The 205,217-nt window shown below is 40.3% G+C and overlaps 5 protein-coding genes and 1 pseudogene across 6 annotated transcripts; 2 read left to right on the top strand and 4 right to left on the bottom strand.

The window, feature by feature from the left end:
* Window positions 1-10,172: 10,172 nt before the first annotated feature.
* LOC119723673 (ribonuclease P protein subunit p29-like) lies at window positions 10,173-17,356 on the bottom strand. Its single transcript, XM_038194458.1, has 6 exons — window positions 17,156-17,356; window positions 15,973-16,196; window positions 13,939-14,013; window positions 12,083-12,147; window positions 11,209-11,310; window positions 10,173-10,318 (listed from the first exon to the last, which is right to left on the bottom strand). Exons 1-6 carry the CDS (start codon window positions 17,240-17,242, stop codon window positions 10,182-10,184), a joined length of 690 nt encoding a protein of 229 aa, XP_038050386.1. The 5' UTR covers window positions 17,243-17,356; the 3' UTR covers window positions 10,173-10,181.
* A 45,949-nt stretch (window positions 17,357-63,305) lies between these two features.
* Window positions 63,306-107,904, top strand: LOC119723672 (glycine receptor subunit alphaZ1-like). The gene is made up of 8 exons (XM_038194457.1): window positions 63,306-63,603; window positions 83,292-83,359; window positions 85,907-86,133; window positions 93,283-93,365; window positions 96,401-96,550; window positions 100,912-101,147; window positions 106,399-106,548; window positions 106,989-107,904. The coding sequence occupies exons 1-8, from the start codon at window positions 63,498-63,500 to the stop codon at window positions 107,370-107,372; spliced, it is 1,404 nt and encodes a 467-aa protein (XP_038050385.1). The 5' UTR covers window positions 63,306-63,497; the 3' UTR covers window positions 107,373-107,904.
* Window positions 107,905-113,549: 5,645 nt separating this feature from the next.
* LOC119723671 (ribosomal biogenesis factor-like) lies at window positions 113,550-168,836 on the top strand. Of its 2 annotated transcripts, none has more exons than XM_038194455.1 (5): window positions 113,550-113,685; window positions 123,073-123,196; window positions 146,887-147,057; window positions 153,291-153,407; window positions 168,491-168,836. In XM_038194455.1, exons 3-5 carry the CDS (start codon window positions 146,905-146,907, stop codon window positions 168,554-168,556), a joined length of 336 nt encoding a protein of 111 aa, XP_038050383.1. In that variant the 5' UTR covers window positions 113,550-113,685; window positions 123,073-123,196; window positions 146,887-146,904; the 3' UTR covers window positions 168,557-168,836. The 2 variants fall into 2 exon arrangements, with proteins under 2 accessions (XP_038050383.1, XP_038050384.1); XM_038194456.1 differs by having other exon boundaries at window positions 113,550-113,689; window positions 123,077-123,196.
* Window positions 119,259-133,025, bottom strand: LOC119723670. Its single transcript, XM_038194454.1, has 2 exons — window positions 132,499-133,025; window positions 119,259-121,786 (listed from the first exon to the last, which is right to left on the bottom strand). Exons 1-2 carry the CDS (start codon window positions 132,626-132,628, stop codon window positions 119,775-119,777), a joined length of 2,142 nt encoding a protein of 713 aa, XP_038050382.1. The 5' UTR covers window positions 132,629-133,025; the 3' UTR covers window positions 119,259-119,774.
* Window positions 168,837-174,917: 6,081 nt separating the features above from the next.
* LOC119724001 (leucine-rich repeat and coiled-coil domain-containing protein 1-like) lies at window positions 174,918-200,883 on the bottom strand. The gene is made up of 23 exons (XM_038194923.1): window positions 200,676-200,883; window positions 198,963-199,303; window positions 198,120-198,337; window positions 195,466-195,573; window positions 194,905-194,963; window positions 194,139-194,300; window positions 193,005-193,188; window positions 191,544-191,763; window positions 190,952-191,102; window positions 189,905-190,004; window positions 189,185-189,303; window positions 188,159-188,293; window positions 187,306-187,445; window positions 185,898-186,014; window positions 184,650-184,734; window positions 183,946-184,059; window positions 183,089-183,160; window positions 182,520-182,694; window positions 181,562-181,725; window positions 180,964-181,172; window positions 178,937-179,074; window positions 176,631-176,766; window positions 174,918-175,682 (listed from the first exon to the last, which is right to left on the bottom strand). Exons 1-23 carry the CDS (start codon window positions 200,691-200,693, stop codon window positions 175,557-175,559), a joined length of 3,291 nt encoding a protein of 1,096 aa, XP_038050851.1. The 5' UTR covers window positions 200,694-200,883; the 3' UTR covers window positions 174,918-175,556.
* An 814-nt stretch (window positions 200,884-201,697) lies between these two features.
* On the bottom strand, window positions 201,698-204,605 carry LOC119723669 (annotated as a pseudogene).
* Window positions 204,606-205,217: the final 612 nt, after the last annotated feature.

Genomic DNA, 205,217 nt, shown 5'->3' with positions numbered 1-205,217 from the left:
TTGAAAAAGGTTAAACGATGCGTCCGGCGTGTTAGTTGTCGCAAGTCGAGTTGTGACGTGTCGCAACGCTTCGTGAAATCGGGTACAGGACTCATGATAAAAGAGGGGTATTGAAAAAGGTGTTTTAAACCTGATAAAAGGGAACTGTAGTTGAGATGCAGCACCTCAGCACAAAAATTGGCAAAGCTCAGAAAAATGTTTTAACAAAAACATGGTTACCAGCAAAATAGTCATGAAAGAAATAATGCCCGCGATTGGCACTCTACTGGTATTTATTAAAGGGAATATACAACATTTGCAAACATCGAAAAATAAAACTACCAAGTTTTTGCGAAATACCTTAATAGGATGTTGGTAAATGACAGTCTAAAGCATCCTGTAAAATTATGGCACCTGGTATACTGTCATTTTGAAGAAAAGTGGTATTTTTGTATCAATTTCCAACGCTGATCGGCCGATCAGCATTGGAAACAACTGGCTTTTTTTCAAATACTGGCCCCAATTGACCATTGCACTTGTTTGCAATCGATTACAAACCTATGAACGGGTACGAGCCAGCTAGACTGGTTCCCTGACCTTACAATTCCCCAATGTATGTAAACTGCTCTGTTTCTTCTTATATGAAGTCAGGGAACCAGACTACAGGAAAATTATCGTTTTTCTTGGTTTTTATAGCATTTTCGAACCCAAAACCTCAAAAAAGTTAGTGTAACTATATTTGCTATATATTTCCAACCCCCCAATTCCATCCATTTCTGAAAATTACAGCAAAAGCAAATGATGTATATTCCCTTTAAGTACCTATATTTGCCAAAGTATATTTTCTGCTTACAACGCCATGACATTGAGTCCTGTATACACTTCCAAGTTGTTTTTGTTTGTTTGTTTGTTTGTTTGTTTATTTTGTCATTGAGCAGTCTCATGTCCAGAGAATGACAGCTATCTTTGACCGATGATGCATCCGGTTTTGGATAGGTTGATCTGGGATCCCGAGACTAAATTTAACTGGTTCCAAAATCCTCAGAGCTGCTGAACAGAAAGCACTGCTTAGCAGATCAATGTGCTGAGAAGGAACTAGCTGGGGACCAGTCATAAGATATAACACATTGCATGGTATTTTGGCTGGTAACTTATGTCTGCTAAGCAAATAATGATCGTGCTTGCTAGCCCCTTGAAATTTGGCCCCTTGGTTTTATTTCATTAGAGATCAGGGGAGTTTTTAGTGGAACTTTAATAGCTCAGTTGGTAGAGCACAGGAACGGCAATCCGGAGGTCGGAGGTTCAAACCCCGTCCCATGCCAAAAAGCCCTATTGTTCAACTTCAAAATAATTATAATGCACATTCAATAGCACATACCGTACCTCGGATGTAAGATAAACTTTCGAACAATCACGCGCGCATAATGCATGCACATCTGGCCGCGTACATTCGCATAGAAACGGTGTTGCAAGCGTGCGCGTAATCTTCACGCGAGAGGTTCTTACAGCATGCATGTCTGAGATCCGGGTACTTGCTTCTATTTTTATCCTTTGTGCGGAGTGCTACTTCCCTCCATGGTGCATTTGAAAATTTGAAGTAGTAAACCGTTTTCTGTCCGAGCAATCCCAATTTGCCATTTCCTGGGTTTGCAGCATTGCTAATGTTGCTAGCATCGTGACTTTGGATGTGTTCCCTGGCTACATGGCATATGGGTTTATGGCTTCTGACTAGCACCCCTTGAACAAAGACATTGACAAAATAGGGTGGATAGCTCAGTTGGTAGAGCACCGGAATGGTTATCTGGAGGTCTCAGGTTCGGACTCCGCTCCAGTCAATTTCCTGGTTCAACTTTAGAATAAGCATAGAAATTTGCTAAACGCAGAAAGTATATATGCTTTGCTGGTCCCCAGTCAACATGTCATACAATTTATAAAATCATGTGTTGGACTGGTTCTCATCTCATGCTTACAGCACATGGATTTGTTAAGCAATTTTGTTTTGTTTAATTCCATAACTTTGGGCTCTGCTGTATCCTGCATGTTGACGGAATGTCAAAAAGAGAAATGCTTAAAAAGTGTTTCTTGGGCATAAAAATTAGCATCAGATCGAGGCAGAAAACACATATTTAGGCCCCCAAAAAAGTCTCTGGTTTCTGGTCTGCGCGCACGTCGCTGTAGCCGTGCGCGTAAGCAAAATTAAAAGTTTTTTTTTTTCAATATAAGTTGATGTCTCAAAACCGCCAAACTCACTGGTTTGACTGGAATCCTGCTGCTGCACAATTTTCACGTGTTTTTAGATGGGGTTACGATCGAGTATAAGCTTTATGGCCTTTGAGGTCACCTCAAGCTCCACTCTGAAGGATATTTTTGAGAGTTTTAAGGGGATCAAAGCGTCATCTGCAACATCAGCTGACATTTGAAGAAGAAAAAAGGGGGCCAAAAAAAAAAAAAAAAAGCGTCGCCGCACCACTTTTGGGGCAGGCTCCACACCAGAAACCAGAGACTTTTTGGGGGGCGTTACCTTGGGAAGATTTGAAAATTGATTTTATATTTAATTGATAATAAAAGATTTCTTTTTAAGTGTGCGGCTCAGCTTACTGTTATAACAATGAGATGACCATTTTTTTTATGTAAACTGTTTCCAAATTTGGAAAAGTTACGACTCCATAACGTAATTTTAAATTATGTTTATATTCCCTCTGTAATACAGACATTTTCTTATTAGAAATGTTTTTTTAGATATTCTTTTCTTGCCATGCATGTCATTTGCATTTATTTGTCTTCCGTTAAAAGAGTTAGTTCCCGTAAGGTAACTTATTTGCATGTGAGGGATCGTCAAGTTTTGTGAAAATATTTTAAAAAAAATTGTCATGAACACTGTACATTGGCCGTTGAGCCGTGTGCGTTGTAAATATCGCAGATAACCGTGTGTGGTGGCTCAATCCATTTGTTAGTTGTGACAAAAATAAATTGGCTGTGTTGTTAGCATTGTTCAGTCCCACGAAACAAAACAAAACAAAAACAACAAACACAAAGTTGGAATGGAGCCAAAAATGCACATTATAACTTGGAAATGTAATATACATAGTCCGACACCATCTATACATATTGCATGTACAGTATATACATATGTAAAGTATGCAGTATATAATATAGAGATAAAGACTGACCGAAAATGTGAAAGAAAAAGAATTTATTTAAGAGTAGGTTTTTGTTACTATTTATGCTCTACATTGTTTCAATTGAATTTAGAACCTTTTTTTTTAACATTAGGGTCGTAATGGATCTGAATACATGATCTCCAAATGTAATGCAGTCTAGACATTTTTTGTCTACACCAGTTAAATTTTTTGTCCGTTTGGGTTGGCTAAAATATGGGCAGCTAGTTGTCACTGTTTTGCTATAAAACCTAACCCCTAGGCATTTTTGCCTTGAAGCAACCTCAATCCTCCAAAATCCTCCAACTGCCTCCTTGTATTAAAAAAAATAGATACAGCCTCATTCCTCCAAAATCCTCCGTGATTTCTTGAATTTATTCATCGGAGGGGTGCCCACTGCCTCAATCCTTCAGAATCCTCCAGTGGTTTCTGAGGCAATGCTAATGATATCCTGGAGCAATGCGGATGAGTTCAAGTATAATCTAGGCCTAAATTTATGCATGGCACAGCAAAAAACACCACCACAAGGTCCGGCCTACGACCTTACCACAATGCACCCTCCATAATCAGCCACACATATTTTTGCCGTACAGCCTCATTCCTTTGAAATCCTCCACTTACGTAAGGAGAATTTCGGAGGATTTGGGAAGGTTAGGGTTAAATGTGCCATGCAAGCATTCACAACAGACACTACCGTAAGTACGGAAGTACGGTAAGGCAAAAACTAATTATCAACTACTCATTCAATTAATGACAGTTGACAGCTGTCCACACAAAATAGATCTTGTTTGTAAACACTACTCAGTCTCCTGACGATGACTAGAGCAGGCTAGTCGAAACGTTGAGACCAAAGACAAATTCTTTTAGAACTTAAAGCAGGACTGTTCTTACCAGAACAAAAAGTACTTGGCGAAAGTTGATAATAAGCAGGACAAGTTCTTTTCAGAACTAAATATCTTCTAAGCCGTAGTTATTTCCACATGGTGTTACCGCAAATCGAAACGATACCAATACTTGTAAACACTACTAGTTAACAAAAAGTCTGCAAAGTCCACCGTCGTAGAACACCTCCATTACAGTGACTGACAATGATTGTCTGACGAAAAGCACACGTCAACTCTGCTTTGTCCACACACATGAACAAATGAAATTCCTTCAAAATTTCAGACATTCAGACTGGAAAAAAAAATGAATAAAAAATTGGCAAGCTCTTTAATCTAATATGAAAATTAAAAATTCTCAATTTCAGATCCAAAACAAAAATTAATTTCCTGCACTGCAGGCATAGCAGCTTTAGAAGAAAGAAACAAAAGTATTTCGATAACAGTTTTTTTCTTTTATAAAAACTCATTTATATTCCCGTCAGAAATGTGAATACTGTGCACAGTTAATGCATCGTGTGAATAAGTAACATAAATTGCTGCATTACTGTCTATCAATGCCATATGGAAACAATTTCGAAGCAAGCACACTTTTATCACACGAGCACAGCCATATCTTTAATCTGTTGATATCTTAAATGAAAAATCAAATCACTAATTAAAATTGTCATGTGCAATTTGATCCAAGAGTTGCATTTTTTGCTGTTGGGACTGTTTTACCCACTGGTCTGCCATTTACTTGCAAACTTTAAAAATATATCAAAACACATTGGTTTGTTTTGTGTACAGTTTGATCCGAGAGTTAAACTGAATTTTGCAAGATTCAGTCACTTAAAGGCATATATAGGATCATTTTTCTTCATTTCCAATAATAACACCACTCAAAATCCAAAGAAGAACGTTCAAAGCCCAACTTGTTGAAGTTTCAGCTCAGTGGATATTACACTTTATAATAATAATAATAATAATCGGCATTTAAGAACGCTCTTATTAGTAAACTAAATCACAGATCTTACAGTATTATTATTACCCCGGATCATTGGGCCAATTAAACATTCCAAATACCATCCGAGCTCCCTGGGAAGTATACAGCCTGATGCAGCCTGTTAGGCGCAAGCAAGCTTATTCAATCACAATAACCATCTCTGCCCTCACAGGTACCCATTTACTCCTGGGTGGAGAGAAGCAATGAGTGACAAAGTGCCTTGCTCAAGGGCACACGCACCATGACCCCGGCTGGACTCGAACCCACAACCCGCAGCTTTACCCACAGACCACGAATCCAGTGCCCTTAACCACGAGGCCACAGCACTCCACACACAAAAATAGTGAAAAATCGTGCCCAACTTTTTGATCACGAAACATGATTTTGTCAAGAGTACTCTTCTTTTAATATCCAAAAATCAGTCACTTGACTGATCATTGGAAATCGCCTACACTTCTTGATTTCTTCGAAATGACGGCAAGCCAGACTGAATAATTTCACGTGGTGTTTAGTACCGGTAGGATCTTTAATGTAAGTCAGCTATTCGATAACAATGCGGAAGGTTACTTTTGGAATAAATGCAAATAATTATATGCCTTTAAATGGGTGCTTCCCTAACAACATGGCAACGTACACAGTAATGATGCCACGACTAAGACTGTGTTTTGCAAGTGCACAAAGTTTCGTTCCAATTTCATAACTCCGTGCACACAGTAGTGAATGGGTATCTGCCAAGTCTTAAACTAAATCGTCATGCACACAAAATTCATGTCACAGGAATTTGATCGCTGTTAATATTAATCTCATAAGCTGCCAATTAAAACTGCATTTTTGCTGGTTTTTTAACTGTTCACTTCCTGATCCATTTCACACAAATTTACCAGTGTTTTAATCAAGTCTATTTCCAAGCCTGACAAGTATACTGAATATACAGTATGTCAAAAAAAGTGTCTGTCTAAATATTTTTGAAATAACAACAAAACCATGAAGTAAATTTTGAAAAGTTTAATTGTGCAGATACTCCTAATAGTTGGCCTATTAAAGCTACAGTCCATCGTTAGCAGCTATCCAAAAAGTGACTGACGTAATTATTGTTGAAAAACATACTTGACTGAAAGATAGTAAGGGAACTAAATTCCCTGTGAAATTCTTCTTTATGGCAAGCTGTCATTTTGAAGAAATCAACGAAAGAAGGCCTTTCCACGCACCGTTGGAAATGTCCGTTAGTAGTTCGTTTTTTAATTCAGCAAGATGCGCACAAACGTTGACACGATGCACACGTGGTTGCTATAATCAGTGCGCGACATCGCGTAGCTGCAATCGGCTCAGTGAGAACGTGTCTCGGACGCTGAATTCAGGCCCAATTCAAAACATGATTCAGCAACTTTTGATTTGAAATCGAGATCCTAAAATTTTGTTTTTCTCGATATATACAACTGAAGCTGAGCTGAAACTTCATCAGGTTAGTTGTTCAGTACCGTTCTTTAGATTTTGAGAACTTTTGTTGCTTCAAACGAACAAAATGCACAAATTACAAATGATGGGCTATGCCTTTAAAACCCCTATGAGTGTTGTTTAATTTCCCACACGTCTTACTGCACATAGTAAATTGATCACGACAGCATTTAGGGGAATTAAATGAAACTCATAGGGGTTTAGGCCAAGGGTTAGGAGTATCTGCACAATTCACAATTTTCAAAATTGACTTGGTGGTTTTGTTGTTATTTCAAAAATAATTTGGACTGGCACTTTTCCGGGGGACATAATTTACACAGGTATAGAAGGAATTTAACCTAGGAGACTAGACAGAGTGGTCAAAGTATTCAAGCTTTAGATAATTGGTAGAAATCTGAGTATTTGAGCAAAAAGGGAGTATTTTTTGCAAATATTTGTGTGAACAGTCATATTCCTACTCATTTTAAGCACTCAGTACAGCCTTGGCAGTGAAGCTTTGTCCCTGCTCAAATATATTTCAAAATAGTTGGGCCTCAGAAAAGAACTAAACTAAAACACCACAAGATATTTGATTATCTGTTTGTAGTCACTAGAAATGGATGTATTCATAATGTTTGGGAATTTTCACACAAGTAGATGGAATTGCGGAAAACGCGTCCGTAATATCGAGACAGCTTGCTCATTTGCATTCAAGTTAACTTATCACCTTTTAATTGGATTTGTTTTTCTATGCAATTATTAGCAATAAAAAAGAATGAAAAATAATGCGCCCTTGTCATTTTCTGTGTTGTTTATTTACTGTGAACATTTATGAGCGTTTGGCTTGTAGCAGAAAAAGAAATTATGTTTCCGTTGGAAGGCACTTTTGTTGAATTGGTTGCAATTGTATCACCGTTCTCTCGCGCTTACCCGTACTTCTCATCTTAGGTATAGATGAACATGCACAATCTGTAGCAATAAACAAACGAGGCAAAATTTCCGTACTGGATCACCACTTTTTTCAATTAATTTTCAAGCGCCAAAAGTTGCATCCTTTATGGTTATTGCCTCCACTTTCCTAGCCTTGACCAAGGCGTTGGGCTTATCGATTCGCCGATAAAAAAAAATCGCCGATAAAGAAAATCCCTAATCAACTTGGCAAGGCATAATTGCGTGCACATATATCGATGCCCGTACGCTGCTAGTGAGAAAGTAACTTGTACCATACAGCCAGGCTATGCTTGCACGTACGCACGTACACACACGTACATGTACTCGTACATGTGTACATGTACAACAGCCATGCACACACAGTACATGCATGAGCTAGTCCGCGTAACCCAACGCCTTGATGGTTTTGAGTTGACCCAGCAAAACCTATTACGGTAATGAGGTACCACCCCCGCGTACATACTGAATTCTCATTGGTCAGCCCGCGATAGGCTAACAAACACGTCGCATCCGCGAAGAAACGCTGCAATGGCGGCCCGTTGCTGTGGGTGAAAGTCGTTCAGTCCCAGTCTGTCCGAAGCAGTATTGAAGGCTCCAACGAATTCTGCAGGTAATGCTGTCATGATGACGATCGTTGCCCACTCAAATGGATTCATTACACGAGCCGAAAAACTCGAATCAATGTCAAATTGTTGAAAAAGTGACGAACATTTCGCTCTCGCTAAAAAGACATGGAAGACGCCATGATGACTAATGCATTATGCATGCCGCGCGACGTCACATGATTCTTGTGAAGCTTACAATTGGTCAGCTTAAAAATGAATTAATCATACTATTGGGAAGGTTGTTTCATGTGATTGGTCCAAGACAAACCTACATAATCATCACGGCATACCCGCATATCCTGAAGCCCGCCCATTTTTTTCCAAAACTGGACGAAAAGGTAAAGAAAGACATTAAACCCGGAAGTTGCAGACCCAACAAGGCGGTCGTTCGACAGGCCACGCGGCGCGTATATCCCCCACACGTACGTACGTACACCCACACGCAGAACACAGTAGGCCTACATTTACTGCCTTATTACACCATGCGTACATGTACAGTCCGTACTCACGTGTGTGTGCTTGCTGGTTGTGTTAGTACCGAACCGTTCGTACGGACAAGGGTCGGTGGTACACGCACGTAGCCGCGTTGATTGCGGGTGCAGGGCCCGATTATCTCCCTTCGACAAAAAGCCGAGAGACCGCATTGAACAAGGCTACCACTTTCCCTCCTCTACTCTCACCCTCTCCTTTCCTTTATTCCTATTTGTTAATCAGTCACTTACTTCATCGAGATTCGAAGCTCGGACTCTTGCTTGAAACACAAGACTTTTAACCGCTAGGCCGCGCACGATCGCTGTTGCAATGATCAATCTTTGGACGTATTTGAAGTACCATTGAAATATTAAAACTAAATATTCATGAGAAAATAAATATTCATAATGACGTGTTGCACTATCACTGGCCGGCTCATACGTTGTCATGGTTGTCGATGTTATGCGTATAATGTACCACTGTCTTCCAGACATTTCAATCAGTTTTGACCGGCTGCTTCAACTTAGTTCTGCACAACGTGTGCATCCAAAATGTGCTCTAAAAACACATTTTGCCTAATTTTTTTTTCGCATTTCCAGAGCTTCCTGGATTCCTCTTGGGTGAAATCACAAGGTGAGATGAAAATTGATGTGTTTGGCAGCAGGTAAAGTGGTAAGCCAGTATGGAATTTTTTCCATGAATGATCTCGGGTTATTCAAGATCGATCCATAGCAACCGGACCAGGTCAAGAGGTCATGTGGCGATTAAATCCCTTTGCAAATGGATTCGAGCTATCGAAAGTGAGCCATGGTGGCCAGTGTACGTGCTCTTTCAAAGTGAACAAGAAATGCTGGCTATGTTTCAAATTAACTTAACTTTCCTCTCATCGTCTAGTAGAACTAGTGTGAAGTGAAGCTGAGACACTTTTGAAACCCCCATCACCGCAGCGTTACTTAGCCGCCATGTTTTTGCATTGCATTGTGGGATACTTACCCAAGTGGGTTACCTGGGCCAGTCTCAAGTAAGCGCGAGAATTAAAGCAAACGCAGTCGTACCTGCTTGAGTAAGCGCGGGGGACCGGGGAAGTAATCGATCGCGAGGTATGTGGTTGATTAAATGACTATTAAAATTGAATACTGTCAATTGATCCTTCATACAATTTAGCTTTTAATTTTGGAGTTCATGCTCATGATAAAAGAAACTTCAGAACTGTATGCTCAGTGCTGTCCAAGAGCTTGAATAAAAATTAATCGCAACTTAAATCTTACCGCTCGACCACCGAACTTGCTGGGGTCGACTGGCCAGTTCAAATCTGATATAGCAGCGGGTATCGCACTCAATATCGCGTTAAAACCCTAACCCTGCTGAGTCAAGCAGGATCCAACAATGTCACATACCCGATGGAGCCTGTTGGATTGAGCAGTTAACCCCTTGTGCACGTTCCCTCGGGCAAAATGTTGGATTCAGCAGGCAACTGAACCGCATTATAACGCCATGTTGGACTCCGTTGGATTCAGCAGACAACTGAAAATGAGGCACAGTGGATTGAACAGGAAAGTCCGGTTGGACTCTGTTGGATTTAGCAGGGTAGTCCTGAGGAAGTACTAGGGGGTTAGGGTTTTAGTGAAGGGAAAAACCCAGCATTAAATTTACATCTCCCACAAATCATACAAGATAGAGAATTTTTTGGTTATCAACATTATTTACCAATCTTTTTTTATAAATCTATCGTTGGTTTGACCTTGAATTTCCTGTTGGCTCTATCTCCGGCCCGGAACCTGAGATGGTTGCCGTAGATATTAACAACCAGATTGTCGATGGACATCGTGAAGATAGTGCTTGCTTTAGGTATAGCTGTATAGACAAAGAAAAGATCCCAATGTCAGCACAAAAGAAGAAGTGTTGGAGTGTGTTGGACTTCAGGTAAAAAAAAATTTTACCTGGTTTTGTGCAAAGTGCACTGAGTGGCGAGATGTGTGTATAAAATTGGGCTTTACGCCTTAAGCTTTGATTTTTGTTGCTATTCTGTAGCCACAATTTAAGCCACAAGAAAAAGAGCTTGTTAGGAAGTATCTCGGAAGCTGCGGGCCAATGAATTCGTGTTCATGCCCGAGTCATGTGATTGTGCCATGTAATTTCTGGAAGGAGTAGTGTTTTGAGTACAAAAAATCAGGCTTTTAACCCCAGTGACCCCATGATGACCTTTGACCCCAGTTTGGTCATGTGACATGGTGGGGCTGAACTACTGTTACCTTTGCCAAAGTTTGGTTGAAATCGGTCAAAATATGTAGGAGCAATAGACAAGGTCAACATTTGTTACTAACTAACGGACTAACGGAGAGACATGATGATTTGTTGAGCAAATGATGATTCGTTTAACAAAGTGTGTACTAACTCAATTTGGTAAATTGGGGGCAGCATTTAAAAATGTCCGTTTTTCCAACGATGGCTGACCATCGTTGGAAATTGATACAAAAATTCCCCTTTTCTTGAAAATGACAAAACACCAGGTGCCATGATTTCAAAGGATGCTTGAGACTATTATTCACTAACAGTCAAGTAAGCTATTTCATAATAATTTGGTGGTTTTGTTTTTGATGTTTGCAAATGTTGTATGCTACCTTTAAGCATGTGATATAGTGATATCGCAATCTTGGCTACAGAATTGTGGAACATTTATTAATTTATTATACACAACTTGGTATTGCTGCATTTGCAAAGTACTGAATGAACTGGGAACTTACTCTTCATAACATCTGCTTTTGTGATCATCTTGAAGGCATTTCTGGATTCTTGAACGACGATGCCGCACTGCCCGATATATGACGGACACTTGGATTTAGTCACTAGGTATCAAAAAAAAAAAATTGTGACACAAGTAAATAAGATTACGTAGCTCTAAAAAACTAGGAATTAGAGTAACTTTTTTTTTTACCCATGTCTGAACCACACCCTTGTAATGGCTTGAACCACACCCATTCACTCATTCTTATGCCACGTGACGAATTGTGTGACGACAGCTTGTAATTACACATGCGCCCATGGAAATGGCTGATGCCCCCTCCCATACACATGCCCGTTATTGCCGGCAGTAGCCAGTGAAGTCGGACACAGCCTTACAATAACCTAAACCACTGCCTTTAATAGGTTGAGCCCATCAATAAGCCTTTTCGGAGTTCCAACTGCGCGCATTCATAACCTGTGACAACGCACATTGTTTGTCTCAAATGCCCTTTGACAGTACCCACAATGCACAAACAGCCTTTTTGTAAAGTCAGTGGCGCGATGTTGTCAAAGGCCATTTGAGACAAACAATGCGCGTTGTCACAGGTTACGAATGCGCAGTTGGAACTCCGAAAAGGCTTATTAGGCAGGGTTTGGCCAATTTCAACTGGATTTAAGCCACGCCCTTTTATGAGTGACCCCGCCCATCACAATTATTCCAAGTCACCGGGTTGACCACACCCACAGTCTACATATATACAAGTCAAAATCTGAATCACACCCTTTTTGTAAAGGTATTTCACCTTCACCAATCAAAACGACTTCAAATCCCGCCCCTTGGTGGTGACCACACCCATTTACAATGGTCTAACCACACCCATTTCACACACCTACCTGTCATTATACTCCCATGCAGATCACATCGTAATAACTTGATGTGCAGATTCTCCGCTGTCACTCTGTACACCAAAACATATTTTTTAAAAAGCAAAAAAATTTCTGAAAATAAGTGCGACTGCTTGAAAGAGAAACATCCACGTGGCATCTCCCTAAAGTTTTATTAGTACCCATGATGATATTAATCCGTATAGTCATATATGAATTGAGAATCAAATTATAGGTTTTGCTCTTCACCGATGTTTAAACACTGTATACTCAGTGTGTTAGCTCGGTGGTCGAGTGGTAAGACATCTGGACTAGAAAGCAGGAGGTTGTGGGTTTGAGTCCCACCCGAGTGATTTTTTCCAACTTTCTCTCGGAGGTACATGTAACACACTGAGTATACAGTGTTTAAACGTCGGTGAAGGGCAAAACCTATAATTTGATTTATATCACCCCGACGCAAAATTCCATCTTATAATAGTTTATGCGGTACCCGCTGCTATGTACATCAGATTCGAACCAGCCAACTGATCCCATTAGCTCGGTGGTCGAGTGGTAAGACATCGGCACTGGAAAGCAGGAGGTCATGGGTTCGAGTCCCACCCGAGTGATTTTTTCCAACTTTCACTCGGGAGGTAACACACTGAGTATACAGTGTTTAAACGTCGGTGAAGGGCAAAACCTATCATTTGATTTATATCACCCCGAAGCAAAATTCCATCTTATAATAGTTTATGCGGTACCCGCTGCTATGTACATCAGATTCGAACCAGCCAACCGATCCCGTTAGCTCGGTGGTTGAGTGGTAAGACATCTGCACTAGAAAGCAGGAGGTCGTGGGATCGAGTCCCACCCGAGTGATTTTTTCCAACTTTCACTTGGGAGGTAACACACTGAGTATACAGTGTTTAAACGTCGGTGAAGGGCAAAACCTATAATTTAATTTATATCACCCCGACGCAAAATTCCGTCTTATAATGAATTGAGAACTTTAACAAACACATAGAAAGCTCCAAGTTTTGTACAGCGTTTGTATGGCTATTGGCATATCTGCATTTGTAATCAACTGCCAAAAACCAAAGTTCACAATCAGTTTTTAACAATGAGCATTGCATTTTGTACTGCACATACACAAACTCTCTTGCAATTCCAAATGAATTTTTTTATCCTCATGAAACCGCACCAAGGCAGCTGTGTTAGTTGCACACTTGCGTTGCAATTTAGAGCTGAAAGGTGAAATTCTACTGCATCCAATTTCAAATTTTTTTTTTCTTCTACGAGCGCATACTATCATTCAAAATATCTGAACCTATTCCATAGCAGATAGCGCTCAAGTATTTTAACCCTAAAAGGGCCGGGGAGGGGGGCGGAATATGCCCCTCCCCCTCAACTTTTTCCGCGATAGCCTTAAAAAAAAACATTTTTCGCAACCTGAGCTGTTATGACTTTTTAGCCTCGAGCCTTGCGCATCTTTTGATACCAAAAACATAAAAATTGGACCAGGGGTTGCCGCGTAGCGAAAAATTTTCTGGCACTATGCGCCGTGAAAACTGAATTTTCGCATAGACGTCGTGTACACAGAGCATAATTACCATTCGTACATATGAATAATTAATTAGCCATAATTCCAAAACCCTTTGACCTATAGTCATGAATTGTTTTGGGTATGTTCATGATGAGTTGTTCTATGCATGTACCAAGTTTCAAAAATTTTCGTCACTCGATGGCCGAGATCTTAAGGGGGGGGGATCCCCCCCATGAGAGAAGAGCTGGTGACAGAAACAGAGTGCAGCTCGAACACACGTGGACAAGGTTGGTTAAAGTGAACACTACACCACGAAGTAGTTTACCTCCCCGCGAATACCTACGTCGGATTTTTGAGTTGTAAACTGTCCCTCATGTAGTCCAACCACAACTGGTGAAGAGGCTCATACATTTCATATCTGCCGAGAAAAAAAATAGGTATCACTCTCTAGCACACAGGTAGCTCAAGAAGAGCTAGGACACATGTTGAAGCAAAATCAATCTCGCGTTAAAGTCAGACTTGGTTGGTGAACTAGCTAGGACCCCATATTTGCTCAGTCCGAGTAACTTGGACCCCTTATTGCCCTTTTTAACATTGGGACATGGTCTGGCGATAGTAGGTTCAAGCCGCATGGCCGCCTTCGCGCGACACAATCGAAATGACCCAACAAAAAACGTTGATCGGTGAGGGCTCCATCGCGAGTATCGTGAAGACGCCATTTTGAAAATGGTGTCCACGTGGAGCCCTCACGGATAAACGTTAAATTTCACTTTTCAACCAGATCGTAAGTAAAGAGTAGTACCAGGGTGTTAGTCACCGATCTGGGCAAGATTACCATATGCGAAGTTCACTAATTTTCCTCTGCATTGACTAACAAGCCCCCAGATAGCAATTTCATGTCATCAAAGTCAATTTGAGCAGTGAGAAAATACAAGCATTTTCTTAGAAAACGCTTAGAATTTTTCAGTCCAATCTCATAGGGTTTGTACACAGGGTGTTGAGTGAACTTCGTATATGGAAATCTTTCCCCGATCTGTACTTGTACCTTAGGTGACGTATCTAGTAATTTTGTGGCCGTTTTGCGGGAGAAATCTGATGTTGGGTCGTTTCTATTGTGTCGTGCACTGGCACCCATGCGGCTTGGGCCCTACAATCGCCAGACCATGTCCCAATATTGAAAAAAGGGGATAAGTAGGGTCCAAGTTCCTTGGACAAACCTTTGCTCAGTTTTGAGGAAATCTTGTCGGCTAATAGGGTGGAGAAGGTTGGCAGGGTTTATTTTGCATATCTTTTCCACAAATTTAATCAGACTGAGATAGCCAACCAAGCTGGTATACAAATTGGTACATTTTATCACTCTCCATTTCTTGGCACAATAGCAGAATACCCAGCCACTGTAATGCATCCACTTCTTAGCTGGCTATTTATTTATGTATTTACTTATTTACTTTATTCTTATATTAACGTGGTAGCCCATTCAGCATAATCCGGTGGTCTCCCAGGAGCCCAGTAAAGAGGAGACAATGTAAAGAAAAAACAGTTTCGGATGTGGGAGGAAAACCTGAGAAGACCGTTGTTAGGAACACCCACAAGGAATCAGTCAGAGACTGAAAACCTTTGATCCACATAATGGCCCAGGCAGGAATCGAACCCGGGTCACAGCGGTGGAAAGGTGAGGAAAGTACCGCTATGCCAACCTGACTCCCTGGCTATGTGGACACGCTTGGTTGCCCCCATTCAACTTATGTGACTTTGACTTTTTTTCAAGGGAACCGAATGTGTAAAATGAAACAATTTTGATTTTGGATCCACAAATCTGTGGAGCTACCCAGGGGTGCAGGACTTGGAGTTAAGAGTGTGGGGTTTTTTTTCTTCGGAATAGCCCCATGGACTTTCTCCACTGCTGCATTGATTCACTGACTGATTTGACTTCCAGCTCATGGAACACCATCATGGAACATACACACGGTCGCACAGCCTAAGGGGCTCCGTGCACAAGTCCCCCTTGACGGTCAGAAAAGGAGAGTTTGGGGAGACCTAGACTGGTTCCCGGTCCATCCACTGCGGACTTTGAATGTATCCAAAGTTATTAGGGGAGGGATCAGTCTGGGAGACCATCGAAAGATCAATTTGAATGTATTCGTGGGCCGACGATGCCTGACGCTCATGCGAAGACGCTGTGGCTAATAGCTTTGGCACTTTCAGGTCGTGCGTACTTTGTGCGCGAACCAGTGCAGTACGCACACGCGATATGTGTCCCGTCCATAGGGCTCACAAAAGAGGTTAAAAGCGCCCTCTTTCGTCGGCGCACGGAGCCCATACAACTGCATATTGTGACTCCAAAGATATACTTTATGCAATCTCTCCTGTTTCTCACTTTTGTAGTTCTTTTGGGATGTTGTTCATGTTGAGCTCTTTCTTCTGCTTATTACTCAGCGCTTTTTTCTTTCTTCCTCGTCGTCGTTCTGTCCTCCGCTTTGGCTTGACGGCATCCATCACCATCTCCTTCCTGGAGGATAACTTCTCCAGCTGCTCACCCCGTTTCCTCGGAGCCGCTGCTCTCAGGAAGCTGGTCACAAACTGCTTGGGATCCTTGGGAACCTGTCAAGGTTGACAATATTGTCAAAAAGTTTAATCTCATCACTTTTCTTGTGTTAAAACTGCTTAGTGTACATTGGGTAATGGAGTTTGACTAGTTTATTTTGCAAAGAAGTTTTTCATTCTACAATTTTTCTTTAAAAAATACCAGGATAAGGATGCACAACTGACAATGCTGGAAATGAACACTAAGATAGATAATCTTATATTCAAATCAGCCGATCTGATGATGAAAGTAAATGAACAGAATGATTTGGATTTGGTCTTTAACTATAGCACTTTCAAGGTATTATGGGCCATCTTGTTTGTGGGGCAAAAAGAACACCCGTTGCTAGGGCACTAACGTCCCACTCAAATTGGTATGCAGAGCCAATTTTGTTCCCGGCAAAAGGACGTAAGGATTTAACATACCACTTACGCGTACGTTTAAGGTTAGGGAAGTTCCCGGTAAAGGTCGTTTGCATACTAAGCATAACAATTGAAATAAGGCAGTGGATATTTAGCCGGAGACGGCAAACCTTTAGTAAATGTTAGCTTGCCGGATATGCACTGAACATGCACAGACTTTACTGGGTTTTATTGAACTAAGACATTTTCCGGTGACAAATTTTAGTCTGGCTCCATGCCAAAATTATCGTTGTAACTTATTCACGAGATGGGAATCAGACCATTTTACAATTTCGGACTTTATGAGTTCTTCCCTTTTCTCTACCTTTTAGTACTTTAATTAATTTTAATACGCATAAAAATAGGGTATTACAAATAGGCCTATCTGCCTATTGACCTGTACTGTTGACACTGATTGAACACCGTGACATAAATAAACAACATCGACAAGCAATCATGCCAGGCCCATGGCATAGGCATGATAGGCCATGCACAAGTTTGCAACTACTCCTAGAACTATGCGTGATGACGCGGAGCCTCATAGTTCTAGGAGTAGTTTGCAACAACATTTCTACCTGGACGAGAGTCTTGTCTTTCTTTAATTTGCGTGGGAGAGGATCGTACAAGGTGAAGCTCTCTTTCTCAACATCTTTCTGGCTCATCTTGAATCAGTATCAGATCGACTGCTGATATTAAATTAAAGTGACTGTTAATTCTCTTGGAAAATAAGGCACGTTAACTGAATCTCCAAAAAACACCTATGTGAGCCCTCAAGAGATAAGAAGTCAGCAGAGTGGGGTTTTTTTGCAGTGAGCCCTCTACTGGCGAACACCAGTTGTGAAAACTCGAAAGCCGCTACACATGTGTGGTCCGTCGTACCGTACGTGCGAGGGAATTGACAATTGCAACTATCGCGAGACGGTGAGAAAAAAAACCCAGGAGTTCTTTACAAAACCAGCGCATTGCTCAAAACAGTAGAAAAGTCACTACAGTATACATGAACATGGCTTTTGATGTTGTATCTTGTGGAGTGTTTTAGCGTACGTAGCCTACTCGAAGTCTTTGGCCGCGCCAGCAGCGAACTCAAAGGACAGCTGGTGAGTGTGGATACGTAAGTGGCCGTGTAGGCAATTTTTGCACAGAAATTGAAAACTCAAAGACATTTTGCACGGTTGGCAAGTTACTTCGGTGCGGATACGAATTGTCACCGAAGGCTGTATTGATGTAGACGCTATGGGATCGATTTCACCGCTTATTTTTTTCGACCCTCGTGGCTCAACCACCAATTAAGTTCATTTACCAGCGAAATTACAAACGAGGACGAATTCTTTAACTCGAGGCATTTTCGGGAAAGTCATTATTTTTAAAACGGAATGTTTAAATCGTTGTGCCGTGCGTTGTGTCATACATTGCTGTTGATACATTTTGACTACATTGCTCGTAAATTTAGAGGCAGGAAGCAAGATTTGTGGCCTTTATGATGAGGTGCAATTTTTAATGGTATAAAACTATTTTAATAAAAATTCTTTGAAGTTCTCAGCCTCATTGCCTAGATGGTTTGTGTGCAGAAATTGAGCAGGAAAAAAAATAAAACTTGAAGAGAAATTAAAAAAATACTATAATTAATCATGTACATCTTTAAAAATGAAACACAAATCACAGCTTTCAACAGAAAAAAAAAAAGAAATTAAATATACCATAAATAAAAACGAAACACACAATCTAACAGTTTTAAAACAGAAAAACAGAAATTGAAAATACCTCAAATAATATATTAAATTAAATAAAAAATAAATCACACAAACTAACACCGCTTAAAAAAACAATGGAAATTGAAAAGTACAAAAATATGAAGACTTGCTTTCGTTTTTAATTGTCAAGACAAATTCAAATGTCCGTTGGCCATCTACTCGGGCAGAGAAATTAAAAAAAAAACAATTTATGCTGGATTGATTGGGTTTTGCCTGAGAGCACGAACAAATTATTAGGCATAATGACAGCTATTTGCTGAGATTAGTACAAAACAAAACACGGAAAAGAATACAACATAAGCAACTAGTAAATGAGGTAAAAAAACGTGAATTGAAAAAGGTCTTTGGGTTGTACCTTCTGCAGGGTTTGCCAATGGAGATAAAGCCCTAGGGAAGTATCAGGAATTAATACACCACTGTCTGTCATGTCTGGAACCGGCGGCAGAGAAAATGTGCGAGTGCGATTTTGTGATTGGCTAGATCTGCTGAACGCTATAATTAAAACTGCCTACAGCCGGGGAAAGCCTTTAAAACAGACGTGCGCAGCCCAAACCATGAGCCCAAGCCATTTTTGTCGTGTTCCCTGAATGTATTTCATAAATTGTTAACTGTTGAATGGGATGGCGCCAGACTATTTATGCAGCCTTATTTTCCTTTCATTTTTTTTTTAAACTGTCTTAGAACATTAGGGAATATTTAATTACAAATTTCTAATCATTAATTTCATTTAAGCAGACTTGAACTATTTAGTAAATGTAATTGCTTTCATTTCTCTTCGCGGGTTCCAAAAATGAAGATTTTTCACATCAGAGATCGGAAAGTTGTTCTGATTATGTAATCTCGAAAGAAGAGGCTTTGTAAAAATTTGAAGTATGGTCTCTGATTCTGAAATCTGAGTTTAGTTTTAACGTAGCGGTCTAGCGGACCCATAAAATCATAACTTAATCCACATGTTTTATCGATTTTTTTACATTCAACGCCACATGTGAAAAAAAAATTATACCTTTTTTATCTATCATTATTTTTTTGAATGCAGTTCTTGTGGCTAAATTTCAAAACTGTTATCAAAATGTAGATTTGTTGCATAAAAGTCCGTGATTTAGAGCCCTCCCTCTGCAGGCGAAGTACTTGCATCGGTGGGAATTTTTGGCCAGGTTTTATTGATAATAATTGTAGCAATAGTAGGCCTACTGATAATACATGTTATTATGAAGCCTCCATCGGCATCAATCTACAGGGTTGTGCAAAAAGAAGAAAACCCACTTTTGACTGGAGTTTTAACCTACTTATTTAACTTATTTACTTATTTGAACTGGGTTTTTTTTAGTGTAGCGAAGAATAGCTCTTCAACCATACGTGGTGAAAACGAGTCTTTGAAAAAATCGCAAGAATAGTGTTATTATGCTAATTTGAATACAAGTCACCAAAATCACAGTTGTCCACGTGTAAGTCTAGTGTAGTGTTTTTATCTTCAAATCAAGCTCCGGAGCTCAGTCAAGCGGATGGAATAAGGCCGTCCGTGCACAAACAGGTTTGGCACATGATATGTTTAAAACGACCATATCTCAGATACAAAATATGCATTTGCAATCATTTTTTTCGTCACTTATGTTTAAATATCAATATTTTAACACCATTAAAATTGAATTTTTGAAATATCCTGAACAAGTAGGTGAACATTGCTGTTACATTGATCTTGGCAAACATTTAGGAACATATGTCCCTGTGTTACAAAAACAAACAGAATATGTAGCACATAATTCTGGACTCCCAACAAGCCGTTGCCAGATTTCAGACACCTTGGTAAAACAACAGCCATTAATTTTATTAGCTCCCATGGCAACGATCGACTTTTTTTACTTGTTGTCATAGCATCAGGACATCAAGATCGAGGCAATATAAATCACAGTTTCATATTATTATCGAAGTCACCATTTCAGCGGGACGAGCTTGTCTCTAAGAAAATCGATAGAACCTGATCACAGCCGCGTATGTACGTTTGCATCCTAATATTAGCAAAGACCAGACTGTACAAGACTGCGCTTTCAAAAAATATATCTAGACATCCAATAATACGTAAATTAATAACGTAGTTCAAATAAAAATAATAATAATAGCAGGTTCTTATATAGCGCTTTTAACAAAGATCAAAGCGCTCTACATTATTATTACCCCTGATCATTGGGCCAATTAAACATTCCAAATACCATCTCAGCTCGATGCAGCCTGTTAGGCGCAAGGAAGCTAATTCAATCACAATAACCATCCCTGCCCTCATAGGTATACTCATTTACTCCTGTGTGGAGAGAAGCAATGAGCGACAAAGTGCCTTGCCCAAGGGCACACGCACCATGACCCCGGGCTGGACTCGAACCCACAACCTGCAGCTTTACCCACAGACCACAAATCCAGTGCCCTTAACCACGAGGCCACAGCACTGCACGCATCACTATAACCCAGTAACATCACACTCTCATAACATTCCTTATACCTACAGACTCGAACTATGTTTCCCGAGGAATGGTCACTCCTTTTCAAAAAGTCTTCCACAGCGTGTTTTGTATTCTTTGCAATCGGTTTCACTCCGTTTTATAATCACTTTTACATGTTTCAGTGCAAACGGAGTAAAATTTTAAGTATCACGGATTCCCAAAAAAACTGAGTTGAAATCGGAAATAATCCCATGACGCAGCGAAATGCCCGGAGAGGATTTAGAATTAATTAAAAGCCAGGTGGTTACAAGGCGAGAAAGCTTAAACTTAATACAATCGTAGGAAAATAATCCTCATGCAAAATGTCTGCTTTTAAACAAATAAAAAACAGTGGTATTACGCAGGGCTATACCTTAAAATGATATTTACGGAATTTGCATAATTAATCAAGCAATTAGTGCACGTCAACCAAGGCAAACAGGTGTTCTTCGATTCCGAGTAAATTAATTCGATTCCCGAAAGGAGAGCGTGGGAAATTGAAAGCCTGGGAAAGTTTTCGGCTACGCATGTCTGGAGAAATTTGAAACACATAATCTGGTGATATCACTACACGGAAAGAGTTTGTGCATGTTAATCTATTTTGGTTGTAATTGTGGCTTCTTTTAAATATACATACAGTAAAATGTAGTGACAATATTAACATAAAAATACTTTTTCCCTAGTTTGATATCAAATGTAAGTTTGATTTTAATTTAAAACTCTCACTGGTTTATATTTTTCAGAGCTTTTTGTGTGTGTGGACCGAACAACATGACAGATTGGTAGAACTTTTCCGATCAGGAAGTAGTTTCAAAATGATAGATTTTCCGGAACCAGAACCATGCACTAAATCAAATTTGAGGTATTAATCTCGCGTCCCGAAAACACAAGCAGACAAGAACATTGTCATAATGTGTATATGATCAATTCAAAATGCCGAGATATCTGAATAATATTTCTTGTTATCAAAACAGATACAAATCTCCCACAGGCAACTCAATATTTTAGATCCCCCTCCCGAAAAGATCCTTAAATCAACAAAAGGTTTGAAAAAATCCACCTTGGTTTTTTTTATATATATATTTATTGGTTTATTTGAGCGTGTACTGTGATTGGGTGCCCCAACATCTCCCTTTAATACTTTCCAAGCGTTATTCTGTAGGTGATCAAACAGCGCATGCGTATTAGCACCAGATGGTTGCTCCTTGCAGGGGGGACACGATCGCGTGCTTCAGCAGACTAAACACGCGATGCTGATGAGCATCACATTGTGATCTGCGATGATAAACGGAGCTAGCTAGCGAGAGAGTGGGAGAGAGATACATTATATAGCACGCCTGCACCTCTGCTCAACTCATCAGATCTAACCTGTCGTCAACCCTGCTCTCTGTTGACTGGCTCAAACACCTCTCCTTTGACGGATAGCTGTTTTTAATTTCCATTTATTTGATCTTTTGCTCCCGACTATCATCAGGGAAGTTCTCCCGTGGAGCGTGTTGCTTGCCGCCATGGCGCCTGGAGACAACCCGATAGGTATTTGTGGAATTCAAAGCATTGTTCTCATCACAATGGTTCTCCTGGCGGACAGGTGTATGGAGGCAGACGCAGACAGGTGGGTTTGAAGTAGAAAACAAAGAATGACTGTAGGGCATTGTTTTTGTAAAACCGGTAAGAAATTGCTCAGCAGGAATTCCGTGCTGGAATTCTAACCCGTATCCCCGTTGTATTTCCCGGTAGCTGCAGTGTTTTGATTGTGCACACTCATTTTCAAGTTCATCATCAAGCCAAAAAAAAAAATCCTTGGCGTATAGGCAGCATTCTAATTGCTGATTCAGTTCAAGTGCAAATAGCAACAGATTCCGTCTGTGTCTTTAAATTGCCTCCTTTTTGTCTCGTTTGTGATGTCACCACCTTGAGTGGATCCAGCCTTCTGATTGATGATTTCCATTTAAAGAAATCCCCTTTTGAAAAAAAAAGGTGTCAGTGGCTTTGGTATTGCTTGTTTGCGGAACAAAATTTAGAACGAAATGGCTTGAAAAAAAAAACCGTTTAAGTGATTTTTTTATCGTTTAAATTGAAGACGGAATGTATCAAGCGCATAACATATTCAAAATTGATTGAGATTGTTAATGTTGACTATCATTTTCCAATGTAAAACCTGTTTGTGGTAGCTAAGTGTCCTTTATGATGCTTTGAAATTCATCATGGAGTAGATCTACGCATGCACAGTTCTATAGAAATTATTTCTTCCGACCGTCTCACATGCCACATTAGTTTTTTTTTAAGCTCTGGAGCTTCTACATTTCACTTGGTGGTCGGTCGGTCTGTCTGTCTGTCATGGTGTCTGTCTGTCTGTCCCCGAAATTGACCAAAAGTATGGTGTTCCGTATGTGCCATCGGCGTCGCGTTTTTCGGCGTCGCGTTTTTCGGCGTCGCGTTTTTCGGCGTCGCATTTTTCAGCTCTAGCAGGGATCATTTTGATCGATTTCATTCAAGACTTTCATGCAAGACTTCTTGCAACACGGCCAGAGCTTATTGTGCAATGTGCACTCGCAATTGTTTTTAATAGTTCTGTTAACGGTTTCTGTTTTGCCCTGCTTTCTTCCGCGACGTTAACATTACATATAATTATCATGTTTCTACCATATTCGGAATTAGTTTCACTTTTCAGTGTTAAAGATGAATGTTAAAAGGATTTAAGGTTTATTCATATTTAAAAAGCCTTCAAAGTAACCGCTTGTCTTTTGGTAGAAAACATCGCGCTTATCCCAATTAATATTTCATCTAAACAGGTGGATGAGTGGCCCTGGGCCTTAGAAAATATTGATAGTGCTATCGTGCATCGCCCTTAGGAGTTCATCATTTCAATACATTTGAGTGCGTTGTCCTATGGGTGTGTGTGTTATATAGCAGGTGAAAACAATTTGTATCCTCCATGACAAGTTGCCTTTCCCCCTGTCACAAGATTAGGTTTTTTTTTATACTCTCCTCCCCCTTCGTTGTTAGGGATGAATTCAGACCCCCCTGTTGTCATGACAACGTGTTTTCTCATCGCACGACTTTCTGTTCGTCTAAGCTTGTACATATGCCTCGAAACCGAAGATATTTCAACGTGTATAATGGAACCGTATATTTTTTTATTTTTTTAAAATTTTTTTTGGAAAATCGATTGTAGCGGATATGACTCTGGGCGACACGACACGCAGGGGCATGGGGGGACAGTCTGGGCGCCTTTTGCCTGGCTTTGCTGCTGACATGAATTCGTGAGAAAAAAAATCAGCTGTTGGATTTGTTTTAGGAGATCACGTGAGCCTGTTTTTTGTGTGTGGATTTTTTTATTGTTTTTTTTTGGGGGGGGGGTAGGGCTTGCTCCGTTTTAGTCTTTGATCAGAACCATCATTGTTTTATTTTAGTATGTATTTATTTGTTATTTTAACTGGGTATAGCCAATTCATTGGAATCCACTGATTTCCCATGGGGCCCAGTGAAGGGAAGACAATGAGAAGAAATTACAGTTTTAGAGGTGGGAGGAAAAGCCTAGAAGAGTATTCTGAGGAAAGCCCACAGAATCAGACTGAGAATCCAATCCACATATTGGCCCAGACGAGATTCGAACCCGGGTTACAGCGGTGGAAGGCGAGGAAAGTACCGCCACGCCAACCCGGCTCCCCCGATCGTTGATGTGAAGATGGGCCGCAGATAAGTTTTTCCAGACAGGTTTTAATTACAGGAATAGCAAGCTTTGCAGAGGTCAAAACAGAATCGTCCAAATGTTTATGGACGTGCCTACGTGCATCAACGAATGACGAATGGTTTTACTAAAAAGACTAAAACAAATATTGTGTTTTTTAAATACCAGGGTAGTTTTGCACTTCGGCTAGAGTTAGAATATTTCTGCAGGTAATTATGCATGCCTTTGTTTATTCTACAGAAAGAAGAATCGTAAATCATTTTTATTAATCCTAAATTTTTATTTTCTTTCTACGTGCCCTGATGGTTGTGCAAGGCCATGTATTTTTCGTTTTGTCCATTGATGGCAAAATTATTGCTTAGAAAAATCATATAATCGGTCCGCATGCAAGAAAACATATGATAACTTTTTAAGCTTTTGTTTACGATAATAAATTGTACATTGAACCGCAATTCGGCCTTTTGGCCGTAAGAGTTTTGATAATAAATTTGATAAATAGAACAAAAAATATATACAGTATATAAAAAAAAAAAAATGATACAGAACGACAAGTTAAGAATTTTCGGGGGATGAAATGCTGTTCAATGTACACGCGTGGAAGAAAATTAATAATTGTTTACTTTTACATATACAAACGTATGAAATCATTGGTTTTGTTTCCTGTTCATACTAAACGCAAAATTGTTACAGTTACAATTTCCTCATGTTCGGAGAATTAAATGAAGGATATCACAGGGGCGGATCCAGTGTTTGCTCAAGGGAGGGGTTGTTAGCTATCAAGGGGTGGGGCGGGTTAGCAGGCATGTGCTACTTTTTTTTCTGCAATATTTTTCTCTCTTTTTTGCGGCCCATGGAGGCCTTGGAGGGGTTTAGACCCCATAGATCCTCTTATAGATCCGCCCCTATTATCATACCATACAAGTCAATATCCCATTTAACGAATTTTGTGACAATGTTTGTCATTTCGTCTCCTATACCCATGCAGTGCCCAATTATTTAATGTTCGACCTATAGTACATGTAGGCCTACCTCAAAAGACACTTCTAAAACAAACATGCCGGCCCCAGCGAACTCGATCATCCAGTTAAAAAGCCTCTGTCCTTTGAAAAATTGATCAAGGTTTTCAATTGCCCATTAAGACAATTAAAAATTGAACGCATTATGCGAGAGGAAAGCGTTTTGTTACTACGGTGACGTCCGCAGTTTGTTTTGGGTGAATTCTTATGTTGATCCCCAGTGGAGGATTAATTTGATAGCATGCAGTGCGAGTGAATTTAACGTGCGTCAAACAATGGTTAGTCGTGGAATGAATGGAAGGCAGATCCTCTTAGGAGCATTTTGCTGTCTGCACATTTCCCCCTTTGAAGCAACACAATTACTCAAAATCTTAAGTAGGCTGCATAAGCTTACTTTGGGTACTAAACGTTTTGAGAAAAACAGAGAAAGTGTATGCACACAATCTTTGGGGTCTCGTAACTGGATTCCATTGCTAACGTAACGTAGGTTAAAAGTGTACCCGCGTGTACCCTATGTTGAAACCACCTGCAATGTTAGTTTTCTTCCAAATGATACCATTTGTGGCGGAATCATGTCTCTCATTGAATCGGTATGGGCAATTGCAAATGATTCTACGTGGATTTTAAAGTAAAGACCGTTATGGTACCCTCGGGTGTTATTAAATGCACTGCTGAAACAGCAGGTTATGTTGTATATAGGACCATCGTTGGAGGGTGACCATCGCTTTGCCTGTTTTCAGACTTGTTTGCGCATGGCTAGGGCTTAATTTGGTTTCTTGCCGTTGACCCACAACGGTACACGTAGCCGAAGCCATACAAAAACACCTGCATCGGCTGCCTTCTGACCTAACTGCACTCGTATCTATACCTCTGGGACGAGTTAAGTTAACTTTTCTTTGCGATGTCATGGTAGGTAGGCCTCAGTCGGTCAAAGTTGACCATGGATGATGCATCTAGTTTTCTGTCCTATTGGAGCGGCATCGTCTGTGACTGTAGAGACCAATGCGAGAGTGGCATGTCTCTACCGCATAGGTCACATCTGTGGATGGTCCCAGCTCTGTCAGAGTTGCTGTGCTCCTTTCTGCGGGCCCGCTTGTCTTCTGCTGCACTCAGCAGTTTCTCTTCCCCTGTCTTGAGGTGTTGATTCAGGGCGCTTTTCCATCTCTTGCGGTCATCTGCAAGTCCCTCCCAGGAGTCAGGGTCGATGTCAAGGGTCTTCATGTCTCTCTTGCAGACATCTTTGTACCTGAGTTGCGGGCGGCCCGTGGTTCTTGTGAATCTTGTCCCAGATGACAGATAATGAAATGCAGCATTTCCCTTTTCAATTTTTAATCTGGACATCCCGATCCTGATTAAGTACTATCGGTGTGTATATTGAATGTTTAATCCTGGCGAGTTGGCCTACATGAATTTTCCGCGGAGTATGATACACACTGTGTTATATTCAGAGTGGGCTATTTTCTGCACGCAATGTGTGTCTTCTGGGAATTGGGGGGAAACGGATGAATGCAGAATATTGATAGAGGAAGTTCTTGAACGCGGTTAAAATTTCAGGCTATTTGTTGTTGATATGCTATATTTGATTTCGATTTTGTATAATACATGTAGGCTACTCCCAAGTTATTTGTGGGTGTATATTACTGATGACCTTTCAATAAAATACTTATTTTTTTTTAAAAACAATATGCCCATCCATGCTTATCATTCACTCGGTATACGGTGTTATACTCGGTGTACGGATGAACTGTCGTTGCGAGATTTCGCAACGAAAGTTCATCCGTCAAACTGTGTGTCGGTCAGTAAGAATACTAAGAAACTGTAATGACAAGAACAAAATTCGCTTAAATCGACAATCATGAAAAATGCCGGAGCATTTACTTCATTGATTGGTAGAGACTTGATCGAATATCAAGTTCTGATATTTTTGTTTATCGTAGTCATACTTCTGTACTTCAATTGATAGATGGTTTGCACAGCAGCCATCTTGGAGGTGTGTGCTTTTGTTCAACAGGGTTTCGCATGGGTAGACATCTTGTGCATTTATTGTTACTGAATTAACATAACAAAAAACACCTCAACTATGGCTGTTGAATGCAATCGGTCTTTACCTAAAGTTGCCTGGTTTTTTTTTACTCTACATGGGCGTCGCCCGGATTTTTTCTAGAGGGGGCAAAGCTCTCAAAATTCTTGTACTTTCTCTAGCATATTCTCAATTTATCATTTTAGCCTATATGGGCAGGGGGACATTTGACCATCCCACCACATTGACACCCCTGCGGACGCCCATGTTGTTAAATGTGCATTAAATTAACAGCAATATGACTTTGCATGCACCTCGCATCGCCCGTGATACTCTAGTCTCTTTCTTTGAACCTCGTGTGCAGGTTTCAGACTCTTTCAATTGATATTTGTGTGTGTGCAGATATACAACATACCAAGGTCCCCAAACCAGATTATTTCAAATTCTCTACGAAGCCTAGATAAGCACTCCATCTTCATTGTCACCGATAAATTAGTTACTTCGCGCAATTCCCAAGGTACCACAAATATCGCCGGTCAAACACATCTGTACTCGCCTACGCGTACCCTGATTGTGTCCATTTCTTAAGGCCATCGAATCAATATTGCGACCGCTTCGCGAGAAAATAACCCCAGCACTTGTGATATTGAGGATTTTTGTTATTATTACAAAATACTACGCCAGCGAGTCTTTTGTACAGCGTGTCACTGGCATTTCATTAAGGGGTCCCCGCGACGCGATTCACCGCCGCTGCGTCCCGCTAGAATTTCCCACATGCACTCCGACGAATGTTCCGTTTGTGAGATGCACTCCGCTGTACTCCTCCAAGGACTCGAATTGCTACTTGACCGCGCCTCATCACGGACAGAGCGACATCAGTGTAAACGATAGTGTGACTTGGCTACACGGAACCTTATTGGAATATTTACCAATGCAGGGTAGGATGCAGTCGCACAGCTTACAGTATTAATGGGAAAACTAGAAATGTGTTCTTGTACGAACACATGTGACATGTGATGACGAAGATGATTCGTCAAGATGTCACTAAATTTCATGTATAACACATTACACTATAACACCAAGTTACAGCTGAATCGGACCTTCAGTCCTCTAGATATAGACCTCAGAAAAGTCTGAAAAACAAAAAGAAAAAAAAACAACTAATCTTAATAACGACAACATGAGCTGTTTCGGCCTTTTTGCCGAAATAACTTAACAAATCTGATTAATTAAAGGTTTTATAGAAATAAAAATAGAAAATAAGAAAAATCTACACATGGTAACAAAGCAAAGATGAATATGTAATATAATAAAATTGTAATTGTTTTTCTTTTTTATTAAATATTTTTTATCGAGATCTGTCCATTGGTGTCCCCGCCCACCAAACACCCCTTACAGTTTGTGACGTCATCGGCAAATTAACCACACCTTTCACGCCCGAACGTCCAGAGCTATGTGTGGACTTTAGCCACGAGTCGGCCATATTAAATTGAAAGCGAGGTAAACTCTTCATTTTTGAACTTGCGGGTAAAATTAAAACCAATGAAATTAAAGTTAATAACAACTTAATACAAGTCTGCTCTGATCATTTAACATTTCTGATGAAACATACCCAAATGTTGAAAGCTGTATTTAAAAAGAAAATTGAAAGTGAGGCTTGGAACGCACTTCAATCATAAAGTAGTCTGGCACCATCCCGTCCAACGGTTTACAATTTATAAAATAGATGCAGGGAACACGATAGAAAATGGCTTCTTTTCGTGAATAAGGTCTATTACACAAAACTTGTGGTGTGTTTGTTATGTATTCCTACACTGAAAATTTTTACCCGAGAAAGGGTGAAAACTGCAACTACCCAAAATTGGGTTGTTCTATAACCAATTGTTTGGGTTATAATTTCTCTTAAATTCAACCAAAAGTTGTAGTCATACAAGGCCAAATTAAATTTAAAAAGAAAAAGAAGAAAAAAGGAAAAACTAATCTTTACGAAAACATGAGCTGTTTTGGCCATTTTGCCGAAATAGCTTTACAATCTGATTAATTAAAGGTTTTATAGAAATAATAATAGAAAATAAGAAAAATTTAATTTGGTCTTGTATGACCACAAGTTTTCACCTTTCTTCGGTAAAATTAACCCAGGCAATTTTTCAGTATACTTGTATTTATGTTGCTGTAAACATGTATGTTGCTGTAGTGCAACTACTAACACAATGTGTGCATCCGATCAAATGTGATTGGTTCATCAAAATGGACACTTACTGGCACCGAATGCAATTATTTGTAGTTTTAACCATTTTGGAATAACATACAGGGTGAGACACTTTCGAATTTAGCAAAAACCGAAGCTCGACACCTCCAAAATTGCACATTCGAAGCCTATATTGCCATTTTGCAATAGGCTGGTTGCGCGCAAACATTGCCGTTGTGATTTTGAATACGGGATCCAGACTAATGACGTCATGCATATAATTTGCATACATTCTGGATTCATTGCTAGCTCCCTGTCCCCATATTTGAAGTCCGAAGGACGATGGGGACAGGGAACCAGACTAACCACATGGTTGGCAAAGAAAGGTCCATACCCTATTGCACTTTAATATGAGTGTCGAAAAAGAAAAACTGCGACTATGTGGCTTGCAGAACGAAAGCACGATGTCAATCAATCCGGTACCTCAATACACTGAACATTCAATCAAGAATTATACTACTTGAAGCTATTTGTACAGGTTTCATAAACCACTTACACAAGAAACTTTTCTTTGAACCGCTATTTGAAAAGAATACAATCATGTTGTCATTATGATGTCTGCCCAAAATGGAAATATCCCTCATTAACTTCCCATCGGCAGGTGGGGGAAATGAGCAAGCATAATTGATGACTTGATTGCGGTTGCAGGTGAAACATGCCTCAATATAAGCGCTGCAGCTTGATAAACAGGTGCTCCATCATTCATGTGCCGGGTTTAAAAAAAGTAGAAGACTTTTCGTCTCGCCAGCTCTGAAGCATTCATTACTTAGTTTTGAATGCAATATCACGGTTTGTGGGTACGGGTCCATACGGTGCAGCGGCGTCATGCACTGAACAAGTCTGATTTAGTAATAAAAAAAGTGCATGCTGCCCATACTAACTAATTTAATACAATTGTGTTACAGTTGATTGCCGACGCAAAATTTAATTAACTAAAAAAACACAGCAGTCAGTTGTAATTAAATTGAATGCTTATACTTGACATATAGATATGTACATTTGTTTATTGATGGATGCGTATGGTTGGACTATCTCGTTGCTGGAATTATGATTGAATGACGATTTTGTTTAGTTTGGCATACGTTATACACTACAAACGTATTATTATATCATCAACATAAGTATTTTTTTATTGTCCATGTCTAGACGTCGAACAAGACCAGACAGGCCTTGTGAGGCTGGTTCCGGACCAATTTGGTCGAATCTCTATTTTTTTTTTTTCCTTCTTTTTGCTTCTTCCCATTAAATCCTTGGCCATCCGACTAGTCGTCTGCAGTATGAGCCAAACTTTCGGGCCAAGGTGAGACTTAAAGATAAAATACAACATTTGCTTTTGCTGTAATTTTCAGAAATTAATGGATTTTGGGGGTTATATTTTACAGCAAATATTGTTACACTGACCTGTTTAAAGTTTTGTGTTCATGGATGCTGGGGAAAAAAACAAGAAAAAAATGCTGTTCTTGTAGTCTGGTTCCCTGACCCTAGTTCAGACGAAACGGTGCAATTTATAGACAACGGGAAAGCAGACTAGCTGGCTTGCACACGTTGACGGATGTGTAACGATTGCAAACGAAATGTGGAATAAGTAAATTTCTTAAATTGGGGGCGGTATTTGGAAGAAAAGAAATCGGCTTTTTTTTCCAACAATGGTCAGCCGACCATCGTTGGAAATTGATAAAAAAATTCCACTTTTCTTGAAAATGACAGCATACCAGGTGCCATGATTTCACAGGAGGCTTGAGACTATAAATTGTCTTACAGTCCAGTGAGGTTATTTCATGATAACTTTGATATAGTTTTGTTTTTTGATGTTTGTAAATGTTGTATGTTACCTTTAAGCAAGTCTATAATCGGAAGTGACAGACATTATAGGAACAGAGAGAACACTATAAGCTAGCTTTTGAGGAGCAGCAAAATCACTGGTCTGATCACGCAAAACGTTCAATTACTCCCCCCCCCCCAAAAAAAAAAAAAACAGTCACTGTCTGGTTCATCTCTAGTTTATGAGAAAATGGCGGGAAATCTCGCCGCTACACACCGAAAAAAAAGCCGATTAATTTAGCTCCTGACCAGATCCTTTCACTGCAGATTTTCCTAGCTAGAAATATCTAGTACATGTATTTGGTTGCATCAAGCCACCTCTTAATGCTTAGTCAGCCCCGGCTGTTTCCTGATCAAAAATCTGACTCCATTTGAAGAGCAGTGCAAATCCGATATCATTATTATCTTGTCCCAGAGACAGGCACAGCGGCTGGCGAAATGATTTTCTGTCACCAGCTGCTTCGCCGGTCATTTTTACCGAGGTCTGCACACACAGAAGTAATTTTAGTTGGGATGGACACCGCGCCCCGATCGAGTGCGCCACCTGCCCACTTCAGATGTCCTTCTGTTGAGGATTCTGCCCCATTGCGCTTTTCCGTTCCTTTGTTTCTGCACGTTGTGCCAATTGGTTTGATAACTATCTAAAAACGGAGATTTTTTTTCTTCGGGGATATGAAATAATAACCAAGGCATGATTTAATTAATAGATCTATCACAGATGTGACGGGTCTGCCGAAAATGGGTCACACTGGGATGAAGTATTTATTTAAGTGTAAAACATGGTTTGGAATTAAAGCCCAAAAGCCCAAGTTTATCTTGAACAAGATATGATTTTTTTTTTGAAGAGAGATGGTACTTTTTGAACCCAAACTTATGGAAAGCCAAAGATGCCTTCAATAGTTCATATCACTCCATTCGTCAGACTCGTCACTCCATTGTCAGACTCATTCCATTCGGCAGACTCGTCATTCCATTCGGTAGACTCGTCATTTCATTCGGCAGACTCATCATTCCATTCGGCAAACTCGTCATTCCATTCGGCGAATTCATCATTCCATTCGGCAAATTCATCATTCCATTCGGCAAATTCATCATTCCATTCGGCAAATTCATCACTCCATGCGGCAAACTCATCATTCCATTCGGCAAACTCATCATTCCTTCGGCAAGTTCATCATTCCATTCGTCAGACTCATCACTCCATTCGGCAAAGTCATCTTTCCATTCGGCAGACTCGTCATTCCATTCATCGAATTCATAACTCATTTCGGCGAAATCATTTGGCAATTGTATCATTCCGTCTTCGAATTATGCTATTTCATTCGGCAAAATCAGTATTTGATGTGGCCAAATCGTTATTTCATTCCGCGAAATTGTCATTTTCATTCGGCGAATTCCCCATTATATAAATTAGGCGAATTCATCAGGATGGGCTTGCCGAATGAGATGATGAAGTCGCCGAATGGAATGATGAATTTTCCGAATGAAATGATAAAATCGCCACATGTAAAGTGTATTTGCAGAATGCAATTATGAATTCACAGAATGGGGCGATAAAATTGACGAATAGAACGATAAATTGCCGAACAGAATTGTGAATTTGCAGAATGAAATTGGAAATCGCAGACATTATAGTCCATTACGAATCTATCTCCAGTCCTGCCAAAAAGAGAATCACAATCCATTCATAAATCCAGACATACTGAAATTTGTATCCCTGTGGAGTTATTTCTTTATTCTCGTGTACTATAAAGTTTTCGAGTTTGAAAGTGTACTTTAAAATGCTCTTATTTAAACCAGAATTAATTTTCTGGGCTGAAATTCGGACTTAATATCCCTTACATAAAATACTTCAATTTGCGACGAATCAACACGCCTTGGAAATTCCTAGCTTTTGAGTAAAATCCATATATCTATTTCGTGATAACCTTGTGGAGACGTATTCACCTATAGAAATTGCTCTGTGGAGACGTATACAATCTTTCGTTCCCTATTGTGCACATGTCTCCAGAGGACACCGTGTACCAGATCAGTCTCAACCAGCACTGGATGAACAATATCAAAGGAATGCTTTTGTCACGATTCATTTGAACAGCAGTGTGAGTTGACTTGAGATGAAGGACATGTTGGACTTGAGAGGACTCGACTCCACACCGTCAGTCAAGCATCAAACTCGGTCAAACGACTTTATCCCCATGTGAGTCATGTTCGCAGAGCACACCACAACAACATTTTCGTTTGAAAAGAACTGCGATTGCCGTAAAACAAAAATAAAGCATTGCATCACATTGTCTCGGCAAATACTTTTCATTATCTGTAGACGGAGTTCTCAATTCGAGCTTGACCGGCAATTCCGCGCAACCTTTAAAATCCGACAAATTGGATCCAATGGTCTTGATTAAATCGTCTGCAGGATGGATGCCTGATCTGATTAACTCGTTCACCCCTCCACCAATTTTGCAGGCAATCGCGCGCGCTGTGCGGCATCAGACCCCGTGATTCATAACGTAGGTTGTGTGTGTGTGTGTGCGTGGTGCGTCTAACTTAACTTAAACGTACCCTCGACCGTTTCAATTTGAATCAATCAGTGGTCCCAGTGCTTTAACATTAGGGTTTATTCTGCTATATCTTCAATGCTTTCTTTTGTAAAAAAACAAAATCGTGCGAACATACCGGTAATTTGGGTTTTTTTTTCCAATTGCTGTTGATATCATTTCATATCATGAATGCATTCTACTTGTCAACTTGTTGGATTTCAAAATATATATATATTATTTCCGAAAAGTTATCGTGAAATACAACTGTATTATTAGCCAGCAACAAAAATCACAATTCTTGTCCCATTCCAATTTACTTCAGATACCTTAACGGCTTATTCTTAATGTTCATGATTTGTATACATTATCTTAGTTAAGTAATAATAGTGATAATGTGGTACTTATACATGACATTGTACCAAATGTTATTACCCCTGTTCATCAGGCGGTGAAACCAATTTTCCGCAGCAATCTGGTCTCTACCCTCACAGGTATACTATTTATACTGCAGGGTTGAGGGGGGGGGGCGCGATTGTGGTAGAGCGTCTTGCCCAAGAACTCAAACACAATGTTTCCCGTCAGGGTTCGAATTCACATACCACCATTGCATAATGCATAATGAATCAGACACCGTTGGACCACGGCGCTCCACCAATAAAATTTTTTTCTTCTTCTTCTTTCACTTCAAAAAGAAAGAATAGATTTTCCCCGATTGATAATTCCAAGTCTATTTTGAGTGACGGAATCTATGAAACATTAAATGTCAATTTCTCGTCCAAGTCGAGGTGCCAAATCACATTGGTATTCATTAAACAGCTGGAAATTTGCGCCAGGCTCCACACAAGCGGTTGTTTGTCTATAAAGGTGACTAAAACAAAAACTCTTGCTCACAATCCTAACAAAAAAAAATGGCTGTTGATATTTCTGTGCTAAGACATTCCGTGATATAATAAAAACAAATTATACACTGACTCTATGATCAGACGCCAGCACAAACACAAGAATCTGTGAAGTATTTTCCCAAGAGCCTAATTCTCAAGTAAATCACTGAATCGCGAGAAAAAAAACCCAAAGAAATCCTATACTTTGCACTGCGAGACCCCATTGAAATACAACGAAACTCCCGGGCCACAACAACAAAATTGTTATTTTACCTCATATTGCACAACTCGACAAGGCCCACTGCCTTGTATAGTGCGACCCTTCACAGGTTCTTAAGAATAAGTGCATATTCATGGCGCCTCTTGAATATCTCTGAAGGGGGAAAAAGACACCCATCCTACCTCTCTACCCAAGTCAGTAGAATGCTACTATTTGCATGGGTCGCTGCAACATGTATACGGTGGCTGTAATAAGAGTGGCAACTAGAAATCTCCAAACGCAGTTTGTTATGTCCCTGTCTTGGATGCAGTAATTTCATTGGACTTGACAGTGTCACGCGTCCAATTTGTAAACACGAATGTGACGCCATTTGCGTCACTCAAATACCGTTTGGTGAATCAAAGGCGCAGCTGTGTACCCCATGACAGCAGCTGCCAACCTTGTTAAGAGTGCATTAGATTACCGAAATGGTAAATCTTGACTTGATTCGTAAAACGTCCACGACAGTAAGAGAGGGTTTAGTAGCCCACTAAGATGATTGAAAGTTTTAGTCATGACCCAGAGCTCGTCTACCAACAACACCTCAATTTCATCGAAGACTGTACTCCAAGATGTTCAGGTTAAGTTACCAAGTGTTCCCCAGAGGTTCGAATTCGCAACATGACTTGGTCCAAACGCACATGTACTTCACAGAAAAACCTCTTTGCGTAGGAAACTGTTGAAAACACACCACCCTTGAGACAAGAAGCCGAAAACAAATAAACAAACAAACAAAGAAACAAACACACCCAACAAACAGCGTAACAAACATTACAGACCAACCTCGTCCCCAGGGCTTACTTTATTTTCAACCTCGTTTCCAATACAATAGTAAGCCCTGGATGGGCATTTTTCTTCCTGTATCCTGCATGTATTCGACACCGCAGTTAGCAAGTAGGCCTAATGGATTTATATCGTGTATTTGGGATCCTACTGCTCGACACCATAGGAACGAGTTTGAGAGCCACTATAAGGTGACACTGTTCTGGTACTTTAGCCACATATTCTTAATTAACAAACGACGTGAGCGAACCGCACGAACGGAGCGATTTGTTTCGGTTGGATGTACAGCGCCCTCAATGACAGTGCACACAGGAGATACATTCTGCAGCGAATTAACTTTTTAACCTTTAATTTGAAATGTATTCGTGTAAGTAGAGGAGTGATCTGCTGACCACTTCCAGGCAGAGGAAATCAGGCTCCACTTCTCGGGTCTCGGGTCTCAATTATCCCCGCATCTGTGACAGTCATCTGTTTGTCAGACCGGTTTCTGTCATCCCCATCGGTTCATGACAAGCTTTGGCTGAACCAAACGAGACGCTTGGGTGACCACCGGGTTAATCGATAAGCCTCCCGGGGCGTGCGCCGCGTTGTCCGGTCGGCTCTGTCGCCAAATTTACGCCTCAGCTCGCCTTGGCGTGCCCTCAACATCAAAAAAGTCCCGCGGGTAACATACGGGGCACAGCTTCTGTTGACCTCTGTGGCACGATCAGCGAATGTCGATCCATCGCCAGGCGTCATAGCAATTCATGATTCATTGTAAATTTCTCTCAAATATGGCCCTTTTTTTGTTCTTGCTTCAGTGAAAATGTCACAGTATCGAAAGTAGAGGAAATGAACCGCTGCTGTATTAGGTGTGGCTTAAGTGGCCTATGGGAATACATTCGACGCAACACCTGTCAAGAGTGCTCACCATGGACAGGTTCACAGACACCACAAATGAAGTCCGATACGCAGGGATAAAATTCAGTTTACAAATCAAGCTAGGTATGGGAGCTCGTGGCCAGTGAAGTAAGTAAAGTACGCCTTGCGTACTATTGTCAGGTAACTGGACACGACAGTTCAACCAAAGTACGGACTGGAAACTCGTACACAGAGTATACGGTAATGCGTACAAAGCAGTAAACTATTGACCAATCAGAAACGACGGGCGTACTGATACGGATCTGTGATTGGTTGAATAGTGTCCGAAATTTTGCACTTTCACTTATAAGAATGGATGATAAACACAATGCTTTATATGTAGGTATATACATAAGATAAAACTATGGTACCAAAAATGAGACACGGTTATTAATATGTAACATGCAGTAACTTTTGTATTCATTTACCCCATAATTAGACATGCAAAAAAAAAAAAAATCAAAATAAACATGTTTATTCCCTTATCATGCCATCCAGTGTAAACAGAAATGACACACACACAAACAGATGAAACACTTGTCAATAGAATACGATTAATTTATAGATCTGTGCCATATAGTAAATACCTCCTAAACTGTCGAAACATAACTTCTAGAAGAAATGAAAACATTGATCAATCGTGTCTCACGGTAGCTGAATGCTGAATAAAAGGGAATGTAAGGAAACTCCTCAGGTATGTATCTTGTTTCGCAAATGGTCAATCTGTAGCGGTGACTTAGATTATTGACCAATCAGTATCTTTGTGATATATCGCTTGGAAAATACTACTGTTTTTTAACACCTTGTAATTTCACTGTTGATTGCGTTCGTGTTTCAAATTCCTTCTCTGATGACCCGTTTGCATTGCTTCTACTTGACTGTACAATTTTTTTTTCAAAGCCGAGATGAAAACAGAAATGCTCGACCTACTTTTGTCTTGTCTTGGACACTTAAGTGTTGCTTAATTTGAAATATATCTGTGCCTGCCCGGTCGATTGGAAACTCCGTGGGTTGATGATGATCACCGCTCATGTTTTCTTTTGCTTATGCCAATTTTTTTCTTCTTTTATCTGCAGTCAACTGGAATCTTGATAATGAAGAGGTGGTCTGCGATCTGTGAAGAATAATCACAATATGCGAGCAATCTGTTCCATTGACAGCTTTTGAAGTTATGACAAGGATCAGATAACTATACGACACAATATAAAACCCTGCTCTTCGCCAGAACCTCGATAAATTATATATATATTTTTTAGTAACCTATGTTTTGATTTGTTCTCCAATGAGAATGTTGGTTCCCAGCTTAGACAATTTTTTTTTGTAAATACAAATGTATGCATCCGGTGTAGAAATTCAAAATGTTGTTAAAGTTTTAATGTTCTGAAATCCTTTATCTGTGGAAATCTTCTATCTAACTTACAATCTCCAACTACAATACAAAATTGGTATCTGATGTATTAAAAGTGAATGTTCAATGTAACTAACTTGAACTGAACAATGAAAACGTTGATATAGTTTCAGCGTGAGAATTAGCTTTCGCCAAAAAAAAAAAACCTAAAGTTTGCCTGTAGGTATCTGAAACCAGACACTCGAGTAGATAGCAACCTTATGGTATGGACTACCTCACTCAAGTAGGCGTTAGAATGCCTATTATTGCGTTCGGGTCTGCAGACGTGGCTTTCTAGAAAACAGGAAATTGCATCCGATTCGAGTACAAAGCTATCGGGAGTTGAGGGCTGGATACCGCAAGATTTTATAAGATTGGATCGGTGTGTGGTGATGTTTTCCTCCTGTACAATCAGCACTGAAAACCACTCTCGTCTTGCAGTGTCGATGATTGCTATTTTGTGTTATTTTTACCCAGCTGAATTCCTGCTCAACAAAAGAATGTGTATAGACAAACCTACAAGTGTAGCTCTTCAGTTCCTCCAGACAAACAAGGCATCCGGAAAATCCCCAGAAACGAAAACTGTTATTCTCTCCAAAAATCCACCGAGAGAAGAAATTGAAAACGAAAGTTCAATCAATTTTTGGAATTTTCGGGAAAGTATACCCAGGGGAAAAAAAGGCAAACTAGGGAGGGAGTAACAATTCAATCCACAGTTAGCTCCAGGGATGTATTCGGAACAAACAGGCCGGGAAAAAAGGAAAGTATACTGGACACCATCTTTTATTTCATTTCGGGATAAACAAATTAGATAGATGTGCACACGTCCTGGCGACAATGGTAACCGAATCTGCAATCAGCAATTTTGCATACAATGTCAAAGAAGATATAAAAAAAACCAGTTTACAGAGAGGTTTCAGCAGAAAGAAACATACATGGTACAGTCCAAAAAAGCATGGCGCAGTCCATAATTTTTGAAGTTTGTTGTACTAACTTCAGAACATGAACATTAGCCAATGTCGTTGGTGCCCTCTGCATCAAGGTGACCGCTCGATTGTCCGAATGTTCGATAGTTCGAAGGTTCGTTGGTCCGAATGTTCAATAGTCCGAAGATTCGATAGCCCGAAGGTTCGATAGTCCGAAGGGCTTAATAGTCCGAAAATGTTCAAGGTTAAATAATCCGAGGGTTCGACAGTCTGAATAGACGATACAGTTCGACAGTCCGAATCGACAATAAGGTTTAACTGTCCGAAATGACAGCATTGAACATTATTGTAAATTCGGACTATTGAACCTAGTGTGCTTTCGGATTAATGAACCTTCGGACTATTGAACCTTGTTTTCGTTTCGGATTATTGAACCTTGATCGGACTACTTAATCTTATTTTGAATTCGGACTACCGAACCTTCGGACAAATGAACCTTCGGATTATCGAACCTTCGGACAAATGAACCTTCGGATTATCGAACCTTCGGACTATCGAACCTTCGGACTATCAAACCTTCGGACCATGCATGAAATACTCGGATTAACGCACCTTATTTCATTTTCGGACTAGGCCTATGAACCCCTGGTTATGGGAAATGTGTGCGTTCGGACGATCGAACCTTCGGATCAATAAACCTTCGGACTATGGAACCTTCGGACTATCGGGCGGACCCCCTGCATGAATATTAATGCATACAATGGTTCAAACAGGTAAATTGACAAATATTGACGCATGCACATGCGCAGTTGAAATGGCTTACAAATATTTTACATTGTGACCTCGCGCCCGTCATCGCCATTTTTTTTTATTCGAGGGCACTACGCATGCCCATTCGTATCTCTGTACCGTAGCCTAAAAAATGGCGACTGGATGTAAGAACTGCAAAAAGGCATCGTGAGCTAGGGGCGAGGGCGTGTGAACTTCCCGGATACCACGTGGGAAAATATCAGAATGAAGAAATACAGAGGGGAAAATTCACACGCGACTGACAACACAAGGTGACGTACCCTAGGCCGACAAAAAAATTGCGATAGTTCCCCACTTCCCCGATATATTGATCCCAATCACGAGGGCACCCGGCTTGTGAATTTTCACAGAATTATTTGGTCTTGTCATCATCACTCCTATTTTGCTGGGTGAATCAGGGGTGTTTGTCAGGGGTGTTTGAAAACACCTGCGAGCATTGAGTGGGTCGATAGAATGAACGGTAAGTTGGCGGGTATTTGTTTGAGCGATTTCTGGGGTGACGTGATTCGAAATGTCACTGGTTTGCGCTACATATAGTGAATATTATGTTCCTTTTTTAAAATCTAGAACCAGCTGCGGTAATCTTCTCTGAGAACGCGGAGGGCGGTGGAGAGTTCATATTTTTCATTAGTCACAGTCAGTGGCTATTGGATAAACAGACATCTTCTGTTGCTCTTCAAAAGAATTGATGATCACCTCTTACACCTAATAAGTTCTATGTAATGAAAAAACACATTTAGGAATGCATGTTATATTCAATATGATTTAATACGATTCGACTGATTGATATATTTAAGGTGACATTGGTTTGGCGGCGTCCGAATCGCTTGGCTGCGTTCGACAGTTGCACGGGCCAATATACATAGACCTTATGCACGACGAAGCCATTTTCGATCGTGTTCCCTGAATATATTTTATAAATTGCAAACTATTGAATGGGATGGTGCCAGACTATTTTGTGATCGGAGTGCGTTCCAAGCCTCACTAAGTCTTCTTCTTCTTTTTTTAAATGTGGCTTAAAACATTTGGCAGGGCCTATGTTTAATCACACGTTTTAAATTATTTATCAGAGCAGACTGGTATATTACTTTGTAATTAACTTTTATTTTCATTGCTTTCATTTCTACTTGCAAGTTCCAAAAATGAAGAGTCTACCTCGCTTTCAATTTAATATGGCCGACTCAAGAATAAAGCCTAAATGAAAATGACCGAATCCACTTCCCATGCAGATGTCAGATGTAATTTGGACTCCCGTGGAATCGTGCACATTTTATTTCCTAATGGAAATAAAACCCATAGGCCTACCTCTCCTCTTCTCAAACAACTACACTGGCTCCCAGTCGCCGAACGCATTCAGTTTCGCACACTGGTTCACACTTACAAGTCACTTAAACACTCTGCACCAGATTATCTCTCCTCTCTTCTCAAAATCCAAAAGAGTCCTTACTCCCTTTGTTCTTCTGCTTGTGAGTCTCTTGTTATCCCAAAGTCACATAAATTGGCTGGTGACAGGGCCTTCTCTGTTGCCGCCCCCGGCTATGGAACAACCTGCCCATCTCCATCAGATACTCAGGCAGTGTCTTTTCCTTCAAAAAGGCTCTCAAGGCCTACCCTTTCCCCCAAACGTAGCTGCATGTCCTTCTTTTGTTGTTTTTTGTCTTCTATTCCTCTTTCTTCTTTTCTAGCGCCTTGTTTCCTTTGGTAATTTGGCGCTATACAAATCCAGTTATTATTATTATTATTTATTAATGGGCTGTGTTTCACACGTGACTTGTCTCTTCCAACGAGGCATAAAAACCAATGTGTCCGTATGGACTACAAATTTAATGCCACACCGACCACAGCCAAGTAACTCAGATGTATTCTAATGTCCTGGCAACAAACTTGTTCTATGTATAATAACGATTTCGCCTGAAGATGCAATTTTTGTTTTAACAGTGCAGGCCCGATTGTCTCCGAAGCCACGCAAGATTAGGTTCGCTCCGATGTCTAGAAGCATGTGAACGCATGTACGTTGGCAATGTTTTCCTCTGAATATGGATCGGGTTCAACCCCCTCCCCAGGGCTTGCCAAGCTTACATCCAGCCACGAGCAATTACACACAGCGAAAATAATGTACCGAGCTCGAGGTTGCTATCAGTCCAGTCGCAGTAATTACGAATCTAATATCTTCAGTTTAGTGGCAAACAATTTTTTCTCTCAATTCCAGTGCCGAGGGGATGACAAGTACTGACTCGCCCGTTCTCGTCCCTCCGACTTTAAATCATTTTTTCCAGTAATTCCCAGCGTGAATGTGATCTGTTGGAATAGCATTTTGTTTGAAACGGCGCGCGGCATCGGAGCGTGTATAAAACGAACATTGTCTGCGCGGGCATCGGCCGGGCAAATTTTGATGGCGCACCTAGCCTCCATACACCTACAATGTTTGGGCAGTACGGCCTGAATTATGAACTCCCCGAAAATATCATGTGTTGGATTGTTTACTTACACTATGTAAAAGGTCTAGTTGAAAGGAAACTGACCTAATGTCTTACAGTTCCCGAGAAAAGACGAACTAAAACCGGTTGTTTACTCGGACACGACGGAGTACGCATACGTTTTTCCGGTCGTTTTCATTCAATGTTTTGTGTGTCACATAAATTACACACAGCACCAACGCACAAATGTGGTTTCTTACACGTCCGCAGAAGGCGACACTCGCACGAATAACACAAAATAACACAAAAACGTCCAGTTTTTCAAAGGATAGTTTTGGGGATGTTTAAATCCTACTTTTAAATGTTCTTCCCGATTAACATCATTTCGTTCCAAACGCGTTTTGTAGCCCAATTGGGCGTATTCCATGACGTAATCTCCCTTTAAGTAGATTGTTTGTTTGTTCGTTTGTTTTCGCCAGTGACTTGCGTCAGACGTGCATATTGATGCGTGCATATTATTATTTTTTTGTAATCTCTATTGCCGGTAACGGTAATATTGCAATCTTTGCCTTGGAAGAAGTTGGTATACGTCCAGTGCTTTGATTTATACCATTTTATGGAACACCTCAGTTTGCCAATCATAAAAGCAAACTATGGAAGGCCAATGTTACAAAAAGAATGAATGGTATTAATGTTTCCAAACGTATCATTGGAATGTTGAAAATACAAAATTACCAACAAACACTAACAAAGACCTACAAAAAATGCCTATTTCTTACATAATGAGGGTGTTAATAGCACCCTTTTTGGCAAAATTTGTTGCAAACCACGGCTTATGCCCTTTACGTGACAGTTCATTCAAAATAGCGCTCAATGTTCACAAACGAAAGAAATGTCTATTATACTCAGCAGTGAATTTGCAGTCTGGTGCCGTAAACCAATATCAAATCCGTGCAATCGGTTATATTATGGCCATGTAGTTCCATCGTAAAATACCAGCTTATGGGGGGGGGTGTAAGGGGGTATTTACCCCCCCCCCCCAACATTTTGTAAAGACTGCCCTTTTCCATTCAAATTCCCTTTTTTCACCAGCGGTTATCCCCCCCCCCCCAATATTTTGTAAAGAGTACTCTTTCTGTTTACAATTAAGTGCCCTTTTTTCTGAACAAGTGCCCTTTTTAAAAAGAAGTCGCGCCCTTTTTGTGCCAGCGGCCGCGACGGGTGCCGTTTTTTGTGAATTTCACGCATGTATCGCCCTGAAAAACACCATATATTGTCCGTTAGTGTGCATAATCGTCGGTTTTGAACAGAGCCCCGGCCCACAGACAGATGGTACCAGCCCCCCTCCCCCCATTTAATTTTACCCAGGCCAAGTGCCGGAGAAAAAAAACCTTACATTTTTACCCCCCCCCATAAAAGGACCTTGTTACGCCCCTGAGGGTACTGCAAAAAGAAGGAAAGCCACTTTTGACAGGAATTTCAACCTACTTACTTAACTCTTCTTTTTTTTATATAATGAAGTGAAGCATATACATGGTGAAAAAAATCTTTTAAAAATTGTAAGAATAGTGTTATTATGCTAATTTGAATACAAGTCACTAAATCACTGTTGTCCACATGTCAGTCTAGTGTAGTGTTTTTTGTCTTCAAATCAAGCTCCGGAGCTCAGTCAAGCGGATGGAATAAAGCCGTCCGTGGACAAACAGGTTTGACACATGACATTTTTAAACTACCATATCTCAGAGACAAAATGTGCATTCGGCAATCATTTTTTCGTCACTTATGTTTAAAGATCAATATTTTAATACAATTTATATTGAATTTTTGAAATATACTCAACAAGTAGGTGAAAATTGCTGTCAAAAGTGGGTTTCCTTCTTTTTGCACCACCCTGTACATATGTAACAGGTGTCGCATCCAGCATGATGTACCTTTATAAGGTGACATCTGCTTACATAATGTAGCTCATGCAATGTAATTTTTGTAACGCAATCCTTGAAAATGCACCTTTGTGTCTCATTCAACCTTATTTTTTTGGGGCCATTTTCACAGTATTTTGGTGCCTTTTTTTGTTTTTATGCTAATTTAAATTTCCATATTCATGAGCAAAAGTGTGATGTAATTCAGGCAGAAACGGTACAGCTATTTTAGCACCAAAAATTGCCAGAATGTTCTTTTCTTGGGTAATTCGTCGTTGTGTCAGTACATGGCAGTCAGCCAATGAGCAAACGCCTCTCACAAATGTTTTCAATGAGCCAATTTTTGGGTTCACAATTTGAACAGAAAAACCCCTAAACTGAACAACGTCTTCCTGCATTGACATCACAGCAACGTTGTCATGAGTTGTCCAGAAAAGTATGGACATTTTTGAAGTGTTTAACGAAAAAGGGATGTCAAATAGTTTTCAAACATTTAAGAGGAGTAAAAGTTGCACAAAAATGTGTTCCTAAGAAAAACATTAACTCATGCACCCTTTAACGGTGGACTCGAAGCTACTCATAATTATGATTCGCAGCACCAGTAAAGCCAATAAGCTTAACATTACCCCTTTCAATATACAATATTAAACTTCCTGTGCCCTATCTATAATCTCCCGTGCAACTTCAAGGTTATTTGTTTATTTATTTTTACAAAGACTTAAATTATTACTTGCGTGTTAATCCCGTATATCTCGGGGTCCGTCGACCGTTTCGTGTTGATTATTCATGACTTAATGTAACGCTTGTTTACTGCATTTTGTCCATTGTAATGACATGCTCCATATTGAGCTGTGTTGTATTTAATTTTTTTACCACAGCTACATACAGCGTTGTATCACTATTGTCCTAAAGTTTTTGTATCTTTTGATATTACATGTACCAGAAATAAAATATTTCAGTTTTTCAAGTACATGTATGTATTTGAATTTGCATTTGATCGGCCCGTTGGGCCAGTTTCGCCCACAAAATCAACACCTTGCATTTCTTCACCCTTTGTACCCACTAGCACACCTTATCCACCCAATACCCTGTACACGAATCACCGGGTACATAATCAATTCCCCAACCCGTCTCACGAGGTGCAACCAAAGTACCTGTCAGCTATGCCGTCTGCACATAACATTATGGGGATAACCAGCCTTAAATAACAGCCGTACCAAGCTTCATCAACCACCGACCATCGACCTGTACCTTTTGCTGTCTGACCTTTTTTGTCCAAGGCCTTCTACGGTTATAGGCTTTCTCGCTCTTCATTCTATTATTCATAATGTGGGGGAAAAGAAAAGTGGACATGGAAATAAAATGGCGCCATTTTATGATGAACCTCCACCTGTACTGTATACCGCGGGCTACTGTCACTAATTTCATCAGTTCAGATAATTATTTTGTTTTTTCTATCCAGACTTCCTTTATTTCTTTTATTATCGAGAGAAGAAAATGCTGAATATATTATATATGTGTCCCGGTGGGGAAGCGTGTGTTATTTATAGTCATAACATGATTATACAATGAAAATACTGAAAGGAAGAGCAAAATTACGTTCGAGAAATTTGCTTTGATATAACTGTCTCCTCTGAGGATTAAGTATGAGATACGATCCTGCATGTGAGCCTATTCAGTATTTTGTCCTGTCTAGCTTTATACCGCTTGTCGTGTAATAACTATATAAGGCCATTGCTCCCAACAGCCACAAAAAAGGAGAAAATTAATGGAATTACAAGCGAATTTTGAATTAAGTGCCCCCGGCGTATCATGCTGTTAAGTGTTATAGCCAAAAGCAATGACAGTGATCTTGAACATTAATCCTAAAAGTCCATAGCGGTTCATCGTTTCTCTTTCACTCAATTGCAAAGTTCTGATTCGGGGGGGGGGGGGGAATGGCGCGCAGACATTTCAAAATCGTGGAGCAAGTTCAGGCGAGGACCATCGGTCGACTAGTGGTTGGTTCGTTACGTAACTTACGCCTGCGCACTCATAACAACGTGCGAACGAACACGAAACTTCCTGGCTCCCAGCTAGCTGTGCACTATGATGCGCGAGGCTAGGCTATTGGTAACTAGCGATTGAACCGTACCCCAGGCTTCGGTTCCAAATAGTCTACATGAGTAGTACAACCATCCTGCGTTCGAGTGAAGTTGGTCGAACTATGGTTAACCGTATATAGTCGTCGCTTGAACTTGCTCTAATCTGACCGCAAGTGAACCTCAAGAACAACCTCCGTAAGTTTAACTGAGTTCAACCTTGTCATCCTCGTCCTCAAAATGAGGCGCACGCTGATCTACAGTCTAAGAAACGGGCGGGAAAATATTGAGTGGAGCCACAATGTACTATAGTAACCTTAATCATCGTGTTTATTTAACTATAATGTGATGGTCAGTCATTCCATTACTATACTCACGGCGTGCTGTCAGATTTAATTAAGTAATCATTTTGGGGCAAATATTATTTCAGTCACCGTCCGTGTATTGGTTTTATTATTAAGTCAATTACAGCTGTCACCACCGGAGATGTGTCTTTAATTATAGACAGTTAAAATAGATTGTAAGGTGGTATGTTTAAACAATAAACACTTTGAAACTTTAGCTTTATTTAATAGATTAATTTATGACAACACTTTCTAATTAAATCCTATTGAAAAAATCAAAGAGATCCAATCAAACATTAAGCAAACAGAAAAGTTAATTTAAAAAAACAAAGAGAAATATGTATTTATAACTGATTGTTAAATATTAGTTTTACTGGCAGACTGATGTCAGTTGTTCCTGTCTTGTGAGCGATCAGAAGAATTCTGAAAAAAAATAAACAATTCATTAGCCGAAAGAAACCCGATTCAAATTGGTGACCTGACCATTCTGAATTTACTTTGATTTTCGTTGGTAACCAAAAGTTTCTGCTCAGCGACAATGGCTGACGAACTTCTTGGTAACATCAACCGGCCAATCAGGAAACGCCGAGCCATTATAGACTTGTAAATCCAACCAATCAAAATACTGAAAACCCCCGTCCGAAGCCATTGTTGGCTGTTTTATAGTTCTTCCTGGCTCGATTGCTCATTGGCTTGAGGACCCCAACGCATGCGCAGTCGATGAGCCGTACCAAACCCACTCTTGTCAGAGAACTGAATGGATCCTCACTTCCCGTCCCCCCAAAAAAAGTTTCTGCGAAGTCAACTTCGCAACTTAAAAGCTGACGACTCCGCCCACTTCAGTTCGCGGCGCCATTGAACAACGAACAACTAGTAACATGATCTATTGTGAGAGAGGTTGCGAACGGGGTTGCCTGAGGTTAAAAAAACCCCGATCACTCTCTCACATGGATGTCTCGACACTGACATAGTCTGACATGATGAGAGACATATGATATTTACTTGAATCGATTTCCTGCCAGCTGGTTGTGTTGGCACATATACAAAAGCAGGGCCGCCCATCAGCTGTCTTTCATGTGACCGTTGCAAACAAGGGGTCAGTTTACGTTGGGCTTCCTGAGAAAATAATGTTCGTGTCTATCATTCCGAAATGTGTATATCATATATTCCATACCTTCGAGGATTATTACCTTAAAGGAACATAGTGTCTGTAAGGAAGATTTTGTCACACAATGGAGATCAGTTTAGGTATCTTCAAGTTAAGTTGCAAACAAGGGGTCATTTTACGTTGGGCTTCCTGAGAAAATAATGTTCGTGTCTATCATTCCGAAATATGTATATCATATATTCCATACCTTCGAGGATTATTACCTTAAAGGAACGTAGTGTCTGTATTAAGGAAGATTTTGTCACACAATGGAGATCAGTTTAGGTATCTTCAAGTTAAGTTGCAAACAAGGGGTCATTTTACGTTGGGCTTCCTGAGAAAACAATGTTTGTGTCTATCATTCCGAAATATATATATATCATATATTCCATACCTTCGAGGACTATTACCTTAAAGGAACGTAGTGTCTGTATTAAGGAAGATTTTGTCACACAATGGAGATCAGTTTAGGTATCTTCAAGTTAAGTTGCAAACAAGGGGTCATTTTACGTTGGGCTTCCTGAGAAAATAATGTTCGTGTCTATCATTCCGAAATATGTATATCATATATTCCATACCTTCGAGGACTATTACCTTAAAGGAACATAGTGTCTGTAAGGAAGATTTGTCACACAATGGAGATCAGTTTAGGTATCTTCAAGTTAAGTTTTTCTATCCATGATAATTTTTGTGTGTCGTACGCTGGTAGTATAAGCTCCCCTTACAATAGTGCCCGTTTAATTTGGTTCCATTTTTCAGCATCGTAAAATTTAACAGAAAATAAACAACACCAGAAACAAACGAAAAAAGGGAAGATGTGGAAATATTTACGTGTTTCTCAAGCATTTTTGAGTGCATAGTCATGAATTTCTCTTAAAGTTCTGTGCATATATCATGTTACATTCATCTTCACTGTGATAAGTGCTCAGTGCTGATGATCGGCAAAGCCTTCTACCAAGGGCATCATTGAGCCATCAGGCACTGAACCGCAATGCAAGGAAAATGGAATATATTTTACTTTGCTCCATGGTCGGTCTTCGGTCAATTGAAAGCTAGAAGTATTAAGCGACTGACCTACCGATTGTAATCGGCTTGTTCTCATCCTTTTTCTCTGTGTTCTCGGTTTTCAAACCCCACTATAACCTTCACTGAGGCGTCCAAACGAAAATGAAGGACTGTCGGAGGGGAGGCGAGGATCTAGGAGCCCAAATAATACCTTTTGTAATCATGGTGTTCTATCTGTGTTCTGTATACGTGGTGTCTTGTCCATATACATTCTTTCACGATATCCCCCCTGGAATTTGATTTGTCATTTCAGTGACCGCCAAAATAGGACAGATTTGTTTCAAATTCGCCAATATGGAAATCGTGGCCAAACTAAAAAGGCCCATGCAATATAATTTGTTTAATGCAATCTCTGGAAATGCAGTGTCACATTAAACCCTATTTTGAATATTCGTTTTCCCCCTCCCTTTTGTAAGGTTTTTCATTTGGTTTTTAAGCTAATGTAAATGTCCATATATGCAGGCAGTGTTACCACTATTTCAGCACAAAAAGTTGCCAGAATTTTTGATATCGTTACATTTTCTTTTCTTTGGTGATTCGTTGTTGTGTCAGTGCATTGCAGTATTCCCCAATGAGCAAACTTTTACAATTTTTTACAATTTGAACAGAAACAATATCAAAAGTGAACAGTGTCTTCCTGAAATGACATCATAGCAACAGCGCCCCCAGTTGTCCGGAAAAGCATGGACAATTTTAAACGTTTAAAGAAGTGCACTTCTCAATGAAATTAACCAAAAAAGGGATGTCAACTATTTGTCATACATTTTATAAGAGGAGTAGAAAGTTGCACAAAATATGTTTCTAAGAAAAAAAATCACCCTTATGGCCCCTTTAATGATGATTCGAGGCTGAGATATATTATATTTTTCATCATCAAGTTGAATTTTAATGTACTGTCGTATGTATATTATAAAACCTTATTCATAAATACCTAAGACAGTTTACCCATTTCTATTGGTCGAGAGACCGTCACGTGGCCGGTCTTAAACAGTTGTCTTACACACTTTCCCAGTATGTCACATGATATTTGGACTCCTATGCAATCTGGTGCCTTTTACCGTTTCATTGGTTGAACGTTCACAATCCTTACATGGGCATGCGAAATGCTACCAGTGAGTCAGAATTTCATAGTCCTAAATGCAACATACACCGGCACAGCTGTGTTGTGCGCCACATCGCGCAGTACGCGCGACGCGCGCGCCAATCTCTATATAAGGAGTTGTTTACGACACTCACGAGACTGGACATTCCATAATACGGCTAGAGGGGTGTCTCGAAAAAAATGAGGTAAACTTGTTTAACAAAATCGTTGGAAATGTATAATTTGTGACTTGTTTTGACTTTTGGACTTAAAGGTTTTGATAAGTTGACCGTAAGGTATTATTGAATGGGAATAAATGTGTAGATAATTACCCTCGCCTTCGGCTCAGGTAATTATCAGCATCCAGACTCCAACCGGTCTTAAACAGAGTGTGTAAAGCCGGCCAAGCACACATTTATTCCCTTATTTACATTCCCTTTTTTATGCTATAACCAGTGATCTGATATAGTGGTGCGTGTACGAAATACGAAGTATTTGCACTGCTTGCTGCACGCACTTCGTGATCGCTTTCCAGCGAATGCCCGAAATTAAAACAACCATGAACTATTTATTTATCTCTTATCTGTTTCTCACTATAAATTCACACGGAAGACCTAGCTTGGTTGCCTTGTGGTGCCGGGTCACCACGCATATTAAACACCGTCAACAAATCAAGCCGAATTCCGGGCATGCTTGGACTTGATGTCCAAGGCTAAAAGTGCCTTCAGTCTTGACCGTGGGAGAAGACTGTTATATACAAACTCGGTCAGACAATCGGATTACGGTATTAGATTTTTGTGTGAGTAGAGAGGTATTATGTTAGTGTAATAAGCAAGGACCCTGCATTCAGGAACGAAACGTCCATCGGGCATAACAGAGCAAGGCTCCATTCGAGAGGGTTATCATTCACTGTAACCCGAATTAACACAACATTATGACTTTATTTGTAAACTTGTGTAGGATTTTTTGGTAGGATGCTTGGTTATTCAAAGAAATAAGTTCAAGAGTAGACATGGAATCTTACAGTAAATAGAATTACATCGAGAGGTTGAGTGTTCAGTTAAAAAAATATATATGATGGAAAAATGTTGAGTTTAAAAATTTGTGAACAGGTTGGGATGCTTTATAGAGATATTAAGTGGACGTGTTCGAAGTTCTGAGGCTGACACCGATTGTCGAAATAATACACATGTTTGTTTTTCGACATCTGACAGCTTCGTGTGTCACGCGCAGTGAAGTGACACGCAGCACCAAAGTGTATATGAGCAAACACTCGAATGAGAAGAGCCCGGTGCAACCTTGCAGCATCACACCGGTCGATGGTATATGGCGCTTTTTAATATAACTGTATGCATCTAACCATGTGAGCATGGAAGACAGTAATATCTAGCAGAGAACGGTGCTTAATTTACAATTTTGCTTGCTATAATTAACTTGCTAAGCGCGAGTTTGCAGAACACTTAGCTGAGAGAAAATTAATATGGTGCTTAGATGGTTTTGTATATAGCAACTGTGTTATGATACAACATCTTCAAAACCCTTCACTAAAACAAAATAGAATCACGTAGAGACATGAATGAGCCCAGATATAAAAACAAAGTTTACAAAACACCCATTGACCCATTTTGCTCAGTCTTTCTGAACAAAAGTTGATAATAACTAGAAACAAATTAAAAAAGTAGATGAGGATTGAAAAAAAATAATGATTAGAAATACAGCCGAAAGAAAAAGATCACAACGAAATGTTAAAACTAGAAGATGTAGTTTGCCATATTGACGAGAACATTGCGAGCAATTCACACCCGGCTCCTGCGTGTTATTCCATTTACTCTAAAACGAATCGCTTCAAATCAAGTTCTAAAATCTCTTGACGATTGCAGACAACCACTCTCTCAGGCCTGTTATCCCTTTCAACGTCCTCCCAAAGCCACGAGGATTACAGGATTAAGTAGAGGGAGCCTGTAGAATGATGCCTGACATGATGTCAGGTTTTATGGCCTTCACTTTGTCCTTACATGTATTCGAAGGCACAAAAAGGACTTAAAAACCTCGAGGACAAAATGTTATACAACCACGGTGTAAGAGTTACACAAAATGTTGCTGATATCATCGAGATTTGTTTAGCCATGGGCAGTAATGTCAATTGCGAATCTTATCGCGGGAAGGGTTTTTGTCTTCTTTTTTTTATGATGGGCCAGCCATATCGTAATCGTATTATATCAAATTGCTGTAATGTTGGACCGCTGGGACGAAATGTGTTGTCGACATTTCGAGGTCTTCATGTTTTTCCATTTTTTTTTCTTTAAATAGTCTAGGCTTTTTGAGTTCCAGCAATTCTTTGGATTGTGTCCACGATGTCCCCTCGTCGCAAAGTAATGCCAGCCTTGTGAGTTGGCTTATTCGTTGCAGGCCCGTATAGCCGATCGTCCGCGCATGGGGAGGGGATGGGGGGGGGGGGGGGTTTCGGGGATTTGAAAGACACTCTCCGATTTAGCAGTCCATTTTAATCTTGATAACTATAATAGCATGTTCAGGTAGGCCTACTCTATAACTGGCATTTAGTTCATATCTATAGCAGTTGCGGCATTGATCGTACACTTTTTAATAAAAAAAAGTTCCACTTTTTTGAAGAAAGGTTGGATTTTATTATGTAAAAGAGACTCACACATACTTTTGCGTTCCCCACTAACAGGCACTGCATGTGTAATATGTATTCGTCATCAACTGACGAATAACAGAACGACTGTTACAAACTGCACCAATTTCCCGATGAGTTTGTCGTCAACAGATATCACTTTCTTAAAAGCTTTAGATGCAGGTGTGGTTGATTTGTCGATGTGACTGAAAAAGGGGTATCTAGTGTCCATTTCACACAAGAAGAGTTCACGCACAAAGAGGCAAATGACGCGGTACAGATCGAAGCAATTACCGAAAGGTGCAATCGCCTGTTATCGCTCACAATTTACAAACACTGTCCTCAAAAAAAGATGAGAAAATCGGTAATCGTGTCTGCCTACACGACAAAATACCAAAGTGTTGTCCCAATACTCACAAAGGATATTGAGACAACTCAAAGACGCATCTGGGACTCTTACGACTGTTTCAAAAGATTGTTGCAGCACTGGAATAGAAGCCACGGTAATTTAACCCTACCGCGACCCCCATCATCTGGCCAAATACTTCGTACTTTTGGTCGACACGCGATACAGCAAGTAATCTGTGAGTTGGTGTCATTTTCAGCACGCGAAGATTGGAGATTTTGTGACTTTCACAGTACGCTGAACCAATCATTTCAATGGGTATTAAATGTCGTCGGAAGAGGCCATTTCCTGATAACACCAGCTTCCTGTTTATTTGAAAATTTATATTATGAACTTTGGATAAAGTACTCTGAAAGTCTTTTCCCGACTCACTCTTCATAAGCCACCCCTAAGGAATCCAAACGTGGAAGAAGATGGAAAATGCACTAAGTCATGTATTGGTTTTCGGCAATAGAGATGATTTTGTAAATTAATACGTGGCTCAAGCACCAAGTTAATTGCAAAGACTGAAAGTCTCAAAAAAATCAGGAGATGGATTTTTAAATTTTAAGTTTTGTTTGGTTCAGATTGGTTCAGCGAGGGAAATGCAACTGCCCGTCACCGATCGTATGAACGAGATACACAGTAATGTGTACGTGCTCCCGCTTGTCATGTTGTGAATGCTATCAGGAAAAACACATGTAGAAGGATTTGCTAACAACTCTTGTCCACTCTTACTGTGGTTATGTTCTGACACACACCCTAACCCTAACCCTTACCAGAACATGTCGGAAGTTAGGGGTGTCGGAACATATAGGGGTATCGGAACATAAAGCAGTCACTCTTACTGTAATACTGAGGGTTGTTAGACTTATGAGCAAGTCGTTAATATTTCATTACTTTAGTTGCTCCTTGTATAAGAAAACCACTGAAGCTTGAAAACCAGAAGAAATCAATGATAGCTTATTAATTTCCGAGATGAGATGAAATCTTGGAAGGATATTTCCGAGGGAAAAACTAGGCGATCCGACATCAGGCTAAAACGGCAATACCAATCCACGAGTACGGCTTGGAGGATGTCTAACCAGGGTCATATAGAGATGGAAGGCGAGGATAGAACCTCTGCACCCGGACCTGACTCCCAAGGGCCTGATAAACAAGTTGGCCATTTGTGTCGTGTTCCTTGAATGTATTTCATAAATTGTGAACTGTTGAATGGGATGGTGCCAGACTATTTATTCACTAAAGCCTCATTTTTATTTTTTTCTTTAAATGTGGCTTAAAACATTAGCGTATGTTTAATCACAAATTTTAAATTATTCATCGGAGCAGACTTGTATTAATTTGTAACGTCATTGCTTTCATTTCTCTATGCACAAGTTCCAAAAATGAAGATTTTACCTCACTCTCAATCCAATATGGCCGACTCGTGAATAAGGCCCATTATCCATAATGAAGGCTCCCGAGAGTCACCCTATCGCTAGTTGACTGCACTGCTTCGGGATGCAAGAACGCTCGATTCCGCTTCATGTAATCTCTCACCTGATATCACGTTTCCTGGTTTCATGCCTGACTGTTCTAAGCCTCCCCCAGTAATCAGCCACACCCTTGCTTCATTTACTCCCTTTTCCCAGCTTTGTCATTCGCAGGGAGGAATGTTCACATTATTGAGGGAAGTCATGCACTGATGACCGGTTCCAATGCCCCGCTCACACTCGTACCCATAATCGTGACATCTACAGATCTAGTAGTTATCAATTATTTGTGCGTTGATTTGATTTATGCACGGAGCCCTCAAGTCGCGAGACGTCTCGGTGCAAAACAGCAATCAAGTCATCTTGTTTGGGGTTGAAGGGAAATGACCTTCCCATCAACAGCTGCCATCTCTCTGTCCTCCTCAAGACGCTGCCTCCTCCCGTATCATCTCCAAGGCCGTACAAATTCCGCCTCCACATCAACGGAGAAGTTGACTCACCACCTGTCTCCCATTAGGCACCTAGCGTGTTTGCACCTTGACCCAACACTCTTCATGTGGATTCGATAAGGGTCAGAATTGTCAATCTAACGCGGAGAAGTTGTCGGACTCTTGTTTTTTTTTATTAAAAAAAATGACCTCGAATGTCACTCATCTTGAAGATATGTCAAGTAAATATAAGCATTGTGACAAAAAGTCAAGACAATTTCTCCTGGACGCTTTAGTAGGAAAGCAAATTATCATCAAATCGAATTCGTTCAAAACTTGTTTTGTTTGTAATTTTATTCTAATTCTGAACGGATTCTCCGTGAGGCAAAAATGTTTTGACACTATTTAAAACTTTTTTGCTAAGTCCCCGCACAACTAAGCTTGCCAAAAACAGTGTTGAAATCCTTCACAAAATTTAAATCACAAATGGAGACATTAAATAAGATATCAGTAACATTATCGGATTTACGAATCATGTCAAAATTGTCTTCATGTAACCTAGAATACCCCAGATAGAGTGTATAGTGAACCGACACTCGGTTCAATATAGATATCACGATCTTCAATTCAATAAACAGTTTTTTTGTATGTGGCGTACCCGTTGTTAGGAATACTCGGGATTCAGTTGAAGATTTTTGTGGACTTGAAACGCGATACCAGAAAAAAAAACAATCCCCAAACCGAGTCCTGCTTTTTATGTGATTGAAACCTAAATCGAATCTAGGGTATCGAAAAAAACAGTCCGAAGACGTGTAGTCTGTCGTTTGAGTGTCGTTTTCATGCCAGTCATCAGTAGGCAAATCACATTTGTCTCAGAAATAGACTACTTTGTTTTAATGTCACTGTTTTTATAAATTTTCGTAAGAGTCAGATGTAACACTCGTATCGCGTTTTGTTTCCCTGAAGGGATATAGGCCGGAAGGGAAATGTTGTAAAGCCTTTATTGCGTTAGACTTGATGACAAGTCGTTAGATAGTCGTATTTTGTCCGTGAACTTCAGAGGAAAATCGGCGCGGCTTGTATAAGAATAGTTCGTAATCGGCCGGGTTGCGACTAACGACGTGATGCAGTGCATTTTTTTTTTTACGGTGGGATCCAACACAACTCCGCTGTCTTCCACCAAAAGGTGGACTTGTACCAAATATCCGTCTGTAGTTAAATTCTTTACCGTATCGCCATTTGTCAATTGCTACTGTTAGTTTTGTACGCATGTTAACTTTGATGATAGGTGTTTCCTACTGTGTTGCCCTTGTTGTTCAAATGTTTTTTACCAGGATCTGTCTGCCAGCTAGCTATAATTCGTCAGTTCAGCGCATGACATCGCGTAGTGCAATCGGTTGAATGCGAACGTGTCCCGGTCGCCGATTTCGGGCGCAATTCAAAACACGACTCGGCAAATTTTGAATTGAAAACGAAATCCTAGACAACTATTTTTCTCGGAATATACAGCATTCACAGAGCTAACACATCACCAGGTTAGCAACCTCCTTTATATTTTAACTTTTTTTGTTGTTTCAAGCAAAAAAAAAAAAAAAAAACCCTGCACAAATGACAAAGATCTACCCTTGGGTAAACCTGGGGGGGGGGGGGGCTGGGGGGGAAGTACCCAGCCCCCCCCCCCGGTTCCGCTTTCCTTGGCATGCAATAGTGGTGTTGAAACACGTCTTGTATTTGTATTGGACGATTAGTTTCAAATAGATCACGGACAGTTTCAATGTAACGAGCAGGCCTCCACCGAGGTATTTGAAGTGTGGTTTCCCCGCCTTCCCTTCATGCATGTGAAGAACCCAGACACAGATCTCTTACATGCAGGAGTGCGTCCCATTTTTCCCCGTCTCTCACCCCCCCCCCCCCCATCATTTCCTTGTTTTACAGCCCAGTGCATCAAGTGGCTTTTAGCCAAATGGGCGGAATTCAACTAAAGGGAGTTCCTGTCTGCCAAGAAACAGTTGCCGGGCCGAATGTTCATTTGTGGCAGGGTCCGCCGATCGGAATCACTCTAAGTTTATCCCATGTTTTCTCGAGATCCTTGTTCGGTCTGAACTTGGTAAAGGGTAATTTGACTTCCCATTTTCAAGATTTGGTTCGAACCTTTATGAACTAATGTGCAGGAAGGAACTGCAGATTGTAGTCTGAACATAGATTCAAAATGGCGGACCATGGCGGACATTTAGGGTGCGTTCGAGCGTGCTACTCGTGTTTAATAACACGAGTATACTCCTGAGCGCACGAACGGCAGGAGTACGACCCGCGGGTTAGCAAGAATATGCTCTCGGTCATACTCTTGCACCGAGAGTAATGCGCACGCAACATTTTCCTGCACCCGCGAGTACCAAGAGTAACACGCTTGTCAGATCGACCTATGACGTAGGGGTCAACCAAATAAATACCTACGCACGTACCAATAGGGCATGCGTTATGCGTGACACATGAGTGTGCTGGAGTAGTAGGCCAATCAAACTAAAGGGGAGGCGGCACAGACGGCGCATAACAACCAATAAGATGTCACTTATTGAACTGACGAATGATAGCAACCGCGCGTGCGTGTGCGTCGTGTCAACGCTCGCGCGCACCCATTCACGGATTTGCCGAATTACAAACCAATTGGGATTTTTTTTCCCATTCAAACAACGTAACCAAAGCGGGGCTGGAAGGAAAAATAGTCTGGTTCCTTTTTGCACAAAAAACATTATTATTCAGTACTGTTATTGGATACAAGGAACATGACTAAAATGGTGGCAGCATGATAAAGGTCTATGGGGCAAAGTATCTTCACATCTGTCTAGTCTTTTTTCATGCAGCCTTGCGCACGGCGTCCATTAAATAATGCAATGGGCACCAATCCATAACACACTGGCAGTTCCATGCTGTATCTCATACTGTGTACATGATTGTATCACAGTAGTATGCCTAAGTTTTAAGACAAACTGACAACTCTCAACCTCGACGTGTCACGATTGCTTCCTCACCAGAACGACAGGGAATTATCTTGTGATCTTCAATATGTCTTGAAGACAGCGTATCACTAATAGTCTTCTCGAGCTTTACACTCGCGATGAATGTAACATAGAAGCCTGGCCGTGTAGATGAGTTTTAAATTTAAAACAGTATCATTGTCGTAGTGAAAAAGTGTTCGTCTAGCAGGCGCAGCCTAATACTCGCTTGTGTTGATGACTAGATCCGCACTAAGAGCGATTAGATTGAAACAGAAGAAAACGGCTGATAAAATTAAAACACATTCTTTACGATAACAAGTTGTGCAGTAGATCGATCTTTTATATCTTTTTTTTTCTCTAAGTCTACCACAAAACATGACTTTCCCTTTAAATATAAAGTTTACTTTGGGCAGGACAGACGTTAGCCTATGACTTAGTACCCAGATCTTGTGACTTCTGTCTTTGAACAGAAACCATGATTAACAGCGGACAAGAACATGTTTTTCTATCCTCATTTTTCATCAGACCTGAGCGATGAATGAAAAACCGAGAGTCTCATTTGCCTCGCACAATCGTCAACATTCCTGCCTCTCTTTTTCCACATGACTTTTTCCCCCGTCTCGCGTCCCGACATTCTTTTTGTAATTGCCACACACTATCAGGCGAACATTGCCTCGGTTGTAGATTATTTCTCCTCCTCCCTTCATGAAAAGAAGCACTCTTGATTGATGAGCAGTGGCAGAGTCTTAATGTTTACCATGCCTCTTCCTTTTCTTGATCCCCTTGACTCATCTTACCTCTCCGCTATCAGGCAAGACGCCTGGGTAGATTACCCCAAACATCCCCCGCTAAGCGTGTGTCGTCTTCAAATATCTCAAATTGGAACTGCTCACATACCCAGATGACATCTGTACTTATTTCACTCTTGACTTTTTCCCGGTCGTGAGGCTGCATTCGTTCTTGGAATTAGACCTGTCCTGTGGTTATAATCTTCAGCCTAGGGGTGTACACAACGTCAAGTCGAAAATCGTCCACATTTTGTGGCTGGACACGTAGGACAACAAGAAAGCACCCTCGCAGTTTTTAATTGCTTGGTTGTTTAGATTTTCAGGATGAGTTAGCCCAGCTGATAGCGCTATAAAGGTCCCGCGTTCTTATGGTGTGTGGCTTGAAAAAGGCTTCCAAAGAATAGTAAACTGTAAAATGTATCTTGTTAGAGTACCTACTCATCCCTTGGGTACCCATTGAGTTCCAACAATTAAAAACATTCTTCCACAAATTCTGTGGACAGGGATCCAACTCTCACATTGTGCATTGTAAACATCTTGTATTATTCTATCATGGTATTTTTTTTCTGCAACCCTGTAAAGTCAATAACTAACATACGCATGTGTGAGATGCCAAGCGATTGAAGCGATAAGGTTCAGCATTTTCTAAATTCTCTTAATCAGACAACCAACGCATGCGCGTCGGGTCAGTGACTATACTTGGTTGCAGAAAAAAATACAATTGCTTCCCATGAACACTTGAAGGTTCATGATTGCAACAGGTTTCATAATGCAGGGGCCTTTGAGAGAATGTGATTTGTGGCAGTTCAGGTTGTAATATGTACCACAGTTTATAAACAAACGTACAAAATGTTACTGAATCGGCCTTCGACTTGCCGTAATTTGCAAGGATCACCTTACCTATTTCCTTGTACTTTGTGCTGCAATACCAGTTGTATTAAAACAGGGGTCCGATATTTAAATTACATGATGCTACAGATACAATCGATCCTTTTCAAGCATTTTCTTTGCACGATTGGTGAATAAACATAATGTGAGCGCCATTCAGTTTTATTCAATTCTGTTCCCGAAGTTGTTGAAGGCAATACTTTCACGTTGAAGAGAATGCTGTAGATTTTTATACTCAGTCTTAAAGATAAAGGGAGTCCCCAAAAAGTTGTGCAAGCAGATATCCTTTGATTTCTCAAAAAAAACCCTGCTTAACACGAGTATCTCGTCTTGATGGAGCATATTATTTATACTCTTTTGTATATTCAGTAAAAATGCCACGGAAATCTGTTCGTGCAAACCAGAGAACTAGCAGATTATAAAAGGCTATTTTTTCACCCATTCCAATGGGATGAGATCAACAAAGACCTGTAACTTGACACAGCCATCTCCCTTCACAACTACATACAACTGCATACCAGAGGGCAGCAGTTGACGAGTTGTTGTAAAGTTTTTTTGTAAACGCTGCGCAGGGTTAAGACAGTTAACTTAATTTACCTCAGAGTGAAAAGGCCCATGACAATCAGATGCACTGATAAACTGTGTAAGTCCCATTGGAATGGGTGAAAACCCCATAGCCTATTACAATCTGTTAGATCTCTGGTTCGCATGAACGGATTTCCATGACATGTTCACTGATTGTACACAAGAGTATAATTAATATGCTCCATCAAGATGTAATACTCATGTTAAGTATTTTTTTAAAAATTTAAGAATATCTGCTTGCACGACTTTTTTTGGGACACCCTGTGTAACAAAAACTTTGGTAAAATATAATTTTGAGGAAAAGGTGATATATGGACTTGGTAACTTAATTCTCTTTTGTGACCTAAGGTCAAAGTTCATTCCACTTCAACTTCAATTGGCAAATGAAGCCTTTCAATATATAAACGTGAACGGTGTACGGATAACGTAAATAAAATGTGAGCTATGTAAAAAATAAAAATCGAATTCGTGAATTATACACGTGCTTTTTGTGAAATGTATACGTACATAGGTTTTAAATTTAAAAATGTGGTCAAGCATTAATATTAGGACCGTCAGATATGCACATCCTTAATAGTATTCGCGCAAGCTTAATTAATCTAGCCACGTCATTTTTAATCAAAGTGGAAGTATACCTTACTGTTCACATACGGAGAGGTTTAGTATCGTTTTTCCTCGTAGTACAACTTACAGGACTTGATTGGCATGATTAATTCAGTCGGAACTTCATCTGGGCGACGTCTGAAGATATAGTCGTCCGTGTAACCGGGCCCGTGTAAAGCATCCCCCGAGGGGAAAGAGGAGGTTGGTCCGGTAGGCAAATCAAGACTTGACAGCCCCAGCACCGTATAAATGCATGGTGATGTTGCTCATTCTACTCCATTGGATAGCACGCGAGACCTATTGGTTGGTCAACCACGGAGCGTATATTGCCTTAAACTGACAGCAAAGAAGTACGCACGATTAATCGCTTGGGGGTAATCCATTGCTTTTTCTGTCGTTTAGAATTTTTAACGTTTCTGCTCGGTTTGAGCCGGTGCAATCTACGCGAATCTTTTACTGAGGTTCCGTTGGCTAACATTGAAGATGGACGATGTGGCATGTATTATTAAAGTCAGTATGTCATTATTCATTTCACCATTTCCATTAGTTCCACCGTGCTGGATGCAGGCATTAATAAGCCGGGATGGGAAGTTCAGACACGGACGTTAAAGGTCACGAGACGTGCGCAGTGGTGACTTTTGTTGACTGCTCCATCTTAGATTTTGCCCACAGCGTCCCCAGTGCATGCACAATAAGCTCTGGCCGTCTTGCATGGAAGTCTTGCAGGAAATCTCTCAAACTAATCCCTGCATGCCAGAGCTTACAAATGCAACGTCCAAAAATGCGTGCCGATGGCGCATGTGGAACATGTTTTAGATTTATACCTAGATTTATTGCGATTTGTCCGGTGAAAATACTCTGTCTACCTTTCAGCACGGATGGAATGTTTGGGCGCCCCTCCATGTAACCTCAAGCCCCCCCTAGAATGAGAACCCTGGCTACGCCGCTGTCTGGTTGGCAGCCCCGTTAATTTGGACCCCGAACCCAACAAAAAATTAAGTAGATATCCTAAAATTACGCAAGAATTAGTGAAGAACCAGTTGGTTTAGAATCTACTGTACAGCCACAGAACCTTCCCTACGAAAACATACATTCTGTGCCAAGTTGTTCTTGCAGTCAAATATCAATCAAGTAACTGTTTTCAACGGTTACAAGCTCCCAGCCTTCATAAAGCAGGATTGACTGGCTGTGACTGTTTATGTAACTTGATACAGCTGTACTTTGACTGTTAGGTGATTGATAACACAACTGTGCCTCTACCAGTTGCCTCTTGTTGTCTGTTGACGGAATTTGACTATCAGTGCTTGCTTGAATATTATCTGACTGTTGGGGACTATAGCCTGTGTAAAAGGCATGGTAGGGGAAGTGGATGGATTTTTGACAGACTGTTCAAACAGTAGGAGGGTTGCTGGTAATGTATTTTTTGTTAAACACTATATATACTGTTTCAACGTTGGTTTATTAGAGCGAAGACAATTTGGTGTCCTGATTCAGGGTACAACAGCTAATCAATGATATAGACTTAAGTTGGGGAGGAGTTTACATTTCAAGAAGATCTACTTGTCAAATCAGGGTTAGCGCATGACAGAATCCAAGGTCGATTTGATGCATGTGCATGAGACATTCTGTATGTACACACCCCGGTGAACGGATTTATGTTGGCGTGTCTTGTTGCTCATGCTTCATGGGAGCAAATCGACGTAGAGACGGCGCATATTACCTCACGGCCCGCTGCTCTCCAGGGCCGGGCCGGGGGATTTCGCGCACATTCCTTAACTTAACCCAATTTGTTCACAGATGTACGGACCGATCGATGGCTTAAGCTGACAAGTATTGACGGCGAAGAAGACAGGACTTGTCGACGGAGAACTCGGGACTCCCGGGATCCAAGGCTAATAAGAGAAATACCAGGAAACCAAATGGCAATATTGTCATAAATTTCAAAAGGCCTATATTTGTTTTTGGCTAATTTGACGTGCCCGTCCCTTCGTGCAAGTGGCGACGTGATTAGGCCCGAAGGTCAAATCGCTGAATGTGAACCGTGAAAGAGTGGGACAATTCTAGCCCCATCGAAACAATACCTTGAATCTTTATTTTGTAAACGTTAGTCCAAAATAGATAGTTGTGTCAACAATGATTGTAACAACGCATAGCCCACCACACATACCACACCACGCCCTATCATTGTGTAGATAATTCGATAAATGGAGTCATATTCTTTGTCTTTCACAAGCTTCAGGGAAGAGACAGCGCATGCTCAAGAAGACCTTTCTCAAACGCCACGCCCAGCACCACACGGTTGTACGCCATACCGCGCCCATGGCGAATCGTGCTGTTTTAAATGTTGCTATATCGAGTCGTATTCTTTGTTCTTTCATTATAGTGTGGGCAACGAGACAGTGCACTCTCACGAAGGTCTCACCAGTCCGCAGAGCTGGGTCAACCACGCCCACAACCACACCCAGTCGGCCACGCCCTCTCACCGATCCAACGTCTCCTCCTCCTCCTCCTCCTCCTCCTACACCTCCAACGCGTCCAGCGTGGACGAGTCGCTAGCCGGATCCGTGGGACCCGAGAAGATGCCCGTCGAATCCTTCCAGGACCCGTACGATATGCCCGAGTCTAGCTGGATCTTACTGAATCTAATGCACACATACGACAACCGGATTCGGCCCAACTTTGGAGGTGGGTTTTGAGTTTGAAATATAAATCCAGGGTGGTTTAAATAGGCCATGAAATGATGTTTGAGAGAATGAGAGCGCTACATAATAACGTCTTTTTGGGGTACGAACAAAGGTGGATTCCTGGTTCTGGACGTCAGTTCACAGTGTTACCAAATTCAAAATTTATATACATGTCAGAGGCGTAGCAAGGTGAAAAGGGCACTCGTACATCCGTGCTGAAATGTAGACCGGTGTTTTCTCCAGACACTGCTTCCGTAACATCAAAAAGTGTCCGAGTTTGTTTCTGCATTCAATAGGGGTCGTTGAATATTAGAGGACAATAGGGTCCACTATCCCGAAGGTCCACAATTGACGATCGTGTACAAAAAAATATGGGAGGTCTTCCTAAAAAGTTATAGTACAAAAGAAGAGGGACAATAGGGGGTTCCCGATTGCAGGTAAGTACACACTTGTGTGCTTGTATACATTGTATGGCTTTACCATAGAGGACAGATACTCAAAGGGAGAACAAAGAATCCTTTCAGTCCTCGAGCGTGGGTCTTTTGTTGAAAACTATGCTTGAGAGACAAAACACTCCTAAAGCTTCAAAACGATGAAACAGTGGAAAACAAGCCGCACCATTGCTACGAAATCACACAGCATTAGAAGCTGGTATTATCCCGACTTCATGCCTGAGAATGTAAGAAGCTCATTGCGCGATCGTGCGAAAGAGTCTAATTTTGCTTGAATGAGAGCTAGTTGTTTGCACAGCAGGCACGCGATCACATTTTATCCACGGTACATATATTCCGGCCGGACTTCGACACCATGCCGCCTCCAATCCGCTCCACCCTCAATCCTCGTTAGTTCCCGGGGAATCTCGTACTTCACTTTACACCGGCTGCGTGATCCGAATCCACCGAGACATTGGAGTTAATAGTTTGCTCCCGCTACAGCTTCCGATCTGTCCCGACCCCCCGCTGTTTGTTCCCCCTCGATAGCATGGCTGTTGGTGCGACTTCCCTCAATCCGCGTTGCCAGACCGCATGGAAGACGGGATGTGGATCATCATCCAAGGCAGTGCGTCTGTTAACTGAAGTCGGCTCTCTAAATCTTGGCTTGAATTCAACGTGATTTCGCGTGTTTGTTGTGTAACTTTCGAATGTCGAACTCAATCCAGTTGTTGGTTTGCTCAGTTCAGTTGGTATGGCTTCAAAACCAGGTTTGAATGACACAAACCGAAGTAGCAACATTCTCCTGCTACTGTGCTGGCCTCTTGGGAGATGGTTACTTTAAAGCTGGCACATTTTGTGCCCGCGAACATGATCACATTTTGAGTGTCCTGGTTTTGAGTGAAACAGAGACATGAATCATAGACATTGGACATAACCCAGACCATCAATTCCAACTTCCGTATATTTGGGGACAAGATTTCTAGCACCTTGTTCAAAAATGACTGCGTGACTGTTTTTTGGATTTAGCATTAAGTCTTCCTCATAAAGTCGTCAGATATCCACGCAACCATGTCATTTCGGAAATGTCAAAAATAAACTTTTTTCAACCAATGTTCAGTTTTGGGGCATATCTTATTACGGGTACCTTTTGGTTCATTATACCAATCACAAGTTACAGGCATATACCTTTGCACTTAAAACTACAGGGTGACCCTAAAAAATTGCCTTTTTTTTCGAAGACGTGATCTGTGAATTGTTATGTTTTGGACATATAAAGCAGATTAAAGCTGAGAACTTTTTCTTTCAATTACTGAAGATAAAAATCATGAAAACAGCACATTGGGTTGCTGAGAAAATGCCAATTACTTATTAAACACAACTCCTTTTTGGTCCATTCAAATGGCATTACCACAGTTAAGGGATTTACACTGTACCTATTTGTGCATGAAATGCATGTGGCGCATTGTGTCCTAATCCTTACAAACGTCACGGCACATCACATGACAAGAGTACAGATGAATTTGATGGAAATCCCTTTTAGTTTCCACCTGAACAGGTATCTTATCCTTTTTAGTTCTATTTTAAACCTTTTTGGCATCATAAATATGTCGAAATATCATAAATATGAAGACATTGCACAAATGAAAGATAATGGCACAGTGGGCTCAAAGTAACATGTTTCAATGTTTGAAGCAGATTTGCATGGAAAGGATAAAAAATCTGTTCTTTTTTAATTGGCATTTTCTCAGCAACCAATGTGCTGTTTTCAGATTTTTGTTCAGTACTTGAAAATAAATGCTCATATATCCCAAACATAAAATTAAAAAAAAGTCAAATGTTTCAGGGTTGCATTTTGGGGTCAACGACTCACCCTGGATAACTTCGCAAAAAAATTCAATCCAACTAAACTTCTTTGGCAACGAAATGATTGATCGGTTCGTTTGTTTCTAATATGATACTATGTGAAATCATAAGCCGAGACTCGAATATCACGATTTAGAAAGAGGGAAAGAAGAGTTTTATTGCCCAAAGGGTTAGTCAGTCGATAGGTCTCAAGTCGACTTGGTCGTAATCACGGTATAAGTAAGCGTATCCGTGCTCCCGGCATGTCATTTTAAACGTTAAACCAACGCGGTATTTGGTTGCGAGATCATAATAATGCTCCAGGCGGAAATCGAGTGTTAAGTTTGCTTTCGATTTTCCGAGTGACCAATAATTCTGTTGGAGATGCGTTGAGAATGCTTTCAAGTTTAATTAGAAAGATTTTGGACTTACACGATATCGTGTTTCCGTTCCCCTCCGGGAACGTTCGTAGCTGGTATAGCCTGGTGAGCCGCCGTAGGAATGCACGCACGAGCGCATGTGAAACCAGTGATGTCGCGGCTTAGGCGGCAGTTGTTACGACCTAAGCCCTCTCGCTCAATCGAGAAAAGTACTGTTGTTTGACTTTCTACTCCTGGTCTTTGCAAATCGTAATTGGAAGATTTATCATTCAATACACCGATGATAACTTTTGCTGCTAACATGTCTTTGTGATACAGTATGTCCCCAAAAAAGTGTCCGTCTGACAATTTTTGAAATAACTACAAAACCATGAGGTCAATTTGGAAAATGTTTAGTTGTGCAGATACTCCTAAGCTTTGGCCTCAACCCCTATGAGTTTCATTTAATTTCAGTCACACATCACTGCACAATATTGTCAATTGAACACAACAAAATTTTTGGACACTGTGACCAAGTTCCTTGCCTTATTCAATTTCAGTACTGTGTTAAGTAAGCTGTGTAAAATTCTTCATGTTGTAAAAAGGGCTGTAGTTGGGATTGGAATCATTTGCCTGGCTATCAGTCATCAAGACAAGACATCAGTTTAATGCTCAAGGGCGAGTGGTCCCAAACCACATCAGCCTTTTTTTCCTACAAATGCAGGATTTTACACAACTTACGTAACATAACACAGCACTGAAATTGATTAAGGAATGTAACTTGGTCACAATATGTCCAAAAATGTTGTTGTGATCAAATGAAAATTGTGTAGTGATGCGTGACTGAAATTAAATGAAACTCATAGGGGTTGAGGCCAAGGCTTATGAGCATCGCACAACCAAACATTTTCAAAATTGACCTCATGGTTTTGTAGTTATTTTATAAACAGTCAGACAGACGTGTTTAGACATCATGTATATCGGTGGTATGTTTTGCAAATAAAACTCGCCCCTCAGTCAGTGACGTTTAATTTATGTGTCTACGATTGGGGACGATGTGGGGGAAGTCCTGATACAAGGCAAAGGGGGCGGGCAGACTAGACACGATTTGACAATAGGTGGCGCTGTTCACAACAAGAAACGTATATGATTGCCTAAACCATGCTAAATTCAACAAGATTCTGCATAATTTAAATGATCCCTTGAGGGATAGGGTTAGCTAATGTACGTGTAGATAATGCTGGCTTTGCTTTAACGAAAGTTTTTAAAAAAAATTTAGTGTAGCCCACTTTTTTTCACAACTGTAACTTTTTTTTTGCTCATGGCGAAAACATCTAGCCCTATAGTGAATGATCCAATGACCCATCCGCAGTCGAAAACAAGGCTGCTGTGTGTATATTAATGTTTGTTATGCATGAGGCAATGTGCAAATACTGATATCCTACGGAGTATAATCCGCCATATCTTAAACCTCAGGATCAGTTCTGTAATATCCCACAGCTTCCCCAGATTACGGTAATTTCAGGAAAAGGGGAAAAAACACGCTCCATCATCTCTAAAGGTTACATACATTTTTCTTTGAACGCCGTATTTTTTTCTCACTATTCTAATCTGACCCGAGCCGATATTTTAGCTGGCTTTTGTGTAATACCTTCCTGATAAGTTCCGTGTATTTGTAGAATCATGCTATTGCTATCTCCGGCGCCAAGATAAAATGGCAATCTTGAGTTGATGTATACCCTTGGCCTGCTGTAGATAATCTTACCTGTGAGGCTAACGTTTCAACCACTGAACCGACATGGGAAATATCAATCGCCTCTAGCTCAGATCCTCCCACCTTCCTTTCTTTTCTTTACTTTTATTTTTTCTTCCGATGAAAGGAATATTCAGCTTTTGGCATTAAAGTTTGAAATTGGCATTTTCTCCCTGGGAACACATTTAATTGAAACTCTATTCCCTCGGAGTTTTTTTGTTTTTGTTATCCATGGTGCGGGGCCAATGACCGCTTCTCTGATTGGTTCTGTGTAACGACGCAGCGTCGTAAAATCCTCCAATCGGCATGGTGCAGATTCATTGTCGTAAGCCAATGACAACATCGGACCACCACCAAGTGCCAAAGCTTCGAATATACGTTGCTAGTTTGCTTGATATCACTTAATAAGTAAACCACTGGCAAGTTGAGTCAGTTTGAGGCATTTTAGATTTGTTTTTCAATCTTTGGTAGTCTATAAAGGGTAAGTCCAAAAAAAGTAAAAAAGAAACCCAAATGGCAGTATTAATTTTGCATGAAATTTTCCTGTAACACTTTCAAAATTTAGGATATGAAAGCCCAGTCATTAAGCTTTCTTTTAGTACAAGAATCATTCAAATCACTGATGTAGTTTATAGGGATGAATGTGAATTGTTTTCGTTTTGCTGAAAGAACGCTTACCTTTTTGTTATCCATGGACAGCACTTTAAAACGTTTTTTTGGGGTAAAAATTCCGTAACTTGAAAAGTACATGAGTGATTTGAATGATTCTTGTACTAAAAGACAGCTCATTGATTGGGCTTTCATATCCTAGATTTTGAAAGTGCTACAGGCAAACCTTCTTTCAAATATTGGTCCTGCCATTTGGGTTTCGTTTATTTTTGTGACTCGCCCAGTAGGTCACATTTTACACCTCTGAGATCAACAAAGACTTTCTTGGTTTTGTTGTTTAGCATAAAGTTATTGATTGTGAAATTGTGTTTCGAACCAGACATCTTGTATCAAGCTAAATAAGGAGAGCATAACGAACCCAGGGGCGTAGTAAGGTCACTTTAAGGGGGGCGGGGGGGGGGTTAGACGTTAAAAAGGGCACTCGCCCATCCGTGCTGGGATGTAGACAGGTTGTTTTTTTCACCGGTCACGTGGCCTCCGTAAAATCAAAAAGCGGGGGGAATGGGTGCGCGATATTCCAAAAAATGGCACCCATTAAAAAACGGGCGCTCGTGAAAAAAAGGGCACTCGTGAAAGAAAGGGCACTCTTTACAAAATATTGGGGGGGGGGTGTAAATACCCCCTTCCCCCAGCTGGCTATGCCACTGGAACCATTGTACACGATGCAAAAACTGCAGCGACACAAACACTGAATACTAGCTCTTTCCAAGTAAAGAGAACCGCATTCATCATCTCACTGCATCGAAGTTCTCTGTAGAGATAGTAATTCTCGCCATAAACGTAAGGGGCATCCTAGCACATTTTCTCAATTTCCCGTTTTTCTGATATTTTGGCCTGATGCACGCATCGACCGGTCCATGAAACCACTCAATAAAAGGGGAAACCAACTCAAAGAACGTGATGTTTGCTCGTATTTTGGCAGATGTAAATTGCTGGTTTCTACGCTTCCAAACACAGTAATTGCTCCAGGGATTCCAGTTCTGGAACAAAAACAAAACAAAACAAACCCCCAAATATCGATCCAGAGCGTGTGCGACGCCAATCAGTCAATTGAGAGATTGGTGTCCATTATTAGAAAACAAAAGCATTTGAGTGCGAGTTACACTGGAGAGTGGGGGACATTACATTAGATTTAATGGTATTTGCAGACCCATATCCGCTGTTCGTGCTGTATCGTATAGACTGCCCATGCAAAGATGTTCATCTCGCCAAATAATGGGGCGAAAAAGAAGATCAAACATGGCGGGAAAGGTTCAAACATGGCGGCTAAAGAAAACCGAGCCATCCAGCGGTGATTGACACTTCCTGCGAGAGAAATCTGTTGACCTTAAAGTGTGTAATGAGACCAGAGACTGGTACTTGAGGTGTATTAGAGCACCGAGTTTGGGTGTGCATTGTATATGACCAACGAAAGGTAAGTGTCTATGCGAGAACAGAACACTGGACTTTTTGCTGGTATTAAGACTATCGACTTCAATATCATGGCATAATTTAAATGGCTTCGCTCTCTAAAGACATCTCTCTAGAGCACTTTTTTTTTAGTCAAGAAGTGTAGTTGGTGTTATGATTTTTCAAGTTCGAGCATGTAGTTGGTGATATGATTTTTGGTTTAAATTTCGACAGCTTTGATGTTAACATGATGTTTTCCCTATCTACATTGTAAAAAAATAAGACATTATCATACTAAAACTAGAACTATGTCTGTTCGTTAAACAGAGCATAGAGCTTTTCCGCATTATCGTTTTTTTATGAGTTTATGTTTTGTTTTGTCCAAATTATGCAGTCGGGTAAATTATATGAAAGAACATAGTTCCGCGACTAAATTTTCCAGATACCGGACTTTAAATTAACACCTTTAAGATGACGTCTCATGACCCATGATGACGTCATCATCATCATGACGCAACCCCAATTTTTGTCTGCAACACGTTCCTGTTTATTGTGTTCATGCCAAGTTCCAACCCAATTTGACTTACAGTTCTTTAGATATAAAATCCTATTATACACTTTTAAGATGACGTCACATGACCCTTGATGACGTCAGTTCTGCAGAAAAGGCAATGAACCGTATTGACTGAAAACGTTTTAAGACCACTCAAAATAATACACGGAAAAATGTGGCATTCGATTTTTTTCAAAGTAATAGACAGGGTGAGTCAAAAAGAAGTGACTTGGATTAATTATTTTCTCCCCTTAAAAAGCCTGCTTATTGGTATACTTATGACTACGCCTGTTTTTTTTTTCAAAACTATGTTCATGAAGTATTGTGTCAAATAATTCTGAAAGACCGTGTGAACAAAGGAGTTGATAACTCGACAAGAAAAAAAACCCTTGAAATTAATTCTGATACCGTAAGAAGCCGATTAATAATTAAAACAAATAATACGAACAGGGCAGATGTGCGTGTACATACAATATACAATGCACATATTATGTCACTTATCTTACAGAGATCACTTGAGGTACGTAGGATTAATTTCTGACATTATCGACGTCCTTATTATGTTGGGCTTTAGTATGGAACCCGGCAATATTGACTCTGCTAAACAGAACATTGCTCAACACACTGATATGCAAAAGTCAGTTGAGAACCATCAGAAGCACTGTATACATTGCTATTCCCCTCAAATATGTTCCCGTCTAGCAACTGTCTGTCTCGATATCTCCATGGAATGCCCCCTCCCCGTTACTTCAGGTATACAAACCTTCAGACTAAATTTGATTTGTGGTGATGCAGATTTCCCCTGTCAGTAGCAAGAGTTGAGAATGAAAATTTCCCCCTTTTAACTTTGCAAGATTCGATTATTTTAAGAGAAGATATTGGCCGTGTAAAGAAAAAAAGGTTTATGCGGTTTATGGTTTATACCATAGGGTGTATGAGACGTTGAGATGTTACCAGACCATTATATATATATATGACGTAATGAACCATATATTACTTGGTAGACGGGGACAAGGCTGCCCCAGTTTGCGCGGCAGGTTGGTCGCGGATTTCATGGACCGAGGACCATGCATGCATTGCGATCGATGTATCCCCTGAAGTTTTGAGGACATAATTCTCACCCTATAAGCTTGTGGAAATGTGTGTGCATAGTGGGCAGATGCGACAAGTCACTTCTAAATTACCCCCCAAAATCAACTCAGAGTCAACTCGGGCAGAATAACTGGCTGCCAAGGGTCTTCAAGATAGGTGTGCTTTTATTGCTCGCGCCTTGGATTTTGTGTGTGTTAAGGGGTGGTTTAGTTGCCTGAAAAGCTGTAAAAGCTACTCCTCACGAATCGACTTGTTTCCATTAACAATGTGTGTGTTTGGACAGTCGGCCGTCCAAACAAGGACATATAGGCGGGAGATGGAAGATACAGCTGGAATAATGTGATTTGTGTGTGTGTGATCGATTGTCAACACAGGGAATTCGTGCTTTGTGCAGGAAACGCCGTGTCGATAGAGTGTTGATAAGGGATGTAACTTGTTTCTCTGTCTGTGTGAGCCAGTGTCTTGGTATAGGTGCGATAAAATGTCGGGGTCTTAAGAAACCCTTGTTGTAATAACACTATACTCAGTTGATAGCAGGAATTAGGTCTTGACGTTGGCAAATTCAATAATCCTGCCTTCAAGTTAGATGAAAAAAAGATAACACAGTAAGTTTTAGCAGATGTCACAGAATATTATTACGTGTTCCATTTAATGTCGTGAACATGTTTATTTGCGGTTGTCGATCTTAATTATTCCCCATCACGTCAACGTTCCATTCGCTCTGCATGTAGAGCTGTTCCGGTGTTGTGCGGAATTTTGGACTCCCTGAAGATGAGCCTCATTGAGCGTATTGCGCATATGCCTTGTTTCGCAAATGGTTTTGAGCGCTGGACTCGATTATTCGTTATGGTCCATCCAGTAGCGGATGTATGGGGTGGTTACGGGGATTGCAATCCCCCCCCCCACCCCATTTAGCCGCTGACTAGTGTTTCGATAAACTAGTAAAATTGGGCCCAAAATAATAAATGGAATGCTATAGTTCCAAAATTATTCTCATATTACCTTAGAATGCTGAAGAAGGCATCCTCGGACACCCCATCCCCAACCCAAACTCACTCAAAACCCTTCATATCCCTCCTTTATAGAAAGCTATAGATCCGCCTCTGTGGTCCCTGGGGACAGATTAAATGTAGACTTCAAAATTATGAATATGATATCAAAACTTTTTTTTTCCATCCTTGCCTTGGTAAAATGTTCAGTCTGCCTATCCACCCTATACAGGCAGAGTAAAAAAAATGTCGGCACAATTGTTTTAGTGAAATTCTGCATGTAGCATTTTCAAAATCTAGGATATGAAAGCCCAATTCATCATTTTTCTTTTAATACAAATATAATTCGAATCACTTGTGTACTTTTCAAGTTACGGAATTTTAAACACAACCACCGTTTTAAAGTCTGTCCACGGATCACAAGAAGGTAAGTGTTCTTTCAGCAAAACGAAAACAAATCACATGGGATGCGTGTATTAAACGGTGGTTGTGTTTAAAATTCCGTAACTTGAAAAGTACATGAGTGATTTGAGTGATTTTTAACCTTAAGGAAGCTTATTAATTGGGCTTTCATATCCTAGATTTTAAAAGTGCCACATGCAGAACTTCACTAAAACAATAGTCCCGACATTTGGGTTTCGCTTTTTTGGACTCACCCTGTACCTATACTCGGTCGTTTAGACCTTCTCGAAGCAAAATGTGTACTCTTAAATTACCAAATTAAGGTTGTAAAGATATAATTTCTTGTTTATTTGATTTGTTTGGTATAGTTGTCGTGTAACCAACTCTATGAATCATGGTCTGTCTGTAGTGGTATAGACCTTGTTCATGAGGAAGCCGTCTTTGATCGTGTTCCCTGAATGTATTTTATAAATTGTAAACCGTTGAATGGGATGGTGCCAGACTATTACCCGTTCCAAGCCTCAGTTTTATTTTTTTTAATAAAATGTGGCTTAAAACATTCGAAATGTTTAATCAGAAATTTTTAATTATTCATCAGAGCAGACTGGTGTTTTTTGTAATTGCTCTCATTTCTGTTTGCAAGTTCCAAAAATGAAGATTTTACCTCGCTTTCAATTTAATATCATGGCCGACCCGAGAAAAGAAGCCTACTGAACATATAGCGCGCGCTATTCATTGATAGCAAAATCCTATGAAATATGCGCCAACGTGTTTCGCATACCAATAGAGAAAAGAGCGCTTCCCATTTTGTGTTGGATCAATTGATAAATGGGTATAATATATCAGAATAGGTTTGGTTTATTTTTGGGTGACGTCACCAGGGTCTTGAGTCACGGCGATGGATAGCAAAGTGATGTTTTCTTTAAACTATCGATTCTGCAGAACCGAAAGAGGAACTTGTTCGCACTCAGAGTATCGATTTTTGTTAAGCTCCTCGCCAATGCGCAGGATCAAACTCCGTGGGGACTTCATTATGTTTTGGTGTATGGCCAAGAACAATTTCCATTAAGGCGACCTGCAGTTCAATGCCGTTGTATTGTATGTGTGTATATATCTTCGCGCTGGTAGGCCCGTTGCAGCAAACATAATCATATCACATGCAATAAAGGCATCTTGTTTGTCCGGAACCCACGAATGGCTTATCTGCAGTAACCAGCTGCGTTTGTAACGGACAACAATTCCATCAAATAAAAATGATCGCGTCTGGTGCTGACATTCATTAGCCTACATACGCAAATTCCCGATGCGATCAACATTACGTGCAGGCCAACCATCGAATATAGCGCAAGGTTTATTGTTATTATGATTAAGTTAACGGTTTTGGTTGAAATCAGATGGGAATGTATTGGCTTGCATTTCTAGGTTTTAGTATCTATTCCCAGTTTTCGTGCCAATGGCGCTATACCTCAGGGTACAATTCCTTTGAATATGCATTGCGTAAGGTGACGTGGATGATATACCGCTCACCCTAAATGTTTCCTCCTTCGAGACTTAAAGACGTTCGCAGGGGGACGTGGGAAGTCGTGATATAACTGCAAAAAATACTTCTAGTTCTACCTTTTCTTTCCTGAGTCACATTAATTTGACTCCGCCGCCCTCTTGAATTTCAAATCACGTGTATCACTTAAAAGTCATTCGAGCCCACCAACCTGTTCTCATTATTTTTGTTTAGTGTTCGATGCTCCGGCTCCCAATTCCCCCGGTGACTTGGGCAGGATACGAAGGAGTATGTTTTGACGACGTGTATGTGACGGTTGTTTGATCTCGCTGCCGTAAAGGAAGTGGAAAATGTCGAGGGAGGAAAGCATATGTCATCCATTCATGCGGAGAATGTTCTTCAGTCACCGAAACCGAGTCGTGACAGAATCTAGTGTCTTGGGTCTTGAGGTTTCTCGCCACTACAAACCTGCTTTCGTTCTCCATTGTATGTTGCTGATCCCTGCTGATGTCGTTGTGTCCTTGCACTGGTTTCGATGCCGACTTGGAGAAATCATTATTTATAAATCATCAAGTTCATCGTTGCCTTGGGGAAATTGCCTCGAAGATGCCAAGGCCTTTCAACTTCAGGGTCGACATCCTGCATTATTTTAATTAAACTGCATTTAGTCAATGCTCTACGTCATTGTTCAATTCAATTCGATTCAATTCAAATAGACGTTTACTTCCATATACAGCTTATACACAATAGATAATGATTGATAATCATACAAAAATACACTCCGAGATGGAAAATTACATGAGACCTAAAAAAAAGAAGAAGAGGTGATGCTGATATGGAGGCATATTCAGAAGACCAAGAGTCTTATGTAGTAATGCCTTTACAGATAAACAAAACTAGACAAAGACAAACAAATAAGACATTACAAAATCACGAGAACAGATTGTACGTATACTATAATGATATAAAAACACAAAATAAACAAATAATTAAAAAAAGAGCAATGTTTAATATAAAGAGAATGTTTAATGCAGAGAAGGATCTATATAATGATAGATAACAGGAAGCAAGTTGTTTTTTTCATGGATTTTTTGAAGCAACCCAATATCACTTAAACACAATTACCAAATACAAATCACCAAAATAAACCGTGCGAAGAAAGGTTATTTCTTTCTTTCTTTCTGATAATGAAACCAAGGATTCCTCAAAACTCAAAAGTGCCCAAGGCACAGTGGCTGCAGCAAACCTGAAGAAACCTGTAGAGAGAAGGCAATGAGAAGAAACTACAGTTTTTAGAGGTGGGGGGAAAACCCCAGAAGAATACTCTGGGGAAACCCACGGAATCAGGCAGGGACTGAAAATCCAATAGTAGAACGCCGCTATAACGAACATGGCGGGATCCACAGAAATGTTCGTAATAGTGATAGTTCGGTATAGCGATTTTAAGCTGCCGGTGCTCCGGTAATCACTTTTCAATAAATGGCTCCCTTCATAACTTCACACTGCACGCCCTGGTAGTTATTAAAAGACGACTTCGAACACGTGCTGACTATAGAATTCTGTAATTACACAGTTTTGAACTCACTACCTACATCGATGGGTGGCTTTCCCCTTCTATGCCTTGGGGAAATAATAGCCACTTGTCGCTCTTCTGTTGACGGTTTTCGACAACAATGTTCGGTTGGTTTTGTACACAAAAACCGGGAGCCAAAGACGATGTTCTGTAAAGCCGAATGTTCGGTATAGCGGTGTTCGGTATAGCGACGTTCCACTGTACGTGCATGTGGCCAGGGGAGGAATCGAACCTGGACCCTAGGACATTAACCACAGCACCAAGATGACTCCTTTATCATATATTATAAACTATATGACACATCATTGTAGTTAAAACTACTGTGCAAAAAGCTTCAGCTTTGCCTTCAGTGTTGAGAGTTGCCTAAAGTGCTACCAAAATAATTGCCTTTTTGTTTAGTTTAGATCATTAGTGTTTTCCAATTGTGCGATCATAAGAGGTAAATATTCTAAGCATATGCGTGATATATAAGAATATGTGCTAAAGGTCCCCCATTGATATCTATCTCGTGCAGAGAACTGCAGAAGGAAGTCACTTGAAGCCATATTTGGGAGACCGGTCGGTGTTCTATAAAGGACAACTTGCCGTCCTTTCTTGCAGGTCTGTTCTCAAACGTTGTGATTCGGTTTTGTAAATTCGTGGTTCATCTGGCTTTTTTTGGAAGACTGGGGACGAACCGGGTCAAAAAGCGAAAATAAGTTTTCTTCGGCTACTAATCGGCAAAAGCAAAAATAAGTTTTGTTCGGCTATTAATCGGCATAGTATATCAGTGGGGATCCACCATACAAAATGATCTCCGAAAGATTCCCCATAGTAGCCTCTTGGTGGCGTCCTGTATTTTGCCATGCCAAGGGCGCCACCAAGAGTTGAAACTCTTCGTCAAGTCTCACTAGCAATGTTGATGCCCGCAGCTCGCAAAGTGTGTCGACGACCCCGACATTCCTCTGCGCCCTTACTTATCACAGCTAATGATTGGGTTCGCCGAGTAAGACGAGACAGACAAAATCGACCATCCGGTCTCTGTATCACATGCACACACTCACATCTCGTCTTCCCCGTCCAGACTTCGTCGTTTTTCAGGTGATTAGAGATTTAGGAGGGGGTGATGTTACCAGACCTATCAGACCTCGCAGCAACATCGGACGAGGTTCCCTGCTTATGCGAGGGATTGGAAAAGAGAGAAGATACCCCCAAGACAGAAGAGAGAAAAAAATCTACATTTAATCTTCCAGAGTGATGTCTGAAACAGCCTCCTAAGATCGAATGTTTCCAGCTAGAGTTTTCAGAGACTACTGAATCGTATCTTGAAATGATTTGTTTCCCTATAAACCGTCAGCTGACAATTCAAAAACTTTTTTTTTAAAAGAGGGTGTAATTTATCAGCAAACTACTAGACGTCAGAGATTTTACAGGTTAAAATCAGGGATTGATTAATGCAAGTAGAACACGGCCAAAGAATCTAGGCCTCATATCCGCTCTAACTTGGTCCCGGTGCCTTTGCCGACGACACAGGACGTGCACCTTCATGACCGGCAAATTCGCAGAACGTCGCCAGACCGACAGATGTCTATCTCCCCTGCACTTTACCAGTAAAAAAAAAAAACCTGCTAGCACCACCCACCGCTAATAAGAAAAAACAAATTTTGGCAAAAGGAGAAAAGACAGATAGAGAATGTTTGAATCCGAGCAGAAGTTATAGGAGATTGATTAAAATCTCTGCGAGTTGGGTACGGGCGAGTAAGCGCGTTTAATTTCTCATTTTTTCCCTTCGTTCCGATGGAGGTTGGCTCCGGGGCAAAGTTATCGTTGACGATCACCAATAATGACATCAAACCTACCGTGGTGTGCGTTCATAAGGAGTTGGCGGAACCACGGATGCTTTTTGAAGGTGTGACAAAGTTCCCCCGGGCGCAATCATTTATTGCAGGTGTTCCCACCTGTCGCTCTAATCTACGATTTATTTTGGGGGATTTCTTTTTCCTTTTCTGGGCATCGACCCAACAGAAGGGTATAACTGGTGCGCCGGGACATGTGCAGTCAATGACCAAGTGGCACTGTCGATCGCGTTTCCTTCCTGATCTCAAAATAATTGGCTTCTGAAAATAATAAAATATTGAATTAAGTGCCGAGGAAAAACTCAAATTAATACATTAAATATTTAGAAATGAATAAATGCCACGACTTTTCTGTTGGCAATCCCTCTAAAGGTGCTGTCTGGTTTACATTCAATAGCAGGTACCTATTCGTACACACAATCGGGTGCTCAACCAAAAACTCCACCTATATCTTTTTGTTTGTCCGTGATTTCTCAAAATTGCTGTTCCCGTCATTATTAGGATAACAAATACAGTATGCTAAAAATCGGGTTGGATGATTTTCTGGTGAACCTTTCTTCTTTTGGTTATATTGACAACTCATCGAGCATTAACAAGGGACTTCTGTTTATACAGGGTGGTGCATAAAAGAAGTAAACCCACTTTTGATAGCAATTTTCACCTACTTGTTGAGCATATTTCCAAAAGTTCAATTTGATGGTATTAAAATATTGATCTTTAAACAGAAGTGACGAACAAATGATTGCAAATACATATTTTTTTCTCTGAGATATGGTACTTTAAAAATGTCATGTGTCAAACCTGTTTGTCCACGGACGGCTTTATTCCATCCGCTTGACTGAGCTCTGGAGCTTGATTTGAAGACAACAAAACACTACACTAGACTAATACGTGGACAACAGTGTTTTTGGTGACTTGTTTTCAAATTAGCATAATAATAATAATAATAATAATAATAATAAAGAGCATTTATAATGCGCCAAATCCATCTTGATTAGATGCTCAAGGCGCAGAAAAACAAACAAGTAAACAGGAACAGCAAAAACAGTAGGGAACAAAAGTACGCACAAATGAAAATACATGAATATGAAACAGTACACATGAGAGTGAAATCAAACTGGACGATTAATGAAATGCTGCTTGGAATAGGTGGGTCTTCAGAGCACATTTAAACTCATGGGAAGTAGCACTATCACGAATATTTTGAGGAAGTTTGTTCCATAACATAGGTCCAGCATGAGAAAATGAACGGTCCCCCAAGATTTAATAGTTTTAGGCACAACAAGCAGGGCCGAATTTGCAGACCTGAGGTACCTAGCAGGGTTGTAAGAAATGAGCAAATCAGAAATATATCCAGGGGCTGAACCATGTAAGCAATGAAAACAAGCAAAAGTAATTTGAAAACTATTCGAAACTGCACAGGCAGCCAATAGAGGGAACGCAGAACTGGCGTTATGTGAGTTTTACAACTAGATAGAGTAACTATGCGAGCAGCTGTGTTCTGGAGTTTCTGTATAATAATAACACTATTCTTGCGATATTTTTTTTTCAAAATTTCATCACCACGTACGGTTAAGGAACTATACTTCACTTCATTATACTTCACTGAACTATACTTCACTTCAGTTCAAATAAGTACTTAAAGTGGGTTCCCCTCTTTTTGAGCCACCATGTAGACCGTGTACACAATGGAATGTCACTTTCAACAAAAATGAGAACAACTAACTATGATGACTTGTTGATTCCCCTCCCCCCCCCCCACTCCACCCACTCAATTGGTATCAATCGGATTGAAGTAGTATTGATTAACAAACATCCTTCAATTACCCCTGATATTTCCGGGGAGAATTTACATTTATATTGGCTTCATTCCGTGGAAAAAAAGTCTCCTCTCTTTGAGCCCACTAAATCTGTAGACTTTATTCAAGGCTGTCGTAGTTCCTGCCGTAAGGCAAGCTGTTGGGTGCAATTATCTCCAGTCAAGTCTGACGGCTGGAGTAGAGGCGGCGGCTGTGCGTTCTAATAAAGGAGCGACAGTGAATGTGAAATGAATTAATGCAGTACTTGATGTGTAGAACGCTCATTCCCCGAGGAACCTCACATTGTGTATGTGCATAATAGGCCCTGGTTCCCATCGGCGCTGGCTGTTTGATGTCACCTAGACGATAGCCGCTCCTCCTCGGGTGTACTTTACAATTGATCTTTTAAGCTCACACTGTGGAAAGCTATCTACACTTGTATGAAATGGTATTGTGACTTGTTTTCTCCGAAATTGTTCTCCCAAGTTGTTGAAGCTAAACCACAAGAGTTGCACACTGAACGACCCAAGTTTAAGGCATATATGCATAATATGGTACCGGGTTAAGATAGACCTAATTAAACTGGTTAAGGTACCGTGGTTAGTTTTTAACAATTGAAATTTCCGATACTTTTCAAAGACGGCTCAAATTTAATACTACTTTTGGTAATGCTATTACGCCCTAACTACAGCAGTAGCCCCAACTATAGTTGGGACCGTCCGAAGTATAGTTGGGACTATCTCAACTTTTTTTTAGGATCGAACCAACTATACAGTTGAGACGATGCTACAGTTTGGGCGTTACAATGACAAAAACTGTAGTTTTTTTCAAGTGGAAAGTCAGGAAACCAGACCAAGAAGCGAAGTGCCAAAAATCGTCCCCATGGTGTCGAGCAGTACGCGCCCACCACTACCTGCTCTCTCACCCTGGTATTGGATCATTTGCATGTGCAAAATTTTTGAACACGTATGCAAATGGTGCCTGCCTGTTCGTTACGTTAGCGTTTGTTTTGTATGCGGTGTCCAGGGTAAAAACAGACTCAATTCGTCGCGCCGTGAGTTACGAAAACACGATTGTTTTCGAAGTTCAGTGTTGCAACCTTATCCAGCCAATATTCAGTATCACATTTCATGGTAATATGAGCAAATTGAAAAGGAAAGGAATATTTTTAAGAAGGTTTGGATGGAATAATTACAATGAACGCGAAAACACATAATGCATGCTAGAAATAACAACTACTACACGATATTAATCCATTACTAGCAAATTGCGGTATCGAATCAGGATACAGGAAGAAAGTTTCCTATCCAGGGCTTACTAACAAGGTTGGAAATAAAGTAGGTTGCCAAGAACCCTAATCCGCACTATCATGCGAGCTTGGGAGTCTGGCTACCAGACCATCTGCAGGGTCCCACTTGCAGTACAGACATACATACATACATAATGTCCCCGTGCAATTGCATATTACCTTCTGTCAGAAGGCCCATTATTGTGTTTGTACGACACACATTCAACTCTTAGCCACTGAACCCCAAGGGTTTGGCGTTCACCTTCATTTTCTCCAAGGCAAGACCATACAATGTTTCCAGGGAAGTGAACTGAACCCGGGTCGACATTTTCTCCCTCGGCACGCGCATGTCCTTCTGGGCACCGTCCCGTATTGATTCTGGAAAAATATCCACAGGCATATGTGATTTGGTCGCACGTACCTCTGGAGGGCCACAGGGGACGGGGACGAAGCACTGGCTGATCGAACGAGTGGGCGAGTTGGGATAATTATATGAAAATAAAGAAATCTGCGCGGGAAAAATATAGCTTGTATACTATCTGCGAGTTATTTGAAGAAGGCTGAGTGGCCTTATCACAGAGGCAACATTTTCTTTCGAGATTGTTAACTTAATCTCCTTGGATGTGCAGACAGACTGTCTGGACTGAAAAATAAATTTTGGGAAAGCTGACAAGTTATTGGCAAAATAGTGTCTGCCCAACAAGATTTATATTTGAAAAAAAGTAAGACTGCTGCAAACTGCTTACTGACTGGATGGATCTGAAATATATAAATCTAAAAATTAATGTGGCCTGACGTTGCGAACTTAGCAAGTTCTTCTTCAGAGGCTAAAACAGAAATGACAGAGGGTGTCATTTCTGTTTTAGCCTCTGAAGAAGAACTTGCTAAGTTCGCAACGTCAGGCCAGATTAATTTTAAGATTTATATTTGATAAATGCTGAATATGAGGCTTCATCATCACTAATTATGAACCAAGAATTTTAGCTGCGGGATAGCAGCTTAAATCACCCTGTCTCTCCATTAGTCCGTACTAATAGTAGCAAACGTTGACTTTGTCTATTGCTCTTACATATTTTGATCGATTTCATCCAAACTTTGTCAAAAGTATCAGGAGCCCAGCCCCAACAGGTCACCTGACCAAACTGGGGTCAAAGGTCATCATGGGGTCACTGGGGTCAAACACCTGATTTCTTTTACTCAAAACGCTACTTCCAGAAATTACATGGCACAATTAATCACGTGACTCATGCACGAACACGACTTTTTTGGCCCACAGCTTCAGAGATATATCCGATCGAGCTTGTTTTTTTTAGCGTCATCGTATTTTTTTCATGGAAAACGGTGAAGAAGCTTGAGAGAAAATGGCGTCGAAATAGTGAAATAATACACTCCTTTTTAGGTCAAGCCCCCTGACGCCTTAGTTTGCCTAAGTCCGGTTGGCTATGATAAATCATGGATAAAAGCACGGGTCTAATTTCTGAGATACAAGTTGAGAGATGAGTTAATGTAGTTCACGTTTACACCTGCAGGCTTTTCCCCACGCTTTCAGGCAATGATAACATTGGAGACCCTGGCCAGAATGTCCTTTTACCCTAATTTTCATTCCCGACATGAATATCATAAGACAGGGATTCTTATTGTTGCGATCGGATATTCTGGAGGCAGTACAGCATGGAGAACGGTTGCTAATCCGTGTCACGCATATAGGAGTTTCCGGGATGCTGTGAAAACGTGCGAACTGCGTCAAAAGTACAAAATTAGGCATCTGTGGTTTCATGTAAATAAATATACTGTAAAAAAAATGTTGAAAGTCTATTCGCAGCCGCTGATCCAGGATTTTTCTTTTTAAAGTGGGTGGCTTTGATGTTTGGCGTGCCGAAGTTTCCAATATTTTGTATCATGTTGGTTTGAAAGGGATTTTGTGATTTTCTTGTTTTTTATTCGCAAGCTTGTATATAATTAACTGATTTGGTATTTGCAGGGAAAAGGTGTGGGATTCTCGACGACAGAGTTATACACTATTCATAGATAACTTCACGGAAATTCTCAACTGGGTATTTTTTTTCGGTGATAAAAAGGTCATATGTGGATAATTCTTAAAATATTCATGCTTATGGTCACACCTGGGATTTGTAATACACAATCGATATCGGTAGACGTGTCTGTAAGAAAGAAAAAAAATCTTACAGCTTTCGATTTTGTTTCTTCCACCAGGCCCACCGACGGTTGTAGCTTGCAGTGTATTCGTCTTGAGTATGGACGAGGTGACCGAAGTTACAATGGTAAGTGAATACGTTAATCGTCAGGGTACTAGACTGCCGTCGTCATTTGTAAGGTCCATGTCAGTAATTATTGTCTTTTAAACATCTTGAATGAAATAGAATTATTACAAAGACATTTTGAACTGTTATTTATTTTCAAGATTTAAATGACCTTTCGCTGCGTCGTCTTCGGTGCCTGGCCGGCCGTGCATACTGACGGCACAATCGTACCTATGACAGATTGAAATATTTTCAAATCAAATTACGGCCGCAAACTTGACTTGGCATGAACTCGAGTTCGATCAGGCAAAAAAGATAAGCAAGCAGTAGGGAACAATTGCCGTTTCGATAGTTTCAAAAGATAATTGCATGCAATTTCATGAGAGCGACAACGTTATCAAATGCGAGGATCACTGGAGTTTTCCCCTGACGACCTAATTGAGTTGGGAGTAACCACTGCACTTTATGTCGTGGCTTTCGTCCGTAAATACCCTATTGTATTGACGTAAATTCCCAAGTGAGATGTCGTTGAATATTTGAGGGAGGTTTTATCATAATTTGGTTTCTTATGATTGGCTTTAACGGGGCATTTCGCCTGAAATCCTGTAAACATTTTATGATTTGAACAGAACCTTGAACATACCTTGAAGGCCACATCCATCTTCACGTCATGTAGAAGAGAAGTGTAGCAGGGGTTAAGGGGGCTTCATTTGCCCATTAGAAACCCAAGTTACTTAAGTTCTGCTTGAAGCAGAGAAGTGTGGGTGTTTGAATGGCACTCTCAGGCAATTTGTTCCAGCTATCCACTATACCCTCTGGCTGTAGAAGTGCTTTCTTACATCAAGTCTTGGTCTGGATTTGGCTAGTTTCTGTGAATGTCCTCTAGATCTGGTACCCAGGTAGTGAGCTTTCTGACATATTGAGTCTGAATTGATCCTGTCGATTCGAGTCATGATTTTGTAGGTTTGGATGAGATCTCCCCTTTCCCCATACCTTTTGGATTGTTTACTTAACCTATTTCAAAGGTCTTGTTGAAAGGAAACTAACCTAATGTCGCACTGTTCCTGAGAAAAGACGAACAATTCCAGTGGTTTACTTTTGACGCGGCGGACGTTTTGTGGCATACGCATGTACGTATTTCCAGCCATGTCCATTCAATGTACAGTACACGTTGTGTTTACCAAAACACAAATCTTGTTCCTCGCACGTCCGCAGAATGCGATGCACTGGGGCAGGAATCATGACTAGCACTCAACAGCTCGTTTTTGATGGTCAACAATTTTAACCACGAAATTCGTTCTCGCGCGCCATCACAAGAATAACACAAAACGCCCAGATTTTTGAAAATAGTTCTCTTTCCAATTATCATCATTTCGTTCAAAACGCGCTTTGTAGCCCATTTCAGCCTTTCCGGGACGTTCAATATCCATTTAAGCTGAATCGCATGTCACATAAGGTATACTGTATATTTTTATGCTAGCAAATAAGTCGCTTTTAGTGAACTGAGCATGAACAGAAATGACATTAGCGCAAAAATGTCCAATGGCCATGCGCTTCCAAGCGTCATTGTGCTTCAAATAAACTCAAATGTGCTCAATTCGATTTCATTATTAATTCGCTCGATCGTGCCCAACAGTCGGTTCTTAGGTCGGTAGTACTTGCTGATCCGCTTTGTACCGAATCTCTAAACAGAAACGCAAAGGGTTGTGGATAAAGGCATTGCCATAACCAAGCGTCATAGCACCAGCTTGGCGAATAGTTATGGCGTACTTTATCTGGGCACGGAGAAATGGCGTGCTTATACCATTTTAAGTGTCTTTGCTAACTGAAAGTTCTGCGTTAATACGGTGAGCGTGGTTCACGGATCGACAAGGCATTGTGGTCTGTGCGCATGCGTACATGCATAATGTGCTTGAAGGGTAAATGTGAAATCTCTGAGCTAGGACTTTTACTTTTTAGTAGAGAATAATGATCATGTACGCAGGATTAGGTGATTATGACCGAGAGCCAAGAAGTGTTGCCCTTCCTTCCGCAAAAGTGCTTACATACAGATAGAGTGGAATGCCGTAGCCTCGTGGTCTGGAGCCTTGAATTCGTAGTCTGCGGATAATTCTGCAGGTTGTGGGTTCGAATCCAGCTTGGCGTTGTGGTGCGTGTGCCCTTGGGCAAGGCACTTTGTCACTCATTGCTTCTCTCCTCCCAGGAGTAAATGAGTAACTGTGAGGGCACAGATGTGTGTTTTTTGGGTTTTTTGCGGTTGATTTTAGCTGCTTTGCGCCGAAATGGCTGCATTGAGCTGTATACTCCCCTGGGAGCTGAGATTGTCTTTGGAATGTTTCATTTGCCCAATGAGCAGGGTAATAATGATATAGCGCCTTGGGCACCAACTGCCCTGGTGGATATGTGCAATTTATAAATGCATGTACACATTATTATTATCGAGAGCGCTCGTTGCGCTTGAAAAAGTATGCGGACTGTGGTCCCATATGGTCGTGTGGGCAAATTTTGACATTGAAGTATTTTGTCAATCGCAAAAAAGGTAATTAAATCAACCATTTTTGTCACTAGGACTACGGGATGACCATCCTTCTGGAAGAGTACTGGAACGATCCGCGCATGGCCTTCGCCAACTACAGCACGCTACCTTACATCTCTTCCGGCATGAGTGTCGCAGAAAAGATCTGGGTACCAGACCTGTTCTTCGCCAACGAGAAACGGGCCAGCTTCCATGAGGTCACCGTCCACAATAGGCTGATCAGGGTATACCCCGACGGGGATATTTTCTACAGTATGAAGTAAGTCAATAATAAGCAACAGATTGATAAGCCATTAAGGCTATATCCCTATTGGAATATATTTTAAGGTACAGAGTGTCCCAAAAAGTGCAACATGCAGAAACAAATAATTAAATAAAAACTGCTTTATAATGTTTTCTCTTCGATAAAATTATACATTACATTAAAGCCTGACTATTTCTTAATCAATTCTTTTTAACCCCCATTCCCCATTCCTCTTAAGTGAAAGGGTGTAAATTTTGTTTGGGACACTCTCAAGTTGTGGCCGACTTGATGATGATGATGACTCTCACCTGTGATGTCATCATCTTCAATTCCTATTAGGCCTAAAAGCTTAACTCGGATTCAGCAAGTCCAGGTGAGAGTGGCCCAAGTACAATTTACACCCTTTCACTTAATCGATTGTATTTCTGGATCTAGAGACCCAAATGGTATGGGGTGAACAGGAGTGTCTTGACAAATAGTCAGGCTTTAATGTAATGTATCATTTCATTGAAGAAAAAAAGCATGAAACATATTTAGTTATTTGTTTTCTTAATGTTGCACTTTTTTGGCACACTCTGTATATATTTTTTTATTTTAGTACACTGAGGTCACCGCATAGTGGCTTGATATTTTAAGTCTAATGAATATTCAGTTCGTAAGAGGGTGTTTTTTTTTCAATGAGTCGGAGCGAAAAAAGTTCCGAGGTCATGCGGTAATGAATATGCATTTTACTTGACCTCACAGTAAAAGTAGCGCATGCGCATAAACGTAAGGACGCCTGCACTGCAACTGGAACAGCAGTGACAGCCCACAAACCACAGTTGACGTGTTAGAGCGTACCCCGATGGGGATATATTTCACAGTATGAAAGTAGTGAGATTTCACAACAGAGTGATCATGGTGTACCTTGATGTGGATATATTCTACCATAATAAAGTGAGTCCGTTAAAATCGTCCTCCACAGTAGCCTGTTCAGGGTATATCCAGATGGGGATATATTCAGACAGTGTGAAAAAAGTCCGTTGAACCCCCATGGCAGTAGACGCCTCTTCCCTTAAAGAAGTGATATTATTTTATCAAGAGTTCATCAGCCAGAGAGGATTTAACTTGCCATATTGTCTGGATCATTTTAGAATCGATGGACGTCTGTGTTCTTAGACGATAACGTCTCAGCATAAGATAACATGTCCAATTTCATTTTGTGTGCATTCCAAATCTTCGTGCGCCATACTAGCTAAATTGCCAAATCACGACTTGTACGGCACGGGCTAAAGAACATTTCAGCTGCGTCATTGTGAGGTACAATGACCTTTGCAAGTAGCATTTTAAGTCTCACTTTAGATTGTTATTGGTTATTCATAAATACCTGATGCAGTTTACCCATTGGTCGAGTGCCCGTCACGTGGCCATTCTTAAACGGATGGTAAAGACATGGCTGGCTGGTCTTAAACACTTTTCCAGTGTCACATGAAATGTTGACTCCCATGAAATCCGGTGCCTTTTAACGTTTCACTGGTTGAACGTTCACAATCCTCACGTATGCATGCACTCACGTAGGCATCACGTATAGGCATGTGCTGATAATTACCCTCGGCTTCGCCTGGGGTTTATCACCCATCCAGACTTCAACCGGTCTTAAACAGAGTTTTTAATACCTCCCAAACACACACATTTATTCGCTTATTGTATAAACCAGTGTTTAGATATCCTTTAAAAGCATACCACTTCCAGATAAAGACATAATTCTTCTTTGTCTCCTCTCACAAGGTTTTTTTTTTTCAGAGAGGAAATATTGTAGATGATAAAACAGTAAAATATCTATATACGTCTCTCTTAATATCTTTTTAAAAAAATTCTGGATCACGTGATCAAGTTTTACTCACGTGTGATTGGTTGAAAGTTTGGCTGGTTTATTAACCCTCGCTCAAGGCATTTTCCTTGTTCCCAGGGGATTTTCTGCTTCCAGTTAATATCTCCATCGAAAATCGCTTTCGGTTTTTTTTTTTATCTTTCTCTTTGATTTCACTCCCACAAAACTGTCACCATGTTAGCACTTAACTTGTTGCTAAGAGACCGGCTGCATCCTTGAGAAAATTACAAGGAGGAAAGCGGAAGGTGGTTGCACTCAGAGGATGCAGAGGGCTTAAGTGCAAAGCTTGATTTTCTTATCGTATAGACGGCTCATCAAATCGCCATGGGTCAAATATGAAATTTGGAAATCGCACATTTTATTAATAGCGGTCTTTGGTAATGTACTTATGTGATTCATATCTATATATATTGAACTGGTTTAAGAGTATTAGTGCGAAAAAAGGGTCATGTTTTAGTTGAAACCCTTTTTTTCCCTATTACAGCTCATGGGAAAAGATACAATTTGGATCATATCTTGGTATAAGTCTGGCTTCGGGCTGCTTCTGCGTTAAACTCCATTTGTGGGCCAGTCGGCAAAAACTGGGCCACAGACTCCTCGGATGTCATTAGTGCGGTAGCATCGGATGATTCGACTGCGATACTATTAAGCGTATCCACCTGACGTTTCGCAAAATACTCCGAGGAGCTACAAATCTGTGATATGAGAGAAGATTCGAAAAGGTTGCTTTCCAAATATTTATTTCTCGCGGTTTGACCCAGAATTGCAAATAGTGCAAAAAGACAGAAGCTAGACATATGCAAACCGTGTTTTCGATTCAAAGCAATTTTCAATTTTTCATCAATAAACTCGTTATAGTTGATTGACAATGACAAGTTAGCAAAGTCGACAGTGCTCGTTTGATAATCGTACATAAGCCGACAGTGGCTAGGGTTCGATAGGCATTTGTGCAGGTAATATACCACTGATGCTTCTTATTAGCTCTTGCGCGAATGTGTGGGTCCACGGCACTTAATTTATTTCGAGTTTCAGAGTTTATACAAGCATTTACCATCCAGCCCCTGCGGTTGCCGGGTCTCGTTATACGGAGTAGTGGAGGGGCCTCCGTGCCGTGCTAGGCAACCTTGGAGAAAGGCACAAGTTATTGGATAACAGGATGTTGGGTTGAAATTATTCCGCAGTCAGGATGTTCCGCTAGGGCAATATTAGATATATTCCCGGCAATTTAAACACAGTATTTCTCGGGAAGGTACAGTCTAGCGCCAGTTCCACCTGGTGAGGTTAATTTGTAACACTTGTCATGAGCCGGATCGTCTTAAGCTCACTGTTCCGTGTCTTGACGATCATTCGATCGAGAAGGGACATATAAATGACATGCTTACTTCCCAAGCGACACCAGGAGGAGATTTTTAAGGAACTACTCCATGCAGTGGAATGACGAATAGAAAACGCAAAATATGCCCTAAAGTGTGATCGTTATCGATGATACCTGTTGGAATAACAGCTCCTTCAAAGAAATGAAATTGTTCAATTCGGATTGGTGCTAAAATACGAGCCACTTTTGGAATGGAATGTACGTGTCGTTATATGAAGGTTTAGTTAAATGTCATTTTTATTATAGAATAATACAGGTTTGATTATCGCAAAGAATGTCAACTGTTTTCAAATGAACTCAAAGTTATATTTATAATATATAGATATACATTGTTTTGTTAAAATCATTGTGTTTTGATGGAATGTAAGTGCCCCTTTCTTAAAGCTATTAGATCATATTTAATAGAGAATAATACAGGTGTGTATTTTGTTGTAATGTAAAGCGGAATAAAAAAAAAAAAAAAAAAAAAAAAAAACCTTTGGGAATAAAAAAAAAAAAAAAAAAAAAAAAAACCTTTGGGAATAAAAAAAAAAAAACAAAAAAAAAAACGAGCATTAAGCTCAAACTGAGATAAATTCAGAAATGAATATTTGACAAGTTTCCAAAAACATGTCCGCACTTTACTAGCCGTTGGTGGCATTCTAGGCATGTTGTCCACGGAAATACATTATACATCAGCATTCAAGAAAGTGAATAGTCATTATATGTAAATTAAGTTATGACGACACGTTCGTTTTTAGCTACGGGATAGCTGCTCAACCAATCATCATGTCTCTCCGTTAGTAGTTAGTTAGCAACAAACGTTGACATTGTCTATTGCTCCTACATATTTTGACCGATTTCAACCAAATTTTGTCAAAAGTATCAGTAGCCCAGCCCCAACATGTCACATGACCAAACTGGGGTCAAAACTCAAAACACTACTCCGTCCAGAAATTGCACGGCACAACTCACGTAACTCATGCATAATCACGAATTCGTTGTCCCGCAGCTTCCGAGATATTTCCGATCGAGTTCGTTAAATAAATGAGTGGTTGCGGCAACAGATTCAAATCTGCTTTTTGTTCAACACTGTGAATGGACGTCGCGATTTAATTTAAATAGCATGATAATTATACTGTATATAAAGTGAACTTAATTTATGCTGAATATTGTTAATGTTTAAAAAACATCATGGGCCTTATGCACGGGTTGGCCATTTTTGTCGAGTTCCGAATTCCCTAAATGTATTTCATTTATTGTTAACTATTGAATGGGATGGCGCCAGACTGTTTATGCAGGCATAATGCAGCCTTATTTTACTGTCATTTTTTTTTAAATTAGGCTTTAAACACTAGGGAATGTTAAATTACAAATTACAAATTATTCATTGAAGCAGACTGGAATTAATTAGTTATTAAATTGCTTTCACTTCTCTTCGCAAGTTCCAAAAATTAAGATTTTTACCTCACTTTCAATTCAATATGGCCGACTCGTGCATAAGGCACACGGAGTTGCTTAGAGTTGCTCTTTAAAGTAACTCATGTAATATGGATGGAACAGACGTGATCACAGCGTGTCCTCCCCCTCAACCGCGACCGTGACAGCAGGCAGCAGATGGGGCACGAACAGAACTGGTTCAAGATCGAGTAGATATCAAAACCAGCTGGAGACGCGACTAACTTTAACCTCATTTCAAGCCTGAAGTCACGACATTGGCTGCGCGGTTCTGTATAGAGCTGCAGCATTCGAAATACTCAAGGCAGAACCCCCGTGATTTTCATCTCTAGACATATATATGGTGGTCTTTAATTCAGATATGCGGTTCTTCAATATAAGGCTGTTGTTATTCCTGATGAGAGAAACGATAGTGACCTTCCGTTTAATTCATCAGCAATCCGCATATACTGATAATTGAGTTTTGCTGCTTCAGAAAACAAAGACCTGCACGGCTGCACTGGAGGCAAGCGTGCCTTGTTGATGTAACAGCAACATAATCTGCTGAACATGAGGAGGAAGATGTCTTGCTATAATGTGATTTCTTTAGATTGGCCTGGCTTGGACGAAAGCCCGTCCTTGTCACGTTTACTGAAAAGGACACTACGACCAAGGCTGTAACATGATTGTTCCTTATATAAAAAGGCCTTGGTAAAAACAGAATCATATCGATTTGTATTCTCCATTCAAGCTCGATGAATTGATAAAAGCAAAATCTTGTAACACTCCTTTTCTTTATCAGATCAAAGGAATGTCTCTCAAATTCAGAGGTTCGAGATGTAGCCCGATGAAATTACTTATTCAATCTGCATCTCAAGGAAGTCTACCACGAATATTTATAAGCTATTGTAAATTAATTATGAACAATTATCAAAGGGCCACTAGCAATTCGCTGTTACGTCTGTCTTGCTTGGAATCTCATAATCACCCTTTAATCGGTTTTTCACTTCAACCAATTGGTTCTTTTAAAACGGTATCACTCTTAATCCGAAGCCATAGGCGCAGTTTTTATTTATTTACAGAGACCTTTTGGGATCGAGCATAACGACTCACACGTGTACACGAATATATTCCAGTGTGCACCGAATGTCACATTATGGCCAGCGCCCGTCTGGCAAAAACAACATTAATGCCACTTTACGTGTTTGTGTCCGCCGAATCGCAAATGTCAATCGTGGAATAACAGTCCCGTATGATGTATATACAAAGACTCTATACTCAGTCGGGTTAAAAAGTCATCACTTAACAGCCTCTATGATTCACCTTGAACTAAGGGATTGCTGTCTTAAATGAAACAGAAAAGCAACCTAAAGCTTAGCTTTTACGGTGTGAGGTATATTTATTTACGGTAACATTTTGTGCAGAGTGGCAGTAAATGCTATAGACCATGTCGTATGTGACGTTAGACATGTGGAATAAACATATAGGCGTCAACATCTACCCACAAGACTACAGTCTCCCTCTGAGTCTCATGTTTTTTTCGCCCTTCTGCACACTGCTTTATTAACGTTCACTTACAGCATTTTAAAGCCATCCAATATTTCAAGTTTAGGCCTGTACAGTGCAACTTCTCCGTTTACTTGACTTGTACCATTACTTCCCAATATAGTGAGTTGCATATAGGGCTTATTTCATCCTCGAACAACCTGCCAGCTTGTTTTGACTCCTATTCATTCAGTTTACACACGTTGGAAACAGTGTTGCCTATCTAGTGTCATAAACCAACCAGTACAATTCCCACTGAATTTTTGATAACGTGCAAATAGGTCTTCACTACGCCAAACATGTTGATCACTCAATTCGAGTAATTGTCGTTCACAATTGACGGTTTAGGAAAGAATATACTGGTACTCCGTCTCACCCGAGATCGGCACAGTTAACTTTGATGATTGCAAGCTAAATTCCGTCGGTGTTGACATCTTCCATTTTTTTAAAAACGAAAAGCCTGTCGTTTACAGTCTTGGAACAGAATTTGTAAAATATTCAAAGAAACACATTGATATACATGTACATGTGTACAGGTTCAACGTTCCACCGTCGACTTCTTCAAATTTAATCATGCATGTTATTATTGAATAAGGCTCGTTCATTATGATTTGGGGGAAAAGCTTTTGTTGAAGACGATGCTATGCGGATTGCAAATTCGATTTTCTGAAAAGTCTAATTCGGTTATTGATGTGCCTTGTTGTCTCACACTATATGGTCTGGTCCTCTTATACCATTTACATCGTACTCTGTGGATACCAATCAGGTACCAGCCATTTTAAAGAAAGCTAATTTGTATTCGGTTGCCGGATTAACGGGATTTGTCATCTTGAATCAAACAAAAAAAATGAAGAAAAGAAGCAGATGTTGACAATTCATAGCAATTGAGTTACATATTCCTGTCTACGCGTAATTTTGATTTGTTCAATTTGTTCAATGTATGTGTGTGTTTCCGCAGATTGAGTCTGGTGCTGTACTGTCACATGGATTTCAAGGCTTTCCCGATGGATAAGCAGAGGTGCATGACCGCCATTGAAAGCTGTAAGTTTGTAAAGTAGAGGAGATACATTTTTTTTTTAGCTTAGGGGTATTAACTTCAAAAAACAAAAAGAGGTCTAATTTTTGTTCCTGCATGGAATTATACCAATAATTTAAAAGATATTTAAAAAAATGAGAATATACATTCTGGCACAATTGTTTCATTAATGAAATTCATGCATTTCGATGTGCAACTGCAATTATTTCTACGGCTTTCCTCAATTTGGTGTTGCATGGTAACCACTTCACTATCAATTAGGCACACTTAACCGAGCCATGTCCGTTTCGAGACCAGTAATTGGTTGTCGAGTGCCGGCGATCGTTAAGCACACATCGCGCAGAAGTTACCAAGCTGAATCAACGCTAACAAGCCTTGAAATGACAATGAGATAATTCGGGGCGTCATTCTGTCGAGTGTTGAAAACAAAAAAGCCGGAACTCTTCCTAATTGCTTTCTATCCTATACTGGGAATGTTCGTGCTCCCAGATCTCTTAAACAAACATCGCTTTTTATTGCTATAAGAATTGTGTTTTTTGAACGGCGGTACACGTGGCTTTTTTTTTTAAATCAGGTGCTGGGTTGTGCTATTTTTTATTAAAAATAAGTTATTTAAACCAAAGCAAAGCCCATAATGCAGATATTCATTAAATCGATTTACGTATTTTTTTTTTTAAAGAAATACAAATTGTACAGTTTTATAACTTATACCAGTATTTATTGTTTTATATTCAGTCCAGAAAAACAACATGCAAATAGAGAGTGTGCTGACATGAAATTGGTAAACATATTTACCAGATAAAATATTTTGAATGACCTTAAAGAATGAATTTTGCATCTTAAGAAGCAACACACAATACAAACAAAACGCTCAAAACGCAAAACGACCTTTGTCAAACCTTTTATCAAAAAGAAAATTGGACCTTTTTTTTCTCTCAGTAGATAAGATGCCCAACTCAATCTGCTAGTCTCGGTTTCACGGTTTTTTCCCCCATTTGTCAAAGGTTGACTGCCCGGTCGAACACGGGAAAATGGCATAATCTATTCCGACTTTGTTATCAAATTCTATACCTCCGCAGCAATACAGCATACGTCAGCAATATCTAAGCCCTTTGCAGTCCGAAGTACCTCGTCTTTTTATGCGCAGATTACAAGTCAAGATAAAGTGAAATGCTGTAAATATAAAACGCTCTATCTATCGACTGAAATTAATGGTGACTGCGACAGTGCCCCATTTCTATCATTAAACACTTTCGTAGATTTATATGGACGCCCGCTGAGCTCAGCAGGAGACGAGCAAGAAACATTAGACGTGGTAAAACTCCATGGATATTTTCTTACCTTAAAAGCATTTCTTGCTTCCATGGTGACCATTTTAGCCGAATTTCGGCTAAATTTGACAGAATTTTTCGTAAAAAACGAGTTTGACAGAAAATTTGACAGAATGGATTTTTTGGCAGATTTCTGGCAGAATTATCCAAAAATAGTTATTTAACAGAAAAACGTAGCAAATTTGAAAACAATGCCCGGTACATTTGTTTAAAAAAAGCTTCAATCTATTTAAGCAAACCCTTGCATAAATGGGACAGTTTGCCTTGTGTAGCTTCTGAGGTTCACTTGGATACGGATTTTGCATGAAATTTACGCAACTTCATAACATCTTTATGTGACTACACATAAACACATAACTTTATGTTTATAACATAATTTTTTGAACCTTAATTAAGGCAATACTACAACATCTGCATGTGATTTTAAGTGTTTATAGTGTATTTCCAGTGATTCTGGGGAATTTGGCAGATTTTTGATCAAATTGACAGATTTTTGAAGTGCATTTAGCAGAATTTGGGCATGACCTTACGGTCACCCTGCTTGCTTCCTATCACATATTCACATTTAATGTTTGTCCGCATTGCCAGGGATGTTCTCTGATGTAAATCATGCATCCCATTAATTTCCGAGCAGTTGCAAATTCCGTACGCTGGCATCTAATCAAAAATGCAATGAAATGCTTTGGTTAAAGGGGTTAATTGAAGTCGTAAATCCGTGGTAAAGTCTTACCCCAGCCGCCATAAGATACGGATCGCATGCACTGAGTCAATTTGTTTTTGTTCATTCTGTAGCTGGGGATGTACCTCAAAGTGTGGGGCGTAAACGTTACCGCTTCATGCGCGAAGTATACTTACACATCTGTTTAGGTGTGATGTTTATCTCAAAATACTGTCAAGTTTCAAATTTGTGTCAAGTTTTACCTGCTGTTTTTAAATTTAGGGTACAATATTGATACAAGCTGCCACTGAAGATCAGTGCATATCTGTATTTACAAAAATACGTTCACTTCTGTAAACCATGATTGTAACCAAAACAGATGCATATTTTGTAATTCCCCATTGTGTAGTCTATGGAATATCCCCTTGTACAGCAAGGGTCTATGATAATTTTGCGAGCAGATTCGGCGATTAATATTATGCAAAATAAGACTGCGTCTTGACCTCGAGATTCTAACCATTCAGCGGGCGCTTTCTAGATTTATCGAGTGTTCGGTAATCCGTTGTTGTATTATACACAAAATACGGCAGCCAAATTGACCAAACAACAGCGTAGTCCACATTACTGATCGAAATGACGTCACAGTTTCGACTCCGATTGGCTGGGGCGTGGGATCGCGTAAAATTTGCATGCTGACATGATATCAGACGTTTATACGCGGAGATGGCTCCGTTGAACAACGGGTGATACTCAGACGACTTGTGTAGACGGATCAGACACGTGATAACCCTTCCCACAAGGGACACCTCAAACATGGCCCTTGCAATGTGACAGCCCCTGCTCAATAAATGCATTATCGCAGCCAAAGGCAAGCAGAAGATAACACAGAGAAAGCAAAAAATGAAAGCTAAAAGAAAACACACCCTCGGGTGCACCCAAGTGTATTCCATCATGTACACAGTTCTGTCATTATCTTCTTTCAGCACTTAAGCATTGACCTGTACAACAAGCACTTAAGATAATCCTTATGTACACCTTCCCCTCGTGTCAGATCAAAGCACGGAGGATGAGCTGATCGTCTTATGGAAGATGCCTAACCCCGTCACGGTGGGACCCGAAATCAGCTTACCGCAGTACGCCATGCAGAGGGATATTCCCTTCGGTATATGCCACAACCGCGTGTCTACAGGTCCCTCCAACGGTAAGTTATAGTGTCCTGTCTCGATCCGGGTCAAGGGTCAAAGCTTAACTCGATCACTCTGGGTCGAGAATGACATTGTGATCGAGACTTGGCCTGGTCATACTCTGAAAAGTCCCGGGTCAACATTGACCCGGAATCCGGGTTGTAGTTGACCTGAGTACTTTTCAGGGTCAAAATGGTGACACCAAAATGACACTTCTCCATTTTTAGTACGGCAGAATGATGGGTGATGTGATTGTACCTTTGATGATACAGTCAGAGTATGTCATGAGAAAGGTATTTGGCTATAGGGCCATCGCAGATGTGCCCCTTGGGAAAAAAAATTGGTAGAATAACAAGCAATGGCAGCCATTTTGAAAATTATGGAAATTGCTTGTTATTCTACCTATATATTTCCTAAGGACAAATCTGCGATGGCCATATAGCCAAATATCTTTCTCATGACATACTCTGAATGTGTACCAAATGCCATGATTGTATCATCAAAGTCACAATTCCCCAAAATAACTCCCCTATCCACCCCACTATGCTGGCCCTGAATCGGACCTTTTAGATAGTGCATGTGTTTTAAGACTCTTTTCACATGATAGCTTTGGAGTTTTTTTTTTAATATGTGCTTGAGAAATATCGGAGAACGGGCCACCGAGTGAAAGGAACTCGAGGTTTATGCATTCCTTGAGCGTAAGGAGAATGCCACTTGCGAGCAATGGCTTAATTGGAATCTTTTCTGTAGGTGATCGATCTTCGAGGTCCGTGAGTAACTGTGGGAAAATGTCTGGGGAAAAGGGGGCATCACAGTTTCGCTACATTTGAGAAATTCTGGGGAAACATCTTCAATTAGGTCAAGGCAGGCTTTTTTTGGTAAGGGTGTTGACACAGTTTATGTTTTATATGGCTCCCGTACTCTTGGGCAGTCCGATTAGTCCAGATTGCAAGAAACAGCTTGGTTCAATAAATCGTCTCCTTTGGGGTGTTTTCTAAAAGATAAATGCTATCTTTTCAACGTGGCTTCTTTTTTGCTTCTGTTTTTCCCCTTCTTTCTAGCTCTTCCCACTCAGCGATATGATTTAATGATTGATAAGAATCCTCCCATGTCCTTTCCCCGTTCGCCCCAGATCTGTCACCCACATCAAATCTGCATTGTATAAACTCACAGGACTCTTGAAGACTGGAAAGAGAAGTCAGTTTCGACTGTTCCACTTTTTGATGACAGACTCACAAGATAGAGTCGCTAAACCTGCGAGGGATCCTCAGCGAACGCTCAACTCTATTTTCCTTAAATTACCAACGCTTGAGGGCTCACTTTACCCCCTTTGGTCATCCGAACCGGCTGGCCGTGCGATGTGGGAAGAGCCAGATATAACGATATTATGTCTGTAGTCGGATCCTCGCGTTTGCCTCCCGCTCCCGGGGTGCTCCTTTTATTAACAGGAAATTCGACCGGTATTGGGGCATCAAAACTTGATAATTGCTATCACTTTACGGTAAGCCTGCGTTTATAGGGCGTCACTATATACACCCCGCCCGTAGGGCCGACTCATAATTGGTCTTAAAGATTTCTTTTTTTCCAACAATTGTATTCGCCGATTTAGAAATCAATATTTGCGCCGTATTCTTGTTCCAGGTCAACTGTGGGCATCGGTTCATGTCTGGGTTGTTTTTTAGAGAGTGTCATGATAAGTCATTTGAGACTCAGAGGTGGGTAAAATATGTTGTTCCGAGAAATTCTGTATGCCTTATGCGGCGAGGCGCATTCTAACGTTGTACATCTCCTCAGTATAACCCGATGGATCAAATTTAACATTTAAAGTGTCAATATGGTCAGTCGGCCATCCGTTGTATTTTACCTTATTTGATCTTATTTCCATCCAAGCTAGAACAGCGTGCCCTTATTTTGTTTAATTTATGGTAAAACATTTGAGTCCTTTCAATAATTTTTCTCTCAGTCGGTTTTTTCTTTGTACATGTTTGTAGTTTGACTTTGAAACTTCTGTTATGTTAAAGTCACCCCACAATTTGCATGCCGGACGCGCGTATTCTCTTAGGATCCTTCAACAAAATCGATTATTTTGGACAGATTAGTAACAAATAACGATAGACTATGCTTGGTAATTACTTCTCTACGACGTAAAGCAGTTCGACCCCCATTCCAATTTCTGGTAATGCTGGTTATTATTATTTTTTTCAAAGTAAGGCATTTTTGTTGTTTACCTTCGGTACGTGCCCAAGATCATTTTCTTCATTTTGGTAATGATCAAAAAAATCCTTTTGCAATGTAACATTTATTTTTACCATGATCAAATCGGTCGAGTTCCTGTGGAGGCACTATATCCTTTCCTTTTTTCTTTTTTTTAAACCTAAATCCGGATTCGAATCCCATTTGCAAAATTGCATTTTTGTTTCGGTCCATCCGATCCATGATTCCGTGGGTTTCCCCCGGGGATTTAACCTTTTTCGTTCCCAATCTAAAAACTTTGTCTCATCTTGCCGATTTCTTCAGGCTTGCGGGCTCTAATGTGCCCTGAGCGCTTCGGGGGAATCATTGGTTTCATTACCATGAAGAAAACAGTTTTAACTTCGCAAGCCGCGTCACTTCCGAATGTTCTCAACTTCCAATTCCCAAGCTTTGTAGCATTGATGATGTTATATGCGTCTGGAATTTGGACTTATTCCCTGGCCGCATAGCACATAATGGCTTCTGGCTAGGGACGCATGAACAGATATATCGACCATTTAGAAGACTGTTTATACATGTAAGGGCTGGATAGCTCAGCTGGTATGCAGCGCCAGTTTGTGATTCTGAAGTAGCGGGTTCAATTCCCGCTCAAAAAAAGGAATCTATTGAATGTCCCATTGTACTATTTTCTGATAATTTATTATAAGCCAAAGTAAAACCTACAACTGTTTAAACCGAAGAGAAACGGTCATTGTTGTTGTAGTCGAATTACAAGTCCTCACAAGTCACATTAAAGCTATAGTCCATCATTTGCAGCTATCCGAAAAGTAGCTTTCGTAATTATTGTTGAAAAACATACTTGGTTGAAAGATAGTAAGGGGACTAAACTCTCTGTGAAATTATTCATTCTGGCAAGCTGTCATTTTGAAGTAATCAAAGAAAGAAGGCCTTTCCAACGGTGCTTCTTAAGACGCACCGTAGGAAAATTTAAATTAGTAGTTCGTTTTGTTATTCGGGGAAGCGCGCGCAAGCATTGGCACGACGCACACGCACCCTCGGTTGCTATAATTCGTCAGATCAGTGCACGACATCGCGTAGCTGCATTCGGCTCAGCGAGAACGTGTCTCGGACGCTGAATTCAGGCGCAATTCAAAACATGATTCAGCAACTTTTGATTTGAAATTGAGATCCCAGAATGCTGTTTTTCTCAGAATATATAGCTGAAGCTGAGCTGAAACTTTATCAGGTTAGTTGTTCAGTACCCTTCTTTAGATTTTGAGCACTTTTGTTGCTTCAAACGAACAAAATGCACAAATTACAAATGATGGACTATAACTTTAAGGCTACATGTATTCAAATTGAACTGTGTCAAAGGCATTCATTTGTTATTGTTCAAACCCTGACACTTGCAAAAATTAAACTGATTTTGGAAAAGAGCTAAAACTGCAGAAACCCTTGAATATTGATAATATCGATTTTCGAATAAATTGAAGGATTATACTAATTGAGTGATTACATTGGGGTTTTTTCTGGTGATTTTACAATCCTATCAAATATCTGATATAGTTGTTGGTTTTTATCCACATGTGGCCTAGTCTATGTAATAGACCATAGCGAAAGCCATGGTCTATAATTTTGGAACAGATTTGCTGATTAATTATGCAAGACAACCGTATCTTGACCTCTAGCTTTTGACCAATCAGCGGGCGCTTTCTATGTCGGGTCTTCGGTCATTCATCCGTTGTCGCGTCGAGACATGGATTAAAAAAACCGCTAGACACAGCAACAAAGGCCGTGGTCACGCGCTCTGTATTATGTTTCGCTACAAGCGCGCGGCTGTTGTATTACAAAACACTGCATTCGAATTGACCAATCATAGTTTTAGTCCTGATTTGGGAATGAAATGACGTCACGATTTTAGTAAAGTCGACTCCGATTGGCTGGCGCGCGGCTTGCATTATATCTGCATGTTTAGACATATCAGACGTTATACAGGAGACTTGGCTCCGTGGATAACGTATGGTACTCAGACTACATGTGGCCATAACAGGAATCGAACCTGGGCCATAGCGGTGGAAGGTGAGGAAAGAACCAACCTAACTGGTTACAGGAAGGAGATTTCAACTTCTGTATGTTTGGTTTTGTCAGTTTGTTTAATTGTTTGTTTATTGTCCCCTGTATCCAGCCAACTTCTCTTGCATCCAGTTCAGCTTCACGCTGGTTCGCGAGCTGACCTTCTACATCATCCAGACCTACATCCCTACGTCATTGCTGGTACTCATCTCCTGGGTGTCCTTCTGGATCGACATCGGCCAAGCAGCGGCGAGGGTGTCGTTGGGCGTGACCACTGTCCTCACCATGACAACCACTACCGTTGGATACGGCGCGTTTGCCGGCTTGCCCAAAGTTTCTTATACAAAGGTAACTTGCTTACTTTATTCTACCATGGACAAACCTCGTCCCCAGGGCTTACTTTATTTTCAACCTCGTTTCCACTAGGAACCGCTGGGTTGGAATCTTGCTTCCTGTATCCTGATTCGATACCGTAATAGCCAGATATTGCTTTATATCGTGTACTTGGTGATTTTTGAAATAATTTTTGAAACAAAACACGTGTTTTCGGATCTCACGCCTTTACGACATGATCCCGTACGTATGTACCCGGACACCGCATTCAAAAACACAAGGATTTAAAGCACGGGCAGGCACCAGACTACTCCGTGCCTAATTTGCACGCGCAATATTTTTGAACATGCAATTTAATCCAATACCAGGGCGAGAGAACAGGTAGCGGGAACGTACTGCTCGACACTATGGGACCGAGGTTGACAATGGACATTTCCCCTTTTTTTGTGCTAGAAACCGGTTTTTTAACACTTTGACTAAGTTTTTGTCATTGCCACTGCCACCGCCACTGCCACCGCCACTGCCACCAAGTGTCGTTGTCGTATACATACAGTATTTTGGCATCTATATTAAACCACTTGTCGAATAGAGATACCCATATACGGTGACACCGCTTGTGTGCATTGTAGATTATGATTTTTTTAGCAGAATTTTAAACAAGTCAGGCACAAGTCAATCATACTATTCAAATGGGCCTTATTCACGAGTTGGCCATTTTGTCGAGTTCCCTGAATGTATTTTATTAACTGTTAACTGTTGAATGGGATGGCGCCAGACTATTTGTGCAGGCACAATGCAGCCTTATTTTACTGTCATTTTTTATTTTAATATGGCTTAAAACATTAGGGAATGTTTAATTACAAATTTGAAATTATTCATTGAAGCAGATTGAAATTTGTTATCAATTAAATTGCTTTCTTTTCTCTTCGCAATTTCCGAAATGTAAGATTTTACCTCACTTTCAATTCAATATGGCCAACTCGTGAATAAGGCCCATTAGCTGTGTCAAAGGTTTTTCCTTTTATCATTGCTCTTCACCTGTTGCTTATAACCGTACTTTTGAGTTGACTTGTAATATGACTTGTGATTGACTCGATTACGGCTCTGTATTCTAGCTGTCTCAGACACGTGCAGTTAAAAAACAAATTTGACTCTGTATACTAATCTTCTTCTGTTCGCACTGGAGCGAAAGCAGTGGTGGGTCTAGGGAAGAAGGGAGGTATCAAATCCCTCCTCCTTGGGCTACAAAAATAGGACAATCATGCAGAAAAATGTAGCAAATGCCTGCTAACCGCCTCCGACAGCTCCCACTTGAGCCAAAGCGAGGTCCGCCCCTGTATAAGGCCAATCAAAACGTCACGTTAAATTTCAAAGCAGATGCATATTGATGAAGCGAAGGCTGCTTTGTATTCCATACCACGGATCACTCATTCTGCCCAGCTACATTTCCTCCCCTGTTCGCTTAAAACTATAGGCTCTATAAATTTCATACGTTATTTTTTTTTCCTATCAGTCAATCGCACACTCTTCATTTTGTTTTTTTTAATGAAGCGCTTTTTGACGGACTAAACACGTAACGCGCGTTGGCGTTCACTCAAGATTGCGTTTCTACCACATCCATCACAATTACTCTCAATTATTTAGGGGGTCAGATTTGAGCTTTATTGAATCTGCTGAAGTGTTCAGCAAATATGAAGGTTCGAGGAAACTGTTGGTCTTTTTTGTCTTTTTCCCCCACAAAAAAATTAGTTGTGCCCACCTACATTGAATGGTATAGACCTTAGGTTTACAATGTATATTCTTGAGACGCGATAACTACCAGACAGATGCGATTCAAGCTAATGCATTTGCTGAAGTAAATTCAGATTCAGACAAATCCTATTCATAAGATGGAATGTGCGTTAGGATGATTTAAATTCAATATTAGGTTTTGCCCTTCACCGACGTATAAACATTGTATGCTCAGTGTGTCCCCCCCCCCCCCCCCCCAGTGAAAGTGAGAAAAAATAATTCAGGTCCCCGTCGGGTGTGACTCGAACCCACGACCTCCTGCGTTCTAGTGCAGACGTCTTACCACGCGACCACCGAGCTTGCGGGATCGGTTGGTTGGTTCCACTCTGATGTAGCATCGGGTACCGCAGTGAAACTATTCATCAGATCCTGTTCGAAAAGTGGGTCGGACGAGATTGAAATTGTCCAGTCATTTTGATCTATATGGGTCAGAAGTACATGTATTTGAGACGTAATTGGGCTGTCATAGAGGAACATCACAAATATCTTCGCTGTAATGTCGCTGTAAGACTCTAGAAACAAGGCCAAGTTTGATTGAACATTAGAGTGCTGTGTAGACATAACTGTAGAGTTGTGATGATGACAGACAAATAATTTACGAAGAGCACACTCTGTCCTGACTAAATATGGACCATGTCAGCATGCATCGATCACCTAGTGGCGTAACTACAATCCTGGCAAAATCTCGCTGGCCCCCCCCCCCAGCCCCCGGTCAATGTTGTCTCTCATTGCGCAGTGCGTGCTCCATCCCCTGAAGAGAACAACATTGACCGGGGGAGCGGGGGAGTTGGTGACCGTTGGAGGCTAAGGTTATTTCCAAGTGTCCCAACCATTTTGACCGGGATTGTAGGTTAAAGTTCTGCACCGGCTGGGAGTGCACACATTTTCCCAGGGGGCACCTGAAGGCCAGTGATATATTGTGTTCAATTCAAAACTATGAAATAGATTCAGCGAACACGATCGAAAATGGCTTCTTCGTGAATGAGGTCTATACCAACCTCGTTTCCAAGGGAACAATCTTGCTGCGCCATGTTTTTCATCATGCCTTGCGCGATCTTAAGTGAGGGAGCGCGCACGCGCCCATATAGTCGAGTCTGGGTAAAGGAATATTTTCTGTTATGAACATAATACCACTCAAGATATCGTGGTAACATGCTCGATGACGCACCAGTGAAACCGAATTAGTTGACTGTACGGCTGTATGGTCACGGTCCATATTTCCAACACCAATGGCGTAATATCTAGACAGGAAGCGTCGGGCGAGCTCGGGAAAGTACAGTCACACTTCCTGGCCGAGCTGCACTCGGCAAAATGATGTCACGGTCATACTTTGGTGCACCAGGCTTTTAATGAAGGCTTTGCATGGACCATTGGCTTTGATGTTCAATAATTATTCCGTGTGACCGCATCAGTACTTTTGCAATTTCCTTCTTTTTGTTTGCTGTAAATATTGGCAGCTATATAGACCGTAATTTGGAAGTGTATATAAGGAGCATGCTTTTACCAATGGTTCCTGTTTTGAGCAGCCGGTTGTTATTTTGGCTTCGCAGTATTCATGTCACGTGTTAAGACTCCCCATTCCTCGCTTTCGTCACTGATTAACTCCCAGTGATGAACAAGCACATCCATGAGCTATACCGTTTTAGTTTGCGGGAGGCATGCCTGGACATCCGTCCAATTAACCCGCCTACGAACACGGGCGATGGCTGGTGCAGCTCTTGCGGGACTCGTGCGTGTTTGGCATGCAATCATTTCGACACGCACTGGAGCATTTTTTTTTTAACCACGCTGTTAAATAATACACTGCGTCATTAAGTCGTTAAGAAATTAACGCAGTGATGACTTGGCAACTAGATGCAACACATTACGTTATTACATACATATAGCCTATAGCTCAATTTTACAACGCCGGAAATGAAAAGTTGTCCTCAGCAATCTTGCGTTTCCCCACAAAAGTAAAATGTCTTGTACCTCCAAATGTTACGGTCAATTTGCAGCCAATAAAAACTTCATTCGTGTCTCTTGTTTTCCCGCTTTACAGAGAGATACGCCCTATTGGCGACAGTGTTTTGTTTCACTTTTGTTTTTCTCCTTAGCAGCCCTGCACTGTCCACGTTCTGTCTTTCGTGTGTAGTGTTTACTTGGTTTCTCATTGTTTGTATCATTTTGTTTTAATATCCAATTTTATGAATTTATTGTAATTGTGTGTGTTATAAGTGAATTTGCCGAATAATTATTATTACACTTAAAATAAACGAAATACATAAGGTGGGATACCCTTATCTGCTGACGATTATCACTGTCGTCTGCAACGATCACCTGATGATAGTCAGGAGTTAAAATTTGCTTAGGTAGGTCGTGAACTTTTGATCTCGGTCATAGTTTTGTTCCCAAACTTGATTTGAATTTAAGCATCAAAACTCGACGCAATATTGGTTCCAATTATGGCGGGTATATTCCCTCATTGGCACGGTGAAAGCAAGTCACTCGTGTACTTTATTTTTGACGGAGTCTTGAGAGGTTGATATCAAAATTTGCTTTCAGATATAACTTTTGATTTCCCGTGAAGTAGGTGTTCTGCCTTGGGGAAAATCACTCAGACTAGATTAAGCTGAACCCACCGTTGGGGGTGTTGTTGGGTAGATTAATGGTGTTTTTAGTTCTCTCGAAAGAACCATCACGCCCGTCGCCCACAGCCGGAGGTGTGAGGTGCATTAAATCAAAGTGCTATCTGAGAGCAAATTCGAGCGAGTACTTTGCTCGAATCCAGGCTAGTTGACCTATAGCTGGACTTATCAAAACAACTCTGGGGACCAGCCTACAGTGGTTGGTCGCATCGCTGGTTGCTAACCAGCCGTGCGCATCACTGAATGCACAGCAAGGAACCGGGACCGAGAAGTTTCATGATCAGTGACCTTTCAACCCTCATTCAACAAGATACGTTCGCACGTTGGTGTTAGTGTAGGTGTAAAAGCTACGTCACGATCCAACCATATCAGTCAACCAATAATCCTCGGTCAAACTTTCTATTACAAAATTAGCTTGAAGAGTGTAGTGCGCCCTCAACCGCCAGTTGGTAGATTTTGCTGCTACCCCAGGACGTGAAGGAACCTATGACAAATCGGGTGTATGCTGATCAGCCGTCACATGACTTTATGACAAAAAAGTCATCGTTGGTTATACCAATCCGGATACCAATTATTACAAACAACATGCACTGACGTCACTGGCTTGGTAACCAATCAGGATGTACTCCTCTGCCCTTGTAAGCAAAGAGTCAACGCGTATTGTTCAATGGGAGCGGTTTTGAAATAATCTGTACCCTTAGATACCGATGCGTGGGAGTTAGGTACGAGGCAATATCCTTCGTTATGTCGAATTCTGGTGTTGCTCACGCTAGTGACATGGTTCAAGATTGAACCATCTATCTTCTTTAAACCTTTCAACTTTTTTTTTTCTTTTTCCGTTCTTGCAGGCGATCGATTTATGGTTTGATGCTTGTTTGTCGTTTGTCATCGGCAGTCTTTTCGAATACGCCGTGGTACACTATTTGTGGACCAAGGACAAAGCCGAGAAACATATACGGTGGGCAGCATCAAAAGAATCGTTCAAATCACCGACACCGGTAAGAATATCGACATCGAATAATCGATTTAAAACGAATTCAGCTACCTTTGCCAGCCATTACATTACATGTATACGATGGTCTAGTACCAGCGAATCGATTGACTCGTGATTGACTCGTGATTGACTTGCGATTGACTTGTGATTGACTTGTGATTTGACATGACATTTTATTTCATTTGTTATTGACTTACGATTGACTTGCGGTCGACTTGCAAGTCACTTGTGATTGACTTCAAGTCACTTGTGATGTACTGGACTTTACGACTGACTGCGATTGACGTGCAATTGACTTGTGATTTGACATGTGATTTGACGTGTGATGTGGCTTGTGATTGATTTATGATTGACTGGATTACAATTGACTCTTGGAACTTTTAGATGCTTACTCGAGTTTCACCCTCAAAATTCTGACACAATTCTTAATTTCCCTTTTTTTAGTATCACGGAGGGCAGAACCAATCGAACAACAGCTACCTGTACAGCAACACGTACAAGGACCCGTCATCACGGGACCGGGACCACTGTTCCGAGTCCGACTCGCAAAACAGTCGCTTCGGGAGCCGCTACAACTACCAGACGAGCTACCGCGCCGTGCGCAAGAACTCCTACTCGAGCCACTGCGATAATGACCCGGAGATGGGCTATAGTAAACTCCATCACGATGGGGCGGCCTTGGCCGAACGGAAACGCTGCAAGCTCGCCGCCATCCGGATAGACAGGCTATCGCGGGTGGGCTTTCCACTCGCGTTTGTGACCTTCGTCGTCACCTACTGGGTCTGCTACTACAGAATCTATACGGCGGATCTTCCACCCATAGAATAGTTTTTTTAAGAGAAAGAAACACAGATTTACTTTGTTGTTGGCAAGTACTGTCTTGAAGTTGGCACAAAGCGTCTTCTGTTCGAAGTGTTCAATTGCGGTGGAAGCTGATTTTCAGTCTTCGGGCGAAATTAGACCAACGACTGTAAACCTTGGGGGTTCACTCGTCCCCAGAGGGCGCTGGTTACCTCTAGCTTCTTTGAGCCCCGATTGGACGGCCTCTGATGGTTTATGAGCCAGAGTCAACCCTTTTTTCAGCTCGCCTTGGACAGCATCTTCAACTTCAAGTGGTGTTTGCGGTGGATGCGGCATTTTCAGTCTTCTGTCAACCTTATGGGTCTACTTGCTAAATACGAACACGCTTGAAATTTCATGTTAAATCATGGGTTATTGTTTTACCTCTGTCTTTAATACTGTATTTTCATTGGCATATGTAGAACGATCACATGTTAGGTCTATAAAAATTCATGGCACACTCCCTGTGGGATATCACGTAGGTGATATCCCACAGGGAGTGTGCTATGATTGTGTACGTACGGTACGTACGGTGTGAAACGCTTCTATCGCTGGTACCCACGCTATTTTCACTATGTTTTTACACACGAGTGGGAGCAGCGAACTAGCAGACGATCAGCTGTTTCGAGCACGGTGCACGACATTGTCATGGTTGTTGTGTTTACTGCTGTTTGTTTTCGTGTTTTCGTGTTTCAAAGTCCAAAGAATCCAAGACAGAGGTACAACAATTGTTAAGTCTATAAAACTCGTCATGAACAATATGTTTTGTATAAAAATATGTTTTTAAATTAATATGAAGTAAAAACGAAGGTCGAGACTTTTAATTTGTTTTGCGATTTAAGTGAACTCCGTCATACTTGGTTTTTGCCAAATTCATTTACAAATATGTACCGAAGTTTCTCATGGGGAGCCCATCATCGAAGAAGACACTAAAAAATTATCATCTTTCTCGATCTTTACATTAATTAGAAAGGGGTGTAGCAGGAAGACTCATAATTTATCATGTTTGGTTTTTTTTCCTCCAATCGCTTTATAAAAGGGTGCTGCTGATTGTATTATCACTACTTTTTTTGTAAATAATGCAGACGACGTGAAAGCGACAAAATGATTTAGCGACAAAATGATTCAGAGACAAAAGACAGACAGAGACCTAACGACGGACGGACGGACCGACCTAGCTTTCATGATAGTCTCACACGCGCATGCGCAGTGCTTCTTCTGGCAAAGAATTGCTCACCGATATTGCTAAAAATATTCGGTGATCATTTTGGAAACGGAACGATGAGTAATTAACTAGAAAGGGCTTTTTAAAACAGAATACGAAACTTTTTGGTACAAGTTACTGGGATTCAGGGTTTGTTTCAATAAGAGAGGGTTTTTATTAGAGTTGGTATTATGGCGTATGTAAGAATATAAATTTCCGCCTTACAATATTTACTGAACATGATGTTTCATTGAAGACAAAATCTCCAACATAACCATAATAATTATAGGAATTGGTTGATTATGTCATTCACAAATCTGAAAATACATGTATAACATGTCAAATAAGGCAAGGCACTAGTACCCGGAAAGGATAATTTGGAATACCAAACAGTATCAATTGTGGACGCTGGGGTACATGTTTCGATTTCCCAGATATATATGTCTGAAACAAACCAGCCGGACGCGCTGTGTATGTACAGTACTTAAATGCGTTTCTACTGTACCGCACAGACTGTCGCTTGCTCAGGAGAGTATCGCCTTCAACAAAATTTGTAATTATATTGTTAAAAAAACAATAGTGATTTGTGGTAATTTTGGTCGAGTCCCGAGTCACGCAGGTCGAGTGCGAGCTCAAGTTCGAGTCCGCAGAGGCGAGTCTGAGTTCGAATCATTTGTCATCGTGACTTGAGTCCGAGTCCGAGTCACGGAAAATGGGACTCGAGTCGGACTCGAGTCCGAGCCCGAGTCACGAGTCACGCTGTTTTGGTTTCATATTTTGATCGATAAATGTCGCAATGCTGTTGCCATACATACACTATACGGTGCTCCATTATGAGTGTGAAGTGATTATATACTTACACTTCGAATCACTTATAGACTTTTTGAATACAGCATCCATTTTGGAGGTGTTGTTATCATTTTCATTCATTACCAACGGAAGGTAAATTCGTGCATATATCCATGTGTGGAAGAAAAGCACAGCCCTCCAAGATGGCCGCCATTCAAATGGTCTGTACTCTTTGGTAACTTTAACGAGGGGATAACAATTTCATTTCTGTTCACATAACCGCTAGGCCCCCTAAAATGTTTTAAAGCATCGATTGTATTTTGTTCCCGTCCCCTGCTGTTCTGGTTTGGCGTATTGTCGTGTCTGAGATAACGACCTTTTACATGTGAATTGTAAACACAATATTATCAGTTAAGAATCTCCAGCTAGAATTGTTTTCTACAATTATAAAGATCATTTTGTTTAATCGGGCTCAGTCGTTAAAGGAGCAAAGCTCATTTAAATATTTCACCACCGTTAAACAGTTCTGATCTACTATTTTGCTGTTCAATGTTGTGAAGTCTTCGTTCTGTATACCATGCCATCGTTCCGTCCAGTGATATTTTGTCGCTCGTTTCATATTTGAGGTTCCAATTAAACATAAATTTACAAAAGTACTACTCAATTGATGAGACGAGAGACGTCAAAAACATTTGAGGAAAATGCGTGGTATGTAGAGAACATAGATTTGTGGGATCTTAGATTGGTTATCGTTGGCATTTTGAGATTTTTTTTCGGGGCGGAGGTTGAAAGTTCATCGGCGCCGCGAACTGACACTGTCTTACGCGCAAGTGTGTGTCAGTTCGTGAAAACCACGTAGGGCCTAATCAACAATTTCGGTTTCACGAACTTCACCCGGTATAGTGCGCGCACTGACGCAAAATAGGAAGATTTTCGTTTTCACGAACTGACACCTGGGCATGATACGGCAATACAGAACGGAGAAAAACGGTTGGAAAGGTTTTACACAAATTTAATCCATCCGTATACTTGTGTGCTTACACAAACATTTAATCAAAAACCGTTTTAATTGGTGAAATTAAGGTCAGTGTCAGTTTGTGAAACCGAAAATCTACGGGGTGCGCTCTAAAAGTGCCGCACTGTATGGAGGATGTCAGTCCGTGAAACCCAAAATATCTCGGTTCTGTAAAATACAGAAATCGTGGTGCCGATGACGAAAACGTGCCAAAACTACGTAGTGAACAAAAACAAAATATGTAAAGTCTTAACTTCTGAACATATCAACTTCTTGTTTTATAATTATGATGTTTAATATGAATGGCACGAGAGCCTAAAACACAATTTCAACGTGGAAAAAGTCTTCAAACAACATGTGCCGAAAAGATTTGAATTTACCCAGTTTTGATGTTACAAGTATTCACGTGCGCATGCGTGAGCTTTTCGCCTTCAACCATGTGCAATATTTGGTTTTGTTTTGTTTTGACTTTTCATTCGAATTCAAGAAAAAAAAGTTACCATTATAATCTCCACAGATTTGAATATTGTATAATAATGGCGAGATGTTTGAAATTATTACAATTAGCCTATTTGCTTTTATTGGTATGAAAGGTATTTTTAAAGGAAAACAAGGGAGAAGGGAATTAAAGTTTAAGCTCGGACAAGGTTTTTCGTTCGGCTACTCCTTTAATGTGTCGCCAACCGATCGGGGGAAAAAGAAGGGACGCTAATTCCTAAACATCCAGATGATGTTAAAATACGGCGTTTTCGCCCCGGGTGGAGCCGCTGCTTGATTGGCTTGAGTGAGCCTACTTCACTAACGGATCAATCGGCGCCATTTTCCTTCAATCTTTCACAGCATTGTTCAGCGGATTCCAGGCACGTTAATCACTGTCTCCGGTTTTAAATTGTGTATGTCTGGATTACCATGGGCACAATTCGTGGAGTCTATACATTTTCCATGCATACCCATTTATGCTGAAATCGACTTTTTTTTAAGAACAAAAACAAGAAAACTTATTTCAGGTTGTGTGGCGTCATGTACATCTATAGTTGTCAATGTCGTCAGTGTAGATTCCATTAGTGGCCTGCTGACTATCTGGCCAGGGTGGCAAGCAACCTACCTTAAAAAGGTAATTCGAAATTCTTTGGTTTTGGCTTTTTCCGTTTCTGGCATGAACAATAATTAGTTATGATGCCATGGAAATTAAGGGATGGGATTTGTTGGGTTGTTAGCAAAATGGGGGCGGTAAACGGTTGAACAAAACGACCAAAAAAAGGACAAAGGACCGTGACATTGCAACAACTGTTGTGTTAATAAAACACCACATTATACCGGTATCTAACGGTTAAAATGTATTCCGTGAGGCCGTGTGGTCTAGCGGTACGCGGTAGAGCACAGGGTTCATGATTGTGAGAGTGGGTTCGAGCCCCGCCGTGGCCACGCGTATTGTGCCCTTGAGTAAGGCGCTTTACCTCAATTACTCCTCTCATCAACCCGGGTGTTAAATGGGTGCCGGCATTATTCACTGCTGTGGGAAGGTAACAGACTCACTGTGGAGGAGGTGTGACGATTCTCCCCCCCCCCCCCCCACAGCAGCAGCATTTCCTTGACTCGAGTCTGGCCCAATCGCTTCGTAAGAGAGATGGGCACTCCGTTCTTGTGAATTCAAGTTCGTCCCCTTTTTACCTTTTACCCTGAAACAAACACAATAAAAGAAAAAAAAACTTGCCTGTGTGAAGGCTAGACAAAACAGCAAACATTCCCCATTTTTTAATGATTGTTTTTCACAATTATCAACGATGCTTCCGCAGAGGCTCTGTTTGCTGACTGACTAAATTGACAAAAGTGCGTGTTTTTGCAGCCCCGATGATGATGAATCTACATGACTGATTGCACTCGCGGAGGTCAGAGTCCGGGTGCACTTGCTTTGGAGAGCCGTTTAGTTTGATTAGTGTGATTAATGTAAACATTCCTGATGCAATTCTGAAGGTAATGGAACGGTTGATTTGGTTATAATTATCAGTCGAAGGAGAAGATCTCTAGAATTGGATGCATCTGTATTCCCTGTGATTTATCATTAAAAACGCCTAGGGCTCGGCTAAATCCTTAAAGTTCGTGCTTTTTCAAATTTCGATGTTCTTTTCCGAACGAAATTTAAAGGAACATAATGTCCTGTAACAAAGAAATTTGCTTGTTTGTTTTTGCAGGCCTTTGTACAGTTTTAAAAATTGGTTTGAAATGGCGCGCTCCAGTTCAGATATTGCGCATACTATTCAGAATGAATTAGGAGCGTCCCCCTCTTAATTCAAAAAGTTGAAATTAATCAATTGATTGCTTGTCATAGGCCGAGTTTTTTCCTGCGATGTCTCATTAGAAAGCTCATAACTAATGTAATGCTAGAAAATTATCAATTAAATTTCAAAATCTATTTTTCAAGGAGTCACACCCAAAAAAGCACGTATACACCAATTTTAAGCATTAACCTATGGAGATTCCTATCTTTCCATATTTTTTTCGTAAACGTTAGAGACAAAAAAAATCAGTGACAAAAACGACAAATGCATTTCAGTACTGACAAGTTTGGCAGGTTTAAAAGAGAACATCCCAGTAAATAGGCCAAAATTCCGTCCGCCGAGCTCATGAATAAAAGTTATTCACTCAAATTATTATGTAGTTCTGAGAGCCATGAAAGATATAGATATGGCACTGTACCTCTGCATGGCCATGGCACTGTCTGTACCTCTGGCCATATGGCAAAGTTACCTCTGGCCTGGACTTGGGGCTTCTAATTCTGAACATTTTGGATGCAATTGCGTTCGAAAGTGGCGCTATTTAGTTGTTATGGAGAGATCTAGAGATCTTTTTTTAAAATGGCCTCTTTTCCAGTTTTGGAAACATCGTTTATTTTTAGGGGTGGTCTTAATTCTTTGGGTAAGAATGTTTCGAAAAAGTCCGAAGGGTCCACCCACCAAAAATTGAAAAGAAACTGAAAGATGTGTTGTTGACCATCATTTTTCTATGCAGCCTGAACACCTGTGAGAGTTCTGAGTATTTTGAAAAGAATTTTGAAGTATGGGGATTTCTATGGGATTTTTTTTTTTATATACCTCTGAAATACCTGTCCACCCCCAATGAAACTTAGCGTTTTTATGTAGAGCGCCCTCAAGTGACAGTAGGGAAAACGCGGAAGAAGAGAATCGCAAGTCTACACGTGTTTCAACTTTCAACTCGCACTGCAGATTGTAGATTTTACGAACGGTGCTTTGCTCCGAAACAAACGTTTGCCTTCAAGTAAAGACCAGTTTATGGTAAGTTTATATTATGCCACTTCATTCTGTGCGTTTTGTTTATGGTGTAAATCGAGGACACACACGTGCAACAACAACAATCAACATCAGTCATGTCCTAGACCCGTGAACGTGGCTATATTTAGCCTATACTATAGTACATAGCCACGCTTCAAATAGTAAAAACACTCTATTGTGATCCACGGTTACTGTGATCGAGTGACCGTTCTAGCCGAATTTCGGCTACATTTGACAGAATATTTGCATACAAAAATGAGTTGTACAGAAAATCCAGCAGAATATTTTTTCGGCAGAATTATGTAGATGAAGGACAATGATTAATGAAAAAGATTAGAGAAATATGGGCACATTTGGTTTGAAAAAACCTTCGTTTTTTGAAAGATCCCTGAAACAAACCCTTACACAATGGAACAGCAATATATACTGGGTGATTGGTAGTCCGAGTAACTTGGACCCAACTTATCGCCTTTTTAACATTCGGACATGGTCTGGCGATAGTGGGGTCCAAGCTAATGCTGTATGCCGAGCAACACAATTCTGTCATTGACCCAAAAACCCAACATTGCCCCAAAAAACATCAGATTTCACCCTCAAAACGGCCTCCAAATTACTAGATACGCCACCTGAGGTACAAGTAGAGATCGATAATTAAGATGGTTGTACTGAAGTTTACTTATGATCCGGATGGAAAGTGAAATTTCCCTTTCAATTCCGAGAGCTCCCCTTGCGATCGTGAACACGTTAAATTTCCGATTTGTGTTAATGTTTGAACGACGCGATGTGGTCTTCATTCCCAGCATACATTCGATGGTTCCTGTATCCCGAGTGCGATTCCGTTACCGAGCGCGCGCGATGCATCGATTATGATTCTGAGTAGACTGGATCGCGTTAGTAAACACAAGTGCATTTCGAACGGTAAAAGGGAATCGGGAACCAGCTTGAACTGGTATCCGTCCATAAAAGCTGCCCTAGTTCCCGGCCCCCTATTATCGTTCGAAATACCTATAACAACATGACTAACAAGAATGGGTGTGTTTGTGTGTGTGTGTGTGTGTGGTGGGGGGGGGGGGCGAGTTATGTTTCGTAAATGTTGATGGAATTACATACCTTCTCCCTTTCAAACATCTGGTTGAAAGGAAACCAACCTAATGTCTTACCGTTCTCGAGAAAAGACGAAAAAAAACCTGGTTGTTTACATCTGACACGACAGAGCACACAGTCGTTTTTTGCTATGCTTCCGAGGATTGGCTTTGTGTTTTCCTTTGTCCCTGTAATATAACACTCTCCCATAGACTAAGCACACAAACCTGCGTTCGAGGACAATAGGCACCTTCCTTCGAGGATCAATGGCCCCTTTGTGCTCCTTTTGTTGTCTGTCCTCAGGCGTAATGCCATGCAGGAACATGAATACATTTTTCCTGTCGTTTCAGTCAATGTACGATATACACATTGCGTGTGTCTGTTATAACGTACGTATACAGCACCGTGCTAGTGAACAGCAGTGACCAATCACTAATGCACAAAATGTAATTTCTTACACGTCCGCAAAAGGAGAACACTTTATGCATGAAATCACAATTAGAAGCACCCAAACAGCTCAACATTTTGGGGTCACAAAAGTGGACCCCGAAAGTCATTCTCGCACGCATAATACAGGAATAACATAAAATCGCCCAGTTTTTAAAGGAAAGTTGTATGGATGTTTATATTCTACCTTTACACGTTCTTGCCGATTATAACATCATATTGTTCAAAGCACATTTTGTAGCCCAATTGGGCTGTTCCAGGACGCAGTATCCCTTTAATAGGACCCCCTAAAAAATGGGTGCTTTATAATTTACAATTGTAAAACACCCACTTTTGTTAACACCATTAAACACCATTAATCATTGAGTTTCTCTAGGTTTTTGCCCTGCTTCGTGGCTTCAGTAGTTTTGCCCATCTGTAAAATGTGAACAGCGCCCTCTGTTGACCGATTTTGTACATGCATGCATAAGTATTGGGTATTGCCTATGTTTTGAACAAAATAGCAGCAATTTTGGGGGCATTAGCTTTTTGGGGGCATTAGCTTAATTTTCCTTCACTTCATGTAATCATCCATACTAGTTGAAATTCATTCATATTTTCAAGGCCCCCCCCCCCCCACAGAAACATGAAATAAACACAACAAAATAGTACGTTCTACCAACATTGGCTCCCTCAAGGGTTAATTTTTGACAGGTCGAGAACCATTCTTGTACCGTGCTGAGGTTTTTTCCCCCAAAACAATTGCCCGTTTGAAGATTTTCTTGTGTGTTTCAATGTGTGTTGTTGTTTTTATATTTGAAGCGATTGATACACCTCAAGGTTGTATTTTGGTAGAATATATTCACCTGTAATTTATCTTCATTATGGACAGATACAAATTCAGTAATTGACAGTGAAGCATGGAGCCCAATTTGTAGGGGAAGAACAAGTTTTCTTTTTGAAAGGGGATCAGGTCAGCTTGTTTGTGTAAAAATAGACCCCCCAACTCCAAACAGGATGCCGTTTGAAAACCATACCAGAGTATTGCGTTGGGCTAGTGGCCAGTGTAAGGCAGGAAATGGGACCGAAAATGAGGCATTTCCTTTAAGGATTACCCAAGGAGAGATTTGCAAAGTTGCCCCAGTTTAGGATCTTCAGGTGAAGCCTCTCTCATTTGACCTACGATTATTGGCAAAGTGTTTCAACTGAAGCTTTGACTTCTTTCATCAGCAGGCAATATGCAGAGGATTTTTTAGGCCCATGGGTGTCGGGGGGGGGGGGGGAGGAAAAATAGGCCATATTGCTGTTAAATTGATTGGGGGGGGGTAGGGAAAATGCTTCCCTGCTCACGCTCGGAAAAAAGATAAATTGAGAATAGAATAAAAAAGTTAAGGAATTTTGGGGAAAAATTTGCTTTGCCCCCCCCCCCCCTGGAAAATCCTGGCGACACCGATGTTCAGGCCTGGAATTTTGGGATTTTTTAAGGCAAGGCCCTTTTATCCTTAGGTGAAGACACATTGTGGCATACATCGAGGCCAGAGTGCCATGGATAAATATGATGGTTGTTGCACATGGGTCTTTCTGTAAATTTAGGATGCAAACTGGGACATTTTTCCTGTCCGTGTTACCTTGGAACTTTGTCATTTACCATTCAAGTGTCCTGAAGAATGACTTCAAATGATTTTTTTTATTTCTTGGGTAGTTGGTCGTTCATAAGTACTCTAGGAGGATGACTGAGTTAAGAAGTGCGTAACAATTATGAAATCATAGATGCAATGGGAAAAAGGGATAAAAGTGGACCTCACATTTATAGAATGAAGCTGTTGGCGAGCTGATATTTTCGCTCAAAAAGACAGCAAGCCAACGTATTTGCTTGAATATCGTAATAATAATACATAACATGTACATTGTTTTTATTCTGTTTTATTGAGGCAAGTAACTCATTAGCCGAAGATTTAATGGTTAGCAAAAATGTGCCATGGCAGATGTGTTTTTGTAATAACCTTAGGAATGAATTGATCTTAGTAAACTTCTGCACTAACCACGTTTCCCCATTTTCCCACACTTACTACTTGTTAAACTTGTTACCATGATTATTTTTCTAGGTCTGGTCCTACTATATTATATTTTTTCCTCAATAATGGAGTGAAAGATTTAGAACTCAAATTTTATGATGAGGTTGGTACGTTTGAATAAAGACTACGTTTAAAAGTAATTTTAAGAAGAAAACATGGTGAACACAAAATAAATGTTAAAATTCTAAGTCATGTTAATCAATTTAGTCCAAAAATCCTTTTTTAATGGAAGAGAGAAAGAAAGAAAAACTAGTCCAACTGCAGCAGTTGCAAACTTTTTAAGTAAGCCTACCATGTCTGCAGACATTGCAGGATAGTCTAAAATACAAAATGTAAAACTGATCAAAAAGTACATATCAAAGAAGTCTTAAAACATCTACGGATATAAAGTATGGATCAAATGACGAAATATTTCTTGTTTGGAAGAAGTTATACATCATTGCTCCAAACATGGCAGTGTATTAGCTGATGTATGTAATTAAGTTTGAAAAAATGCAGTCAGTGATGCAAACAGACCATCTTCTAACTGTGTTAGTCCTCGACCCCCTCCCCCCCCCCCCAACAAAAAAAAAACCCCAAAGATTACTGTGGTTTTGCAGAGAGGAGTTAAAGGTAATGTACAACATTTGCAAAAATCAAAAAACAAAACTACCACATTATTATGGAAATACCTTACTTGACTGTAAGTGAATAATAGTCTCAAGCATCCTGTGAAATAATGGCACCTGGTGTGCTGTCATTTTCAAGAAAAGTGAATTTTTGTATCAATTTCCAACGATGATCGGCCAACCATCAATTTGGAACATACTGCCCCAAATGAACGATGTCTGTATATTGCTCCATTTCGCCTGAAGTAGGGTCAGGGAACCAGACTACCAGAACAGCTTTTTTTCTTGGTTTTTCCAGCATCTATGAACACAAAACTTTAAACAGGTCAGTGTAACAATATTTGCTACAAAAAAACTAACCCCCAAATTCATCCATTTCTGAAAATTACAGCAAAAACCAATGTTGTATATGACTTTTAAACTACTTTGGTTTTTTCTCCATCCAAAAATGTTTAAAGTACATCAATATAAACCAGGATAACCTTCATAAAACTGATATCCGTTGTTATGCCTCGGATCAAAATCCCACCCAGGACTCTATATGTTCCCTTGGGTTGCCATGGAAACCATTGACTACGCTATTGCCATGGTAACTGATAAGTGCTTCAGAATGATGCATCAAAGATCTCTAAGTAAATAATGTTCAATTTACATTTTCACTGTGGCAAAGAATAATATCTTGAGTCTAGCTGTTTACTAAAATGGTTTTTAAAAAATTCAAAAAATTCAATATTTATAGGCAAAATAATTATGAACTTTGAGGTAGTTTTATAAACAAATGTATACATTTTAAAAACTCACAATATACAATGTAGGCCAATTCATACTTGGGACAAAAAAATGAACATAAATACGAAACATAACAATTATGTAATGTCACGCTGCAAAGTTTACAGTTGATCACATATTATCTCTGGCAAATTTTGCTGGGACTAATTTGTAACATCTTTTGCTTGTTCATTCACATTACAATGTATATATGCAAAATATGCACTGGCCTTTGTAAACGTTTTGATTTTTCATCCCTTTTAACACCATTCACAACTTCTGAAAATTCAAACTGCTCAAAAAACAGCACCTGCAGAATTTGTGCTAATTTCAAATGATTGATTTGTCATGAATTAAAGTACACCTAAACAAATTCAGTGACATCTCATTGTGAAAATATCATCTTTCAAATACATAACTTTTTATATTTACAAAAAAAAATGTACATGAGTTATTTTTTATTAAAAATGCTTCTTTCACTTTTCTCAAAAATGCTTGATAATATTTTTTCATGGCTTCACGTGTAAACTTGATGTCAGAATCAACAAACGAGTTTTATTTGTGTATTTCCAAGACACCCATGATAAATAATTGTTTATTAAAGTCTCTTATTAAAGGGTATTCAACCGAAATCTTTGCAATATATACAAACAGTAAGAATGGTTTGTTACACGGTCACCACTATTTAATAAATATTTGTAACTATCTACATAAATTATGGCAATTTTAAAAAGATGTCTAAAAAAAATATGTTTTAAAACATTTTTAACTAAGCTTGGTCTTAGTCCAGTCAGACGTTTTCATTTTCTGTCCACGATCTCTTGAACAAGTACATGTACATTGTGTAAGTTTCAAATTTAGGAAATGCTAATTTTATGTTATCAGGGGCTACCAACATAACCTGTAGAGTAGCATGTCCCTCTGTAAATCCTGAGTTATCCCAGGTTCAAATCCTTCTTTTGTCATATTTCTTGTCTTGTCTTCAATTTTGTTTGATTCTCAAAAAAGCAAAATGGTTTCATGAACATAATTTCTGTTGTATTAAAAAACAAAAATCATAGTGGAGCATAAACGTTTTTTTCCTTTAAGGTAACAATTCAGCACCTGAAAATAATGGATCAACAAGTTTATTTCAGTGTTTTTTCCACATTATTACAAAACATGGGTGACCCTTACACTCATATCCCACAACTAGTCTCGGTCGAAAATGCAAACCTTGAAGCGTGGCGATCTGGTCCGATAGTTCATTCTGCCGGACCTCGGTCTGCACTTGCCATTTTCCAGCTCTAGCTGGGCCAAAGACAGCAGAGAACAAAACATCCCCATGATGAGTGTAGGAGTCAAGATACGAGAGAACTTGATCCGTCTTGGCATTCATCCTGATCTGCAGCTCCAACTGATCAAGAGTCAGATTTGGAAATGACTTCCAACTGTACACTTTGTGATCACTCAGAGAGTACGTGAAGTGTCCGACGCCGTCTAAAGAGGCCACGCTCTGGGTTGTTGGCATGTGTTTTCCTGCCACTTCATCAAGTGAGGCACTGAAGTCATCCAAACTTTCGCCAATCCCAAACTTTGTATTTCTAGATGGAGTTTGACTGAAGATAGCCGAGTAGCGGATACCACCATCGGAGTTGTGACTGTTGTAGCTTGTCACAAAATTCAGGTACATGCTGTCTAGTAAATTATCTGTTCTTAGATTGATTAACTCAGATTTTGTCACACTGTTTGAGACTTGATAAGAGTTTTCGGTGTCTCTTTTCAATATAGTGGCTAGGTAGGTTTTCTGATTGATGTTGTAGGCGCTGATCCAGACTGGGTAGAAGGAGAGTCTGGACACTGCATTGAGGAAGAGTGGGAAATGTCCCTCGCCGACGTGAGAGTTCATGAGAGTTGAGTGTTTTTGACTCCCTCTGATGGGGTTCTCACTGCAGTCTTCAATCAAGAGGTTGTCCGCGGGCCACTGAGTGACAGAAGACAGGATCTGAGTAAATGTCTGTCGGAGATTCTTGCGGTTGTTGTCGCTCAGGATGACCAGCCAGCTCCAGGATTCAGCTGGGGGCTTCCTAAATCTGGACTGCCTGGATTTGGGCGGCGTCAGAGATTGTTGGTGAAAGAGGATGATCTCGTCGTCGTGGGGATCCCCGATCTGCCACCAGGTCGCATCCTCGTTAGCTTGGACACCCAGGCCATGCCAGGTGTCTCGATGCTCAGACACAGGTGCTTCGGGATGCTTTGTCAAGAGCTCCAGAGTCTTGGGGTTGAGTAGCATCCCTGAGGTGAGACCGGTAACAAATCGCATCAAGTCATACACGGTCGACCACCAGCCAAGGGTTGAGTCAAGTAGTTTGTACGACTTGGCGGTGACATCCGGCCTCACGTCAGACAAGGGGATGCCACCCTCAAAGAAATGCAAAACAGGAATGTGATTGTTATGTCTGCTCTGCGAAGAGCTTTTGGGGCTGATACGTGTATGCCACATTCCTAGCGGTTCCAGTATCTGTGATCTGATGAACGAGGCATAGCTTTTACCGCTTATGTGCTCAATGACACGTCCAAGAACACAGTACCCAAAGTTTGAGTATTGATACTGTATACCAGGGGGGTTATCCAGAGGTTGCATCATCATGTAGGTGATGACATCATCAGGTGAAAGGTCATGCTCCAATCTCATCTCCTTGGCGATATCGATGACATCGTGACCCCTGGACAGATAGACAGAGTTCATCATGGGATCGTAGAGCCGAGGTGTAGACTGGCTCCAGCCAGCCGTGTGGTGCAGTAAGTGCTCCACTGTAATATCTAGGAGACGGGGATCCATACCCATCTTGTCTGATGGTCGGAAGGATGACAGAATGCCGTCGGAACCGAAGACTTGATCGGTCAGTTCCAAGTCTCCCGCCTCAACCATTTTCAAGACGGCCACTGCCGTGATGGTCTTGGAAAGGCTGGAGATGGGTAGCAGGGTCGTAGGTCGCATCGGGGCTCCCTCGTCTGTCTGCCCGTAACCCTGAGTGTAGCGTACCTGGTCGCCCCTGGCAACACCAAGGGTCGCCCCGGTGTAATGGTTGTCTCGTAGAAATGCTGACATTTTACTGTCAAGGGCAAGGGTTTCTGGGAAGGTTCTCTCAGTCGGGTCAAAATCTGCAAGAAGAAGAAAAAATATGAAATATTGTAAGTGCTTCAGCTAGGAAATGGCACAAATTACATAGAAAAAGGCATCTTCTTACTCAAAATGTTCTGGTTCTCAGTTCCTCAATGAATATTACAACTGATCCTGTCTATAATCTGACCATGTGTATCACTGAAGCTTCAAACCGAGTTCAGTGTCTTGGGTTCTTTGTTAATGTTAAGTATTTTATAATCCTCTTATCCTGTGATTTACAGTATTTTTATTTGTAAGATTTCTTGTGGATGTTTTGATCAGCTACATGTAAGTGTCACTGAACAACTTTGAAACAAACCGTATAACTTGAAACTTTGGAACAACCCATATAACTTTTTCATTCAATGTTCAACTTCTAGTCACAATAAGCATTAAGCAGTGTACCAATAGAATAAGTTCACAACACATTGCAACAGCCAGAAGTTCCAGTCAATCAACTTTCATAAAAAAAGCTCTTTTTTCATAAAGTGCTCCTGTTAGATTGTTGCATGTAGCCCATACAACATAAAATACAGTAAAAGCTTGAAAAAAATCATGCCCTGAAAATGGCCTAGCGAACAGGGGAAAAGCCTAGGGGAAGTTCTCATGAACTTGTTGACATGAGTAGTCTGCGTTGAGTCCCATGAAAAGCGACAGAAATCCCCCAAGATTTGATTTTCCCCGCCCATTGTGGGTGAGTTTAGGTTATGACTGGAACAGCCGCACTGGCCCGGGGTGCTTGTTATTGTGTGGTTTGAAGGGATTGGTGTTCCCGGGGAAGTTTGCACAGAAAATATTGTGTTGAGGATTAAGGACTGTGAAATTTGAGTGCTTGAATAAGCCTCGGTTGAATTAGCTTGTGTGTAGGTTCCAATCTAAATATATTCATTAATGCCTGGATATTATGCTTAATTGGCAGAAATTGTTTTTGGAAGAAACTTCTCTCAACGGTCCACTGATGATAAAAGGCCTATTGACAGAACAAAATACATGTTTCTAATTATTTTTTTAAACTTAATATATCTTTGTACCACAATACTTTTCATATCAAAATGTAGTGGATAATTTTTCAACATCTTTAGAAATACAATGCACAATAAAGATATTTCAATACTTTATTCTCTGCCTGCAGTGGGATTTGATGAGGAAACTTAGCGGCATGTATAGTTGAAAGCAAAGAATAACTTTTCACATTTTTATAATTTTGGTACAGAAATTACAAGTGAAAGGTTTAATCGGATTAAAGAAGTAACATTTGCATAATTCTTTTTCCTTTTGTTTGCAGAAAGAATTAAAATCATCAAATCTGAATTCCAGGCCGACCACCAGCTTTACAAATTGACATCTCCATAATTATTTTGGCTACGAAATCAGCTTCAGGCATAGGACATCTTCTCAAAGGACATTTAGTAAGTCAAAATTAGAATTAATAACATTGTGATGAGCTATGATTATCAAATTCTGAAGAATGTTTCCGTAGGTCATGTTTGTCTGTCTTTGTTTGTTGCAGCACTGTTCTTCCGGAGTTGTGTATTTCTGGAACTTTTATCTCCAGTTCCGATAAAGTTGGTTCTTGATTACGATTGGACCTAGCTTTTCAAGGACTAGTATATTCAAAGGAAAGCTGGTTATCTCACAATGAAAAAGCTCAAAAGTTTGGGAATCAGCCAAGCTTGTGAAAATCCTGCCAGAATGAAATGTTTGGGAGAAGAAACATGCTAAATGAAGCATCAAATAGCTCAAGAATCAAACGGGAGTGATTATCCGTCTTTCAGATTCATGGATTTGGTTTTGCATCTAAGATGCAGAAATAAAGCACAAGGCTTTTTCCGGTTTCAGGGAGTGCAACTCTGACTTCAGAAATCATGACAGTTTAGGAAGCGAATTAAACTAAGAAAGGACCCACCATCCGAAAGAAAGTAATCTGAAAGCCACTTGAAACTCGGATTAAGAGTTGAGTGCCAACAGGGATCAAATTCTCAATCTGGCAAAGGGGGTGGGGTGGAAATTTGGGTCAGCGTGTCGTAATCCCAAATCCTGGACTGTAACTGTCGCTTTTTAATTGCCTGGGTCTCCAGTTTTCCTCACTTTTTTTTAAAGAGGATTTTGAAACTTCCGCAGGCATCCCTCAAAGGATTGATTTCTGTACAAGATTAGTAAGTATTGTTCACACATGAGAAGGGGCCGTTATTGAACTGGCACAGTGTTTATCACGACAAAATCAGTTCAGTTGGCGGACACAATTAGAGAGCCAGGATTATATCCAACAATGAGCGTCTTATGAAGCCCTGGAGGAAGCCATATTGAAACAGTTTGTGAAATTGAAATTCCCGACCCTATACCTGATCCTCTCTGCTGAAACCTGAACAGCCGGTGGCAAGGGGTCGGCTGGGTGGGATTCGTGGAGGTTTTTCAGTAAAAGGTTTGAAAACCAAGACTAGGTTTGCCTGGTCGATCTGTACCCGAAATATTGACACTTTAGGACATTGATAATACCCGGTACTTTGTGTCTTAGTCAGTCAGTGACTCAGTCAGTAGAAGACAACAGACTGGCCTTCGGTTCCAGCAAAAAGCAAAAAAATGACTTGAAATTCAGGAATTTCATGGCATGTGGAATGTAGTAAATAATAAAAAAGGTGATGGTAATAATATCTAATGAGGAGACACTTACAAAGCGATCAATACCAACAGGTACATAACAAGTGTCATCGCTTTGTTGAGCCAGAGTAAATACCTCTCGATGACAATCAATATCATCAATACCTCAGCAGGTATCTCTCAGACCTCAGTTTGACATAAAAGGCACGTCTCGCCTTGTAATGTAAGACACAATAAAGTCTGGCTTGGCACTGACTTGCTTGCTTTTTTTTTTAAAGATAAGAATCATCATGATATGAAGAAACAACCCAAAACAGTCAGTTAGCTTTACTTCTACACTCTTCAAACATTGGAACTAGTTTAAAAGCTCAAGTACTGTTGGAAGAAAAATGCAGCCACTTCCTGGAATTTTATTTTGCTGGAAAGGAAATCGACAGTTTGGAAGTTGGAATGAGCCACTTTTCCCATGATTTTTAACAAATGAAACCCAAACGACTGCTGTTCATAGTGATATCGAGCAGACTTGGTAGCCTGTTGCTAATTTTGCATGTTAGTTTAGGTCTCATCATCCACTCACGAAAAGCAAAATCTTTGTAAAAAGATGGGACATAATCCTCTTGAAATTCCCCGGCTTCGGAGACAATTGTTCTCCGGGGATGAATAATTGAGCACCTGCGCTCCTGGCAGCCGCACCTGTGCATCTGTTGTGCCGAAATTGATCTGTTTGCAGGAGCTTTCAATCCTTAAGCGGGTGTATCAATTTTTAGGATGGGTGTATTAAGTAACTTGAAGCATCATTAGGACACCAAGGGAACATGAGTAAGCCCTGGAGGAATGCGGTCAGGATACTTTGGGAGACATGATATCTTTAAGCAGGGCTTTGTCCTAGATCGTTTTAATTTTGAAGGATTTTTACAGGTTGGATGAAGCTTAGATACAGCCTACCTACTGTTACTCTGAAGTTGAAGTATTAACAAATACGGCATTTATTTCCCGATGAGCATATTTAAAGTAGCCACTTCACCCATTTTCAGGTCTCAAAAGAATTGGAGGAAAGTTGCAATTTCCTTTCAACAGGTGAAACCCACTTTCTGCAGGTGTTTTTGATTGCTGCGCTCCATTCATATCACTTTCCCTTATGCTATGACCTGGATTAATTTCCCTATCAGGTAATCCTCAACTGACGCAAACTCTCATTGTGTAGCGATTAAGACGGCTTCCTGCACCTACAATTTAATATCGAGGGACCTTTTTATATTTGTCTTAAAGACTATCCGGATTGCCAACAGAAGACTGAGAAGAAGTGGATATGGAAAGTTTTAATAGAATGTTACAGCGGCGACAGAGTGATATTGCACATTTCAAATGTGTTTTTAATTGGAGGAATAAGTCTCACTAACGAGATACAGCATTGAAGTGGTATTTTAATCTTTAAAGTCTACTGACTGATGAAACGTGCCGTATACTCGTAAAATGAACTATGCTATGCATCACACATTGAACTCTTATAAAATACAGACATTATGATTTTCATACGTTTTTGTGCATAATGTACATGCAAACTGTCCAGTTGGTCACAGCAATAAAGAGGACTGTACCCAAAAGTGTAAATTAGGACATCATTGTTTTTACTCAGTGTCTTAGTCAATGATTCAGTTAGTGATTCAGTCATCAGTCAGTGAAAAGCAGGCTCGCCCTTCCGGACGGCCAAAAGGCTGGATTGAAATCCAATTGTGGTGATGGCTTGAGATATATCAGAACTGGAATTCGAAAGTAATTAACTGCATCAAGAGACCGTATTATTAATTGCATGTCGAAGGAACAAGCTCTGTTAGTGTATACATGTTCATGGACATACCATGCATAACTTTACTTAATTTGAATGCAGAGGTTGGGAAAACACGAACAAACGAGAGAAAAGTCAAATATTCCATGTCAACATATATTGGGAAGTGTCAGGAATGCAGAAACTGCACCCGGCCTTGTCCAAAAAAACAACCCGGTACAGTGAAGCCGAACAGTTTGCCATTGTCGCGAAATCAAGTCACCGTAACATAACAATTAATTATGAAACGATTCTTCCGTAAAACTATTTGGGTTAGGCTGGACAGAATAAGTAAATCTGTGTACTTGCAATAATGAAAGTTCAATTTTGGGGGAAGACATTTTTTTTTTGAAATGTTTTCGTGACATTCAAATATTTACACGTAAATGTAGATTTGAACGGAACATAGATCCCCGGGCCTAATCCCCGAAACGTAATAATAAAATGGTCTCGGATCTGTACGTGAAGATCACAAAGATTAAACAATTTAACAAAGAAATAATATACACCTATGTACATGTAAATTCGCCAATTTCAATGCAGTTATTTTGCAGGCAATGACTTTTGTGACGAAAAAAGTAGTTTGACGAAGGGTATAGGGATGGCGCGCTGCTGATGTGCATACATTTATTTAGAAAAGCTAAGGATGTATTGACCCAATCCGGTAGATTTCAATTGCCCAGCACTCGTTCCAGCGTACAATATGTATCTAAGTGAGTAGCAATTTAGAGACTGATGACATTCGCTTCGTTTAACATTCTTCAAAAAGACGGAGTCTGGTGCGCCGCTCGATCGATGATGATGAACAAAAAAGCATACCAGACTAGTGACTGTGCTGAAGCATTGTGCATTGTGAATTCATGGCGACTGAGATCGAGACTAGGAGGAGACCAGTAGCCGTCTACCTGTCGTGTCGGGGTATATTGTATACACCATTGTCATTTCTGCCCGAGTAGATGGGTTCATGGTTCGTCATTCCCAGGTGGCTAGCTTGCAAGTCTACTGATATGGGAGTCTATTCTCGAAGGGTCAGTTTTCCTAAAATCAACAAATTGTTACGGGCGCTTTATTGTGATCGCCATGGACCAACACAATACAACCAGGACTGAATCGGCCGTCCATGCTGAATTCCTGTTTGTTCTTAGGGGGCCAAAAAGTACAATACATTAACAAAGAAGAATTGTACAGTTTATCACAAAAAGGGATAGGTTCCTAAGTTTTATTATGATTTATTTCCCAAAGTAAAGCTTGTCCTGCGGCTGTGTTAAATAATTGCTTTAAAAGAGCCGGCCCTAAATTGCGCTTTATTAGGAGGGCAAAATAATTGTGCGCCCGGGGTGACCAAAATTGCATTGAAACCACTGTGACAAAAGTGAATACTCTCAACCTTTTAAATGTTTAGTTCGGCCTTTTGATATACCCCCGAATTTGACGTATTGGTGTAAAAGTCCGCCTTGAAATTAGTTAACAAACTGACCTTGTTTTTGGTTCACGAAGTTAAAGAGTAGGGCCCCGGCCCAACACAATGAATGACTTCGCTATGCAGAAATGGAGAAAAAAACCCATACAACTGTACAGTGTTAGAAAATTCCAAGTTGTGTAAGCACCTAGCTTGATTCTCATCAGTTTCTGTCATCGACTTCAGCAAACTGTCACGGCTTATCCCACTCGTAATAATGGGGGGGGGGGGAGCTCCGCCTACTTGTCTTCAAACACTTACTAAATCTCGTCCTTACAACCCTACACTTCAAAGACCCTTCAAGATGCTTCCAAACCCCCATTTACACCCTACCGAGATGCCCTAAAATGCCCTCTTGCTGGACAGTAGGGGGATCTGCATCCAGCACAAGACGAAGTGGAAATCCTTACCACCTCAATTCACAGGCACCTTTCACTCCCGCTGAGAGGGTTTTAACCCTCAACTTAGTATGCTCTGAGTTGTTGTGTTATCTGGCCCCTTCTCTTGGTATAACAAAGGCATTTTAGCCCTGCATGTTTTCTGGGGTTTTCTTTGTTTGAAAAGTCTCGCTGGGTTCGCGGTTTGGTGGACGGTTTTACGGTCAGCAAATAAATTGTGATGAGTTGTGAACATCGTCACTATTATTATGACAGGAAGTCCAGAGAGCTATTCAGTGGTCAAGTTTGACACGCAAGATCTATTCTTTGAACAAAGCGTGTGAGCCACAGTTTTGTTATGTCCGTAGATCTATACGGACCACGTCAATGGGATCAAACTGATGCAACTATCCAGAAAATGTTTCTTAATTGAACAAACACTGAATTAACTTCATATAGCCTCGAAGTTCGATAATAAATGACCCAAGTTTCCATCAGCGTTGCCCTGTTTTGCGATGTATTTTCAAACGGTAAACTGTACATTTGCAACTGTTTCTCCCCGTTAATAACAGACGCGTTTGCAACTAAACGGCCGTTGTTATACATGTAGACATGTGCAGCTCCTCTGAAGACTGTTACATCGCACTTATCGAAACGTAGAGGTCAGTGGTTCTGTTCTACCAGTACCACAAACTCTCTTCTCATTGTTCTTCTTCAAGTCTACTCATGTGACGTACGTGCATGTACATCCACTTTCAATAAAAAAGTCTTCCTGATAGTACTAGAAAACATTCATACATCTATTAATTAAAAAGAAACTTCAAAATTTACCCAATTGAATGTTTTTGGCATTTGATACCGGTACTATTTCTTTTTAATATTTCATGCCGCGTATGTACACGAATTGCCTGTGACGAACCTGGTCGACTTAAACTCCCAAAATTCAAACTTTGATCCCGCTATTCAGACGGTGTATGTTTTGTTATTTATTAATAAATACATTTGTTTGGTCTGTATGATATCGGATTGGGGTCAAGAGGGGCACTGGAAAAACTGTTTGTGCATTTTTTGGGTCTGCATTGTGACATGTACTATGCCCTATCCCTTATAGAAAATCACCGGGAAGATTGAAAATTTAACTGTGAGGAAAACAAAAATCAAGATTTTGAAACATATGTAAACATGATTATCTATACTGGTATACAGGCCTATGTTGACGTACTACATGTAGACTGTCTTTAAAACCCTCATTAATTGCATGGTTTATGAATCAAATATCCCATTGCACATAATAAATATCTGAGCAAAATTTAATAGAACATGTTTTTTTTTTCATTTGTGAAAGCTGAAGGTAGCTCTCATTTTAGTGGCGCGTTTTTTGCATTCCTGGGGTGTTTTTCATACGGATAAAATGTATTGGTTGACGCGCTGTGAATACATGGCTGTATGCACAGATAACCATAATTGGTACTCCTAGTGATTATCAAGTACACTCTTGAAAAGAAAATTGTTGGGCAGAGCGACCAAAGTACGAGACAAACAAAATGGTAACCTCTAGCACTGTAGCAGTGCTGAATTCACAGTCAAAAGAACTAGTTTCGAGAATTCAACGCTTCCACGATTATAAAATAGTGCAAATAGAGTTTACCATGAATGGCAAATTACAATTTCACCATGTCAAAGTTTTTCATCCAGCTCAAAAGTTTTATTTCTAATTCAGCACGTAGATCTCCATGGGTGGTCTTGTAAAAAAAGTTTAACTAACTCCCTAGCATGATTATGCTAGGAACTATACCCATCCTGGCAAATGCCAACATATGGAAAACTGCACATGTAAATGTAAAAGACTGTCAGTACTTTAGGGGTACTGTTCCCATCCTGACAGATTGCTAACAAAACCCTCCGTCGGGGTTGGATGGGTTGAGTTCTGCTAGGTTTAATACCGACCGACTGAATATAGTCTATCGGGAAAAGCATGGAGGAAGGCAAAGAGACAATAATTATGTGAAAGCTGAAAAGACCCGGGCGTGTTGTAAACCCACAACCTGGTGTACTTTTCATTAAAACCCATGCCGGAAGCCGTCCAGCAAAGAGCGGTAGCGAAGGTGTATGAACTGTTTCCGTCCTGTGTGTCCGAATTGATCCGACAGCTGAAAGAAAGACAGCCAAGACACGCTATATTGGCAAGAAAGATAGCTAAGACACGCTGTATTGGCAAGAAAGACAGTTGAAACCTTCTGTATATATGCATTACAAGCCTCAAGTCATGCATGTGGACAACTGTGAGCAGACAAAAAGAGAGAGAGAGAGAGTACCAAGTTGTGAAAAACGCCTTCCTCGTCTTTGTCGAATTAACAAGCGATTCGTTTGTGTTTTGGGCCACACAGATACACACAAAAGTATTATTCGCCTTCCCCTTTTGAGTTTCCACAAGTCTTAGGAGGCACTGGACTACGACTGAGAAATAATTAACGCTCAGTTAATTGTTACAAAGAAGCCATGGAACCGTTAAGTAAACGTGATTAGCCCCTATTTAACACAACCCGATGCTTCAGAGGATTTCTCACGCTTGGGAAATTATGCAAAACGGTCATCGCGTGAAAGAACACATCGTGTTTAATCGGAAGCGCCTGACTATTGGACGGCCTGACCTGCCGCCAAAGATTTCTCTGATTAAACGGACCCATGCCTTCATGTGAAACGCCAAAACACAACAGACGTAAAACCTAATCTATCGGCGCTATCAGGCGTTAATTGCTGGCGAATAATTTAACGAGATTCGCCCTGGGAAGCCATTGATCTCAATCATCCCATCGACCTTTTAGATAAGACCTCAATCCAAGCGTCTGTCAAGTTGTTTGTCAGGAAAATGAGGCGAGGAAACAGTCCAGCGATTCCAATTAAACCCCAAACCATGAACTATCTTTATCTTCAGATTTTCAAAATTAGCCAGTGTCCTTGCTTGGTACATGCAATGATGTTTATAACATTGGCATTGCCGAAGCTTACTTTGAGCCGTCTATCACAGTTTGTTATTGTCTGGCTCTCACTTTGCTGTCCTTCCCCCTGATCTTCCCAAATCTTCTAGATAATCCCGGATCTTTTATAAAATTTGATTAAACAACTGCAACCACTCACCCTGAGGTCTGCTTCTTCTACAGCCTCTGATCTCAAAATCCTTAAGATAATGCTAAATCTCTTACAAACTTTGATTAAACAACACCAGTCCACTCAGTCCGAGGTCTACTTCAGCTAGAACTAGAAGGCACCCTCCGTTCTTCCCAAACCCTTAAGATAATCCCGGATATTTTATAAACTTTGATTAAACAACACCAGTCCACTCAGCCCGAGGTCTACTTTCAGAACAAGAAGGTACCCCTAATCTTCTCAAATCCACAAGATTATCCCAGATCTTGTATAAACTTTGATTAAACAACGGCAGCCCTCTCAGTCCGAGGTCTTCTTAATCTAGTTCTAGAAGACGCCCCGTCACGGGCTGGCCTTAGCTCTAGAAATTCCATTCCAAATGGCAACATATTGTTAATTCAGATCATAAAAAAATTATTTCGAACTGCAACGATCATTTCCTCTAAACCAGCGTTTGATTCATGTTTTCATAATATAGCTACTTGGCCAGGTACTTGGCTAGTAAGACCGTGATCGATTTCAATATTTTTCTATCATCGATTCTCCACACTCACTCAGTCGGTCGTCCGTGTGTTTTTTTCGACGGTATTGCAAAACGTAGTCTCAGCATGGAGCTTTAAAGCTTGCCTTTGAAGTTTCTGGTTCGTCCACAGAGGAAAGCGTCGCCTTTTCTCATAAAGCAAACATTGCAACTCTATACCGGCACTCGGCAGACAAAATTAAAAACGGCTCTCTTTTATAAATCCCATACTTGTACAGGTATATTTCGCAAGTTTGCATCAAGTTCTTGCCCTTCATGAAAATCTTTACACAGTTTATTACGAGTCTCGACGACCTTAGCAATTGGGGAAAATCAGAGAAAGAAACCAGCTAAAGACAGTTGTTCTATTAATATACCTGGCTCACCAAAAATACATTTTCAATCATCTTTATCTATCCGTCAACGTGGCTGTTACCGCGCAACGCTTGTCAGCATCTCGGCAAGATGTTGCCCGGCTTTTCTTCCTAATTGACACACCGGTAGCAACACTAATTACCAACAGGATTTGTTAGCTTAGCATGTATACCAGCCTAGTATAAGCTACTACAATTTGCTTAAAATTTTAGAGATTACAGTAAACGGTATTGCACGTGCACACTATATTCTTATCGCGTCATTAAACTGTTCGGTTTGCATTATATTTTTGTAACGGCGGATTTGCATTGATTTTTCACTTCGGTGATGTTATAACGAATTCACTCAAAGGTATACGATACATCTGAAATCATGAAGTATTGTATTTATGAAAAATAAATAAGACTTACCCGACTCTTGCCTTGGTTTGGAGGAAACCTTCCCCGCATTTTTCATCGCACCTTGACTAAATCCAACCAGCATCATTAGCGCTGCAGACACCAAGATCGAACCGATGGGCTGTAGAACACGTAGCTCCATGGTTCAGCGATAGAACGGGGAAAAAAACCGACTTCACGTGAAACGATTTTATCCTCGACTTGAAATCTTACGAAAGGATGAAACGCATCTTGTGTCAAGAAGTGGGTGCCAGAATTTTGACATTCGACTCGGGACACATGGTTACAATGCAGATCGAAAACGGGGTAGTTGAACTGGAAATGTCAAAATGTTCTGATGCCGAGGTGAGTGATGACAAATGGTTATCACTACGAGATCAGTGTAAATGTCCACGACTGATCCGAAATCACTACACGCACGTACGTTTTGATATGCCTGCAATATCACACGTGCGTAATGGATGAATAACCCGAAATGTACATGTACAGTACATGTACTATGTACATGTACAGTACACTGTGTATACACACGGTATACACACGCGGCATTGTACAACGCGTCGGTCAATCGCACTCAACCGGTACGTGCGTGTCACTCACAATGACACGGCGCGCTGATTATCAACCAATCAAATCTCGCTAAAGTTAGTGGGGGCGTGGTCAGGAACTGACATTGGCACCTCGTGGAACAGGTGCAGAAAAAAATCGGCGGCCAATTTCTTGGGGATGCTAATCAGAGAAATTCGCTTAACATGAAATATTGGCTGACAGCCAAAACCAGCCAAAATATCATATGACGATCACTGCTTTTTGGCTGGTTCCCAACCAATTTATGCTAAGCATGTACATTTGCTGGGAAATTTTTTCCTGCATAACATCTGCATAAAATTGGGCTCAGAACATGTGCCATGGAGTGGCATTTCCAAACACAGTCTATTTTATTCACTTATATGCATTAATTAAAACTGACTTGAATACCTCATATTTTTGGGGGAATTCCCCCCCCCCCCCAAAAAAAAATTTCTCTCAATTTATCTCGGTGAAATGAAAAATACAAGTGGTCATTCTAGAAAATGGTGGCTTCTCTTGTTTTTCTTTGAAAATAAAATAAATAGGCCCTAGTCTAAAAAGTAAGGCAAAAAAAAAAAAAAAAATCTGCTTCCGATTACATGGCATTTGAAAATAGGGTAGGTACTCGTAGGTAGGTACTCAAAGGTAGGGATTTTTTTTTTATGGCCAATTTCTTTTTGCGTACGATCATATGGAGGTGTCTGCGTGTAGTCAAGGGGAAAAGGTAGTAATTGATGGTTTTCGGGTTTTTCTCACTCATATTTCTCCCTCAAAGAATTTAGGGTTGGGGCTGTCAATAGAAGGTAGGTAGGGTAACCGGAAGCAGAACTTTTGGGGGGGGGGGGGTGGGCTAACTAAATATTGAGCTTGTACAGATGAGTTCATATATACCCACGCATTTTCAACCAGTCTCTGACCCTATCTCTAACGCATTCCGTCAGCATGTACAATTTCCAACTGATCAAGATGATATTTTGATGACACTTTTTAAGATAAGCAGACCTCTAAAATTCCTGTACTGCTCAACCGTAATGTAATATTTCCTTTCAGTCAGCTTGTCAAGTGCAGCAGGTGACCTTGATAAGTGTTTTGAACTGTCTCTGTAAATCTTCACGGGACTGAGACTGCAAAATGAAGGAAATCAAAGTGGCTTCCTAAAGTATACCACAACACGCTCAGTGACACATAAACATGTTGACTTAATGTTGGGAGTGGGAAGTGGGATGAATTTGGTAAATGCTTTGAGCAGATAAGCTGCATGTGTTATGCCCATCAGCATGGCTAGTTGACTTCCAATGGGCATTTTCTTTTCAATTTTAGAAATTGATTGTGTTTATTTGCATGCAACATCTGGCCTATTGCTTTAATAGTCTCGAAGGCTATAACTATAAGGCTTTAAGTTGAAATGTCAATTGCACACATTTAACACCTTGCGATTATGAAAACGTCCTTATTGTTACCCTTTGTTACAAGGGGGTCAATCACTTCTCGAAAGTAGGTGGGGGCATACCTTGATCAGAACTAATGCGAGCACGAAGGGCGAAGCCCTTACGGCATTTGTTTTTAGCAAAAGATCATCATTTAAACATCAATTTCGAGTTTGGAGTCATTGAATCAGCTATTCTGAGCTATGGAATGAAATATAGGCTACAATTTTTATTTGTGGACAATTTCTGGTCTATGAGTTTACTACTTACAGTCTCAAACTCAAATTGTTATTACCAAGATCTTGTCAATGTTGATTTACAAACACCGTGATTCAAATTATAAATCTGGGTGTCAGTTTGAAAATCAACTTATGACTTCTGGCTTGAATGTGGCCACAGGGTTTGCAAAGTTGAACTTGAGAGCACTTTAAGAGCCAGCTCAAGTAGGATTAGGAAGTTGTATTTCATGTTCCTTTTTGCTCTGCAGTTCCATGGTATTTATAGCAAGCCTTTGAGCCTATGGGGTCAGAATATTTCCTCCAGCACATTGGTAAAAAAAGTCTAGAAGAAATTACTCGCCAAATGTACAGCTGTCACACTCCCCAAGATGGCATAAATTAGCTCTGAAATATGCGCTGGATCCGTTCAGGTTGGCAGGTTTCCTCTCATGTGAAAATTCTTAATGAGCGTCAGGGGTCCTGGGCCCATAAAGGAAGCACTATTACCAGTCCATGCATTGGTTATTAATTACATTTGCCCATTCATTATTTCAGGGGTTGTTGAAAGGGTGAGTTCCATGGGGTACGTTTTTATGGTGGCAAGTCATCAGGTTTTCTTCCAGAATTATTGCTTGTAACTTGAACTGAAGACTTTATTGGTCATGAATTCAACATTTTTTTTATTTAGTGGGCAGGTGGTCTTGAATCTTGAAATGTTGAAATAAAGGTATTTCAACTTGAGTGGATTTATTGATTTTGAACTTTTTACCTTTAAAAGACCTATTCACATGAACACTTCCTCCAAGCTCTGGAAAAAATAGAGAGCTTTGTACAGTACTATTTATAACCATGCTGACATCAAATGTTATTATCTTGGCACTATTTTTTTTAAAGTTCATTAAATCATTGACATCGTCAAGCCCATTCTTTAGTCTTCAATCTAATTTTACTGACAGTCATCAACACAGAGGTAAGGAGTTGGTCTTTGAAAGTCCAAGCCTCAACCCTAATATATTTTGAGATGCCCTTTTTTTTTCAATTTAAAGTTTTTGTTTGTGTCCAAATTTCAGTGTTGGAGCACTCGTACTAGTACTCGTACTCGAGTACAACTCGAGTACACACAAGTGCTCGGCCCGAACTCGACTATCAGTACTCAAAAGTTATTTGGACTTGGCCCGTACTCAACTCTTTGTTCTCGAAGTTTGCACGGACTCGATGGTTTGGTACTCGGTACTCGACTCCAGTACTCGGGAGTCCAAATCGAGTGCATTTCTATTTGTTCATTGTTTTTTTTCACCCTTCTGTAGAACAATGACAATATATGTATATAAAATAATGGTGCATGTGCTTGTGTTATCGTTGCATTGTAGTTTGAATGCAACTTCATTACCCAATGGACAAACAATTAACATCCTTATCAAAGTCAACTGGATTTCAAGCACTTCAGAGAGCGCAAACCTCCGCCCAAGGCTAAATAATTTTCCGCTATATTGTCAGTACACCCAAAAGAAATAATCACATAACTGGTGAAGAATCCTTAAAAAATCCGAATCACTTCCAAAATCTAATCTTTTTGTACTTGTACCAAGGACCACCCCTAAGAACAATTTCATGCAAATCCGTCCATAACTTTTTGAGTTAGCTTGTTAACAGAGGAACCAACACACCAACCAACCAACAAAATCCGATAAAGTGGAGGTAATCATTCAGAAGTTAAACTACAGTCTCCAGTTCTTGCAGAATTAATCTAACTTGCATTTTCATGAAGTCATGCTGAATACACCGGGAACATTCTGTCACACGATTGATCAACACATTTGAGTAGAACTGGGCCATGCACAGAGCACTTCTCTAAATGTAGTCCAGACTTCCATGGATATGTCAGTTTTTATTATTTTTAAGCAAAAAGCCTTTAGAAAGCTGTCAGTTCTTGTATTTCTCCAGGGGAATAAGTCAGATTTATCAGATTAAAACTGAATGAAGCCAGGTTAACAGCGGTCCATTAATTTATGCTAAACATTTGTTCTTATAACAATGGACATTGATTCCTGAAGAATGCATTCTAGATTTGCCTCAAGAAATGTGCAATTTGTGACCAACTTGCAGTAAAAATCTTCAGTTGAACTGATCGATTTTGTCTTTTCCTCAGCACTGAAATATGACTTTAAAACCCTTCAAATAGTCTATTGGGACCTACTCCATCTGACAACCCAACAGTGAGGCTTCAGAATTAAGAAATAGTGTTTCGATCAATGTTCAGATTTGCAATATTTGATTTGACAGACCTTAGTGTTGGATTGCGACTTTTATTTGCTGGATTTTGGTTTTCAGTGTAATGAAAAAAAGGTGAACATTTGAATCAAAGACATTCTGGTAAAGGGTCCCCTTTTTCTGTCCCTGTCATATCTGACATCAGGGATTGTGTACTTCTGGAGTCACTCTTCCAAGAGTGATTATGAATAGCAAACTACTTAACTCTCCCCCCCCCCCCCAAAAAAAAAAAATAATAATAATAATAATTATTACCCTGGATTGGACATTTGGGAGACATCCCCATAGATTTGTGCACAAAAGTTTTCAAACTTAAATGTGCCCTAACCCAATATTTCCTTGTCCTTTTTCCACGAATTTCAGTATGTTTACTAATTAGACCACAAGCAACAAATATAATCTAATTGCGATGGCAAAATTTTGCCTCTAAAGGGGGGCTGTAACATTAGGGAGACATGAAAATGTCTCCCTAATGACCGATGTCTCCCATTGTGCGAAGAAATTACGATAATGTGTCTCCTTAATGGTATTGTTACACGTATAACATGAATGGCAAATCAAAAAGTTTAGAAGTAACGGGGACATGAAAAATGTCACACTTTAGACCCTACAAATATAGAATGACCCATGGATTTGTTTCCAATTCTACCAGCTTTAAATTGTGTATGAGGGAGGTTGGGGGCCAACCTTGGAAAGCTGCCTAACACATTACATGTCTGCGTTCACCATAAAACTGTGAGTTATCAAGTAGACTGATTTGACCATTGGGATATTTATGGCACAGTTTACTCTTGCGGCCATAAAGTGAAACCCTCACACCAATTAGTGTCTGTTTATGACCAATATATCTATCATCAAAGTCAATTTTGCATGTCTGTGTTTCTGTCTCTGTGAGCTGTGAATCTTGCAAGGTTTTTACCATGGAAGGACCCTACAAAAGTTTTATCAGAATCCACAAGATTTTCATCAGCTATTGTTGTCCCCCCAGCCGGGTTTTGTGCTTTTGTAGCCTTCACATTCTTTTGTTTCAAGGGGGAGCTTTATATTGGGACATTGTTTAGCTTTGTAACTTGAATCTATTTATCTGAACGTAAACCACTGTTTGCAGCTATGTGTAAACTACACTGGACCAGTTTTGAGTGCTGCTTTTTACTGTCTTCTTGGAATATAACCAATTAGCTAATAACTGTTTTATTAAATTTAGGAAATTAATAATGTGATTTTGTTTTGCTTGCAGCATTGGAAAATTCTGGACAAATTATTTTTGGCCAATTTTTTTTTTTTTTTTAAAGTGGGCTGTCTTTAACCTTTACTGCATGGTTTTTATTTGCATGGATCTTCATTAATAGAACAGGATTCGGGATTGGCTATGTCTGGTTTCAATCAGTGTTGCAAAATGTTGCATTTTGGTGATTGCGGTTCTTAAATGTCATGGGTGAGCCCAGTAATTTGATGCTTATGTCTTGTTTGTTTTCAAAGCCAAATAAAAGTGTTCTATTTTATCCTGTTCAATCATTTTATGGCACACCCAGTCTTTCCTTCAGGATGTCATAAAGTGGGCTTTTCCAGTTTCTGTTGCAAGCTAGGGCAGATTTTTTTACCATGTCGAAGAATAGATTTTTTGCTTAGGCTTGAATAACTGAGATTTTAAGCATGGGTTTTGATTAAAGCCTACACAAATTAATCCAAGTAGAGGCTTTCAAGTCACTGTAGGACACTGAGGATTGATGGCAATTTCAAATTTGCCAGTATTCAGAGAAAAATACTTTCTGTAGACTGTACCTGATTCTCAGTTTTATTTGCTGCAGTTAACTGTACTTGATTTTCAGTTTTATTTGCTGCAGTTGATACAATAGTACTGAGAGAGTTGAGACTAAACATGTGTACCAGTGCAGGGTGGTCCCAAAAAAGTTTACGCTTTTCAAGAGGCAAATTTCTCAAAATTGAAGAGACATGTTGAAATTGTTTTAAGATGTTCCTTAACTACAAGATTTTGGTCACATATGGTGAAAAGGGCGTTGAAAATAAAGCGCAAGTTAAGAAATAGTGGCCTTTTACAGAAGAACGGTCAAAAATGGGGTCTACCCGATGTTCCCCAGTACCTATGTTCCCCAAAATCCTCAGGGTTAGGGTTAGGGTTAGAATGTTAGGGTTAGGGTTATGGTTGAGGAACATAGGTATTGGGGAACATAGGTATTGGGGAACATATAGGTATTGGAGAACATAGGTGTTGGGGAACATGGGAATAGGGGAACATAGGTATGCACCTGTCAAAAACTAGTTTCTCCACCTCTATGGCAGTCATGTAGACCTAATTACAATTACTGCAGTTCTTTGTGCATGCAGTGCTATTGTGTTGACCATATCTCATAGACTTGCGTGTGGACAAACAGGTTTTTGACAATTGCTGCATATTTTCAGGAACTCAGATTAAGAAAAAAGAACAACCTGCACAGAATAGGAGGCCTGACTTGAATTGATTGTATCAGTTAGGCAAGGTCAAGCCTGGAATATAGACCTAAGAAGATTACAAGAAGACTGTACATTCTCTTGATGGGTGCATACCTAGTTTCCCTAGTTCCTAGTTTCCCAGTCCCTATGTTCCCCAGCCCCCAATATTTCCCAGTCCCTATATTCCCTAGTCCCTATATTCCCTAGTCCCTATATTCCCTAGTCCTATGTTCCCCAACCCTAACCTTAACCCCAGCCCTTAGGGACTGGGAAACATAGGGACGGGTGTGTACATATGTGCCCCAACCCTAACCCTAACCCTAAGGACTGGGGAGCATAGAGACCAGGGAACATAAGGATAACATCGGATGGACCCCACTCTTGATGATCTTGACATATAGAGAGCCCTACTCCTCCGCCTTGACTTTGAGACCCAAGGGCAGACATGTTTCCTGAACACTCCTATCAATCCTTGTCCAATGAAAACTTGAAAAATCACCAGAATTTCCCAGACAGAACAACAGATGGTCTTATACTCTTATAGTTTGGGTGTTTTACTTTCACTTCCAGTTCCTTTTGTTTGTGTGTCAAATCATTCAACAGCTGAAGATGCAGGCTCGCCTGAAATTGAGCTGATGGTCAAGTTTGTTTTCTTTCTCTCTCAACCCCCACATTTATTTGTAGTATTTTACCAAATGCAAAGGCTAGTAACTTCAAATGTGGCTGGAAATTATTGCATTTCTCTATAAACATCCCATTCTAACTTGTGTAGAATTAAAAATTAAAAAAAGATTGTCAACAGAGAGGTGCAGTGTTGGCATTCTGCATTAACATGTATAACCCTTCCCATTTTGTCCCGAATGCCTCCAATTAAAAAAAAAACTCAAGTATTCGGATCCTCAAAAGTTCCTTTTCTTACCCACATAAAAAGGTTTGGTCTTGATCTATGCTGTTTTGGGCTGACCAATTTGTTTTTGAACACAAAATGTTTTTGCAGGGAGCTTGATAATTTGGACTACTCCAAGAAGTTGACCTCAATTGACCCTGCTTCCGAATTCCCTGCGGCGTTAATTCTCATTTTTTTTGCCAAAACACGTTCCTCAAAAGATTATCCTGGTTCGACACCTGTATGAAATTAGTACACGATATTACATGACTGGAAGGGGTGTTAATGACCAGATCAGTAAAGTTAATAAACCATTGCCTCAGGGATGCAAGGAGTTGGAGGTTGTAAAAATGACCAAAAAAACAGCGTCAAAATTGACCGAACGTGACAAACTGTGTAAGGACTTGTACTAATTGTCAACACCTGCGGACATGGCCAAGGGCCTGATTCCATGGTGTTTCTAAGCTGAATGCTGCGTCTGCTTAGCAGATTTCTGTTTTAAGCATGAGCTGAGAGCCAGTCATTAGCAATATACATCACATTGGGTTTTGGTTGGTAACCAGTTTTTGCTAAGCAGATAACTTTCTGTGCTTAACAAATTTCTGTCCTTGGCAGGTCCATAAATTGGCAACAGCTTACACAAACCAATCCAACAATCACGTTTGAAGGTCCAACTCCAAGATTTGTTTCCTTTACTTTCCACTGTAAATATAGTGGGGCAGAGAATGGAAATGTTTGGGGGAATTGTGCCGTTGATGATACAAGCATGGCATTTGGTAGCTTGAGTAACTCCAGCTCCAATGCTCATCGGGAATTTGATCTATATGTCGAATTCCTGATGAGCATTGGAGCTGGAGTTACTCAAGCTTTGCATTTGCCATACAGTCTGAGTATGCCTTAAGAAAAATATTTGGATATGGCCATCACAGAGTTGTCCTTTGAAAAAATAAAAGTAGAATAACAAGCAATTTTCAAAATTTTCACATTTTAAAATGGCTGCATTCAAAGGACAACTGTGCGATGGCCCTATAGCCAAATATCTTCCTCATGACATACTCTGACTGTGTGCCAAATGCCATGCTTGTATCATCAAAGGCACAATCCCATCACCTATCTGCCATACTTATAGATGTAAAAGACTTGTTGAATATTCTATTTTAATATTTTTTTTCGTTTTAATCTTGTGAGGATATTGTTCCCTGCACCTACATTTACACCCAATTCTCATGGCCATTTTTTTATACCTTCAATATCTTACAGATGGGTACTCTACTCTTTCAGTTTAAGCGCTCATTCATTTTCGCCGATGTTCAATTGAATATAAAAATTCACATAAAAATGACGGTATGAATTTATGACCAGCTGTCCACATATTGCGAGTGTCGGTTATAGGTGTTTGTTGACTGTATTTATAACTCAGGAATGCGACTTGTAGTTTATTGTATTGACAAGTCTCTTGTGCAAGGTTATCCTTGGTCAAGCTGTTGTGCTGGGCAAAATAATGACGGAGAGTATTTTGCATTTGCTGGTCATAGATTTTGGACATAAAATAATTTCAAAGATGGGGGATGGGTTGGGGGTATCCATGTGGTGTAGCATCCATGTGCCCGGGGAGGAGGGTTGAAATCCTTAATTGTAAACATACTGGCAGTCATGTTGAGGGTTGGTGGGGGGGGGGACACACATCTTGCCCTGTTTTTGGAATGAGTGCATGATATCGAGAAGGCTTTGCTTCTATAATTGACTGGGTCCCCCCCCCCCCCTTTTTGATTGCTTATCTCCCACCTCTCATCACCAGGCTAGATCCATTATGGTATTGTGTAACAGACACATCAACAGACAAAGGTTAACCCCCACCCCGATTTGCATTGCTTAGCCCCTCCCACCTCTCATGACCGAGCATCTGCATCTGCATCAATACTGCTCAACACTCCTTGTTGCGTTGCAGTTGGAGTAAACCGAGCAGGGTTGTGAGTGCGCATGGATGATTCTAGTTTCTTAAGTGCTTGTACAGTTGTTGCTTGAAGGATAGTTTGTCAGTGATCGATGTAATATTCACAGGTAATTGATTCCACTCGGTTACAGTCCTTGGAAAAAAGGAGTATTTATAACAGTCCTTTCTTGCTTGTAGTCTGAGGAAGGTGTTAGCGTTTGAGAATCTAGATGAGCGTGTGGTCGGGCGTAAGATGGTTCTTGCCGGGAGGGCCAGGTGACCGTGTATTCCATTGTTGAAGACGTTGAGGCGGTGTTCCTTTCTTCTCAATGAGAGAGTATCCCATTTCAGTGCTGAGATCATAGCAGATGGGCTGCTCTTGTAGTCGTAGTCTCTGAACACAAATCTTGCTCCTCTACGTTGGACAGCTTCAATCTGCGTTATCTGATCTTGTGTATATGGATCCCAAGCAGCCGAGCTGTACTCTAAGTGAGGTCTAACAAATGTGGTATAAGCCTTGGTCTTGGTTCCATTATGGTGTTGTGTAATGGACACATGATCAACAGTCTATATAAAGGGGTCTACCTGATGTTCCCCAATACCTATGTTCCCAAAAATCCTTAGGGTTAAGGTTAGGATTAGGGTTAGAGAGTTTGGGTTAGGGTTGGGGAACATAGGTATTGGGGAACATAGGTATGCACCCATTTTATGGAAGTTAGAGATGGATTGAAAACCTTAATCACACAACCCTCTCCATTGTGACTTACATGTATACATGTAAGTTTCTGCATTTTTCTTAAGTGTTACCACAAAATATTTCAAATTTTGGACTCTTGAACTAGGCTTGGCTCACCTCGAAGCCAAATCATGTCATGCAAGGGGATTGATCCCTCCACCTTTCAATGTCAGGTTTTGTATTTCATATTGTTTGAAGTTAGAATATGCCCCCTTAGAGGGAAATTTCCACCCAACTGTCGCCATGACATTGGATTCCACGGTGAACACCAAACCCACATTCCTTTCCAATCCATTTCCTATACGTGTTTTCATTTGTCCAGTCCCATGCTTTTAAAATTTTTGTGTTTTTTTCCCATGTGGAATCATAAAAGTGGTATTGTTGAATCCTTGTGGGTTGGTTGATTAATAAAAATGGTTCCCCTCATAGGCTAAACTGGAACTGAACTTTTACTGAAGAGGAGCTGTCATTAGCCCGAGGCGCATAGCCTCCCCAACGTTTGAAGTTATGCCGGTTCGTCCGGGCCTTTTTTCTTGTCTTTTGTCCCCCTCACAATCATCCTGACAATATCAAAAAAGATGATAAACGTTGCCATACCAGAGGCCAGTTTGGCTGACCTGGTTTCTGTAAGTCCCACAAGAGAAAAAAAAATATCAACAATGACAATAATTTATGATTTATGAGACTGGACACAATGGCCAATTCAGGAAGTTTGTTGGCATTCTGCCTGCCATTTCAGGAATCTAAATAAGAAAGTATTTATACCTCAGATGTTTAATAGAAAACTTGTCAGGCCTGCAAAGGTAGTAAGGCTGGTGACACACCTTCCCTGCATTCTTGTTACTTTTACCTAGAAAATCACTTCAGTGACAGTACTAGAGCACTGGTCAGTATAGCAATGTCCCTGGTAAATCTGTTTTTGCAAAGCAAATACTTTCTGCAATTATAAGCACAATCCTGTGTTTAGCTAGTGTATGTAATAGACCATGGCAAAATTATGCAAGATAACTGCATCTTGACCTCTAGATTTTGACCAATCAGCGGGAGCTTTCTATATCAGGTCTTCGGTCATTCATCGTTGTCGCGTCATCATAGACATGGATAAAAAAAAATAACCTAGACACAGCAACAAAGGCTGTGGTCACGCACTCTGTATATTGTTACATGTACGTGATACGCACCCGGCTGTTGTCAGTATTACAAAACACTGCATTCGAATTGACCAATCACATGTTTAGTCCTGATTTGGGAATGAAATGACGTCACGATGTAGTAAAGTCGACTCCGATTGGCAGAGGCGTGAATCCCATAAATCTGCATGCTCTGACATATTAGACGTTATACAGGAGACTTGGCTCCGTGGATAACGGGTGATACTCGGACTAGTGTTTAGCAGCTGCCTCTGTAAAACTCCGTGGATAACGGCTGATACTCAGACTAGTGTTTAGCAGCTGCCTCTGTAAAACTCAGAAGTTGTTGCACTTGCTTGCAGTTCTGCAGCTAGTTTGATTGGACTCTATGTTTTTCATGTACATGTAGTGTGAATTCATTGTGGGTTTTTTTCATCCAAACTTTTCTTTGGAAGAAAGTTGTGAACAAAAGATTCTAGCTGCTGGTACATTTGTCAGTGCTAGATTTTCTTGGCCAAACCCTAAAGTATGCATACCATTTCAGCCTGATTCAGGCCTGGACCATAAGGTCCGTGATTTGCTGTTCTCTTTGTTGCCTTGGGATAAAAACCCTGTGAATCTGAAATAATATCTTTGGTCCAATCTGGGCTAAAATGAAATAATTGGCCCACTGCGGGAACCTTGGTCTGCCCCCCTGTGCGCACCCCTGTCACTGTTTGTTCCCTCAGAGCGTGATTCCCCTAAGGGCCAATTCCCTTCGTCCGTTCGTGCGCTTTGATGTTTTCATCGATGAAGTGCAAAATGGAGGATTAGAAACATTTTCATGATTCCTGTGCGGATTTCCCACCCAGGGTGGGGAAGGTTGGACTAAAATAACAATAACAGAACTTGATTCACAGTCTTTGAGGGAGTGATCCTTTTTAAGTGGGCTCAGACTACTTTTGATTTCCGTAGGGAATTGACTTGGAAAAATGTGATCAGTAAAAGGCGATGTCGTTCTCACGAATGTCAAATTTTTATATACTGATTATCTTCCTTTTTTTGTACAAGAAAGGTACTTTTTCCAATTTAAAAGACTGCAGCTGCATCTGTCAAACTGTTTTTGCAATTATTCACGATGAAAAGAAAAGAGAAATCAAATACCGGTACTTATAGTGGTACAGATAGGGGAAATATTTGGGGGAATTGATGATACAAGCATGGCATTTGGCACACAGTCAGAGTGTGTCATGAGAAAGATATTTGGCTATGCCATCGCAAATTTGTCCTTTGATATAGAGTGAGAAGCAAGTTTCAAAATTGTCAAAATGGCTGCCATTGCTTGTTATGCTTCCTATATTTGTTCAAAGGACAAGTATGCGATGGCCCTGTAGCCAAATATCTTTCTCATGACGTACTCTGTGTGCCAAATGCCATGCTTGTATCATCAAAGGCACAATCCCATCACCTACATGTATCTGCCGTAATATTATGCTAACTGAGTAAAAAGCCGAAACAGTGTGGTTTTTTTCTTACAAGATCGTGGATAATTGGAAATAAAAGGCATATACCTGTAAATAAACCTTCCTTTTGTTTGACCAGTCACAGACAATCAAAAATTCAATCCCGTTCCCCTGCCATGCTTTATTACACAGGCTAGTCACCAACAGTCAGATCATATTTCTTGTAGGCACTGTAACAGTCAAATTCAATCAACAGACAAAAGCAGGCGACTGGTAGACACAGCTGGCTTATCAATCTCCTACAGTCAAAGCATAGCTGTATCAGATTTCATAACAATCACAGCCAGTCAATCCTGAGTTATGAAGGCAGGGAGCACTCAACTGTCAAGAAACAGTCACTTGATTTATTTTGACCGCTGGGCTGGTCTTGTTGAAATTGCTGGCCAGAGAGGGACTGTATTTATTTGAAAATAAAACAGCAGGTCTTCTGTTCTGAAGATTGACAATTACGAACTTGTCATCTACTGTCAAATTTGGAATTGCTTAGTGTGTTAAACTTTTTAAGGCTTTAATATTGAGTTTTTGTGAAAAAAACTTTCTGCAAAGGAGAGTCTGATTGGTGTAGTGCTATTCTTTTTTACCCTTTACCTCTGTGGCTTGGGTTCACATCCCACATATGCCAATAATGTGGTTTGGGTATCCAGTCCCTATCTAGGTTTTCTCTGGAAAGTAGTTTTGGAGTTTAATTCTTCAACAACTGAACTTTTATCATAATCTCTATATAGTTTTCTGAAGGCTTGGAGTGGAGTGCTGTGGCCTCGTGGTTAAGGGCACTGGATTTGTGGTCTGTGGGTAAAGATGCGGGTTGTGGGTTCAAGTCCAGCCGGGGTCATGGTGCGTGTGCCCTTGAGCAAGGCGCTTTGTCACTCATTGCTTCTCTCCACCCAGGAGTAAATGGGTACCTGTGAGGGCAGAGATGGTTATTGTGATTGAATAAGCTTGCTTAAGCTAACAGGCAGCATCCAGCTGTATACTCCGCAGGGAGCTGAGATGGTATTCGGAATGTTTAATTGGCCCAATGATCAGGGGTAATAATAATACTGTAAGCGCTGTGATTTAGTTTACTAATAATGAGCATTCTTAAATGCCGATTATTATTATTATTATTATTATTATAAGGCTTTCCAACTAAATTGCCTGTGCAATTTTCAGGAACTGCCGGTTTTAGATGCTAATAAATAAAATTGAGAATTACATTTAAAATGTTTACTATTTTAACAATGCAATCCATATTTGTAGTTGAATTTTAGATTGCCTGCCATTTTTATTCCCAAAGGTTTGAGCCAGCGGTAGAATGGGCAAAGCCAAGAAACAGAAGAGCCAGTTGGTCAAGGCGAAGGGGACCAGTGAAAAGCAGCCGGCAACCCACAAAGCCTTCAAAGTATCGCAGCACAAAGCCACCAAGGCAAAGCACAAAGCCAAAGTAGTCTCCACAAACCTGAAGAGGGTGAGTGTTGGCATGGTTACTATTAGTGATAATGTTGATTTTTTCAACGGTTTGTTGGTTGTTGCTTTTCGTAGATATTTTGGCCTTTGGAGGGGGGTTGAACTATTGATTGGGAGGTGCTGTATCAAAAGGTACATTCTATAAATTTACCAGTTGGAATTAAGGTTTTGAAAAATTCCTGAAGTTTTCAGAAATTCATTAAGAACATTGCAAAAGAGCTAGGTTTAAAAAAGAAACTTCCTTGGATTTTGGTCTGTTGGAGGCTTTTTAAAGTAGCTAGAGTTGAAGTCGAAATCCGCAATTTGTACGCTTTTGTAAGGATGATACATGAAGCAGGAATCAAGCCTTGACATCAACTTAAAGCAACAACATCATCATCCAGAAAAATGTGTTATGTATGATAAACAAGATGCACAAAATCGGTTACTCACGTTACATTTTCGTAACTGATTTTGTGACTTGTTTATCATGCATAACACATTTTTCTGGATGTCATCTTTGGTGCTTAGGAAGGTCTAGGTCTACTCTATCTACCATGGGGATAACAGTTATTAAACCTTTTCAGTAAGGTAATTACAGCCCAAGGAATCTCAAAAGTACATCAAAAATGTAGCGCGAGTAACCGTGGAATTGCCCTTCTGCATATTTCAGGATATTTGTCACACATGGAAAAGGACTAGAGTGCAGTACTAAAAACTTTTTTGCACACTGAACACTCGCGATGTTATGCCTGCCAGGACTACCACCATGATTTACTTCTCTATTTAAACCCTGCACTGCTGTAATACAGTCATTTCAAAAATACCTGCCTAGCTGCGTTGGTATGATGAGAGAGGCACCATGCTTGAACATTCTTGCTTATGTCCTTGATCAGCATGCTCTACGATAATCTTAATTTGCCCTTAGCAACATTCACGCATGGCAAAATGCATCAAATGTATAACTTCAAATCTGATTGAAGAGAAATATGAGAAATGTTCAACAAGCAATCAAAGTTGGTTTAGATTTCTGAGTCAACTTGCCCTCATGTGCTTTCGTGCTTTGTGTCATTCTACATCATGGGGGAGAAATATTTCATTGCATTCTCAATCAGCCTTGAATTTTGCAAACAAATATCTTTAGTCCTCCAAAGGGCCAGAAATATGTCACAGGGTTGGATAATATTAGCTTATAAATATCCAACCCTACAAAAATGTGCTAGCTGCACCATGACCATGCCCGAAGCAATGCCCTTGGGGAGGTGTGAGCGGCCAAGATTAGGAAAATGTTGACTGGGGGACTCAGGAGAATCATCCAAGATTGAGATTGCTTTGAAGTTCGTCCTAATTGAGCTATAAATTAAATATTAATTGGGTAATCCAAGGAATAACAGCGTCTTGAAGGCTGGTGAAAGACGGGTTGCAGATGGCAGGCGAGTGAGTGGTGTCCTGCGGTCTCAGTTTGGTTGGTTGTAAACTGGCAAAGTGAAGACCACCGACAAAGTCAAATTGAAGAGTTCTGTCTCCCGAAGGTGCAAGAGTACAACAATTCTCAAGCCAATCAACCTAACAAGATGAGGCAAGCAAAGCTGGTCCCAGAATGCACAGAATTCTATTCATTTGATTCTTAATGGCTTTTCACTTGAAGTCTTTTCATGCATGTGGTCTCCACGATGGGCCAGATTATTAGCCCATTCATTAATGCCATGGGGTAATCCTATACGATAGCGCTACCCAGATCACAAGTGACACTGACATTCAGTGAGTCAGTTGATCAGTGTCAGTCAGTCGGTTACACACCTATGTTCCGACACCCCTATGTTCCGACACACCCATGTTCCAACGGGGGCTGCCCGAAGGTCCGATAGTCCGAAGGTTCGATAGTCCGAAGGTTCGATAGTCCGAATGCACAAAATTCCCATAAAAGGGGGTTCGTTAGTCCGAAAATGAAATAAGGTTCGTTAATCCGAACATTTGATGCAATAGTCCAAAGGTTCATTAATCCGAAGGTTCATTAGTCCGAAGGTTCATTTATCTGAAGGTTCGATAGTCCGAATTTAGAATAAAGTTAATCAGTCCGAAGGTTCAGTAGTCCGAAACGAAAATAAGGTTAATTAGTCCGAAGGTTCATTATTCCGAATTGACAATAAGGTTTGATAGTCCGAAAAGACTATAAGGTCCGATAGTCCGAATCGACAATAAGGTCCGATAGTCCGAATCGACAATAAGGTCCAACAGTCCGAATCAAGAGTAAGGTCCGAAAGTCCGAAGTGTCATACTGACGGACCGTATTGCCCATTCGGACCTTCGAACCTTATTCTCAATTCGGGCTATCGAATCCTACCGTACATTCGGACTATCGAACCTTATCATCTATTCGGACTATTGAACCTTATTGTCGATTTGGACTATCAAACCCCATTGTCTATTCGGACTATCGAACCTTCGGATTAATTAACCTTATTCTATTTTCGGACTAATGGGCCCTTCGGACTATCGAACCTTCGGATTATCGAACCTTCGGACTATTGAACCTTCGGACTAATGACCCTTCGGACTAATGACCCTTCGGACTAAAGAGCCTTCGGACTATCCAACCTTCGGACTACCGGGCTGTAACTGTTCCGACACCTCTATGTTCCGACACACCTTTGTTCTGACACACCTATGTTCCGACACACCTACATGTATGTTCCGACACCCCTATGTTCCGACACACCTATGTTCCGACACCTCTATGTTCTGACACACCTATGTTCCGACACACCTATGGTCCGACACACCTATGTTCCGACACCTCTATGTTCCGACACACCTTTGTTTTGACACACCTATGTTCCGACACGCCTATGTTCCGACACCCCTATGTTCCGACACACCTATGTTCCGACACACCTTTGTTCCGACACACCTATGTTCTGACACCTCTATGTTCCGACACACCTTTGTTCTGACACACCTATGTTCCGACACACCTATGTTCCGACACACCAATGTTTCGACACACCTATGTTCCAACACACCTGTGTTCCTAATGCTCATATTCCTATCCCTAACCCTAACCCTAAACCCTAACCCTAACCCATCCGGGAGTAACGCAATCTTATGTGCAGGTTGTCAGAACATAGGGGTGTCGGAACATAGGGGTGTCAGAACAAAGAGCAGTCACCAGTCAGTCAGTCAGTCAGTCAGTGAGACTTTTAAAAAGAGGACACTAGACTGGCCATCTGTGACCAACAAACAAACAAAATCCACGGATATCTCTTTGACAAGAAAGTACGGACATAAAGACAGACATACATTGTGATAATCAGTCATGACCAATGTTCTGAATAGGTGAGTGAATGATTAGTTATTGACACATTCATGTCCGCATAATCTTATATAAATTGTTCATTCAATTAATTGAAACCATAACAAACTAAACTGAGGATCAATCAATTGAAAATAAATTGATTTTACTCGGAATACTCGCAGGCCTAATATCAATAGTGTTTTTTTCTGTGGCAATCTGACTCTTTGCTGATCAACCTGCCCTGTGAATTTACCTTGGGTTTGCTCTGTGACCTTTGGTTTGCTCTTTGGTGTGGTCAGCAACTCTGCAATGCATTTATTGACACTAAAGAAAAACACCAGCAGAGCCAATTACAATTCTTCCTTAGATGCTCAATGGAAACCAACTAGTGCAAAATTGAAACTTAATAACAAAAGTACTGTTTGGAATTACTTCTTGAGCACAAATTGCATTTACAGTTGAAATGTTGTAACTGGTGTCCATTCTGATTTGTGCTGATGACATTTGTGTCTTTTATTTGGCCAATAATTGGAAGTATTTCTTGTAGACGTCATGCTGGTTTGGTTTGACCAAGAAATTGTATGTCACTGCCCACACATGGTTTTCAATTATGCTCCACACCATGGTTTACAGAATATGAAGATGTCTTGGTTGCTGGGTATATCATGGAGGATATTTGTCTCTCCTTGGTTAGAGGGGTGCTGACCTTGCAATTTTCAGGGCTGTGGAAATAAGTGACTTTGACAATTTGATTTGAATGAGAATATTGAAAACTACATTTTTGCTGACTGACTCGCCAAGAAGCTTCAAAAATATGTAGGCCTAGCCACTGCACCTCACAACTACAGGCTAGGCCGGGACATCTAGAGGGGGGCATGCACAGCACTCTGTCCATAGGGCTAGTTCTATGCTCTGTCAGTATAAGTGGCCGCAGAGATTTAGACAGTGCTTGTCGTCAAAATGTAAGTGCCGAAGATGCCAAACCAGAAGGTCTTGAGGCTTCTCAGGAAAATAAAAGAATTAGAGCCTATAAAAGTGATTCTGAGGCAACTGTGGGCATAAATTCGTCTTTTTATGTTTTATGCATATTTGTCATATTTCCAGGGGTACCCCATACCTTAACCCCATACAGTGGCGTAGCCAGGAATTTTTCAGTGGGGGGGGGGGGGGGGCTAGGGGGGGGGCTGGAACATTTCATGGGGGGGCGTCATGCAGGGGCATCAATCGCTTCTCAAAAGTGGGGGGGGGGGGGGGGGGGGGGGGGCGGACATTTGTACCTTGATCAGAACCGATGCAAGCGCGAAGCCCTTACGGCGTGGGGTTCGGGGCCCGCTTAAGGGCCCCGAAAAAAAAAAAATTGATTCTAGATGTTCTGTGGTGTGATCTGAAGAAATTTCTTACCACTTTCCTCCATGCTTTAACTAATTTTTTCTTAGCAAAAGATAATTATTTGAACATCGTTTTCGAGGTTGGAGTCGTTGAATCAGCTATCGGTATTCTGAGCTATAGGCTCATTGGATTCTCGATGCTCTGTGGTGTGATCTGAGGCAATTTCTTACCACTTTAACCAATGATTGTCTTAGCACAAAAGATAATAATTTAAACATAATTTTCGAGGTTTTCTCAGCTAAAGGCATAAGAATTTTTTTTGAACATTGTTTTCGAGGTTGGAGTCATTGAATCAGCTACCAGAATTCTGAGAAATGCTCACATAAAATGGTGAAAAAAATCCTTTGATAAAATCCTGGGTCCAGACCCAGATCCGGATCACTTCCAAAATCTAATCGATTTGTACTTGTAGCAAGGACCACCCCAAAGAAAAAATTCATGCAAATCTGTCCATACATTTTTGAGGTATCTCATGAGACAAACCAACCAACCAACAAAATCCAATGAAAACATAACCTCCTTGGCGGAGGTAATAAGTGATGCCAAATCTCTTGGGTTTTTATGTGTCCTTTCTGAAAGCTCCATCCGTTCTTGATTGCCGAAAACTTCTCTGCTCTTATAGAAATACAGTACTGTTTACCTAATAATAAGACAAAGTTTCAATTGCCCATTACTGCAGATTTAGTAACTGCCTCATACAGGATTTCCTATTGCAGTGCAGAGCTCGGTTCTGCCTTGCTTCATGTGTCAAAGAGAGTTCATATGTGTTTCCATCAGATAAAAAAAAGGGGAAAAATCAAAATTTGATGTCTCCGGTTGGTTGGGTAAGATAATCCTTTGAGTGCTCAACATGAACTTTATGTTGAAATGAAAGGTCATTCAGGATGCAATAAAACATGGCTGACTTGTGATAAAACATGGCCGACCTTGGGTGAGACATTTATGGGACACATGATTGACTGTGTTGGCAGACTATTATTTTTTGGACTATTTCTGGATTTTTCTTGTGCCTTTGTTGCAAAACAGTTTGCCTAAAGTGTACATTAGCCAACAACTGAAAGAGAAATAAGTGCATTAAATCAAGGCCAGTTTCTGGTTTTATTTTTATTTTTTTCTAGTAATGATAATTTGCCGTTTTTTAACCATAGTTGGTTTTGAATGCAATTTAGTTGCACAATAACCTTTTACGAAATATTCAAAAATAAATTATTACTGCGGGGAATGGTACCATAGGGAAACATTCCCACAAGTTTGTGCAGAAAATATTTTGAACGTTAGTGACCCCTAACCCCAATTTTCCCTTATCCCACCCCCATTAATTTTGGTATATTTATGTTTTGGACCATTTGCAATCAATTTAGCCTATTTGCAACACTAAAATTTTGCCTCTAAATAGGAGTTGCGACATTGAAATGTTGCCTAATGTCCGGTTTCTCCCTAATGTATAACATAGGACCAAAAAAGTCTCCTTAAGGGCACATTATCATAGGAAGTTTAGTACCAGCATTAAGTATTTCTCAAAAGATAAGTGAGGAAAATACAGCTCAAAAATGTTTCTTTTCCTTCCTCAGTTAAATTTCCAGAACAGACAGCAAGTCAGCAGAATCAACGATAGATTTACAGACATCCAGCACTCCATGGTAACGAGTAGCAAACCTAAGGAAACAACACCGACTTTTACCAAAAAGGTGAGATTTATATTATTTTTTTTTAAGTTTACAAATTGTGGATGACTGGCGGCCCAGCAATAATGTATGGACTGAGAGCCAGTTGGCTCGCAAGGCGGATCTGTCTGTTCCAAAAATAAAAACCTTTTTTCCCCAGAAGTTTGAAGAAACCCCAAAAGAGAAATTTGTGTGTTTTTTTTTTTTTTGGGGGGGGGGGGGGTTGGATTAAAAGAAATAAATGATTAAGAGAACAAAACTCGAACAGTTGATGAGCACAAGGAACACAATTCTAAAGGGCTTCTTAAAATGGCTATGACAAGTGGCTAGCACAACGACCACTGCACTTGTTGCACTGAGCTATGCATTAAATGGTGAACTCCTCTTGTATGGATGAAGCAAACAATTCCTTGGTCAGCCTCCTCTCATCTGTCTTTCTTTGGTCAAAACTTGTGATTTGAGCTTTTGAATGGTGGCAAGTACAAGTTAACTTACATGTCGGAGACGTTTGCAGATAATGTGCACTGTTTGACTTTGAAGTGACTGATTCTACTGGTCCTATAGCTTCAAAATCTCTCCCAAAATTGTGTTTTCTTATTTTGTCATTTCCACCAGTCCAAATCTCAACGAACTTTTTGCCAGAAATTTCTGACACTCTTTATTGGTTTGACCTTTCTGTGGCTTTTTAATCCGATTGGCAATTTAGAATCAATGTCTTCACAGTAATATCTGGGCATCCTGTTAGACAGCGTGAGGATTAACTCATCAATTCTATTATGTTAAAATTTCCTGCGCATGTTGTTTGCTCCCAGTGAGGAGTGATGCAGGACTTCCTTTCAATTCTTTTATCATAAACACAGGCAACATTGTGTACTGATAACTTTAAGGGAGTTTTTTTTTATAGTTTGAAATTTGATAGGACAAGTGCCAGTGAAAAGGCACAATTTTGTTAGGGCTAAGCAAAATTATCAGATATTTTATTCAGTGGAGCCATCCATCTGGCATATTATTGAGTGTCTGTCCATGGTCGTCGCCAGGAATTTTCTAGGGGGGGGGGGGGGCAGAAGCACTTTTCTCCCTGAAATCCCTGTCCTTTTCCAGCATATTCTCAACTTATCATTTTTCAAGGGTGGGCAGGTACATTTGCTGCCCCCAACCCATTAAATTAACAGCAATATGACTTTGCGCCTCTTTTTCTTTCTTTTTTCTCCCTTTAAAACATTTTTTTTTGCTTTTCCTTGGGGGGGGGGGGGGGGGGACAAGGCAAGCCCCTCCATGTGTCTGTCCTACCACAGAAGCTCCCTATTTTTATTGTCCACAATCAATGTATGAGGTAAGGGGGAATCATAAACAGCCTCGTCAGTTATATCTTGCACTTTCTTCTTCATCGCGTTTATTCTGATTGAAAGGGGGATTTGCTTTTGCTGTAATTTTCAGAAATGGATGGATTTGGGGGGTTGGTAATACATCGCAAATATTGTTACACTGACTTTTTTGACGTTTTGGGTTCGTAGACAAGATGCTATAAAAACCAAAAAAAATCATTTTCCTGATGTCTGGTTCCCTGACTCAATTTAAGATGAAACGGAGCAATTTATAGATGTTGGGAAATAGGCAAGGGAAACAGTCTAGCTGGCTTGAACCCGTTCATAGATTTGTTATCGATTGCAAACAAATGCGGACTAACTAAATATGGTCAATTGGGGCCAGTATTTGAAAAAAGGCCATTTTTTTCCAATGCTGGTCGGCCGACCAGCGTTGGATATTGATACGAAAATACCACTTTTCTTGAAAACGACAGTATACCAGGCGCCATGATTTTACAGGTTGCTTTAGACTGTCATTCACTAACAGTCCAGCAAGGTAATTTCAAAATAATTTGGTAGTTTTATTTTTTGGTGTTTGCAAATGTTGTAATTTCTCTTTAACTGAAAATGTCAATTTGGTTAGAAAGTATTTTGGCTCACAGTTTTATGCAACCCAGACAGCCATTGTGTCCAGTTATTGGTGTTACATAAACAGTTCCTCTCATCCACTTAGGGCACTTAGTGACGGAATTACTCCTCTAATAAATGTCGCCCTTCCCTCAAGCCTAAGATGACAGAAATTTCCGTAGACCTTGATTTGTTGATCATGGCCACAAAAACGCAGATAAATACAGCCATTGTTTTAACAGACAGTGGTTGGAGTCAAAATAGAAAAAAAGAGGGTTCAGTCCATAGTCTGTAGAGGTTGGGGCATAAGGGTGAAATTTTCTTTTGGAAATTATAAAATTTGCCCAACCTCAAAGCTTGTGCCCCGTTCAGAAATACTGTAGCTGCTATTGCTGAAACAGGTCATATTTTGAGGTAACCAGTTTTTGATGGCATTTGTGTGGATTACTGAAAAAAATTAAATGCTTGGGTAATTTGTTGCTTTTTTATTCAGTAAGGGGGGGGGGAGGTTGAAAGAGCTATGTAAGGAGCTATAATATGGATCAAAGGAGCTATGGTAGAAGGAGCTATGGTATGGATCAAACCTAAAGTAGATGAATTGCTTTCAAAGCAATCAATTCGGTTGATTCCATTCAATTGAAATTAGGTCATTATTTAATCAGGGGTGACAGGGTCACAGATTATTGGTCTGAAACCAATTGAAAACAAATTAAGTGTGCAGATATTAATAAGCATCAGGGCCTTTAATAAGCCATTTGCGTGTAACCTATAACCTTTGGGATTTACATTTGAAAAACGTCTGGTACAATGACTTGCTCAGAATGCTTTGCACATTTTAACTGTGAATTCTCCAGACCAAAGACACTGTTGCTAATCACATGATTCGGGGCAAGCTCTTGCATAGTTACGTAAGAGACGCTCAGCACCAATACATCGTTCACAATGGGTGAGAATGGCACAAAGACACCAGACCATGCCGGAGCTGGGGGTTGCTAGCATAAGGCTTGCCCCGAATCACGTGATATAGTAACAGTCTCTTTGGTCGGGAGAATGCTAGGTTAAAACGTGCAAAGCCTTGTATTAAGTCAGCGTTCCAGATTTTATTCAAATCTAACACGCAAGTGGCTTATTCAGTGGGTATATTAACATACATGTACGTGTATATTACAATTTGAAATCTACAAAGTTCAGTTTGGGTCACAAGACACAGAGATGGCCATAAACATGTGCAATTAGGCCTCTTAGATGAATTGTCTGTGCTGTTTCAAGTTTTACTCCAAAAAAGGTTGGGTTTTTTTTCTAGCAACAAAAAATAATGTTTGAATGAGACATCAAATAAACAAAAAATTTTGCAAACCATCAGTCATAGAATAGATTCTGTATGAATTTGTGCTTGCAGGGTGTAGACTGGCTCCTACCCCTATCAGAATCGAATAATAATTAATATAGGGACTGGGAATCAGTCTGCTAATAGGACAGATCTGTTCAAAGATCTGAGAAAAAGCAACCGAAAATAAAAGGTTGTTTTTTTAAGAGGGTTTGCAGATGCCCAAAACATGAAAAAATTGTTGTTTCGTTATAATGAAACATTCAAGTTGGACATTCATCAAAAGACAGCAATGGCAAGCATGATATGGGGTGAAAGGTTCATTTCCCATGCCAAAAGTATCATCCTAGATATGCATTAATTCAGAGGAATTCGGCCATCTGGCTTCAAGTTCATTGCTGTGGGAGTTTACATTGAATTATCATTCTAAAATCCATCAAGGACAAGATGCTATATGAGGCTACCAAAATACATACAACCTAGATTCTTTTATCAGACAGTCCAACATAAAAAAGCAGACATAGTGAATCATGGCCATAAATTGTGCTATACATGTCAGAAAACATGTGTTCCCCATGTCAGGAATGGTAATACTTAATTTTGGAGAATGAGCGATAATCTCCAGAAGGTCATGTGACACCTGGGATATAATGTCATTGGAGAGATGTCCTTCGTATGCGATGACCAACTTTGAGCAGGAATGAGTGGAATGGTTTTATTTTTTTTTCAGTGAACTTCTAAACAGATTGATATGATTGTGGCAATTTATTAGTCGTGGGTGGATTTCTTTAAGACCTTGATATTGCTGTATATCTGATGTGAATCTTTGGTAAAATTTGTGTAATGCATAATTATGTCTTTCTGACAGTGCAGTGCTTTATGATGTTCTTGTACATGGTTCCATCGGTAGGAATCAAACCTGCGACAACCAGGGGCGCTTTTTTGGCACTTGTAACAAAAAAAACACAAAAACACACCAAAAAAAATGGTTGGATTGTTTGTTATTGGTTTAGCATTATTGGTAGACTTGAAATCAAGTCATTAGACACTGTCGTGTTTTGTCTGACTAGGCCCCCAATATTTACTAGCATGGTGCTCGATAGCGCCGTGTATCGTGTTTACACATCCGGCATGCATCCAACAGGTCTAACTCATTGGAAGCAATGTACATGTACATGTACATGTACATGCACATGGGGCCGAGGATGCAGGAATCGTTCCCGGCGTGTTATTATACTGCGCACTTCACGTAACCCCAGGACCTTAAACAGTAGTCAATGATGGTGATATGGTGGCAGTACGCGGCGGAGCAGGCGGACTAAACCCGGCCAACTACCGACTTGATTTCAAGTCTAGCATATTGGTAACTTCAGTTCAGTTGTGAAGTAATCCCATGTAAATTACCGTACCACCAAGTCATCAAAATGCAAAACCAATGAGAAAGAACCTTAAAAGCCCTCAGCTGCTGAGCTTGCCGAGTTTGGCAGGCAAATTCTAATCTTGTTCAGAATTACTATACATGTAAGAGATAAAAGATAAAGACCTTTTGCATGCAGCATGTTTAATCATTAAAATTATTAAAGCAGTTAGCAAATCATTTGTGTCGAAGATGTTGAGAAATATTTGCCACACGCAACTGCTGAGCTTGCAGAGGTTGTCAGGCAAAGTTTAATCGTGTACATCAGTACTAATGAATAATGGATGATGATTTCCTTCATTTAATCTCAGAGTTTCGAATCAGTCAACAAATCCTTTGTTTAGAAGAAATTTGAGGAGATTTGTCACTTCCCGCTCTGTTTCCACTAAAATTTTCAAGATGTGAGTCCCTTCCCGTGCCATATGGATCCTGTCCTTTCCCCCAAGCACTTAAAACTTAAAAACATAATATTCATCAAACTTCAGTCTCAGGTTGACTAAGTGGTTTCAATGGAGGTAGTTAAATGAATTGCACTGAGTGAAGCTTTCAGCTTAATGCAGCTTTGCAAGAATTTGTGCTTGATTTGTGGCTTTTGATACACCCCTGGACTTGCTCAAACTTTCTCTAGGTCAGTATAAAAGTACAGTGTTGTCTTGCTGGAAGACTTCAGAGTAGAAGGGGGTGGATCCAGGTATGGATGAAGGGGGAGGGGGTAGCTGCCAAGAGGGAGGGTGGGGGGGGGGGGTTGCAGAAATTTCCTGTGTTTTTGTTGGGGCCCAAGAGGGGTTTAGACCCCCTAAACCTCCCCAAATGATCCGCCACTGAGGGGCAGGTTTTAGCATATTATGTTTGTCTTTTTGAAACTTCTGTCATGAACAGAGGTATCATATCAGACCTACATGTAATAATCAGTTTTTATAGTAGACAGCTGGGCTGTATCATGCAACCTGGCCACAGAGGTAGTCATTGCTCCAGCAAGTGACACAAATCATTCCTTGCTGATCCATTGGTGCAGAGCAAGTGATGAGTGATATCACTCATTTGTCCCAGGCATCAAAACCATTTAATATTAATCTAAACATTCTTGAGCAATGAAGCTGAAGTTTATGTGCATTTTTGTTGTTGTGGAGAAAATCAAATGTTAGGGCAACCATTTGAAGTAGTGACTGTTGTCCTGATTAGGCTGTTTTGGGTTTTTTTTGTTCCATAACACAAAACTGAATGTTGCAACTGTAAACAGTTTAACAATGAAAAGTACTGTCCAAAGCTCATGTCAAACAATATTGGTTTCAAAAGATGAAGCTGGTTTCAGAAAATTCAGGGAGGTTAAAATTTGTGCACATGCGTACAACCGTGTTGCCTGAATGATTTTGAAATAAACCACAAAGAGAAAGTAACCAGGGAATCAAGTCTTTTCCCTCTAGGGTTCTCTTGTAATGTTGGCGACTTCAGTTGACCCCTAGAACTCCAAGCAGACTCAGGGGACCCTGTGGTCCACCTGAGTTCTATTTGTGCCACTCTCAATCACAGATAATTTGTTGGACATGGGATGACCTCATTATGAGGTCACTAACCTGGGCTAATGATATACACAACCCACAACCCACAACACCCCTATTCCAAGACTTACAAATTTGCTGGAAACTAGTCATGACATAAACGAATGATACAGTAACTATGTGGAGGCTGCCCCTAGCCCCTAAAAGTCCTCAGCTGCCACATGCTACCTCTGATTGAATTTGGCGTATTCACTAAAGTTGAGGTTTCTGGCCTGGTTTACAAGGGAATTCGCTGTGGTCTAAGGGTCTGATATCTAAATTGGATTACCTGAAGCCCAAGGCACGCTACAAGCCATAAATTTAAGTCCGAAATGGTCAATCTTTCACCAAAAACACATTATGAATTTGAAAACTTAAATCCCAGGAAATTGACGTTGACAATTTTTTTCAATTTTTTCATGTTGTAGGCCTGTATTTAGTTTGTGTTTTGGGTTTGAAGTTCACTATGGCAGTACCTTTTTTCCTATTTGATAGACAAATCCAGAATTAGCACTGAAACCGAGCCACTGCATGAATTGAGGACCTTTTCTTTTTTAATCCCCTCAACAAAAGACAGCACTAGGGCCCTCAGCTTCAGTGCAATTTTCAAATTCTTCTATAGTGTGAAGCTTTTCATGATTTGAGCATTGGAGTGTAATGCATATATTAAAACTCAAGGTTGCGGACCATTAAATAGACTACCAAAGACCACAATGATAATTACGCGCACTTCCAAATTTCCAAAAAAATATTACAAATACTCGCAACTCTCCAAGGGGTTTGAGACACACATCAAATTAAAACTTATTTCTTCATCTTTCATTTTTTCGGGGGGTTAACCAAGACTTTTGGGAGAATATTCCGTCCAGAGATGTCACCCATAAAAGTGGTTCTGAAGCCCATCACCATTTTGAAAAAGGATGCCTATGCTCCATGGTGAAATAGAGGGGCCTAATTTCATCCCAGTTTCACATAAATACGACCTGGTCCTCTGCACAGCTTCCGCCCATCTTTTGTTACAAATTCTCAAGTTCACGGCCCTCAAAATGCTCTAAAACCGAATAATTTTGGGCTTTTTTAATTGGCCTATACCCTCAAAGTCCTCCTACAATGGCCGGTCTGCCATTGCAAATTGAAAGAGTGGGGGAGGGGTCACTTTCTCCTTTCTTCTTTTCCTTCTTTCCATATTAATATTTCAAGGATTTATGGAGAGAAAGGGGATGATTCAGTACAGGAGGAGGGGTCTCCTTGCCCCCTCCCCACCCTTAGTGTTCATATAAGTGCATGCAGTGTTTAAACAAGAAAAACAGAAATGCGCAGGCTATTAAAGCATTGCTTTCTCTGTTGTGATTGTAAATGAACCCAGTCTGTCCACACAGCTTGAGGTGAAATCCAAACCATTGTTTGGCCTCCCACGTGACATTTAGATTAAACCCTTTGAGAGGTTGATAACATTGTTGTTATTTAATTAATAGAGGTTTCAGGTGAAGTAAGCCAATTTTGTTCTCTTATTTCTGATGATGTTTAGCAGTTTTCTATTACCTTTTTAACTGAATGGATAGAGTGTGAATGAAAGACGCCTAGCCTTAATTACATTGGACAATAGCCGAAAAAAAGTTGGTCATACCATTCCTCCATGGTCATACTAATGACTGGTAGAGTTTGTTTAATTCTACTGGTCACACAAAATTTTCCATGCATGGAGAGTATAACCATGGTACAGGTATAACTGTGGCTGTTTGGCCGAATAACAGGAGGAATGAAGCAAAGTCATTGCTGCTTTAATTTCTTTTAAACTGTAGAAATTGTGCAGTATTTTATTTCTTGTGTTATGTATATGCTTTTTGTATTAAAACCCCCAAAACATGTTTTGATAGGAGATTGTTGTAACTTAAATACCCCTGTTCACTTAATACCTCTGTTCACTTAATACCTGTGCCTCTCTATAAGAATTCAAGAATTCAAGTCGTTTGTGTCATCAATGTTTGTTATATTGTTGATTGTCTTATTTCTGAATAACGACATTATTACATCTCCTCTCCTCACTTTCTAGAGTGACCTACACTTACAAGTTTAGAAAGATGGTTGTTGAGCAATACCCTTGTACAATAAAAGCCTTCTTTCTCCATTTAAGAAAAAAAATAGAATTTACCACCCAAGTCAAGATTTGTAAGGCAACACCAAATATTTTACAAGCCTTCAGCTGCAGGGAAAAACAAGTATTTTAGTTGAGAGTATTAAGATACTGCAATGAAGTGCATTGCAGCTGCCAGCTGAATGTAAATGTTTGTCCAGCCTATAATATGATATCTGGCCATTAGCAATAAGAGCTTTTAAAAACAAGCAGTGAGACCTCCTGAGTTTCAGTTGAGGTAAGCTGAAGGAGGGAGGCATGTGGGTTAGGCTCGGTACTTTCAACGCTTTTAGTTTTATGCCTATCGTTTTGCCTACCCGTGGTTGAATCAACACAAGTTCAGCTTGAGTGGAATAGGGGCCAATTGGACACAGGTTGATTCGTTCACACTTAGCTACGAAAGCTTGAATTGCCTTCCGCGATACCGCGTTACCGCGATAATTTATCGCAGAAATCAGGAAATCAAAGATAATTCCTTCCGCGATACCGCGTTACTGTGATAATTTATCACAGAAATCCGGAATTCAAAGATAATTCCTTCCACGATACCGCATTACTGTGATAATTTATCACAGAAATCCGGAATTCAAAGATAATTCCTTCCACGATACGGCGTTACTGTGATAATTTATCACAGAAATCCAGAAATCAGAGATACCTATTCCGCGATACCGCGTTACTGCGATAATTTATCACAGAAATCCAGAATTCAAAGATAATTCCTTCCACGATACCGCGTTACTGTGATAATTTATCACAGAAATCCAGAAATCAGAGATACCTATTCCTCGATACCGCGTTACCGTGATAATTTATCACGTGACACCGCGCACTCATCGATGGTAGAGAGGAGAGACATATGAATTTAAAGCTTCCGTATACGTGATAATTAAATTATCGCAGTAACGCGGTATCGCGGAAGGAATTATCTTTGAATTCCGGATTTCTGTGATAAATTATCACAGTAACGCGGTATCGAGAAATACGTATCTTTGAATTCTGGATTTCTGTGATAAATTATCGCAGTAACGCGGTATCGAGGAATAGGTATCTCTGATTTCTGGATTTCTGTGATAAATTATCACAGTAACGCAGTATCGCGGAATAGGTATCTTTGATTTCTGGATTTCTGTGATAAATTATCACAGTAACGCGGTATCGCGGAAGGAATTATCTTTGAATTCCGGATTTCTGTGATAAATTATCACAGTAACGCAGTAACGCGGTATCGCGGAAGGATTTATCTTTAAATTCCTGATTTCTGCGATAAATTATCGCGGTAACGCGGTATCGCGGAAGGCAATTCAAGCTTCCGTACTTAGCCTACACCGGTGTGTACAGATCAGGCGTAGATATTGGATTTTCTAACACTACAGGATAGAGTGTCTCAATCCTTGTCACAGCCAGAGTTGAATTTTAACTGTAAATATGAGCTCCAGACCGATGAAGAAAGTTGCGTTAGGTTCTTGTTAGAGTGAAAGGGGTTTCCAAAATGTGGAAGGGTTTTGACATGGGTTTTTTAGGTTTGACTACTGACACTTGCAAACTACCCAGTAGTGGATCTATGCCGGGCGAGGGGGGGGGGGGGGAGGCGTCTACCCCAACCCCTTGTGCTACCAACACAAAAAAACAATGAAAATCATGCAGAAAAAAGTTACACATGCCTGCTAACCCCCATCTCCCCCCCCCCCCCCCCCCCCTTTGACAGCTAAACCTCCTCTTGAGCCACACCTGGATCCGCTCCTGCTGTAGAGAATGGGGTCAAGTTTTGTGTTTGAATTTTGAATATCCTAATCATTGTGGGAAATTTTTCACAACAATAAAATGCATAAAATTTAATTGTTTATCAAGGATATTCAAGATGGAGGTGTAATAGGATAAGATAAGGGGAAAAAACTCGAAAAGAAAAGGAAACTTGGTTTCAAATTAGTCAGGATGTGCTTACTTTTTTCATGATCCTCTGTCATTCCAATATTCATTTTCTTACTTGCAAGGTCTATTCACAGATGCGCTCAAAGTTTTTCAATTAAGATAAGAGCTGTTTTTGAATTTTGTTGATCAATCTCTGAAATTTAAATGAGCTTTTCTTTCATTGAGATAAGGAACAGTCCGGATATGAAAAGATTATATAAATTCTGTAGTTCTCATAGATTGAAGCAAAATCACACGTAATCTGGAAGGCTAGTTGCTGTATAAATTTTGATGCATGATACATTGGTGGATCTACAACAGTTGGTTTTTGGTGGGGGCAAAATGGCAACTTTTCCAGGAACTACATGTTGCAGTTACATTTGCATGCATTGTCAAGTTCCTTCTCTATACTCCTAAATGCTCTTGTATCCCCCCCCCCCCCAAAAAGTTACAAGTTGAGTCATAATTATAACCATGTAATTGTTCAAAATAATTCAACTTTATGCAACAAATGAATGATTTAAAGTATTGCCATATGCTTTACAGTGATTTTTATTTGCCATCTTCAGCTCTACTATTACCCAACACATAAACTCTATATCTGTGTCCATCTTTTAACATTTGCCATTCGGGTCCTCCCTACTTCTAGTACATTCACCTCTGTATGCTGTATTTCAATAGTGTTTGTGGCTTCCAGGAGTAAGAGTTCTGTCTTGACAAAAGGTTAAGAGGGTTAAGAAGTGCTGTGTGTGGAGGCCTGAGATTTCCTGGCGATTAGCATCCATGACTGGACAAATTAGAGCTATTCAGGCATGAGTGGAAGAGGTGACATCTACTGAACTGACCAATGGTCACTCAAAAGCACTCAGCTTGGTGGAGATTATCCAGATTCCCCCTTTCCCTATCCCCCCACCCCTCTCCAGGGTGACCGTTTTAGCCGATTTTCGGCTAATCTTGACAGAATTTTTGTTAAAAAACGAGTTTGACAGAAAATTTGACAGAATAGATTTTTTTGGCAGATTTATGGCAGAATTCTGCAAAAATTGGTTATTTGACAGAAAAACAGCAAATTTGAACAAAAAAGTGTACATTTGTTTAAAAAAGCTTCAATCATTTCAAACAAACCCTTGCATAATGGGACAGGTTGGCTGGTCTAGGTGCCGGCTGATATGAGGTTCACTGGGAAACGGACTTCGTCGTGCCCGAAATTTACCAATAATTTCACAACATCTTCATGTGACTAGATTTTTTATTATGTAATTTGAATTTTAATTAAGGCAATACTATACCAATCTGCATGTGATTTTAAGTGTTTATAGTGTATTTCGAGTAATTCTGGGGAATTTGGAAGATTTTTGATAAACCTGACAGATTTTTGATGTGCATTTAGCAGAATTTGGCTCTGACCTTACGGTCACCCTGCCCCTCTCTCTTCCTGGCAGAGGGCTGGTCATTGGGTGCATAATGTACACAATGCCGGGTGGTCTAAATTCTTGCCTCAAATGTTTTTGAGTTTGAGGAGCCTAGTACTAGCTTGGTAGGTCAACATTGGAAAGTTTGAGTAAAGCAAACAAGAAAATTTGTGTCTGTTTAACTTCAGATTTGAAATGCAGGCGTGGAAAAGATATAGGCCCTACAACATACATGTAGTTGAGAACTACCATTAAACAATCTTGATGAATTAGCCATAACATTGCACTATCTCTCAATATTGAAGAAAAGGAATGTTGCTAGTCACTCCTAAAAGCATTTCTGTCTTTAACAAGGTCAATTTGTCAATGTGTTTTTTCCAAGGTTTAGAGAATTTCCTAAACACCAAGTTTTCTTTTTCCTTTGTGAACAAAACTTTCATTCCAACGTTACTTTTTTTGTCCAAACTGTATTTACACGCTGAAAATCTGAATCTGAAAATCCAGGAAGAATTGTATATTAAAGGGAATATACATCATTTGCTTTTGCTGTAATTTTCAGAAATGGATGGAATTGGGGGGTTGGAAATATATAGCAAATATAGTTACACTGACTTTTTTGAGGTTTTGGGTTCGAAAATGCTATAAAAACCAAGAAAAACAATCATTTTCCTGTAGTCGGGTTCCCTGACTCCATTTAAGAAGAAACAGAGCAGTTTACATACATTGGGGAATTGTAAGGTCAGGGAACCAGTCTAGCTGGCTTGTACCCGTTCATAGGTGTGTAATCGAGATTGCAAACAAGTGCGATGGTCAACTGGGGCCAGTATTTGAAAAAAACCCAGTTTTTTCCAACGCTGGTCGGCCGATCAGCGTTGGAAATTGATACAAAAATACCACTTTTCTTGAAAATGACAGTATACCAGGTGCCATGATTTTACAGGATGCTTTACACTGCCATTCACTAACAGTCCAGCAAGGTATTTCAAAATGATTTGGTAGTTTTATTTTTTGATGTTTGCAAATGTTGTATTTTCCCTTTAAAACCACTCAAAAAGTTTGATTTCTCTTGGAAATCATTAATCAAAAACCTTGATTTTCATTGAAGATAGAGCAGGATTTTTTAACTAATAATAATAATAATAATAATAATTGTAGTGCTTATATAGCGCTTTCCATCATATCAACAATCTCAAAGTGCTTTACAATTATTTCCCTGTTCATCAGGCAGTGAGACCACGCAGCAGCCAATATCAGCGCACATTGGGTCCTCTACCCTCACAGGTACCCATTCATTCTCCTGGGTGGAGAGAGGCAATTGAAGTTAAGTGTCTTGCCCAAGGGCACAAACACCATGTTCCTGGCAGGGTTCGAACCCACGTACCATCGTACATGAGTCAAAACACCGTAACCACTGGACCATGGCGTTCTACTATGCAATCATGTTTTTTTCTGTAATATTTTTTTCTTTACATGGGTTATGTGTTTCTATTGAATTGGTACCCTACACAAAACTTTTAAGAATACTTGACTTTTTTTCCGTCTTCTTGAGAGGAATAAAACAATTTCCTGTCATTTCATCAAGAGGTTCAACTCCATTAGTAGTCTGGTGCTCTCAGGTTGCCTGGCACGCAGACATCCGTTAGCCTAGACACTTAACCTCCTCAGAGCTGTTTATTGTGATTGGCGCCCAGACCATAATATTGCCTGTCCAATGACCCATTGTGATCCTCTGTCACTCTCTGTTTGGATTTCATCAAGGAAAATTTGACAAAACATGCTTTTGTCTACTCCCGTGAGGCTGATGGATAGATAAGGAATAGATCAGAATGTTTTTGATAGTAAGAAACTTTGAATTACTTGTACTAAGAAGTGGTTTTGTCCACAGCTCTCTAGGGAGTTATAAAACAATAAAGAAGAGGAGTAGGGTCTGATATGTGTGGCCAGACAAATACTGAAATTGATTTGTAAATTGACCTTTGCCTTGGACAAATAGTGTAATGGTCAGTCAGGCCCAAACTTTGACCTGAAGAATATTGTTCTGAATATTTGTTTGAACCACGGAGCAGGGAACAAATGGATAACCTATGTGAAGAATGTTCAAAGAAAGAGACTGCATGCATTCCATTTAGAAATTAGCAGGAACGGTAGAAAATCTTTTTAGTTTGTTTGAAATTGAGAATTTCTAAGAAAATGTAAACAGTATTTTTGTTTTAACTTTTCGAAAATTGTATCTTAAGTTTTTTCCCATACTTTGCTGAAAAAATTTCAATTAAACTAAAGAATTTCTCTTTGTTAATGAGTTGTTGAACAAATCTGTATTTGAACAAGAAGAGTAATGGTTAGTCCCGGGTCAAACTTTGACCCAAAGGATATTGATCTGAATATTTTGATTGAATCATGGAGCGAAGAATAAACACATAATCTACCGGTATATGAGGAATGCACAAAGAAAGAAACTGGTACTTAATTACTGTGAAATATATTGGGGGAGGTGTACGGCTTGTTTTTATTTTTCTTCTACAAAACTATATTTAGAGTTCATATAACTCAGCTGGAAAAAAGGCATTCAAATAATTTGCCCCCTTAAAGGGAAAATACAACATTTGCAAACATCAACAAATAAAACTACCAAATCATTTTGAAATACCTTGCTGGACTGTTAGTTAATGACACTGTAAAGCATCCTGTAAAATCATGGCACCTGGTATACTGTCATTTTCAAGAAAAGTGGTATTTTTGTATCAATTTCCAACGCTGGTCAGCGTTTTTTTCCAAATACTGGCCCCAATTGACCATCGCACTTGTTTGCAATCGATTACACACCTATGAACGGTTACAAGCCAGCTAGACTGGTTCCCTGACCTTACAATTCCCCAATGTATGTAAACTGCTCTGTTTCTTCTTATATGGAGTCAGGGAACCAGACTACAGGAAAATGATTGTTTTTCTTGGTTTTTATAGCATTTTCGAACCCAAAACCTCAAAAGGGTCAGTGTAACTATATTTGCTATATATTTCCAACCCCCCAATTCCATCCAGTTCTGAAATATGTACTTGACAAGGTTTTTGTCACTTGGTCAAAATGGAAGTTCTGCTTCGTCACAGAAATGTATATGTTGTCCACAGCGCACGCGCGTATATAAAATTTATACAATTTAAAACGCAAATTTGTCACTTGGTTAAAACGCAAATCTTGGATGCTACATCAATAAAACCAATGAGACTTTTAAGTGATGAATAGAGTTTTTGTCACTTTTCAAACGAAAAACTGAGTGTGTCACACTTTTTTTACTTTGGGTAATTAGTGAACGATAGAATTGTGTGTCTCGGGACACATTCATTGCCAATTATTTGAAAATTTCATTGATGTAAAGTTTAATGTAAATAATATGGCATGATATGACTATCTGTTATTTTGTTTTATTCCGTTTTAGGCTAGCAAGACAGAGACTCAACAACCCAACATGGACGAAGCAACAAGGCAGATGGCAATGTTATGATTGACACGGATCCATGGAAGATGATGACAGTGCTTGGCAGTGCATGGTGTGTCGAAAGTCGTGTTCACGTTGGACTTTATTTTGGTAAAACCTGGCGTGCTTTCCCACAACCACATCCAGTGTTACATTGAAAAGTCAATGGCAGGGCACCCTCAAAACATTTTGAAAGAGCACGTTCAGTACTGGTAAGTTTACACAACCAAAGACGGAAAGAACGTAGTATCCAGACGCCACTTCTTTGGTTGCGTACAAAGTCTATGGAGAGTTGCATGTATTTTTAAAAGTATTTTCTAACAAATTTTTAATGTTTCTCAGTCCCAGATTCATGTCTTTTCCAAATTTTTGTGACGACTGACCTTCATTGAGATAATATATTGTGAAAAAAAGTGGCGTCAGGTTGCAACATTCTTTCCCCAGTGACTTTCCACGAGGCAAAATTAATCCAAGAATAACCACAATGGGATGTCAACAATCACTGATAGTAACTATTTCATAAAATGAAGTCCAATGTGAGCAGTGCTTTTACTTTGGATTTCTTGGGCATGTATTACCAGTAGGTATGACTCAGGTTGAACCAAACAAAATTTGACTAAGACGTGAGAACTTTATGTATTAATTTCCCATTAACTTGACAGTAGAGTCACTCCTAACTGTTTCAAGTGAAAGTTTTCCCCCCAGTTTTAGGAATAGTTTGGTTCATTGTGACTTTGGAACGTCAGTCTGAACAAATGTAAACAGATTTTATGCCTCTTTTGAAATGATAGGCCGATTTCTATTTGTTCTAAAACTGAAGCTAAGACAAATTGCAAACATCTCTGGGCAAAATTTGGATAGAACTCAGTGCAAGGGGTAAGCCTAATATATTACGAGGTTTCAGCTACGGTTTTCTGCAAAATTGTTGAACTTGTTATTATGATTAGGGTTAGCCTTTTACTTTTAAAAATGTAGGCTAATTATTTATTGTGAATCTAAAAAAAATTTGTTTAAGGGGGGGGGGGGACAAATCAGCTTGTAATACATTAACCTTACAATGCTGGTTTTTTTAATATTTTTTTTTTCTTTGTGACAAACTTGCAAGTGTTTAACCTTGCCAATTTCAATAAACTTGAAAGAAAATGAAAGGTAAACAATTCCAAAATTGGACACTTATAAGACATTAGCCTTATTCAGAAATTGTAGGGTAAATTTCAACTATTTGATGAATATTAAAAGGTTGTACAAATAAGGTTGGCTTACATTCATGTTATGAGCGCAATTTGTTATCTGTTGTATTTCATTAATATTTCTTGTAGGGACTATGAAGATTTCCTAAGGAATACATCAACAAACAACACCATGTATGTGCTTCTCTTTTTCATGTATTCATTATTTATTTTCTCTACAATGCAAAAATAAATAATTTTAATGAAATCAACATTTCAAAATTCTCTGCTTGCATAGTATTCAACATTTGCTTAAGGATAAACTAATCGAACATATTAACCCAATATTCATGAAATATTTGTGTACTGTGACTTGTATAAATTGGTTAGGTAGTGCTTACTGTAAGCTTTGTTTAGCACAAATGTATATGTATTACAAGGGGCTAACATTATTGTTTAAATTATGACAGAAAAGTTGTCACTCCATAATGTGGGACATACTTCATCTAAATTGCAATCTTTGGAGAAAATTATTTCTTTGGCCAAATTTTGGACAACAATTTCAAGGGGTTAGCCTTACATTTTTGACGAAATTTTGCCAAACTATGAATTTCTTTTTAATGATATATATGTACCTAAATCGAGTTGGAATGTTTTCAAGGGGCCCTTTAGAGTCTTTGCAGGAAGTTTGGAGCAATTTCATTATTTGGCCAAATTTTGGACAAAAAATGCAAGGGGTAAGCCTTGCATTTTTGACGAAATTTTGCCAAAATATGAATTTCTTTTTAATGATATATATGTCCCTAAATTGAGATGGAATGTTTTCCAGGGGCCCTTTGGAGCAATTTAAGTTTTTGGCCAAAATTGACAAAAAATGCAAGGGGTTAGCCTTACATTTTTAATGAAATTTGGCCAAAATATGAATTTCTTTTAATTGATATATCTGTCCCTCAATCGAGTTGGAATGTATTCGAGGGTCGCTGAGGAGTCTTTCCAGAAAATTTGGAGCATTTTTATTTTTTGGCCAAAATTGACAAAATTGCAAGGGGTTAGCCTTACATTTTTAATCCAATTTGGCCAAAATATGAATTTCTTTTAATTGATATATCTGTCCCTAAATCGAGTTAGAATGTGGTCGAGGGGCCTTTAGGAGTCTTTCCAAGAAGTTAGGAGCAATTTAATTTTTTGGCCAAAATTGACAAAAAATGCAAGGGGTTAGCCTTACATTTTTAATGAAATTTGGCCAAAATATGAATTTCTTTTTAATGATATCCCTAAGTCGAGTTGGAATGTGGTCGAGGGGCCCTTAGGAGTCTTTCCAAGAAGTTTGGAGCAATTAAATTTTTTGGCCAAAATTGACAAAAATTGCAAGGGGTTAGCCTTACATTTTTAATGAAATTTGGCCAAAATATGAATTTCTTTTACTTGATATATCTGTCCCTAAATCGAGTTAGAATGTGGTCGAGGGGCCTTTAGGAGTCTTTCCAGGAAGTTTAGAGCAATTTAAGTTTTTGGCCAAAATTGACAAAAAATGCAAGGGGTTAGCCTTACATTTTTAATGAAATTTGGCCAAAATATGAATTTCTTTTTAATGATATCTCTAAGTCGAGTTGGAATGTGGTCGAGGGGCCCTTAGGAGTCTTTCCAAGAAGTTTGGAGCAATTTAATTTTTTGGCAAAAATTGCAAGGGGTTGTTAGCCTTACATTTTTAATGAAATTTGGCCAAAATATGAATTTCTTTGTATTGATATATCTGTCCCTAAATTGAGTTGGAATGTGTTCGAGGGGCCCTTAGGAGTCTTTCCAAGAACTTTCGAGCATTTTTATTTTTTGGCCAAAATTGACAAAAATTGCAAGGGGTTAGCCTTACATTTTTAATGAAATTTGGCCAAAATATGAATTTCTTGTAATTGATATCTGTCCCTAAATCGAGTTAGAATGTGGTCGAGGGGCCTTTAGGAGTCTTTCCAGGAAGTTTAGAGCAATTTAAGTTTTTGGCCAAAATTGACAAAAAATGCAAGGGGTTAGCCTTACATTTTTAATGAAATTTGGCCAAAATATGAATTTCTTTTAATTGATATATCTGTCCCTCAATCGAGTTGGAATGTATTCGAGGGGCCCTTAGGAGTCTTTCCAAGAAGTTTGGAGCATTTTTATTTTTTGGCCAAAATTGACAAAAATTGCAAGGGGTTAGCCTTACATTTTTAATGAATTTGGCCAAAATATGAATTTCTTTTACTTGATATGTCTGTCCCTAAATCAAGTTGGAATGTGGTCGAGGGGCCTTTAGGAGTCTTTCCAGGAAGTTTAGAGCAAATTTAATTTTTTGGCCAAAATTGACAAAAAATGCAAGGGGTTAGCCTTACATTTTTAATGAAATTTGGCCAAAATATGAATTTCTTTTAATTGATATATCTGTCCCTAAATCGAGTTGGAATGTGCTGAGGGGCCCTTAGGAGTCTTTCCAAGAAGTTTGGAGCATTTTTATTTTTTGGCCAAAATTGACAAAAATTGCAAGGGGTTAGCCTTACATTTTTAATGAAATTTGGCCAAAATATGAATTTCTTTTTAATGATATATATGTCCCCAAGTCGAGTTGGAATGTGGTCGAGGGGCCCTTAGAGTCTTTCAAAGAAGTTTGGAGCAATTTAATTTTTTGGCCAAAATTGACAAAAATTGCAAGGGGTTAGCCTTACATTTTTAATGAAATTTGGCCAAAATATGAATTTCTTTTACTTGATATATCTGTCCCTAAATCGAGTTAGAATGTGGTCGAGGGGCCTTTAGGAGTCTTTCCAGGAAGATTAGAGCAATTTAAGTTTTTGGCCAAAATTGACAAAAAAATGCAAGGGGTTAGCCTTACATTTTTAATGAAATTTGGCCAAAATATGAATTTCTTTTAATTGATACATCTGTTCCTAAATCGAGTTGGAATGTGTTCGAGGGGCCCTTAGGAGTCTTTCCAAGAAGTTTGGAGCATTTTTATTTTTTGGCCAAAATTGACAAAAATTGCAAGGGGTTAGCCTTACATTTTTAATAAAATTTGGCCAAAATATGAATTTCTTTTACTTGATATGTCTGTCCCTAAATCGAGTTGGAATGTGGTCGAGGGGCCTTTAGGAGTCTTTCCAGGAAGTTTAGAGCAATTTAATTTTTTGGCCAAAATTGACAAAAAATGCAAGGGGTTAGCCTTACATTTTTAATGAAATTTGGCCAAAATATGAATTTCTTTTAATTGATATATCTGTCCCTTAATCGAGTTGGAATGTGTTTGAGGGGCCCTTAGGAGTCTTTCCAAGAAGTCTGGAGCATTTTTATTTTTTGGCCAAAATTGACAAAAATTGCAAGGGGTTAGCCTTACATTTTTAATAAAATTTGGCCAAAATATGAATTTCTTTTTAATGAATATATGTCCCCAAGTCGAGTTGGAATGTGGTCGAGGGGCTCTTAGAGTCTTTCCAAGAAGTTTGGAGCAATTTAATTTTTTGGCCAAAATTGACAAAAATTGCAAGGGGTTAGCCTTACATTTTTAATGAAATTTGGCCAAAATATGAATTTCTTTTAATTGATATATCTGTCCCTAAATCGAGTTGGAATGTGTTCGAGGGGCCCTTAGGAGTCTTTCCAAGAAGTTTGGAGTATTTTTATTTTTTGGCCAAAATTGACAAAAATTGCAAGGGGTTAGCCTTACATTTTTAATGAAATTTGGCCAAAATATGAATTTCTTTTACTTGATATATCTGTCCCTAAATCGAGTTAGAATGTGGTCGAGGGGCCTTTAGGAGTCTTTCCAGGAAGTTTAGAGCAATTTAAGTTTTTGGCCAAAATTGACAAAAAATGCAAGGGGTTAGGGCCTTACATTTTTAATGAAATTTGGCCAAAATATGAATTTCTTTTAATTGATATATCTGTCCCTAAATCGAGTTGGAATGTGTTCGAGGGGCCCTTAGGAGTCTTTCCAAGAAGTTTGGAGCATTTTTATTTTTTGGCCAAAATTGACAAAAATTGCAAGGGGTTAGCCTTACATTTTTAATAAAATTTGGCCAAAATATGAATTTCTTTTTAATGAATATATGTCCCCAAGTCGAGTTGGAATGTGTTCGAGGGGCCCTTAGGAGTCTTTCCAAGAAGTTTGGAGCAATTTAATTTTTTGGCCAAAATTGACAAAAATTGCAAGGGGTTAGCCTTACATTTTTAATGAAATTTGGCCAAAATATGAATTTCTTTTAATTGATATATCTGTCCCTAAATCGAGTTGGAATGTGTTCGAGGGGCCCTTAGGAGTCTTTCCAAGAAGTTTGGAGTATTTTTATTTTTTGGCCAAAATTGACAAAAAATGCAAGGGGTTAAGGCCTTACATTTTTAATGAAATTTGGCCAAAATATGAATTTCTTTTACTTGATATGTCTGTCCCTAAATCGGGTTGGAATGTGGTCGAGGGGCCTTTAGGAGTCTTTCCAGGAAGTTTAGAGCAATTTAATTTTTTGGCCAAAATTGACAAAAAATGCAAGGGGTTAGCCTTACATTTTTAATGAAATTTGGCCAAAATATGAATTTCTTTTAATTGATATATCTGTCCCTAAATCGAGTTGGAATGTGTTCGAGGGGCCCTTAGGAGTCTTTCCAAGAAGTTTGGAGCATTTTTATTTTTTGGCCAAAATTGACAAAAATTGCAAGGGGTTAGCCTTACATTTTTAATAAAATTTAGCCAAAATATGAATTTCTTTTTAATGATATATATGTCCCCAAGTCGAGTTGGAATGTGGTCGAGGGGCCCTTAGAGTCTTTCCAAGAAGTTTGGAGCAATTTAATTTTTTGGCCAAAATTGACAAAAATTGCAAGGGGTTAGCCTTACATTTTTAATGAAATTTGGCCAAAATATGAATTTCTTTTACTTGATATATCTGTCCCTAAATCGAGTTAGAATGTGGTCGAGGGGCCTTTAGGAGTCTTTCCAGGAAGTTTAGAGCAATTTAAGTTTTTGGCCAAAATTGACAAAAAATGCAAGGGGTTAGCCTTACATTTTTAATGAAATTTGGCCAAAATATGAATTTCTTTTAATTGATATATCTGTCCCTAAATCGAGTTGGAAAGTGTTTGAGGGTCGCTTTTTATTTTTTGGCCAAACTTGACAAAATATGCAAGTGAATTTTCTCCAAACGTCATAGAAATTTGTTCGGAGGTAAGAGGAGCATCAACAAACATTCAAACACCCAATATTTTGAAGATTTTGGCAAAATTCATCACTTTGTTTATAGAAAAACAACAATTTTGAATTGATTTCACCCAAAATATTCATCGAAATTTTGTCTTAAAATGTTTAATTAAGGTTTTTCATTTCATTTTGAAAAAAAGGGATTTTGTATGAAAGAATTTGACATACTTCTAAATTTTACAGGCTTACGTTATCAAGGAATGAATCTTTCCAAATCGTGTGAGTCTGTGTCCCCGAATTAGATCATTGAAGCCTTGAAGGCACTCGTGAGTCTCTTCAATTTGTCCTCCATGTCTCACTTTGGAGTCTCCGTCTCGGACAGAAGACGCTTCATGTGAGTTCCTGAGTCAGATCACTGAAGGCACTCAAAGAGTCTCTTCAATTTGTCCTCCATGACTCGCTTTTGAGTCTCGCTCCCCGACGGAAGAAGACGCATCATGTGAGTCTCTGAGTCAGATTGTTGAAGGCACTCGTGAGTCTCCTCAATTTGTCCACCATGACTCGCTTTTGAGTCTCGGTCCCTGACCGGAGAAGACACATCATGTGGGTCTCTGAGTCAGATCACTGAAGGCACTCGTGAGTTTCTTCAATTTGTCCTCCATGACTCGCTTTTGAGTCTCCGTCTCGGACAGGAGAAGACTCATCATGTGAGTCCCTGAGTCAGATCACTGAAGGCACTCGTGAGTCTCTTCAATTTGTCCTCCATGACTCGCTTTTGAGTCTCCGTCTCGGACAGGAGAAGACGCATCTCATTCTCAACCTCAATTACCTGCAAACGAAGGACCAATTTGAAATCACGATTAATAACCAATATAATGTATTTTACAAGGCTTTCCAGCTTAATCTAAGCTTTCCAGAGTGAATTCAAACTCTGGCACGAAAATCGTTTCGGGTGCTTTCGTGTCCAAACCAAATAAAAAACATCTTCAAGCATGGACCTCATATCACTGAATTTAATGTTCTTAAAGCAGCATCTGAATTCTTTATTAAACAGGACCTCTCACCCCTAAGTCAGGGGCCTAATATCTCTTGAGTATGGACTTCGAGAGAAAGCAAATGTTAGGAAAACCCCTACACAGAGAGTGACACAAAAACACTTTTGGGGGCAAAAAGAACTTGAACAATCAAGTGGGAGTTTTTACATGCAGCAGGGGTGTGCATTTACTGGTAGTACAGGAACCGGGTAACCATTTGAAAAAAAAAACCACGGGTACCCAGGTACCCGTTAAAGAAACCCAACGCTAAACATGCCAAAACACAAATCTCAGAAGTTTCTGTTGAGATTATTTACAAAGGTCCGCACGATAATACTACTGCATCGGTGCATCAATACAGCAAGATACAAGTGTGTACAGTGAGCTTGATAGCTTTACGGTGTAAAACTGCAGCTGTCGTGAGCATCATAAGTGTGAAATATGTTTTGTTTTCCCATGTGGCCTGGTTTTCATTTTGAACATTCCCCACAAACGACTTCAAAACCTTTCTTTTTCATTGTCTGAGAAGTGACTAAGTAATTTGTAAAGTTGGTTATGGGTATCTGATCCCATAATCTAGAGTGGGTTCCTGACATTAACCGTTTGGTACTCGGGTAACCCATCCCAATGCACAGCCTTAACATGCAGAGTGCACTTGCATTTTTTTCCCGACAATTAAAGTCCAAGTTTCAAAAAAACAATCAGGAATTGGACCAATTAGCAAGACAAAGGGCCACACTTACCCTCTGGTTAGCTGCATCAATCTCCTTCTGTCTCTCCAAGTTCATCTCATCCCTCTCTCCTTCGTGATGTCTCTTAACTGCCTCCAGTTGCTTGGCGAAGGCATCGTCGGCTCGGTGTAACCTCTCCACTGCAGCTCTAGCAAGGAAGACCAAAGAAATACATGTACTGTTTGTGCAAAAAAAGAGGTATAAGAAACTAATTTGGTACACAGAAAGTTGACAAGGAATAACAAAGTACTCATTTCATCCCGAAAGAGCCTATTTATAATCTTATTGGGGAAGGGGTGTTGGGTGTATGCAATGAGCCAATGACAAAGTTTTTACTACATTTGCAATTTCTAATGATCATCAATAAGGGAACAAATATGTGCTTGGCCCCAACCGGTCTTAAACATAGTGTTTAATACCAGTCAAGCACATGTTTATTCCCAATCATAAATACCTTTTCCGTCAAAACTGTCAAAACTGTTCGATCCCAAAGTCAAAACAAGTCAAAAATTATAAATTTCTAACGATTTCGTTCAACAGTTTACTTCATGTTTTTCGGGACACCCCTCTAGCTAAATTACGGTATGTCCCTCTCGCGGGTACGTCGTAAACAACTCCTTATATGGAGATTGGCGCACATGTACTGCGAGATGTGGCGCAGAATGCAGCTCTGCCGGTGTATTGTTCAACCAATAAAACGATAAAAGGTAATGGATTTCATAGGAGTCCAAAATTCACGTGACACTGGAAAAGTGTTTAAGACCAGCCAGCAAAGTCTTTATCATCCATTTAAGACCGGCCACGTGATGGGCTCTTAGCCAATTGGAATGGGCAAACTGTAGTATTGATGAATATTTGATACCACACTAAATAAGCTTTTTTTTGTCTATGCACAGTTAAGGAACAACTTGGCATTTTAAAATAAGAAATATATTTTATATATTAAAATAAGTTAAAAGGAATCACTCGGCGTAAAGTTTTTTGTTTTCTGAAAAGAAACTTGTTTTTTATGAATTTTATGTTTTTGAACTTATTTCTTGTTCTTAAAAAAAGTGATACTTGAATGCAATAGTGTGACTGTCACAAGCAGGTGTCTTCATTTTCAAAGACTACTGGAATGGACGTTTGATATATATGTACTGGTTTTGGATCAGTCATACTACAGACCCCGAGAGATGTAATGACTTGCGAATGACCCAACCAGCTCCCCTGAGCAATTAAGCTGCTTCCTTGAGGAGGATTATGTCTGGATGAGGACCAACAGCTGAACATGAGCTTCTAGAACCAGCAATACTTCTCTTCACTCAGTGAACACACACGATGGTGGTAACTAAATTATGACTGTATATGTAGAATGTGAGTTGGGAAGACATAACCTCTTTTTTGAATGATGGCTTTTTGGCAGACCCCAGCCCGCTCGGTGGTCGAGTGATAAGACGTTTGCACTGGTGAGCAGGAAGTCATGGCATTGATATTTTTTTTGGGGGGGGGGATTTTTTTCACAAATTATCGGACAGCACTGAGCACACAGCGTTATGAAATTACATTAAATTACGCAAAACCCAAGATTTTGAAGAAAAAATCTGAAAAATGAGGGCATCAATGGGTTCAGGTACGACAAAAATGGGATAGAAATGGACTTAATATTACCCATACAGCAAACCTTAATTTTGAGACTAAACACATCCCACTTTGGCTAAACGTTACATAAACTTCAATTTGTATATCAATTTATCCTGGTGGTAGTCAGAACAGCTTGACTGGAACACAGAGTCAACATCTCTGCTTGTTTCGTGATCAAAACACTTTGCAGGTTTTTTCTCCATGTTTTCTTGAAAAGTGTCATATACACTGAGCTGAAACTTCACCAGGCTAGATTTTGAACATTCTTCTATGGATTTTGAGTGGTGTTATTAATGGAAATGACAGGGGCAGATCAAGGAATTTTTGCAGGGGGGGGGGGGGGTTCATCAGCAAATAACTTTAGAATGTAGACAGGTTTTTAATTCTTGAGGGGGGGGGGGGCTGGCTCGTACCATACTTTCAATGGGGGCGCTGTTCAAATCCGACGATAATTAACACAACATCACAGAATAGTGTACAAATACCGTCTAACCAAGCTGGCTCTGTCCGTATTGTGTGCACAGACGGATATTGTTACCAGTAATTTTTTTGGGTGTTTTTGACAGAGCTGACATTTTTTTAATTTTTTTTTAACCCCCCCCCCCCAGATCTGTGCCCGAACGACCAAATGCATTGAAAAGCAAATGATCTGACATGCCTTGAAGTCAATTGCGTAAGATGAAGTTAAGACTCACTTTTCGGCCTGGACGGCTTTATCTCTCTCCTCTTTCAGCTTGGTCTCCTTGGTGTCAAAGTTCTGCTTGACCTGCCGGACCTGGGTCTCCAACTGACCAATCAAATCTCCCTTCTCCTTCCACTTGTTGTCCAGAGATCTAAACATCAGAAATTACCAATCAATAAAACAAATACACCACAGGCCTCCAAGCACTTTACAAACACAAAGTTCCATGAATTTCCCCTAATATTTCCCTGAGAAATTTCCAAAATTCCACGACAAATATTTACACTAAATAAACACTAAAAAGCCACCATAGCCAGTCAGTCAATACACAACTTGGGCACAAAACAACAAGATGCGCATACGCCAAACTGGCAAAAAACTTTCCCTTTCGGGTCACTGCCAAATTAATTTGTTTTGGGTGTTTTTCCCAAATTACCTGAGTTTTCCCTCACTAGAAAAGTAGAAATTCATTTTCAAGGTTTCCCTGATTTCCAGAGTGGCTGGAAACCCTGCAACTTGGCTCATTCTTACTTGTACTTTGTATTCAATTGTATTCATTTGTATTACATTGTATTACATTGTATTACATTGTCTTACATTGTATTTATTCCCTGATTTCCAGAGATGCTGGAAACCATGCAACTCATCCCATTCCCACTTGTATTACATTGTATTCAATTGTATTACATTGTATTACATTGTATTTATTCCCAGATGAATCAATGAAACCATTCAGTGCTACGGAGGTCTTGGGCGTTATGGGAGTAACAGGAAGGGCGGTTTTGGGCGGTACAGGACCTAATGGGTTCCAATGAGAATAACAGGAAATTTCAAAACTGCACAAGAGTTTCTTTAAGTGTTTGTCAGTCTTTGAAGTTTGAATTCAAATTGAGGTTTAACGAGGGGAAGCATGTTAATGCATGGAAATGTTGCAGTTTCTATTGGGGTGAAAAGGTCAAGATTGTTACGAATGGTAGAATGTTTTTTGTGTGTGTGTGACATTTTATTACTTTGTCAGGAATTATTTTGGTACAGGTTTGGGGCAATAAGGAAAGAATAAAAGGTCATTTGTTATTTTTAGGGTCTGTGAGAATGATTCAAACTCACATACTTAGTTATCTAACGCAGACATCTGAACAACAGACTCGACATTGGAATTAGCCCGCTGTCACAGGATAAATATCCCACGTACAAGAGGGAGGGTGCGAATGTGACGTTGAGGCTTATTAAGGCAGACTTTTATGGCACACTGTGCCGTCTTGTACACAAGCAGAAACAACTAAGGCCAAGTTCGGGCAAGGACCATTAGTCGACTAGTGGTTGATTTGTGACGTACCTTACGCCTGCGCACTAATAGCAACGTGCGAACGTCTCTAGTCAAACGCTGGTCAAAATGTCATCGCAAAACTTCTGGATCCTGGCTCTCTGCTAGCGTTATGAATGCGCGCGGCTATTGGTTACCAGCGAAGCAACGAACCCCCATAGGCTGGTTCCAAATAGTCGACTAGCGTAGTCAACCACCGTCGACTAGACAGAGTTCGGGCAAACGTTAGTTAACCATTGGTCAACTATAGTCCTTGCGCGAACTTGGCCAGAGTTGCTTGCTGCTTCCTCAATTGACTGACAGAATGAGGTGAAGTGTTGGCTGAGCCCAGAGATGTTTTTGGTTATTTTCGCCGGGCGGACATACTGAATGACCGAGATTACTGTGCATCTATGCAGCAAATCTGTAATTATGTCAATCACAAGTCCGTTCACAAGTTCGGTCACAAGCATAGAGCTACATTAAATTACTACAGCGCTAACTCCTCATTCCCCTGCGGAGATGCTTTGAAGCCATCCTGAGCGCGGACATTTTCTTCGCAGGGGTACAATGCTTCGCAGCGCTACGATGCATCGTAGGTTCTGACGAGTTTCATGAAATCGGGTGCAGGTCAATTATTCGTCAGAATGCATGTAGGAAAATGGACAATTTTCCTACATTTAAATATCTTGCATAAATGTCCTTAAATGGCCCCCCCCCCCCATATCCCTACTTACCTGTACGCCCTCCTGCTGTCTTCAAGCTCCGCCCCCAGCTCAGCTACTTGGCCCTTCAGTTCCTCTTTCCGTTCCCTCAGTCTCTCAACCTCCTCCATGGTGTCTTGGTTGACGGACTGCTCGCTGGCCAGCTGTTCCTCCAGACGACGCTGGTGGCTCAACGATTCCTCTCTCGCCTGCTTGATCTCACCGTCCCGTTCAACAAGACCCTGAGAAAAAACAAGTTTTCTTACATCAATGGTGGCATTATCTTCCCCCAAAACTTAAAGGTATTGAATTCACGTTGATCTCAGAATTCATATCGATCTCAAAATCATTACTTTCAATGTCTGGAGTCAGCAAAATTTGTGCAATTCTGTCATGCTGGAAAAAAAATAAAATAAACTTAAATATCCTCAGCAAGACATGAACCAAAGTATATTTACCCCATTAGCACATGTATCGAATGGTATTACATTTTATTTATTCCCCGATTAATCCATAAACCATACAGTGGTGAGGCGGTTAAGGGCGGTACAGGGAGTAGCAGGCAAGGCGGTTTGGGGCGGTTCAATCATGGTGTGGGACCTGTACTCCTTGCTAGTGGTGCTCTACCTACCTCTTTGAGTTTCCTGATGGTATCCGTCTGATCGTCTAGCATCTTGGTCTTGATCTTCAAGGCGTCGTTGTCTCTCTCAGACTGCTTCCTCAAGGAGTCCGCCTCGGCCATCAAGGCCTCGATACGTGCCTCCAGTCTCCCTCTGTCCTGAGCCAGGGACGAACCTCCAGAAAAAAAAAACATTCAAAAATGTCCTAACCAGTTTCTAAAATAAGAGTTAGATTGTGGTTTTACCGTGCGACATGATATCTCTTTGGTAAGTTTGTAGACATGAAAGTGTCGAGCAATATGCTCTTTTGTCTTGAAGAGACAAAATCTGTTTTTATTTATTGTTAAAAAGGCTGCGTCTAAATTATTTGGCTGCGGCTGGCGGCAACATAGGTATCTATGGGGAGTGGATTCAGCTGCTTTCATAACTGCATGTCTATGCCAGTTTTAGTCAAATAGTTCCTCCACGGCCATCATTAACTTCGTTTCTTGCTGTTTTTTTTGCAAGTCGGCCAGATTTGTTTACAAGTTGGCCAAATATGCCAATATGCCAAAACTTTTAATGTAGTGTTGATGTCCTCCAGAGCAAAAGTTTCGCCTCAAATTTCACAGTAAATAAAACTTCTTCAAGCTGTAAACATTCCCGTTCAGAAACCTTGTGTTTACCTACCCTTTACAAACTTAAGAGAGAGTTTTACTCTGGCGCGATTTTCCGATTTCATTTTGAAGTGCCCAAAGAGCCCTTTTAAAAAGCGCCCAAAAATAAGAACATAATTTTCTGACAAACATGTTGATAGATATGAGAGTGGAGGTGGTAACGTTTTTAAAGAATCTGTCAACTTTAAAGAAATTCTTTAATGTTCACTTTGGAATTCCTGAGATTTGTTCAAGTGCGCCACTTTAGGGAACACTCTGCCAATTTCGAGCCCCACCAAGAGACCCAAGCCTTCTTAACTTGACCTCCCCTGACCTTGCTGAGCCAGCTCCTGACTCCACAGTTTCCTCTCCGCCTTCAGCCCCTCGATGACCGACTCCTGGGCCACCAGCTGGGCCGTCAGTCGGCTCTTCTCTTGCCGGAGGGCTTCATACTGGAGCTGGGTCCTCCTGGCTTCCTCCAGCTTGGATTCTAATGTCTGGATACGCTCCTGTTGGCAATGGAACAGCCAAAAAGTTGTAGCTCAGAACAATTTGAAAGAAAAGACGAGATGCTGCAGGCAAATTTGATATTTTTAAACCTTTCTCAGGCTACGCGCAAGAAAGGACTGTTACAAATATTCCATATTTTCCAAGGACTGTAACCAAGTGGAACCAATTACCTGTGAACATTACAGCAATCTCTGACAAACTACCCTTCAAGCAACAACTGTATAAGCACTTAAGAAACAAGAATCATCCATGCGCACTCACAACCCTGCTCAGTTTACTCCAACTGCAATGCAACAAGGAGTGTTGAGCAGTACTGTAGCAGATGCAGATGTAAACAATACAGAGAGTAAATGTTTCAAGGACAATGATTTAGGCTGCACAAGTTAGACATACCTTGGATGTTGCCACTGTCTCGTGTTTAGATTTGGACAGCTCCGATATTCGACCCTTCTGTTCCTTTACCATCTGTAAAATGGGGGTCAAAAATTTAGCAAAGATAATAATACAACTCGCATTTGCCTGGGTCTGATTCAAACTGTCACTGTACTTGCCAGAGCAGATAGCTTTAACAACCAGCAACCAAGCTGGGGTAGTCTGGCTAATATGGATCAATGATTCCTTCATTAAAGCATCTGCACTAGTAAGCAAGAGGTTTCAGGTTTAACATACTGGACGCTTCATTTTGACAAAACCAGCATCAGAATTCCTCAATGGACTCTGCCCAAGTTGGCCAGTGGGTACGATTGATCAGCATAAGTGCCCATGCATGTGTCACTGCAGCACATAATGAACACTAACCATAAACCTTCCCTCTCTAGACTGGTTGTCACCTCCATGGTTACACACAGTCAGACTGTTAACCCTTGAGCACCTTGTAGTTTCCTCCATGAATCCATAAAATCATAGAGTGCTGGGGCGGTTTGGGGGAAGGGTATAAGGTGTAACAGGCAGGGTGGTTTGGGGCAGTACAAGGTTAACAGATGGACTGAGGACCAGTTTATAAGCCTTATCATGAGATTGGAAGGTTTGCATGGTGAAGGGTAATAATAAGATAAGTTGTTGCGGTAGCACCATGTGGCAAAATCTCTTTTGTGAGTATCGAAGTCTTTATCATGTATTACCTAGATTACATCAAAATTGAGCAAAACGCATGAACCAGCAAAGCTTTCCTTCCCATGGGATATGGTACTAGGTCATAAAGCGCCCTCTATTGTCTATGGAAGGAGTTAATAAACAGAGCGGACACTCACAGCGGTCAGTTCAGCTACTATGGTGGATGATCTCTTCTCCTTGTCTGTCATAGCTCCGAGGGCTTGCTTGGCTGCAGACGACTCGTGGCTGACTCTCTCAAAGGCATCCTGGAGCTAAAACATTTCAAACAGGATAAGTATTTCTTTGCGACGGTGAAAAGTAATTTTTTGGGTAGTATCCAACATTGGGAAGTTGGCCCATCAAGGTGAGGACTACATTAGAAAAGGTAATGAAATAATTTTGCAGAGATATTGATCAGTACTGCTATTTGAACAGTGACATCCTGATCAGTATGGGAGAGAGGAAATTTCAATATCGGCAACTTTGGGGAGCAAGGAAAGAGCAGCAAATGTTAACGTGCATTTATACCTGAAGCCCTTCTTTCAATACTTTTAATTTGGACATTCATCACCCGGTCAAGTGGAAATTAGTAACTAAATTAAAATTTTGAGTAAGCATTTAATTTGATTTAAACGAATTGTTTCATCCTGAATTTATCTCCCTTTTTTTTTCTTTTGGAAGGAGGGTTGGTAAAACGCCTAGAAGAAAAGTTTGCCTTTTATAGAGTGATTTTGTGAGGATGAAAACATCAAATCCTCTCACTTTTAAGATTTGCAAATGCTTAGGTCACTCCAAATGGTAATTTGTACCATCCTTTAATAAATTTTTCTTAGGTTAGTTGGTTAATTATTTGCAGTGATACCTCATGAAATCTATGTGCTTCCATCTGGAGAGCCAGACGAAATTCATCCTCCAACTCGGAATACTGTCTCGTCAACGCATCAATGCTGAAACAGGAACAATTCCAAGATTAACTGCTTGTTAACGACATTGTTTAAAAGGTTTGAAGAACATATCTGGAAGAAACGCCCTTTGGCTGTTCCTTGTTTTCCACTGCTACAAAAGCAATAGCCAGAATGATAATTGATAGAATGATAGAAGGACCAAGAGCCGGTCTACAACACTGGGGCCATGATGGCAACAAGGCAGCCTATTAACAAACATACTTTTTGATGCCATCTTTACAGAGCGTCATTCTGCCGGCCAAAAAATGGCTGTAACTAACACCACTATAGAGCCTCTGCATCATTGATGCATTTTTTGTTATTTTACTTCAGTAATGGACCGATCCAGTAAGCTCCGCCCAGTGCGCACGTGGGCAAATTAACACGTGCTCCTCTCCAATGCCTTGCTGCATTTTCCTTCCGCGCGCAACATACGCGCATGCACGCATGTCGGACTTTAGTGCACGCACGTCGGACATAAATCACAGCTGTGATTGGTCAGAACACCATGGGGCGGTGCTTACTGGATCGGTCCATTAGCTCTGTGCAAGAACAAGACAGGGGGCTTTTTGACCACTTTCGAGAGCCCCGTGGACGGGGGACACACAGCCTGTGCGTTCTAGTTCACTCGCGTATAGCGCAAAGTATGCACGACCAATGTTATTCTGAATGTGCCTTAATCCATAGCGTCTTCATGTGAGCGTCAGGCGTCGCCAACAATGCCTCCAAATGTCTCTCCCAGTGGTCTCCCCAAACTCTCCCGTTTTTACCGTTATGAGGGGGTGCATGTGCACAGAGCCCATAAGGAATGTACAAGAAGTCTGCTCATGCCAAGCATGCAACTGTAAATTCACCAAAAAAGAGGAAATTCCTAAAGTCAGAAGACTTTGTACAGTGATTTTCAATTTTTGAATGGCAGAAATGAGAATTAAAAAAAGAGGAAATCAGCTGATCCGAGGAAAAGTTGCATGCCTGTCATGCATATCCCTGTGTAAAACAAAAGCACCGGCTTCAAAACTTGCTGCAAAGCAAAGCGAAAGATTTACACCAAACAATATTCTGTGCCCCTCCCCCCCCCCTTTTTTTTAATAGTCAGGTTCTCCTGTAGATTCCTACTCCCTTGTAAGCTGCTATCTCACAACTACTGAACTGAAATACTTTCTTACCGTTCTTTGTACAACCTATGCTCCTGTTCGTGTCTCGACTGTTCTTTGGATATCTCATTGCTGATCACATCTTTGAGTTCCTTGCTGTCTAGACGATACAAGTCATTCAGCTGCTGCCTGTAACCAAAATAAAAACTAATTCAGAATACTTAAAGAGTCCCGTTGGGAGCTAGGCCCCAACTCAGGAAAAACATAGAGTTCTCACTGGGAACAACCTAGGAGCACAATGAACCTATATGAATAACAACAACAATGTGGTGTTTAAATAGGACTTTATAAGGATGATGTCTCAAACAATGTTGGGTTTTGCCCTTCACTGACATATCTTTAATTTTTTATAAACACTGTATACTCAGTGTTGTCCGAGTGATTGTGAGAAAAATCACTCAGATTCGAACCAGCCAGCCGACCCCGGCAAGCTCGGTGGTTGAGTGGTAAGACGTCTGCACTAATAAGCAGGAGGTCGTTGGTTCAAGTCCCAGGTGAGCGAAGGGCAAAACCAAATATTGAATTTACATCACCCCGACGCAAATTCCATCTCAAATTACTCAACCATCATTACTCTGGTTGATCAGGCCATGATAACAGTTTTATGCAGCACTCTGTGCTCGGAGCAATCTGTTCTCTACCCCTCAAGATACCCATTCACTATTTCTGGATGGAGAGAAAGGCAATGTGATAAAGTGTCTTGCCCAAGAACACAAGTGCCATTAACCCCATCAGGGTCTGGACCCCTATACTGCCACACAAGTTGGGCACTAGTCCGAAAATTTGGGACTCTCAATACCGTGTATGAGAGTCCCAAAACTTAAGGTATTAAAAACTTGCTAAACAAGAAAACAGACTGGCACCTAAAACAACCAGTACAACACAGCTTCAGTACTGCATCGATCAACCATGCCAACAGAATTTAAGAAACATGTGGCATGAAGCGGGAACTAGTCTCAATTTACTACACATTTCTCCATAGCCAAGCCACCAGACTATTGACACTGAATGAAGAGGTCAGTCTTTTCAAATAGTTGGACCATGGTTGGACATGTACCAGTATTTAGCCCCATTTTGAAATCACTTGACTTCCCTCTCATGTGCAAAATATTGAAGAAAAGTCTCCTTCAAAAATTGAATTGAGTCTGCAAACTTGGTTGGTGAAATACTGAGGACGTTTTCTTTGCGCCCCAATGGAATATTTGGAGAAATTTGCTGGCTAAACTGTGAGTAAAGTGGGCCTGATTTAATTTGCACGTTTCAGAGCACTCCGGAACTCTGTCTGGTTGGGCACTTTAACCATTGGACCATTGTGCTCTACAAATCAGCAATGGTTTACACATACACTTGCTGATTTGAGAATGACCCATTACAAAGCTGGTTCTAGGCTTCCATGACCCGACCACCATTAGAAACTCACCTATGTTCCTGTTCTCTGCCGGCCAGCAGTTCCTGCAGTTGTTGTATCTTTCCTTCTTGTTGTTTACACTGAGCTTTCACCAGGTCCACCTCCCGGCCCATGGCGGCTGCTCTCATCTGATATTCCTGAGTTTTCTTGACCTGGGGAAGAAGAAGTAGAAAAACTAGAGATGTTATGGGCTCTGTGCACAAGTACCTCCTCAACGGTCACAAAAGGAGAGTTGGGGGAGACCACTGGGAGGGACATTCGAACGCTTTGCTGACGGCACCTGATACCCACGCTGTGGATTTTTGTGGACATTCAGAATAAGATTACCGTAATTTTCGGAGTATAATTCCTGGTGTTTATTTCTCATCGTCAATTTCCATATTATTTTTTTTAACGAATATCAACCATAGATGTTTTGATATAACTTTTGTGGCCCTTTTTTATAGCTTTCGTAGTGCAAATGGAACTTTTTGTGGCCCTTTTTTATAGCTTTCGTAGTGCAAATGGAACTGGTCCAGAGCTTTTTTGCTTTAGAATTTGGAGGCCTTACAAAGTTGAAACCGCTGCGGTTGGTGCGGCTTATACGCCGACGTCAACTTTTAATTGCAGATTTTTGCGTGCTGCGACTTAAACTTCGCGGGGCCTTTATTCCGAAAATTACGGTAGTCGTGCGTACTTCGCACTATTCGTGTGCAAACCTGTATGCGCACGCGATGTGACCTGTCCACTGGGCTCTCGTAAATGGAAAAAAGTGCCCGTTCTTGTTCCTATTAGAAGTGAGTTCTGAACGGAAGACTTGGTGCCGTAGCACATATTGGAGTGATGGAGTGTTTGTGATGGAGGAGAATCTGACTGAGTGACTCACTTCATGAGCATGCTGGTTCAGTCTCTCCGTCTCCATCTTGGCCGATGTTGTCTCCATGGCTCTCAGAGCTCGTCTCTGCTCCTCCTCGGCTTTCTGAGAGGCGGCCAACTTGGAAGTGAGGTCATCCAACTTAGCCTGTGACATAAAACAACACTGCCTTAAGTATCTTGGTCTTTAGTGAATTGGGAATCATTAATGTAGTCCAGTTTGTTATGATGGATCACGCGTCATAACAAGTCAATCAAAAGTCAATAACAAGCTAATCGTAATTCATCAATAAACAAACACTGCAAATGTACTGTAACATATGCATTCCTTTGTCATAAGTCATCTTCTGTTACTTCTGACCTAACTCATGATGTGCCTTGTGATCGGTTTGTGATTGACACAATTTCAACTCTGGGACACCGCAACATAAGAGACAGAAATCTTAATATATGTGGGACCTCTTGCATCCTTTGCAAGTTGTGTTCTCTGAACTTCACCAGTTGTCAACTTGCTTGTCCAAGGAACTAGACAAATGCATTTCTTTGGTACTGTTCATCCCCTGATTCTAGACTCCTTCTCATTCATTAATGCTTGCTCATTCATTAATTCCCCTTTAAGTAGGGGCCTCGTAGCCCAGCGGTTAGAGCGTGGAGCTACGGAGTGGAAGGTTGGCGGTTCGAATCCCATTCGGACCAAAAACTGGAAAACTCTCTCTGACAACCCAACAGTAAAATGGGTACCTGATTCGTTCAGGGAAGGTAAGACGGCGAGAGGAGAGGACTGGGCACCGCCACTCATATGCCGCGCCCAAGACACAGTGGACCTCTAACATCCCACTGCCCCTACGGCCAGTAATGGCTATGGGATCTTTACCTTTAACCACCCCCTGGTACTTGTAACCACTCTTGAGGATTGACTTATGATTTACTTGTGACTGGACTTTACCGGTGGGAATCAAAGGTGACCAGCCCGTAAAAATTGTGAGTTACTTGACTCAATTTTGTCTGCCAGAATGTTCCTCCTGCTTATAGATCTGACCTGGCACTCCTCCATGTGGCCCTCCAGTCTGATTCTAGACTCCTTCTCATTCATTAGTGCTTGCTTTAGTCTGGTGCTGGCAAGGATAGCAACATCTTGTAGCTCACGCTCTTCATTTGCTAGTTACGAAACACAAAAGAAGTTAGCACAGATGTCTGCTGAGCACAGAAGATATATGCTTAGCGAAAGATGATTACCGACCAAAATAGCATACAATGAATATTGCTTACAACTGGTTCTCAGCTGAGTTTTGCTTAACACATAAATTTCCAAACAAATTGTATACATTTGAATCTAATGTCAATGTCAGGCAAAGAAACCACATACGTAAATAAAGATAACTTCATTGTGAAAAGTGTTTTTAAGTGCATACAATATTACTTATTCTACAAGCATGAGTATTACGAAGAATAATTTTCGTGTGTGTTTCTACTTTGCTCTATAAAATCCAAGGGCGAAGTGGAATCTCGGACACATATTTTAGCATTCCACCATGAAAAGTGGAACAACAAATGCATCTTCCAGAAAACGTAAAGCACAATAAAGATTCAATGTGTACGCTGTGGTCAGGTTTAATCTGTTTCGTCTGTTTTATTTGCAGCAGGAAAACACAAGCACCTCAGAACAGTGCAGGATACACTAAGCAGAAAGGGATTATATCACAACTGTTTTTGCAACGGACTGACCAATTGGGATCAAGGATATAAATTTGCTGGTTACTTTTTGCCTGCAGTTCTTTGATGTGATCAGCCAATCGGATCGCTGCTTGCTCGGCCTTCCATCTCCTCTCTCGTTCACTGTCCAACTCCTGCATCAAGGCCTAGACAAGAAGATTATCAAATTAGCATCAACACTTCCTTGAAGTAAAAGCTTATTTTTTCCCCTCTTGACTGTCTTTCTCGTTGGCTAACCTCTGCATCAAGGCAAAACAACAACAGGAACACATTTCATGGGCTTTCTCTTCTACATTCTTTTCATATCTGCCTCCTCCATTGAAGCCTAAGCAAGTAAAAAAAAAACAGACAAGGTATTATTAACCAGTTTTCACAAATTCTCCTCCGTGGTAATGTAATCTGTTTTTACTACTCATCTTCTAAAATGTTAAACTAATCATTATAATCTGAGACCTTTGAAAGTATTTTTAAACATAAGTGTAGATGTAAATTTAGTTTCGTCTCTTTTTTTTAATCAATGTTATTATATAAGCTGTCGGCAAGGACAATTTCCTTTATTGGATATTGGCCGTGGGTGAGCAACACGGCCGGTGTTTGCCAGCGGCCGTTGTGACGTGTCTAATGTTGAGAACAGTAGTGTGCACGACTTAAATTCTCCATTATGCTTAAGAATAATCAACCTTAATTTAAAATGGAAAATTACATACAAAGAGAAGAGAGATTACGTTCTGTGAATTAAACTTGCTGAAATGTTCGTTCTCCATCACAAAGTTTGTTTGGCATTTTTTACGATGTCAGATTCTACCTATGGTTCCCGTCCTTAACTTTGGCCATTGTAGCGTGCACAGCGGGAACCAGTCTAACATTGCTGCACATCGCTGAATCAAACACACATGCTTTCACCAGCTGTTCTGATCAACTTTTGGGGGGGCATAATAATCCCCTAGTCTCTAGAAGAAAATATATTACTAGTAGATATAAAACTTTATACATTGCAAATCAAATGATGCAAAAAAGAAAAAAAAATCTCTAAATCCTCAATTATAACTTGTGCAAAGCCTTTCAAACAATTCCCCCCACTGCCGTCACTCACCAGTTTGTCAGCGTCTTGTTCTGCCGTAGTCTGGACAACTCTCTGAGCACGGCGAGGGTGACCTCTGACCTCTGAGCCACTAGGCGGTGACCCTGTGCTAGTGCTAATGACTGACTTGGCTTGTTGCTGAGGACGTGTCCTTTCTACAGACCTGGAAGCAAAAAATAACAGTACCAACTTTTTATTCTTAATTCCCTTAACACATATTTTTTTCTAGGAACCTTCCTTGCCAGACTTTGTTATAAATACAGCATCCAGCAAAGATCTTAGAATGAAAACTTTACAAAAGTAAATGGTCATAAACATCCATCCATCCATCTGTTTATAGTCTGTCTGTCCCCGAACACAAAGGTTGGACTCCATGATGACCGTGTCCTCTTGGTCTGATAGCTTTCCTCCTCTCTGCCTGGTTCAATGCCAGACTAGCCTTGATCTGCAGGCACCTCAGGCCAGGTCACTCCACTTCTTCTTTGGACGGCTTCGCGGGTAGTTGCCAGGGATCTGGTAGTCGAGGATCTTCCTTGGCCAGCTGTCCTTGTTCATACGCTGGAGGTGACCAAATCAGCAGGGCGTCCCTGACGAATCACCTCATCAACAGCAGACAGACTGAAGCTGAAATATCACAATTGATTCCGTCATTGTTTGTGCTGTGTACCTGATTAGCTGCTGGCTTTCCAGTTTTTGTCGTCTTCCTTCCGAGGCCCGTGTCTGCCTGACGTTGGGTGCCTTAGCTCCCTTGGCCCTCTGCTTGATGGCGGCTCCCATGGACGACCCGCGGCTGTCCCCGTCGCTCTCATCAGTTTGATCTGTGTCTGTTGATTGAGTACAGAAGATACACATTAACAATAAAAAAGGGCAATTTTGTGGACAAAACTATCGAGCTCTGTGTCCATGTAACATATGAGCCTCTACGTCCAAGCAATGAATAATAAACTCATCTTTTTTCGCATGCAGGGTCCTCGCTGGAAATCCAGCGACAAAATAAAGGAGAACATAAGCCAAAGCCCACAGATTTTCAAAGGTGTTCATTCAGCACCACCTGATTTGCATATTGTAGCTTAGCCACTTGGGGTCGCTGTTCGTGTTTCAGAAAGTACATACGTGCGAGTGCCAGTGTTGTAGTCAAGTACGTTTTTCCGAGTACCGAGTACTGCCGAGTACTTAGGTTGCCAAGTATGAGTACAAGTACGAGTGCTTGTAGCTCTGAGTACAAGAACGGGTCTCCGAGTACGAGTATTTGTACTTCCGAGTACGAGTACAAGTACTTGTACTTCGGAGTAGGAGTACGAGAACGAGTACTTGCATTTCTGAATACGGCCATACGGCAAATGGTTCATTGTGCGTAATTGGCCCAGGACCAGTCAGACCGATATACAGACCTACTCACGGCTAGCTGTTAAATGTGTTTGTCCGGACCTGTGTCATATAGAAATCGGTCTCGTACGAAATTGGACTCTTTTTCCCTTTTATTGGTTAAACCCTCTCACGTGACCGGTCCCTCTCCTAATTATCTATGCATGAGCATGCACAGTACCACCAATGAGTCCGTATTTCATAAAACCTAAATTCATGCTACACCTGCACAGAGGAAAATCAGGAAATCTCGGTTTATCCACAACCCAATCAACCATTTCAAACTGAAAGTATCGATAAAATAAGGCCATGGTAAGTGAAGCTATAACATTTTTTTCCCCGAGTACTGCTATTCGAGTACAAGTACTTTAATGATCGAGTACAATCTCAACATGTCGAGTACAAGTACTTTGCTGCCCGAGTATGAGTACCATCATTTCGAGTACGAGTACTTTGACATTCGAGTACGAGTACGAGTACGAGTACGAGTACGAGTACACCAAAAAAAAGTACTCGAGTAGTACTCGAGTACGAGTACCGAGGACGAGTACTACAACACTGGCGAGTGCATAGCGCGCGGCTAATGTGTATGTCAGCGACCGAAAATCTACCATCAGACGCTACGGCTGAATGCTTTGACCAAGGCCTGCATAAAGTAGTGGGTTTGATATATCATGGGTTCGGAGGAGGGTGTATTCACCTCTCTTAGGCTTCCTCGACCTGTGTGATCTCTGTCTGTTGGTCGTCTCGTCATCTCTGTGACCGCGCGGACTCGTTGGAGCGCCGTGGCTCACATCACTCCTAGGCTCCGGTCTTCTGGTCATGATGTCGGCCAGCTGCTTCTCTAGTTGCTCCAGCCGCTTTTCATGGTCTGTGGCGCCAACCTGGCATGAATTACAACAAATATGAAATCCCAATCAATACGAAATTAGCTCCAAGTAGCTGCATGAGCAGCCTGTTCAGAAGTGAACCCTCAATCCTCCAGATTTCTACAGAAGACATATAGCCCCTTACCGCCAAGCTTGCTGGGGTTGGACGGCTGTTTTAAATCTGATTTATCAGCAGGATGTGAAATCAATGACTCTTGATGGTATTTTCAATCGGGGCGGTGTAAATTTTAATATACAGGGTGAGTAAAAAAACGAAACCCAAATGTCGGGACTTTTGTTTTATTGAAGTTCTGCATGTAGCACTTTCAAAATCTAGTACATGAAAGCCCAATTCATAAGCTTTCTTTTAGTACAAGAATCATTTAAATCACTCATGTACTTTTCAGGTTACGGAATTTTAAACATAACCATCGAGTTAAGGTTCTGTCCACGGATCACCAAAAAGGTGTGCGTTCTTTCAGCAAATCGAAAACAATTCACACACATCCCTATGTGATTTTGTTTTGTTTTGCTGAAAGAACACTGAACTTTTTTGCGATCCGTGGACAGAACCCTAAAACGGTGGTTGTGTTTAAAATTCCGTAACTTGAAAAGTACATGATTGATTTTAATGATTCTTGTACTAAAAGAAAGCTTATGAATTGGGCTTGCATATCCTAGATTTTGAAAATACTACATGCAGAACTTCACTAAAACAATGGTCCCAACATTTGGGTTTCGTTTTTTTTTTTACTCACCCTGTAGTGGAGACCCAAGGTTCAAGTGCCACCCAAGCCCCTGGTATATAACGCCAAATCAACAAAATTCCATTAGCCAATTGATGGACTTAGCCTGGCTGGGCCTCAGACTCAAATACAAGGACATGGACTCTGACTCAGACTTGGACACTAGGGACTTGCACTCAGACTTAAGAAGGTGGACTCAACGACAGCACTAATTCTCACCCTTCTACCACCCTGTCTCATCATTGTGATGTTGACTCCATGTCTGGTGTCAGTGTCCGTGGTGGTGGTAGTGGTGGTTGTCCCCGATGACATTACAGCTCGCTGGCGGAACCGGTCCAGCATCTGATCGATTCTCGGTGTCACCAGATTCACTGCTGGTTCCTGATATAAACAGAGGAAAAGGTTGGCAGTGATGCAAGCTCAAAAGTAAATGAAAAAAGGCTGTGTTCTACATGAAGGGTTTCAGTCGGGAATTCCCGATAAAATTTTATGCCACCGGGTCAGAGTTGTAATCAAGTAAGATACCACAATTCATCACAACTCATTCATAAGCCGTCTAGTCACAAGCCAAGTCACAAGCTATTCAAATGAACTGTGACAAAAGCATTCCTTTGTCATCGTTCATTCCCTGTTATGTGACCTGACATGAGAATTCACTTGTAGATGGACTTGTGAATTGACTAAAATGTTCACAGCCCTTCCAGTTTTGACATCACCTGCTTCACATTTTAGCTTACACAAACTCCAAATTGTTTATTTTAAATATGTTTTTTTTTAAATTGTAAAGAGTACTCAGTAATATTACGCTGACAATAAGTTGGCATGGTACAACTATGAACAAAGGCAAGTCAAGCCAGCACTAGTTTAAATATGGGAACACACTGAAGTATATAGACACATTGCCCAATGGATTTTAACTGAAATCCTTAAAAACAAACTTTGAGCCATTTATTAATCCTGGCATAAGTGTAATTTTTCTTTTTACCTGGGCATTTCCGGTGGTAGAATCTGAGCTGAGAAGGTATTCCAGGTACTGGTCTAATCCTGCAAGAATTGGGGAGCAAAATCATTCCCAAAAACCATTAGGTGCAGTTTGTTTCCAATTTCAGCAGGCATTACTGTTTATCAATCTGAGTTGTGATTGAGTAGTGATTGCCTTCTGGTTAACTTGTTATCGACTTGTGATTGATTTGTGATTGACTTGTGATTGACTTGTGATCGACTTGTGATTGACTTGCGATTGACTTGTGATTGACTTGTGATTGACTTGTGATTGACTTGTGAATGACTTGGAATTGACTTGGGATTGACTTGGGATTGACTCGTGATTGACTTGTGATTGACCTGTGATTGACTTAGGGATTGACTTGTGATTGATTTGTGATGACTTGCGATGACTTAGGACTGAATTGTGATTGACTTGTGATGGACTTGTGATGGATTAGCGATTGACTTGTGATGGCCTTGTGATTGACTTGCGATAGACCTGCAATATACTTGTGATGACTTGTGACGACGTCATTACAACCCTGCCCATTCTCATTACCTGGTATATCAGCCAGTACGTTGTCTGTGGTTATGCGCTGTCCTTGTCTATTTATACCATCTAATACTTGAAGCCTGGGTAGGGAGTGCAGCATGGCCATACGGTACCCTAGAAATAAGCATACAAAATTGTCCATTACTTTTAAAAGGAGTACTTCCAAAAGCAAGTTGCAATATATTTTTGGGAAAAAGACTGTAATTGGAGTAAATCATTGTACAGAGTGGTGTTTCCTTGAAGAAGCCACTTTTCAACAATTATATTTCAAAAACTACTACTTGATGAAAGGGGAGATTGTACATAATTTGCGACGTCAAGAAAACTTTTGAATATACAAAACACGTGGGATTCCCTAATGCTTGCCTATTCCCAGAATCCGTCAAAGTTTGCAAGAGGTTTTTAAGAATGTTGTAGAAATGAGGAAGGTAGAGCCTAGTCCGAAAATTTGGGACTCTCAATACTAGAGAACGAGAGTCCCAAAACTTAAGATACAAATATGCAATACAAGAAAATAGACTGGCACATGAAACAACCAGGGCCCAATTTCACGGCACTGCTTAACAGTTAGCAGAAAAGGTGTGCTAAGCATAGCAGAAAACTTTGCTAACCTTATTAGGGTTAGCAAAGCACTATTTTACGGTATGGACATGCTAACGGTCGCGCGTGCATGGAGATTTCTATTGTTACGTCACTAAATTAAGCAAATTTGTCCTCTGAATAAGCGTGCCTTTTGCTGTGCTTACTGCTAACGGACTCCATGAAATAGAGGCTCTGTTAGCAGAAAATCGTGTGCTTAGCAGCGCCGTGAAATTGGGCCCAGTACAACACCCTTTTAGTAGTGTGTCAGTCAACAGTGCCAAACAAAAGAAACATCTGGTACCCAGTCTGTATTTCTACACAATTCCATAGTCATGCCACCAGACTACTGAAGTGTCAATCTTCTCCAAAAGTTGGACATTCACCAGTCTAGTCTTATCCGCTTCGTTCACAAGTACCCCCCCCCCCCCCCCCCCCCCACCCCACCGGCAAAGAAGTACAGTTGAAGGGGGCCGACCGACGCCATCTTGCCTGACTGCAATTTTGCCGCGACGCACTGCGTGTACACAGTACAAATGCCCTGGTGAAAGTGCGTCACAAGGAACGGTGCACGTCAACCAGCTAAATGTCCCGCCCATGGGACGTCATTGCTAGGTAAAAGGGCGCCCTCTTATTCGCACACGGAGCCCATAGGCTTCAAATTGAAATCACTTGGCTTCACTCTCAGGTGCAAAATGTTGAAGAAAAGTCTCCTTTAAAAAATTGAATTGAGACCTCAAACTTGGCTGGTGGAATACTGAAGAATCTTGTCTTTGCCTCGTGAAAAATGTGGAGAATTTTGTTGGCTAAAGAGTGAGTAAAGTTGGCCTGATTTTGTTTTGCATGTTTTTCTGCACTCGAGGTCCCAGTCTGGGTGGAGAACCCCCTCCCCCTTAACAATCAAGAGATGAAAAAAATATATTTGAATTGTTAAAAATGACAACGAAAGCTACGGAGTGCGCTTTCAAAATAATGCGGCCTTAAAAGGGAATAGGCCTATACAACATTTGCAAACATCAAAAAACAAATCCACCAAATTATTATGAATACCTTACTGGACTGTGAGTGAATGACAGTATAAAGCATCCTGTAAAATCATGGCACCTGGTGTGCTGTCACTATCAAGAAAAGCGGTATTTTTGTAAATACTGCCCCCAATTTACCATATTTAGTTAGGCCAAACAAAAAAAATACTCGGTCTCTGGTCAGCGCGCGCGTCGATTTTAATCATGCGCGTCAACCTTTTTTTTCTTCAAATTAACACGGAAGCTACAACCCTCTATTGCCGCGTCTCCTCAAATTTTTGTACCAAGGAGCACCAAGTAATGGGGAAATTGCACCAAGGCAAATGATAAAGGGCACCAAGGCAAATTATGGAGGACACCAATGTATAATGAGGACACAAAAAAGCAAAATAGTACCCACCTTGTCTGTACAATACAAGCTTGAACAAAAAAAAAGCCACCAAAAAAAAAAAAAAAAAAAAAAAACCGCGTCGCCGCATCAATTCCCGAACTTCGGTCTGACCAGAGACCGACTATTATTTTTTTGGCCTTAGTCCGCATTTTTTTGGCAATTGACTACACACTTATGATCGGGTACAAGGTCTTGTTCTCTGACCTTACACTAGACCTTGATCATGCTGCCACCATTTCAGTCATGTTCCCTGTATCCAATAACAGTACTGAATGCTGATGTTCATTGTGCAAAAAGGAACCCGACTATTTTTCCTTCCAGCCTCCCTTTGGTTACACTGATGTGAATGGGAAAAAAAATCAAATGGCTGCAACATGATAATGGTCTATTCCCCGATGTCTATAAATTGTTTCGTTTCATCTTAAGTGGGGTCAGGGAACCAGACTACAGGAACATGATTACTTTTCGTGGTTTTTCCAGAATCTACGAACACAAATATTCAAACAAGTTAATGTAACATTATTTGCTATACAAAATTTTTGCTATAATTTCTGAAAATTACAGCAAAAGCAAATGTTGAATATTCCTTTAAAGTGATTCCCTCCCCCTCCCCCCCTATTGCACCACTCCTGTGGAGTTGGAGTAAATGTCCATTTTGCTATTACCTGGCTGACGACACACAGGGTTATCTTCCGCATCCTGCGCTAACACAAGCTCTATTAGGTGCTCCAGTCCGCTCACACACTCAACGATGTGATCGACCGAATCTAGCTGGTTCCCTTGCAACTCCAGGTGTGTGAGGCTTGACTGGGAACCGTGGAGGGCCACCAGACCACGGAGGTCCGTGATGATGTTGTAGGACAGGTTAAGTCTCTTCATAGACCTGCAAAAAATGAATTTTTAAACAGAAAAATTAAGACAGCGCTCCTGTTTGGGACGGCAAACATGCACATAACTCTCATGGAATTATGAGACGACTATTAAGGGAAAAGTAAAAAAATAAATCAACACTTTAAATTGGGATTTTTTTAGAAGCTCTACGTTACAACCTATATCTGAGCATTTCCGAGCCAGTAAGTAAAGTCTTTCACGAGCCAATGTGGCCCATCAGGCCGGCGTTTATCTCTGGTTTCAGTAGCATGAAACGACTGAGAATATTTCTACTCCCCCTGGATGGGATGCTAGTCCATCGCAGGTTACTCCCCAGCTAATGCCGGTACCCAGTTATACCATGGGTGGAGAGAGGCAAGTGAGGATAAAGTGGCTTGCCCAAGGACACAACATATGGCCAGTGGCAGGATTCGAACCCCTGACCCTCTGATCATGTGTCACAAACCCTAACCGCTAGGCCACACTCTCCCCCATTTCCGAGCCAACTTGGCCCTTTTTGTTTTCAATAGCAAATATATTTTAAAGTTTTAAATTCAAAATCTATTTCATTTGTTAAAAATCAGCACACACTCCTGTTACTTGCCCCTGATTTGAAGTTTTTAATTAACGGTCCTCACCTTAAACTTCCGAGACCTGTCACAACCTTGATCTTGTTACAAGACAAATTCAGCGTCCGAAGTCCAGTCAGTGCCTCCAAGCCTTCGATACGAGCAATCTGATTGGACGAGAGGTCCAGGTGTTGAAGATGCTGCAGACCAGTCAGTCCGTCGATGGTGCTGATCTGATTGCAATGGAGGTTGAGCGTGTGGAGACTGGATGCCAGACGCAGACTACTCAGGTTACGGACTCCGGCATCAATCATGCATAATTCATGAGGGTTGATGGGGTCGGAGTTCATATGCTGGTCCTCTGTCATGCCAGTCAGTCTGACTCTCAAATTCTTGGTAGGCAATTGCCTCTGATTAGAAACGATGAAAAAATGAAAAAGGAAAAAAAGAGGTGGACTAGAAATGATGAAAAAAATGAAGAAGGAAAAAAAAAGGTGGACGGCCCAGCAGAAAATCCTACTGCCCGACATCAATTTGTCACCCTTTAAAGGCACAGTCCATCATTTGCAGCTATCTAACAAGTAACTAACGTAATTATTGTTGAAAATCATTCTTGGTTTAAAGATAGTAATGGGACTGAACTCCCTGTGAATTATTCTTACCGGCAAGCTGTCATTTTGAAGACATCAAATGAAAGGCTTTTCAAACGATGCGTCTAAAGACTTTTTTCTGTTATGTTTTAAATCAAATCCTCCTTTTAATTTAACACATGTTTTCTCATGTTTAGTAGATTTCATTTTTTCCTCAATGATCCGTTGCAGTATTACTCAAGAAAATATTCATAATGAAGAAAGTTTGTTGAGAAACATTCGGTTGAAAGTCTGGTTCCAAGAGCCAAAGATTCTGACATGAAATAATTATGGCAATCGTGTATCTACAGCCAATATGGGCCAGGTATGGGAACAAAATCCACTTTCAAATTATTTGACCTACCAAACTAGTTGGTGACATTGAGAATGCAGTTATGTCATAGATAGAGGACAGGGTTTTGAATTTTTGAGGGAATTTTTTTTTTGTGTGTGGGGGGGGTAGAAATATGGCGATCGTGTAGTGTAGGGCCCCTGTTTTGTTTTGATCAAATAAAAGTCAAAAATGTACTTTATTGCTCAAAAATCAAATTATTGCAAATACAATCAAAAGCAGGCTTTTCTCATTTCTAATGACACCCGTTTTGCAATTTTGAACAGTTTCTTCGGGTAGAAATCCAGATTTTCCTGCGCGGTTTGTGCCTTGCGATTCAGCGTACCGTGCCTGCTCACGGTACATCGCGCGGTGATCGCCATCTTTATTTCATGTATTTTCGGGTCGCGTGTTTTCGCCGCGCTGTCATTGTCATACCCCCAAATTTCCTCCAAAAATCAAAACCCTGCCCTCTAATCTATTACTCCTAGAACTATGAGGCTCCGCGTGAGCGGAGCCTCATGAGTACTATATCTATATGACATACGGTCATACCTGTTTATTGAGAATGTCGCCAACTAGTTTGGTAGGTCCAATAATTTTAAAGTGGATTTTGTTGCCTTATACTAACCGGGCCCTACACTACACGATCGCCATAATTATTGTCAGGTCCGGGAGCCAGACGGTCGACTTCCGTAACGATAGCCACATCGAAAAAAAAAATCAAATGGCGCCACCCATTTTTCTCTCGAAACTGGTGCAGCGTGCGTCTTTATTGAACAATTCAACGTTTACACAATGGAAAGTACCACGAAATCTTACCACGGTTACAGCTTCCATTTCAAGGCTGAATACATTCAAAGTGCGAGCTCTGTATGCTCATGCGATAGTTTTGTCAATTTACATTTCCTGAACTTGAACTTTCCAAGTGCAGAAAAACATGATATTATTATTGACTCTGCATATTCTTCTTGAAAAGAGCGCGTTTGAGACATCAAGAGAGGGCGCACTTCTTCTCACTGCACTGCGTGGAATGTTTCCGCCTAGGCCTATCCTGTCGGCTGTGTCGAGCTTCGCCCATAGACTAGACGTAGACACGGGTCATGCCCATACTTCAAAATTCGTTTACAAATACTCAAACGTCTCACAGGTGTTTATGCCGCACAGAAAAATGATGATCAGCATGTCTTCTTTCATTTTTTTTTCAATTTTTGGTGGGTTGACCATTGACTTTTCCGCGAGAAATTCTCACCCAAAGAAGACGACCCTAGGCCCTTTGTGGGCGAGTGAGCCGGGTTTTCCAAAGTGGAAAAACGCGGATCCCTCCACAACGTGGCTAATTTCGGGCCCAATTCAATTGCATCCAAAATGCTCAGCCAGAGGTGCATCGCCGTATCTCTTCAATTGCCCAATTCAGTTGCTCTCATAACTCTAATAAAGAATAATTTGAGTGCATGAGTTGTATTCATGAGCTCGGCCCCAGACTTTTGACCAAAGCATGACCAACGTTACACGGTTGTACCCATAACGGCTTGGCCCGAGCGCATCGCTCGAATCGTTCACTACCAGCTTTCACAAAATTTGAAAGGAAACGAGGATATCTGCAATATAATTTTTTTTTTTTAAACACCCACTTACCCCTTGCGCCCCGGAAGAATTTAAGGAAGGCAATTTAATTATTGAAATGAGCGTTTTCAAATTAAAATACGCATCAACCACCCTATCCTCTTTGCCACTGCGAATTTGACTCGGTAATGCCGCATTAATTAGCCTTTCGCCAAGGCCATCGTGGCTTAACCTGCTGGCATCAGGCAAAGCGGCGAACATTTTTACAGACACAACAATTTAGAAAATAAGAAACTTCTTCCACTAAAAAATCTTTTAATTTGAAAGGCCAACGATTGTGCCTAACAAATAAGGAATGAAAAGCATGGTAATACGTCATAATTATGCGCACTGACACTCGATAATGTGAATGCGTCAACCGTCAAAAGATGCAACACACTTAATAAATATTCATAATAATAATAGAGAACATTTATATAGCGCCAAAATCCGTCTAAAAAAGACGCTCAAGGCCGTTTACAAGTTTAAAAAATATACTTATACAATAGCATTATATATAAAAGAAAAAAGAAAATTAACTGTAACGTTAAAATGTTTGAAAAAGTCGATACAAGGAATAAAAATGTCAAAGATAAAAATAGTAAAATAGAAAAACTTAATAAACGCACAATCCAAAAAATATAAAAGTATCCAAAAAAATACACACATTATATACACATACAAATATTATGCACATACAAATTACCAACCCATAGAGACATTGACCGAAAGAATTGAAAATATATCAGGACAAGCAAAATGCTAGTGATGAAACCAAATACATATGACAGATATTACTTAGGAAAAAATATATATGCACCCCCTTTTTAAAAACAAAGAAAAATGCAATTTTTACAGTAAGGAATCATATGGGAAGAAACAAATCATATACATCTAAAGCATCTAAAAAAAATACAAAATACATAAACATATATAAGCATTATACAAACACACATAAAATTGATATATTGTATAAAATATACAATTTGCCAATAAAAACAACTGGACACATCGAACGAATAAAATGATCATAACAGACAAGCAGATTTAGTCTGATCCCCAAAACAATGACAATTCTAATGTGACAAGTATTACTTAGCAAATAAATTAGACTTAATTTAATAAGAATGCTACAAATGAAGTCTTGAATGCACCAAAACAAAATAGAATTCCCCGAAACGGAAACGAACGCTAGTAGCAAAATCTTGGGTGACTAAAACTTGAAAATGAATGCCTCAACAATAAAAAGGAAACCAAAATGTTCGTTCAGATGTGTAAATATAGGGCGGAATTGAGCGGCTGAAAATAAAAATGATCAGCGGGAAAGGAATTACAAATTATTGTTTGCCTTATTCGCGGAAAATACCTCAGAACTTTCTGCAATGCTTCATGTGCGCAGGTATTCCTGATCCATTTCATATACATAACTCATTCGGTCTTCAAACCTTCAAACCTGCATCAATAGTAATGAGCCAAGCGGCTAATTTCGCCACTGTAATCTTTTGATTCAGTCCCACTCAAGAATTCAATTTCGTACATGCGTAAAAAACAAGAACAAATGTTCGAAATTGTGCATTGTCACCATGTGTTTTAGTGGGAAAACAGTCTGCAATAAGCCAGTTCGGTATTCCAACTGCGCAGGTGCACATCAAGATTTGCCGATTTTTCTTTAGGGATGAATTTCATCGTATGCGTGCAAAAGCACAGCGGGGTACCAGCAAAATTGAAGAGGTCATCGTATTCTGAAATATAACATTTTGCAAACAATCTTTGCAAAGCAAAGCGTTTTAGGCGTCTTGTGTGTCAAAACTTTTGTGCGAACGAAAGTTCCATCTCTTTTCGACTGCACGACTTATAATGCAGATTTGGTTACCACGTCCCCCATAGCCTTGTGTGCATTTATCTGCCGCTGTTATCCCGAAAAAAGTTAATCGAATCTTGCTGTGCACCAGACTATTTTGGAATACCGAGCTGGCTTATTACAGCTTTTTTACGAATGCTTAAATAATCAGGAAATATTTTTTCAAACGCGTCTAAAAAGTAGTTTCACGAAATATGAAAAATGCGCCTAAAAAGTAGTCTTACCCTGAAAGTTACCATCTGCTTAAAATGTAATAAGTTCAGAAAGTTAATTATTATATTGCTCACGGGCAACCAACTCGTCACTGCTTGCATTGACCAACCACATATTGGAGCTTTTGAATTTTTTCACTTTTTCATCGTGTCCATGGATACTTGCGGCGTGCATCACAACAGCAGAGTAGCTGGCGTTCTTCGCTAAGTACTCGTAAAACGTAGGCCCTGATATTATGGGAATAGTTTAATATCGAGTGGTTGAATGTTGACATGCACGGGTTTATCAGCATGCAAGAGTCTGTTCATCTCGATCTGATCCATGATATTCTTCCCTTTCAGAGACCGAATCCACTCTTTAACAAACGGGAGTGTCACGTTGGTTGGCTTCATGTAAATAAAACCGGCGCAGTAATGTGCTTTTGATGTGCGAGTTGGATAAGGTGATCTGGGGTCCATCATAGACATATCGAAGTCTCCCTGGAAGTACGGAAATGGATCTCGGAACCAAAAGGTGTCAGAATCCGTGAAAAGAACCTCAATGCCTAGTTCCAACAGACTCAAAAAATACCCCTGGCGTTTCTTCAGTAGGTCAAAATAGTTTCGGGCATCTTTGCGCTTCACTTCGCCACTCTGCACGAGACCAGATTTGGTCATCACTACATGCACCGCTGGGTCCCCTTCAGTTTTTTTGTGCAGATATTGGTATACTTTCTCATCCTCAGCGATGATAGTTGTATTGACACAGATGCCGACTCTACGGATACTTGCCAACATGTTAATGGTCAAGTCCAAGAAGCCTAGGTTGGTTGTTGTCAACATTACCACACCGGGTCGCTGCAGGATGTCTTGAAGTGTGCAATTCGACAATTGTCCACGCTCAGTACTTGCAAACGGGACACTGGTTGCCTTGCTATACATATTGCCCGTAGCTTGGTTTATCATTGTAGTCTTAAAAATAACACATGAATTGCACTTGCTGGACCAATCTGAAAAAAAGAAAGAGTTTCAATATTTAAAGTGAAAGCATTTCCAACATGTTTCGCTGAACCCTCCACGAATTTCAAATTGCGAAACACTTTAAAAAATATTTTATGTACTGGTATACTGCATGTCATGTTCTCAAAAACGGGAATGTTGTCATCCGGTACAATCCAAAGAAAAAGAAGAAGGATCAGGAGCGAAGTTTGAAATTCATTTCTATTTGTATCAAAGGGCCTTCTTGCAACAACAACAAAAACCAAGAAGGGAAAGTACAGCATGGAGATGTAACCCACTTTCAAATTCTAACTCCATTCAAGATCAAACAATAACATGTTAACAAAATAATAAGTCTATTTTTGGCCTTGTTGTTGTTTTGCTCCCTCTGCTACCATCTCCCGTGGTCTATGAAACAGCCATCTTTTATCCATGGGCGTCGCCAGGATTTTTTCTAGAGGGGGGCAAAAAAAATTTGCCAAAAAATGCTTGTATTTCTCAACACATTCTCGATTTATCAGTTTAAGAGGGTGGGGGGGGGGCAGGGACATTTTGCCCCCCCCCCACTCATTCAATTTACACCACTTTGTCTTGGCGCCTCTGTTTTTTTTTCTTTTTTTTTTCTTTCTGTTTCTTCTTCTTTTTTTTTGTTGCTTTTCCGGGGGGGGGGCAAGTGCCCCCCTTGCCCCCCCCCCCCCTCCCCTTGCG

This window comes from Patiria miniata, unplaced genomic scaffold (genome assembly GCF_015706575.1).
Source record: "Patiria miniata isolate m_02_andy unplaced genomic scaffold, ASM1570657v1 HiC_scaffold_17, whole genome shotgun sequence".
Taxonomy (NCBI): Eukaryota; Metazoa; Echinodermata; class Asteroidea; order Valvatida; family Asterinidae; genus Patiria; species Patiria miniata.
The sequence above is the reverse complement of the archived record's forward strand: the minus strand, read 5'-3'. Positions and strand labels throughout refer to the sequence as shown.

Excerpts from the sequence above, each read along its gene's own strand:
- LOC119723673 (XM_038194458.1), bottom strand. The coding sequence starts at position 17,242 with ATGAGCCAGAAAGATGTTGAGAAAGAGAGCTTCACCTTGTACGATCCT. Across the intron at positions 11,311-12,082 it reads GCATGGGAGTATAATGACAG|TGACTAAATCCAAGTGTCCG; the intron begins GTAGGTGTGTGA and ends TTTGATACCTAG. Across the intron at positions 10,319-11,208 it reads AAAAGCAGATGTTATGAAGA|CTATACCTAAAGCAAGCACT; the intron begins GTAAGTTCCCAG and ends TTGTCTATACAG.
- LOC119723672 (XM_038194457.1), top strand. The coding sequence starts at position 63,498 with ATGCCCGTCGAATCCTTCCAGGACCCGTACGATATGCCCGAGTCTAGC. Across the intron at positions 83,360-85,906 it reads AGGTGACCGAAGTTACAATG|GACTACGGGATGACCATCCT; the intron begins GTAAGTGAATAC and ends TTTTGTCACTAG. Across the intron at positions 86,134-93,282 it reads GATATTTTCTACAGTATGAA|ATTGAGTCTGGTGCTGTACT; the intron begins GTAAGTCAATAA and ends GTGTTTCCGCAG.
- LOC119723670 (XM_038194454.1), bottom strand. The coding sequence starts at position 132,628 with ATGGAGCTACGTGTTCTACAGCCCATCGGTTCGATCTTGGTGTCTGCA. Across the intron at positions 121,787-132,498 it reads CAAACCAAGGCAAGAGTCGG|ATTTTGACCCGACTGAGAGA; the intron begins GTAAGTCTTATT and ends TTCTTCTTGCAG.
- LOC119723671 (XM_038194455.1), top strand. The coding sequence starts at position 146,905 with ATGGGCAAAGCCAAGAAACAGAAGAGCCAGTTGGTCAAGGCGAAGGGG. Across the intron at positions 147,058-153,290 it reads TCTCCACAAACCTGAAGAGG|TTAAATTTCCAGAACAGACA; the intron begins GTGAGTGTTGGC and ends TTCCTTCCTCAG. Across the intron at positions 153,408-168,490 it reads CACCGACTTTTACCAAAAAG|GCTAGCAAGACAGAGACTCA; the intron begins GTGAGATTTATA and ends ATTCCGTTTTAG.
- LOC119724001 (XM_038194923.1), bottom strand. Across the intron at positions 191,103-191,543 it reads CTTCAGTCTGTCTGCTGTTG|GTCTGTAGAAAGGACACGTC; the intron begins ATGAGGTGATTC and ends TTTTGCTTCCAG. Across the intron at positions 179,075-180,963 it reads GACAGCAGGAGGGCGTACAG|ATCTCTGGACAACAAGTGGA; the intron begins GTAAGTAGGGAT and ends TCTGATGTTTAG.